At 40.5% G+C, this 288358-nt stretch overlaps 1 protein-coding gene and 2 long non-coding RNA genes across 7 annotated transcripts; 1 reads left to right on the top strand and 2 right to left on the bottom strand.

The window, feature by feature from the left end:
* Positions 1-60165: 60165 nt before the first annotated feature.
* LOC134350137 (uncharacterized) lies at positions 60166-62030 on the bottom strand. The gene is made up of 3 exons (XR_010018829.1): positions 61844-62030; positions 61579-61758; positions 60166-60343 (listed from the first exon to the last, which is right to left on the bottom strand). It is a non-coding gene; the product is annotated as an uncharacterized LOC134350137 (long non-coding RNA).
* A 1115-nt stretch (positions 62031-63145) lies between these two features.
* Positions 63146-274191, bottom strand: meis1b (Meis homeobox 1 b). 2 transcript variants are annotated; one of them, XM_063056112.1, is made up of 13 exons: positions 274051-274191; positions 273569-273795; positions 272838-272979; positions 272212-272262; positions 271171-271221; positions 270104-270256; positions 240673-240781; positions 197822-197967; positions 149726-149802; positions 95707-95846; positions 67625-67714; positions 67214-67309; positions 64552-64687 (listed from the first exon to the last, which is right to left on the bottom strand). In XM_063056112.1, exons 1-12 carry the CDS (start codon positions 274060-274062, stop codon positions 67251-67253), a joined length of 1257 nt encoding a protein of 418 aa, XP_062912182.1. In that variant the 5' UTR covers positions 274063-274191; the 3' UTR covers positions 64552-64687; positions 67214-67250. The 2 variants fall into 2 exon arrangements, with proteins under 2 accessions (XP_062912181.1, XP_062912182.1); XM_063056111.1 differs by lacking the exon at positions 67214-67309 and having other exon boundaries at positions 63146-64687.
* A 360-nt stretch (positions 274192-274551) lies between these two features.
* LOC134350632 (uncharacterized) lies at positions 274552-280681 on the top strand. Of its 4 annotated transcripts, none has more exons than XR_010018947.1 (5): positions 274552-274689; positions 275041-275095; positions 275564-276943; positions 277533-277660; positions 278951-280681. It is a non-coding gene; the product is annotated as an uncharacterized LOC134350632 (long non-coding RNA). The 4 variants fall into 4 exon arrangements; XR_010018946.1 differs by lacking the exon at positions 274552-274689 and adding an exon at positions 274708-274833; XR_010018949.1 differs by lacking the exon at positions 274552-274689 and adding an exon at positions 274708-274833 and having other exon boundaries at positions 279065-280680.
* Positions 280682-288358: the final 7677 nt, after the last annotated feature.

The following is a 288358-nucleotide window of genomic DNA, read 5'->3' as shown; positions in this document are numbered from 1 at the left end:
CATGAAGACCCTTGAGAGACTTGTTCTGGAGCTGCTCCGGCCTATGGTTAGGCCACACTTAGATCCCCTCCAGTTCGCCTACCAGCCCCGACTAGGAGTTCAGGATGACATCTTCTACCTGCTGAACCCTGTCTACGCCCACCCAGACAAGCCAGTGGGCACTGCGAGTGTCATGTTTTTTGACTTCTCCAGTGCGTTCAACACCATCTGCCCTGCTCTGCTTCGGGAGAAGCTGACAGCGACGCAGGTGGATGCTTTCCTGGTGTCATGGATTCTTGATTACCTGACTGGCAGACCACAGTACGTGTGCTTGCAACACTGTGTGTCCGACAGAGTGATCAGCAGCACTGGGGCTCCACAGGGGACTGTCTTGTCTCCCTTTCTCTTCACCATTTACACCTCGGACTTCAACTACTGCACAGAGCCTTGTCATCTTCAGAAGTTTTCTGATAACTCTGCCATAGTTGGATGCATCAGCAAGAGAGATGAGGCTGAGTACAGGGCTACGGTAGGCTACATGGTTTGAGCAGAATTATCTGCAGCTTAATGTGAAAAAGACTAAGGAGCTGGTGGTAGACCTGAGGAGAGCCAAGGCACTGGTGACCCCTGTTTCCATGCAGGGGGTCAGTGTGGATATGGTGGAGGATTACAAATACCTGGGGATACGAGTTGACAATAAACTGGACTAGTCAAAGAACACTGAGGCCGTCTACAAGAAGCGTCAGAGCCGTCTCTATTTCCCGAGGAGACTGAGGTCCTTTAACATCTGTTGGATGATGCTGAGGATGTTCTACGATTCTGTGGTAGCCAGTGCGATCATGTTTGCTGTTGTGTGCTGGGGCAGCAGGCTGAGGGTAGCAGACACCAACAGAATCAACAAACTCATTCGTAAGGCCAGTGATGTTGTGGGGATGGAACTGGACTCTCTGACGGTGGTGTCTGAAAAGAGGATGCTGTCCAAGTTGTATGCCATCTTGGACAATGTCTCCCATCCACTACATAATGTACTGGTTGGGCACAGGAGTACATTCAGCCAGAGACTCATTCCACCGAGATGCAACACTGAGCGTCATAGGAAGTCATTCCTGCCTGTGGCCATCAAACTTTACAACTCCTCCCTTGGAGGGTCAGACACCCTGAGCCAATAGGCTGGTCCTGGACTTATTTCCTGGCATAATTTACATATTACTATTTAACTATTTATGGTTTTATTACTATTTAACTATTTATGGTGCAACTGTAATGAAAACCAATTTCCCCCGGCATCAATAAAGTATGACTATGACTATCTATGACTATGTATTCTAGACCGCTTGAAATGAATGCGAACATGCCATTTGCCTTCCTCACCACCGAATCAACCTGCAAGTTAACCTTCAGGGTGTTCTACACAAGGACTCCCAAATCCCTCGGCATCTCAGATTCCTGGATTTTCTCCCTGTTTAGAAAATAGTCTGCGCTTTTATTTCTACTTCCAAAGTGTATCACCATGCACTTTCCAACATTGTATTTCATTTCCCACTTTCTTGCCCATTCTCCTAACGCGTCTAAGTCCTTCTGCATCTGACCCATTTCCTCAACACTACTTGCTCCTCCACCAATCTTTGTATCATCCGCAAACTTAGCAACAAAGATTCCATCATCTAAATCATTTATATACAGCATAAAAAGAAGTGGTCCCAATACCAACCTCTGCGGAACACCAGTCGTCACTGGCAGCCAACCAGAAAAGGATCCTTTTATTCCCACTCACTGCCTCCTATCAATCAGCCAATGCTCTCAGCACATTAGTGACTTTCCTGTAATATCATGGGCTCTTAACTTGTTAAGCAGCCTCATGTGTGGCACCTTGTCAAAGGCCTTCCAAAAGTCCAAATATACAATATCTACTATATCCCCTTTATCTATCCTACTTGTAATCTCCTCAAATAATTCCAACAGGTTCGTCAGGCAGGATTTTCCCTGAAGGAAACCATGCTGACTTGGTACTATCTTGTCTTGTTGTCACCAAGTACTCCATCACTTCATCCTTAACAATTGACTCTAACATCTTCCCAACCATTGAGGGCAGGCTAACTGGTCTATAATTTCCTTTCTGCTGCCTTCCTCCTTTCTTAAAGAGTGGAGTAACGTTTGCAATTTTCCAGTCCTCTGGCTCCATGCCAGAGTCCAATGATTTTTGAAAGATCATTTCTAATCCCACCACAATCTCTGATGCTACCTCTTTCAAAACCCTGGGGTGCAATTCTTCCGGTCCAGGTGACTTTTTTACTGTTAGGTCTTTCAGCTTTTTGAGCACCTTCTCTCTTGTAACAGTAACTACACCCACTTCTCTTTCTTCACACACTACAACATCAGGCATACTGCTAGTGTCTTCCACAGAGAAGACTGACACAAAATACTCATTTAGTTCAGCAGTCATCTTCTTATTTCCTGTTATTATTTCTCCTGCCTCATTTTCTGGCGTCCTATATCCACTCTCATTTCTCCTTTATTTTTAACATACAGTACTTGAAAACACTTTTACTATCCACTTTGATATTATTTGCTAACTTGTTTTCAGATTTCATCTTCTCCTTTCTAATAAATTTTTAGTTGCTCTCTGTAGGTTTTTAAAAACTTCCCAATCCTCTATCTTCCACTAATTTTTGCTTTGTTGAATGCCCTTTCTTTTGCTTTTACAATAGCTTTGACTTCCTTTGTCAGCCACGGTTGTACTATTTTACCATTTGAGTACTTCTTCATTTTTAGAACACACATGTCCTGCACCTTCCTCATTTTCCCCAGGAATTGCTGCTCTGCTGACATCCCTGCCAGCAGCTCCTTCCAATTTACTTTGGACAACTCCTCTCTCATACAACTGCAATTTCCCTTACTCCGCTGAAATACTGCTACACCAGACTTTACTTTCTCCCTATCAAATTTCAAGTTGAACACAATCATATTGTGATCACTGGTTCCTAAGGGTTCTTTTACCTTAAGCTCTCTAATCCTACAATACTCCTTGTATTGAAATACCGTATACGCAGCTCAGAGCATTAATCACACAATGCTCAACCTTTTGATTCCGAACAGCTTAACAACATCTTGCTCCACAACCACTCCACTATCTGTTCTGGTGCTTTGGTTCCCATTCCCCTGCACCTCTAGTCTAACACCCCCCACCCCCAACCACCACCTGTGCAGCACTAGCAAACCTTCCCGCTAGGATATTAGTCCTCCTCCATTCCTGCATTTCAGGCATAAGCCGTCTCTTCTGTTCAGGTCCCACCTTCACTGGAAGAGAGCCCAATCATCCAAAAATCTGAAGCCCCCCGCCCCTCCTGCACCAAACTCCTTAGCCATGTGTTAAACTCCACGATCTTCTTAGTTCTGGCTTCACTAGCATGTGGCCTGGGTAGCAATCCTGAGATCACAACCCTGGAGGTCCTGTCATTTAACTTAGCACCTAACTCCCTAAACTCACTTTGCCATACTTTGTCATCCTTCTTACCCCTGTCATTGGTACCAACATGGACCATGACCTCTGACAGCTTACCCTCACACTTGCGAATGCTATAGACTCGATCCAAGATAGCCCTGATCCTGGCACCTGGGAAGTAGCAAACCACTGAGAAATCTTTTCCTCATTTGCAGAACTCTTTTCTGTTCCCTTAACCAACAAATTCCCTATCACTAAAACTCACCTCTTCTCCCCTTTTTCTTTCTGAGCCACAGAGCTAGACTCAGTGCCAGGGACCTGAGCGCTGTGTTTTTACTCTGCTAAGTCATCCCCCCAACAGTATCCAAAGCAATATACCTATTGTTGAGGAGAATGAGCACGGGGGTACTCTGCTTTGGCTGCCTATCGCTTTTCCCCCTCCTGACAGTCACCCAGTTACCTGTGTCCTGCATCTTGGGTGTAACTAGCTCCCTGTATGTCCTGTCTGTGAGCCTCGTGAATGATCCAGAGTCATCGCCTTCCAGCTCCAACTCCTTAACTGGCTCTGTTAGAAGCTGTAGCAGAATGCACTTCTTGCAGGAGTAGGCATGAGGGACACTAAAGTTTTCCCTGCCTGCCAACATCCCACAAGAGGAGCATTCCAGTATCCTGCCTCGCATCCCCATGCTCTGAATGTGCAATCAGAAAGAAATATAGAATAAAAAACAAAAAAATCTACCCAGGGCCTTCGCTGCTCCTCACTGAAGTCAGATTGAGCCAATGTCTCTACTCCTTGCTCCAACACTAGCCCATCCACACAGTGGTCACCCCAATTAAACCTACAGTAACTTCTTTTCATTGGATCTTGCAAAGCATCTAATTATACATGACCCAATGTCTCTTCGGGAACTGTGGCAAGCAATAAGTTCCAACCGCCCCTCTTGCTTCTTTTAAATTGTCTCTCCCCCTGCAGAATCTGTTGTCTCCTCAGAACTGTGGTGCACAAAAATGTCGAATGCCCCATTCATTTCTTTTAAATTCTCACTCCCTCTATTCCATCCAGTGTTTTCTCGGGACTGTGGCACAGCCTTTGATCAAATACTACTTCTGTAAACCACAGCTGTATCACTTTTTTTGTTGGATGGTTTTGCCTTTGCAAACTGTACTAACCTTTAATTGTTAGCCACTGCTTGTCTGCCAACATACCATTTGCTATATGTTCCCTTCAAAGGGTTATAATTGTTTATTTTGTCACTGTACTTCCTAAATTCCCTATCATCTGATACCTCTCTCCTGCTTTCACACATGCACCCGCACCCTCTCCACTTCCCATTCCACCCTACAGTTTTTAGTTTAAAGCAGATCCTACAGGTTATTTCATTCATTAAAACCCCGATCCCAACTTAATTCAAATGAACCCCATCCTAACAGAACAACTCTGCTGTCAAAGCGTTAGTGTACCATGAACGAAAACCTTTCTTTCCCTACACCAGGTCTTTGAACCTCATATTCAATTCTATGATTTTATGCACCTTTCACCAATTTGGATGTAGCTCAGGTAAATAGGCCAGAGCTAATTATCTTTTTGGTTCTACTTTTTGAATTTGAACCCCAACTGCTCAGATACCTTCAGTTGATCCTCTTTCTTGCTCCTGCCAATGCCATTGATCCCCGAGAGAACCATATTCACCAGATCCCACTTCAAATTCATCTCCAGACCTCAGGCCATGCCCTTACTATGAAAGTAGACAGAAAACACAATCTTTTAAATTCTTGCTTACAGTGAGTATCCATTCTGCTGACTATAATGTCTCCTGTCAGTATTATCTTCCTCTTCATTCCCCCAAATGGAATGTCCCCTTGTGGAACACTGCTATGGCCAGTCTGCTCATCCTCCCTGCAGTTTCTGCTCTCAACCACATAGGCTGCAAGAACGTCATATCTATGAACAAGTCCAAAGTATGAGGTACCTCTGACACTAACTTCTGAGTCTCTATACCTGTGTCACTCATAGCTACACTTCCTATCTCTCGTGTTTTGTAAGTTCTCCAGTAGTTAATCTAAGGAGTGCATCTCTCTCATGGAACAAAGCAACCAGTTCGTTTCCTCCACCATGACGCATTCCAGTGTCCAAAGTTCAGATTTCAGCTGATCCACTCAGAACTGAAGATGCTCAAACTCCAAAAACTTTTTGTATTTGCCGTGGATATAATTTTCAATAAGGCACATTGAGGTGGAGAAGAGAAAACTGCAATCTCACTAGCAAGATTATCTCAGACTCAGCATCTCAAATTAATTCGTTGAATGTAAAATTGAGATAGCACTTTTAATCCTGTAGTGCTTTCTTTAAATAGAATGCTGCACACATTCCCCTTGCTTCACTAAGCCATTGGATGCTGTCCACCACAATAAAGCGCACGGAGTGATTTAGCAGTACTCTCTGACTTATTTTCTCAAGTCAATGGTACTAGCTGGTTACCTAATTACCAGGGAAACTAGAAGGCTGTGTACTTATCTCTTTACTATTTGTTTGCACTCTAAACCACAAGGTTTGGAAATTCTGTCAACAGAGTTAAACTAAAGAATAACATTTTTAAAGCAAATCTCCGTCTTGCTCACCAAAGTCTCCTCTTCATATGTATGGTACTTACTGGACACTGTGTACCCTGTTGAAAAATCCTGTGTTTTGGCAGAGCCCAAAGAGTTATAATCCCAGAGACCACAAGTTCTTAAATGAGTAAAACAAGATAATTCACATTTGACCGCTTTACAATTTCTCCCTGATTCTTCAAATGCAGAGTGTTTCATGCAGGGACGAAAGCTCCCTGCCTTTTAAAACTAGCATGCTGCCAGCAAGTGAACGTGAGGATGCCCCTCCCTTTTCTCATTATATGTTACCATTTGGAGCAGCACCTTCGCAGGCACAAGTCCTCCACTTCTCCTCCCGTACGTGGAAATTTTAGGTACCTTTCTGATTTCATCTGTGCTCGCTCCCCACTATGTGAAATGCTCTGCAGGCAAAAGATTCAGGGAAATTGTACAGGTCAAATCATGTTCCTAGTAACAATGGGTTAGGTTTGAAGATAGTGTCACACTTCTTAAATATTTCAATCTTGCTACTCATAATAAAGTAAATAAATATGATGAATGAAAATCACTGATGTTATGAGCTTCCCTTTAGTCTTGGATATTAGTTATTAATTAATTTTTCACCCTGGTACATGGGACTAATTCCAATTCAAATAAGCCTATTTAGTACTTTGAAGAACAGGCAGTTCTTAATTCTTCTGACTCATTCTGGCCTCCTTGGACTAATGTCTTGTTTTCTCTGGCACACTGTCAGCAAGTCCACATCCATCTTCTAACAATAAGCTTGATGGCAGGGCCTCTTATCTCTATTAATCTAAATGGATATTCTCTGAAGCTTTCTGAATTCCCTTCTAGCCTCTAAGCTTGGATTGCTTGACACTTAATTGTAATTCAGCTTATACATACTGTACATTACAATTTCAGTATGGTAATTGTGGATAATGCTAATCAATCAGATATATTGGTGGATGTCTTGAACTTTTGGCACATTGAGATTGAAGTCGTGCTCTCATGTTATTACTTAAATATTGGTGTAAACTTCCTCTCCCTTTTATTTCACCTGTGACATTTTACCTCTCCATTTTACATATTCTGATGCTTTCAATGTAACCGTCAATAGAAAGATTATATGCAAAGGCATTAAATTACTTCATTAAGCTTATTCCAATTGCTGCAACAGGATAAATATCTGTCTTCAGCTGATCTTGGAACACTTGATGCTGACGTGAATAAACACTAGTGAAGTAAATTATTTAGTTTGTGTCACTCATTTTTTTAAATCCCTTTTCCATTTTTATTTGTTGCTTATTCAGTTAAAGTAACTGGAATCATGAAAACAAAGAACCTAACAGTACACAAAGACACCTTTCAGCAAATCACTTTTTGAATGAACTATCCATCTTAATGACTCTTTCTTTCCCCAAGAAACCAGCAAATTAGTCCCCTTCCAGCCTGTGTCCAAATGGCTTAGAAACATCAAAATCGGAATCAGGTTTATCATCACTGAATTATATGATGTGGAATTTGCTGCTTTATAGCAACAGTACAGTGCAAAGACAAAAAAATCACCATAAGTTACAAAATAAATCAATACTTCAAAAATGAGGAATAACGAGGTAGTGTTGATGAGTTCTTGGACCATTCAGAGATCTGATAACAAAGGGGAAGAAGCCGTTCCTTAAACTGCAGAGCATATTTCCTCAGACTCCTTTATCTCCTCCTGGTCCACCACATTTTCTCATAATATGCTGAAATTACTTCTCAGCACCCTCCAAAAAATATTTGCCGAATATTTTCAATCTATGTCTTCCGATTATTGACCTACTTGCCAAAGAAGATAGTTGTTCTATTTTAGCTCAAACTGAATTCCTAATTTTGAACACTTCTACAAGTCTCCCCTTAGCCATCACAACCAAATCATCCTAAATCCTTCTTAATGTACTATCCACTGCCATGACATCCTTCCTTAAATGGGTACACTTTTGGTTCACCGATGAACAATGTTGGTAACAATTAGATTATTGTTCATGTATAAGTTCATAAGGAAAATATTTCCACTAGTATGAGGTTTATCTTATTCATAAATATAAAAAGTAATATTCTTAAATATTTTATTAATCAATGTTCTGAAGCTTTGCTTGTTCAGTTATATTTCTTCTGATTCAGTTTAATTTGACTTTAATGAGAAGAATCTGTTACTAATTAACAAAATAAAACATTAAACTTCCTCAGCCTACACTGCCACAGAGCCTTCCAGAGCAGGAGGAGCCAGTAAGAGGCATGTTATCAGTGAGTTGACAAGAGATGAGCTGAAGCATCTCTGAGGAAAGGTTGCCTCTAAGTTCGTCTTTTTGGGGTATTTTCTGTCTTCCAAGACGTATCTGGAACCACATGCTCACTTACACATTCCTCAGAAGACTGGATTACTCGACTAATTATTATTCTACTCATAACAGGACATTTCCTGCATCAGCAGTAACTCGCCTTGTTGCAGTCATACCTCTCTCTAGACCAATAATTATCCCTCAACCAACATCACTACTCGTGGGATCCTGCTTTGCACTGATTAGCTGCCAATTCCCTACATTATAACCTTGACCACATTGGGGCATGTGGAAAGCCCAGTGAAACACCGTATACATAGAGGTCATTCCTTGAAATACGGGATAGGATATCATCTCTTAGCAAAGATGGTTGGGCCCCTTTGGAATTCACAGCATGATTGTTCAAGACAATGTAAGATTGTTGACTCAGAGTAAATCATATTTAATGATAAAGAGCTATAAATTTCTCTGCATTTTAGAGGCATTGCATGCTCAAGATTACCGGAAGGACTAAATATCAATCTCTCATGATGGTTCAACATTTTCTATGAAGGATTGCATTGCCTAAGGTTATGTGGACAGTTCAATTTTTTTCTGCAAATCTCACAGCCTTTTGTTTGCAATATATGTGTTCAGGATTGAGCTAGCTAGTAATAACATATGGCAGTACTTTGTTGAACTCTCCACTCTAAGTTGAACTTAGACCGGAAACAATTAAAAAGAACACTATTGGAACACATTTGCTAGTCGTAAATAGATGCATATTTTGTAGATCTACTCAAATGGCTGATCTTTATTTTGGTAATGTGAATAAAATCAAAGCTGAACAAAACCTAAGCAGAGCAACATTAGCTCAATGATATGAAATCTGATTTTTGCTTTCAATATAATAGTCCTTTACAGCTTAACTCCAGTGGAGGAAAGGATGAGACCATAAAAAGATAATCATCCTCTTTGTATGTCTGGTGTAGTGAAATATGCCTGCTGAACTCCACTTCTGAAACTGGTTGCATTGAAGTCAGAATGAGTTTCAGACACAACATGCATACATTACTTCATAATACATGCAGCCCACACACCAGAGGAAGGTCAGCACCGTAGCACAGTGGTAAGTGTAATGCTTTACAGCGCCAGCTGTAAGTTGGGGGTTCAATTCCTGCCACTGTCTGTAAGGAGTTTGTACGTTCTCCTTGTGACAGTGCTTCCTCTAGGTGCTCTCGCTTCCTCCCACTTTTCAAAGATGTACAGTTTACAGTTAGTAAATCGTAGGCATGCTATGTTGATGCCAGAAGCCTGGCGACACTTGCGGACTGCCCCATCACAACGTGGACCGTGTGCTTGTTGATCCAAACAATGCATTTCGATGGTTTGACGAACATGTAACAAATAAAGTAAATCTTCTTTAATGGGGGCAGCACAGCAGTTAGCATAAGATTCAAGATTCAAGTACATCTATTATCAAAGAATGTATCAATTATACAACTTTGAAATTTGCTTACTCACAAAGGTAGCCACAAAGCAAAAAACCCAAAAGAACCCAATTTAAAGAAAAAATTGAATAAAAATAGATAAAAGACCAAAACTCAATGTGCAAGAGAAAGAAAAAAATTACAAGTCATGCAAACAATTGAAGTGAACAACAGCATACGAAACAAAGATAAGTCCTCAGATCCAAACCCAGGAGCAGCCTAGAGAAGGCCCAAAGCCTCGCGTATCAGTTCATCATATTAGCAGGCACGGAGCACAGCAGCCGGGACAGTCTTCATAGCCTCAGCACCATGGAGATGACCATCTCCGAGAACGAACGAAATCGGCTCTCGTCCTGACTGACACCCTGTCTTTTCAGTCTATCTGGGCCTGTTTAAATTGATTCAAAGGTGGAACAGCAAAAGGTTCCAGTGCCCTGGAGAGGGGAGTGAACATCGCAGACAGTGAGTGAGAACCCTCCTGCCTCCGATCTGGGCCGGTGTTTAAATTGTCTAAACAGCGCATTGTACCTCACACTAGGACACAGGCACTGCTGCTGTGAAAGGCCCCAGGCCTAAACCACCCTGTCCAGACCCAGTTTTCATCACCCAGCCTGAAGCTGCTCTCAAACCCTTCAAATCAGCTCAGCACCCAGAGCGATCCAACCTCGCACCAGGCCAGTTGTAAGAGCATCATAATTGAATCTCTTCTTACTGGGCCCTGACTTCTCTTTAAGGCACCCAGAGTGATCCAACCTCACTCCTGGGACAGCTAGATGGGCATCAGAACTCCAACTGCATTGATTCATCCCTCCAAACTCGCCTCACCATCACTCACCCCTTCCCCGGTTGCAGTGATAATTTAACACAATTTACCGCAGTAAAGGTATTTTTAGTGATGTTTTTAGTTGGATTTCTTAGCTGTTTTACTACCAGGAAACTGTTGCACACGTTTGGTAGTGCACCTATTACAGCACCAATGAGTGGGGTTCAATTCCCACGCTGCCTGTAAGGAGCATGTATGTTCTCCCTGTGATTGCATGGGTTTCTTCAGGGAGCCCTGATTTCCTCCCACATTTCCAAAAACATGTGGATTAGTAGGTTAATGTGGTCACATGAGTGTAATTGGGTGGCATGGGCTCATTGAGTCAGAAGGGCCTATTATATCTCTAAATGATTAAAATAAATAACATTTCTACATGCCTTCTTTTGTTTCCAACCATCTTGGAAAGAAAAAAAATAATTTATGTTGGAAAATGCTCACTGGAACTGCATAATGTAAAGAAGCCATGTGAGGTTAGTGAAGTGTAGCCTGCACCTAAAATCTATCCTCACACTTCAATTCTACCTTATATTCATGACTGTGGTATATAGCATTGTTCCTTGTCTTGCACAAGTTGATGCTCACTAGTGCTCTGGAAGCTATGTCTCAATCTATTGAAGAGTTTGTGCTCATCACTCCAAATCTGGTGCAAGTCAGAAAACAAAGAGTTCCCCAATGCTCAGAATTCTTTTAATTAGTGATGTGGAAAAGAAGACAGAGCTTCTTTATGCCTGGAAACACAAGAAGCTATCAAGATATGGAACAACAACGAAAGAGGGTTATTAGTGTGGTCAACCCCCAAGGATAGTAAAGGTTCAGTAATCACACAACTTGTGGTCAGGATCAGTGAAGATATCATCAACAATCTCCCAACAATTGCACAACTAGCCTAGCATTTGGCTCCATGCTATATACTTCTGTTAACCTATCAATCCTGATGCAGGGCTTTGAGCCAAGATGTCAACAGTTCCTTTCCTCCTGCAGATGCCGCTCATCCTGCTGAGTTACTGCAGCAGATTGCTTGTTACTCCAGATTCCAGCACCCGCAGACTCTTGTGCCCCTGACCTATCATTCTCTGCCAGTCAAGAATCATACCCGTCACCCTCATAGCCATCAACAGCTCAGTAATAAAGCTGATTCTCTGCAAGATGATATGGCACACAGTGACTACAGCTCAGCAGGTGCAAGTCTGAAACAGTTCGTTGGAACAATAACCCAGAGGAGAGAGTGCTGCCACCATCAGAGTCTTCAGCCAGCGGCAGCACAAAGTTTGCTGATTCCTAAGCCTTTCTTTCAAGCTATATTGTCTGGTCTTCCTTTCAGGTAGACAAAATTTCCTAGTCAGTTACTGAACAAGCAGAGAGCCAAGCGGAAGATACCAGGTTACTCAGTCGGAGCCACCAACATAAAACAAATTGCTGGGAGTGGTGGTAGAGGCTGATAAGGATTTTCAATGTGTACATAGATGTAAGAGAAATCGGACTGTTATGGGCTTTGTAGGAGAGATGTGTTAGATTGACCAAGGACTGGGCTTATACAAGCTAGCACATTTTTGTGGGTCGAAGGGCCCATACAGTGCTGTATTGCTCCAAGTTCTATGCTCTGTGTAGGCACTCCATGCAATGGAAAGAATTGTTTAGATTCAAGATTCGAACAAAGAAACTCACCAGCCAAGAGTACCCTGCAGCCAAGTCATGGAGATGAAATATGGTTTCAGAGAGCTCAGGACACCACTGCTGGTATGTAGTATTGATTGTGGGCAACAATTGTTGCTGCAGAGGTACTCCCTTTTTAAAGATTGCATCATATGATGAGCTGCTCTCCAGGACATCTAGTAGGTTCCAGAATCAGGCTGTGAGAAACCCTTAACTAAACTGCACACCTTTTGCTGGGCCTTCTCATGTTTACAAGACTGAGGGGAATCTCATTGAAGCCTGCTGAATTTTGAAAGGCCTAGACAGAATGGATGTGGAGAGGATGTTTCCTATAGCAGGAGAGGAACAGGGGACACAGCCTCAGAATAGAAGTACATCCCTTTAGAACAGGGATGAGGAGGAATTTCTGTAGCCATAGAGTTGTGAATCTGTGGAATTCTTTGCCACAGATGACTGAGGAGACCAAGTCATTGGGTATATTTAGAACAGAAATTGATAGTTTTTTGATCAGTCAGGGTGTCAAAGGTTAGGGAGAGAAGGCAGCAGAATGGGGTTAAGAAGGGTAATAAATCAGCCATTATGAAATGGAAGAATAGTCTTGATGGGCTGAATGGCCTAGTTCTGTTGCTTTATCTTATGGTTTTATGGTCTTATCGATCAGGCTGTAATCTCTGCAATGAACTTTGTTAAGAATTCACTGAACACAAATATGTGCCACTTTCAGGTTGCATTGCAAAGAATGGCCACCATCAAAAATGTCATTTGTGAAAGGTGTGGAGTGTGTCCATGTCTACACTGGTAGGCCACAAATGTAAGGTGCAGATAAACGCAAGAAAACTGGCAGCATCTATAGAATTTGGTGTGATTGGAGGCAGCATGAGAAGCTGTCAGAACTGGTTAATAATGCCAGACCAGACCCAGACCATTTACCCTCGACAAACGCAAAAAATAGTAAATACTCAGCATCTGCAGGGAAAACAGCAGAGAAAACGTTAGGCTGAAGATCCTTATTTGTAATAAATAACCAGATTCTGCAGATGTTTTTCTTCATGTTGCAAATCCTGGTTGCTATGACAAAGTGGGAGCCATTCTAGTCACTTATCAAGTAGATGAGTATGATTATTCGGGGAATTGACATTGTCATGGTGGAGGATGAGGTGAGATTATTTGGTCTGGGGTCTATTCTGAGCACACAAAGTTGATTCCATCAGCAAAAACAGGGCCTAAACACTATTGAGATGTTGGCTAAATGATCTAGAATAATCAATATGCCATTTAACAAAGTGATAAAAAGTTGCAATGCCCAGCACAGCAAAAAGATTGTGAAAAGTTGTGTGTCTGGAATCTGCAATCACAGGTCAGGAGATGCAATTAACGATGTACCGTCACTCAAAGAAATGTGTTGCAGCATTGTAATTTTGGTGTGCTTTTGGATCATGCACGACAAGGCATGCTAGAAAGTGTTTGAGTGAATGAGCATAATTATTCAAGTTGCTAGCACACCAGATTTAAAATTAGAAATGGCATATTAATCCCGCTATAATACCAGCCTCTGAAAATGAGGAGCAATTTCAATTGGCACAGACAATGGTGTAAATGTGGTTCAAAATTAATAGCAGAGGAATGGAAGGGGTCTCTAACACTGAGTCTTGGTCACATGAGCACAAACAGCTCAAAACTGGGTCAAGGGGAACCCTGCTACTGTTCCATAAGTGTGGAACTTAAGGGCAGCAAGATGTTTTAGCCACAGAAATCACAGGCATATGGCATTGTGTGCGGGGCCAAACATAATACAGCAAGCCAATGTCATGGCAATGACACACGATCACAATAGAGTGGACAGACTTACAGTAACACAGTACTGATGGGATGTTTGCATAACATCTTGAACTGAGCAGTGTAAGGAGTACGTTTTAAATAGCTTAAAATTCCACTGAGTTGATAAAAATTAAAATTAAAATAACAATTAATGATCAACAAATCAATATAAATGTTGATGTAACTGCAGAGTGTTCAATTACTTATAATGTAAAAATCAGAACATCTGCAGATATAAAGTTAACATTTCAGGTTCATGACCCGTTGTCAGACCAGACGTTTACTAAGGTGCCATTAACAATAAATACAATAAAATCAAGAGCACCTTCTGATGAGACCCTAAGAAGATAAACTCACTTGAGGTTTTCTAGTGGAGATCTGGGCATTCTGGGTTAGGCTGTTGGAACCAAGAAAGCAAGATTTTTATTGTATTCTTTACGCTTACTGTGTTTTTTTTGTGCTGCATCAGATCAGGAGAAACAACCATTTTGTTCTTTAAACTTGTGTACTAAAGAGCGACAATCAATAAGCTTGAATCGTGAATCTTGAAGATCGGCATAGAAACATAGAAAACCTACAGCACAATACAGGCCCTTCGGCCCACAAAGCTGTGCCAAACATGTCCTTACCTTAGAATTACCTAGGTTACCCATAGCCCTCTATTTTACTAAGGTCCAGGTACCTATCCAGGAGTTTCTTAAAAGACCTTATCGTATCCGCCTCCACCACCGTTGCTGGCAGCCCATTCCACGCACTCACCACTCACTGCGTAAAATACTTACCCCTGACATCTCCTCTGTACCTACTTCCAAGCACCTTAAAACTGTGCCCTCTCGTGCTGGCCATTTCAGCCCTAGGAAAAGCCTCTGACTATCCACACGATCAATGCCTCTCATCATCTTATACATCTCTATTAGGTCACCCCTCATCCTCCGTTGCTCCAAGGAGAAAAGGCCGAGTTCACTCAGCCTATTCTCAGAAGGCATGCTCCCCAATCCAGGCAACTTCCTTGTAAATCTCCTCTGCACCCTTTCTATGGTTTCCACATCCTTCCAGTAGTGAGGCGACCAGAACTGAGCACAGTACTCCAAGTGGGGTCTGACCAGGGTCCTATATAGCTGCAACATTACCTCTCGGCTCCTAAACTCAATCGCAGCAGTTGGGTAAGAGGGGGCAGTTCTGAGGAGATGTGAGGTGCAAGGGTGCGTGCTGTGGTGACATCATCCATCTGGGACACAGCAAATAACAAGAGAGTGCGAGACTGCTGGAGTTTGAGGACATGAATATATGTGTCTGTCTGTATGTACGCACGCACTAGTGACATGTCTCCGGGTATCCAGTTGCCTTTGATCTCCTGCCACTGGAATATCAGCTAGCTGCTGTGTAATGACTATCCCTCCTCAGAACTGAAGTGTGGTGTGGCAGCAAGTCACCATTAGCCAGGAAGAGGAGTGGATGAACATGATGAAGAAGAAGAGAGAGGAGGGGGAGGAAGAAAAAAATGGAATTTAAGTTTCAGATTGAAGATTTTTCATCAGCTACAAGACTTCCATGTCACAACAGCAGGAACAGCTGGAGCTACAGAATGCAAATACGTGAACACTTTGAAAGTGGAAACACTGATCCAGATAGGTCAATATGAGAACATGAAAGAATTTCGTCACATACATAATCAAACATTACTCTTAGCCACTAATGGAGTAAAGGGTGGTACAGCAGTGAGTCAGCATTTACCCGTTTAATGGAGAAATTAGGATCCGATTTTACTGTTTGTGGCCTTGTGGAAGAAATTGTATTTCAGTTGAAAAACGTTTAAGGACAGTGAAATATAGTATTGTTTCGCTTCTCTTTATCATACAACTTCAGGCGAAGAAGCAAATAGACAGGATTGCATGGTGCAGAGAGGTTGCAAACATATTTGCCAACTACTTTTGTAGGGCAGCTTACAAACCTGATGACCAAGCACAATGAGATATTTTAAGGTAATTGGCAGCTCTGGCAGAAAGTTTTGGATGAACTATCAAGAACAGGGAAGTCTGGTTTTGACCATGCGCAGGGAGTTGTAGCTTTGAATCCTGTGGTGAAGGCTCAACATGCTGCCATTCGAGCTCAGAATGCTGCTGTCTTGGCTCTGCATACGAGTGCTGAAAGGAGCTTTTAGGGAATCACGTCAGTCCAGTAATCATCCTCTAGCAGATTATTGGCACTGCAGACTAGTTAACCCAAGGAAGGGAGAAGGGGTCCACAGAAGAAAATTAGGTAAAACCCCAGCACTTCCTCAATACTTCTCCAAACAATAAACATACTCCACAAGCAGCTTGACAATGATTCTGTCACTAACAGTAGCAAGGTTAGATATTCATCCTGCTGTGAAGATGGATTGTCAAAGCTTGGTTTTCAAGGTAGATAACAAATCAATATTGCATAAGAATATCAACACTAGCCATGAACCATTCATACAGCTCTGTTTACCGAGTGGCGTGATTTTCATTAAAATGAAAACTGACACTCCTGGCACTGTGACAAATGAATCCATATGAAAAATGTCCTGACATTAGACCACTTTTCTAATTGTCCTTTGCCCCACCCTCCACTTCCCACTGCAGCAGACCTAATCAAATATTAATGCATGATAATATCTTAAACATAAGAGATCCTGCAGATGCTGGAAATCTTATTCTGGTGTCTACCCACTTCCTTTCCAGTCTTGATGAGGGGTATTGGCCTGCAATGTCAACTGTTTACTCCCTTCTATAGATGTTGTCTGACTTGCTGAGTTCCTCCAGGATTTTCTGTGATAATATTTTAACCAATTTTGTCATGTCCCTTCTCTTTTCTCAGGCAGAGTTGGAAGCTTTCACAAAGAAATAAAAAGAATAGATGTACATTTCTTTTTCACCTTCACAACATCATAAGTGCTTTCTGGTCTACAGATATTTGTTCAATGGGAATGCTCCCAGCTCTGGTTCAAAAGGTTGTGAATCCAATGTGTGGCTTTAGTCTAAAAGGACAGCGCACTCTGAGGAAGTGTTGTGTCACCATGGATCTTTTTGGATAGATACCAAACCAACTTTGCATTTGCTTACTGATGGATATAAAAGACTATTATTTGGCAAAGAGTAGAGGATTTTTGAAGATATCTCACCCAAACCGTCATGCAACCAACATCACTGAATGTAGATGACCTGGCCAATTCTGCATTATGATTATGACTACATTTCAAAAGTACTTCACTGAATGTGAAGCATTTTGGGACATCTTTGGGTTATGAATGGTAAATCATTGCTTTCCTTTATCATACCTGCTCTCTCCAATTCTACTCACTTACTCTCTATTCATTAGAGCAAGAGAGACTGCAATTGCTGGGGGTTAATAGATGGTCATGTGGTCTGGGAGAAGGGAAAAAGAGTTGAAAGTATTACCTTAGCACCTCTAATAAGGTCATTGAATCTCTTGTAGCATTATTCCCTTGTGCCGTATTGTGGATGGATGGCAAAGTGGGTGGATTTTTTTTTGTCAGTGCAGCTACAGATTTGGCATTTACCTAGCCCATTAAGTTAAATAAAGAAAAATCAAATCTAAATAGGCTGATACAATAAGTGGTTAACATTTGGGTTAGTCGAGTAATCCTAAAATTGCCCTGTGGTATAATTTTGACCTGGAGGTCTCACATGAAATGAGGGAGAATAAAAAAAATGATCACTTCAATTGAGGAATGAAACAAGATTGAGGAAAATCAATACTGAAGAAGTGAAAACAACAGCAATCCACAGACAGAAACAGCCATGCAGAGCTCAATGATTGCAAATAGTCTTCAGCTGAGATATGTGTAACAGGAATGATTTAAATAGGAAACAAAATTATGGTAAATGGTGAATAATTAAAATAGTAGTTTTGTTTCATATTTAAATTGTAGCTAAATAGCAAACTTGATAATTAAAATTTGTTCATTCCTCTTGTTATACATTAGTTTCTCATCAAGACCCTGAAGTGAGAATAAAAGATGGGCATGTTTTGGTTTAAATATTAGCACTGGGACAAGTTGATTGTAATATGCCCTGCTGGTATTGATGCAGAATCCACAGAAGTAGGCAGAGCATAAATGAATATAATTATTCAAAACCTACGTCTTGAAAGATATGAATAAATTGCAAACCTTGCAACCCTATATCTTACAGACTGAGTAATTCAATGACAGCGATGTTCATTAGATTCTTCCCCTTAGCTTGAGTGTCAGGTTTTGTTTTCTGGGTCTTAACTGGAAGAATTCAATCTGCACAACAGCGACTCAGGGAAAAAAAAACATTGTAAGCATGAAGCAGTCTCACCTTGTCAGCCTGTAATCCCAATAGCTGTCTTTTCACCTTCACACTTTCAACCATTTCTCATTAAGCATGAAGTGAGATGTTCTAGGTGTTCATCTCGTCGAACAGATCTACAGCTCTTCCCCTCTCAGGTTTCAGCTTAATGATTGTATTTAGAAACAGTGTTTATTTGTCTAAGGATTCACTCTGCCTTTGAGTTGGCACAACTGAGCAAGCTCTTGCAAGAAAAAGCTATTTTCCTTCCTTGAAATGCTCAAAAAATAAATTCCATTTGCCGGGGTTGACCTATCACTTGTTCGTCTCATGGATGTTTAGTTTTGCTCAGGTCACGTTCTTATACACTTACAAGGTTTTCATTCTCCTAACGTTTGCATGTGTTTCAACTATTTACATGAACTTCATCAGATTTATTTAAAGTGGCAATGTAATCTTAATTATTTTATATGAAGTTATAAACTAAACCAGCAACTCAAATGTCTGCATTGTCTTTGCACTGTGTGAAAGTTCTTACAAGCATATATAGCATAATGGCCTGGATTGCATTTCAGAGTTGTAACGTAATTGTAGTATTCAGATGAATGTGATCAAAGCATTATTAGTTTATTACTGTTCTGTGAAATTCAATACTGTGCCCGTGCCACTAACACAAGCTGATACAGTTATTCTAGTTTTTTATGTGGCTTGGTAACATAAATATATGTTGGCTGAAAACTCATCTTGTTGTTAAGGTCATGTGTGACATTCTCTTGAACACAGTCATAGAATGGAATGTAGACAAATAAAGTAATCTTGTCACAAGGAACCAAATCTCACCTGTGACAGTCTAGGTCGTGTGAACACCTTACAAGAAGTCTAAATTAACTCTCCAAACAAAAAGAAACTGGGATAAAGAGGGGTGGGAGGGGGATTGAGTGGGTTACAAAAATCAAAATGAACTAGAAAGGTTGAATGGATCACATGTGTGCAGGACACACACTGTTATTCAGTAAATTGCATTGAAAAATAAGTTGCAGGTCCATGGAGAAAAGGCAGTGTGAGTGGCACTAATTGGAATACTCTTCCATAATTACTCATAGATATGGTGGATTGAATGACTTCTGAGAGGAAATGATTATGAGCAGTGGTAAATAGAAGTACTTTTCTTCAGAGGGTATTCATTTCAGAGATACATTCTTAACTCTGTGAGGGACAACTTTCACAGTTCAGTGTGGAGAACCGATGCTCAGGAAAGGAGCAGCTGATGCAGAAGGACTGCCCACCCACTTCAAGAATCCCAGGGATTTCACAGCTACTTTATCCATTTCCCATTCCTCCCTCATACTATTCAATTCCCTGGGAGAAGAGAAGTCACACAAGCAAATTATGGAATTAGCCTCTTCTCCAATCGATTTAATCAATGGAAGTCTGTCCAAGAGATCACACAGGCCAGGTGAAATCTACGATGATGGGTATTTTGTTCATTACCCATTTAGTGGCACTGTCAAAGACCAGTCACAGGTCAGAAAGAGTTTATCTTAAGTTCAAGAGTCAAAAAATCTGCTGGGTCTTTACAGCCAGCCCAGTTTCATTTTGATTCCAATCTATTTTACCAGATGCTAACAGAGGATATACCTTTCCCTTCCCTCACTTTCCCAATGTAAATTTCCCTCTAACTATCTTTAACTCACTGTTCCATCTCCACCATCTACTCCCCTTCTCATGGCTCTCTCTCAATGTGGGAGATACCTTCCTCCCTCCCTTCCCTCAGGAACCCAATCACTCCTTCCACGGTTCACCGACACTTCCTCCATATTTGCGTGTTTCATATGGCGCTAACCACGTGTTCCCCTTTGAATTAGTAAAACAACACGTAGACTGGGTAACAGCTTCTGAACCACTCTGTTCAGTCCACAGAAATAACCCCGATCTTCCTGTTGCCTGTCAATTTAATTCTCCATGACCTCTCTAACCTCTCTTTTTACACAGTAAGAATGTAATAATGAGGAAGAATCTTCCAAAGATTGCAGAGAGCTCAACGATGAATTCAACAATTTCAGATTGTAGCAGAACTGGAGAGGTCTAATGAAATGTCAGCAACTTCTTGACATATACTCAATTTTATACCCCCATAGATGCTGTCTGACTTGCAGAATATTTCCAATATTTGGTATTGGTATTGGTTTATTATTGTCACATGTACCAAGGGGATCAATCGTGTTGACGTGGTTGCACGACAGTGGCTGTGTGTCATTGGGTGTTTGAAGCAATTTTCTGCAGATGTGCCATGGAGAGCATTCTGGCTGGTTGCATTGCTGTCTGCTATGGAGCGGGCTACTGCATGGGATCAGACAGAGCTGTGGAAGGTTGTATGTTCTGCCGACTCCATCATGGGCATTAGTGTCCCCGGCATCCAAGATACCTTTGGGGGATGGCACCTTGGGGTAGGGTGGCATCCCTTATTGAGGACCCCTATGGCCCAGTTCATGCCCACTTCTTGTTCCCGTCATTGAAGATGGGGTGCCAGGGGCCTGGGGACACACTCTCAATGTTTCAGGGGCAGCTTCTTCACCTCCACCACTGGATTTCTGCATGGACAATAGACCCATGGACTCTACCTCATTATTTTTTCCACTCTTTTTGCACTATTTATTTAAGTTAATTTTCTTATTAGATATAAATATACACATCTTGTCATTTATAGTTTTATTATTATGCATTGCAATGTACTACTGCCACAAAACAACAAATTTCATGACATATGCCAATGATATTAAATCTGATTCTGATACAGTGAAAAGTTTGTTCTGCATAGCTTGCATACGGTTTACACAAACCAAATAATTATAAAGTGTATTGAGCTAGAATAAGTAAAACAATAATGATCCAGAGTAATGTATAAGAGCAACTGAATAAGTGCAGTGCAGGGTAATGACAAAGTGCGAGATCATAACAAGGTAGATTGTCACCAACAGCCCATCTTATTATACAAGAGCTTGATAACAGTTTCTGTTACTTTGGATTTCCGAATCCTGTGTTCTGTAATTCACAGTTCCAGCATTGTTTTTCCCCTCTCTTTCTTCTTTATTTATCAACAATTTATCTGTCTTCCATATAGTCAAGCTACAACTAACAATGCTTCACCACCCTCTGTTAGCTGGCATCACAGCTACTCATGTCACTCAATTTCCCTAAGTCTCCACCATACTATAGGCATTACTTTTGCTGTTATATAATCCTCAGAGCTACACCAAATCCTCTGCCATTTTTGACGAGAAGGCAGCATACCCCAAGACATGAGGCATGCAAACATCGTCACTCTCTACAAGAACAAGGGTGACAGGAGTGACTGTAACAACCATCAAGGCATCTCTCTTCTCAGTGTTGTGGGGAAGCTTTTTGCTTGAGTTGCCCTGAAGAGACTCCAGCTGCTCACAGAAGGGTCTATTCGGAGTCTCAGAGCTGAACGGTCCACCATCGACATGATCTTCTCCCTCGGGCAACTGCAAGAAAACTGCAGAGAACAGCAGAAACCACTCTACATCGCCTTCAGCGATCTTACTAAGGCATTCGACCTTGTGAGCAGAAAGGGTGTCTTTGAGATCCTTACCAAGATTGGCTGCCCCCCAATCCTACTCAGTATCATCAGGTAGTTTCATAACGACATGATGGGGATCATAGTGTTCGACGGCTCCACATGAGTCCTTTAACATCCACGGCAGGGTAAAACAGGGGTGTGACCTCGCTCTGACGCTGTTCGGCATCTTCTTTGCACTCCTGCTCAAGTCCGCCTTTGGGGAGGCAACTGATGGGCATTTATCTCCGTTCAAGATCAGAAGGAAACCTCTTCAGACTGTCAAGGTTCAGAGTGAGGACCAACGTGCAGATAAGGCTCCTCTGAGACTTCCTGTTTGCCGATGATACAGCTGTCGCAGCTCACTCACAGCAGGAGCTACAAGATCTCATGACCCACACTGCAGAAGCCTGCAGAGAGTTCCGCCTGACCATCAGCCTGAAGATGATATAGGTGATGGGGCAAGACACTGATGACAAGCCATCCATTAACATTGTCGACTATGAGCTGGAAGTCATCCACAAATTCACATACCAGGGCTCCATGACCTCAGATAACCAGCCACTTGAAAGGGAGATCAACAAGCACACTGGAAGAACAGCCACAACCTTCTCAAGGTTGACTAAGAGAGTCTGGGCCAACAACAGACTCACCATGAACACCAGAGTCCACGATTACACAGCCTGTGTGCTGAGCACTTTGCTCTACGCCAGCAAAACTTGGACCCTGCGCACAAAACAAGAGCAATGACTCAACGCTTTCCAAATGCGATGCCTCAGACCGGCAGACCGACTTGGTCTCACCTGGGAAGAGAAGGTGACCAACAACACAGTGCTTAAGAGAGCAGTCACCACCTCCACGTTCACCTTCCTCAGACAGAGGTGTATGCGCTGGCTAGGCCACACCTTGCGCTTGGCAGATGGGCGCATACCAAAGGACCTTCTCTTTGGGGAGCTGGAGTCTGGAAAGAGGTCAACAGGAAGACCCCAGCTGTGCTACAAGGACACCTGCAAGTACGACCTCAAGGCCCTTGGTATTAGCACCAACACGTGGCAGTCACTCACCTCAGACAGGTGTGCCTGGAAGCAGAAGGTGAAAAAGGGTCTCTTGAGGTATAAGACCACTCTGATGCAGCAAGCAGAGGAAAAGGGAGCCCGCTGAAAGCTCCGTGCCCAAGCTGCCCAAGACCTCAGAGCTGCCTCAGCGTTCTGCTGTACACAGTGTGGCAATGACTGTCTCTCCCGCATTGGACTCCACAATCACAGCCGACACTGCTTAACCCAGTCCACCAGAGGCACAAACCCATGATCGCCTGGGATCGACGGCTGCCTATTCTATATAATCCATTGTGGATTTCTCACTTTTTCAAGTTCTGGTGGAAGGTCATCAATCGGAAATGCTGACTTTCAGATGTTGCTTGACTCGCTGAGTATTTACAGTATTTTTTTTTCCCCATTTCAGAAATGATTGTCTACATGTGATTTGATATTTAATTGAAACAGTAAGTAATTCTTGTCAATGTTTGAGGGTAGTGAATAGGCAAACTGATATTGAATGAATTAATCAAATACAGAAACTCAGGTGAGAATTTCTTTAATTGCTAACATTATGTTCACATAATGGAAAAAGAAGAGACTGCAGATACTGGATTCTAACGTTATGAACGAGCTTCTGAAAGAACTCAGCAGCTTCAACAGCATCTGTGGAGGCAAAGGAATGGACAATATTTTCAAGACACTGCATCAGAACACAGACTCTGCTTTACTTGCTGAATTCTTCCAGCAGTTTTTTTTATTTGCTAAACTAACACTCATCTGAAAATACATTTTGCCGTAGTGAAGCTGTTATTTCATTTAGTGAAGATGTTAGGCTGAAGTTGAATCTATTGTCAACAGTTTGATTTTAGCTACCTCTTACTTCCACTATTTTGGTTGGTTGGACAACTGAAACTAAGATAATGATCTACTCATTCTGCCCTCGACCATCTCCAAATATTATGAAGAGAGTACTGAAGCTTTCGAGAAGTTGCAAACTATGGCAATAGAAATGTAATGGAAACGTGATCCCTATCAACTGAGAGAAAAAACAAGGGTAACGATTGTTCTCTTACTTGTGGTAAGGAAAGTCCAAAGTTCAAAGTACACTTACTATCAAAGTATATATATGTCACCATATACAACCCCGAGATTCATTTCTTATGGGCATTCACAGTAAATATAAGAAACACAATAGAATTAATGAAAGTCCACACCTAACAAGGCACACAAATAACCAATGTGCAAAAGACAACAAACTGCAAATGCAAAGAAAAAGAAAAATAAATAAAAATAAATAACTAAACAGACAAACAAATAAATAACCAGATAAATAAATAACTATTGCGAACATAGGATGAGTGCCCTTGAAATTGAGTCCACAGGTTGTGGGAACAGTTTAGTGATGCGGCGAGTGAAGTTGAGTGAAGTTATCCCCTCTGATTCAAAAGCCTGATGGTTGAGGGATGGTAAATGTTCCTGGACTTCGTGGTGTGGGTCCTGAGGCACCTGTATCTTCTTCCTGATGGCAGCATCAAGAAGAGAGCATAACCTGGATGATGGGGTTCTTTGATGATTGATTCTGCTTTCCTGCAGCAGTGCTCCATGAAGATGTGCTCAATGGTGGGAGGACTTTCGCTTTGATGTGCTGGGCTGTATCCATTACTTTTTATAGGCTTTTTTATTCAAGAGCATTGGTGTTTCCACACCAGGCTGTGATGCAACCTGCCCATATATTTTCCACCACACATATATAGAAGTTTGACAAACTTTTAGATGACATGACAAACTTCTAAAAAAGTAGAGGCACGACCATGATTTCTTCATAAGGGCACTTACAGGTTGGACTCAGGGCAGATCCTCTGAAATAACAGTGGCTTGAAGTAGAGGGAGACAAAGTAGGAGGGCTCTGGTTCAATGGGGCCTCGGTGATAACGGGTCGAACCGAGGTGGGTTGCCTATTTAGAATACAGACATGAAGTATGTGTATGAAGCTGATGTTCTATGCTGGGTGTCAAATGTGGGAAGTCCTGGAGACTACCAGCCTCCCGGACGGTCACATCTACACCAGGTGCGTTGAGCTGCAGCTCCTTAGGGACCATGTTAGGGAAATGGAGATGCAGCTCGATAACCTTCGTCTGGTCAGGGAGAGTGAGGAGATGATAGATAGGAGCTATAAGCAGGTAGTCACACTGGGGCCTTGGGAGACAGGTAAGTGCATAACAGTCAGGACAGGGAAGGGCATGAGTCAGATGCTAGAGAATACCCCTGTGGCTGTCCCCCTTAATTATAAGTACTCCTGTTTGAGTACTGTTGAGGGCGACGGCCTACCTGGGGGAAGCAACAGTGGCCACGCCTCTTGCACAGAGTCTGGCCCTGTGGCTCAGAAGGGTTGGAAAAGGAAGAGGATGGCAGCAGTGATAGGGGACTCTATAGTTAGGGGGTCAGACAGGCGATTCTGTAGACGCAGGAAAGAAACAGATGGTAGTTTGCCTCCCAGGTGCCAGGGTGCGGGATGTTTCTGATCGCATCCAAGATATCCTGAAATAGGAGGTGAACAGCCAGAGGTCGTGGTACATGTTGGTACCAATGACATAGGTAGGAAAAGGGAGGAGGCCCTGAAAACAGACTACAGGGAGTTAGGAAGGAATTTGAGAAGCAGGACGTCAAAGGTAGTCATCTCGGGATTACTGCCTGTGGCACGCAACAGTGGGTATAGGAATAGAATGAGGTGGAGGATAAATGCGTGGCTGAAGGATTGGAGCAGGGGCAGGGATTCATATTTCTGGATCATTGGGACCACTTTTGGGGCAGGTGTGACCTGCACAAAAATGACGGGTTGCACTTGAATCCCAGGGGGACCAATATCCTGGCGGGGAGGTTTGCTAATGCTATTGGGGAGAGTTTAAACTAGAATTGTTGGGGTGTGGGAACCAAACTGAAGAGACAGAGAAAGAGGCGATTGGCTCAGAAATAGAGAAAGCTTGGAGACAGTGCGAAAGGGAGGATGGGCAGGTGATAGAGAAGAGATGCACTCAGACTGATGGTTTGAGATGTGTCTATTTTAATGCAAGGAGCATCATGAACAAAGCAGATGTGTTGAAAGCGTGGATCAGTACTTGGAGCTATGATGTCGTGGCCATTACAGAGAGTTGGGTGACTCAGGGGCAGGAATGGTTACTTAGAGTGCCAGGCTTTAAGTGTTTCAGAAAGGACAGGGAGGGAGGCAAAAGAGGTGGGGGCATGGCACTGCTGATCAGAGATAGTGTCACGGCTGCAGAAAAGGAGGAAGTCATGGAGGGATTGTCTACTGAGTCTCTGTGGGTGGAAGTTAGGAACAGGACGGGATCAATAACTCTACTGGGAGTTTTTTATAGACCACACAGTAATAACATTGAGGAGCAGATAGGGAGACAGATTCTGGAAAGTTGTAATAATAACAGGGTTGTCATGGTGGGAGATATTAATTTCCCAAAAATCGATTGGCATCTCCCTAGAGCAAGGGGTTTAGATGGAGTGGAGTTTGTTAGGTGTGTTCAGAAAGGTTTCTTGACACAATATGTAGATAGACCTACAAGAGGAGAGGCTGTACTTGATCTGGTATTAGGAAATGAACCTGGTCAGGTGTCAGATCTCTCAGTGGAAGAGCATTTTAGAGATAGTGATCACAATTCTATCTCCTTTACCATTCACTGGAGAGGGATAGGAAAAGACAAGTTAAGAAAGCATTTAATTGGAGTAAGGGGAAATATAAGGCTATGAGGCAGGAACTTGGAAGCATAAATTGGGAACAGATGTTCTTAGGGAAATGTATGGAAGAAATGAGGCAAATGCTCAGGGGATATTTGTGTGGAGTTCTGATTATGTATGTTCCAATGAGACAGGGAAAGGATGGTAGGGTACAGGAACCATGGTGTACAAAGGCTGTTGTAAATCTAGTCAAGAAGAAAAGAAAAGCTTATGAAACGTTCAAAAAGCTAGGCAATGATAGAGATCTAGAAGATTATAAGGCTAGTAGGAAGGAGTTTAAGAATTGAGAGCCAGAAGGGGCCATGAGAAGGCCTTGGTGGACAGGATTAAGGAAAACCCCAAGGCATTCTACAAGTATGTCAAAAGCAAGAGGATAAGACGTGAGAGAATAGGCAATCAAGTCTGACAGTTGAAAAGTGTGTATGGAACCGGAGGAGATAGCAGAGGTACTTAATGAATACTTTGCTTCTGTATTCACTGTGGAAGAGGTTCTTGGCAATTGTAGGGATGACTTACAGTGGACTGAAAAGCTTGAGCATGTAGATATTAAGAAAGAGGATGTGCTGGAGCTTCTGGAAAGCATCAAGTTGAATAAGTCACTGGGACCAGACGAGATGTACCCCAGGCTATTGTGGGAGGTGAGGGAGGAGATTGCTGAGCCTCTAGCGATGATCTTTGCATCATCGATGGGGACAGGAGAAGTGTCGGAGGATTGGAGGGTTGCGGATGTTGTTCCTTTATTCAAGAAAGGGAGTAGAGATGGCCGAGGAAATTATAGACCAGCAAGTCTTACTTCAGTGATTGATAAGTTGATGGGGAAGATCCTGAGAAGCAAGATTTATGAACATTTGGAGAGGCATAATATGATTAGGAATAGTCAGCATGGCTTTGTCAAAGGCAGGTCATGCCTTACGAGCCTCATTGAATTTTTTGAGGATGTGACTAAATACGTTGATGAAGGAAGAGCAGTAGATGTAGTGTATCTGGATTTCAGCAAGGCATTTGACAAGGTACCCCATGCAAGGCTTATTGAGAAAGTAAGGAGGCATGGAATCCAAGGGGACATTGCTTTGTGGATCCAGAAATGGCTTGCCCACAGAAGGCAAAGAGTGGTTGTAGACAGGTCATATTCTGCATGGAGGTTGGTGACCAGTGGTGTGCCTTAGGAATCTGTTCTGGGACCACTACTCTTCATGATTTTTATAAATGAACTGGATGAGGAAGTGGAGGGATGGGTTAGTAAATTTGCTGATGACACAAAGGTTGGGGGTGTTGTGGATAGTGTGGAGGGCTGTCAGAGTTTACAGCAGGACATTGATAGGATGCAAAACTGGGCTAAGAAGTGGCAGGTGGAGTTCAACCCAGATAAGTGTGAAGTAGTTCATTTTGGTAGGTCAAATGTGATGGCAGAATATAGTATTAATGGTAAGGGTCTTGGCAGTGTGGAGGATCAGAGGGATCTCGGGGTTCAAATCCATAGGATACTCAAAGCTGCTGCACAGGTTGTCTCTGTGGTTAAGAAGGCATACAGTGCATTGGCCTTCATCAATTGTAGGATTGAGTTTAGGAGCTGAGAGGTAATGTTGCAGCTATATAGGACCCTGGTCAAACCCCACATGGAGTACTGTGCTCAGTTCTGGTCGCCTCACTACAGGAAGGATGTAGAAACCATAGAAAGGGTGCAGAGGAGATTTACAAGGATGTTGCATGGATTGGGGAGCATGTCTTATGAGAATAGATTGAGTGAACTCAACCTTTTCTCCTTGGAGTGACGGAGGGTGAGAGGTGACCTGTTAGAGGTGTAGAAGATGATGAGAGGCATTGATCGTGTGGATAGTCAGAGGCTTTTCCTAGGGCTGAAATGGCTATCACGAGAGGGCACAGTTTTAAGGTGCTTGGAAGTAGGTACAGAGGAGATGTCAGGGGTAAGTTTTTTATGCAGAGAGTGGTGAGTGCATGGAATGGGCTGCCGGCGACAGTGATGGAGTTGGATACGATAGGGTCTTTTAAGAGATTCCTGGATAGGTACATGGAGCTTAGAAAAATTGAGGGCTATGGGAAACCTGAGGTAATTTCTAAAGTAAGGATATGTTCAGCACAGTTTTGTGGGCCAAAGGGCCTGTATTGTGCCTGTATTAGGTTTTCTATGTTTCTGATAACATCCAGTGAAGAGTCTCCAAAAAAATCACTTGGAGAATACAGAAGAAATCTCTCTGGTCAAAATTTGTAAAAAAAACAAGCAAATTGCTTACAAAGGAGTGTTTGAGGCAAATATTCATGAAGTACATGTTACAAAGTGTTTAAAATATTGTGTGGTATCCAGAGGCCTGGGCCATTCATTCAAAGCCATGAGTTCAATTCTCAACACAGAACACAGGGAGATTTAAATTCTAGAACTAAGAAACCAGTGTATACCTACCTTTGTAGTAACCATATAACTAATGAATTGGTATAAAGATATCTGGATCACTAATGCCATTCAGAAAAGAAAATCTCCTGTCCTGCTGAAGGGTCTCAGCCCAAAACGTCAACTGTACTCTTTTCCATCGACGCTGCCTGGTCATCTGAGTTCCTTCAGCATTTTGTGTGTGTCCTTAGATGATATAGCTTACAGCTGAGTTACAATCTACTGGTGTGATTGATTCTCATTGCAAGAGTAATTGAGAATGGGTGATGAATATTAGCATTGCCAGTGATGTCTGCAGAGAATAAAAGTAAATTTAAAGGAACACATAAACATATGTAGGAGCAGGGTATATGTGGAAAGAGTTTGAGGAAGAATGATAGGAGGAAGCTTCATTGGAAGTGAAGATTGGGATTGAATGTTCCATTTCTAATGCATATTCCACATAATTCTAATTAATTAGCATGCTTGTTTGAACAGCTTGACTAGACACCAGTCCCAAGTTGATGGAGTACTGATTAAGGTTGCAGATTGGGAACCAGTAATGTCACTGTGGGCAGTAAGGGTTGTGAATTTATGGAATCTATTGCCACAGATGGCTGCACAGGCCAAGACACTGGGTATATTTAAAGTAGCAATTGATAGTTTATGTTGTCAAGAGTTACAGTGAGAAGATAGGAGAATGGGGTTGAGAGAGATAATAAATCAGCCATAATGGAATGGCAGAGCAGACATGATGGGTGAAATAGCTTAATTTTTCTCCTATGCCTTATGGTCTTATGGGTTTATGGTCTCACAAGGAAACTTTGGCCCTCTGTTCCCTAAATCTCCATTTGTCTCTGCTTTCATAGCCATCCCCTCTTTTCTCTCTTACCTGAATACGAGGGATTGCCATGGAGAGTCTACCAGATGCCACTTCCTTTGACTATCTGAAGTCCAGCCAGCGAAATTAGCAGCAATTCAGACATGGCTAAGGTGCACAGTACACTTCCATTAAACCGATTATTTTCACACCCCAAACCTCACAACTTTTCCACCTGAATAATAGAACAATAGTAGCTAATTTCTACCTTCGAGTACCAAAGGAATTTCAGATCTAGACAGTGATGTGGCCAAGTGCATTGACATGTGAAAGGCTCATTATTCAAGGACATCACAGATGTACATGAATCATGACAACCTTTTACACAAATGATAAAACATGAGAAAACTCTAGATGCTGGAAGTCTGAGATAAACATAAAAATACTGGAAAACCTCATCAGGTCAGTCAGCATCTGCAGTAAAAGAAACAGTTAACATTTCAGGTCTAGGACCTTTTATCAGAGCTGAAAAAAAGGAAAGTAAGTTAATCTTGGTAGTGGAGAAGGTAGTGGGCAGTGCAGAAGAAGATACAAAAGAATTGCTCTATAGAGTGAAATAATAAGGCAGTGAAAAAGCAGTCACAAGTCCTGATGAAGGGTCTCGGCCCAAAATGTCATACCTTTATTCCTCTCCATGGATGCTGCCTGACAAGCTGAGTTACTCCAGCATTTAGTGCATTTTATTCTAGGCTCAATTGTTTTGTAATGTGTTGCCAATGTTGTATAGCCTCAGTACTGCTGGATATTTTGGCCTACAGGGAATTGTCCAGTGGGTGAAAAGAAGGCAAAAAAGGGAGGCTAATGCAAAAGTAGCCAGTTCCAATAGAAAGAGAAGGAAGGGAAACTGGGAAATTTGATACTGAACCCTGCAGGCTGCAACAAGTTGTTCCTTAAGCTTTCGTTAAGCCTTGCTGTAACAGTGCTGGAGGTCATAGACAGAATGTGGGAGCGGGATAGTGAATCAATGAGGCAGACATCAGGATGCACAGGATCACTCCCGTGGTCTGAGCACAGGAACTCTGCAGACCCAACACCCAAACTGTGTTTGATTTCTCCAACGTAGAGGTGGACATACTGTGAAGACTTAATGGAATACACTAGATTCCATTCATGGATACCTTGACAATGACAGTGGCTAACGTTAACAACATTTTAGGCAAGTGAAATTTAGGTGTGAAAGATCATGCATTAGATCCACTGACATCTTCTACAAGCCCACTGACTCTCATAACTACCTCGACTATACCTCTTCCCACCCCGCCACATGCAAAAATGCCATTCCCTATTCCCAGTTCCTCCGTCTCTGCCACATCTGCTCCCAGGATGAGGCTTCCCGTTCCAGGACATCTCAAATGTCTTCTTTCTTTAAGGATCATGGTTTCCCTTCTACCGTCATCAATGATGCCCTCACCCGCATCTCCTCCATTTCCCGCACTTCGGCCCTTACCCCATCCTCCCACCACCACAACAGGGACAGAGTTCCCCTTGTCCTCACCTACCACCCCACCAGCCTTCGGATCCAGGGCATTATCCTCCGCAACTTCTGCCACCTTCAATGGGACCCCACCACTAAGCACATCTTTCCCTCTCCGCTTTCCGCAGGGATCGGTCCCTCCGCAACTCCCTTATCCACACGTCCCTCCCTACGGATCTCCCACCCGGCACTTATCCCTGTAAGCGTAAGTGCTACACCTGTCCCTACACCTCCTCTCTTGCCACCATTCAGGGCCCCAAACAGTCCTTTCCGGTGAGGCAACACTTCACTTGTGAGTGTGTTGGGGCCATCTATTGCATTCGGAGCTCCCATTGCAGCCTCCTCTACATCGGTGAAACCCAACGCAGATTGGGGGACCACTTCATCGAGCACCTCCATCCGCCACAACAGACAGGATCTCCCAGTAGCCACCCACTTCAACTCTGCTTCCCATTCCCATTCAGATATATCCATACATGGCCTCCTCTATTGCCATGATGAGGCTAAACTCAGGTTGGAGGAGCAACACCTCATATACCGTCTAGGTAGTCTCCAGCCCAGGTATGAACATAGGATTCTCCAACTTCCAGTAATTCCCTCCCCCTCCCTTCCTCTATCCCTATTTCACTCTGCCCCCTCCACCAGCTGCCTGTCATCTCCCTCATGGTTCCGCCTCCTTCTACTACCCATTGTGTTTTCCCCTATTCCTTCTTCACCTTTCCTGCCTATCACCTCCCTGCTTCCACTCCCCCACACCTTCGTCTTTCCCCATACTGGTTTTTCACCAGGAACCTACCAGCCTTCTCCTTCCCACCCTCCCCCACCTTCTTTATAGGGCCTCTGCCCCTTCCCCCTACAGTCCTGACGAAGGGTTCCGGCCCGAAACACCGACTCATTGTTTCCACAGATGCTGCCCGACTTGCTGAGTTCCTCCAGTGTGTTGTGAGTGTTGCTTTGATCCCAGCATCTGCAGATTATTTTGTGTTTATGCATTTGATTGTTTCTTGAGAGATATATTTTGATACGGATTGAATAGACCCATTTGAAAAGACATTGAAGTCAGTTGAATGCACTATAATTCTTTGAAGATGCAACAGAATACTGATGAAAAGAAACAGGTTTTGTGCATTTGGACTTTCAAAGGTAAAATATTTGTATGCTGGACTTGTTGATCTAAGTAAAGTACATAGGCCAGGAAACTGCTGTGTTTCTGTAGATTAAAGTGGACAAAGGGCTGGGTCCCAGGATAGGTGAGGTGAGGGTTGGATATTAAGCCATTTATTTGGGGCTCGGATCATGGATGTAATTGGGATTGAACATCTGGCACCAGATCAGAGTCTGGAAGGATGTGGTGCAGATACTAAGAAATTGATCAGGACATTGGAAGGAAACAATAGACACAATTTAACTTGTTAGAGCTCAGCAGCTTGTGGTGGCAGGATGGAGACCATGTGAAGATCAGGAGACCTAAGGAGCCAAGGATTTGTGAAGTCAAGGAATCATGGATTTGGGAGATCAACAAGTTGAAGAATGATTCCTTGACTTCACCGAGTAAGCAAACAGGGTGTTGAGACCAGGGGTGATTAGTGGAACTGGAGGTTTGAGACCAAGGATCATTTCGGGGTCTGAGGCTGACTCAGGTGGATGGGAAGTTCAGGCATTAGCTTTGTTACTGCAATGGTAGCTCAAAGGATGGAAGTACATCGTGGGCCATATAGTTTGTTCCTATTCAAATGTGCACTAAAAAATCTGAGATGGCTTATGGTAAGTCAATGACCAGAATTCCCAAAGCAATGTAGAGTAACTCCTTGGGGGAATGACATCAATTGAAACATGTCTGACAGGGAGTTCATGTCAGACTTTTAAATTAACTCATACCAGGAAAACTAAGCAAACTTTTTGGAGTGACAGGAAAAAAGCTGGAAATAATCATTATCAAGTTTCAGCTTGGGAAATGCCCAATTGCAATCACGTAATGAGCAGTGCCACACAATTGGTGTTCTATGTATCAAAGAATTATGACAATGTGGAAAATAAATTTATCAAAAGGCAGAAAACAGATAGCAGTGTTTAATCAATGCGTTTCTTTACTGAAGGTCACCTGATAATGCTGATCCTGGATGTTGTGTTTTAAGAAAAACACCTTTTTACACCATATTCTCTTAAATTAACTCAAAATAAGAGAACACTTGTCATTTTGTTTCAGTACTTGCTGGACATGGTTGTCACTGACTACACTAATGATTACTGCCAGCCCTAATTGCACTAGAGAAGTAGATGGTGAGCAGCCTCCCAGAACCACTGAACATCTCACGTAGACCGTCCAGGATGTTGACCCATTGATTACAATGAAGTGCCAATATGGCTTTATGTCAGGGAGATGCATAATTTGAAGAGGAACTTGCAGGTGGTGATATTCCTACTTGTCTTCTGCTCTTGCCTTTCTAGGTTGTCAAAATAAATGCTTTGAGAGGTTCTATCAAAGCCCTGCCACTATGTTCCACACCTTAGCAGTTGATGGAAAAGCAATTGAATGTTTGAAGTACTAAATGGGCTGCTAATGAAACTCGATGCTTTACAGAGGATTGTGTTGAGTTTTTCAAGGCTTTTTGGAACTACACTCAACTGGTCAGTAGACAGTATTTCATCACAGTCCTGATTTTGCTTCACTGATACCAGAAAGGCTTTTGGGTGTGAGGAGGTGAGTTACTCAGTCCAGGATATCCAGACTTTGACTTGCTCTTGTAATCACAGTATATACATGGTTGATCCTGTTGAGCGTTGGTCAGTGATTGATAGTCAGGGATAATGATGGTTATCTCTTTGAACATCAAAGTGAGGGGTCCTCTATCGTAGGTAGATGTTTAAAGTAATGGAAACGTGGGCTAAAACGGTCAAAGGAAAAATTAGATTGGGTATGGGATTGCCCTGTCAGAAGGCATGGACTTGATAATTCTTCCTTATTGAAAGGACACACAAAGAAAGGATAGGCAATATTTAAGCTTCTACTGAGATCCACAATCTGTCTGATTCTCTCTTTCCTTTCTGAGATTTTTTGGACTAATATTTTAAGGTTCTTTTGCTAATCATCGTTTCTTCCTTTCCAAATATTACATTTTAGGGGGTCTTTTTAATAACTGCATGGTTTTATGGCTGCTCTTCTTTAGATACATTTAAACTAATTGTACAATTATGTTTAACCTTGTGTAATACAAAATGTCCCTCCGGTGCGAGTTGTTTCCATGACTTTCTATCTTGCATCAACTGTCCCTTGGTGTGCCTGCACACTGAATCAATTCTTTAGATACTGAAGACACCAGAAAAATCATCTAAGCTCTTACTACTGAAATGGTTAGCTGAGCAAATACAAGAATATCACTGGCATATCTTTCACTTAATTTTCTCAATGTCTTCAAATGAACAACAAGAAATGAACTTAGGTGGCATTCCTAACATAGTAAATTGCCCTAAGATATGTTATAAGAGTAAAATTTGACACCAAACCTCAACATATGACCAAAAACTTAATCAAAGAGGCAGGTTTTGAAGAAGAAAATAGAGCTGGAGGCTGAATGATTCGGGGGTGGAATTCCAGAGTTTAGAGCTCCAGGAGATCTCAGTTATATGCAGGAGTTATAAGAAGGAAAGTTCTGAACTTCAGGTGATATTTAACTGAGAACAGATAAAGCTCAGCAGGCAAAGGGATGGTGTGAAAAGAATTTAGTGAAAATATTAAGTACCTGACTTGGACAGATCTGATTTCCCGTAAGACTGAAGGATATTCCCATCCATTATCACAAGCTGTATGGTGTGTCATCCTTTCGGAAATGAATATAAATTTTTAGTGTTCCCTTCTCAACAGCAAAGGAAGAAAATGGATGATATCATCTTTCCACCTTTATCCCCCTTTTCCATTTACTTTCATCACTGCTACAAACAATTCAGCTCATTGCTTAAACCTTTTGTATCTCTCTGGTTGATCTCAAGTCACCTGGAGGTTAATAGGAATCATGGTACATCCATTCGCCTTTTTATTCACAGAGATTTATTTTGCTGTTACTGCCCCTTTTCACTAGCTGTTTTGATGCATAGCAAAGTTCTTATATTGAACTCATTCTTGAGGTATCTGTGATCCATGGCTGCAATATTATTATGGTTTAAAAGAAGTGCTTTATATAAGTGGTAACTCCTTCGCCTATTCTCTGACTGTAACAGAGTACTTTAAGGCACATTAAGCTAATGTATTGACTGATATTAAGTGCAAAACAGAGGGACCAAATGGCCTATTCTAGTTCATTTGCCCTATTTTACTATCCAAAGGAAAGTTATTCCCTTTGGAAAGGAATGTAAAAGACTCTCTACAACTTATGTTCTCAGTATTACTTTTTATTTTTACAGTTTGTCCTTATTTGCACACTGGTTGTTAGTTAGTTTCTCTCTGTTTACGTATAGCTTTTTTTTTGTAAATTCTATTTTTTTTCTCCCAGTAAGAAAATTAATCTCAAAGTAGTATATGGTAATATATTAACTGTACATACCTTGATAATAAATTTACTTTGAACTTTAAACTTTAACTTGCAGTGTCCTGGTGTATGTTCAAGGTGGATATGTTTGGGATATGTAAGATCACTGACAAAACGTCTTCACTACCTGTGCATGTTCTCATTGTTATATGCAGAGGGTCACACATTACAACTATACTATATCTTGCTCATTGTTTCGTTTTAATGATTAATCATCATTGAATTTTGATGGCTTATTTGATTTGAATTGCCAAATTGCATGGGATTACACCGAAAATACAACAAAGGTCCAGGCTGTTCAGCACAGCTATTCCAGATTGGCATTTATCCTTCACTCAAACGTTCCCCTATTTTTCCTAATCTAATTCTATCAGCACAAATTATTTTCTAAATTAACTGTCACACATGTTGAATTTAAAGAACAGTTTCTATTTATTTAAAGACTGGCTTTCACCTTCAAAGGAAATGTTTGTGGTCCTGAGCCAGTTTTGCCCTGAACAAAAAACTATTTTCTGGTCATTAGAACAACACTGCCTCTGGGAGCTTGCTGTGTGTGCCTCAGTTTGCTGCAACACACATTCTTCTGTCATTTGGCATGATACATAGCTTTGAAAAGGAACTGGAATGACCAATAGTTAATAATGGGAATAGAAGATATGAACTCAAAACTGTAAAGGGAGCTGCTCTCCCTCAATTGTAACCTGGTGGGTAGTGAATTTCAATTCGCTACCCAAGGTAATTCCATACCAAAAGGATTAGCATTGAAAACTGTCCAATTGCAAGTTAAATATTGCAACACCAACCTTGAACTTCAATATCATTCAGAAAGCACGCATACTTCACTCCCACAGTTAATGTCATCTTCAAAAAGCAACTACTTTGCAGCAAACTGATATTCTTCACAGGGCTTTTGTTTTGTTTTGGTTGTTACTGGCATCTGTTATTTTGTAAGTACAGAAAGGGCAGTGTCGGTATTTTATCTGACAAAATTTACAAAGCAGGTGAGAAACATTCCGACTTACATAGTCCATCATGCAGTCAGCTGAGCAGTAAATATTGATTTGACATCTCTGACAACAAAAATAACTTCAGCATAGGTTATGGAGTACTCGAAATGTTGGCAGTTTATGGCTAATACCTAATATCAGTCTTATTTCAATCACAACTTTCTTGTCCAAACTTGTGCACTTGGTACATAATTTCCTCTGGGAGGACAAGGGGTTTATTGCTGTACATGTAGTAAATCATTTGTTCCTTGTGTTCTCCTAAACAAAGATCTTGTGGTTACAAAGAAATGTCTCATGTCAATTATATATATTTTGGTCTGGTAAACCTCTTTATTTCCTTGCCAATTTTTCTCCATTCCTTGATTGACTGCACTGCATGACCTCATCTCCATTCAGGGGAGTACGGCCACTCTTTTCACAGTCAGAGCCTCCAGCAGAGACCCCAGTTCGCAAAACTTACCACTGACAGCTGATCAGCTCAGCTGGCAAGCTGGAGAAAATCTGCAGATGCTGAAAATCCGAGCAACACGCTCAAAATGCTGGAGGAACTCAACAGGCCAGCAAGGTCCAGCCGAAGGGCCTAGGCCCGAAACGTCAACTGTCCTCTTTTCCATAGATGCTGCCTGGCCTGCTGAGTTCCTCCTGCACTTTGTGTGTGCTGCTGACAGGTTGTTGGTTTTGGAGTGGACCCACAGTCAAAGGATGTGTCTGAGATGACTAGCCACTGCGGTCCGAGGTGCTTCTGCACTCGATCACGGGGCTTTGCATGCAACTGAGGCCATGACTCAGTCTCATGTTTGTTGCCAGTTGCTTTTTTGGCAGCTTGCTGCTGACAAGGAAAAGGGAGCAGGGAGAGGACAGGATCACATGGGGGGAGTGCAGGCAATCACTGGGAGTTTGGTGATGGTGACTGAGGGGCTGCAGGAGAGCAAAGGGAGCGGAATGAGGGAAAGAAATGGTGAAGCCAACAGGGCAGGAACTTGAGGTGTTCAAATGTGAGGTACAGAGAAACTGCACGTGCTGGTGATACGGAAAAAAAACCTGAGCGTGATGGGGATACTCAGCAGCTCAGGCAGCATCTAAAGAAAGAAAATTGGTTTCAAATCGGTCCCCCAAAATGGTTGAACTGTTTCAGTCACCCAGGATGCTGCCTAAAAGGCTGAGTATCCCAAGCACTTTATAATTATATGGGGAATACAGAGAAGATTGGGGGAAGCTAGAGGTGAGACCACAGGAAGGAAACCAGCTGAGTTCTTCAAACTGGGCACCCAGCTTTCTTCACACATTCCCCAAGGCAATGGTGCTAGTGAGCCCTGAACACTGGTGTAATACTGTTTATATATGGTGCATATCTGATGAAATTATTTTCACATTTACTTTGCATTTGTAATCTATACGAGTAATTATGAAACTATAGGCATGACACAAAATTGAGAAGCTAAACTGCAATTTTTCTTTTGCTACTTTGCTGTGCTCCCACATTGTGAGTCTCTGGATTCAGTTTAGAAAATGTAATCAGCCAGAATCAGGGATCATTATGCCCTTGCTTGCCTAGAAGTAGCTGGGCAAACAGCCATTAAAATTGCTTTCTGCCAGCTCTGATCTTAATCTGGTCCTAGAGGTGCTTCTGTAACTATGCAGATTGAACATAAATTTTCACCAAAACTTTGCTTAGGGGAGGCAATTATTAATTTCCCTCCAAGCCAAGTTTTTAGAGGGAAGGAACTTGCATTCTTAAAGGACTTTACATAATCTCAGAACATTACAAAAGTTTTATGGCCAATGCAATACTTTTTAAAGGATTGTTACAGCTCTCCAAGCTCTCACTGAGAACAAAGACCAAATAATCTGGTGTTTCATGAGATGCTGATTTTGGGAATAGCCAGGGCTCTGGAAATAATGCCACTGGTCTTCTTCAAAATACTACCATCTTTCTCAATGAGCAAGTTTAATCACATATTCGGAAAACCGCAGCTCCAATGCCAGAGCATTGCTTCAGTATCACAATGGATGTCAGTTCAGTTCATCTGCACAGTGTTTGGACCAGTAGCATTTTTAACCATGATCAACAGTTAAGGGTCATAAAGGTTATGTCAGTACCTCCAGTTGAACTTTGTCTTTTTGTGTAGTTTCCCCCTAGCTGTCAGTCTGTGGTTTTGTATTGCCATGTGCTCTTGTTTGTTTTCATGCCCCATGTACTCCTGTCCCCACTCCTGCTCTACTCCGGCCCCTGTATTACTGAGTACTCCGCCTCTCACTTGTTTTGCTGCCACCTGTGTCTCATTGTGCTCGACCTATCATCTGCCTCTCTGTTTATTGCTCAGTGTATTTTAGTCATGTGTTTTCAGCTGTTTGTTGCCAGATTGTGCCAGTGAATTTTCCTGAGCCTTTCCAGCATTTGTAACTGTTCTGTCTCTGGCTGCCTGTATATCAACTCTGCCTGTCTGCATATTGACTCTGCCTGTTTCTTGATTCTGGTTTTTGGATTTCTCTGGATGCTTTGATCTCTGCCTGAACTTTGCCGCTGACTTTGTTTGCACCTTGGGATTTGTTACTCAATTAATATCACAGTGTGTACAGTACTAGGTCTGCAATTATATCCCTGCTCCATTGTCCTGACAGGTTAAGATATTTTACATTGAATTGTGACCTTTCTTGTGAGATTGGCAGGAGCAGGGTGTCCTCCTATGCCTTTTCAACGTGGTGTGTGGCTGAGTTTTCCATTTCCCCCTGCTGTCCCAGTACTGACCCACCCCACCAGCTTTACTATTAATGAGGCATTCCTGAACTCCTCCTCATGAATTGCAGGAACTCCCTTCAGAGGTATCAGTCCAACACATGGGGCGGGAACATTCTACAGCCTGCTCACTGGTTTCTTACCTTATGGTACCGACTGTAATAAGTGCAACATATCAACCTTCACCAGCCTTGCTGAACTTCCAGTGGAGGTGACGGCCTGCCTATGCCACACTGATCTCTTTAGTTCTAACAGAATATCACTTGACTGGCCCTCAAGTACATTATAGAAACCAATGATAAATGTGCATCACTTAATAGTCTTTTTCAACCTCACAGTAAACATTCAACACTGAATTCTCTTTATTAAGCTATAATTAGGGCAGCTCATTATCTTAAACTCTACAAAATATTGTCTAGTCTGCTCTATCTTAAAGTAATAAACCCATCTCAGAATTAGTCTGTTGAAGTGAAAACAGAAAATTGCCTCAGGTCTGAAATGTGAAGCATTTCTTTTTCCATAGATACTACCTGACCTCTTGAAATGTTTTTTCAATTTTTTTTGTTTTTATTTCAGGTTTTCAGTACCTGCAGTTTTATTTTGGTTATTAGTCAACCTGTTGAATTTGGTTGAAGTTCATGGAGTTAAAATTGCTCAGTAATTATGGAAGCTTCCTCTCGCCCCTGTTCATCTGAGTTCATATTTTGACCCTTGATCTGGAATTTCAAGAAAAGATCACTGTAACTACAGTATAAGAATAACTCTTCAAACTCGCATGCATTTGGAGCTAAAACCTCATTGTGAGCGAAGTTCCTTGAAGAGTAGCAGTATATCAAGTACTTTTAAGATCCATCACTGGACTATTTAATGCCATGTGGTTTAATTATATGATTTTCACAAGGAATACTGTAAAAATATAAATTCACAGAGACAAAATTAACTTAGTAGCCAGTATAAATTTTGTTATAAATAGGTCCAGAATTTTTAGGGTTATATGTCTTCCCTTTGTGATAATTATTTTCCCAACTACAGAAGAATGCCCTCTGCACTTGTACTGTTGCTTTATTCCATTGCATGCATCTGAGACACTGGATTAAAATAACAACTTAACAAAAGGTACCTTTGTACGTAGCAAGCCTGCAGACTAATGCCATAGCCTATCTCCCAGATGTCAGCATTAGTGAATCCAATAATCTTTCTGTCAGCTGTACCAACCAGGAGCATTAGCAAGACACTTAACTCAATGTAAAAGCAGCTTTAAATGTCTACTATGACAGTGGCCCTGAACAAGGCTTTGGGCATTGTAGTTTAGGTTTCTCTCTCAGTTTTGTATGCCGGACAGATCTGAACTCAACAGTTTCCACTAAATATATTTACGATAAGAGATAAGGCCAGGCAGTAGCCATGGTTCTCTGGTTCCTTGTCCAAAGCTAGCTAAAGATCTTGAAATGGTGAAGAACTGACCATCCTACAATCATTATGAGAGTTCTGTCTGCAATACTTTGTGTAAAGTTTTCCTTTGTTCAGAATCTTTTGTAATTTTGGTGAAGATTTTGCTATCTCTGTCAACCTAGATGCTATCAGAGTGTGTTTCTTTCAAAAGTTGTGTCCACTTCATTTTGCATTTTGAAAACCCTTGAATCTAATCTGGAGAGTCAGACTATATTTATGTTAAACAGGGCATCCATCCAATTTTTAGGAGTGAATTCAATGCCAAAATTAGAATTTAAATAGAATGTTTTCTAAATATACTCCATCAGCTTAGTGATACATCAAACCATACATATTTGTAATAGTTTATTTAACAGGTACTAGCTAAAGTCAATAGACTCCAATCTAAGATCAATAATAAAGCTACCAAAATAGAAAATTGTTGTATATTATTCATACCTGGACTATTTTATGTTTATTATTTTACAAAGATACACATCCTATTGAGTTCTAATAACTTTATCATGTTATCATTCATATTCTCAATAGATACGATATCCTGCTTGTTTATTTTTCATCTAATACGTAGATGAATCTTCCTCTAAAGATAAGCAGGATGATAAATTATTTAGTACCTTTTACACATTTTCAATTGGATTTTTGTTTTAATTCCACATGGCACCTGGGCATCACAAGGCCATGATCGGTTGCTCATCCTTAATTGCCCTTGAGTTAGTGTTAGTGAGCCACTGCTTTAAGCCACTCTGTGAGGTGAAGGTATTCCCAATGGTGCTGGTGGAAAGAAAGTCCCAAGATTTTGGCCAGGAGTCAATGAAGGAATGGCAATTCTATTTTTAAGTCAGGATGTTTTGTGACTTGGAGAGTAATGTGGAGATGCCTGAGTTCTCATGTTTTCTACCACTGTCATAGAATTATACAACACATAAACTAGCTTACCAGGTCCGCATGGACTTTCTTGCCCATCTGCACTCCTACTGCTTTTTTTAAATTCTAATGGCGGTTGGCAGTCCAGTTTAAATGTGCATTACCACCACCAACTGGACTGGAGCATGGTGTAGAGAATTGGGGGGAAAAAACCCTTACTACTTTTTTCAAATGAAAGCTAAATTACCCCAAAAAGCCCTATAGATTGTAAGTAGTGGAAGATGATACTGTGAATTTAATTTAACTTAATAAAGTTTTTAAGTGAAAACTATCAACCCCCAAAGATTGATTTGATTTCCTTCAACCTTATATGCTTTACATCTAATAATATATGTTCAACTGTTTCATAATGATGACAAAATCTACACAAGCTGGAATTATGATTTCCAACAAGATATAAGGAATAATTAAGCATAGTATGCCCATTTCTAAGTTGAGTCAATATAATTTCCTCCCTTTTTGTTTTATCCCCTCCCTTAAACCCAGTAGTTTTATGTGTTCTATAAAGGGGTCTCCCCTTGTGCCCATTACCCCACAGGTCTTGCCATAACCCCTGAATTATTAACCTTACCAACCCCTTAGCTTCTCATGACTATAGTTGAACTTTTAACAGCCTTTTTAGGTAAACAATCAACCTGCACATTCCCCTCAACACCTCTAGATGCAGGGCCCCAGAAGAAAAAGACATGTAAACCAGTACTTTGAATTTGAGATAAAGTTTGATGAGCTTGCAACAGTAAATCTGACCTACTGCTAGAGTGACCTTTTTAAGACTTATCAAAACTGAAAAGGAATCTGAACAAATTACAACTTTGCAAGGACAAATTTCCTCCAACCGTTGTAAGCCCAAAATGATGGCAATCATTTCTACAGTATATTCTGATAAATGGTTAGTAAGATGTTTCTTTATTGTTACCTGAAATTCAGGCACAAAAGCAGCCACAGCAACATTCCCAGTTAAATTATCTTTTGATCCATCTGTAAAAATGGTTAACATGTCATAATAATTTTCCTTAATTTATCGATGAACCAACAGACTCTCAGGCATAACAGAATCTTTAGACTTTATTAAATTATGTAACCTAAAACCAACTAAAGTCCTTGGATAAAAACCAAGGTGGGGTTACTGAGAAAATTACAGTCAGACATATTGCTTAATCCAACAAACCTATATTCCTAGCTTGATAAGAATCCAGCCAGCCAAAACTAAAAACATTCTTCTAGTGATGTTCCCAACAGTCCTCCAACACACCTTTAACAAAGATCCATCTACACTCATCCTATTTGCCAGAATTACACACAGTTGCCACTTTGGCAACAGCTCAATGCATAAAAGCATGCAGACATGGTCAAGAGGTTCCATTTTCTTCTTGAGATTGGATGACATCCGTTGAGGCTGCAGGGTCTAGTTTTGTGTAAACATTTCTTTTAGGTCCCTGCCCCATGTTAGAGTTGAAGGAAATGAGGTGTAGAGACATTCTAGCCAAGCAATCATTAATATAAATGTAGTGGTGCCTTTTGGCATAAAGGTGAGGTGAAAGTCACAGTTAAAAACTCTGTTGGGTAAAGAAAAGAAAGGATGTAATTTACAAAAAATTCATAAGTCGGTGGGATCTCAAATAAGAGATGGGTATAAAAGGAGGGAAGAAGTCACACTTACACATCTACCTATTGGATATTCTAGGTTGAATTATTCCGTCTTCAGAATGAATATGTAGGGAGTGTACATGTCAAGAGACAGTGCAGCATATATTAGAAACATAGAAAACCTACAGCACAATACAGGCCCTTCGGCCCACAATGCTGTATTCACTTCAGAAATTACCTAAGATTACCCATAGCCCTCTATTTTTCTAAGCTTAATGTACCTATCCAGGAGTCTCTTAAAAGGCCCTATCATATCCGCCTCCACCACCATTGCTGGCAGCCCATTCCGAGCACTCACCACTCTCTGCGTAAAAAGTTTACCCCTGACATCTCCTCTGTACCTACTTCCCAGCACCTTAAAACTGTGCCCTCTCTTTTTAGCCATTTTAGCCCTGGGAAAAAGCCTCTGACTATGCACACGATCAATGCCTCTAATATTGTTTAAATACAGTCTGTATGAGGGGCAAAAGAAACATCGAATTGCTAAATTGGGATCTTTGGGACAGACACAGTTTAACATGGAAAGTTTGCGATCGTAATGTACAAAAGTGCATATTTGGCTTTCTGAAAAACATTAGACTTTTTAATATAACTTGAGTTTTACTTGGGGTGGGGAGAGAATTTAGTGGATATACTTCCTGTCTCTTTGCTCCACCCTTCAACTCAGTAGGTGATGGCAATGGACCTTATATTGTTTATCAGCCACCATTGAATTTTACAAGTAAAAGAAGATGTTCAGTTGTTGTTCAGACCAAACATCAAATGGGGAAGAAAAGAGATCTAAGTGACCTTGACTGTGGAATGATTGTTGGTGTCAGACTGGGTAGTTTGAGTATCTCAGAAACCGCTGATTCCTGGGGAATTTCATGTACAACAGTCAAGAGTTTACAGAGAATGGTGCAAAAAACAAAAAAAAGAGAAAAATCCAGAGCAGCGGTTCTGTGGATGAAAATGCGTTATTAATGAGAGAGCTCAGAGGAGAAAGGCCGAACTGGTTTAAGCTGACAGGAAAGTGACAGTAACTCAAACTCAACAGTGTTGTGTGCAAAACAGCATCTCTGAACGTACCACACATCCAACCTTGAAGTGGTTGAACTACACCATCAGAAGGACACAAACATACACTCAGTAGCCACTTTATTAGGTACAGGAGTACCTAATAAAGTGGCCACTGAGTGTATGCTTGTATTCTTCTGTGCCTTCTCTATTTAAGTTATTGTCTAAATGATGCTTAAACATAGTGATAGTATCTGCCACCATCATCTTCTCTGGGAGTGAATTCTAGATATCACCCCTATTGCAAAAAAAAACTTCCTCCTCAAACCTTGTTTAAAATATCTTCCTCTCACCTTAAATCTCTGCCCTATTGTTTTCAATACTGCTCCCACAGGAAAGAAATTCTGACCATTGGCCTTTTCTGTGTCTCATAATTTGATATGCCTCTATCAGTGCTTATATGTCTGGTCAAATTAACTTTACAATGAATGGTGATCCTTAGATTATTGCTGATGGGAAAGGTGACATTGACAATGCTAAGGAGATGTGAGTCGATATTCTTTGGCTGGAGATAACCATTCCTGTCATTTGCATACTTCTTATTACTTACTAGTTGGGCCTTACTGTTAGAGTTTGGAAGGACTGTTGGTTACATTGAATAAATTGAAGGCCGTGGTATATTTTACATGCATAGAGTTTTGGACTATTGGTTCTGAATTTATGCACAATTTCTACTGTATTATTGGTCTGAAATCTCCCTTTGGACCAGAGTGTCCTATTTAATGCAATTCCCACCATCAAGGGGCCATACTACAATTTCCAATAGGAACTGGGAGCTTCCTCAAATACTGGATGGAGCCATTGAAGTTAAATTTAATCAATATCATCCCAACCTATGAGTTAGAATATATGATAAGGGAATGGGAGGTGTGAACATGGCTCCTTTCATTAGGATTATGGTTGATACAGATCATCTCTTATCATCAAGGCCTTGATTGTTTCTATCTTCCTGTCACATCTAGTCACAGGCTCTTTACAAGTGTGTCTATAATGCTTCCTTGGTGATTAACTGCTGTATCTTCAAAAGAAGTCTCGATGCACCCCATCATAATAAAAATAGACGAACACGAGGCCTAGAGGTGAGACAGGTGTTCATAAGGAGAAGAAATTATGCAGGTGCTGGAAATCCAAAGAAGCACACACAAAATGCTAGAGGAACTCAGCAGGCCAGGCAGCATCCATGGAAATAATAAGTACATCATTTTGGATACTGTTGATGGGGACGACCTACCAGGGACAAGTTGCAGAGGTTGCATCTCTGGCACCGAGATGGGACCCTCAACTCAGAAGGGAAGGATGGAAAAGAGAAGAGCAGTAGTGATAGGGGATTCGATAGTTAGGGGGACAGATATGAGGTTCTGTGGAAGAGATCGAGAATCCCGGATGGTCTGTTGCCCCCCTGGTGCCAAGGCCCATGATATCTCGGATCGAGTGCTCGGTATTCTCAAGAGGGAGGGTGAGCAACCGGATGTCGTGGTCCATGTAGGGACCAATGACATGGGTAGGAAGAGTGTGGAGGTCCTGAAAGGTGAGTTTAGGGAGTTAGGCGCCAAGTTAAAGGACAGGACCTCCAGGATAGCAATCTCAGGATTGCTACCAGTGCCACGTGCAGGCGGGTTTAGAAATAGTAAGAGAGCGCAGATCAACACGTGGCTGAAGGCATGGTGCAGAAGGGAGGGCTTCAGATTTATAGATAATTGGGCAGTTTTCCAGGGAAGGTGGGACCTGTTCCGGCGGGTCGGTCTACATCTGATCTGGAGGGGGACAAATACTCTTGCAGGCAAGTTTGCTAGAGACGCTCAGCTGGATATAAACTAGATATGAGTGGGGAGGAGAACCAGTGTGTAGGAACAGATGTAGGGAAGAAGGAAGAAAAAAATAGTAAAATTGTTTCAAGCAACACACATCAAAGTTGCTGGTGAACGCAGCAGGCCAGGCAGCATCTCTTGATACCTGGAAGTAAGATGTGGTAGCTATTAGTGAAACATGGTTACAGGAGAGGTGTGATTGGCAACTAAATATTCCCGGATTTAATTGCTTCAGGTGTGATAGAATCGGAGGGACAAGAGGGGGAGGGGTTGCATTGCTTGTCAGAGAAAATATTACAACGGTGCTCTGGCAGGATAGATTAGAGGGCTCGTCTAGGGAGGCTATTTGGGTGGAATTGAGGAATGGGAAAGGTGCAATAACTCTTATGGGGGTGTATTATAGACCCCCAAATGGGGAGCGAGAATTAGAGGAGCAAATTTGTAATGACATAGCAGATATTAGTAGTAGGCACAAGGTTGTGATTGTGGGAGATTTTAATTTTCCACACATAGACTGGGAAGCCCATACTGTAATAGGGCTGGATGGTTCGGAGTTTGCAAAATGTGTGCAGGATAGTTTTTGCAGCAATACATAGAGGTACCAACGAGAGAAGGGGCAGTGTTGGATCTCAGGTGACGGAGGTTTGTGTTAGGGAGCACTTCGGGTCCAGTGATCACAATGCTGTTAGTTTCAATATAATTATGGAGAAGGATAGATCTTGAGCCAGGGTTGAGATTTTTGATTGGAGAAAGGCTAACTTTGAGGAGATGCAAAAGGATTTAGAAGGAGTGGATTGGGACAATTTGTTTTATAGGAAGGATGTAATAGAGAAATGGAGGTAATTTAAAGGTGAAATTTTGAGAGTACAGAATCTTTATGTTCCTGTTAGGTTGAAAGGAAAGGTTAAAAGTTTGAGAGAACCATGGTTTTCAAGGGATATTGGATACTTGGTTCGGAAAAAAAGAGATCTACAATTAATATAGACAGCGTGGAGTAAATGAGGTGCTCAAGGAATATAAAGAATGTAAAAAGAATCTTAAGAAATAAATTAGAAAAGCTAAAAGAAGATATCAGGTTGCTTTGGCAAGTAAGGTGAAAATAAATCATAAGACCATAAGACCATAAGACCATAAGACAAAGGAGCAGAAGTTGGCCATTTCGGCCCATTGAGTCTGCTCCGCCATTTTATCATGAGCTGATCCATTCTCCCATTTAGTCTCACTCCCCCGTCTTCTCACCATAACCTTTGATGCCCTGGCTACTAAGATACCTATCAATCTCTGCCTTAAATACACCCAATGACTTGGCCTCCACTGCTGCCCGTGGCAACAAATTCCATAGATTCACCACCCTCTGACTAAAAAAATTTCTTCGCATTTCTGTTCTGAATGGGCGCCCTTCAATCCTTAAGTCATGCCCTCTCGTACCAGACTCCCCCATCATGGGAAACAACTTTGTCACATCCACTCTATCCATGCCTTTCAACATTCGAAATGTTTCTATGAGGTCTCCCCTCATTCTTCTAAACTCCAAGGAATACAGTCCAAGAGCGGACAAATGTTCCTCATATGTTAACCCTCTCATTCCCGGAATCATTCTACTGAGTCTTCTCTGTACCCTCTCCAACGTCTGCACATCCTTTCTTAAATAAGGAGACCAAAACTGCCCACAGTACTCCAAGTGAGGTCTCACCAGCGCCTTATAGAGCCTCAACATCACATCCCTGCTCCTATACTCTATTCCTCTAGAAATGAATGCCAACATTGCAATCGCCTTCTTCACCACCGACTCAACCTGGAGGTTAACCTTAAGGGTATCCTGTACGAGGACTCCCAAGTCCCGTTGCATCTCAGAACTTTGAATTCTTTTCCCATTTAAATAATTTAAATAACAGCCTGCCCAAGGGTTTCTACCATTATATAAATAGCAAAAGGATAGTGAGGGATAAAATTGGTGCCTTAGAGAATCAGAGTGGACGGCTATGTGTGGAGCCAAAAGAGATGGGGGAGAGTCTTAACAATTTCTTCTCTTCGGTATTCACTAAGGAGAAGGATATTGAATTGTGTAAGATAAGGGAAACGGGTAGGAAAGTTATGGAAACTATGATGATTAAAGAAGAAGTAGTACTGGAGCTTTTAAGGAATATAAAAGTGGATAAGTCTCTGGGTGCTGGCAGGATATTCCCTAGGACATTGAGGGAAGTTAGTGTGGAAATAGCAGGGGCTCTGACAGAAGTATTTCAAATGTCATTAGAAACGGGGATGGTGCCGGAAGATTGGTATATTGCTCATGTGGTTCCATTGTTTAAAAAGGGTTCTAAGAGTAAACCTAGCAATTATCAGCCTGTGAGGTTGACGTCAGTGGTGGGTAAATTGATGGAAAGTATTCTTAGAGATGGTATATATAATTATCTGGATAGACAGGGTCTGATTAGGAATAGTCAACATGGATTTGTGTGTGGAAGTTCATGTTTGACAAATCTTATTGAATTTTTTGAAGAGGTTATGAGGAATGTTGACAAGGATAAAGCGGTGGATGTTGTCTATATGGACTTCAGTAAGGCCTTTGACAAGGTCCCACACAGAAGGTTGGTTAGGAAGGTTCAATGGTTAGGTACTAATATTGAATTAGTAAAATGGATTCAGCAGTAGCTGGATGGGAGACGCCAGAGAGTGGTGGTGGAAAACTGTTTGTCAGATTGGAGGCTGGTGAATAGTGGTGTGCCTCAGGGATCTGTACTGGGTCCAATGTTATTTGTCATATATATTAATGATCTGGATGATGGGGTGGTAAATTGGATGAGTAAGTATGCAGATGATACTAAGATAGGTGGTGTTGTGGATGATGAAGTAGGTTTTCAAAGCTTGCAGAGAGATTTAGGCCAGTTAGAAGAGTGGGCTGAAGATGGCAGATGGCGTTTAATGCTGATAAATGTGAGGTGCTACATTTTGGTAGGACTAATCAAAATAGGACATACATGGTAAATGGTAGGGCATTGAAGAATGCAGTAGAACAGAGGGATCTAGGAATAATGGTGCATAGTTCCCTGAAGGTGGAATCTCATGTGGATAGGGCGGTGAAGAAAGCTTTTGGTATGCTGGCCTTTATAAATCAGAGCATTGAGTATAGGAGTTGGGATGTAATGTTAAAATTGTACAAGGCATTGGTAAGGCCAAATTTGTATTGTGTACAGATTTGGTCACCGAATTATAGGAAAGATGTCAACAAAATAGCGAGAGTACAGAGAAGGTTCACTAGAATGTTACCTGGGTTTCATCACCTAAGTTACAGAGAAAGGTTGAACAAGTTGGGTCTTTATTCTTCAGAGCGTAGATGGTTGAGGGGGGACTTGATAGGGGTGTTTAAAATTATGAAAGGGATAGATAGAGTCAACATGGATAGGCTTTTTCCATTGAGAGTGGGGGAGATTCATACAAGAAGACATGAGTTGAGAGTTAAAGGGCAAAAGTTTAGGGGTAACATGAGGGGGAACTTTACTCAAAGTGATGGCTGCGTGGAATGAGCTTCCAGCAGAAGTGGTTGAGGCAGGTTCGATGTTGTCATTTAAAGTTAAACTGGACGGCTATATGGACAGGAAAGGAATGGAGGGTTATGGGCTGAGTGCAGGTCAGTGGGACTAGGTGAGAGTAAGAGTTCGGCACGAAGTAGAAAGGCCAAGATGGCCTTTTTCCATGCTGTAATTGTGATATGGTTAAATGGTAAATGAATAAAAAGTTGATGTTTGGGGCTGAGACCCTTCTTTAGCACTGGGAAAGAAGGGGGAAGATGCCAGAATAATGAGGTGAGGGGGAGGAAAATAGCTGGAAGATGATAGGTGAAGCCAGGTGGATGGAAAGGTAAAGGGATGGAGAAGAAGGAACCTGATCGGAGAGGAGAGTGAACCACAACAGAAAGGGAAGGAGGAGGGGATCCAGGGAGAGGTGATAGGTAGATGAGATGCGGTAAGAGGCCAGAATGGGAACAGAAGTAGAGGAGAAAGGGAGGAAATCATTTTTTTTTTACCAGAAAGAGAGGTCGATATTCATACCATCAGTTTGGAGGCTACCCAGACAGAATACAAGGTGTTGCTCCTCCAACCCGAAGGTGGCTTCATTGTACCGTAAAAGGAGACCATGGACCAACATGTCAGAATGGGAAAGGGAATTGGAACTAAAATGTTTGGTCACTGGGAAGTTCCGCTTTTGGTGGATGGGAGTGAAGGTGCTCAACAAAGTGGTCCGTCAGTTTATGACGGGTCTCACCAATGTAGAGGAGGCCACATTGGGAGCAGCGGACACAATAGACGACCCCAGCAGATTCGCAGGCGAAATGTTGCCTCACCTGGAAGGACTGCTTGTGGCTCTGAATGGAGATTAGAGCGGACGTGAGCAAGCAGTTGCAGCACTTTGACTGCTTGCAGGGATAAGGGTCATGAGGGAGATTAGTGGGGACGGGAAAATGGACAAGGGAATCAGAGAGGGAACGATCCATGTGGAAAGCAGAGGTTGGGGGGGGGGGTCAGTAAGGATATGTTTGGTGGTAGGATCCCTTCGGAGATGGTGGAAGTTGCGGAGAGTGATGTGGAGGCTCATGAGATGGTAGGTAAGAACAAGAGAAACTCTATCACTGTTGAAAAGACGTTCATAAGGCTGCATCCTCTGTTTATGGAGATCAAGTTGCACGGCCCCACAGCCTTGAGTAAGACTGCAACCTATTGTCACCAATTAAGCACTTCTCCAGCATCCTCCAGTTCTGAGTCCACCACTTTCACTTACGCAATTTAACCCAATATACTGAGTAGCTGCATGCAAATGAGATTTTGCATGACCCAAAAGGTGACTCTATGGTGGTTCGGTCAGAGGCGATTAGGATTACCCCTTCCTCTCACAGTTTTTGATGTCCTGCTCATCTTCATCATCCTTCTCTTCTGCATATCCTCATTGCTGCCATCTGATAAACATGTCTTCCTTTCTCCTCCACTATCATCAGAATCTTCTGTCTCCCATTCAGCTCTGCCACCTTGCCATCGTTGAAATTGACTTACACTTAAGGAGAAGATAAGCTAATGGATGAAGCAAATATCACCCTAAGTAGGTTTACAGTTTATAACTAACTTGAGAAGACTGTACAAATGCTGTATCATGAATAGGCAAGGGACTAATTACAACGTGCATAAGAAAATACAAATGCACATTGTAAAAGATGATCAGAGAGGTAAGTTAGCTGGAAAAATGAGCTTTGCATCCTGGAAAAAAAAGGTGTTTGAGATGGCATCGTGAGAGGACCTCTGACTAGGTAAGGATATTCAATGAGTTAACACAGAAAATACCTTGGATTTATTTTATTTTTATTTATTGAGATACAGCGCAGAGAAAGCCCCTCCAGCCCTTTGAGCCGCGCCACCCAGCAACCCCCAATATAACCCAAGCCTAATCACAGGACAGTTTTCAATGACCCATGAACCGACCAACCAGTACATCTTTGAATTGTGGGAGGAAATCAGAGCACCTGAAGGAAACCCAAGCAGTCACGGGAAGAACATACAAGCTCCTTACAGACAGCGGCGGGAATTGAAACTGGGTCACCTGTACTGTAAAGTGTTGTGCTAACCTCTACACTACCAAGCTGCCCCAAATTAAACCACAAGTATGGAGCCAGAGGCCACAGGTTTACAACAGTAGATTATAATTTTATGATTGAGGTCAATAATTTCATTATACTAAGAAGGAAACATATGTGGATTAAACGCCAGTAATTATGAAAAGGGTATTTGGGAAATAGTTAGTCATTGCAACAAGTGGCCATTGGAATTTCCCTGACAGACTGAATAAACTCAATGTGGTTTTCTACCTGAGAAGTTGACCATTCATTCCACTGCTTCTGCGGATGTTGTTGGACCCACGGATTTCCTCCAGCGGTTTGCTTTGTTCTCCAGTTTACAGCATCTACAGTCTCTTGTGTCTCAACTGAATAGAATGTGGAACAGTACGCACAGTGAACGTCCTTCTTCCCACAACATTGAGCTGACATTTTAACCAACCTGATCTTTCCGTCCCACACAGCCCTCCATTTTCCTTTCCCCAATGTGCCTAGATAAGAGCCTCTTCAAAGTCCCAAGTGCAGTTGCCTCTACCTCAACCACTATCAGTACATTCCATGCACTTACCATTCTCTGCGTAAAATCCTGTCTCTGATATCCCCTCTCTACTTTCCCCCAATCACCTCTCATGACAGACATTGCTGCCCTGGGAAAATGATGCTGCCTGTCCACTCCATCCACGCCTCTTATCACTTTATACATATCTATCAAGTTGCCTTTCATCCTGCCTCATTCCCAAGAGAAAAGATTAGCTTTCTTCTGCATAACTATTATATGATCTTATGAGATCTTCTTCACCAGCCCTCTAAGTATTACAGTTTGCCCAGTTCCCTTCCTTCCACAAACAATATGCACAAAACTAACCAACAAGATTGAATTAATTAGTTTATGTTGCATCTGAGGGATGGGTCTCAAGTATCAGCCAACTGATGTAATGCATCTGCTGGGAGTGCTCTGTTACAGCGGAGGAAATGGTTTCGAGTTTCAGAGACTTAACAGATCATATTATCAGAAAATGTTAAAACCCCCTCAATCATATTGCAGTAGGATGCTGAATTGTACATTTATTCCTTTTACCAGATGATGGGTGCAGTATTAATCCTGAAGCTCATTAATGAAGACAGTCTATATTCAGCAAGTTACTGGTCTATTTCAAACTGGGTCTGCAACTGTGAGATTGTGAAGAGTGTCAACAAGGCCTCTCCACACCAATGCAACCTCACCCTGAGAATGCAAACTCATTCTGCCTATGTGTCCTCTGTCACTCAAACCATCACCTTTGCACATACTATCCCTATATATTTAGCCCATTCCTATCTCTCAGCTATATGTTGTCCCTCAGGGATGTTGTCTAAAACCGAGTCAAATTTTACATGTATACTGTACTTACAAAAATATTGGTAAGACCAAAATTGTTAAGTCCAGTCCCTGCCACAATTTCTATCCCCTAAATTCAATCCTTATCCCAGCTACTGCCTCAGACTGAACCAGATCACTTAATGTCCTCTTTCATCATAAGTTAAGTTTCCTATGCCTGGCCCATCACCAAGGTTGCCCACTTCCATATCCATAAGACTGCATGAGCTCTCTCTCTCTCTCTCTGTCTCTGTCTCCCTGTCCCTCTCTCTCCCTCTCTGTCTGTCTCTGTCTGTCTCTCTCTCTCTCTCTCTGTCTGTCTCTGTCTGTCTGTCTCTCTCTCTCTCCAATTTCTGAAGATTCAACAGCCTTCCGGTTCTGGGTTCGTAACTCCAGTTTTTATTCCTCCATCATTAGTAGCTTTCCTTTCAGATGGCTCACATCTACACTGTGGAATGTACCCGTAAATCTCTCCCCTTTTCTCATCCTTTAGCATGTTCCTGGAACTCTCTTGGACCATGCTTCTGGAAATGTGCACTAATATTTCCTTACATGGTCCAATACCAATTTTGTTGTATAATTTCTCCAACAAAACACTGAGGGCATGTATTGTTACACTAAAACATTATATAAATAAGGGTTAGATTTTTTCACTGGCTGCAATCTCACACAATGTTTGATTATCCATTTCAGAGAACAGTCCTTTCACGTTCTCTTTAATGATGGTCACAATCAGTACTACACTATGATTTACCCTGGATGAGAGAATATGTTTTACTCAGTGCTCATTAGAAGCATACTTAGAAATTATATTGAAACAATAAAAATATCTGCAATGTCTGAGGCTTTTCTTTGAGATAATGCAGAGGACTTTGATATGCTAAAACATTTAAATCATAGATTTTTTGCATGCATGAAGGCAATTACGATAAATACAAACTTTGTTTGCAAGTTTGTATTTGAGTACAATAAAATACTGTAGGTGCAGTGCTTATACCACCCATATCTGGAATTCCAACTTCATAGGGTCTTCTTCGTGCATGGGACAAACTATATATCCACTATTCAGTGTTCCATAACAACCATATCAGACAGATAAATAAATGAATTTTGCTTTCTTATCTTCAAGAGATCATCAGCAAATTTCACTAGTTTCATTGAAGACAGAGCAAATGTTTCTCTAGCAACAAAGGCAGGGTTGTAACTCATCCATGCTGACTTCGCTTATCTCTTTGAATATCTGACAGTTTTCCCAACATTTTTTTCTCCCGACTGATTAATTTGGTTTCCACATCAATTAGAAATTGTTGTACATTTACCTGGGCCTAGACAACGAAGGGATTTTATACTGCTCAGCCCCAAGATTGTTGCAATTTCTGTTAATGACATAGTATTATTATTAGAGGTTATAGTCTAACTAAAACTAAATTTATAAAAGAAATCCATGTCAACAAATAAAAATAACATTGCCTTTGCAAAAAAAAATGAATCATTAAATCATTTTAGTGTGGAATAATTTTAGTCTTCACTACCTGCATGGTTGAGAAATTTCTTACGATAACAATTCAAACAGTGCTTGGATTAGTTAACATCTGGCTACAGTTTTTTATATGTTTTTAACATGTAATTGTCTTGAACATCTGCCTGGCCTGGAAGATCTCTTTTCTCTATTCTAGAGATAAAAGCAATCTTTTTATGCTGTCCAAATTGGGGGAAAAATCCAGCCTGCTGTGTCGTGTTACTTCTATGAAAAAGGAAGATTTAATGTGTAATATGAATCTAAATTAAATCTTAATGTTCCCAGTGGTTCTAATTTATTTGGGTCGTTATACTGTATTACTGAAGTATACAGGATGCGACTATATGCAAGCCCACACAACAAAGAAAGGAATAGATTAAACATATTAAAATTAAATGAAAGACACTGATATTGCTTTATATCTGTCATTTTGTAATAGGGTATGTGTCCTTTTTATACAGGTTAATGTGATAAATTGGTTTGCTAACCTTTCATAGTAGTTGCTTATTTAGATACAGTATAGACAGGGCACTATCACCAAGATCAACCAAATATTGTTTTTTTTGTATATTCTCAGTTTAATAGTACTATCTGTAGCAAACTTCACTTGCTTAATCCCTACCTCTTCTGGGAAACATCCAGCAATGATTACACCATTGAAGCATTTGACTGTGGCATCTATTATTCTTTTCCTTTCCCATTTACTGTTACCTGATGGTAATATGAGCTGAAAGATATAAAACAAATTTGGTGTATTCTATGCAATCTGGAGACAAAATGGAATTGGCCCACACTAAATGGAAAAATTCTTTCTCAGCCCATGTTTTGGTATCACTTGAAAAAGGTTAGATCCCAGAACTGAAAGGCAAACACTGAGCAGGAAGTCTGTTTTTGCATTTCTCCATCTTTTTATATCTACAGAATTTTATAAGAGGTAAAATCAAGGATCATATTTCACATTTTTAAATAACTCCAACAGCTTTAGTTTTTTGCTAGTGTTGGCCTATTACTTACTTCCTGTGCATTATATGCTAAAATTAGAAAATAATGTGCTGGAAGAGTAGTTCTCTTTAAAAACTGTTAATCTGCTTGGCCCGCAGTTGATTTTATCTTCTTATCTAATGGATTTAATTGTACCACAGTATTTATTGCAGTATGAAATAATTTCCCAAAAATCATTTTATCAACAGTTTCTGTTTATGATAAATAAATTGCATTATGTGGCAAATTTGCAGTACCTAAAGTTGTGAAATACTACATAGAATTGTTTTCAGTGAAGTTCATCCCATCACCTCATCACTGCCGATCTGTAGTGTCCTTTTCCTTTCTTCACATTCTCCCTGGCAGCATAATTCATTGTCAATTGCTCTTCCAGGTCATCCCTGGATCAAAGAAGGCCTGAGCATGTGGTTATTGTTGGTCTGAAACACAATCTCCCAGAACAAGAGACAGAAAAGGGAAAAGACCGTTGCGCTTTTCTGACATTCTCTGGAAGGGTTGGTATTACCACAGAGAGCAGGTGGAGCTGATAAGCTCTCACAGGGCGCCTCATTAAAGGCTAACACAGTGACTATTATTGGATCAGGTCTCATCAGGTGCATAGGAGCTGAGCTGGTCTAGCATGCGCTGACACCTGAGGCAGCCTTGTCTGTTCTGACCTTGCCAATCAGCTCCCAAGGTCAACCTTAATTCCTGCTGTTGGCTCAAGAAGATCTCCGGACTCTGACAAGACGTGTGTTGGGGATAGTGAAGAGGATAGTTATCCACATACAGGACTCTGATTCAGCATTTGCTGATTTCCCTATTTCCAAATGTCAACACGCCTAGGTGTCTCTTGATACAGGGAAAAAGTGTTTAGCTCAATTGGCTGATAGATGCTTTGCTCCAACAGGTCTTAAAAGGAGTAAGATCAGAAATAATGCAAAAATACAAACAGAAGTGAAATAAATGTTTTATGAATTGAGCTTTATGACAAGATTCCAATAGCAGATCTCTCACAGTAAGCTGCCAAAATAATATTACAATTATACAGACTAACAATAAGAATGAAAAGATTGTTATTCTCACCAGTCAATTCAATTATTTTCACTCGCAGGAGCTGCAATGTTGAGGTTGCAGTGATAATCATTCGTCTTTTTTTTAAATTGTCGTCTTAGCTTATTTATTATTAAACTCTCCGGTAAGTTCTTTATTTCCAGAATGACGCGCAGTTTTACATTGTTTAAACCATGCCTCCAGCTAATCGTTTGAAAGGTTATTGATATTTAGGTGACGCTTGTTCAAAACCCAAATCTAACTCTGCAAGGGGTTAACGATAGACGATCTCATTAAAAATGTATCGGAAGGAAACAAGAGACAATGAACCTTAGAAATGCTGTAAGTATACGTATACTTGAAAGGAATGTATTACGCATCCTCCAGAAACCAAGCATCAACAGAAGTGGTCAGAACCAAAGTGGGAAGGAACTAATATAATTGCTTGATAAGGTCAGGGCCAGCATTCGCTCATCTTCAACCCCCTGCTACTTTTCACACGACTACAGAGACAATAATTAAAAATAACGCGTCGTGGAACCTCTAGCCTTGCCACCCGTGCCTCAGTTTCATTTGGACAACTTGCCGCAGAAATGGTTGTCACATTTTGCCGACTATATTTGACAACAACAACCCAGACATTTCCTTTTGCTCTCTGTAATTGCAGCTGCTCTGATGTGCACATATTAAATCACCCGACAGCTCACTGAATGAACATAGGCTTCCTTGGGTGAATTAATTAGGAATTTCTGACCAAACCTCGTGAAGTCCTTACGCATCTTTCTTCTCTTTCTCTTGTTGCCACGTACGACTTCATTTTAAGTTGTTGTCTTGTTTTATTTTGTCTACATTTCCCCCCTGCGATAGTGAAACAATAACTGGAGTAACCATGCTGCGAGGTTATGGTAATTCCGTGCCATCTGCTTTGGTGATAATGGTGACCTTTCCAGCGCGTTTATTAAGTTGAAAAAGTCCACCGATAGGCGGCGTTCCGTTGTTCCCTCCCGAGGCAGCAAGTGCTCCAAATTCTCTGGAATTTTGGCTCAAATTTTGTTGCAAAATGCCCCAGTTTATTTAACTCCGTTTTCCTTTTTTTTTGTATTCTGAATTTGTCCCATTTTTGCTATGCTTATTTTTCCTTCATCCTTAACCCTTCCGCGGTTTCCTCTTCCCCACCTCACCCCGAATGAATTTTTATTCTGTCCTGAATTTCCCTTGTTAATGCGCCCACTTTTGCGCTACTTTATTATGATCTTTACCAGGTTTCTTTATAAGCTTCCCCTTTCATGTTGCAGCATTGTATAGTTTGTGAAAGGGACAACACAACTAATCCACAATTGCCTGATCATTGCAACGTTTCAACATAAACGAAACGCAAATCCAATTTAATAAATATTAGCGTTGTTTTACCGCTTAGGGAAAGAACAATCGAACAACAAATATAAACGCAGAAAGAAATATCAGAATTGAAATATTGTTCAAATTATTGCAATTAAATATTTTAATCGTTTTTAATTTTATTCTCCTTTCTCCTGTGCCTGAAAAGGAAGCCGGCGTGTTTTTTTTAGTAGAGTTTATAATATTGCTTCTGATTGTCTGCGTCGTTGCTCCCAGCAGTTTGATTTACTAATCTGAATATTTACATCAATAATTGTTGACAGGCGCCCTTCTGGAGTCGGAACGGCAGAGCGTCCTGGGATGGGAATTATTCGCTTCGTAATTTTTCAACGGCCGCCAAGGCTCATTCGGATTCGCTTCCTTAGTGTTTTACTCCCTAACTGTTCCCTTAACGAAATAGCTGAGACGCACCGAATTCCCGGCCCACCGACACCTCGTCCCCGTTTATTGCAAAGGGGCTCTGGATAATTCGAGGCATTCTTCTAAACAAACCAGAACACAAAACACTATTCAGTTTAACTGGAAATAAATAATACTTTTCCCTCTGCGGCAGCTCCATTTAAAAAAAATCGTTGCAAACTTTCGCTTTGCAAAGTTTTGTTTTAATTTCGTTTTATTTGTTGTATTTATTTAGAGAACGCAATTTCCCCCTCTATTTAAAAGTCATTCGCTTGGAAAATGCGTTCAGCCTCGACGCAAATTCAATCGTTTTTATTTATGATCTTGGCATTTGTCTTGAAAGAAAATAATTTCGATATGCTCCAATTAATGGCACACAGAGGGAAACGTGAAAGAGCTGTCACTAGGCGGAAGTGCACAAAAAGGTCCAGACGTCGTTTTGTTTGTAAATAAACAAATTCCCCGATTGTAAAATGGGTACAGCGTATGAAGCGTGTGATTTTATGAGTTCTTGTTAATCATTCAAATTTCTGGATAGTGACTGGAAACAACGATGGCTATGTGTATCAACAATCGTACCGCTACGCCGTCTTAAAGCGCTTTCTTTTATGGGCAAAACTTAATTTCGTTGGACTTTTCCAAACTGGGAAATAGATCGCGCCTCTGTTGCATTTTAACGCGTTCCCATAACGGTGCCGATGCGGTGCTCATCAAGATCGATTGCTTCTTCTTTTCTTTTATTTCTTACATTGTTTAGGGAACCGAGGCATTTCAACCCAGTGGAATCCGATCTTTGAATCGAAGATACAGAGGGGCCTCTGAGCTCCGTGCGGCGAGGGGAGGGTTAGGATGGTCACCTGTAAAAGAGCGAGGCGGTCGTACGCGCAATACCTGAGCGAGGCGGTGTATGGAAAGGTTGCTTTAGCCCGCTCGGGACAGCCTCACAAAACTCACCACTCAGATTAAATGATCAATCTGAAAGATTAAACGATTGTAACGTTAACTAAGAAACTTGTTCCGTGGAATATTTCAACAACCATAATGTGAATTGGATAAATATATGTTATTTCGGGCTTTTATCTTCTTGATTTAAAAACATAACATACAACTATTCTGGTACATAAAGTAGAACTATATATACATATTAAAATAGTACGATGTGTTTCCCCTGAAATGAAGGCTTGGGTAAATAAAGGAAGCAACTTGGGGAGCAAAGAGAATTCAGTTTAATATCACAGATATCTCTGCAGCAGAAGAAACACATTTCTCTTGATCTTGTTTCAAATCTATCAATCAGATCTGTTCCCGGTATTTTCCAGAAGCAGCCGTGAAGATGTATGGTCGTTTATCGAGTCGTTTTGACGACAAGGAATAGGGATACGGTTGTCTGAAATAGGAAAATAGAATTGAGGCATTTTGCGTGGGGTGCAAATTTAAATGTATTGTGGGAGAGGATAACGTTTACAGGGAACATTTATTACTATTGTCTCTGTTAAGCTTATCTCTTTCGTAGACTATTTGCAATCAGATCAAGATTCTGCAAAATCTGAGGCCCGTGGTAAAAGTCAAAACTTGCAAACAACCTGGACAGAGAGCAAGGGTCGCCAAGTACAGCAGAGAGCGGCCAGTTACTCCAACAGAAGCCAAGCATGAGCCGCATCGTCAGCATTAATCCGAGAGCTAAATAACGACACAAGTCGGTGAATACTCCTAATAAATTCGTAAAGGGGAGTTGGGAGTGATGGCGATTGGGGTGTAAGTACATCGTTAGGACATCAGCCTCTCCTGTAATGTGCCAACCAAAAGCACAAATATTTATTTATATATTTATTTATTTATAAGCTACACGTCTCACCGTTAAGGAGAGAGGGAAAAATAAATTTGACATGACTGCGAGGTTATGACCTGTTCGTCAGGAACCAGTTGTCACGAAATGACTGTTTCACCGCGACCTGAAGCAGCAAATGGTTGAAAGGAAGGGAGGGAGGGGAGATAATTAAAATATCTTTTAAAGTGCACCATCCATTACAGAGTTTTGATTTGATTTAGGCTTAAAAGATATTTTGAGGTTTTTTTTTAAAGTCTTGCACGTTTTGTAACCATGGAACGCTCATTAAAACTTTTAAGGTCTGATTTTAACGGGCTAATGAAAGTGATTGGTGGTCAGTCACCCAACGCTGATAATAAACTTAAGAGTCTTTATTCATTGGAATCACAACGGTGCCTCAAAGGTTTCTCTCTCACTTTTTAAGTCTTCCTCCTAACGTCTTAACCCTTCCACGTCTTGTCCTGGGTTTGTTGGCCGGGGCTGCGGGGCTGATGTCGAATAGTTGTCTTGGAGCGGGGGGGGGGGGGGCGAGAGATGCGAACAGCATTCTGCCCTCCTTGCCCCTACCGCACAGACCCAGGTTTCATTGATCGCCACCCCCTCTTCCTTATGAGATAATGCAATTACAAACATCAATAAGAGCTGCAACGGGAATCATTATCTCCTGACAGTGATAGATGAGGGTCCAGAAATAGCGTGAGCTCTCTCTTTTCTCCACCCCCACCCCCTCTGTAATCATTTGCATGTCCGGGGGGTTGGGGCTGTATCAATGTCGTCAAGGAAACCGATCATACCTAAAGAAAGGACATATTGGGGTAGGGCAAACGTTGAAGTTCTCTCTCCTCACCCGATTTCCAGCCACGGCATCGTGCTAGTCCCGCTCTTTCCCCCAATCCCATTTAAAAACAAAATAGCCCTCTTATTCCGTTGTGACTAAAGTCTGACGACATCATCCACCTCAACCCGTTCCCCACCTGCAAGACACAAAAGTCATCGTTACCAATTGTTCTATAAAGTTCCCTCATTAAAGAACAGGTTGTGCAAAGGAGATTCCCGCACCTGGAGCGCGGGTTGGCAGGAATGGGGTCGCGTGGAATGTTTTTGCTGGAAGCATTCGCGGGAATCTTTCTCCCGTCTTTCCCAGGAGATAACAGAGACACCTGATGGAGCAGTAACTGCTACCCTGCACCAGTCCGGAGTGAGTGGAGATACGCCGCAATTTCCCCCTTTTAACCAGGCTAACTTTCCCCCGTCTCCCTCTACTCCGCTTGCCTTTTGCTCGCTGTTTCGCCTTAAGAGGCCGCCCTTGCGGCGCAGCCGGCCCCGGGCCCAAGAATCTGCCGCGACAAACTACCCCACCCCCTCTCGCAGCACACAGCCCATCCCCACGCATTGGTGTCCAGTGCTAGCGCTCGCTGCGCGATTGGGAGGGAGAAGGGGGTTTATCTAGGGAGGGGGTAGGGATCTGGTGTAGCTAGGAAACGCGAAACAGCCCAAGAATACGGCATCTCCACGAGCAAAATGTACTTAACGTGTCTTTTGAGAGAGTGCAATAAGGCGTGAGGAGGAACTAATCTCTGTATTTAAATGTTTGTGGCAATTTTATCTAAATGAATTTTAATGCAAAGGGATCCTCTTCCGTTGGGCTAATGGTGATCTGTTATTCCTTGGGAGGCGAGGGTCATATTTGACATTCACATGTTATTTTCTTTACATTTCAGTCAGAATTCAGTCAGATATTTTAAAGTACGCATTCGAAACTAATAAACGTCCCATCCGATACTGTATATAAATAACCTTATTAAACCATCATAGACTTCTGTATTTTCCCCTGATATTCTGATTTTTAAAAACATTCAGACACCATGATGATATATACGCTCGGCACCAGCAGACAAATGCGCCGTTTTTAGTCCAGTCTCGACAAGTTTTACGGAATTATTAACAACACTATTAATAAGCTTTGCATGGCGGCGAGCGGGAAGCCAGGAGTTGAAAAGAACTGTGTGGATGGAGATGCGGGGATATTTTCCGCCTCTTCGCCGTTGCTGTATATTAGAACAAGAGAGAGAAAATATTCTTTCAGAGGCATCGTCTATTTTAAACAAACTCATAGATCGGGTACTAATATGAATACCTACATATTAGACGTATCCAGTGCCTCTAAACTCAGCAAAAAGCCCACTGCGAATTAACTTTCCTGCCCATGTCATCAGCCAGGATTTGAATACAAGCAAGGAAGCCGCGGCTACCTTTCTTGTTTTTACCTGCGACTCCCCAACGCGTTTCATTGTTTCATTCGTGCTTGAACAGGGGCTGCAGGGGCGAAACATCGTATTCCCAAAACAAGTGAAATCAGCATGACAAAAATAATTTTTATTTTATATTCAGATTTCATTATCGCACACAGTTAAGGGAAACTACTACAATTTACTCCGTTATTTTACAATTCAAACCGCTTGGATCAGAACTCTAAGACTCTGTGTGCGATTAATATTATTATCAGCTTCTTGATAGAAAAAAATGCTATCCACAAGCATCTGTTTATAACCACAATGAAAGGCATTAGCTCATCCCATTCAGTACATTTTATGCATGCCAACTCATACCAAACTGCTACTTTTACAAAAAAAATTCCAATAATACAATTCATTATTTCCAGTCTTTCCTCTGCACAGAAGAAAACAAAATGTATTTATTTACAACGTATACATAATTTCTTCCGGATCGGACCACCGATAAAGGAAATGCACGCAGGAGGATAATTTTTTTTGTCATTTTCATTTTGAAAAAAAAACTAGAAAAATGGTGTAAACATATTTGTAAAAAAACAAAATGTCTTCAACTGATCGTTGGATGGTTAATTGCATCAAACAGAAAGTGATGTATGTCAGCGTTGGTGCAAGGAACATTGAGTCTCTGATGTGACAGTTCAGGTCTAACAGACTGCCTTTTGGTTTCGGAGCTTCCTCCTACCAGTCTCCTTAAGACACTGCCTGCAACAGCTGATTAATCATTGTTGATGGCTGCAGTTTTCCCATCCTTCCCGATTTACATCTGTTCGGGCCAATTCAAATATAGTGAGTAAATGAATTAGACATGCTAATTCAAGCCCCAGGCTAGAGACTGCATGACTGAAATCCTGGGATGGCAGTCTTCTGCCCGACATAGTTAATATTGTAAAAAAAATCCTAATAATAACAGTTTTCAGTCATTTGCAGGACATTTATAAGGCGCAGTTTGCACTAAGGAGGGTTTTGGAGGAGATTTAGGGCCTTGGAAACAACACACATAGTGTGGAAGAGAGTTTCACATATTTTTTGTTTAAAATCTATAAGAAACGACATATTATAGGGGAAGTACAATACCATGTACAAGTTATAATTAGCAGTCTTCTCTCTCCTGTCATCCTATGTGATTCTACAATAGCATTAAACTGAATTTCTTGTCCCCAGGAGTTGATTCTTGACTGACGCTTCCCGGTTTCAGGATCCCTCTGAAAGAGGTGGGATTCCCATTGGTCCACAGTTGATGTAAAGAACAGAGCTCCCATGTCACTGTATCATAATCAGTCTCTGATACTCAGGCCACCATTGTGGATGTTATTTCCCTTCGGCTACTGAGCATGGATGTCCATGACTTGTCCTCCCATTGTTGGGTCTCCTGGGTTTAGCATTGTGGGGCTAGATGCTGACATTGGCATTCCAGGGTGGGGCGGTGGTCCTCCATGCATCATCATTGCTGGGTGGTGAGGGTGTCCAGGAATGTAGGAATGCATGGGAGGTCCGTGTCGTAACTGGGCAGGGTGTGGGGGCATCTGTGGAGGCGTGTAACTTGGTTGTCCCATGCTCATACCCATTGCACCACCCTGAGAAACGTAGTCTCCTGGCATACCTTGTAGTCCTGCATGAAAACACATGGACACATTGTGTGAGGCAGAGGAGAACAAAACTAATCATCTGAGCTGCACTTTGGAAAATTTTCAAAACATATAACTCATCGTACAGGATGGCAGATATGTAAGAATACAGCTGATTAAAGGTGTTACTCAACGTATCTCGCAAACACATCCAGCCATGTTGTGTTGTGCTAAACAATGGGACACAGAGACCAAAGGGAAATGTAATAAATATTGCAGTGACTGATACAGTTTATATCACCATAAAGGAAAAACATGACCATGCAAAAAGTAATGTTGAGGTGAGTTTCACAGTTTGAAAGGGAATCCCTTATTACTGCTGGAGAGGTTGTGTTGAAATTTGTAGCAGTGCAATGTAGAAGGTAATTCTAATTATTTTACCACACTAAGGACGAAGTGGACAATATTGGAACAAAACATACATCCCGTTGTTCTGGGTCTGTGGGGTCACAGAAATTTAAAGGAAACCTTAATCAACAATCATTTTTATTGTAAATGGAGAGATTTCAAGCAAAAAGAGGAGATTATGACCTTGTAAAAAGGTTAAAACATTTCTGCTTCGTAATTGGAGGGTGGATTTCCTAACAATGGCCTCTGAGGGAGTTAGGGTGGGGGGGGGGTTGCGAGATGGGCAGTGGGGTTGGGGTCACTAAGCATGCTTACTAAACCATACCTGTGAGGCTGTTTGGCAAATGGAAGCAAATCAATAATGTTCATTAATTAAATCTTTCTCTGTGATCAGTAATGTCTGAAAAGCCGAATTTGAATTCAGGCCACCCTTGGCTGAGCTTGGATGGATACAAAGAGGAAAATTGGGGCTAAAACAATAAGCCTCCTGCTTTCTGTGGGCCTCTACCTTCTGCATGGGTTGCCATGGTTGATGGGAACTGACAGGGGTATTGTTTCTAAGAGCTATAAGCTCCATAATCGTCAGGGGTGGAAAGCATAGCGCTCTCACTAAGTAGGTTCAATTGGCTTTGCTTCTGAGTAATGTGGCTCTGTGACTGTTACAAACACCTTGGATTCAGGGCTCAGGGCTGTGCAGAAAACGGCTGCTTAATCTAGCCTAAAGGAACAATTTTGAACTAATGAAAATTGCTTATAAAATATACTGTACCCACAGCTCCATAATCAAATAAGCTGATAATATTTTTGTAATAACCTATTAATTTAATTGGTCATGAAGCATATAATACATCATTTAAATTTAATTGACCTAGAAACTAAGAAACAATATTTAAATTAGCCAAGCTAGAAATTTCCATGGTGAGGTAATAAGTCTGTTGCATTCCTCAGCTCAATGGAATTTTTTCACAGTTAATTGTCAGACTGATCTTTGATTCCATGCAGAGCACATATCTAGAATTCATTTGGCCTTGATATATTTAAAATGTGTTTGCCACATTAGAGACAACAATAAGAACAGAGTGCTTTCATTTCAGAAAACAACCACAAGGAACACAATTAGTGACAACCTTTAGAAAAATTACGGTGGACAAGAAGGCGCCTTTTTTTGTTGTTGGTTGATGTGGTTTGTTGTTTAAATGGGACTGAGCGCTCCAGGAAACTGCAAAAAATGGTTAGTTTAATTAAAAAAGGGAGAATAACACTCATTTATCATCAAGGGCAAGGGCACTAGGATGGAGTAAACTCACAAGGCTTTGCTTTACTAGGACCAACCATTCAGCATTGCATTAATGATCTCTATTTTTGTATACTCGAAAAGTCAAATCCATTTGTCACACTGCACGTGATGGCATACTTAATTTAGCCATATGCAATTAGCCAGGGCTAAGCTCCATAACTGCAACACCCACCTCCATTTTGATGAGCATTTTTTAAAAATGCTATTTTCTGCAATACCCCCACCTTATCAAAAATAAAAGCTGCCATGGTTGGTTAGATGGGGGGGGGGGGGAAGAATGATAAATCAGAACTCTAATTGAATATGCAGGGATTTGTCTCATTTCAGATTATAGTCAATGCTTCTGTTATCCTTTGCTTTTGGAACACTGTCTGATTGCCTTTTTGGTGGCTCACAGGTTAGTGTATAAATGTAACTCATGCATCAACTGTGGCTAGACAGATTTATGACACTTTGGGGACATGCTCTTTCCTTTCTCTTGCACTGCTGCAGACTGCTTACATTTTGCCAATCAGTCTGTTGCTATGGCGACGCACTCCCCCCTCTGGCTGGTTCTTGTTTTTGTCATGTGGCCAGTGCTGCGTTACTGTGCACAGTTCCAGATAATAGCGTTAGGCAAAAATGTTCCCTAACTGTTATATATAACATATATGTGTACTTGCAATAAGTTTCAAGTCACTGACAATGAATTCAAACATTCATGAGCAGGCACAGTAAAGGACAGGCAGCCCAAGAGTAGTTTGGAAAAGAGTGAACAAAGCATGAAGCTATGGGCGGGAACAACAAAAAGGAAAAAAAAATGTATGAAGAGAAAAAATATGCTCCTGAAACAAGATGTAAAAACAAAGACCCTATTTGTACTTACTTCCCCCTTGCTTTGCGATTGGTTAACTAGATGAAGGTTACATGTAGTGCCATTGCCCCTCCATGCCCATATTCATGCCTATTCCACTCATAGGTCCTAGAAGGGAGATAAAAATCCAAGAAGATGCCAGAAAATGAGCAAAGTCAAAAAACAGATAGCGCCAAAAACGACCCTTTTTTCTTTTAATACAAGGACCTCAGGGTCAAGCGGGATTATGGCTCCCAGAATCGAAAGGAACCATTTCTCCCTTTTAATCATTAGGTGCATAGAAGACAGGCAAGGCAAGGCAGGCAGTTGAAGTGCAGCAGAAGATGAGGGTGATAATCCTGATGAGCACTCTGAATGTGTGGGTGAAGATGTAACACTGGTGTGCATGAAGGACACAAGAACAAAAAAAATCTAAAATCTTACCAGGTGGCCTGATTCCCATATGCTGCTGGCCATCCATCACAAAGCCTCCCATTGGCTGGCCATCTGGGTTGTAGGGTGCACCTTGGCTCACTGAGGATTAAGAACAAGTCTGGATATCATCTTCTGTCTACAATGCTCAGATCTGATTCAAATTCTGGAACCTATTGTCTGTACAGAATCCATAATATAAAGCATATGAATAGAGTCTCAACTCACTGACTAGAGCTTATTAGTCTGTATAGCCTGTGCCTCAAATATTTCACATGGCTAAGAAAAATACTTACCTAACTGATGCAATCTGTACTTAACGCTTTCACTTAATGTGACAAATGCTACATTATTTATACTGATTGCTGCTCTGTTTGGACTCAGAATATTTATATTAGTGAAACAGAGAAACGAGTAGCTAACCCGTTTAGCTTTGGTTACTAACAGGACATTGCATTTCACTACATGCACACTGCATAAAGTTAGCTGATTAGTTTGCTTGAAGATGATACTGCAGAAAAATATGGAAGGTTCACAATAGTCTTTACACAATTCCTTTGTGGCAAAGTAATTAGAGTTTGCCCTGTGATTAGCTACTGCAATTGTGCTAGGTTTTGCACAATGCACTCTTTATCATCTTGTCTTTAGAGACTGCAGGGAAACCATGTGTTCACCAGGACCCAGGAACTCAGAAAATCGGACACAGAATGTTACATCTGCCCTGGGAATTTCCTTCTGCCATTGATGGCTCCACCTGCAATCCCACAAATTAAAATGATCCCTTTCTGTTCAGCACTGACCCCCGCATTGAGTATTTTACACAAGGATATTTGGCCCACGCTGTGCGTGCTGCCTCTCTGGTGGGGTTCTTCAATCAGTTCCTGCTTCCTCCCCAGCACTCTTTGAAAACCCAAACCCGTTAAAACTATGTATTCCAGCAGCTAAAAAAAATTCACATCACCTTCAGTTATTAGATTAGTCAACTTAAAACTGTGGCACTTGATTATCAGTTCTGCTGCTATTGGATATAATTTCTTCTTATTAAAACCCTATGTGACTTTAACACCTCCAGCAATCTCCCTCTATATTCCCTTCTCTGAGAACAATCTCCACTTCTGCCAGCCTCTCCAAATTAATGTAATCCTCCAGCCCTGGGACCATTCAGGTAAATCTCTTCCACACTCGCTCCAAGATTTTTTATACGGTAGAACTGAGGCAAATTTATCCAAAATGATCTTCAAGTATGGCTCAGTTGAGATCAGTCTCAACTCAGTGTGAAAAGGTTCTGAGTGCAAGCCTAGTCCAGGGACTTTGACAGAGTTATCCAGGCTGGTGAAGCTGATGCATGACCGAGGTAACTGAGAAGCACCTTGTGCTTCTTCCTCCCCTCCACCCCACCTTCTTGCAGTGATTTCTCATCTTTTTTTTCCAGTCCTGATGAAGGGTCTTGGTCTGAAACGTCATCTGGTTTATTTATTTTCGTAGATGCCACCTCCAACATTTTGTGTGTTTTACCTAGGTTTTCCGGCACCTGCAGATTTTCTCTTCCATGTGCGGGAATACTATGCTACTTTTTGGATGCAACAACGACAAAGGGCCTGAATGCTTTCTCCAGTGGGTAAATATCCAATACCACTATTTCAAAGTTTTCCCTAGTGCCCTACCCAAGATTTATTCTTCAATCAGTACATCTAAAGAGAACAATTATCACATGCCGTTTCTGAGAGTTTGCTGTTTTAGATGATAAAAATACAAAGGACCACAGATGCTGGAATCTGGATTAATAAGCAAACTGCTGGAGAAACTCACTGGATCAAGCAGCAGCTGTGAAGGGAGATGAATAATCCATGCTTCAGGTGGAAACCCAGTAACAGACGCTGCACGACGTACTGATCTTTTTCCACCAGGTTGCTATTAGATGATTACAGTGATTACATTTTAAAAGTTCTTCACTGGTTATAAACTACGTTGGATTGTTCTGATGCTGTGTGAATGGTGCTTATAGAAATGCATGTACTGTTTCTTTAACCTAAGCCCTAAACAATGCTTTCTTGTTTTTGAACTATATTATAATACATTTTAAGTGGCAACAGCATCTTATGGTTTCAACCCTCTTCACGTTATAGGATGCCAAAGAGCCGGAGTATATTCACCAGAGCCAGCAGCTGAGAGAAATATATCAGAACTCTACAAAATGCAGTGATTTAAAAACAATACTAAACTATTTATTTTCAAACTTAGAAACATAAAAGCTCATTTTAAAAGAATTAATGAAGAGTGTCTCTATAATGAAATGTAACAGGTTTCTGCCTTAGTCGCACACAACACAGAGAGCAAATCTTCCATCATTGTGTCCAGCTATTTCCAGATATTATTCTGGTAGTAAAATCCTTCATCTGAAGAATTCTGCTGGATGGAATTCGAAGGCCCCGGGTTAGAATGAGTGTCATTTTAAATGGGGAGTGCTTGAATGGATTTTCCATTAGATGGTTACAGTGGAGGTCGAGGACAGATCTTAAGGCTAAATGACACACCATCACCTCCTGAAGAGCATCTCCACCATACTGCTAATTCCTTTGCTGATCCAACTGGAGTGAGGAGATGGACACAAAATGAAATCACCTGGAAACACTTATAAGTGTTCAGAAGTGTACAATCAGGATAACCTTATTTATTCTGGAGTATTTGAGTCTTTTACGATGCTGGTCATCCTGGGATATGCATCTACCACCGCTTGGCTACTGTCTTGTTTCCAATGTCGTCCTTATGTCATACTTGGGCTGACTACTCAAAGAATGTGACAAGGGCTCAATGAAGATGCTCCTGCTGTTTTTCTATTCCCATTTGAGAGAAGGCCAGCCTCAACTCAGCCTAAAGCTTTTATACCGCTTAGCATTTTAACATTTCTTGCTTGCTTCGAAACCGCAGTGTAACAATAAGGGACTGGGTCAATCTTTTGTTTTCTGTGCAGACTAAGGAATAAGGGGACTCAATGGGTTAGAAATATGTTGATCCAATTTCTCATTATTCATAGTTTATTTTCAATATCGACAAAAATACCGAGTCTGATAAAATTCAGACTTTACAAAGAAATGTGGAACCTTGGTGCAGTTATTAGAAAAGCAGTTTGTGGGATTTTCTTCTTGAACTTAAGATAGTTCTTAAAACATACCTCTTTGACCTAAGCATTGGTCACCTGTCCTAAAGTCTTGGTATGTGACCTGGTGAATTATCTACTTTTTAATAACCACGTCCTTGAGATGTTTGAAATTACATTCAAGGTGCCACATAAATGCAGTTAGTTGTGCACTACAATTAAATGATTATCGCAAATTTAATTCATGAACAGGTGATGAGCAAACAACACAGGATTTTCTTTTTTGACTTTTGAGGCCTGGTTATGACATATCAGCAAGAGTGGGCAGCAGATTAATTCACTGACAACTGACTTGCTGCAAGTGCCATTGGCAAAGTCTTGTCAGTATGAGCCTAAAGGATTACATTTAAAAGGTTAGCAACTGATTTTTGCATCCCGATGGATAACTTTTCATTATAATCTTAACATGAAAAATGCATGAATTTCCAAAATTCTATTCAGTGCATTTTTTTTCTCAAAGGCAGATTTATTTTTCATTGTAATATAATATTCAATTAGATTTACATGAAAACTAATACATGACAGAAAATGAGGAAGTGATAACATAAAGCACTTGCAGGGTTAGTGGAAATGAGTCCTTCAAGCTATTGAATCATCTGCTTTGATTTTGATGGTATAAATTATATTTTACAGTATGTACAGTATATGCTACACATACATACTATGTATGTACAATGGATTCCGGTTAATTGGGCCATCCATTAATACAGGCAGCCACTTATTTGGGAACATGCTTAAAGAACAAAAGCTAATATAGACAATAGCTAGGATTTCCTTTGTTTACTTAGGAAACTATGCTGCTTAACTGGGACAGAAGACTGTTGCTGAACAGTTTCTAACTAGTGTCAGTTGTGTGCACTAGTTAAGACGCGACACTGTGCTTAGAGTGAATAGTTTATAAATGGAGTCAGTTGCATGTATTTGTGTTCAAAAACAGTGATCTTTGTCACTGATAGTTGGCAAGAAATAAGCAGTAAGACAATTCAGAACTGTTTTGCTCACTGTGGTTTCAGGCATTGAGGCTTGGAGATACCAGAAATGGCTGGAAGTGAAAATGAAACAAATTTACTACTTCAAAAAGTTAGGTATTATTTTTGAAGTTTCGACAAGCATGTTCCCAAATAAGTGGTTTCGACAATCATCTTGAATGTTACAATGAAAATGAAGATTTGGAGGATGCAACAGTTTCTAACTACCATCAATCGCATGCACTTGTGTGGCTATTAGACTCTACACCATGCTTAGAAAGAAAAGTTCTTTAATAGTGTTAGTTGCATATGCTTGTCTTATGTTATTCATTTCAGCAATGGAAGTCGAATTAAGAACAGTCATTTTTGACACTACTTCAAGCAGAAAGGCAATGAAGGCAGTCCATAATCTGCACTAGGTGTCTGTATAGTGATATGCAGTCAATCAAAAGAACATGGCAATGTACATTGTACACATTTCTCTGTTGATAACTATTAGGAACGCAGTTAGATAGTACTCTAGTAAAGTTGGTAGTGTCCTCATTAGTTCTGTATTTCATTTAAGTACATAATTTGTTACTCAGTGAAATGGCAGGTTGTCTTTTTGTAAACTATTTCCATGAAATTTCGGCTAATTGGGGCAGCTGCTTAATTGGACCAAAATGCATTGGTCCCTATTACCTGGAATCCACTGATAGTTGTATGAATGGCAATATTAGGTTTCTTGTATATACAAACTGTATCTGCTTTCTTTGTAGTTCATTAATTAATAGAGGCATCCCACGATTATATGTACTAAGAGATTAGCGGAGATATATCTCATTTCATGTCAAATGTAAGCAATATTGGTTCTTAACATGAATTATCTCATTGCAAAGCAAATTACATCTTTGCACTAAATACTTAAAAATACCACTGGAAGGCCCTGACTTTGACTTACAAAGATGAGAATGCCCTTTTAATGAATTATGAAGTGCTAAATGACTCTACCATGCCTATTATCACACTGAGAACTGCATTAATGTTAAAGCAGAGAACAAGGCATATTAGATGAATCCCTCAACAAGAGGATAAGAAATAATAGGATTCAGTTTAGATATACTAGTCCTGAGTCATACAGTACCATTCAGCGCGGCTCAGCAACAGCCAGGTGGTCCATCTATTCTGTGCTGGCTCTTTGAGCACCCATCCAAACCCTGCCTCTAATTCTGATAATTTTCCTACAGAACGCATTGAGAAAAAAGTTTTGGATTTCTCAGTGTGTGTTAGAGACGGGATTCTTAAAGCCTGTAATGCCAGCAGCTGGAACAGTGAGTCTGGGTAAAGGTTTTTTTATTCAGTGGAACACAATTCCCCAGCTCAGGCAGGACCCAAGCTGAATAATCTGAGTTGATGTGGGTCCTGTGAATTACAACCAGTTGGACTTACATAGGCATTAAATAGCAATGAATCCCCTCGGAGGGGATACCGAGGATACAGAGCAGTAGTTTTCAACATCATTTGACACCAAATCATGGAATGAGATATTAGAGCAGGGGACTAAAAGCCCTTTCAAGGAGGCAAGTAATGAAAAACTTAAAAAGCAAAGAGAAAGGGTGGAAAGATTCTGGGAAGGAAGGTACAAATAGGTGAAGGGGCAGCCTCCAAGGTGAAGCAGTGGAAATCTGAAGCCGAAATCGGAAGAGCAAAGATACCTCAGAGAAATGTAGGGTTGGAGCTGTAGAGAAAGGATATAATCACTGTTTCTAATTATTGGGGCAAGGTAGTTGGGTTCAATATAAAACGTGCGCCTGCTGCCTCCATATGAATATGATAGCTGATAAAAACCCAGCAGGACTAGTACGGGGAACTTTAGATGAATGCAGTTCTGGCAGCTTGGGGACTCGCAGGACCATTGTTTGGATCAGCTCTAAATGCCCCTCTTTCTGCTGGCATTCAGAACTTTATATTACTTTGTACTGCAGAGTTTGACACATGGTTTATTAATAATCGGGTTTAACTGTCCCTGTGCAGAAGCCACTGATCTGGTAGCAATGTCTGCAGCACCCACCAGACATAAACCTGGAGGCATTATTGTCACTCTCCTTTTCACACTTTAAAAGCAGCCCCTCTGAAAGCTTCTGTGTTGATAATGCAATCCTATTGTTGATGTGCATTATAGAGCGTTGTGTGCATCAAAGAAAGAAAGTCTTGCATTTATATAATGCCTTTTCGTGGCCTCAGGATGTCCCAAGGCACTTTACCTCCAACAAAGTACTTTTGAAGTGTAGTGACTCTTGTAATGTAGGAATTTAGTGGTCATTGAGTTGGGAATAGGAAAGTTCAACATTTATGACATTTTTCCTTCTTGTTTTCCCCTTTATTCAAAATATATTGAAAAAAGTTAATTGATCTGAAATCTTAATTTTATTTTGCTCTCCATAAAATACTACAGGAACTGCTGAGTATTTACTATATTGATTATTATGAAGAAATCTGAAGACTATCCCCCAAATGTGATTGGGGTGGATGGATTATTGGATGGTTGGGGCGGAGTTTGATGGATTATTTGCTAGCTAAATATATTTAGGATTATGGAATAAAGGCAGCAGTTAACATGTGATTGAACGATCTCCCATCTCCTTAAAAGGGAATCCTCTGTTCCCATGCTTCCAAAATGTACGTTGTAATTAGGAATAGATACATTTCCCCTTTTTAAATGCAGGGACACACTAAAGTATCTGCCCGAACACTTATCTAAAATAATTTTTTTTCACCACTGATTGGGGCTCAGACCTGGGACTTACTTAGTCTGTACAGCTACATACATTTTAAGCTAAAGGCTTTCAAATAAAAATAAATGGAATTTATAAGAAAACAAGAGATAGCCTTGAATAAAGACCTAGACTATATTATGTTAGAATATACTGTATAAGGATAGCTCTCTGCATTAGAAAACAAGGAAAATGCGACTTGTACAGCTATTAAACAATTCCCCGATTTACAGTCCCATTAGATACCCTCTAAAGGACTCAGTAATGATTAACATTGCACAGCTAAAAAGCAAAATAAAAGATGGCTTCCTTTTTATGGAAAGATGGTTCCTGCTGGCTGCACCTTAATAAAGTAACAGTTGAATAGTGATGACGTCAACATAACAAATAACCTGAAATCACTTGTTTGTCTTAACAAATAAGTGTAATATCTAAAAATACACTGCCCCATTTAAGCATGGTCATTTCTAATTCTAGAGTATTAGTTCAACAAGCTAATTCTGGAAAAGGCAGGACTAACATTTACACAGATAAGAAGTCCACAGTAATGTAGACATATTTCGACACTATCCCTTGAAATTTCAAGTGTGCTATGAATGTTGGCCAAATGGAGCTCAACCAACATGGGCTGCTGCAAAGCATGCTATTTAGTCAATGATCCTAAAGTAAAATCCACCAAAGTATGAAGACTGTGTCAACAAATCCTGATGTTAAAATGGTTGGACCCGATGGTCATCGGTCAAATAATTGAAACAGTGAGTTGCCAACTTCCAAAAATCAATTGCTGAGATTATTGGCCAAGCTTTGATTCTCACACCCTTCAGAAAATTGATTTTTTTTCCAGTGATAAACTCAATTATGACTCAGTGGAACAAAAATATTAAATCCAATTATGAAAGCAAAACAAAATAGCCTTCTCTTCCCCCATATCTGACGTGACCTGCTTGAACACTACAAGGGGAATGACAGAACTTGGAGCTAGAGAAACTAATGCCACTTGTACAGCATGTCTGCAGTGAGTGCAAATATTAAAGTTGAAATATAAAATGTGTTTTCTCTCTATTAATATTTACAAAGTGAATGTTTTCATACTCACACAATTGACTAACATCTTTCATGACCCAAGGTTGCCTCAAAGCCAATGAAATACTTCGGAAATAAACTGCCACGGACAGTCTTTGCACAGTTAGATCCCACATAGAACAGTGAGATAACTACATATTCAGACAATATATTTTAGCTAATCTGGTAGATACATGATCATAAAACATTTTTGCAAGTAATTTCATGTAGATGTCCTATTTTGATCTATTAGCTATACCCAGTCATGAAGAATACAGTTTCTTGGCTTAAAAATTTGCAAATGTTTAAAGTAAGTAAATAATTAAAAAATGGTAAGAGTTTGGAGCAGATTGCCAGCTAAGAAGTGGGAAAAGAAACCTGAATGGGATTGAAAAAGGAAATAGTATACATTTTTGAGCAAGAAATTGGATTTATGGTTATTAGAAAAACACCCAGAGGCTACCACTAACCAGAAACTTAACTAAAGAGCCACATAAATATTGTAGCTACAAAGCAAGCCAGAGACAAGGTATCCAGTGGCAACTGACTCACCTTCTGAAGCCCTAAAGAGTTTCCATCATCTACAAAAGCATAAGCCGAGAATTAAATGAAATATTCCACACTTGATGAGGGCAACTGCAATAACTCTCAGCAAGATTGATCCCCCTGGGAACAAGGCAGCCCTCTTGTCTGGCAACCTATCCACGATCCTGAACATTTCTTTCTTTCACTGCCAACACAATTCACAAGAGAGTGTACCATCTATGAAATAAAATGCAATGACTTACCAGCACCTCAAAAAAAAAATCTACAACTGAGAAAGACAAGGCTAGCTGGTGAGTTGGAACATCAGCAGATTCCCCTTCAAATTGGGCATTGTCCTGATCTAAAATTACATTTTTTTCCCTCATTGTCATTTAGTCCAATTATAGGAATCCTTTACTTGGAAAAACCTTTAGCATACTAACTCAAGAAGGTAGGTCATCAACACTGTCTCCATGTTCAGGATGGGCAATAAGCTCTCTACTTGTCACAAATGCCTGTATCTAATTATAATATTGGGTTGTAGCCTTTTTCCTACCAGAAAAAACTACCATTTAACACTTTGGCTTTTTGTCACAAAACTTCACATAATTAGTCAACATTTAGCACCGCGATATCCTCCCGCGTTCTACTATAAACTGATGCAGGGTATTCATCAGAAACATTAATAATTCTTCTCTCCCCCCCCCCCCCAAATGTAAAGTTCCTCCAGCAATTTATTTTTTTAATTTTACTAGAAGTCTGGATTTTAGCAAAACCACTGCAGCGCTCAATGACCAAAGTCAACATTCAGGAGAAGTCAGAAACCAACTCGACATATTATTGCTAATATGTTTCTCAAAATCCACAGAGCCACAGCTATGTACTACTGTATTTTGTAAGCACTTATTCTTTTCCGGGGGATCAGCTGAAACAACAGAAAATAAATGGAAAACAAATTAATACTCCACCTGTAGAAGGCCAAGTAAAGAACATTTTAATTTGATTTGAGGTTAGAAGTCCTTGAAGTTCAAAGTTCAAAGTAAATTTATGAACAAAATGTGTAATGTTACCATATAGTACCTCGAGATTCATTTTCTTGCAGACATTTACGGGAAAAACTATACATGAACAGACAAACACTGACTGCAACCAATGTGCAAAAGAAGACAAACTGTGCAAATAAAATAATATTGAGAACACGAGTTGTTAAAAAGTCCATGAAAGTGAGTAGTGGTGCGTGACCTTATCCAAGAGCCTGTTGGTTGTAGAGTAATCATTTCCCTGTCCCTGCTAGCATGGTATCTCCTGCCTGATGATAATAGTGAGAAGAGGGCAAGGCCTGGAAGGTGGAGTCTTTGATGATACTGCTTTTTTTGTGGCAGTGTAGCATGTAGATTTTCTTAATGGTGGAGGGTTTTGCCTGTGATGTATTAGGTTTTATCCAGCCTTTTCCATTTCTGAGCATTGGTTTTTACATACCAGGCAGGTTAGCATCCTCTCTCCACTGTTCATTATCAAAGTCTGTCAGAAGTTTTTGGTGACATGCTGATTCTATGCAAATCTCTAAGACAGCAGAGGTGCTATCATGCCTTCTGTGTGTTGGCACTTAGGCGCTGGTCCCAGAACAAATCCACTGATATGACAACGCCAAGGTATTTAGAGCTACTGACCCTCTCCACATCTGTTCCTCTAATGAGGACTGGTTCGTGGACTTGTGCTTCTTCATCCTGTAGTTGATAATCAGCTAACAACAGGAATTCTGCAGATGCTGGAAATTCAAGCAACACACATCAAAGTTGCTGGTGAACGCAGCAGGCCAGGTAGCATCTCTAGGAAGAGGTACAGTCAAGAGGTACTGTACCTCTTCCTAGAGATGCTGCCTGGCCTGCTGCGTTCACCAGCAACTTTGATGTTGATAATCAGCTCTTTGCTTTTGTTGGCGATGACTGAGACATTGTAGTTGTTTCACAACCAACCATATTTTCATCCTCCCTTCTATCCGACAATTCATCACCGCCTTTGATTCTGCATTTAACAATGCAGAACCTTGGTTCAACTTCGATTATCACGGCCCCACGACTCATGAAGCTGAAGCAGCAAGGAGTAAGGTCCCAGTTTCAGTCTGGTTTCTGTGATCAGAGAGGCAGCAGGTATACCACAGTTGATCTCTGGGACCAACTGGTCCTGGCCGTGGCCAGCCACTCAGAAAGAACTTGCAGGTGTTCAGTCATTGTCGGGGAGGAAAACCGCAGATATAATGCAAACCCACCATAGGTCTGGGGTCTGCTGAGTTACAAAACCTGGAACATGCATTACTTCGACCCTCACTAGGCTCCATATGGAGCCCAGAGACAGAACTCAAACACACTGGGAAATCTAGTTCTCTCACCGTATACCAGCCAGAACATGGTGCAGGAGCGGAGATCCCATTCATTTACATAGGGATTCCTAGCCCTGCTAAATGGATAGGAAAATATATTTATTGTTTACATTTCACTGTATTATTTCAAATTATTTCTCTAAGTAATTTAACTATTACAAATTATTAAAGGTAACTTAAAATGTCTGTGTCATTTAAAACCTAATGCAAGGCCTTGAGAGGTTTGTGAGAATGTGAAGCTCCCATTAAAGGTTATGGTTGTCCTGATGAGGTGCCTATTTACAGCTGAGGTTTCATAAACCTCACTGGATACGTCCCAGATGTGGAGGAGTTGAGGTGAGGATTGATTCAGCTTATTTGGCTCTCTGTGTTATGCCTCAGTGAGTGTGGGACAAGCAGGGACAGCAAGCGGTGAGTTGAACTCCAGTTATTGCAGCCTTAAGCTTCAATGACAGGGTAAGAATTCAGCATGTTCCTGCACCTGATGCTTAACACTGGCTTAGTCTTATTGTTAGACATTAAATCAAAATCAGGAATCAGGTTTAATATCATTGGCATATGTCACGAAATGTGTTGTTTTGTGGCAGCAGTACATTGCAATACATAATAATAATAAACATAAGTATAGATAAAATAAATAAGTAATGCAAAAAGAGGGACAAAAAAGAAGAAAAAAATAGAGTGGTAGTATTTATGGGTTCATCGTCCATTCAGAAATCTGATGCAGAGGAGAAGAAGCTGTTGCTGAAACGGAGCCTGTGTCTTCAGGCTCCTGTACCTCCTCCTTGATGGTAGCATTGAGAAGAGAGCATGTCCTGTGTGATGGGGGTTTTGAATTCCTTGTAACTGAAAGGTTTATATATGGATCACTATGGATTTGTAACCCACAAAGAAGCTTAACCGACCCAGAATGGAATGAGTTTGCATTCCTCCAAATTCAAGAGAAGAGCTTAAGTAGCCTACATACAGTCCCACACCACTTTTGTGAGAGCCGCATTCCAAAGGGACTGCACAACGGTCTACAAGCATAAATATCCACACAAACATTGTTACCACCAGCTAAGTCAGCTAGGTGTGTTCTGAAGTCAGTGTGCATCATAGTGAGATGGTCAAGTTCACTGGAGGTCAATCACCCCTGCAACAGGACGTCACAGCACCAGTTTCTCACGGTAGTGCTCTGGGCCCAGTCACCTGCAGCTGCTTCATCAATGAACCTCCTGCCATTTTAAGGCCAGAAGTGACTATATTTGCAGCTGATTACTCAATTCCATTTGCAGCTCAGAAAACGCAGTAGCCAGTGCCTGCATGCAGCTAGACAACATTCACATGTCAGTCTATGCAGCATCACACACTCTGCAAAAGTAAACATTTTCATGACCAGAGTCAGTCTAGTAAACCTACTCTGGGCCCTCTCCAATGCCAGCACATCCCTTCTCAGATATGGGGGCCAAAACTGCTTCCAATATTCCAAATATGGTCAGACAAATGTCTTACAAAGCCTCAACGTGACATTCTTGCCTTTGTATTCTAGTCCTCTCAAAATGAATGTTAACATTACATTTGCCTTCCTTACCTGCAAGTTCACCTTTAGGGCATTCTGCACTGGGACTCTCAAGTCCCTTTGCACTTCTGATTTCTGAATTTGCTCACTATTTAGAAAACTGTCCATGCCTTTATTTCCTCTACCAAAGTGCATGACCATACACTTCCGTACACTGTATTCTATCTGTCACTTCTTTGCTCAGTTCCCTAATCTGTTCAAGTCCTTCTGTAGACTCCCTGCCTCCTCAGCACTCCATGCCCCTCCACGTAGGTGTTTTGAACCCCCTCATTCATGGCATGAATCTTAATGGATAGAAAATTGTGATCTGTGAGGCCTGTAGATTGCCGAATGGATTCTTGCTGAGTGAAAATCCCTAACCACAAGATTTAGAAAATTTATTGTCTCAGAAAGCATAATGTGCTTCTGGGACAAGCAAGCAGCCTATATAATTATACTTTGTGCAACATGCTTGGCAGCACGTCAAGCAATGTTTTTTTGCAGTCAGTGTGAGCAAATGGGAAGGAGAGACCTGGAAGAAATATCAATGCATTAAAATAAAAGGGCTTGTAATTATAAAGGGCAGCTGTGGCGACAGATCATCCCATAATGCTCTATAGATAGTGAAATACTTTTGAAGTGCTGGAGTTCGGGTAAAATGGCAACTGTTTGGGACACAATAAGCTCCCACCAATAGGAGTGTGATTGTAATATATTACAATGGAAGATAAGTATTTTCCTGTGGGCTAGGTCTAATTTTCTTGCTCTTCTGTGAGAGCGTCAGCCTAGACTTTTGACTGCAAGTCACTGGCGTAGGGCTGGGGTTATTTAGTAAACGGTGCACATTACTACCAGTAATGTATGGAATGTATCTGCATGGTGGAGAATGGGGAGCCTAGCTAAGCAACTTGCCACTGAGTTATCTTAGTGTTGTTGGAATGACAATCCCAAAGGCAAGTGTCGGTCTTGGCACCTTCCTCCTTGTTTGTGCCTTTTGCATGGTGGAATGGCATCAAAACATGCGTCATCTCCTACAGGTTCCCCATTACCGTATTAGTGCGGCAGAACTTCTGGCCAATAGTGAGACACTATTGCTGCTGGTGGTGAAGGTGGTATCATTGAAACCCAAAGGTAGTTAGACTCTTTCTTATTGGAGAATGGGGTGTGAGAAAAATAAATCAGCCATGATTGAATGGCAGAGCAGACTCATTGGGCTGAATGGCCTAATTCTGCTCCTATGTCTTACGGCCTTGAAAGTTCAATTCAATTTTTGTGTGTCAGTTCTCGGGTGATGAGGAAATATTTACAATTTCTACCAGTTAAGTAACTGGTTTAGCACATGAAGTACTAGAATAGAATATTATTAGATGGATTGTGATAGGCAAGTTTCCCTATCAAATTCCTGTTGTATCCAGAACAACTTACATGCACTTTCCATTTTGTAAAGAAGGTAACAAAAAGATGCAAAACCAGGCTTTCAAAACTTATTTTAATCCATAAGGTACATAAGGACTCTTACAAGCTGCCTCAGTTTTCCACGTTTAGCATAAGCAGGATGACGCAATGGGAAAGAAAATTTCATAATCATCAAGTATCTTTAGTGATGATGGGCAGTTGTCATTGTAAACGTAGAGCAAGCACTGGCAAAGAGCAAAATGATAATGAGCAGATAATCAATTTCAGGGACGTTGATTAAAGAATAACTATGGGCCAGGGATAACTAACAAATTTGTGCTTCAGGTCTTTTATTTTGACAACATCACAACTCCAAAAGATGACACTAACACTAAAGCGCTCCCTTGTGCACTGGGCTAAACCTCTCTGCTAAAGTCTCAGGAGGGTGATTTGAATCCACAACTTTCTGACACAGAAGCAGCAGTCCTACGAAATGAGTCACAGCTGACATGGAGCAAACATCTGCTGTTATGTGGTTACTTCAGTATTTAGTGAGTTTTCTTTTCCTATTAAAGTTAAGGTGAGTGGTCAGGTAAACCACCATAGAAGGTAATATCTTTAAAAAAAAAACATTTTGGGGCTTCTAATTTTCTTTTATATAAAAAAAGGCTCATTTAGACTTAAGTTTTTTCCACATTTTATTAAAGCAGTCCTGAGGGATTGATGGAACTTGAGATGATATTAAATTCTTAACTATTTGGCCTGGAACGTGGCTTGAAGAAAATGTCAAATACAACATGCATTATAAAAATGAAATGAAATGGCCTACTGCCAAGTTAAATAAAAAGGCAGTCTCCTTTGTTCAAATGTATCCTTGTATTAAATAACAATGCGGATACAATAAAACAAATACTTTTGGGCTTTAGCCCTCATGTTGAAACCTTCCCCTCGCAAGATGATATTTATGAATAGGCTTGACCATTGGTCCATTTTAAGTGTTCCCTTCAGGGGGATCCTAAAGTTGCACTATCTTTGCACAGAATTGATTCATAATACTCTGGGGAGATTATTTAGAATGATTATTCTGTGAATGAAGAATTACGTCCTCATATTCATGATAACTTTTCTCCTTTAGCAGTTTTAAACCTGTCTTCCCACTCCTACAATTTATCTAGGAATGGACAAAGATTTCAAGGTCTGAAGTTATCAAAGCAGAATAATCATAGCTTCCACTAAATTATCCAAGTTAAATAACGCCCCAGCTTTAAAATTCTTGTGTTAAATTATTCTTTGGCCTTACCTGTTCCCGTTTCTGTAACTATAGCTTTAAATCACACTGTACCTGTATTCCTCCAATTCTGATCTTTTAAGCATGAAATACTAAAATCACAGAACCTTCAAGCTCTATACCCTGTAATTCATTTTATAAAACTCTCAGCCTCTTTGTTCCAAGAATATTCTTACTAAACTCTAAATGTTTTTGGATGGGTTAGGATCAGTGTCCTTTACTGCATTTATATCATACCTTGTTCATGTTTCAATGAAATACTGTATTTTGAACAGTTTTACTACACTGCAGGCACTACACTAAGTTGCTATGAGAGCAGCTGAGTTCAACATTCTGTTGGTTTAGTTGATTGCACTTCTGCATGCAGTGAGTGTGATGTGGGCTGTCAGTAACACTCTAACTGCTTTTTAATGATATCATTAGTTGTTTCAATACCATGCCTGGGGTTTGTAGCCTAAAACTGAATTAACAAAAATTGTGGCTTTTTTATGCAAGATTACCCCATATGACATGATTTTGTGCATGCTTTGAAGTGCTTTAGGCATTTCTTGTTAAGTTTTTGTCTATATAGTGAATTGGATTATGCATTTCCTGTCATGATTCACCCTCCTGCTGATGTCATTTCCCCCTCAGATTTTGCTAAGGCGATGTCATCAAATTATTCAGTGCCCATGTACTCACTGGCGGAATTTGGATCAATAGTTCATGACTTCTGGGCTCTGTAATTAACACACTGTCCAATGAGGAGTGCACATGCTGAATGAAAAGTAGAGAACTAGAGAACTTGCTGAAAGTTAAGTGGTTTCAAATGTTCCTCCCAGGATATCAGTTTTATATGTTACAGATCAGTGCCATCAGCTTGGTGCAGGTTGAGGCTCTGTGAATGCCAGCTGCTAATCTTGGAGCCTTGGAATACCTGGATACCTATATGGGGCACAATCAGCTCCATGCTCAGGAAGTTGGAAGGGGGTGTGTGTGTGTGTGTGTGGGGGGGGGGGAATTCATGCATCACTAAACTCCTTCCCCCCCCCCCCATACTCTCTTCTCTCACTCCTGATTTTGGATTGGGGGTGGGTGTGAATGCCATTGCTGCTGTCTGTCCAATGAGAAGTGTTTGCAAGTTACTCAGAATCGTACTCTGATAGAGCAACTGTACCTCAGTTTGATTTTGGAGGCATTTGATTTTATTTTTGTGCTACAAAAGTACCCATTTATAACACTATGCACAGATGAAATCCAATTTCAAGGAAAGTAAGTTGCCCGTTTCTGGTGTCATATTTCCCAAACAAATCTCCCTAACATTTTAAGGATAGGGACAGACCAGATGGATTGAAATGGATACTGTAAGTCTGTACTATCTGCAAATAGCTACATCTCCCACAATTCACATCCATCAATCTCAAACATTAACTCTGTTTCTCTCTCCACAGGTACTGCCTGGCTTATTGATTATTTTGAAATGTTTTCTGTTTTTATTTCTGTAGCATTTTCTGGTTTCTGTTTTCTATTTTTTTTCCTTGGTTTTAAATTCCACGACCAACAAGAGAGCTCAGTTATTCATTCCAAATGATAAAGAAAACCCTATTGCATTTACAATAAATAAAACAGGAATGATAATCATGAACATGCAGTTGCACACTGATGACGTTAAAACTGGATTTGCATGGTAAAGAGGTTATCTAACTTATTTGTTCAAATGATAGTAAGAAAATTGTAACACACAAAACTTACCTGTACTGTGATATTTAAACTCATCTGCCTGATAAACAGAACCTCCTATTTATTCAGAGAGGAAAGAGCTTTTACTAACCCTGCATCCCCTGAAGATGAAAAAAGGCCAATGCTCAAACTGAATTCTTTGTCCTTACTTGGATCTCTGATCTCCTGTAACCATAAATACAATACCTTGGACCAGTTTGCTTATTCCACATGAAAGAGTGCCGTGTGGTTGCATGGTTGCAGAGAACATCAAGGTGAAGCTAACAATGTCAGCTCCCATGCAGTATTACACAAAGGAACATGGCAACACTGTTCTGCAAACCTTGCATTTGAAGATCTCTTCCCTTGTGCAACTTTCACATTGCAAACTTCGGGTAGAGCCATTTCTAGGTCAGGATATCATGCCAAAGAATTTCAAGGAACATACCTAATAACCAGTATCAGCAAATGTAACACATTCGGGCAGTGAAACCAAAATTGAACTGGGCTACCAACAACATTTGCCTAGGTCCTCAAACCAACAATTGGAGTTTGACTTAATAGACAGCTGTATATTGAAGTAATCTGTTCTGCTTATTAAATGTCTAAGTTTCCCTTGTATTTGTCTTCATTTGATTCCAAAAAGCCAAGGTGATCCAGTCTTTCACTACAACCAACTTCCTTAAATCTCCAAGATTACCCCAGATCTTCTTGTACCTATCTTTCCCGAAATGTCTCTCTTGTGCTTCTGTGACTAGAACTCATCACCCATTTCAAGATACAACCTCAAGAATGTGCTGGATTTGGACTTTTTCCCTACTGAGTTATAATCAATTTGAATAGTGAAATATACCTTCTGCAAACTATCAAAGGCTATTTTCTATATGAATGGAATAACTCACATAAATTATTTGCATAAGGGCTCACATTTTGATAGTGGATATATAGTACTGTGCAGAAGTCAGATGTATATGTGAGAGAGATGGAGAGATAGAGATATAGAGAGATAGAGACATTTTATATATATAGAGAGAGAGAGAGAGAGAGAAAGAGAGAGAGAGTAAGACTATTTGTCAACGTGGAGTGGAGATCGAGTTAGTAAATCTGGCAGGAGCAAAGGATGTTGAGATTGGTGAGAGTGGAGCACTGCGGGAAGAGTGTGGGACAGGTGGCAGAGAAGGAGTGCCAGAGGGGTGGGGGTGGCTTGGGTGCAGACATACCCAGCTCTGAGACGCCAAGCAAGGTCATTGGGTTCCAAACAATTGGTTTATTGATCCGTACAGAGGTCTCTCTGGTGCTTTCCACTTCCTCTCTTCTCCCTTCCCCTTTAGCTAACTATGATTCCCATCTTCCTGCTCACTTCCCACTCTCAGTCTACAATAGCGACCAATATCACAATCTCTCACATATGTAATGAAATTTGGTTTTATTTTTATGACAGTAGTACAGTGCAATACATAAAATTACTATACTACTGTGCAAAAGTCTTAGGTACCCTAACTATATATATGTGCCCAAGACTTTTGCACTGCTGTATAGTGTAATAACATGAAAGTATATGAATCACAATAGCATAGGCTGATAAATCAGCAACCAACCTACCAAAATTCCACAAACTTTATGGCAGAACTTTTAAAAAATGCCCTAGTTATATTTGTATTAATTCCTCAAAAACAACAATTGTATTATTGACTGTAACTGGAGAAAAATATTTATTTTTGAATGGAAAATTGTTACTATTTATTATATTTTTCAAAAGAATGCGTGAGAAAGGTGAGCAAGTAAGTTGCTTCCTCTTCAATGGTTCGCACAAGACTCATTTGTAACCATCTACAAAATGTGGCCAATTTTCTCAATGCTTGCATGTAGAAAGGCAAACATTTCTTTCGACATAATTGTTTTAGAAGATTGCAGGCAAACAAACGTGTTAATTGAGGTTCAATAGAAGGGAAATTTTGTTCATCTCCAAGAATAAGAAGGTTTAAGGAGTGTCAGAATGTGATAATGACATCTGATATCTCACAATATCCTTCCCATCAGCCTCAATATATGGATCTGCATGCAATAATGCAAGAGATGTACAGAGAATAGATGTTTGCATTAAAGACATTGAATGTTTTCAAGTTCAGTGAACAATTCAAAAGCACAATGAAAATCTGTCATGGCATTGAAACGCCTTTGAGTTTCTTTCTGAGATTTATTGGAAAATCAAGAGGGTAGTGGATGAGTAGGAACCAGCACAATTTATGAAATAGACGGCAGAGTTTTGAATGACCTCATATTTGTGGAGAATTGAACAGTTCATAATTGGGTTTCTCCCTGGTGTAGGCATAGGTGCCATTGCAAGCAGCTCATAATGAAAGGCTCCTTGTGAAGTTGTTGATTGGTAGTGCTGCTTTTAGACATTTGGACTTCAGCCCAATCAACTTGACAACCAGTCCATTAATTTGGATAGGACAGGACACTCCCTCTTGTTGATATGATCAAAGACCTTTACTGTGCTGCCATTTTCATTGGATTCTTTCTAATCCAGGACTGAGGTTCACAAGTGATCATGTAAAAATACTTTATACATCCTTGCCAAAAACACCAAAATCAATGCAAGAAGGGAATTGGCCATTTTATTATGCATTAGAATTCTGAAGAGGTCAAGGATGAGCTACATCAATGATACAGTCCATATGCTTCTGGCTCTTTTATTTGTTGTTTATTTTTAAAGGTATAAAAGTCTAAGAGGAAATTTAGTGGGGATATTCAAACTTAATAGTGAGCATCAGATTCTGGTGGGTGAAGAAAGGATAATATATGGACAGAGCTTCAAGGAGAATGGTTAAGTAGTTGGAGATGACAAGAGGGAAATTATTTCACAAAATATCCAATTAAGAGCAGAATCTGCTCCCTGTTAGAGCAGTGATGAAGATGGAATAATGGCACAACATCAGTGCTACTGCTATAAAGCTTCAAGGACCCAGGTTTGAGCCTGAACTCTGGAGCTGTCTGCTTGGAGTTTGCACATGATCACTTTTTCTCCAGGTGTCTGGCTTCCTCCAGCATCTCAGAGATAGATTGAATGGGCCCCTGTATATTTCGTCTGGTGTAGGTGGAAGGCCTATGCATCAGAGAAGAGCTGATGGGCATGTGAGTGAGAATGGGTTACAGGGAGTTCAGTGGGGCAGTCAGACTGATGAGAATGCAGGCATAGATTCAACGGGCTGAAAGGCTTTGATCCATGTCATAAGAAAATATGAAAAATGAGGATACAAGTTTTATAGTAAGATTCCAAAGGGAATTGGAATAATAACTGAAGCAGAAATTGCTCCAAAGATATAGAGCAAAGGCAGAGAGTGCAACCAAATGGAAAATGTTTTGAAAGGGATGACATTGACTCAACAAGGTGAATGGTCTTTTATATGTAGTAGAGCTCCACCATAATGAGAAAATTCACCACATAAATAGGATGTTGCAGTTCATTCTTCACTAATATTGCTGGGTCAACTTGAAATTAATTTATTACAAGATATGAAAGTAGAAAGGTAATGCCCAGCATTCAAAAGAGTAATTAATAATTACTCTCAATGTTCTCAGTGAATATTCATTCCCTTGTGGAATGAAAGCTTCTCTTGAAAAGTAGCAGATCCATAGTTAACTACAGTGGTTAACGAATATAGATTAAAAGTGGAAGCATCAGAATCAAAACAAGGGCATCTGAGACTTGAGAAGAGTTTTAAATCCAAACAAAACTGATTTCTGGGCTGAGAGGATTATGTCATTGAATGGATTGAGTTAGGAGAGCCCTTGCTGTCAGTATTTAGAAGAATGAGGTGTGATCTATTCTAAGTTGAGGAGGAATTTCTTCAATTGGAGGGTCTGGAATCCCTGCAACTTTATTCTCCAGAAGGCTGTGGATGCTCAGTCATGGCATACATGCAAGCATGTGACTGGCAAATGTCTGTATGCTCATTGAACAATTGCACAGTTGGACAGGGTTGCCCAAGTGGGAATGAGGAACCAAGTCAATCAAGTTCCAAATGAATCATGAAGCAGGTTAGAGAGATGTGTGGTTTATTCCTGAATCTATTTCCAATCATGTTATTCTACATGACTCCCAGCTCTAAAAGTTCTAATCCTACTCAACGATTGATACTATAGCAGTTCTCTACATCTCCTGGCCAGTTACCCTGACTCTGACCATGTCCTCTATTAGCAGTGCTACTTGGACACTTGGAAAGATATATTCCACAACCAGGTCTGGTTCATCCCATGTACTGTACTTCTGTGCCTCTCTCCAGCTGGCAATCAACCTCTCAGGGGCAGGATACTACTGGGACACAACTTGGCTCCAGGCACACATTCCGTTACGGCATGACTTCCTTCAAGTTGCTGGCAGTTTCTGGGGGAACTTCTCATCTCATTAAATCACTCTGAAAGGTTAGGAGTGAAAAGAAGGAAGCGACAAAGGAAACTACCACCAGAACTACACCAGCCTAAGCTGATCAAAGTGGCTAGCGAGCTCTACATCAATATTTTTCTGAGCCAAGAACCCATCTCTGCCTCCTTGAGAGAGATAATTTTACGTCCTCAAATATCCAGATCTTTAAGTACGTTTCCTTATGGTTATGTGCAGGCTATTTCTTTGTGTAAAGACAATTAATAAATATCATTATGAATAAGGAGTTACCACACCACCATTATTGCATACTTCTCCATGAGGCTAGCAATTCTTTTCCTCTGAAAACACGCAAGGCTGGGTTTACTTTCCATATTTTTTTACACGTACTAAAATACATGCCATCTGGAAAAGAATTTCCATAAAAATGCTGTTTTTAGAACTGTCTCACTCTACATACACAGATATATTAAAAAAAAACAAAGACTCAGGCCACAGGTTCAGGGCAGTTGCCCTCCACACAGCAAGCTCACAATTTCAATACAGTACTTTTGAGGAGATGTTCAGTCCCTCTCCACAAGAAGAGAGAGGAAGTAACAGATCAAATCACCGTGGGCACTAATCTTGCATATCATAGCATCTGAGTTCATTGGGCGGGGGCACAGGCCTGTGAGGGGTTAAGCAGACTCTAGCCCAGTTAGAGGTGGCATTTACAAGGAAACCCAAGAACACATTGTAAAAAAAACTCTTTAAGCAACTTCTGTAAAAATAGTTTTGATTCCTTATATCTGACCACATAGGAGTACACTTCAGAAGGTATTAAAGCTAGTGCAACATTAATTTGAATCACTGCAACAATTGAAACTCTGTAGATATCTACAAAATTTTGAAATCATCTTGTTCTGCTCCTCCACCCCTTCCCAATAAGAAAAGCAGGGTGTAATTAGCAGAGGGCACGGCAGCGTAGCACAATGCTTTACAGTACAGGCAACCTGGGTTGAATTCCCACCACTGCCTGTAAGTTTATATATTCTCCCCATGACCACATGGGTTTCCTCCAAGTGCTCTGGTTTCCTCCCACAGTCCAAAGATGTACCGGTTGGTATCTTAATCTGTGATTATAAATTGTCCCCTGATTAGGCTAGGGTTAAATTGGGGAAATTGCTGGCCAGCATGGCTCGAAGGCCAGAAGGGCATGGTCCATGCTGTATCCCGATAAATCAATAAATAAATAAGCCATACAAGAGGTCCCAGATTGGATTACTGTTCACTGCTGAACTGGCACAATCTCAGCTGGGAGAGCAGTGGGAGTTCCAGAAATGGTATTGGGGTCCCTAGGAATGAGGGTAAGGGAAAACCTGCAGGGGTTACCCCTCCTGCCTGATGTTCATTCACCCTCACTGTTCAGGTGGGCAATGGGTTTGCATTGGACTCTGAAGCCTCCCGGGTCTTGGTGACCTCTTCATTCAGCATGTGGAAAATGGACATTTGCTGAGATAACCAAAGGACAACCAACATCTGCAGCAAGGAGCCATCAGAAGCACCAGTTACGCTGGAGAATAGGGAAAGCTGGCAATGGGATGTGTTCTCTACTGACACTTTGCACTAACGTAGTAGTTTCTGTATATGTCTACTGCATTGTAACTCCTGTGAGGCTTCACAGGAGTGAGTCTCCAGACGAAAACTGATGCCAAGTCACACAATGGGTTATTAGGGCAAGTGACCAAAAGCTTTTCAAGTTTTAAGGAGTTGGAAATTTCAGGAGGGAATTCAAGTGCTATCGTTTCCGGGAATGACCACCAGCAATGAAAGCAGGGAAAGCCTGAACCAGCGAGTTCACCAAAGTTCGAAGTCAATGATGTTAGAGAAGTTCACATGAACATATCGGGGCAAAGCAATCACAATATACAATCAGACTGGTTGTATTGTAATAATAAGACTGAAGTATTTAAGTGGCCAAGCAATATCCAAATAATTCAGCAGCTTCCTAGTATTCAGAGTGACTGTAGAAAGGTTCAGATTGTAGAGGTAGTGGTTAGAGCATGGGAGAAACAGGGAGCTTCTTATGGAATTCAGCCCCAAGGCAAATGAAGCAAAAAGGTGGGTAAAGAAGAGTGGGGTCTTTAACACTTGAATGCAATCTGCTTGAAATCCATGACCTGGCTGATACGTGGGATGTGAGGATTATCTTACAATGAGAAATTAAGCAGAACGGAACATTATTCTCTGGAGAGAAGAATGCCAGGTGATCACCATCCGTTAAGAAGATTTAAACGAGACTGATGCTGATGATCACATTTTTCTGGCTATTAAGTATAGAACCAGGCAGGAGTCACAGTATCAGCACAAAGGATGAAGATGGGGAGAAATTTCTAGATTCAGTACATTGCATATATTGGAATTCTCCAGCTTATTCAACCACTGAATGAATTTAAGAATAAGATTATAAGGTTTTCTTCCTCTAAGCATATAAATGGATAATTGAATAGAGATGGGGAGTGGAGTTGAAGATTGTTTATCTGCTTTCTTATCTAATTTCAACAGATTTGATCTGCTCTATGTTTTGCTCCTCTTTCCACAGTTCCTGCTCGACCTGGCTTTAAGCTCCCGAGAAATTTCCCTCAAGTCGCTCACAACTTGCCCCTGGATGAGATTAGATCCTGACTGATGATCCTGGTTTTGGTACTGCTGCATGCATCTGTCACCAGAGTCAGTTCCCAAATAATAGTAGGTGCCCAGACTACTGCAGTTTTGCAAAGGCACCTTGAAATTCCACCAGGAATCTGGTAGCTGGCCATAACAATGTCAGAAAACATATAGGGAAGACAAAGGTATTGAGTAGACCTTCTCAAATTAATTGCCAACTGCCTTGTTCTAAGAATATGTATAGGAGCAAGTTATTACACCTCAATAATCAGACTCTTGAACTAAAGGGGATAAATTAACTCAGCTTCACTTGCCCCATCATTGAAATATTTCCACAACCTATGGACTATCTTTCAAGATCTCTCCAATTAATGTTCTCAATAGTTATTGCTTATTTATTTATTATTATTATTTCTTTATTTTTGTATTTGCTCAGTTTGTTCTCTTTTGCACAGTGGTTGAACACCGAAGTTGGTGCGGTCTTTAATTGATACTATTATGGTTATTATTCTACTAGAGAATTATTGAATATGCCCACAAGAAAATAAATCTCAAGGTTGTATATGATGACATGTACTTTGTTAATAAATTTATTTTGAACTTTGATATGTTAATATGTTCCTCAAGGCATAGAGTGGAGGGAAAGTGGAGAAAACAAGTTTGAAAAATACCCCTGGCTTCATCCCCACTAAAAATTCCCTGGAGGAGCAAAAATTTCTTATCTGTGAGTTGAAATCCAACCTGTATTCTGGTGTTTAAAAAAAGGGGTTCATTTATACTGTACTGCTGACTGGAATGGAAAGGGATGAATTGTGAGTACTCTGTGATATCAAGATCCATCAATATCTTGACACAAGTTGCTCTGATGCAAGAGAAAACAGAAGGTATCCATGAATCCTGTGCAGATGAGGTAAATGTCTGTGAATCATTTAGGTGTGAGATTTATAGAGTGCAGAATTCATGAACTGATGCCATTTCATTCTGCCTGCTGTCACGTCACCCAAAGTAAAACAGCTGAACTGAACTAAGTGGGTCAGTTACAAAAAAATTAAATTACTGAGGTTTCTTATGCCAATAATGTTGAAATATCTGGTCTTCATTTTACATGCTTCTTGTAGCAATTGATTTACTGGCTTTATCAGCACTACAACGAACATGTGAGCTGATGACCAAATATTTCAACTTTACTGATTTAAAGTCCTTGATGATTCAGTTGGTATAAAGTTTCTGAAGCTAAGCAATATAGTTCTAGGTTTGATCCTTAGTGTGTAACGTTCCACAGCATGAATCTGGAAGCGATGCGGCAACAGGGACAATAAAGTGGCCTTTAGTCCCCTGGGTAGAGGGCATGACATGGAAGTCAGTAAAGATTTCAGCTCCTAGGGGGCACCCATGATTGGAAAGTCCCCAAGCGTAACAGATGGCAAGAGCAAGATTGGGCTTAGCTGTGAAGTACATAACTTCTGCGATGAAATTCCAGTGATCCTTGGAGCCACACCTCAACAGCTTTCCATACTTCAAATTGCTCAACTTCAATCCAGTGCTTTAAAACAGTGCTTCCTAATCAGGGGTCCACGGACCCCTTGCTTAATGGCATTGGTCTATGGCATAAAAAAGGTTGGGAACCCCTGCTTTAAAGCAACGCGAGCAGAGTCCATGTATATTGTAAATGGCCAAGGTTCTCCCATGTGGTGTTAGTATCTAACTTTCAGAGTTGCACTTATTGCATTTCCTCAGACCCAGATAACAATCTTAAAATCTTAAAGAAGGGAATGGTCAGGAAAAAAAGAATTTTCATTCACTTTAAAAGTTATGAGTAGCGAGGATGCTACAAATAAATGCCAGCATATTTGTAAAAGAGTCAGAGTCTCACAGCACAGGAAGGGCCAATTAGCCCATGTTCATGCTGATCTTTGTGCCCATCTACACTAATCCCATTTTCCTGCATGATGTCACTCTCCTTGCCTACTTATGCCTCTGTCTCAATACTGCTCAAACATTGTGATCATATCTGACTTGACTGCCTCCTGTTTTCTCTCAACTCACCCTTGTAATTTTCCTTTCACCTTAACCCTATGCCCTCTTGTTTTTGATACAAGACCATAAGACATAGCCTAATTCTGCTCTTATCTGGCCCATCGAGTCTGCTCCGCCATTCAATCATGGCTGATCCTTTTTTTTCTATCTCCTCCTTAACCTCATTTCCCGGCCTTCTCCCCATAACCTTTGATGCCATGTCCAATCAAGAACCTATCAATCTGCAATGACATAATATTGCAATGTATGTTGCAATCAACAAAGGTTCTGACACTGATCCCTGTGATATCCCACTAATTACAAATTTCCATTCCTTCCACCACCATCCTCTGCCTCCCATCACCAAATCAATTTTCACAGTTCCAAAGTCAAACTTTAAAGTACAAACGTTTGTACATATACGTCACCATGTACTTCTCTGAGATTCATTTTGTCGAGACATTGATCTAATTAGCGAAATGCCTTGGATCCCACATGCCCACAAGCCTACCTACAATGTGAAACCTTGTCAAATGCCTTACTCGTCAATATCGACAGTGTCATCTGCCCTCCTTTCATCAGTCTTTGTTACCTCCTCAAAAACTTAATCAAATTAGTGAGGCAGGATTTTCCCTACACAAAGCGATGCTGACTATCCTGTAGCAGCACCTGTCATTACCAGTGTATACAGTATACTGTAACTCCTATCCCACTGGAGTTCCTCTAGAAATTTCCCCAGAAACAAACTTGCAAAAACTCTGTCAGAGCCCAGCCATCTTCTCACTTGGTTCCCATGGAAACCTGTGATTGCGCTTATCTAGCACTGGTGACCATCAGTCCCAATGCACTTCTTGACATCTAACATCTTTCTTCTCAATACTAGCCTGCTGCACATCACTCCGTAACTCTCCCTGAACTCACTATCTTTGCTGGCCTTTGCCTTGTTGAAAACAGATAAATATTCATTCAGGACTTTGCCCATATCATTTGGCTTCACATCTAGGTTACCTCTTTGTCTCCACTTCCATATGTAACACCCATAAACTGCTTTAGTAAACTTGTTTTCACACCTCTAATAAAATAGTGGAGAAAAAAATAATTTCAGACAAATTATTTAAGCTTGAGAATTATAGAAAACAGGGCAACCTTTAGTTATTGAGTCACATCATGCACTGCCTCAGATAATAATTTTAAAACTTTGCTGTGTTCCCAAAGTAATCACAACCTCTTTGTCAATTTGCTAGTTACATAGGAAGAAGAGTGGACAACATAGCCCCCTTGTGTCTGTTTCATCATTTGCCGAGATCTTGATTGATCTCTACCTAACTTTCTATTGCCCCTCTTTTTCCAAAATCCCCTTATAGCTTTAGTTAAGAAATGTAACCTTAATATTTGATCTAACATCAACCGTTGTTTACAAAGGACTGTTGCAAGTTATTACCACAAGCAGAAACAATACTTGTGCCTAATTACCAGAAGTAGAGCTCAAACCCACATGAACCATGTGAGCATTCATTCTTTTAACCTCAAGCCCATCTTCTTAACCACTCTGCCAACATGGCAAGATGTTAGGAATAAAGTTTGTTTATGTTAGATGTCAATGAATTTTGCAATAACAATGTCATTAAAAACATGTGACAAGACATTTTTTAAAAATACATCTTTTCCTTCTCCTGAAAGGTTACTGAAAGCAAAACAGAAATTCTAGCTCAAGAGAGAAGTAATCCAAGCCTTCTTTCATAAGTCAGAGCTCTTAAAAAATTAAAAAGGAAAAATGGAGAAAGTGTTTAGTAATGAAAGAATTCCTCTTCTACCAGCACACCTGAACTCCAAGCCTGAACCAGTTAGTTAAAGCTAGCTTTAGAAAACAAGCACCTATTAGTTACATAGGAACATCAAGTTACTCAGAAGGTTACTTCCAACTTTGCTGTGTTTCCGAAGCATCATCACCATTTTTGACAGATAATAAAAGTTCATAGCAAATCCACACCAAGCCATGCACCAGGAAGTTGTCATAGTAGCAGAGAGTAAAGCTGGGAAGGAAAATTCTAAAATTCAATCCATGAATCTGTTAATGGCTATTCCATTTGGTTTATTTTAAGTCCCCTTGAAACTGGGATCTGAGAATGACAAAGGTATCAATCAATTAAAAAGTATGTATATATTTAAAAAGTTGAAACATATCTTAGAAGGTAAACTGATTAGTTTTGTTATGACAGTACAGTCCTACATTAATTTAGTGGTCAGTCACTCCCAGCATTCATTATCAAGTTATTTACCAGATAATGGCTCTCCCAGTGAATGGCTTGAGGATGATTTTCGCCTGCGCGACTTGAATACAGTTACTACTGGGGACTTGCCTGCTCGATTAGATTGGTCAATCATCGGCTGGACTATCCTTCTCCTGGCATTTATGAACCTGTGTGAAGGAGAAAAAGAGAGCATTACTTTGAAGAAGGAGCTAAAAAGAACCAACTAAAATACTGATAACCTTCAGCGGTGACGTAAGAAATGGATCCCGGGTAGATTCTGTGATTTACACGTGACTTTTCCTCGCCTGCTGTTTCCTTCAAGACCCTTCTAACCTTTCCTGGCCTGTTGTGAGTGTGAGCACAGTGCTTCAGATCTTGATTTATTCCTTCTGTTTTTTGCCGCAGCTGGACATTTCCATTTCATCTTTTAGGGAGGGCAATAATTAGACTTTCTAGGAAACAATGCTCGACACTGCTCTCTCTTCTCTTTCAAGACAAAATAATTGGCACCGATAAAGAAATGTCGCTCACATGAGCATCTGTTGCCTCACCTAATTAGGGAAGAATCTCCCCTTTGTCCCACTCCTTCTACACTACTAACTCCATTTAAAGCCCAGTATTAAGAAAATGAACTGTGATGGTGGTATAAGATGAAAAAAATAAAAGGGCATGTCTGGAGTTTTAATCACCACTGACTATTACTGCTGAGGGAGACCAGCACAAGGCATTCCAGTTAAAGCTTCTGTCTTTTCCACCCCTACTCTTTATGTAAAGCTTAGGGTCAAACAGAGGTCACTGGTATACAACCACTCACCTTCTAACTCCCATTTTCGGCAACAGTTTGCAGCCGAGTTTACAAAAAAAAAATCAACACAAAATCCTTCCAGACAAAGCATCGATAGCAAAAAATAAAAGACATTCTCCAAGTGTAAATAACTGAGCTTCTTTAGAAGACAGTTTAAAATATGGACTGATGCAGTAATCTGTGGGAAGCCTGGCATTCAACTTTATGTCAAGCTTGTACAGGAGATGTAGGGGGCAAAAGTTAGTTAAATTAACCGAAACCCATGTGGCGATCCCAAACTGATTCAGCTGAGTTGGAAATTCAACTCTTAAGTCACCAACTTTTCTTTATTTTTTCTCCTTTATTTTCTTTCAGTTGAATGGAAGAGGATCTAATACTTCCACTTTGTTAGAAAAACACCCGTTCAAAATACGAAGTGCAGAAGGGCTTGGCATCAGCAGAAACATTGTGGAATGCAATATAGGTAAAGATCCATTTTAAAATGGAAAATGATACAGTTCTGATCTGCAATGGAGCTCATTTTCTGCACTGGTTGACACATTAATATGTTTACATTTATTCACACTGTTGCGGTTATTTTAAATCAATGTGTTATGTTTCAATACACTGACACGTGCATTAAAGGTTGGAGGAAGTAAAAGCCGCAGATGCTACTTCCACACTTTCCTATAACTTTTTAAAATATCTTACTCAGAAATAAATCTTAATAATGTATTAGCCCTAACATACCGTTAAATTCTGCAATTCTAATGCACTACAACTAGTTTTTAACTATAAAAGCAACTTACATAGTTGAGTGGAATCTCTGATTTAAACACGCTTGGGCCATTAAGGACAATCAGAAAATGGTCAGATGCTACTTCCCCACATGAACAATAGGAAAAAAGACTGAGACAGTTTAGACGTCCTTTGACCCTTCTGTGCCACAGTTACCTAAGAAGCCTAGTTTAACAGTCCATGCATTTAGTGAGGTTGAATGTATACCTTGCCTAATGAATCACAGATTTTTTTTTCTATCACTTTCCCAACCAGTTAAGTTAAACTGACTGATAGATGGCTACTGGGTTCATCCCTTTACCCTTTCAAAGAAGTTTGTAATAGACCTCAGGTCATGAATCGTTGGATGTTTGTAAGATAATCGTTGGGTCATTGCAACTTTCTCCCTTATTTCCCTCAGCAATCTCAAATATATCCATCCCATCTGGACTAGGTGCTCCTGTGTCACATAATCTAACATAAAAGCAACCTGGAAAGAACATTACAAAGAAAAATTCTTGGCAAAACACTGCTCTTCTACAGAGAAGAGAAATCAAGAGGAAAAAAGAGTTAATGCTGCAATAGTTCAAAGTTCAAAGTAAATTTATCATCAAAGTACATCCATGTCAACATATACAACTACGAGATTCGTTTTTCTTGTGGCAATCACAGTAAACACAAGAAAGACAATGGAATCAATGAAAGACCTCACCCAACGGTACCAACAAACAACTAACATGCAAAAGACAACAAAATGTCCAAATACAGAAAGAAAATAATAGTAACAACAGCAAATAAATAAGCAATAAATATCCGGAAAATGAGATGAAGAGTCCTTGAAAGGATGTTTATAAGTTGTGGGAGCAGTTTTGTGATGGGGTGAGAGAAGTTTAGTAAAGTTATCCTCTCTGGTTCAAGAACCTGATGGTTGAGGTGTAATAACTGTTTCTGAAGCTGGTGGTATGGGTTCTGAGGCTCCTGTACATTCTTCCTGATGGCAGCAATGAGAAGAGAGCATGGCCTGAACAGTGGAGATCCTTGACGATGGATGCTTCTTTCCTGTGACTGTGCTCAGTGTCAATGTGCTCACTGGTGGGGAGGGCTTCACCTGTGATGGACTCGGCCGTATCCACTATTTCTGTTGGATTTTCCATTCAAGGGCATTGGTGTTTCCACACCAGGCTGCGATGCAGCCAGTCAATATACTCTCCATCACATCACATGTCTACAGAAGTTTGACAAAGTTTTAGATGACATGCCAAATCTTTGCAAACTTCTAAGAAAGCAGAGGTGCTACTTTGTGCTGAACGCAGGACAGATCCTCAGAAATGATAATACTGAGGAATTTAAAGATGCTGATCCTCTCCACCTCTGATCCCCTGATGAGGGCTAGCTCATGGACCTCCGATTTCCTCCTCCTGAAGTCAATAACCAGCTCCTTGGTCTTGCCGACATTGAGTGAGAGGTTGTTGTTGTTGCACCACTCAGCCAGATTTTCAATCTTTTTCCTATATACTGATTCAGCATCACCTTTGATTCAGCACACTTAAATATGGCATTGGAGCTGTGTTTAGTCAAACAGTCATAAGAATAAAGTGAAAAGAGCAGGGGGCTAAGCACACAGCCTTGCGATGCTCCTGTGCTGATGGAGATTGTGGAGGAGATGTTATTGTCAATCCGAACTGACTGGGGTGTAGTAGAGGGCACAGAGAGAGATCCCCTTGTGCCAATCCTTTGATCTTTCAGTCAGGTAATAGGGAAGTGTGAGTAAGGGGAAGGGGTTTCTAATTCCGTAAGGAGAAAATATGAGTATAATCCATACATGTCTGGCCTAACTGAGGGTAAAGTGTATCATAGCACCATCAATATTTCAACGTACTTCTACTAACTATCCTGTATTCCATTGTTGTCTGCACTGCCCCGTTCATGCAGCTCATTTCTTTGAAACATATTGCCCATATCAACTCTCTCTTTTGTTGCATGGTTCCATTGCTCAGTCTTGGTTGGCAGTGAGGCGCAGCTGCTCTGAAGATAATACAAGCTTTATTAAAGAGAAATATTCCTGTCCCTCCAGAGGCAAATAATGGATGTACGCAGCCCTGGCTGCCCTTTTCATGATCTGCTCTGCCTGTCCAAATGGCTCTTAGTCATGAGATGAAGAGCCTCTCCATGTGCAGTCCTTTGCTCAATTATCCTTCTAATAAAGATTTTATTTTCCAGATATATTTAACTCATGAATGCAGACAGAAAAATCTATCCCCGTAATGTAAATTTCAACCAGCGGGATTGAATCATAAACCATTTTGGAGTCAGAAAGACTTGAAATGTAGAACCACATGCTTTCTTCAAGTGGTTTAGACATGGAAGCAGATAGGCTACAATAGTGACCCTTCAACCATCAGGCTCTTGAACCAAAGGGGATAACTTCAATCAACTTCACTCACCCCATCACTACAATCTTCCCACAACCTATGGACTCACTTTCAAGGACTCTTCATTTCATGTTCTTGATACTGTATTTATTGCTTATTTATTTATTATTATTATTATTCTTTTCCTTTTTTATTTGCAGTTTGTTGTCTTTTGTAGACTGGTTGAACGCCTGAGTTGGTGCTGTCTTTCATGAGTTCGATTTTGGTTATTATTCTATTATGGATTTATTGAGTATGCCCGGAAGAAAACAAACCCCAGGGTTGTACATGGTGACATCTATGTACTTGAATAATAAATTTACTTTGAACTTTGAGTTAGAATGTATTATCAGAACATTTTTAGTCAGAATATTTTCTTCATTAGAGTGTGATTTTTTTAAAAATTGTAATTAGCACTGCAAAAGATTAACCAGTTCTTTTTTGTCAGTAAAGCCACAGGTGTAGAAGAAACAGATGGGGTATGAAAGAAGGCAACTAAACTAAAGAAAATGTCTTCGTAACACACAATGAAGTACCATAGAGCGTAGTGGTATAGTAGACCGGAGGTGGCATAGGCTATCTCTTTTGTGTTTTTCCCAAAGCATTCTTGTAACCAGTAGAGGGAAAATTAAACACACTTTCATCTGCACAGACCTACAAACATTTCTTTTGCAAGCATATAGAGTCATCATTCGCCCTCCCCCCTCTAACCCCATACCACCACCACCCCCCTTTCCAACTCCTCACTCTCCCATGGCACACCGAATCTTCTAAATTCCTCTCCTAGCAGGAAGCCAGTGGAACTAAAGGTTTCCTGTGAACTTCTGAAACTAAAGCACAACTGTCACTTTTTTCTATAGCATTCTATCTACTCCTTTATCCTGGAAAATGCAGTTAGTTGTAGCTGAAAAAAAAATGCCTCTTAAAGGGTGACATATTGGCACTAGAAAGACGTGCCTAGATTCCCCATCTGGCACATGTGGAAGGTTTGGCAAGAAGCAAAAAGTGCTTTTTCAGCGCTAACTATTCCTTTGCAGCATTTTCTGACTGACTGCAGTGAAAGTTCCAATAACCCGTAGCACTAAAAATGAAACAAAAATGCTTGTCCTCCAAGCTTTTTTGAACAAACACTTCAACATTTCGCCAGCATTTGTTACATGAACAACTTGTATTCAGAGTGCGTTTTGCAAGAGCCCACTGGGATCATTTCTACCTCCGCAATGTGTCTGTAGGCTGCAGCAGGATGCAAGGACACTTTCCTTCTGGCCAAAGTAATAAAATGTCAGAATGTTCTTGCTCCACCCAGCAGGGTCATTCTTGGGTCAGCTTCTCATCTCTACAATAACTGTTTAAATAAACTAGTCCAGCTGTCTTGTTCCTGTACAGCCCACCAGACCTCCATCTTGTTCGGCCAGCAATCACAGCCCAACATGCCATGCACACCGATCCGCTCACTTAGCATCAGCCTTTACGAGAGCAAGAGCCGCACTGCACGCTCCAGAATGTGATTGATTCAAATCGTACTGAGAGTGGCACACTTAAACTCATGCAAAATGATGCAAAGAAAGATCCATTCAAACATTAGCATAATGATAGGCCTCAACACAATAAAACTTCATTATCATCTTTGACCAAAGTAAAAAAGTTTTTAAAAAATGTGGTATCATTTTGGGGGGGCGGGGGGGAGGGTTCCATCTAAACAGCATATATATAGAGCACGATCTGGAAGTGTGATTCCTTCCCAAAAAGAGCATTTAATTCTGCAGTTATATTTATTTACATAAACAAAATCTCTTGCTACACCTTTCTAGTTCATTATGAAATACAAACTGAAAACTAAAATCTTGAGGGGTATTGAGAAGAGAGATTTCCCACACGGATTTAGCTCGGAATCAAAATCTTTTTTGCAACCACATCAATCAAGTTCCATGTTTGATTTCTAAAAACAATAAAATATATACTTTCCTTATAACAAATGGGTTTGCTTTGGAAAAAAGTCAGATGAATTATTGCTGAGACAAACATTTTTGTATACAGCAAGATACACATACACCAATTAGCTAAATCTCCAATACACATACTTTCTAAGTCTCTGATTGAGTAAGACTGGGGTGATGGGGTTGGGGAGCAGGGTGGGAAAGGTAGTCGTTTTAAGAACTCTGTGCTTGTTTATAATTTCTGTGGGATCTTTAACATCCATTCAGACAGGTAAATAGAATCATCATCTAATATCTTATTTGAGCAGTAACTATTTCTCCATAAAGTGAAGTCAAAATGATCTGGTACTGACAGTAGCTTGGCCTTAAGTAAATGTGGTCACTTCTATTGATTGATGGTATGACATTTTGTAAAGCCTAAACAAAGCCACAGAGATCTAATAGACACAGTGCTAGAACAACAAGGGGCCACACAAATCCCAGTGTCAGCAACAGGATCTGTTGTTTCACAGTATGATTTCTTCGTTGAGGCAACATTTGTAGTAACTTAGCAAAGCAAGTATTTCCTTTTAGGTCCTGTGATACTTCACAGAGATTACCTTTCCTGATGAATAGTTTACATAAGGATTGCTGCCTTCAGCAAGCATTTACTTCTTCAGTTACAATGAAAGATTGTCATTTGGAGAATTTGTGCTCTGGTTCCTTGAGATGGAACTTCAATGTAGTAATTTAATGGTGTGGCCGAACATTGCTTTTTTCCTCACTATATGGCCTTTTCTTAAATAAATTCCCAACTAGTTTGACAACATGTAACTAGAACAGACACTCAACAACAGCAGAAGTTACCACGTATATATTTTGCCTTAGCTGGGAAATTTTATCACCAGCAAAAGCAATACTTACTTCAGCCTGCCTTCTCTTGCAGAAGGGCAAATGACAAAGTATTTCAGTTTAAAATTGAAGCAAGCTACAGTGCCTTGAAAAAGTATTCATCTCCCAACCCTTTGTTCACATAATTGAGTGTTACAACCAGGGATTTTGATCAATTTAACTGAGAATTTCTATTTGTGAATCATATGCTCCCTTTTTCACAATAGAGCTCCCCCCCAAAAAAAAGGGAAATTGTAAAGCATGAAAAACTAAAAATTCAGAATCTGAAATGTCTGCATTTCAAAAGTATTCATCCTTCCTTTGCTCAGCACTTAAAGATGAATCTCTCGCAGCTATTATGCCAGTAGTCTTTTTGGATAACTCTCTACTAACTTTGCACAACATGATGGAAGAAGATCTCCCCAATCCTCCTTGCAAAATTGCTCAATCTGTGCCAGGTTAGTTGGGGATTGGTGGTGGACAGCAATCTTGAGATCTAGGCAGAGATGTTCGATCGGGTTAAGGTCAGTAAGCTGACTGGGGCATCAAGGACATCAATTTTTTTTTTCATCTGAAACCTCTTAAAGCACTCTGACAGTTTGCTTTGGGCCATTATCCTGCAGAAATACTGCACAGCAATATTTCAGTGGAGTAAAGGAAAATACAGTGCTTTAAGAGAGGAGTTGGCCAAAATAAATTGGAAGGAGATGCTGGAAGGGATGACAGCAGAGCAGCAATGGCTTGAGTTTCTGGGAAAAATGAGGAAGGTGCAGGATAGATGTATTCCAAAAACAAAGAAATGCTCAAATGGCAAAATAGTACAACCGTGGCTGACAAGGGAAATCAAAGCTAATGTAAAAGCAAAACAGAGGGCATACAACAAAGCAAAAATTAGCAGGAAGTTAGAAGGTTGGGAAGCTTTTAAAAACCTACCAAAAGCAATTAAAAGAATCATTAGGAGGGAAAAGATGATATATGAAAGCAAGCTAGCAAACAATATCACAACGGATAGAAAAAGCTTTTTCAAGTATATAAAAATAAAAGAGAGATGAGAGAAGATATAGGACCATTGGAAAATGAGGCCGGAGAAATAATAATGGGGGAGTAGGAGATGGCAGATGAACTAAATGAGTATTTTGCCTCAGTCTTCACTGTGGAAGACACCAGCAGTGTGCCACGTGTTGAAGGGTGTGAGGGAAGAGAAGTGAGTGCAGTTACTATTACAAGGAAGAAGGTGCTCAAAAAGCTGGAGGCTGATCGGTAGGAGGCAGTAAGTAGGAATAAAAGGATCCTTTTCTGGTTGGCTGCCAGTGACTACTGGTGTTCTGCAGGGGTCGTTGTCAGGACCACTTCTTTTTATGCTGTATGTCAATGATTTAGATGATGGAATAGATGGCTTTGTTGCCAAGTTTGCAGATAATACAAAGATTGGTGGAGGGGCAGGTAGTGTTGAGGAAACAGGAAGGCTGCAGAAGGACTTAGACAGATTAGGAGGATGAGCAAGGAAGTGGCAAAGGAAATAAAATGTTGGAAAATGCATGGCCATGCACTTTAGTGGAAGAAAAAAATGTGCAGTCTTTTTCTAGACGGGGGAATATCCAAAAATCTGAGATGCAAGGGGACTTGGGAGTCCTTGTGCAGAACACCCTAAAGGTTAACTTGCAGGTAGAGTCAGTGGTGAGGAAGGCAAATATAATGTTAGCATTCATTTCAAAAGGTCTAGAGCAGAATGTAATGCTGGGGCTTTTTAAGACACTGGTGAGGCCTCACCTTGAGTACTGTGAACAGTTCTGGACTCCTTATCTAAGAAAAGATGTGCTGGCATTGGAGAGGGGTTCTGAGGAGGTTCACAAGGATGATCCTGGGAATGAAAGGGTTATCATATGAGGAACATCTGATGGTTCTGGGCTTGTACGCACTGGAATTTAGAAGAATGGGGGGATCTCACTAAAACCTTTCAAATGTTAAAAGGTCTAGAGAGAGTAGATGTGGAAGGGATGTTTCCCATGGTAGAAGAGTCTTGGACAAGAAGGCACCGCCTTAGGATAGAGGGGTATCCCTTTAAAACAGAAATATGGACAAATTTCTTTAGCAAGAGGGTGGTGAATTTGTGAAATGTGTAACCACAGGCAGCTGTGGAGGCCAGGTCATTGGGTGTATTAAGATAGAGATTGATAGGTTCCTGATTGGCCACAACATCAAAGGTTACGGGGAGATGCCAAGAGATTGGGTCTGAGGAAGAGAATAAAAGGATCAGCCATGATTGAATGGTGGAGCAGACTTGATGGGCCAAATGGCCTACTTCTGTTCCTTGTGATCTTATGGAAAGACAAACTTCCTCCCAGTTTAAGCTTTCTGGCAGATGGTAGCAGGTTTTTATTCAGGATCTCCCTGTATTTAGCAGTTTTCATCTTCCCATCAGTCCTGACCAGATTTCCAGGACCAGCTGCTGCAAAGCAGCCCCATTGCATGATACTGCCTCCACCATGCCTTACAGTAGGTATGGTGCTACCTGGCTGATGTGCAGTATTAGGCTTACTTCACACGTAGTGTTGAAGCCAAAAAGTTCCACATTAGTCTCAACCAGCCACAAGACCTTTTTCCACATTTTTACAGTATCTTCTCAGTGCTTATGAGCAAAGATATGCTTTCTTTTTTTATACAGCCAGGGCTTCTTCCTTGCCAATCTTCCATAAATACCCTTTTTGTGCAAGGCCTTAGAGATTGAGTAACCATGAACTTCATCTCCATTTTCAGCCACTGACTCCTGCAGCTCACTCAGAGTGACTATTGATGTCACAGCAGCCTCTCTTACAAGTGCCATTCTTCTCCAGTAACTAAGTTCAGAGGGTCAACTTCACCTCGGCAGTGTGGCTGTAGTTTCATATTTTTCACTATTTCACTGAGCTCTGAGGATTTTCAGTGTCTTAGAGATGGTCTTGTACCCTTCCGCAGATTTGTGCTGTAGTAGTAGTAGTAGTAGTATCATCTCCCTGACCAGCCTTGAATGATTTTTTTGTCTTAATTTTTGTTTGTCTGTTGAAAACCTACCATATTGTTGGACCTTACAAAGAGAGGGGGTATTTATTCTTATGAATTCATTGAAAACAGGTGATCCTCCAATTTTTTACATCAGCTAATTGGGTGAGTTGGTCAGGTCATATATTGCACCAGAGGAAAGTTAGCATAGTAATTGCAAAGAGCATGAATACTTTTTCAGCCTCACAATTTTGTTGTTTTAATTTTCAGCAAATAGTCGACAGGTTTTGGAACTTTTCTTTTGATTTAACATGATGCACAGTGTTTTGTAGCTTAGCTCAAAAATCCTACTTCAACATATTTTAATTTTGGAAAATGAGGCAGTAAAGTATGAAACTAGTTGTGGAGGCTGATTACTTTTTCAGGGCAATGTAAGTGTTTGCATACTGCTGAAGGCATCTCCCAAGCGACTCAAACTACTCAGGGACACCAGGCTGGAGTCTCCCTCAAAAAGAAGGTAGTTTCTGGTTTAATGGCATTCAAAATCCTGCATCCATTTCCAATCAATCCACATGCAGATTTACCACAGGTGAATCAAAAGAGCAGGCTCCGGGACTGGGATTGAATTAGATTTTTTTATTTAGGCTGCCGGCCTCTGATTAATCTATTTTATAGGTTTAGTGGTAGCTGACTGGCGATCACAGGCTTTGGGAAACTCAGCAGCCGAAAGGAATGTATAGTAGTCATCCCTTCTACATCCTCACAGATCAAAGGTCAGAGCTCACCTCTACCTGAGGCTGCAAGTCCAATGTCTAGACCCAGGGATCAGAAGCTCCTTCCCACTTTTTCATGAACAATGCTGAGGTTCACATGCTCTTGCAAACTGCTCATGAGTACTCCCACCAGAATGGGTACAGCATCTGACTCACAACTTGAAACACATCAAGTTCAGAAAATGCAAGCTCTGGACTCACAAATACAAGCCTACCATAAAGTTATTTTTCTAGGCTTCCTGACAGAAACACTGCCCATTCATTGTCTATTCAAAAGGACAACTGCAGATGTCACTTCACTGGCTCTTCACTAAATCCTTGAACATCTGGACTGCAATGATCCATACATCAGGGTGTTCTTCACTGACTACACCTCAGCATTCAATGCTATCGTCCCCTCAAAACTAATTAATAAGCTTCAAGACCTTGGCTTCAATAGTTCCTTGTGCAATTGGATCCTCAATTTCCTCACTTGCAGATCCCAGTCAGTACTGATTGACAACAACATCTTCTCCACGATCTCCATCAGCATAGTTGCAGCACAAAGCAGAGTGCTTAGCCCCTTGCTCTCATCATCATCTTCATCATGTGCCGTGTCATATGATGTGGGTGATCATTGTCTTTCATCTGTGTTTAATCTGAGGAGTTTTAATAAGCTCTTCAAAACTTTTGCCTGTCCATCCCTTGACGTAACTCATGAATGTCACGTGCTGTCAATGTCTTCTTCTTCCTTCAGTTTTTCCCATTACTACAAGGTGTTCAATCTTCTCTTTCCTCAGTACATGTCCCAGAGATGATAACAGCTCTCTTCTTATTCCGACTTTTCACAACACTTCCTCATTTGCTACTCTGACCTTCCACGATATTTTCATCACTTTTTCAAAAACACATTTCTGCAGCTTTGAGTCCTTCCCTCATTTTGCTTTGATATTGTCCCGCATTCGCTTCCATATGTTGGTGTGCAATGTATGTAGCAATGCAACACTAAGTTTTCACCCATAGAAGTTATGTTATTCCTTAGTACAATGCTCAATTTAGCAATCCCAATCCTTCTCCTCATTCAACATCAGCCCTATCATCAGAGGTTGTCGCGCTCCGTAAGTAATTGAACTGCCATGTTGGTTTAATCATTTCCTTGCCTGCTTTCATTCACATTTCTGTATTTCTTTCTTCTTTGTGACAACCATACATTTGGTTTTCTTGCAGTTGGTGGTCAATCCTCTCTTTGCACTTAGTTTGCTTTATACTTATGACTGTGAGGCTAAGGCACGGCTCCATTGCCGAACTTAAGTTTGCTGATGACATCATTGTTGTTGGTCGAATCAGAGATGGTGATAAATCAGCATACAAGAGGGAGATTGAAAATCTGGCTGAGTGGTGCCATAACAACAACCTCTCACTCAATGTCAGCAAGACCATGGAGCTGATTATCAAGCTTAGGAGGAGGAAACCAGAGGTGCATGGGGATCAGAGGTGGAGAGGGCCAGCAACTTTAAATTCCTTGGTGTTATCATTTCAGAGGCTGTGTCCTGGGTTCAGTATGTAAGTACATGATATCTGTAATCTTTCAAGTAGGGTGCCGTGCACAATCCTGATTTGATGGAGACAGACGTGAGAGAACGGAGGAACATCTGGAGAAACTTCTGAAATGCCTTTTTCACTGCCGCTGTTACTGTGTGATCCAGAATCTCTGGAGGGGAAGGCCCCGAGTCTTCGACTTTGCTTGTTGCTCGGCGGCTGGGATGGGGTTGAAGCGCTCGGCAGAGATGGTGCTCGGTGCTTGGTGTCAAAGGGCTGGTCGGAGGCTCAAAGTTTTCGGATGGACTCAGAGTCGGCTGTGGTCGGGTGCTTCCAATGCATCGACAGTTGTCGGTGCCTGGAGGTTTATGGCAGAGAGAGTTTCTCCCTTTTGCCTCCTGCTATCTGGGACTATCGAGAGTCGATCGGAACTTTGAGATTTTTTTTTTACCGTTCCCATTTTCTGCTCTTTATCAAATTATGGTATTGCTTTGCACTGCTGTAACTATATGTTATAATTATGTGGTCTTGTCAGTGTTGGTCTTTGGTTTGCCCTGTTTTTTTTGTGATACCACTCTGGAGGAATATTATATCATTTCTTAATGCATGCATGCATTTCTAAATGACAATAAACGAGGACTGAGTGTCCTCATAATCTAAAACAAAAGTACCAATATGAAGAAAACACGGCAGTGCCTCTGTTTTCTTAGAAGTTTGCAAAGATTCCGCATTTCTAAAACTTAGACAAAGTTCTATAGATGTATGGTGGAGTGTATATTGACTGGTTGCATCACAGCCTGGAATGGAAACACCAATGCCCTTGAATGGAAGAGCCTACAAATAGTTGTGGATATGCCCCAATCCATCACAGGTAAAGCCCACCCCACCATTAAATACATCTACACACAGCTCTCTCATAGGAAAGCAGCATTCTTCATCAAGGACCCCCACCACCTAGGTCATGCTCTCTTCTTGCTGTTGCCACAGGAAGAAGGTCCAGGAGCCTCATGACCTACACCACCAGGTTCAGGAACAATTATTACCCTTCAACCATCAAGCTCTTAAACCAGATGTCTTAAAATCATTTACATTCAAATCAGTACTAGTTTAAAATGTGGTCACCTTGGTCATGTTGAAGATGCAGCAAACCAATTTGTGCATCATTCCGACTAACAATAAATGTGATAACCGAACAATCTGCTTTTAATCAGTGGTTCAAAATTGATATTAACCAAGATACTGATCATAATAACTCTGCTCTTTGTCAGAGTAGTCAGGATGGGAACTTCTCTGTTCATCTATGACAGCATAGCAGGGCTCAGTATGACAAGTTGACTAATAGGCAGCCATCCAACTCATTCAGTACTGCTTTCAAGAGCTAGCCTGGGTTTGTGTGGATTCGAAGAGACCTGAGTCCCAAACTTCTGACTCAGCAAGAATTACGTACCGAGTTGCAGCTTACATTAATAATAATATTAATGAAAAAAAAGTAAAAACAGAAGATGCGAATCATTATGACCCTACTGTATGGTTGGACTTCTCCCCTGTGTTCTCCTTGCAAACGTCTAATTAATTTCCTGCTGTCAGTCGTAGGTTGTGGTGGGCAAGTGGCTTGCTGCCTTTCCTACTCCACAACTTTTCAAAAGTGGTCTGACTGGTGTTGAGGTTATGGAACCCACTACATAACTACACCTATGTCAGGATGCTGTTCATCGACTATAGCTCAGCATTTAGTACCATCATTCCCACAATCCTGATTGAGAAGTTGCAGAACCTGGGTCTCTGTACCTCCCTCTGCAATTGGATCCTCAACTTCCTAACCGGAAGACCACAAACTGTGCTGACTGGTGATAATATATCCTCCTCGCTGATGATCAACACTGGCACACCTCAGGGGTGTGTGCTTAGCCCACTGCTCTATTCTATATATACACATGACTGTGTGATAGGGATAGCACAAATACCATTCTATAAATTTGCTGACCATACAACCATTGTTAGTAGAACCTCAGGTGATGACGAGGGGACATACAGGAGTGAGACATGCCAACTAGTGGAGTGGTGCCACAGCAACAACCTGGCACTCAACATCAGTAAGACGAAAGAGCTGATTGTGGACTTCCGGAAGGGTAAGACAAAGAAACACATACCAATCCTCACAGAGGGATCAGAAGCAGAGAGAGTGAGCAGTTTCAAGTTTCCTGGGAGTCAAGATCTCTGAGGATCTAACCTGGTCCCAACATATTGATGTAGCTATAAAGAAGGCAAGACAGCGGCTATACTTTATTAGGAGTTTGAAGAGAATTGGCATGTCAACAAATACACTCAAAAACTTCTATAGTTGTACTGTGGAGAGCAATCTGACAGGCTGCATCACTGTCTGGTATAGGGGCCTACTAAACAGGACCAAAAGAAGCTGCAGAGGGTTGTTAATTTAGTCAGCTCCATCTTGAGTACTAACCTACAAAGTACCCAGGACATCTTCAAGCGGTGTCTCAGAAAGGTGGTGTGCATTACAGTATTAAGGACCTCTAGCGCCCAGGGCATACCCTTTTTCACTGTTACCATCAGGTAGGAGGTACTGAAGCCTGAAGGCACACACTCAGTTTTTCAGGAATAGCTTCTTCCCCTCTGCTTCCTAAATGGACATTGAATTTTTGGTCACTACCTCACTTTTTCTTAAATATACAGTATTCCTGTTTTTGCACTTTTTAAAAATCTTTTCAATATACGTAATTGATTTACTTGTTTATTTATTATTTTTTTTCTCTGCTAGATTATGTATTGCATTGAACTGCTGCTGCTAAGTTAACAAATGTCACGTCACATGCCGATGATAATAAACCTGATTCTCATTCTGATTCCTCTTTTTCGTGCTTCTGGGCTTTAACCAATGAGGCCAACACTGTTTTTTAACTGATCTGGAGTCGAGTTATTGAGCGTAGGGTTTTACAAAATATTGACCATGGTAGCATGGCAGCACTGTAGCATAGTGGTTAGCAGAATGCAATTCCAGTGCCAGCTGCAAGATCAGGGTTCATTTTCTACAGCACACAGAAAATAAACTGCTGGAGGAACTCAGCAGGCCGGGCAGCTTCTGTGGAAAAGAGTATAATCCACATTTCAGGCCGAGACCCTTCCGCAGGACTGGAAAAAAAGATTTTTTGCAGTTGTCTGTAAGGAGTTTGTACATTCTCCCCGTGACTGTGCAACTTTCCTCCCACATTCTAAAGATGTACATGTTAGAGTTAGTGAGTTGTGGGCTTGCTATGATGGTGCCAGAAGCACGAGGGTGACGCTTGCGGGCTGCCAGTGCAATCCTCGCCGATTTGATTTGACACGTGTGTCTTTTGATGCATGTATGACAAATAAAGCTAATCTTTAAAGATAAGTTTAAGAAAACGTATCAGCCTCCATCTTTATGGTATATAACTGAATGGAAATCAGATGAATTGTTAAAAGCCAGGCCTTCTGCACCTTAAAACTTTTAGCTCCAAAAGAATAATTTTTAGATACGTAGACACAAGGGCTATGGCAGGTGCTGGAAATCTAGAGCAATACACACAATGTGCTGGAGGAGCTCAGCAGGTCAGGCAGCATCTAGGGATGGAATAAAGAGTCAGCGTTTCAGGCTGAGATACTTCATCAGCATTCATAGATCTATGATCATTTCCCACTTGCTCCCATATCATTTGTTTGTTATATTATTTTATTAACTTTCTGCAATAACTGACCAATCATTCGTATTTTAGCCAAGTCCGCACTGTTGACCCTGTCTAGCCAAAGCAGTTTATTTTAGAGACACATTACAGAAACTAATGCAGAGACAAACAAGGAATTAACCTTACTTCGCATTTTTTTTGGCAAAAAAGCAGCAATTTTTTTTTTCAAAGTGCCTTTCAGTTTAAGAAGGTAAACCAACCTGATTGTCAGGAACTCACTCAGCTTGTTGAAGATAGCTTGCAGCTCTGCAAGACAGGACTCAACCTGCCAATTTATTTTTGCTTCCTTTTCTTAAGACAATGTATTCTGTTGCCCTAGTTAGTCTCCACCTAGCAACGGAGAGAGGTACTGGTAAAACATGTCCAATGTCATTAAGACTGAGGTTTGAATTTGTGACCTCTCAGGTGGGAGTGCAAGGTGACAAGCTGGGGTTGTAAAGCCACCTGAAATGGATAAAATCCTTTAACCTTTTCATTCACCTGCCCTCCAGCCTTCACCTCTTGCAATAAAACAGATAACTATAAACACCATTATTTTTACATTTAGACCTTAAAATTTTAAATGGTAATTTTTTATATCATCAAAAAGCCTTCTGCATCTTTAAAAATCAACACAGAGTACTTAATGTTTCTTTTAATTAATCCAGGCAGTTCTGATAAGGCCTTTAAACAGATGACACTCTGCCTTCAGTTTTTGGGAAGTACAAATAAGTAAACTGCTGTTTTTGCCTGGAGTGAACAGCTGCTGATGAACCTGAATTGCCGTTTCCTTATGCCAAAGCTAAAACACTTTTTAAAGTTTTCTTGAAACTGAAGCCAAGTTACATGAAGTCACGCTTGGCAATGCTTCTCACTTTGATTCTTCCCCACCACAAACTCCAAAGGCAGAGGCGAGCTGCAGTACTCCATTTGTGAGCTAGAGAGCAGGGTGTACACTGCATCCCATCCACTTTGCAAACACAACACGGAATAACCCACTAAACCCAGCATAACCAAAAGAGAAGAGAGTAAGTTTTGTTTTGTTTGATGTCATTTGCACAAAACTATATTTATCAACTGTTTCTCCAACTGCAAAAAGAATAATGGCCTTGATTCTAAATTTCTTATCCTGACTTGCGAAGACCCTATTGGCCTCACCCCTCATTATCTTTGAAACCTCCTCCATCTCAAAGTCTGCCAGGATATCTGTGCACTTCCAATTCTGGTCTCTTGGGCATTTTCCAATTTTAATTGGTCCACCATTCTGGGTTACTGTTCCTTCGTTTCTGAGTCTGTAAACCTTTCTGTCTTTCTGCCTCTCTGCCTCTCTCTCTCTCACTTGCATTTTGAGAGGTACCTCAAAATTTACTCCTTTAGTCTAACCTGATTTAAATCTCCTAGAGTTTAATAATTGTACCTGAATCGTGGTTTGAGACAATTTACTTCAATAAAATTCAATAATAGTTCAAGGATTTGTTGAAGCTGTAAAAATTACAGACTAATGAGTCAAGAAAACCTAGCATTTTAACACAGCATCATATTAGGATGCTTTGGTTAGAGGAATCTTGACTTAAACAACTGCACTGGAGATTATGGAAATTTTAATGGCACAATAAATAAAGTAATCATTTGTATCTATATATATCCAAAAAATTGAAAGACAGCTCTAGGTATGTTAAAACAGCTGGTTCACAGTAGGCTAATAAATGAGTTATTCAAAGGCCTGCTGCCTCTTACGCTACTGAACAAGTTTTAACACATACAAAGACCTTTCCTTCAAGCACTCCGCCAGTGTGAGCCAGGGTCCAGCGATCATGGGTGGGGTGAGAGCATGAGAAGACAAAGTTGGGAGGTCAAGGATCAGAAATAGGTCTGGTCTGATCAGTGTACAGAAGCTTCAAGGCTGGGATCAACAAAGGCAAGAGACCGGAGGACCGGAGACAGGGTCCCAGCAGCTGAATCCATTGGCTGAGACTGGATCTGACGGCTCACCTTTAAGCCCCTCTGGAGTAAGTCTAGCAGCAGCTCTGAAGTGTCAGTGAATATCATTGTGCGGGATCAGGTTGGAACTCGCAGCAAGTAACCCCAACATTTGAATTTTGTTGAAAGTGAATCGTCTCGTGCAAATAGACACGTGCAATGCAGATTCTGGACACTTGCATCCTTAGCCCTGCAAAGTGCCACCTACTACTACCAGGCATTTACAAGAGTGATTATTCAGCAAAATTTGTCAGTGAGTCATGTCAGGGAATGTTCGGGTGGTGACCAAAAGAATGAGCACAAGGTGAATTTTATGAGTATGATAGCATCCTAGCAATGCAACAGGTAAAATTATGACTGTGCCCCATTAACATCATTGGAATGGCTTCTTCATCTATAAAGAAGACTAATGACCTAATATCCATTCACACCTGTTAAAATAACATATATTAAATCCAAATTTAAACCAATAGGAATACATTTGGCACAATTGGGAGCAAAATGAACTTTCTTTTATCTAAAAATGTAAAACCACAAGAAAATCTGAGCAAAAGTGGGCTATCAAATCCCATAGGCCTAAAGTGCTGTTCAATATGATCATGGTAGAGCTACTGTGTGCTGGTCTTAGTCACCAGTTCCTCATAACCCTCAATCTTTCATCTATCTCTACCTTATATATATCAAATGATTTGTCTTCTGCCACCTTCAGAGGCAGAGAATTCCAGAGCTTCACAACCCTCTGAGAGAAGAAGTTTAAAAGTTTAAGAAAAATAACTCCTCATTTTATAGCTTCATCTTCTTGTAAGAATACAGAGCAGAAGGATAAGCATAAGGATGCATCTTTGTATAACTGCCCCAGCACCATTGCTGAAGGGGAGTAAAGATAAAGACTTGTCACAACATGAAGGGCTTTGTAATGATGACTTAATATTGTAGTGAGGATAGGTCACTTCTACTCATAATTACAACAACTGTTAGTGAGACAGATTGCAAGATATCATTTCAGAACAGTTTAACAGTGAAGCAGCCTACCTCAGACTTATTCATTTACTCTGAGTCCGTATCTTGCTTGACATTCAGGAGTATTTAGAACCAACAGCCTCAGCAATACACTGATTGCAAGTTACAACCTGTATTCAGTATAACATTCCAGCTCATTTCAGGAAGGAGAAACTCTAGGGGAAATGACCAAAGGCAAAGTTAATGGGACAATCACTAATGAAGCTTTTGAAGGAGAGATGTAGATGGGTGATACTAGGTGGCAGTGCTCTCTCTGACCTTTGCTGGGGAGTGCAGAGGAGGCTGGATTTGGAAGAGTGGCTCAGATGCAGGGCTGTGAGTATTGCTGATGTGGAGAGAGCTGTGACGGATTTGTGAATGGAGACTGGTCCAGGCATTCAAAATGTGCAAGCTGAAGAGGTCTGACAATCAGAAAGCACAAGGGATGAAATACAGCATATATATTATAATATTTTCAACATTTTAACTGGATGGCTTCTGAGGAAACAAATGGATTGATGCACTGCAGTTGACAGTTCAAATATCCACATTGTTAATGTTTAATTGACACAGTGCGACATTATAAAATGCTCATTACCCTGCAGGCCCAGGCAGCCTAATTCAAGCTTGTGATGTAAGTAAGGCTGGTGTCTCTAAGGACACAACTTCCAGCTTGTTGGCTTTACTTCTGTGCAGCTAATGTCATCTTCCTGTTTAAACAGTTGTTAGCAAAATACAGGTGCAAATCAGGCCTATGCAAGCATAACATACCAGAGAGGCACACTGCATGCAAACGGCATTAAGAAAATGTCGATTTGAATGAGCTGTAATTCTCCTGAATCAGGCACTGTACTGACTGTAAGAAAAAAATATCACACTCCCAGCTCTTATTTCGCGCAGTAAAAATAGGAGTTACTGCCTCAATAGTTCAGGAAGGCAGGCAATGATGCTAGATATTTGATTTACAGCGTCATTTATGATTACAGGGAATATACAGCACAGACACCCTGCCTCTCTAAGCAAGTTTATTCTGGTGCTTATATTTTACATGGACTCCCTCCTAAGCTATACAGTGCACTTAGCCTTTCAACATCTCTCTCTTCCCTCTTCTCTCATGTACTCATCTAATTTCATTATTCCCTACTGGATAACTTAGTTTCTATGGGTCATAAATTTGGCTTCTTCCACAAGTGGGGAAAATATCACCCAATACCTCCTTGTCCAGATTATTCATAATTCCAGTGGCCCTTGTGATGTCTTTCATAAACGATGAGAATCCCAGCCTGCCTAATCACTGCTAATCACTGTGATCTTTTGCCACTTGAACTATTCCTTTCTAATGAGAAGTCTGCTCTTACTTCAATACCCTTGCACTGAAACTCCCTCAAGCTTTGAGAATGATCATGGCCCAAACTATGCCAAATTAATTTGGACAGGTCAAATAGTACTCCAGAACTGAAAAATACACTTTGGCAAACAGGAAAAAACAAAAGAGATAATTTAAAAATGGGATTGTCAAAGTTTAGAAATGTTTCGTTTATATATCTTAGAGCAGTGGTCCCCAACCTTTTTTGCACTGCGGACTGGTTTAATATTGACGATATTCTTGCGGACCGGCATACCGGGATGGTGGGGGGGGGGCTGGTGGGTTGCCAATGGACAAGAGGAGCAGTCAAATACGTTGTGTTTACCCCGAGAAAGACTACAATGACCATGAAGCCTTGCGCGGGCACCAGTGCGCATGCGTGTACGTGCCGGTTTTTTTTCACAAATCGTTTTTGGCGATTCTGTTCGGGTAGTGGGGAGTGTTAATCACGACAGGAATATAGCTGATAAGTGGCTGATACACTTAATTTTGTTTCTAAAAAGGTTTATCTAACAAATTTAATATTAAACACACAGCGCATATTTTCCTCGCATGAATATAGTGAAAAGTCAATTATCGGGGAGGACAGGGGAGTTTGAAGTAAGTGTTGAACGAACTTCCAGTAGAAGTGGTAGAGGCAGGTTAGATATTATCATTTAAAGAAAAATTGGATAGGTATATGGACAGGAAAGGAATGGAGGGTTATGGGCTGAGTGCAGGTCCGTGGGACTAGGTGAGAGCAGTGTCCGGCACGGACTAGAAGGGCCGAGATCACCTGTTTCTGTGCTGTAATAGTTATATGGTTATATAGGTCACTTATAAGTCAATAGCATCATAATATTTTAAGTAACGTCTGGATATTAAACACACAGCACATATTTTCCCCGTATGAACATATAAAATAATTGCAACACACCAATATCGCTGAATCAGTGGGAGTCCTGGGCTTGTTTCCCTGCAACAAGACGGTGCCATCGAGGGGTGATGGGAGAAAGCGATACTCGAACGGGGCTCCTTATGTCCAGTCTATTCCGCAATTTAGTTTTCGTTGCATTCATTGCAGAGATATGTTGGAAATGGAAGCAATGTTTTCAGTGCTTTCATGGCTATCTCAGGATATTTAGCCTTGACTTTGATCCAGAATGCCAGCAAAGATATATCAAACATACTTTGCAGCCCGCCGTCACTTGCAAGCTCGAGGAGTTGATCTCCTTCCCGCGCTGACATGGACGACGCGCGGGTAATGACCTCGCATGCATTCAAGCTCAACAGAGGGCGTGACAGGGAATGAGGAAAGGTGCAGCTGACTCCTATCGCCAAATCATATCGTTTCCTCGCAGCCCAGTGGTTGGGGACCGCTGTTTTAGAGGACTATCTGCCATAAAATGTCATTTTGAAACCTAAAAACCAATATATCCAAAACCCTTTAATGCTTCATGACATGCAAATGCCAACAAAACATTGGTTGAAAGATGTTCTCATGGAATTATTGATGCATTGGATGGAGTACATTGAATTATTGCTACATTGAAAATGCGAGAGTGGATGTTGAAGTTGAGACAGACATGCAATTTAAGAGGGAACTAAATAAACACTTGGAAAGTAAAACTTCTTGAGTGGTGTAGTTAGGGGAGGTAAAGGCCTGCATTGTAATCTCGATGACCCCATGATGAAGGTGAATCAGTATAACCCAACAAATTTGGAAAAGAGTGAAAGAAGTCAAAACTGCTAATGTTCTGTGACTTTTTTTTGCACATTTTCTAAATCTGAGACTCTTTTACACCATTTCCCCCTTGACACTGGATACCAGTTATAAAAATAACACACAGTTAAAAATAATTGCTCCCTGAGTTATCACATAGCCACCTTCATGCCGATATTTAAAATTACAATCTTACAGACCACCTTGTAATTGTAGGGGACTGTGCCCTTTTGTCAGTCTGTATGGACTTGCATGCTAAAGCTACAGGAAATGAAATCCAGATAACATGGTTTGCAAAAATACAGTTTCCCAAAATGTCATGCATAGCTTTAGTGAAAACTCTTTTTAGTCATTAGGAGAACATGTTTTTAAGATCCAAGGCTTTGATGATTGATCTCTGTAAGGTTATCACTTTTATTCCTAATCCTAAAATGCTTTCAATCACTTCTGCTGCATCAAATTACTATGTATGCTCGAGTTGCCACATGCAGTTAGGTTTAGTTAAAGGGATAAGAAAAGAAACATTGAGCCATGAGTAACAGAAATAAGAAAAATGTATTTGGAAATAACAGAATACTCTGCAATTTGTCAACTTTCCTTAAACTTTCACAATTTAATATATTGCCATTTTCAAGAGTGTGATGTTACAGGCTTTACAGCATTGGGGATGAAAGAGTTACTGTTCACAATATTTCTCTCTGTGGGCAGATCTTTCTGAATTGGAAAAATAAAAACCTGCAGACAAGAAGAAACCTACCTTAAAAAGCTCTTAGACTTCCTGGCATGAATTTACCAAATGCTTGCTTGTTTTGAAGCCTTTTGTTTTGCTTTGCAGTGTTACCATATATCCAAGGCTGGCACCTATCCAGAACTGACTGAGTCTCTGTGTACACCAGGGACTTTAAACCAGTTCAGATTGATCTGACTCGGTTCCACTTATTCACATTAAGTACAGAAACCAATTCGGACAGATCTATAAGACTTCATAGGATGTGGATTATTACAAGCTAAATCAAGCTACTCCCTTCCCCTTAACTAATGTGCACAGAAGGGCAATGTGGCATTTCTATGAATTATGATGACAGGAATGATTTAAGTTGTCTTTAGTTTGCATATTGAGGCCAATTAAAATCTGCAGCCAATTTTCAAACTCCACTTGGGCAACAAATAAGTTGAATTCAAATTTCAATCAAACGTGCTAATAGAAACACTCATTGAGACTGCAGCCTAACAGGGCATGCCTGGATCCCCATACAATTTACAACATATTATACACACACATTACATATTTTACTGCACTGACAAAGTGAAATGTTAATTACATCAGTAACATTTATGACCCGAGGAACTAATATTGGCTATATCAGTACATGACCAATCAATGTGTTTATCTCACCAGGCAAGGGACTTGGAGACAACTGCTATCAAAAGGAACAACAAAATGGCTTATAAAAATACCCTGGGTTCTTTAGAATTAATGTATATATCCACAATTTAGAATCATGGAGACATACAACAAGGAAACAGGCCATCAAGTAATCATACACAGGTCCCCAGTTCATAAAAGCAGAATGAGACCGCTCAGCACATTGAGTCTGCTCTGCCATTCCATCACCTCTCTCAGCCCCATTCTCCCGCCTTCTCCTTGCATCCTTTGGCACCCTTACTAATCAAGAATGCAGTCCTTACTAATCCAGTTTTATTCACTCCGAATTCCTTCAGAACAGATTCTCGCACTCACCCGGACACCAGGGTCAAGCTAGAGGGGACCATTTAAACAAGCAATCTGCTCCGCTTTGAGCTGTAGTAGTAAAAGGCAAGCAGATGGAGCAGACCCATCTGGCCACAGAAAGAAGGTATGAACTCCGCACTGGGAGGTGTGGCAGTAGGGGGGGTGGGGGGCGGGGGCTGAATAAGGATCCAACTTGCATCACCCAATCCTTGAGGTAGCAGATCAGGGTTTCAGAACTGCAGGTTTATAGCCTACCTGCGGTCAGCCAATGTGTTCCAAAGGATCCACCAAGCTAACATGAGTGCATCTGGATCAAAGTTTTAGCACATGGCTGCACCCCCTATGCCTTCCACTGGCTTAGCCTTGCTTTCCTTCTGCCCACTGATCCTGACTTCATCCCCCAGCAACTCTCAATTTACCTAGGCCTCCAGCGTCTGATCCAACCCACTCTCTTCCAATTGACCCTGAGCTTCTGCTGCTTGCGACGATGTGAAATGTGTGCCTGAATTTCTGCGGGTTTGAATTCGCAGTTAGCCTTTTCCTCTTTTTCTCCCCGCGCTAGAAACTGCTGAAGGACTCGGAAATCTGACTGGTTTACTACTGTGCTTCAGATAATGGGAAGCTGCTCCTATCCCCTAAGCTCACACTTGGTGGTGGGCTCTGCATGTCCTATAGGAGAACCTGTAATGGAAAATAAGTACTGTCTTCAGTGTTCCCCCTAGAACAATACATCAAAAATGAAACTAAAAAATTTTTATCTAATTGATTCAATAGTATGCCTCATGTTTACACTTCTTACCTTCTAAGGATTATGTTTCAATGTAACAAAAGGAGTGGAAAAATTCAGCTGCCTCTGACTTTTGATGTAGTTAATACTCTAGTAACCTTTTGAATGTGGTGCAATTTAATACTGGCAATAAGGAGACAGAGAATGACACAGATATGCTGTTGCTTTGGTTTTTTATTGCTGTTCAGAGCTCCGTATGTACAACTTGCACTGACAGGTCCATCAAAGCGGACTTCGTGTCATTACCCCAGCCTTGGGTTCAAAGCCACCTATTTGTGATGGTCTACAGAGCAACCAGATGGCAGTGGAGCATTCTTTGTGTTTACACTATGCGTTCCTTGTAAATGCACTTAACGAAAGGGTTCATTAAATATTTGTGAATGTGCTCAATGATGGAGTGGATTAACATAAGTAGATTCAAGCACTCGAAGGAGACTTCCAATATTCGGAGCCGATTTTAACTCCCACAGCTTGAGGTTTGGGATGCTTAACTCCAGAGTCGTTTTAACCATTCCAACAATTTGCTGCCTAAGCCCAGCAGGAAGCTTGTGGTAACAAGCAAGCAGGAATGGGATGTCAAGCAGAAGGAACCCAGTACCAAGTGTCCCAGCACTTAGGTGAGTAGTTGGGGGTAATGCAGGGGAGTTCTGGGGCAGGGAACATCAAGATTTCTATGTAGGTTGCAGGAGATGAACCACTGCTCCTGTTAGCCCACAAGGAATAGGCCGTTCTTGCCTTCCTGCTCTTAGTATGTCTGACAGGCAGGGCACAATAACTTTCAAGTGCCAACGCTATCCAATATCCTCCAATAATCCTAAATTTAATGCAGGAATACTGAGCATTTCCAGCAATTTTCTGATTTTATTTTGCGTCTGGTTTTCTCTGATCTACTTGTCCCAAAAAGCTAGGTTTTAAAGATATCTCAAAGAAGGGTAACAAAACACAGTGGTATAGAGAGAAAATCTTTGATCCTAAGATACAGGGAACAGAATTCACCGATTTCACTGGTGGAAATGTGGAGAACTTAGAATTCAGACACGTTTTAGATCATGGTATGATGTACCCTAACCCTCAGTTTCAAACCCTTCCACGGCATAACCTCTCCTTACCTTGCCTTGCTCCTTGAGATATTTGCACTCCTCCTCTTCCAAACCCTTACTCATTCTCATTGGTGGCTGATCCTGTATCCGACTGACACCCCTCCCCCCGAGGCCACAAAGTCCCATCCTAAGCTTTCCTGATTTGCTTCATTTAAGATGCTCCTTCAAAAATCTGAGCAAACTCTTAGTCACCGGTCCTGATACGACCACATGCGGCCATGCTTTTGGGCATTTGAGTGTGCCAAGTAAATGCAAACAGCTTTTAAAGAAGGCCCATGCACGTGTGCTGACAGGTGCAGGAAAGAGCAGGTTAGAATTGGAACCTGCTGAAGGAGTTTCTGAAAAGATAAGTAATGCATTCACAATAAATTCCTCCTTGGTTTCTGCCAGCCAGGCAGGGTTAAAATCAATCCTTTAAAACCAATCCTAACCACAAAGTGACTACCAATAGCAGTGACTCACTTGTCCAAACTGACAGCTACTATTGAACAAAGAAGCTAATGAATACATGCTGTTGAACAAGTTACATTCATCCTTATACTTCAGTGTGTTTATGGTTTCTAAGCTTTTTCTCCCCACCACTTCCCCACGCCCAACCATCCAAAACCTTGTCATGAGTGGAGTTTGCAGCAATCAATCCTCATCATTTAAGCACCATTTTTAAAAGTGTTATAAGATTGTGGAGGGGAGTAGAAAGTGGTCAATATGTGAAATCTGATCATTCCTTATTGATCACAAATCACTGGAGATTACTTAATACAAAAAAAATGGTCATTTGACAGCTAGTTTGACAGCTTGGGCTGTGGAAGAATTAACTCAATTGGCAGGACCAGAGGTTGTTTAAATTCCTGACTTCATTTCTAACGTAGCAAGGCCTTTATTACTTTATTGCCAGGTTAGATAAGGGAGCATGGCACAACAACAACAACATGCACTTATATAGCACTTCTAAAACAGTAAAACACTTTTAGTGCTTCAGTGGAATGTTACTGAACGTATTTTGACACCCAGGCACATCTGAAGGTGTTAGGATAGTTCGTCACCAGCTTGGTCAAGGAGTAATGATTTAAACAGTGCGTTCAAGGGGAATAAACAGAGAAGGTGGGGCCAGGTGGGGAAGGAGGAAGTATAGGCAAAAAGATCATTACAAATTTTAAAGACAAGTGATTCTGCAGATGCTGGGAATCCAGAGTAACACATACAAAATGCTGGAGGAACTCAGCAGGTCAGGCGGCATCTGTGGAGAGGAGTAAACAGTCAATGTTTGAGGCTGAGAGCCTTTAGTTCCCAGGTTCATTCACTGAACGGTAAAATACCGGACAAAGTCCTGTGATGAGAAGTGACAGGAGGCTGGAACTGGAGGAATTCTGGAGTCAGTTCAATGTTAGGGAAAATAAACTCAAAAGTTCACTCATAATTTCACAATCAGGAAATTTTAAAGGAGTGCCTAGAGTAAGCTAAGGACAGAAACTAGGTCAGGAAATGTTTGCCTGCTCCCTATATGGTGGCAGAGATGGAGATCTAATAGATAATGCAAATCAAGCAAGAAAAAGATGCTGATGCATCCCAAAATATCAATTATCCCTTTGCCTCCTGAGAAGTTGCCGCACACTCTGAGTTCCTCCAATATTTTGCTTTTGGGTCTAGACTGCAATATCTGCATTTTTTTGTGTTACCATGAAAAGATAAGAACAAACTTTAAACTCAAAAAGACTAACCCATGCCTGAATGATTGCTGTACCACTGGCACAAAGATGCTGGGCAATATCCAAGTTACCTTTGCTGGTGGGACGTTCGTATCAATTGTCCTAACAAGATGTTTTGCGGCTGGTAAGCACCATGCTTCATGTGCCATGGATTTTAGCTAAAGTGCAACATGCCACTTCTGCACTGATTGGTGACCTGACAAATCTCAGATATACACCCAGGTCTGTCTCTCACCAGTATCTGCCAGGCATAATGGATTACCACTGTTGGCTTAATTTCTAACAGGAGAGCATGAGAAACATAAATTGGAGAAAAACTATGACTATCGAACTCAAATGCTCTTTGAATCAGCCAGGAAATTTTATCAAGACTATGCACCACCATCAAAACTCAACCATCACGATTCATATCAATCATATCATACTGCCGCATGAAGGGCTTCAGGTCAGTATTGTGATGGTTAGACACAATGTTACCACTTGTCAAACACACCCTTCATTGGAAAGCTGATTAACACTCAGTAAGGTATTTGACATCCAAGGCCTTAAAAGTTGAAAGGTCATTCATGTGATACAGAATCAGAATTACAGCTCATTCTCACTGCATTTAAAATCCAACAGGGCAACAGGACTTGGTAATGAAATGTCCTGTGATCTCTGTTATCTATTCATGTACATGTTGACCCTTATGGGCTGCTGTTAAGCTTCCCTGTCTGAACGTAATGTATAAAGACATTCTGGGTAGATAATTTAAAGTAAAATAAACAGATGCATATTCATTCTTCACCTCTCCGTCCCTTGTCTGTGTTATTCACATGCCACCTAGCTTCACAGTACTGTAGCATAAACAGAACTGTGACTCTCTACCTGCCAGTGAAGGCGTCACTGACGCTCCTGAATCATGGGCTTGGGCAAATTACATGAGAAAGCAAGAGTCCACGTGATTGTCAGCGTTCCCTGGGCAGTTGCCCACCAACAGGAGGACAGAACTTCAGAGTGTGACAAATTCCCCTTGGTGGGGTTGGTCATATGTGGTTGGGAAGGAACGGAGTGAGGGAAGAGCCAGGGGAAGGGTGACAGAGAGTGTGACAATGGGTGTTGAGTATTGCAGAGAGGAGTGCAGAGTAGGACAGAAAATGAAAGGGGCTGAGAAGAGGTAAGGCAAGGAGAGGTGAGAGGGAACAGAGGTGAGTGGCAGGCTGAGGTAATGAGGGAGGCTGTGTGCAAGAATTTCCTTTATGGATTCTGCTTGGGGCAACAATCTGGATGAATTATTTTAAACAGATTTTAAGGCTGACACCCACAGTGATTTTGAAATGTCCTCTAAAAATAACCTAGACAAATATTTTCAATCAATGGCCATAAACATAATAAATTTTACAGTGTTGATCTTTTGCAACTTTTTTTTACTTACTAAAAAAACGGTTGAAATGTTCAAGATCCTGTGCAGATATTTCTCACTCAATAAACCTCACGAAAAGCAAATCCCCAGTTACCGTCAAGCTGATGAATGGGAGCTTGCTGTACACAAAATGGCTGCTGTGATTCCCTACGTTGCCAGTAGGGACTCCTCTTCAAATAAATATTTAATTGACCAGGAAGTATTTTGAGATGTCCTGAGATTCCAAGGGATGCTAAGGGAAAATCTACCTTACTTCAGTAAAGGCTACATATAGTGACAATATATGAATATTGTGAAAATATGTATGTGACAACAGCCTAAAACGTTGACTGTTTATTTATTTCCACGGATGCTGCCTGACATACAGCATTCCTCCAACACTTTGTGTGTGTTGCTGTGGATTTCCAGCACCTGCAGAATCTCTTGTGTTTATTGTATAGTGGCAATGCTACTTCAAGAGACAGTGGGTTTGGTCGGGTAACTTAATCAAGCCTGCTGACTACATTTCTGTAAGTGATTTTATGCATATAATGGGAAAGGACTATCCTCCACTCACTGCATGTTTTCTGCAGAAACTTCTCTGCTCCAGTGGGGAGTTGTATAGTACTCCTGCTTTGATCATCCAGAACATTTATTTGGGTGCAGTAGAATTTGTAAGCATCTGTTTCTTGACAGCAGAAAATATTCTTTAATCTCACTTAGTCTTTTGGAATGTGACTCTGTTAAAAGCTGACAAAATTAACTACATATTTTTGCTAAAATTAACATTATGTTACATCTGTTTTCTGTACATTTTGCACCCTAAATAACCCATAAATCTAATCTTTTAATCAGAGCACTTTAGGCATGTATTCTTCTTTACTCTCACTGTGATGTAGGATTTAATTCTCTATGATCTGTGAGAAATACTACAAAGGTAGTTCAGCACTGAAAGCACAATTCATGTCATTTACGTATCAAGAACTTAGAACTGCCAGCAAGCAAGACGATTGCCCCAGTCCAATTGTTTCCTAATGAAGGTTTGTTCAAAGTTCACAATAAATTTATATTAAAGTACATATATGTCACCACATACAACCCTGATATTCATTTTCTTACTGGCATTCGCAGTCAATACAGGAAACACAATAGTATCAGTGAAAGGCTATACCTAGCAGGACAGACAAACAACCGGTGTGCAAAAGACAACAACCTGTGCAAATACAAAAAGAAAGAGAAAAATAATAAGAAGAAATAAATAAGCAATAAATATCAAGAACATGAGATGAAGGGTCCTTGAAAGGGAGTCCATAAGTTGCGAGCACAGTTCAGTGATGGGGTAAGTGAAGGTGAGCGAAGATATTCCCCCTGGTCAAAGAGCCTGATGGTTGAGTGGTAATAACTGTTCCTGTGTGCGTCATGAGGCTTCTGTACCCTCTTCCTGATGGTAGCAGCGAGAAGAGAGCATGACCTGGATTGTAAGGGTCCTTGATGATGGAGGCAGCTTTCCTGTGACAGCACTCCATGTAGACGTGCTCAATGGGGAGGGTGGCTTTACCCATGATGGACTGGGATGTATCCACTACTTTTATAAGATTTCCTTTACAAGGGCATTAGTGTTCCCATACCAGGTCACAATGCAACCCGTCAATATACTCTCCACCACACATCTACAGAAGTTAGTCAAAGTTTTAGATGGCATGACAAATCTTTGCAGACTCCTAAGGAAGTAGAGGTGCTGCCATGCTTTCTTCATAATTGCAGTTACATGCTGGCCCAGGGAAGATCCTCTGAATTGATAACATTGAGGAATTTTTAACTTGCTAACCCTCTCCACCTCCGATACCCCAAATGAGGACTGGCTCCTGGACCTCTGGTTTCCTTCAGAGGTCAATAATCAGCTCCTTGGTCTTGCTGGCATTGAGTGAGAGGTTGTTGTTGTTGCACCACTCAGTTAGATTTTCTATCTCCCTTCTACATGCTGATTCATCGCCAACTTTGATACGTCCACAACAGTGGTGTTGTCAGCAAACTTAAATATGGCTTAGCCTCACAGTCACAAGTGAGTAGAGCAGGGGGCTAAGCACACAGCCACGTGGTGCGCCTGTGCTGATGGAGATTGCGGAGGAGATGTTGTTGCCAATCCGAACTGACGGGGGTCTATAAGTGAGGAAATCGAGGATCCAGTTCCACAAGGAGGTACTGAGGCCTAGGACTTGAAGCTTATTGATTAATTTTGAGTGGAATATAGGATTGAAAGCTGCACTGTAGTCAATGAAGAGCATACTCGCTATCCAAATGTTCCAGGGTTGAGTGAAGGGCCAATGGAATGGCGCCTGTTGCAACAGTAGGCTAATTGGAGTGGATCCAAGTCACTTCTCGGGCATGAGTTGATATGTGTCATCTCCAACCTCTCAAAGCAATTGATCACAGTTGACCTAAGTGTTACTGGACGATAGCCATCGAGGCAGGTTACCATGTTAGGCACCAGCATAGTTGGAGCCTGCTTGAAGAAGGTGGCTACCTCTGACTGCTGAAGTGAGAGATTAGATCTATTAGTGAACACTCCAGCCGGTTGATTAGCACAGGTACCCCTTTATTACTTAGTCAGGTAGCCCTTCTGGGCCAGATGCTTTCCATGGGTTCACCCTTCTGAGGGATGCTCTCACCTCAGCCTCAAAGACTGAAAGCACAGGGTCATCGAGGGCTGTGAGAGTTTGTCAAATGGCCTCCATGTTTTGATGGTCAAAGCGAGCATAGAAGGGATTGAGTTCATCTGGGAGCAAAGCCTTGTGGTCACCTATGTCTCTTAGTTTCACTTTGTAGGAGGTGATAGCACTCAAGCTCTGGCGCAGCTGTTGAATCACTGAATCCTGCAGTGATTCAGATTTAGTCTGGAATTGCCACTTCATGTGTGTGATGGATTTCTGGAGATCATACCAGGCCCTCTTGTATTTCATTTGGTCCTCAGTCCTGAATGCCACTGATCTGTCCCTCAGCAAATTGCAGATCTCATGGTTCATCCAGGGCTTCCGGTTTGAGAAAACTCTGAATGATTTTGTGGGGGCACAATTGTCTGCGAGTGTTTTAATAAATTCTATGACAACCATGGTGTATTCGTTCAGATCCTCTTGATGAGTCCTTGAACATGGCCTGGCTAATGAATAGATGGAGGTAACAGGATCTACGATTTATCTAGTGGTAAAATCATTAAAGATTAAAGGGGGTGGGGTGGAGAATGAGATGTGTATGTGAGGATGTGTGTGTGTGTGTGTGTGTGTGTGTGTGTGTCTGTGAGTGAGTGAGTGTGAGGGAGAGAGAGAGAGGGGAGAAGGAGAGGGGAGAGTTACAAGGAGAGGGAGAGAGAGGGGAGAGGGACAGAGAGAGAGGAGAGAGGGAGAGGCGAGAGGGAGAGAGGGAGGAGAGGGGGAGAGAGAGGAGAAGGGGAGAAAGGCAGGGGGAGAGAGAGGAGAAGGGGGGAGAGAGGAGAGTGGGGGAGAGAGGAGAGGAGGGGGAGACAGAGAGGAGAGGGAGAGAGAGGGAGGAGGGAGAGGGAGGAGAGAGAGGAGAGGGGGAGAGAGAGGAGAGGGGGAGAGAGGAGGAGGGAGAGGGAGGAGAGAGAGGAGAGGGGGAGAGAGAGGAGAGGGGGAGAGAGAGGAGAAGGGGAGAGAGGAGGAGGGAGAGGGAGGAGAAGGGGAGAGAGGAGGAGGGAGAGGGAGGAGAGGGCGAGAGAGGAGAGGAGGGGGGAGAGAAAGGAGAGGGGAGAGAAAGGAGAGGGGAGAGAGGAGAGGAGGGGGAGAGAGAGGAGGGGGAGAGAGAGGAGAGGAGGGAGAGAGAGGAGAGGAGGGGAGAGAGGAGGGGAGAGAGAGGAGAGGGGGAGAGAGGAGGAAGGAGAGGGAGGCAGGAGAGGGAGGAGAGAGAGGGAGGAGGGGGAGAGAGGAGAGGGGGAGAGAGGAGGGGGAGAGGGAGGAGAGGGGGAGAAGGAGGAGAGGGTGAGAGAGAGGGAGGGAGGGAGGAGGGGGTGAGAGAGAGGGGAGGGGAGAGAGGGGAGAGGGAGAGAGGAGAGAGAGGAGAGGGGAGAGAAGACAGGGGGAGAGAGGAGAAGGGGAGAGAGACGAGAGGGGTAGAGAGAAGAGAAGGGGAGAGAGGAGAGGGGGAGAGAGAGGAGAGGGGGACAGAGGAGGAGGGAGAGGGAGGAGGGAGGAGGGAGAGGGAGGAGGGAGGAGGGAGAGGGAGGAGGGAGGAGGGGGTGAGGGAGGAGAGGGGGTGAGAGAGAGGGGTGGAAGTGAGAGAGAGAGGATAGGGGAGAGAGGGGGGAGAGAGGGGGGAGAGAGAGGGGGGAGGAGGAAAGGGGGAGAGGGGGAGAGGGAGGAGAGGAGGAGAGGGGGCGAGAGAGGAGGGGGAGAGAGGAGAGGGAGGAGAGGGGGAGAGAGAGAGGAAGGGGGAGAGAGGAAGGAGAGAGAGGAGGGAGAGAGAGGAGGGAGAGAGAGGAGGGAGAGAGAGGAGGGGGAGAGAGGAGGGGGAGAGAGGAGGGGGAGAGAGGAGGGGGAGAGAAAGGAGAGGGCAGAGAGGAGGGGCAGCAAGAGGGAGGGAGAGAGAGGAGGGGGAGAGAGAGGGGGAAGGAGAGAGAGGAGAGGGTGTGAGGGAGGAGAGGGGAGGGAGAGGGGGTGAGGGAGGAGAGGGGGAGAGAGAGGAGGGGGAGGGGTGAGGGAGGAGAGGGGAGAGAGAGGAGGGGGAGAGAGGAGGGTGGAGAGAGAGAGGAGGGAGAGAGAGGAGGGGAGAGAGAGGGGGGGAGAGAGGAGGGGTGGAGAGAGGGGGAGAGAGGAGGGGAGAGAGAGGGGGGAGAGAGGAGGGGTGGAGAGAGGGGGAGAGAGGAGGGGTGGAGAGAGGGGGGAGAGAGGAGGGGGGAGAGAGGAGTGGGGAGAGGAGAGGGTGTGAGGGAGGAGAGGGGAGAGAGAGGGGGTGAGGGAGGAGAGGGGAAGAGGGGGAGAGAGAAGGGGTGGAGAGAGAGGGGGAGAGAGGAGCGGGGAAGAGAGGAGTGGGGAGAGGAGAGGGGTGAGAGAGGAGAGGGAGGAGAGGGGGAGAGGGAGGAGAGGGAGAAAGGGAGGAGAGGGAGAGAGGGAGGAGAGGGGGTGAGGGAGGTGAGGGGGTGAGGGAGGCGAAGGGGAGAGAGGAGAGGGGTGAGAGAAGAGAGGGGTGAGAGAGGAGAGGGAGGAGGGGGGAGAGAGAGGAGAGGGGGAGAGAGAGAAAACACCAGTTTACATGTGTTGTGGCAGGCAAACAAGTGAAAAGGTTGAAATATTAGAACCTCTAATGAGAACACTGTGTCAGCCTATGAGTCACAGAAAGGGTAAGACATTTATTTGGGATACTGCTCAATTGGTGCTAAGATACACAGGAAGCAGTCTATTTAAGGAAACAAAACTTATGAAAAAAAAATTATCAATTTCTCTCAGTGTACCAGAACTGTAGGGAGTGGAGGATGGCTTCGATTGTGTTTGAAGCTTTGCGTCAGTCTCAGTTGCATCAGCAATACTGTCACTGGGCTTGATTAAGAGTGGAACTAAACAATCAAGTCCACTCTTTCTTGGAATATCGATGTCATTATTAGCTGCCTTAAACAAAAGAATATTTAAGGATGAATCTCCTTTGTGATGACTGTTGACACAAGTAAACAAGCAAGAATTTTGTTTTTCTCTTTTATGAACAACATCCTACACTTGATATGCTTCTCCTGTTCACTCCAGCAAACCTTACCAACCAATCAGATCACTACTAAGACAACTTAAATGTGTTTCCTTCTTGAATGAAGAATTCTCAATTCAGAAACTGTTTTAGAAATCACTGTTTTAGAAGTCAATAAATCCACACAATTACCTCAAAGATACATTAAAATAATAAAAGCCTGAATTTATAGAGCAGTGCCTGGGGGTAGGGGGCTTTATGAATCATTTGGCACTGAGCCAAAAAAAGGGATCTTAAGACAGATGATCAAAGTTTGCTTAAAAAATTTTTTAATGACAAATCTAGTGAGAAAAAGAGAGGTGAATAGGTTTCAAGAGGGAACAGGGAACTTCAGAGTATAGGAGCAAGGTAGTTTGAGGAATGATATTAACAGCAGTGCAAATATAAGGGATGTAAAAGGGACTACCCATTCAGTGGCCACGGTACTAGCTACACCTGTGCAAACATCTAATCCAACCAATCATGTTGTAGCAACTCAATGTGTAAAAGCATGCAAGAGGTTCATTGGTCATTTAGTTTAGTTGTTCAGACCGAATTTCCTAATGGGGAAGAAAAGTGATCTAAAATCTACAACATGGATACAAAAGTCATCAAAACATCTGATAGGGAGCAATTTCATCAAAATGATTTCTCGGTCGGGCACAGTCACGGACAGTCCCATTCAGGATGATTGTGCTCAGACATGGGGCACAGCTTTTCAAGAAGGGCACACTGGTGGGAGTAAAATGCAGAATTCTCCAAAATTATACCAGAGTTTAAAGGGTTAAACTCTGTGGTCAGGTTTGGTTTTACTTAGGGTTGGAGGATGATCAAACGGAGGTATTTCAAATGATAGATTGTTTCAATTGGGTGGACTCTGTGAAACTATTTCCTCTTGTGGGGAAATCCAATCTTAAAATTAGTGCAAGGCCACTCGGAATTGAAATGACAAAAAAAATTACACAAAGGACTGCGGATATGTGGAATTCCCTCTCCCAGCGACAGGCTTGGCAGCCGTTTATTCTATTCATTTTCGGTGATCTAGGCTTTCTGAGTGTTTAATGTCTTCCACTACTTTTTCATTTGAACTGAATGGTTTACTGCATAATGATGCAAGATAATTGGAGTTACACATGGACAGACTGGGCAAGGATAGCAGAAATCCTTCCTAAAAGACTTTATTGAATCAGATGCTCTTATGACAATCCAGCAGATTTATAATCATCATTACTCCCATGAATAGCTTTCAAAAAAAAAACAATCTAGGGTATTAACTGAACTTAAATTCCACAAGCTGTCATGTTGGAATTTGAACTCAGGACGATGGTTGAGCAGAGTGGAGATGTTGAATGGTTTCTTCTCTTTGTATCAGATTTGAAAATCAGGGCAAGATTGCAGACCTTGCATGCTGGGAAAGAGAGTGCTGACTTACTCTTTAGAATCAGCAAAGCCACTCCAGAAGGCTGATGACATGGTGACACAGAGTCTGGTCACCTACTCTGCCATTTGTAATCTGATCTGTGCAGGTCAAAATAATTAGAAACCGAATGCACACTCTGCAATTCAGTTTTAATCGCAGAAGTAAATATGGAGTATGCAGATCGGCTTGAATAAATTCCTGTTAAATAATCCTGGCACGTGTCACTACATGTTAAGCGAGCTATTCGCTGAAATCTAGTCCCATATCTCAATATGAATCCCCACTTCCTGAATATACACAGACAAAACATCTGAGTAAAATATAACTTCAAAAAATTTCATTATCAGACAACCACGAATCATCAAAGCAATGGCCCGCCTTCTGCATTTTATAACCGTTATTGTATCAAATCATGAATAGATTAGGTAATTGGCAATCAGTGCCAAATTAGAGACATAATATCCAATTAGTGCATGGGCAAGGGGAAATGAGGTTTATTGCATTTTAAGATATCAGTTAAAAGATAAACTGGGAAAAACAAGCCCATTTTGAAAGTTTACCCACTGGTGTCTGGTGTACAAAAATGAAACTCCATCAGTTTCTTTCCGCAGGAGGCAGCTGTGATCTGAAATGCACAGGCTGAAATGGATGTAGAGCAGATTCAAAGGGAGCTGGATAAATAGTTCATAGAGGACAATTAGAAACGCTGTGTACAAAGTGTGTGATTAATTAGATTCGATTAATTGGATTGTGTTTGTGATTAATTGGAAAGCTCCTTCAGCGAGCCTGCACTGACAATGTGGACTGAATTATCTCTGTTGCACCTTACTAAACGCAAACTAAAAAAAAATTCCCTGCTTCTACTTCGAAATGTATCCGTAATTATTTTGTATCTGAGTATTAATCAATAAAGTCCTCTGTAAGAGAGACACATCCCAAAGATGTGCTGGATGGTTAATTGGTAAATTACTCCTTACCACAGGTTAATGACAAGAAGAATCAAAATGGGAAATGGGAGTGATAGGTGTGTGGTCGTCTGGACCAGCTCCATTGCACCACAGCAATGACTTCTGTTCTGACTTTGGTGCTGTTTGGGTGGAGTAAACTGGGGTCATTCCACAACCCGAAGACCTAGTGGTTGGTAGATTACTCGGTGACCATAAATTGCTTCTCGTTTAGAGTGGGTGATAGGAAAACAGGGGAGAATTATTGGCCATGTGAGAGAGGATTGGTTACGGGGAGGTAAGTGGAAGAATTGGATTGATGGGCTTGCTCTGAGACACGGCACAGACACAATGAGCAAACCATTTCATGCATTGCTGTGAAAAATTTGAGCTCTGCACCTTCAAACAGCCAATCTTTATCTTGCTTCTCCCTCCCTACTAGTCCCCACACACAATAAAATTATCTCTTATTCTTATCAATAACTTATTAGATTCACAATATAATCCTGCTCACACCTCAGATACTTTTGCACTTTAACAACAGCGCAAAGGCAAATTCAAGTGTAGTCAATGATAATCAATCAGATCTTTTGAAAGCTGACTGGTTGTTTCTCTTTAACAATATCATTATCAGACTTTGCTGTGGTTAAGCAAGCCAAACAGTGTGCTGTGGTTTCAAGGGATTTAAATGGAGAAGTCACAACAACAACCCTCTATTTATTTATGGAATATATTGGTTTAATAAAACTGCCACACAAAATTTGACACCAAGCCAAACAAAAAGGTAACAGGCTGGCAACCAAAAGTAGATTTCAAGTTGCATTGTAAAGGTGAAAAGGGAGGGAAAGAGGTATGGAGGTTTGGGGAGTATCAGAAATTGGAACCAGGCAGTTAAAGTCATAACTGCAAATGGAGGAGTAACTAAACAAGGAGCAGGAGTTAGCAGACGGCTGATCAGAAGTTTTTTTCCCCAAATATTTATTCAAATCCCTTTTGGAAGTTACTATCAAATCTGCTCCCACTGCCTTTTCGGGAAGTGTGTTTTTGTTCATGTAAATAAAATAATCTTCCCTCTGGATTTTTTTTTGGCTGATTTTAAACTTGTGCCCTCTGGTCAATAACTTCCATTAGAAACAGTTTCAGCTTACTTACATTGACAAAGTCCTTTTTGAAGCAGAGTTATAAAATTGGAGGCCATTTGGCCCATGCCAGACTGTGGCTCTACAAGTCACAGCTCTTCAAGTACACATCTAAATTTAAATATGATAATCTCCACCATCTATTCAAAGCATGAGTTTCAGAATTCTCACGGCCTCAGGGTGAATAGCTTAAAGCTATTCCCCCTGTTTTTGAACCTCTGCTAAATGAATTAAATTCTAGTTATAATTACTTACCCCATCGGAGCGGCTCGTAATTTGATAAACCTCAATTAAACCTCTGCTCAGCCTCATCATTTCCAAAGAAAACAAGTCTAGCCCATCCAAATCAATCGTCAAGCCAACAACTGTCTGGTTGCGGCAACATTTCCATAAATCTCTTCTCCGTCATCTCTATTAGTGGTCAAATGCCACAAAGTGTTAGATCACAAATCACTGATCTGAAACCATAACTGTTTCTCTCTCTCAGCAATGCTGACTGACCTGCTGAGTAATTCCTGCATTTTATAATTTTATTCTCAGTTCTTACACACATTCTAAAACAATTAAAGAAAGACATTCTGTATGCCTTTTTAATCAGGTTATTGAACCGTTGTACCACCTTTAAGGACTTATCGATGTAAATTCCTCAATTTTTCAGTTCTTCCACGCATTTATTGCATATTTCCTTGTCTTACTGCAACATCCTTCATGCATAGCTTGACAGTTCTTTGGATGAAACTCTATTTTGCATTTCTCTGACAACAGAACACAGCCTCAATACCTTCCTGAAGTATGGAGCTTCCCTCACCGTGTCAACACATGGTTTTTCCTTCATCTGCAAACTTCATTATCATGTGATTATTTGAAGTTCAGAAGTTCAAAGTAAATTTATTAGCAAAGTAGAATTATATATATATATATATGTGTCACATGAGATTTATTTTCTTGTGGGCATTCACAACACATGCAAGGAAACACAATGGAATCAGTGAAAACACACACAACAAATACAGGCAAATAACCAATGTCCAAAAGACAACAAATTGTGTAAAAGGGAAACAGAAGTAGTAATAATAATAAATAAGTAATAAACATTGGGAATATGAGTTGTAGAATCCTTTAAAGTGAGTCCATAGTGTGTGTCATCAGTTCACTGGTGGGGTGAGTGAAGTTATTCACTCTATTTCAAGAGCCTGATGGTGGAGGGAGAATAACTGTTCCTGAACCTGGTGGTGTGTGAGACTTGAGGCTCCTGCCGCTCCTTCCTGATGGCAGCAGTGAGAAGTGAGCATGGTTTGGATGCCGGAGGTCCTTGGATGCTGCTTTCCTGCAACAGCACTCCTTGTAAGTGTGCTCGCTGGTAGGGAGGGCCTTACCCGTGATGGACTAGGCAGTACCCACTACTTTTTGTAGGCTGTTCTGTTAAAGGGTATGGTGTTCTCACACTAGGCCATATAACCATATAACAATTAAAGCACGGAAACAGACCATCTCGGTCCTTCTAGTCCGTGCCGAAATCTTACCCTATCCTATTCCCACCGACCTGCACTGAGCCCATAACCCTCCATTCCTTTCCTGTCCATATATCTATCCAATTTAACTTTAAATGACAACATAGAACCTGCCTCAACCACTTCTGCTGGAAGCTCGTTCCACACAGCTACCACTCTCTGAGTAAAGAAGTTCCTCCTCATGTTACCCCTAAACTTTTGTCCTCTAATTCTCAACCCATGTCCTCTTGTTTGAATCTTCCCCACTCTCAATGGAAAAAGTCTAACCACGTCAGCTCTATCAATCCCTCTCATAATTTTAAACACCTCTATCAAGTCTCCCCTCAACCTACTACGCTCCAAGGAATAAAGACCTAAGTTGTTCAACCTTTCTCTGTAACTTAGGAGATGAAACCCAGGCAACATTTTAGTAAACCTCCTCTGTACTCTCTCAATTTTATTAACATCCTTCCTATAATTCGGTGACCAGAACTGTACACAATACTCCCGATTTGGCCTTACCAATGCCTAAAACAAATTCAACATTACATCCATGATGCCATCAGTTGGGATACTCTCCTCTGCACATCTAAAGAAGTTTGTCAACATTTTAAAAAATCTATTTATAGAGAAACAGCCCTTCAAGCCACACTGCCCAAGTTAACCCCAGCCTAATAACGGGACAATTTACAATGACCAATGAACCTACTAACCGGTATGTGTTTAGACTGTGGGAGGAAACCGCAACACCAACATGCCCATGCGAAGGAATGTACAAACTTGCTAACAGAGGATGCTGGAATTGAACTCTGAACTCTGACACCTGAGTCGTAATAGCATGGTGCTAACCGCTAAGCTGCCGTGGCACCCTATCTGCATAGACACAGCATGTTTTAGATGACATGCCAAATTTACGTATACTTCTAAGAAAGTAGAGGCGCTGCCGTGTACATATACACCAGGAGAGGTATTTGTTTGTAAGCACACTCACTCAAATTTAAATTAAACCAAGGAACATTGCGCAGATGTACAGAGCTGGCAACGGTGTCTGTTGTTCTGCTTTGATGTTTTCATGATTTGTGTTAACATCAAAAATGACTAAACTAATTTATATCAAAAGGATAATATTTTTTGGTAATATCTTCCTAATTAATTTTTGAGAAAGCACTATTGCTGCTTTGCTATAAGCTAATGTTCTTTGAGAAGTACTGGATGTGTTCAACTGGATTTTAAGAGCATTCATTCACAAAGGGAACAGTGAGGGAAGATATGTGTAATCATAGATGCGAATCAAATCCATTTTTCACATGAAAGAAGTCAAGAGGTGGAGGAAGTAAAATATTAAACCGGCTCATACCTTCATGAGAAAGTTATCAGTCGTGCAGCCAAGACCATTGAAAACACATGACACGGTACCAAGGCAAATGGCATATCATAAATGGAAAAGAGTGTGTGCAAGAGACATGATGTATTGAAATTGAAATCTAACACAACTTCACTCAGATGTGGCAAACTAAAATGAGGACTCTGCTTTCTGAGGATCTTCTGCAGAAATAAAGAGATATGTTCTGAACAGAAACATGCATTTGTATAGAGCCTTTAGCACTGTTCTTCACAGTTCATTTTCAAATCCTGAGCCATGCCTATTGCAGTAGCTTGGTCAAGGAATTAGGCTTTAAGTGTCTTAAAGGAAAAGAGAGGGCCGGAGAGGTTTACTTAGGGTATTTTCAAGTAGAGGACCATAGCAGCTGAAAGCATGCCAGACTATGAAACAGGGATTAGATCTGTGGGTACACAGGGGGCCAGAAGTGAAGAAACACATATACTTCAGAGTGCAGTCGAGCTACAAATCATTTACAGATAATAGAAACTAGGAGGTGGGCTGAAGTTACCATGGACGGATTTGAAAACAAAATGTTCACGCATCTGTGAGCTAACAATAAAAACAAATAGTAAAGAAACTTCATATTCAATTGGAGCATATGTACTTTATGCACACAAAATTAGTGTATGTATATAAGTTAATCTTATGTATTTATATTTATTGTGTTGTTATGCTGTACTGGATCAGGAATAACAATCACTTTATTTTCCTTTACACTTGTAAGCTAATGAATGACAATAAACAACCTTAAAATCACAAATCCTTTTGCATGCTAGTCTTACACCAAATTTTATCCCTTAAAATAAATAAATGTTTGTGTTTCCTTATTTGACAGAATTTCTAGACATGACAACCTGTTAAAACACTTTGGAAACTGAGATATTTTTAGAGGTACTAGACATTTAGTCTAATCTAGAAATAGAATTTGTACATAGAGGGAGAAGCAGGGCAGGAAAACAGAGATGACAAAATACCATTGAAGGCTGTGCTTTTATTGGCAAAGGCACTGCAAATATTGGTGCAAATGTTTGGAATTTTCACACCACTCTGTTACCATCAAAAGCTACTGATGTGGTTCTGCAGAGAGCAGTCTCAATTATGAGAAGGTCAGGTTAACACCAAGGGACTGCTTTCCTCCTTCATATCACTGGAGCTCAAATGATGTGGGTTAGTGTCATTACAAAGCTATATCTGAATAAATAAAACTATAGTTAGGGAGCAGACTGCTGTATCTGATCACTTGAAAGAAACAATTCAGAAATCAAATCTTTCTATTCAAAACACTTGCACTACATTCAACAGTTAACCTTATGCAAATTGAAACAATTATAAAGTTTTTACACTTGGATGCGCCCTCTTTTAGAAATGACGGATCAACCTAGAGGCAGGCTGCAAATTTGTGTTCAGTGCAGTGCTTGAATTTGGCAACTAGATTGTGCAGAGTATACAAGTTATACCAAACCTTCAGACAGATACAGGAAAACAACGGACAGTACACAAGAACACAAGTACACAACTAGATTGTGCTGAGTATACGAGTTACACCAAACCTTCAGACAGATACAGGAAAACAACTGACGGTACACAAGAACACAAGCACACAACTAGATTGTGCTGAGTATACCAGTTATACCAAACCTTCAGACAGATACAGGAAAACAATGGACAGTACACAAGGAGCTATGCAGAATGTTCACGTTTGCTGAAAAAGATCTCTCTAGTTTAATCCCACCTTCCAGCACAAAAACAAAGCTCTGTAAGTACATATCCAAGCACTGTTCTAATGTGATGAGTTTGATGTCTCTCCCACCCTCCCAAGAGTAAGTTCCAGACCCCCACTCCACTTTTCCTCATCTCTCTTTAATCTGTCTCCCAATTAAACCTTAGCTTTTTGCATGAGCTCTATTTGGGCCCTTCATTGTTTTAAACACCTCAATTTAGTTTCCTTTGTTTTGAAAAAGAAACAGCCCTATCTAATCTATCCTCTCCTGAAAACTAAGACTGGCTAATGCTCCACATAGACCTCCTCTCACTCGATTTCCACTCATATTCTATCTGCAGATCTTTCTATTCCTTTCTCCCTCGTGATTCTTTAATTTCCCCTTAAATGCATCCCTTGTTCAAAAAAGAAGAAAGGTGGAAGACAGGGAACTACAGACCAATTAGCTTAACAGCTATTATTGGCAAGATGCAAGAATCAATAATCAAAGAGGAAAGAGCTAATCTTTAAGTGAAGCTGAATATAATTAAACATACTCAACATTATCTTATGAAAGATGTCATGTTTGACAAATTTACTTGAATCTTTGAGGATGTAACAAGGAGAATTGATAGGCAGGGACGTGTAAATGCTGTGTGTTTAGATTTCCAAAGAGCATTTGACAAGGTGCCATATAGGAGGCTATTGAATAAATTAAAAGCCCTTAGGATCAGAAGACGCAGTTACAATAGATTGTCTCATGGAAAAGGAAGAGCGGGAGTGAAGAACATAACAGATGCTGCAGATGCAGAGAATCTTGGGCAACACAGAAAAATGCTGTGGAGGAAGTCAGCATCTATGGAGGAAGAGCCTTGGCCCAAAATGTCAACTGTTTATTCCCCTTCATAGACGAAACCTAACCTGCTAGGTTCTTCCAGCATTTTCTGTGTGTTGGAATGATGAGCCTTTTTCACATTGACAGGAGTCACTAGTGGAATACTGCAGGATCAATTCTTGGCCTGCAATTGTTCTCTATTTACACTAATGATTTGGAAGAAGGAACAGTATGTAAGGTTTCCAAAACAGCCAACAATACAAAGGAAGGGCATGTTGCGATACTGTGATTCTGCAACAGGATATAAATAGGCTGTGTGGGTAGGCAAATGGAGTTTAATGCAGGGAAGTGAGAAGTCATGAATTTCGGTAGAATAAATCAGAACGTAGATGGGGAGAATCTAAATGGAGAGAATGCAAGTACGGGGGATCTAGGTATCCTAGTGCAGGAATCACAAAAATAACGCAGGCAGGTTGAACAAATTCATACTTTAGGTTCCTAATTGTGGTTAACCCACAAGTGAAAGGATTACACTGCACCTCGCCTTATAGTTGTGAGGGCAGTAAAATAACTTGAGGTGAAAAACCACAAAGTTAAGTCAGCAAAGTGTGGCAGGCTGATGAAAATGACTTAAGTGTTCTCTCACAGCAAAAAAACTACAAGGTATGAGGCCATGTCAATATATGTACTAAAAGAGACCTCACATGATGAACATGACAGTGAGTCTTCATGCATGTGAGGTTGATCAAGGGTGTACTGTCGATCATAGATCTTGTGGGGGAGATTGAAGGGAACAGTCGTTCCAAGTGGTAATACAGGGTCAAACCTCTGCCATAGTGATCAGCATCTGGTAGGGTCATCTACATGGGAAGGGGAGGGGAAGTGTTAACTAACTGCTGGTTGTGGTCTTTCCGGTAGAAGACGTAGTGCTGTGTATGCCTGTCTGTTGTTCCAGACATTGCACAGACCATCCATCTTGGTTTGAAAGTCCCACCTATTGATGATGGACAGTTCAGCTAAAGAGGCTTTGCTGTTATTAAGTCTTTGACTTGAGGACTGATCCCCAAAGCAGTGCTCCATGGCAGGTTCTCTTAAAGGAATGTCGAAAAGGTCCTGCAAACTTTGCACAGGCCTCCTGGTCTGTTACTCACAGGACATGCACTGATATTACAGGTGTGCTATTCAGGCACACACGTGTGCTGTCTGATGATATTCCATATGTGGTGATATCACGTGTCACGTGTAAGAACGTGAGTGGACAGAGTTCTGAGCATGCGCAGAAATGACAGAATGATCGAGAAACTTGTATGGTGAAAACGTGGTTGCTGTTTGCTGTTGTAAATAAAAGTCCTAGTTCTTATTCTTCCAGAATATGGTTTGTTCTTAGTAACCCATGGTACGTATAAAGAACACAACACCATATAGTCAAATACAGTTGCATTAGTAAGTTAGGCGCAAGGAGGATTCTTAAAAATTATTACGGAGTTCACAGAACACAAGTAAGCCCTAATTTTCTTAGACCTTGCCTTTGCACATCTGTGACTTTTCTACAATCTCATATTTCCAACCATACCTCTGGAAAACCATCTTGGAAAGACATTCTTATATCAGGCATTCTGCAAATGCAAGAGAGTGAGCAGGAGCTTCAGGAAAATATTAAAAGGATGCAACTGATTGCTTGAAATTGACCATTGCTGGTTCCGTCCTTCGGAAAATGTTCCAACAACAATTAGCCTTAAAGTAGCCCCTTTAATATAGATATGTGCTTTGAAGTTTGTTGTCAAATAATATGTAACTACTAGCCATATGTAACTTGGAGTTATTAGTTTAGATGAGAAAGCTCCTTGAAAAATGGGTGAATGGGACCAGTGATGATCAAACTACTTGATGTGTCCTTTCAATATACAGTATCTCCGCAACTCCTGTACACTTTCTGACAACTACAGGAATCCATTATGAAATACCAAACTCAAAATTATTTCCAAGTATGTGTTTGATGATACAAGGTCATTGAATAGCCACACATATTAAAGAAAGGAGGGAGAGAGAAAACAGGGAACTTCATAGCTGTAGACCTGACACCAGTGTGGGGAAAATAATGAAACCCATTATTAGGGAAGAGGACACTTAGAAAGTGTGAATAGGATTGTACAGAGTCAACTTGGATTTGTAACAGGGAAATCATGTTTGACAAATCTGCTGAGAGTTCATTAAGGTTGCAATTTGCAGAACAGGCAAGGACAAACCAGTTGATGTTGGGTTTTGGATTTCTAGAAGAACTTCAAGACAGTGGCACACATAGATTATTTTTTTAAAATGGAAGCACGGGGTAGCAGGAATAATATAGTGGTGTGAAATGAAAATTAGGGAACAGAGAAAATGTTCAGAATAAAGAATTTGTTTTTGTTTATGGAGAGGATGATTTGTAGAGTGCTGCAATGGTCACTGATAGAGCTGTTGTTTTTCACAATCTACATCATGTCTCATAGAACAGTTAGACCAGTCGCTGGTATAAGCTGACGATCCAATGCTGAGTGAAAGAGTAGGCTATGAGGAGGATGCAGATGAGTTTCTGGGAAATTCAGACAAATAAGTGAAAAGGCGTGAATGGAAAGAGTCAAACTGGTATTTACATCATACTTTTCAGAATCTCAAATTGTTCTTAATGGCTTTACAAACAATAAAGTACTTTTTTATTGCAGTCACTACTGTATTCTGAGAAATACTGCAGCCAGTTTGTACACAGTAAGCTTCTGTAAAAAATGCAACAATGACAAGGTAATCTGCTTCTATAATGTTGACTCTGTGACAAATACTGATCAGGTCTCCAAAGGTAACTGACTTGCTTTTCTTTCACAAGACTAAAACTTGATTCTATATCTGATCTGAAAGACTGTCAATTCCTCAATACTGCACTGGTTTCCTAGCCAAGCTTTCATGCTTGGAATCTTTGGGCTCAGAAGTGATGAAGTGCTATCCCTCACAAGTGAAGGCAAGCTCGTACAGGCACCAGTAAGAAAGTGGCCAACGTAGCCAGAACAAATAGGTTCAATATGTAATGGTGGTAATATCGAACCTGCAAACCTCTCAAGACCCATCCTACCGCTGAACTGCTGAAACATTCATGACTAGTTATACCAGAAGCTATAAAAGCAAAGACAGCAACACCATGGTTACACAGAATTAACAGAAATTCTTTAGAATACTAAATGAAGGAATTTAATCTGGTCTTTATAATAATATAATTTGCTTCATCCTCCTAGTTAAGTAATAATAGCCTAGCAGCTATTTGTAAATGTTTAGAAGATACCACACCCTCCCCCCACCACCATCCTCTGGAATCTAACACAATTTAGAAAGGAAGTGACGAGCTGCACTAATTTAAAGTTCAGTAATTCCCAACTATGACAACTGTAGATCACATAAAATACTGGGCAGGAAATGACAGAAATGAACATTATTTAAATTTAGAATCCCATATCTCCATACTCCCCTGATCAGAATGTGACTTTTGAGATGTGCTGCTTAAACTCTGAAAATATTTGGAGTCTTATTCTTGCTGTGGAAGTGATGCCAGACCTCTATCAAGGAGAGAGTAGTATACACGTTGCTTTGCTGGGTCTAACACCTTTCCTGTGCCCGTGCCACAACTGGTTTCACAGACAGAACAAAGCTGATGCCTGAAGGAATGTAGGAAGTTGCTGCCACTTCTAGAATGCATTTACAAATTGCACTTTTGATCCCTGCTTGCACTGTTCTTCCAACATTCTTAAAATATGCACACGATAATTAACTTGAATGCATTTGGATCATAATCAGAATAAAGTGACTGGTGAATAACATTAAATGATCCAGTGCAAATAAATGTCTATCAAACAAGCGTCTGCACTCAGAAGTATAAATAATAGTTTGCTTAATTAGGGGTTCTTTCATTTGGAAAATTGCTAAGGGGGTGACCTGATAGAGGACTGAGGGGAAATGAAATGGCTTAACAAGGTGTACATGGATACGTTTTTACATGATAAATGTTCATAACTAGGAGGAACCAAGTATCAGTTAGTTAATCCTACAGCAAATTCAAGGGTAACTTCTTTACACTAAGAGTGGTGTGAATGTGGGACTCATTACTATGTAGCTGAAGTGAATGGCAGAAATACTCCAGGGGAATTTGCTGATTCTGTGAGATGTCAAGAGGTAGGACCATGTTTGTGTGGAGAACAGCACTGGCTTGCAGGGCAGAGTTTCTGTAGATTTGGCATAACTATATGAAAGGATGTTCTAAGATTCTGGTGTTCACATCTGCTTTAGCTCTCCTATCATTGCAATCGCCTCAAAAATTAAATTAAAATAATTAAGACCTGTTCTGTAGAGAACCATGTTGGCTCTTGCTGATTAGGCTATAATTTTCTAAATCCTCATTAACTAAGCCTACACTATCTCCTAAGGTTTCCTACTTCTACCTTCAGATGCTGTTCTGTGCCTTTGACTGCTAGCAGAGCAGAACACACGTCCCAATGGATTACCTTGCCCTTTGGGGGAATTGGTAAATTACCCATTTTCTCCTGAACCTTCAGCTCTTATTTCAAGTTCAAGTTCACTCACCATGATGCTATTTTATTCTTTGCAGCCAAGGGTTGGAGTTTAAGAATAGGGAGGTTTGTTGCAATTGTACAGGAGGTTGGTGAGACTTCACCTGGAATACTGCACACAAATTCCCCTTAACTAATACAAAACAGAGTAACGTTGGAGGAAGTCAAAAGGAGATTCACCAGGCTAATTCCTACAATAAGAGGACTGTCCTACAAATAGAGAATAAATAGTTTGAGCTTGTATTCCTTGAAGTTTAGAGGAATGATGTTTCAAAGGATCTTACTCAAATACTTAATATCCCAGTGGGTTTGGCAGAGTAGATGGTGGAACGTTTTCTCTAGTGGAAGAGTCTCAAGAAGGGGAACATAACTACAAGGGCATGGTCATTTAAAATGGAGGTACACAGAACTGCTGGATCTTTCTAGAGTGGCAGATGGTGGAAAGTGGGTTATTATAAGTATTTCAAGTGGAGGTGGATGAATACTTGATAGATTGAAGAATTATAAAGAGTATGGAAACATGGCAAAGAATAGGAGTGAGGCCAGCAGATATCAGCAATGATCATATTAAATGCCAAGGCAGGCTTGAAGAGCGTGATAGCCTACTCCTGTTTCTGATGTAATCGTTCCTCCCAATTGACTGGGAATAATTAATACTCAAATCAACACAGTCCAGTAGATAGTTGATTAAAATATAAAGAAGTGCTGCCTGACTTGAGGACCAGACTTGTACAATCTACTATATTATATTATTTTATATACTATACAATATTATATATGACACTGTATTATATTTTATAATATATTTTTTAAAGATTATGGGTGTGTATATATATTAACACATGCATACACCACATACAATCTCCTTTTGTCTTCAATTTAAATGAATGTAACTTTTGGTTTGAGAGTGAAACACATCAATAAGTATTTAAAGTTTGCATAATTTACATATGTATTTGAGCTAAACGTACTGCACAATAATAATGTGTTGCAGCAAAGACGCTGAAGTCTGAAACAAAATGCAATAAAAACCAAGGTCACCTTTTTTTTGACCTCAACCTGTTTGTTAATCCCTTGTGCAGTATGACTTTATCTTCAAGTAGACCTCTTTCCCCATGTTCAGTCCGCCAATGGAGTCCTCTGGTAGAACTGCTTGATACTGCCCTAATAACTTCTTGATACTGTATCTGAAATATTTTTAATTAATTTGCTGGACATCAGGGTTTCAATTGAACTAATGCATGACAGCAACCAGTGCCAGTAACAGGGAAGCTCACACCATGCAGAGGACTAAACTGCTGTGGGCAATTTTCATCTTGGTCAACAGCGAACACTGTTGTTGAAAAATCTAAGTCCTTTCTCCCCCTGTGAGAAGTGCAGTAGAAAAGTAACCTCTAATCTTGAGCTGAACTCTCAATGGGGCCTTAACTAAAGTGATAGAAATGAAAGAAGATCCCTATTCAAAACATGATGAAATAATGTATAACTGTTTGCTTTCGTAGGCAGTAGCTCACTTAACCTTGCACCACGTAATGGCACACGGACTATTCACAAGAAGCAATGAACAATGCATCTGTTCTGTACTACATTCTGAACAGTTCCCATCTCTTTTACAAGAATGGGTATTCTCTTTCCACCCTCAATGCAATTGTTTTTCTGCAAACATAACTAACGTCCTTCAAGACAACCATTTATGTTTGTATTTGCATTTCATGCATTCCCACATGCTGTGCTTTCTGCCAATAATTTATGACTGATCTGCACCCAGCCTGCCCCTCAGCATTTTTATTTAATCTCTGCAACACAGATTTATGGCAACTTGTCATTAATAATACAAAAATGTGCATGTGCCTTAGCAAAATACAGGGCGTAAAATATTCTCCTACAAAAGTGCATTTTCAAGAATTACACAGAGAATTCTACTAATATACCTCAACATACCAACATTTATTGCAATCATTCATCATTTTTCCCTTTTGTGAGTTTTATTTACGTTACTATCCCAGAAGAATTCTGAAGAAGTTTTCAATTAAGCATGATTTAAAAATACATTTGTTTTGGCTGAAAGCTGTTCTTTCAAGTGCAAGGCATGATGGCCAGAAATGTTTGATTGAACCTTTGGAAGAGTTTTCTAAAGAGGGTTATCAATAGCAACAAGATATTCTGACCAAGAAACTACTGTAAAATCCAAGACAAACCTGATGCCTCTAACAAGCATAAGAAAACCTTATAACTGAGAACTTTTAAATATATTATAACTAGTCCAATTATATATACAGTATTTAAATCATAATTATATAAAAATGATTTGCTTCAGCAGTTTGATGAAATATTTCTTCAACCATTTATCCAGATAGTTCTAGTATATTCATATATATCTATATATTTAACCATATGTAAGGACGTAACCATATGGTTAGTTATTACGGGAAGGAATTCCACCACGTGATTCTTTACAATGCCTCTGTGGATGATTCAAAGTATAACACGAGTAACATTGACAGCCAGACACAGTTATTATGCACTCTAGTTACTCCTCCCTACATCACCTTTGAGTAGCAACCCCGTTGCCAGAGTGGAAATGTTCTGTTTGGATGATATGTGCACTCAAACTGCTATGGCCAGCAAAGCACCATGGGTACTTCTTTCCCATAGGTTGTTGGCAAAATGCTATCCCATTATCCTCTGCCCCCTGTAGCTGGAGAAATCGATTGCCTAAGGTTGCTGTTAGGTCATGGAAATTGATAACCCTTACATGCTTCACTCATGTTAGTGTGTCTGTGTCTGCCAGATAGTGCACTTTATAAATTAAAGCTTCAAAAGCAAATATATTGTAAGTAGCTAGTTATCTCTCTGGAACTGAAACTGAACAATACCAGGATTATAGTGACAGAAATTGCATTTTCTGTAATGGAGTTTAATAATGTTACAACTCTCTCCCACAGGCTTCCTCCGTCTGCCATGAACCGAAGGATTTGTTAATGCAGATGATGTCAACATTGAAGCCCTAGTTAATCACAAAAATGGATTATGCTTGTAATTAAGGCTGTAAAATATTAATCTCTGACACTTACTGAGAGAACAAATACTTTTATCTGCTAACTGGCATACCTCAGTGAACTATGAATCTATTTTGGCTGCTTTCTGCTTTTTCACATCAAAGGGAGTAGAATTTCCTACCACAAGTATACATCTAAAATATTTAGACAATTAATTAGATACAGATAATTTTAATGGATATTGGATTTCAATACCCAGCAAAATTTCAGTGCTGCAAGTGTATAAAGTCTGATTTATACTGTGCTGACACACAGCAACAAATCACGCCTTGTTACAAAGTTGTACTGCACAGCTCTAGCTTTTGAACAGAATAGGGTTTGTTTTATCTATTGAGGACAAATGGAAAAAATATATATCATTTCAGTGTATTGAACAGGTGGCTGCTAATGGACCAAGAGGCAGCTCCAGCACCGATATTACTCTGAAGCCAAGCAACCAAGTACACAATAACTATCTACTTGATACCTTTGAGTCATTAGGGTCAAGCCCCAATCCATATCCTGGATTAAAATGGAGTCATAGAGAACAGCAAGTTGAACGTATACACTAGAAGAACCCAAATTCCATTCTAGCTTGTGTAATAATGAGTTTAGTCAAAGTTGATGCAGAAAGTAGAGGATTAAGAAGAGAGGGGGAGGCTCCACTTGGACTCCCTTTGCTGATAGCTGAAAATAGCCATATGCAGACTGAGGCTGAGAGAAGGTTTAGCCACACTCCACTTCACACTCATGTGTACCCTCTAGCCCTCCAGCCCTCCATGTAGATCCATGATGCGATTTCCTGCATCAAACATGCTACAGAAGTGCAAGCAGTCTTGGATAATCACCTAAAGGTACACACAAGGGACTCAAGGATAAAGGAACGGCTGGTTGCCAAGGACTAATTTTCTGTGATGAGTGAGGGCAAGGGAAAAAGTATGTGAGGCTTGGAGTGGGAAGGAAATAAATTCTTTAAATCTATAACTAAGTCAGATAATTTGGGAAAATGTCAAAAATACATACTTAACAGATGTGGTGGCAATGGGGTTAATAACTTCTGAATGATAAAACATTTTGTGATTTCTCCTCTATGTGCATTACTTATTAGCTCTTGGCTTTGAGTCATAAATTTGTAGATTGTAGTCCAATTGTTTTAGCACAGGAACAATGCAGTAATGAGTGAGCACTGCACTCTCAGAGGTGCTGGAGAAGACCTTGAATGGAGCCACCAACCGCCTTCTCAGGTAAACTTAAAAGATTACATGGAACTATTCAAGAGAAGTACAGAAAAGTTATCTCTGTTACCTTGGCCATTATCTATCTCACAATCAACATCAGGAAATTGCCACATTTCTATTTGTGGAGCGTCTTGTACTGTCTTGTACTTGTACATTGGGTGCTGTATTTTATACTGATAAACCATAACATCAATTCAGAAGAAGTTCAGTAGGGGAACTGCCTCAGGATATCAAGTGAGCCGCTGTATAAATTTATACCTTTTTCTTAAAATTAGTCAAACTCCTGCTGTTATGTTCTAACCATTTAAACCTAATATTTAAATTGTGACTACAAGAACTTAAAGAGGGTGCCTCCATCCTTTTAAACATGAGCTGAGAAAGAAAAAAATTACTATCTCTTTGTTTTCTTATATTTTTGTTTGCTTACTTCAACACAAACATGGACTGTTGATGACATCATCTGGGAATTGGCTTAGAGCACGAGGGAGCTGAATTAACACACAGTTGAAATAATTCGACACTGGATTCGCGGAAGAAGCTAGAGAGTGGTAGTAAGTGGTTGCCTCTCTGGCAGGAGGCTTGTGGCTAGTGGTATGCCACAGGGATCGATGCTGGGCCTGTTGTTGTTTATCGTCTTTATCAACGATCTGGTTGATAACATGGTAAACTGGACCAGCAAATTTCTGGATGACACCAAGACTGGGGGTGCAATAGACAATGAGGAGGACTGTCAAAGCTTGCAGTGGGATCGGACCAGCTTGAAAAATGAGCTGAAAAAATGTCAGATGGAACTTAATGCAGCCTACTGTAAGGTGTTGCACTTTGGGAGGACCGACCGGGCTAGGTCCTACACAGTGTGAGGCAGGGCACCGAGGAGTGCGAGAGAACAGACAGATTCGGGAATTCAGATCCGTGATTCCTTGAAAATGGTGTCACAGATATATAGGGTTGTAAAGAAAGCTTCTGATACAGTAGTCTTCATAATTCTATGTACTGAGTGCAGGAGCTGGGATATTATGTTGAAGTTGTACAAGGTGTTGGTGAGGCCTAATTTGGAGCATTGTGTGCAGTTTTAGTCACCCACCTACAGTAAAGATGTAAATACAATTGAGAGAGTGCAGAACAAAGAAGTACAAGCATGATGCTGGGACTTGAGGACCTGAGTCATAGGGAAAGGTCGAATAGGTTAGGACTTCATTCCCTGGAACGTAGAAAATTAAGGGGAAACTTGATAGAGGTTTACAAGATTATAAGGGGTATACAGTAAACGCAAACAGGCTTTTTCCACTGAGATGGGATGAGCCTAGAACTAGAGGTCATGGGTTAAGGGTGAAACATTTAAAGGGAATTTCTTCACTCAGGGGGCGGTGAGGGTGTGGAATGAATGTAGGCTGATTTCAACACTTAAGAGAAATTTGGATAGGTACATGGACATTAGGGGGTATGGAGGGCTATGATCGGAGTGCAGGTCGATGGGACTCGGCAGAATAATGGCTCAGCACAGAGTAGCTAGGCCGAAGAACCTGTTTCTGTGATGTAGTGTTCTCTGACTCCACAAGAACACCAAGGCTCTCTGGTTTAATGACCGTATCAACAGATGCAAATTCAGTTCTGTCACACATGTCAAGCTCAACACTAGTGACTGCTTCAACCTATCTCCTCAGTGATATCATTGCCATTTAGTACAGTATTTAAAGATAATTGTATATCTACATATTACTTTCCTTGCTCAGGAGAGGAAAAGTAAATCTGTTTAAAAGTTATTGTTATTGTAATTTTTCTTTGTCTCTTTAAGGAGCCTTAATCTAATTACTTTATTGTATAGCACTTCGCTAAAATGTTCATGTATTGAAAGAAAATAAAAGTGAGCCACAAAATGACAATAGTCACTGGTTTATCTAGAGGGAAGACACTTCTCTGTAAACAGTAGGGAATACAAACAACTGAGGTGTGTTGTCTTAATGCAGATCATTTGCCATCATTTGCTGTGATTTGCCGCAGGCAACAGTGCTGTCAGTATGTAAACAAAGTTAAACTACATACCAGTTGTTCACTTGCAGAATAGTTAGTCCTGTGTCTTGAGCAAGCTGCTTCTTCTGTTCTTCTGAAGGGTAAGGGTGCTGGAAGATGCCAAGCCAAAGAGATAACATTAGAATAAAATGATCTGGCAAAAAAATATGTACATGCACTGTGAAAATGCATTAAATTGGAATGAGTTCATTAATTATTGTAAGCTGAGGCACTGTATTCTCCTAAGTGTTAGTGAGATCTGAAATCATCTAATTAATGACAGAAAATGGGAAGCCAATTATAAAGTTAAGTGAAGTGTAGAAACAGCTACATTAATTAAAATCCCTGCTTTACCTGTTCACTCAACTCTATGAGAATCCTAGACAGCCAGTTTGACAGAATACCATAAAACATAATTAGCATCAGCATCCTTTTCTCGGGTGGATGTGAGATATTATAAAATTCCAGTTTTTGAAAACAACCATCCAACTTTTGCTGGGAATCTGGGGTCAACCGAGTGGAATTTTTGGATGACACATTATAAAACTTCACAAATAAAAACCAAATCAACACCAGTTCCAATCAGCACAACAACAACAGATAAACAGTTTTAAATACTACTGATACAATATTCAGAATTCAATATAAAAGTTTAATGGAAGATATAATCAGATTCGAATTGTGAGTAACTGTAAATGTTACAGTATATAATATAAATCTTAATCATAAAATCCAGAATCAGGTTTATTATTACTGACATACATCAGAAATTTGTTGTTTTGTGGCAGCAGTACAGTGCAAGACCTAAAATGTTACTAAATTAAAGATTAAGACCATAAGACATAGGAGCAGAATTAGACCATGTGGCCCATCGAGCCTGCTCGGGTTATTTGGTCATGACTGATCCATTTCCCTTTCAACCACATTCTCCTGCCATCTCCCCATAACCTTTCATGCCCTGACTAATCAAGAACCTATCAGTCTCCACCTTAAATACACCAAATGACCTGGTCTCCACAGCCACCTGTATCAACGAATTCCACAGATTCATTACCCTAGGTCTAAAGAAACTACTCCTCATCTCTCCTAAATGGGCATCCCCCTATTCTGAGCTTGTGCCCTCTGGTCCTAGACTCCCCCACTATCGTAAACATTCTCTCCATATCCACTCTATCTAGCCCTTTCAGTATTTGATAGGTTTCAATGAGAAGCCCCTTCATTTTTCAAAATGCCAGTGAGTACAGACCCACAGCCATCAAACACTCCTCATGCGATAACCCTTACATTCTCGGAACCATTTTTCTGAACCTCCTCTGGACCCTCTCCAATGTTAGCACATCCTTTCTTACATAAGGGTCCCAAAACTACTCACAATACTCCACGTGAGGCCTCAGCAGTGTCTTATAAAACCTCAGCATTTTATATAGTTTATATTCTAGTTCACTTGAAATTAATGTTAACATTGCATCTGTCTTCCTCGCCATTGAGCCAATATGCAAGTTAACCTTCAGAGAATCCTGCATGAGGATTACCAAGTCCCTTTGCAGCTCAGATTTTTTAAATGTTCTTCCCATATAGAATATAGTCTCTGCTGTTATTCCTTCTACCGAAGTGCATGACTATACACTTCCCGACACCATCTGCCACTACTTTGCCCATTCTTCTAATCTGTCTAAATCCTTCTGCAAACTCTCTGCTTCTTCAACACTCTTTGTCCCTCCACCTACTTCGTATCATCAGAAAACTTGGCTACAAAGCTATCAATTCCATCATGTGAATCCTTGACATATAATGTAAAAAGAAGCAGTCTCAACACTGACCCCTGCAGAACACCTGTAATTACTGGCAGCCAATCAGAAAACGCTCACTTTATTCCCACTCTTTGCCTATTGCCAATCAGCCGATGCTCTATCCACGCTAGAACTTTCTCTGTAATACCATAGGTTCTTTCGGCACCTCGTCAAATGCCTCCTGAAAATCCACTGATGCTCTTTTGTCTAAGTTGTTTGTTATTTCCTCAAAAAATTCCAACAGATTTGTTAGGCAAGAAACCATGCTAAGTTTGGCCTATTTTATCACGTGCTTCCAAGTTGCCTGAAACTTCATCCTTAACAAACGATTCCAACATTTTCCCAACCATTGAGTTCAGGCTAACTGGTCTGTAATTTCCTTTCCTCTGTCTCCCTCCTTCTTGAAGAGTGGAGTGATTTTACAATTTTTCAGTCCTCCAGAGCTATGCTAGAATCGATTAATTCTTGAAAGATCATTACTAATGCCTCTACAATCTCTTCAGCCACCTCTTTCAGGACCTTGGGGTGTAGTTCATCAGGTCCAGGTGACTTTTCTACCTTCAGACCTTTCAGCTTCTCAGGCACTTTCTCCTTAGTAACAACAACTGCATTCACTTCTGCCCCCTGACACTCTCGAACTTTTGGCATACTGCTAGCGTCTTCCACAGTGATGATGAATTCTAAATACTTATTCAGTTTATCTACCAGTTCCTTATCCGCCATCACTACATCTCCAGTGCATTTTCCAGCAATCCAATTTCTACTGTCGCTTCTCTTTTACGATTTATGTAAGATATCCTCTTTGATATTACTGGCTAGCTTACCTTCATATTTCATCTTTTCCTTCCATATGCCTTCTGTTGGTTTTTAACGCTTCCCAATCCTCTAATTTCTCACTGATTTTTGCCCTATTATATGCCCACACTTTTCCTTTTATGTTGGCTTTGACTTCCCTTGTCAGCCACAGTTGCATTGTCCTGTCATTAGAAATACTACTTCTTTGGTATGTATCTATCCTGCGTCTTCTGGATTGGTCCCAGAAACTTTAGCAATTGCTGCTGTGCCATCGCCCCTGCTAGTGTTCCCTTTACAATCAAATTTGGCCAGATTGTCTATTATACCTCTGTAATTTCCTTTACCCCACTGAAGACTTTAGCTTCTTCTCAAATTGCAGGGTGAATTTTATTATATTATGATCACTGTCTCCTAAGGATTCCTTTATCTTTAGCTCCCAAATCAAATCTGGTTCAGTAAACAACACACAATCTAGAATAGCAGATCCTCTAGTTAGCTCAACAACAAGCTGCTCTAAAAAGCCATCTCGTAGACCTTCCACAAATTCTCTCTCTTTGGATACAAAATCAGCACCAATCTGATTTTCCCAATTTACCCGCATATTGGAATCCCCCATGACTACCTTTTGGCATGCATTTTCTATCTCCCATTGTAAATTCTAGCCCTCAATCTGACTACTGTTAAGAGGCCTGTATATAACACCCATCAGGGTTGTTTTACCCTTGCAGTTCTTTAACTCCACCCACAATGATTTTACATCTTCTGATCCTCTGTTGCCTCCTTCTAATGATCTGATTTCATTTTTTACCAACAGATTCAGCCCACCCCTTTTGCCTAGCTGCCTGTCCTTTCGATAGATCTGTATCCTTGGATGTTAAGTTCCCATCTATATTTTTTCAGCCACGACTCAGTGATGCCCACACCATCATACCTGGCAATCTCGAAATGCACTACAAGGTCATCTATCTTACTGCCTGCCTTCAAATACATCACCTTCAGTCCTGTATTCATCACTCTTTTCAAGTTTGTCTCCTGTTACACTGCATTTCATCCCACTGGCTGCAATTTTGTCCTATCATCTACCTGTCCTTCCTGACAGTCTCACTACACACTGCCTCGGCTCGTATACCAACTGCCCCATCACTCAGTTTCCCATCCGCCTGCTAAATTAATTTAAACCCTCCCCAACAGTTCTAGTAAATCTGCCACAATAAAGTATTAAATATTAGCTTTACTTGTCACATGTACATCAAAACATTGAAACATCCAGTAAAAGGTGTTGTTTGCATCAACGAACAACATAGTCTGAGGATATGCTGGGGGCAGCCTGCAAGTGTTCCCATGCTTCCAGAGTAAATGTAGCATGCCCATACTAACCCTAACCCATACTTCTTTAGAAGGTGGGAGGAAACCAGAGCATCCATAGGAAACACATGCAGTCATGGGTAGAACATACAAACTGGATTGGAAATTGAACCCTGACTGCTAATGCAGTAAAGTGTTACTCTGGTCACTATGCTGCCGTGACACACATTACTGTAAGTTACAATACAAATTATTCAAGGAGAATAATGAGGTAGTTCCAAAGTTTGCCTTCTTTTTTAAAGGGAAATGAAAGTAGTTCTATAAAAAAAGGTGCCATTAAATTCCCAGATGACTTAAACATTACTTGAAAACATTCCTTACTTTGTCTTGGAAAAATGAGATGAATCTTTTCATAGTTTCTGGAACTAGGGAGGTTAGTTGGCCATTGTAAATTGTCTTGTTATTAGACTAGGACTGAATCAGGGGATTGCTGGGCAGCATGGCTTTAAGGGCCAGAAGGGCCTTCCTTCTGCTGAGGCTAGTAAGTCAGAAAGACACATGCAATCCTGTAAACCAAAGTTATACTGTCATCTGCACAGTGATGGACTTCAGCAGCAAGCATGGCAGCACCCCGCCTATCTGGTCAACGCAATGCCTTGTGGAAGTGGAAGTCCTCACTCTGTTCATAAAAAAGAGTCTCTGTTAGGGCGATAAATTATCCAAAGTGCTCAATTAGCTACTCGCAAAAGTAGCTTTGCGTTGGATTGGAGTTACACTACAGCCCGAGAGCAGGCAAAATTAAGGTTCACACTTAGGTGGCATCTTTTATCGTCAGTCACATGTAGAACATACAAACTCCATGCAGGCAGCACTGGGAATTGAACTCGGGTCAGCTGTACTGTAAAGAGTTGTGATAAGCACTTTTAGGATGATGCAGTGATGGTTTAAGTCCAGTGAAGTACTTTCAAAGTGGAATCACTATTGTAATATAAGAAACAAAGTACCAAGTTTGCATAACAGTTATTTTACACAAATGGCAATGTGATAATAGCAGATAATCTAATTTGTTCATGTAGATTAAGGAATAAAAGTCAGCCAAGGCACCTGGCCCTACTTCAAAATCACACACTGGATCTTCTACATCCATTTGATAGAATAGGTTGGATCTCAGTTTAACACCTCAGCCAGCAATTTGGTATAAGGTACATATTAGTAGAATAACAAGCTGCAGGAAACAATATGCAGTTTCAAGTGTTCCTTCAAATTAATGGTGAAGATTTGTTTTGCTCTACCTTGAGAAATATTCTCAGTTTAAAATTACCTTCAGTAACTTACAAACCTCACAAAGATACTAAAGCGGAACCTAGGACATAACTTGAACCATCACTAGAATTGATTAAGTGCAATGGATGAGTGAACTCTTTTTATTTGGTTCACCTGAGCTGCAGATAGCAACAGAATTGTAGATTTTGGTCAGTATGCAAGAGGGTGCAAGAAGGATATGAAAGCCAGTAACAGGAGTGGGCTATGCCAGTGAAAGCAACATTTTACAAATGAATAATAAATACTCGTAGCTGTAAGTCTGTCTCCGGTGTTGGTGTCAAAGGAGCAATTAACGACCAAGAATGCTGGAGCAATGGACTAATTTTAGGCTTGCAACTGTGGTAGTATTTTTGCCTGTCCAGGAGATTTCTAGCATTATCTAAGCAAACATCAGTGTGCCTCAGAGGGAGAGCTGTACTGCAGAAAGAGTTATTGTTCAGATGACACATGAATTGTTCACCCTTTCTGCCCTCTCAAAAAAGCAAAGATCCTGCGCATTATCCAAACATTCAAGAGATTCTCCAGATATTGAACACTTAGTTAACCACATGAGGGAGAAAGGAACAGAATGTGTAGATGAGGTTAGATGAAGAGTGTTGGGAGGAATTTTGTGTGGAGCATTAACATTGGAAGTAAGAACTGGGATGACTGATGCACCATATAACTCTTTGAACATGATGCATACAAATACAAATTGCAATATTGTTCCATAACCATTTAGCCCTGCCCTAAAAATGACCCTGAGATAACTTTAAGTTATGAGCTCGGAGTGCTTTTCCCAATCATAGATTAACAGATCATCACTGTGTCAGCTGGGACTTGTTTAGACAGGCAGAAAGTTGTTGGGCCAAGAGGCCTTTTTTGTATTGAAAGTACTTTGTAAATACCATGACTACAACAGTTTCAAGATGTTTTACACCATTGGGATGCTACTCTTCAACAATCAGATGTTAAAAGTAAAATAACATTTCATTGATTGTGAAGTAATGGAGAATATGTGATGGCTGGAGAATGTTTTAACTAAGGCCATGGTGCACAATGTTTTATACTGGAAGATCATATCAAACAAAACTGGGAGCAACTACATGTACATCTGATGCTTCCTCAGAATGTCACCGACGTGACTTTCCTTCTGATATAATGCTTGGTTTCTTAATAATATTTCCTCTTTTTATACCCACTCAAAATTTAAATTTAGGTAGAGAATTAAGAAATTTGTAGATGATACAAAAATTAGCCATGTGGCACTGAATATCATATTAGACCAATCAGTTGCACAGATAAATGGTGTGAAATAATGTATTTGGGGAGACCATAAGGAATGGAAGCAGGAGTAGGCCATGGTGATACCTCTTATCATTTCTGTTGTTTGGTTTCATTTTAATTTTTTAGCATGTCTCTTCCCTGACTATTTCCAGACACCTTGAAAATACTCGATTAATGTCAGTCTTAGACTATACTCAGTGACTAAGCCTTCACAGCCTCCCTCGGGGACTGAATTCCAAAGACTTACTAACCATTGTCCTGATTAGGCAACCCTGTCCTTTTAAATGGCATTCCCTGGTTCTGGGCAGTCCAGGGGAATCATCTGCCCTGTCATGCCTTGTAAGAAGCTTTCATGTTTCAGTGAGGTCATCAGAGATGGAGAATGTTACCAATCAGAAGGCAACAAGAAAAGGTATATACAATATGTACTGGTTCCCTGAGTGCAGAAGAACAGTGAGAAGGAAGAGTGCTAGCCTACAGATCCCTGATGGTAACACATCAAGTAGGACAGTTGAGAAGGCATTTCCCTTTATTAGGGAGTGCATAGATAAAAGAGCAACGGGGTCATGATGAAAGTGCGTAGAGCACACTTGAGCCCGAAACTAGTGTAATGAACGTAGTTCTAGTCACCTCGTTATAGGAATGGTGTGATCTCCCTCGGGAGGGGACAGAGCTATAACCTATAAGGCTATATACTGAAGACTGGAATTAGGATTAATCTCAATAGCTCTTTGGTGACTTGGGCAAAGTAGGCTAAACAGCCTCTTTTTGTCCCATAAATTTCTATGATTCTATCTAGCGCACACTCCATTATTGCTAGTTTCAAAGTGAGCATTTTAAAGAAAGTATAGTGCATTTTCATTCACTTTCCAGTTGCTTGAGTAAATGCTACATACAGCAATCAATTTCTCTGGTGTTTTCTCCTCAATTCCATTACCCCATGTAACTACATACAGATTGCAGGATTCTGAGACTTTTCTGTTACGTACTTGTGAAAAAAAGGCATTTCGGTTAATCAGGCCTTTCCCAAGAAAGCCAAAGTGGAAAAAAACATACATGTATAAATAAAATCTTCATACAGTTGATAGGAATTGCAATCTAAATAGACCAGGTTAAAAGAACATCTTCTGTGGTAAAATATCTATTTACACACATTTTCTACAATTGTTTTTAAGGAATTTCAGATCAATACATTTTACTACATTTTATACTACCAACTGGCAAAGTGAGTCTTCATTAAACAGCTAAGTAATCACCTCTTGCTGTGTTAGCAGAAATTGCCCTGTGGTCCAACACAGTAAAACCTTTTACACTGCTAACATTATCACTATATCAGCAGCTTTAAAAATTAAAGTGTGTATTGTGCCCAATTTGAACCAGTACCAAAACAATGTTTGCAGTCTCACTTCAGGGTTACCTCTCTGTGTTTTGTTACTACCAAAGATGGCTGTGAAGTGAATGCAGATGTAACCACTTTAGCTTTTATCTAGATAAACCACTGAAGCCAATGCCAGTTCCAAAAGGGTGTGACTCAGTCTGCTGCCTTCAAAGTTGCAACGAGTTGACATCATTTATAAATATATGTTGAGAGTCCAAAAATTGACCAAACTCTTTCAAGGGCACTGACTATTTTCTTTCATCATATTTCCATTTTATTAAATCATATTGGGCTTGGGATGATGGAATTAAGATTTGCAATGAATCCAGGGATAGTTGCATTCCATATCATTCAAAGGAACGGCAAAAAAAATTAAACAGTCACATTCTTCCTGAAACTAGCTTTCTCAGCTCTTAATTCACTTGTTTAAGAAGCTTCAAAATTAATTTGTTGCCTCTTTTTTCCCTTATGGGGAAAAATAGATAAATCCTTCTTGATTATTATTTAATAATTGTTCTCAAATCTGTTGCTTTTCATGTGATTTGATTTTTAGGTAATTGCTGTAAACTGAGTCTAATTTGATGTGCTAAACTATAATTGATACATAGCCTCCAGCTATTAGGATTCAAGAATTCTGTCTCCATTCTAAAATGGAAAGTATTTGATGTATCATTTTAAAAGCACAGGATTGGTTGACTGTCTGAATTAAATTAAATGCCAGAATAACATGCCCACGCTAAAAATAACAAAAAAAAATGTGGGGAGACCTGAATTCCTGGGACTTAAAGTTCCCCAGATCAGCTGATTTCTTCCCTAATGCAGTGCTTATTGCCTGCCAGTGTGACTTTTGAATTCAGAGAGAAAAAATAATTGCTCTAATCACATGAAAGCAACCATCACCACTCGGTTCTTCATTAACCTCCTCCCCAAAAGCAAGATATCAAGAGAAAAAGAAATACACCATTTCTTGGGGGTAAGAAATGCTACGTATAAGAGATCTCTGAAAATGAGCTTTTGTTAAGGACATGAGAAGATGTGAATCATTTATTGTCCTTGATAGAAACCCATGACTTCACAATGAACCAACTTGCCACAGGCCAGGCTGCTATACAAACACTCCATTTGATGTTGCTCTCCCACCCACGAGCACAGCAAAACCTGTACCATAGGGCCTGGCAGACATCACATCAGCAGTCAGAGATAAGCAGGAGAGCAGCTTTCGAAACGGCCGGCGCTGCCAGGCAATAAGGAATTTGTTCTAAACTCCTGTGCTGCTGAACCCAACTCAGCTGTCATTTTCTGTACTTGATGATTTCTCCCTGCTCTCACCCCGTCCTTTACTTACACAGATTCCTCTCACCATCCCCAGCATATTAACTAAATATTTAGCATAGCTATCTGTAGTCAGATATACTTTAATCGCCATTGTCATCCCAGCACCTTATGGTAGGCTTTGTGTTGAACTATGTGTACTGTACTCACTTGGGCCTATAAATTGCAGTAAGCATTAGCTTCAAACCACTATCTCTTAAAAGCTTAATTATTTTTAAACAATCGATTGGAATGGGAATTTGAGAATAGATATGCCAGAGACCACTGGGAGAGCTGCAATGCATTAGGAAAGCAAACAAAATTAACTTCAGATCTTACAATACCAATTAACGATTGGGACAATGTAGAGACGCTGGAGTAATGCTGTGGCCAAGTTAGGAGTGCTCACTATTTGATTGGCTTTAACACCTCAAGGTCCAGTAAAGAGCCATCAAATAGCGATTATGTAGGAAGAGGCTGAATGCTCCCTGTTCACTGCATATGATGCGAGAGAAAATTAACCAGGTTAGTGGTTTAGGCCAGGCTAACTGGTGGGGTGGGGGGAGGGGGAAGGAATGACATGTTGTCACATCCCACTTGCTAAATTACACAGCTTAACATCAGCTACAAACCTCTCCTATAATGTGCTCATACTCTGCAAGAAGAACTAAATGGAGGGAGAAGCTGATATGGAAGTTATGATAAACTGTGAAAGTGAACAATGTTCAAGATTCTGGTTTGCTGCTTCAATATGTACTAATATCTATTTGAACTGTCTTGGCAAGTCGGAGAGCATCGAGATAACAGGAAATGTTTTTTTCAGTCTGTTGGACAGAAAAGAAACATGCAAGCTCAATGGGTCAACGTGGTTAAGAGGAGAGGGAAAGGCTTGTCAGCGGGATTTCCAATCTACGCAGAACACAGCAGAGTCCAAGGCCATTCACCAGGAGATGCTGTAATCCTCCAACATAAATAAGCTCATCGTTTTTAGTTGCTCACCAGTTTGACAGCAAATAAGTTGGGTTTCAAAAAAAGTCTCAAATATTCTTTAATATAGACAAGGTTCACAGTTAGGTGTTATTTACTCTTAAGTTTTTCATGGCAGGATAATTTGGACATTGTTCTACTACTTTAGACATTGTTCTTTAGACTGAAATGCAAATATTAACTGGAGAAATTAGCTTCAAAATAAGTAAAAGTTACACAGAAGTTCAAATGACAGCCATAAAATGGGAAGGACTGATCTAAGCCTAATGAAGAATTATTTGTTATTCCTCACCATTTGAACAGAAGAAAGAAAGAGTGGTGCCGTTGCATCTTTTAACTTCATGTGAGGCAGAAGATGAGGCCCTGATATGAAGACTCATCTGGGAGAAGTTATTGCCAACAGTGCATATTCAATAAGTACTGCAAAGTACCAGAGCAACACACACAAAATGCTGAATGAATGTAGCAGACCAGGCAGCAACTATGGAAGGGAATAAATGGTCGATGCTTTGGACCAGGACTCTACATCAGGACTGGACAGGAAGGGGACAGACTGATGAATGGTCTCAGTCTGAAACATTGACTGTTTAAACTCTTCCACAGATATTGCCTGAACTGCTGAGTTCCTGCAGTATTTTGTGTGTGTGTTCTTCTGGATTTCCAACATCTGCAGAATCTCTTGTATTTATCAAAATACCAATCTAGATTTTGAGCTAAGTGTGGAACTCACAATAGTTTAATAAGTTTAGTTACATTTTTCCAAAATGTCAATGTAATATAGTCCAAATTAGATTCCTATTTAAGAGCAAATATTTCTTGAATTGACTTTCCTGAAATGCAACTTAAAACGATATTAGGAAATTGAAAGATGGAATGATTGGCGAGAAATTGCATAGAATCAAAGGTAGGAGACAAAAGGAGGAGGGAAGCATCAGAAAAAGACCCACAGTTTGTCACATCAAGTCTCTCATTTCACGAAAAGTGGTGAATAGAATTTTTTAACCATTAAAAAATTACTTATTCTCATGGGTACAATATGGAGTTCGGGCAGCCGCACTGATACCAGAGTAATTAAGAATCTATGTATCAAAAGGAAAATTAACATGTTTCTAACGAAGGTTTACAAATCAACAAACTTATACAATGCCAAAATAATTGCTGTTAATACTCAAATTGCTCCACATTGTGAAAGCTTCCTAAGATACACTGTCACGCTACACTGCTATTTCTGAAATGTCCTTCGATGAATAACAAGAGACCAAGTGCTTCCCCCAGACTAGTAATGATGGGAAACAAAGGCAGCTAAGTACTGGTGGAAAATTTCCAGCCCTCCTATCTTAATGATACTCCTTGTCCAAATGTACTCCTTTCATCAAATTTTCCACCACAGTCTGCGAAATGTGGATGCCACGACAATGATACACACAGCTATATCTTATCTTTGCTTGTAACCAAATATCAATAACATTCCCTCCCTTGCGAGCCTGCTCACTATGACAGCACAATATAATGGCTGCAGAAAATTTGAAAATAATCCGGAGTGGAGCTGGCCGCTGTGATAATGGGAGGCTGAGCTTCCAAGTGAGGCCTGCGACCTGCAATTTGATTCACTTGTTGCTCGAACCAGCACTCGCTGGCTTGGCCGTAGCCAGGTGACACCGGGTGGGAACCACTTTCAAAGACTCAGTCACACAAAAAAAAAACAAAAGAGTGTGAGTGAGAGCAGGAAAAAGGAGGAAAAAATACTTAAGTCGTAGAACGTTTTGGGAACAGGCACTCTGAGTACTGAAGAAGTAGGAGGCAACATGGCAACTGTCCAATCAAATGCTTATCAGGACAGCATTCTGTTGCTCAACTAAATATATTGGAGAACAATTTCGGAAGTTCTTTTATCCCTTTTCCTCCAGCCCTCCTCCTCCACAACTGAGCCTGATGCACTAATATAGGCTGACCTTGAGCTAAACTCTGGAATGTAATAGCTGGATAGATTTTTCCCAACAACTAAACAAAAAGGGTTTTACAGATTTCCACTGCATCCAAAGAACCTGTTTAGTGCTCAGCATGCAGTGAATTGTTCAGCAATGTAAAAGTGACTTTTGTTTCTTCCCCGCTGAATGTGATCAAAGATTCACTCTATGCCTTGTATTCACACTTTACAAGTAGTGAGAGTAAAGAGCAGTGGTGTCCAGTAAAGGCACAGCTTGAGGTTATAGCAGAATCCAAGGTGCTTGTTAGCATTTCCAAAGTTTCCTGCAGGAAACCTTTCTATTTAAAATGGGAGAGCTACTTTTACAATCAGTATATAGCAGCACTGGTTTCCTATTCTCTGTGAGGCAGGAATGCTTTCACAAAATTTTGGGGGTAGAAAGGTTTGTGTTAAGATTATGCTGTAAGTGTCAATTATAACATATACTAGAATAAAGTTGTAGCACATACCAGCAAAAGCACTGGACTTGTATGGAATTCTCCATTATTAGTAGTAAAATGCCATATATAATTGACTAAGATTGCTATTAATTAACTCTCAGTTTAGCATTAGAACATTGGAACAGAGCAACAGCCCTTCAATCCTATTTTTAGAACCTACAATTAGAAAGGATCGCACGCATCAAAGTTGCTGGTGAACGCAGCAGGCCAGGCAGCATCTATAGGAAGAGGTACAGTTGACGTTTCGGGCCGAGACCATTCGAAGGGGGAGGGGGAGATCTGGGTCTCCCCCTCCCCCTTCGAATGGTCTCGGCCCGAAACGTCAACTGTACCTCTTCCTATAGATGCTGCCTGGCCTGCTGCGTTCACCAGCATTTTTTAAGTGTGTTGCTTGAATTTCTAGCATCTGCAGATTTCCTCATGTTTGCGATTAGAAAGGATTGTATTGAATTCAGTCATAATGTCCTTCACTTATTTTTGATTCCACTTCTTTATTTTGAAGAGGACCCACTGCATAATACCGACGTTTTTGAGAAAGTATACAGCAGTCCTTTTCAATTGCTGAGTAACTATCTCATCTTACCATGAACATATTATTCAGTTATGTTTTTGTGGCAATGTAGTCAGTTTTCTGCCCAACAGGTGAAGCAGATACCTCCCACCACTCAGCCCCACACTATTTTCCTCACACTTTCCCCCAGCCCTTGCACAAAAATGTAAGCGCCACAACTGTCATTCAGGAGTCCTTATTCCCTCAGGGAGAGGGGTATTGCAGTGAGGTTCATTTACTCTGAACTTGAGGCGGTCACCAAATTCATCTCATTACTGCTGTCAGGCACCGGCGCTGTGAAAAACTTAGAAAATTACAATAGTGTAATGGCTGCTGCTTGACACATGGTATTAATTTTAATTACCCTGTCCTTATACCATCCCCTGCAGAACAGTATGGTACAGAAACCCTAAAGCCATAGAGTTAGTTTTTAGGAGCGTCTAAACCCATGGGTTATTCAGGAACACCTCAGGGACATAGGAAGAGGAATAGTCCATTCGTGCTCAAGTCTCCTCCATGACTGATGCTGAGAGAGTTTGACAGGGTAGATACTGAGAAGTTGTTCCCTCTAGTTAATGAGTCCAGAACCAGAGGGCACAATCTCAAGTTAAGACGTTGACCATTTACGATAAAGTCCAGGAGGAGGTTCTTCACACAGAGTATTGTAAATCCGTGGAAGTCTCTCCCTCATGGGACATGGTAAAGGCACACGTTCAAGCTTGAGTTCGTTCAGCACTAAGGGAATCAATCAGAGGATATGGGAGTTGAGCGGGAAGCGTCGCCTTCTCGAAGAAATGTACCATAACTGCTTAAAGTGGAGAACAAGTACAAACTACCCTGCAACCTGCCTGTATAGGTACAACCTTCCCCATTTGTAGAAGGGTCTACAGTTCCCTCACTGATCTCATCAGACACCTCAGAAATGATAAAACTGGAGTGGAAGCTAGACACCCTCAATCCCAAGGAACAGCCTAAGAAGAGGAGAACTGAGCACTAGATCTTGCTGACTGGAACAGACGAACCGAAGGATCACGTGGCCTAATACTTTTATTCCTTATGTTCTCATTCAGATTATTCCTTTTTTTTAAAAACTTAGTTTCCTATGCCTTGCTTTGCCCCATATTCAATGATAACCTTGGTTAGAACAGTTAGTACATCTCAATTTTAGAACTGAGACTGGGTATTTAGAATTTAGTCTGGGTATTGACTGACTTCCACAAAGAGCATTCTGAACATATTTTAAGCTTTGCATGTAGAATTATGCATTTGCTTCATTCCTGAAAGTCATGGTACTAATATTCAGCCTGTGCAAATTTGTTCTGGTTTCTCCAATCAATGGAAATATTTTTCAGCATCTTCCCTCAACTCCTCACTTTCATTCAATATTTTGAAAATTTCAGTCAAACCCTTCCAAATACTTAGGGATGGAAAACTAGCATTGTGTAATGTCTGCAAACGTTAATCTTGGTGTTCAGGTATAATTTTAGCGTACTGCACTCCAACCCAGGGCTATCTTGGTTTTGGAAGGTGCCGTACCCAGAACATCTTCATATTCTACCCATGATCTGAATGGGGTATTGTATGGTTATAGCAGAACACCGATCCACATTAATTCTAAAGTCCACTGGTTATAAGTAAACATCACAGGCATAACAAGGCCTTAACCTTGATTTAGGAATGGTGGTGGGAAATTGGAGGATATATTTTACATATGTATAATGGAAGCAAAGGTTTACAGAAACTTCAGTTCAGGTCAGTAAGCCTGAGGCTGAGACTCGAGCATTGCTTGGAATTAGTACAAATTGCAACAGTCATTATTGTGCCAATGCCCGTTTCCACAGTTGGGATAAGGTGTTCACTACTTTTATCCCAGGCTGAGCATCTGCTTCATGTTCATTGGCTTAGTGATTTAAAAATATAAATTCCAAAGCTCATCTGTCAATTCTCTTGGTCTGGAAGCAGCACTGCAGGTGTTCAAATAGCTTTGGAAAGGAAGAGAAAAAAAACTGTGTTTATTGAAGTGAGCAGCAGCCAGTGTACACAACCAGAAACAATTGGAGCTTTAAATAGGCTTATTAAGTTCTGCATTAAACTATCATGGTGCTGTAACCAATGTCCACTGGGGATCAATGTTCTACCCACCCACCCATCACAAACCCCTGTACTTCTGGGCGCTCGGCATTCCACACCATCCTACTCAGGTTTCTGTGTGTGAAGAGCCACATGAGGCCACAGGTTGAAACTTGCTGGACTGCAACTGATGAGCTTGGGCTAATTCAGGGGTGATTATGTAGTTTACTGGACCACTAAACCTCTTTAAGCTTGTAATTACTGCCTATTTGAGTAAAGAACATTCAAAGCCAATTCACTGCACCATGCTTGCCACAGCTGGAAGCAGGCTGCCAGGAGTCTGCAGGGACATAATATCTGTGGGGACATGGATAGAGGCACAATTAGCAGGTAAAAAAAAACAGAATCAGCAAGGGATTCAGCTCACCGACTCTCAATCGCACTTAAAAAAGAAACAGACTGATGGCTAGGTATATAAAAGACTAACATGCATCATGAAAGGCATTGTGGATTAAAAGTAACACCAAAGTGAAATAAAAAACATATCTACAACCTTTGTAACCTATTTTACATTTTGTAATCTTCAGGGAACCTATGCGGGCACAGCATTCAAACCGCTTTCCTGAAACAACATCAAAGAACAAGTGCCACGGGATCTGTGCAGTTAGATCTTCCCTCCTAGCTAGTCTTCAAATGTATGCCCTATTAAAACCAAATTTCATGAAGCCAGCTAGTACATTAAATTGAGAATGATATTTGTCTGAGCCACTGTACGACTGGTGACAGTAAAATTTAAAAAGAGCCAACTTTACCCAAGTCACACAAGGCAATTTTAAATGCACCCCTTCAAAAAAGTGTTCTACCATTTAGCAGCAAGACTCTAATGGATGGCTGAACAAAAGAGAGCATAATTTTAAAGTGACTGGAGCAAAGTATAGGGGGGGTGTCAGAGGTAGGTTTTTACAGAGAGAGATAGATGGGTGCATGGAACACCCTGCTAGAGGTGTGACAAAGGCAGATACGTTAGGGGCATTTCAAAACTCTTATGAGCACATGGGTGATAGGGTTAAGTAGGAGGGAAGGGTTAGATTGATCTTAGAGTAGGTTAAAAGGTCAGCACAACACTACACTGTAGCGTTCTATGGCCTATGTTTTAGGTTCTAAAATTTTATTCCTCGTCGCTAAAGGGGATATTAGGGCTGGTGACTACTACTTTCTCAAAAAGATACGTTTTAAGAAATATGTCAAATGAGGAAAGATTCAGGAAGTCCATCTAAAGCTTAGGACCCAGGCAGCTGAAATCCTGGCTGCCAATGGTGGATGAAAACTATAGGGTGTGTAAATGAGCAAATTTGGATTGTATTCAAAGGCAGTTCCGTATAGGTCAATGGTTCAAACTTAATACAAACAAGCAGTGAAGTGCCAAAAAATAACTTAACAGTGTCTCAGAGCTCAGGTTAAAACAGTTTGGTTGTCTTCTTTCAGACAGTGATCAGTCCCAAGAAACCTGGCAAAATTTTAAAGAGCAATAGGAGACACTGTATATTTTTTTGCCTGGGTATAAGCTTAAACTGAGGGTGGACTGCCACAATTGTTGGTTAATTTTGTACAAATGACAATAAAGCTTATCACCTTTACTGTGTGGCTGGGTTATAACTGATTCTGTTTAAAAGCTCGAGTTACTTTTGGTACTTTTAGGAATGTAGGGACTGGAGCAGATCATTTAGTCACCGAAGCCTGTGATACAACTCAGAGTCATTCTGACTGCTCTCCACTTATCCTCCTTTGCCACATTTCTCTTATTCCTGGGGTTAATGAAAATCTATCCGTCCCAGATTTAAAATTAGCAATTGACCTAGCATCAAGTGCAGATTGACAAAGAAACATCCAAAATTCCACCACTTTGGGTTACTGAAGTCCTGGGAATTTCCGCATGCTTGCATCCTGATTGCTATTTAATCTCTTCTTGCCATTGCAAAGGCATAAAGCCTCAACCTGCTGATCCAGCAACCAGTCTGAAAAACGTCAAAAGGGACAGGAATTCCATCAAAGGATCTCAAAAATCAAGCTGCTCATTCAAATACATATATTTTTAACAAGGACTTCAAGCAAAAATTCTAAAACTTGACTTGTATATTCCAATAAATATACTGATGAATAAATTAAATATTCACATTGAATCATTTATATAGACTATGCAAAGTGTACTTTAGTGAAACAGTGCTCAGCTAGCAGTGATTGTATTTATTGCAGGATGTTCTATATAACCTTATGACAACTGTTAGGTTTAGATTGATATTGAAAGCAATATTTTTTATTTTTATTAATGTGACTCTTTGAGGGACTGTCCTAATGTTTCTGTGAGTTTGGCCACAGATAACAGACAAACGTCCTGGACCAATTATTCATTCACAGGACTGACTGGCGTAGGAAGCAAGGGCAGATTTTTTTGTCTATGTTAAGTGCCCATGAGAAGGTGGTGATGAACTACATGCATGAACTGGTACATCCCCTGCAGTGATGGAGAATTCTCACCCAATATTAAGGGAAGGACAGCCGACATATTTCCAGCTCAGAGTGGAATGTGACTCGGAGGAGAACTTGAAGGTGGTCTTGTTCCCATGCACGTGCTGCCCTCTCTGGAAGAGGCTGTGCAGTTGGGAGGTGCTGCTCTTGAAGCTCTGGGGTGTTTATGCAGTGCTTCTTATGGATGATGCTCACTGATTTCGCAGTGTGGTGTGGGTGGAGGGAATGAATGCTTAAGGTGGTGAATAGGGTGGTAAGCAGAATCACTTGAAGTGTGTGTGTGTGTGTGTGTCTGTGGGGGGTGATGTTAAATGATGGAATTGACAACCAATCAGCCGTTTTGCCATTCATAGACAAATCGTCGCCATGAATTCCATCCACATAAACAAGAAACTGAACAGATTCTCAGGATTCCTACTGATCCTCTTGATATTACTTTGCAATCAGCAAAGTCCTTCTGCGTTGTACATTTTCTGTGATTCTACATAAGATCTGAGTTGTGCACCAGTTTAGGAATGAAGGAGCTATTCCATATATTTCCTCTTTGTTTCTGAAATACAACGCAATGACAGCTCAGCTCACATGGAGCCTTCTGAAGCAGTGCAGGGTAACAGGCTATTCTGACACCTAATAACGCCAAGACTAGACTAATATCACTGCACTGCAGTCACTGGGCTGCTGAGAGAAGCAAGTAATTCAACTACAAAGATTTAGCAATCTAAAGTAAATGAACAAGTATATAGATAGGCAACAATCAACATGGATAAACTGCCAAGTCATTGTGCAGAAATAACAGTGGGGTTGTCTTTGAATACCACTGCAGTTTGGATATTGTTGTCTGTCAGAGACAACAATATGCATATGTATATAAACTTCAACACCATAAAACAACCCAAGGGACTCTACGGAAAAAAATTATGGAACAAAAATTTGGCACAAGTCCACTGAAGGAAATATTAGGACAAACACCCAAAGGTTTGGGCAAAGTGAAAGGGTTTCAACGTCTTTCCAAAGGAAATTGTCCTTCAACTTCCTTCAAAAACTGCAGGTGGAAAAAACAAGGGAAGAAATTCACGAGCTCAAGACTTTGGCAGTTGGCAAAAGCAGAGTGATTAAATTTGGAGATAATTGAGATGACCACAAAGGTGAAGCACAGAAACAGCAGAGGGCTATAGATTTGGAGTTGATAACACGGGTAGAGAAGTGGAGCAGAGTAAAAGGAAGAGTGTTAGGCCCCTAAAATTTCTTGCTACTTAGCTGTGAACCAAAATTGGTCAGAGACCATTGGAAACATCCGGTGAACAGAAGCTGGAACAGAGTTTTGGATGACCTCTAGTTTATGGAGCATAGGTCAATGGAGAGCGGACAGGAGTGCAGTCAAACAAGCTAAAACTGATGTGGGCTTGAGTAGCAGTTAAGCTGAAATATGATGATCTTGAGTTATATTACAGAGGTGAAAACCAAGAGTCTTCACAATGACAAAGATGCTTGATCCAATGATTCTCTAAGGGTAAGATATAACACAAAGTTTTCAAATAATTATTAGAATCAAATCCAAGACAGTGAGCAGATTTTAAAAACCGCTGAACTGTTTTGCAAATGATATCATAATGGTTTGAGGATATTGTTTTGGAAATGTAAAAGTTAATTTGTTCCAACAGATCATGGTCATGGTCACTTCATTGGTCTCTGTATGGATTAAAGAGTATAGTACAATCAGGAACTTTTTAAGCAGCGTGCTTTGAAACATTTTTAAAATGTAAAGTCAGATCATTTTAAAGAAACATTATTGTGCGTAACTATAGTTGAGTTGCGTTATTTACAAATTAACCAATAAAATACATACTTGCAATATTGCTGAATAATAACATAATTTTGAACACGGAAAATAAAATTGAAGACCTAAGAGCAAGGATGTAGTACCAGAGGGACATCAGGGACTGCTGTGTACTTTGCTTCACGGAAACATGGGTCACCGCTGCCATTTCGGATGCAGCGCTGCAGGTCAATGGCTTCACCATTCTCCAGAAAGACAAGAGATCTCAGTCTTTGAAAGGTCAAGGAGGTGGAGTATGATTTATGATTAACTCATCGTGGTGCACAGATGTAGCGATTCTGTCTCAATCCTGCTCACCTGACCTGAAACATCTAGCGAATAACTGTTGTCCATTTTATCTGCCAAGGGAGTTTTCTGCCATCATACTGGTAGTGGTGTATATTCCGCCCCCAAGGTGAACGTCAGTCAGGCATTGGAGGAATTGAGTTCCATGATCAGCTGTACACAAACAGTACGCCCGAATGCCTTCCTATCATTTCAGGGGATTCCAATCAGGCCAGCCTGAAGAAGTCTTGAACATCTATCAACAACGTATCACCTGTAGAATCAATGGAGCTAATTCTTGACCAATGTTATACCATCAAGAAAACTTACCATGCCATTCCATGCCCACACGTTGGAAAGTCCAATCACCTGGCTGTAATTCTTCTCCCAGCATATAAGCAGAAACTAAAGTCTACAGCAGCGGTGATGAGGTCAAAGAAAGTATGGTCAAGGGAGATGGTTACAGGACTGCTTTGAGTCTTGAACTGGATAATATTCAGGGATTCATCTTTGTATCTGAATTAATATCCCACATTTGTCATTGACTTTGTCAATATCTGATTGGATGAATGTGTGCCTTCAAGAATATCCAGGACAAACTCAAACCAAAAGCCCTGATGAACCAGGAGACTCATAGTCTGCTGAGGACTAAATCTGTAGCATTCAAGACTGGTGATCCAGAAGTATACACCAAGTTCACGTACGACCTACAGCAGGCTATTTTAAGAGCAGAAAAAAAATTCTGATTGGGGTTAGAGACAGAATTAGGTGTACACCAGCTCTGACAGGGTTTGCAGGCCATTACTTCCTACAAGGTGAAACCTCCCATCATGAGCTGCTGTGATGCTTCACTCCCAAAAGAGCTCATCAACTTTCATGCACGCTTTGAAAAAGAGAATAGAGCTACACCTGTGTGAATCCCTGCAGCATCTGGTGACCCTTGAGCACCGTCTGGAAGGCCAATGTCAATACATCTTTCAAGAGGGCGGACCCTCACAAGGCATCAAACCCCGATGGTTTGCCTGGTAGGGCTCTGAAAACCTGTGCCAACCAACAGGCGGGAGTGTTCAAAGACATCTTCAATCTCTCACTGCTACAGTCATAAGTTTCCACTCGCTTCAAAAGGCAACAATCATACCATGCCCAAAGAGAGTAGGGTGAGCTGCCTCAAACACTAGACTCCTATCTCAGGAAGGATCTGGACCTGTCGCAATCTGCCTATCACCACAACTGGTCTACAGTGGAAGCAATCTCATCGGCTCTCCACTCGGCCTTGGTTCAGCTGGACGATAACAGCACATTCCTCAGACTGCTGTTTATTGATTACAGCTCAGCATTTAAACAATCATACCCTCAGTACTAATCAACAAGCTTCAAAACCTGGGCCTCTGTTCTTCGCTCTGCAAATGGATCCTTGACTTCTTCACCGGAAGACCACAGTCAGTGCAGATCAGAAATAGCATCTCCTCCTCACTGATAATCAACACTGGCACACCTCAAGGATGTGTGCTTAGCCCACTGCTCTACTCTCTCTACATCCACAATCTTGTGGCTAGGAACAGCTCAAATACCATCTATAAATAGACAATGACACAAATATTGTTGACGGAATTTTAGATGGTGACAACGAGGTGTGTAGGAGTGAGATAGATCAGCTGGTTGAGTGGTGTTGCACTCAACGCCAGTAAGACTAAGGAAGTTATTGTGGACTTCAGAAAGGAGAAGTTAAGGGAACACACACTAGTCCTCATCAAAGGATCAGATGTGGAAAAGGTGAGCAGTTTCAAGTTCCTGGATGCCAACATCTCTAAGGATCTTTCCTGGGCCCAACGTATTGGTGCAATTACAAAGAAGGCATGAAAGTGGCCATATTTCATTAGGAATTTAAGGAAACTTGTTATATCACCAAGAAATATTGCAAATATCTACATATGAACCATTGAGAGCATTCTAACTTTTACCACTGCCTGGTATGGAGGAGTGGGGGAAGTGGAGATCAGAGAAAACTGTAAAAAGTTGCAAAATCAGTCAGCTCCATCATGGGCACTAGCCTCTCCAGCATCCAGGACACCTTCAAGGAGCAATGCCTCAAAAAGATGTCATCCATCATTAAGGACCCTCATCATCTAGGCCATGCCCTGTTCTCATTGCAGCCTTCAAGGAGCAGTTACAGGGGTCTGAAGACACACACTCATCATTTCAGGAACAGCCTCTTCCCCTATGCCATCTGAGTTCTGAATGGACAATGAACCCATGAACACTACCTCACTATTTTATTTTGCTCATACATAAATGTGCAAATCCCTGCAGCATCTGGTAACCCTTGAGCTCTGTCTGGAAGGCCAGCGTCAATACATCTTTCAAGAGGGCGAACCCTCACAAAATTCACACATACACACACTTCTTATTGTAATTTATCGTTTTTTTCCTAATGTATTGCAAGGTACTGCTGCTGCAGAACAACAAATTTCATAACATATACCAATGATTCTGATTCTGAATATCATACAGTAATTTTGGTCTAGTTTTAATGAATATGTGGTAGATTCTACTTATCTTTCTTTTGTACCTCATCTCTCAAGAAACCAACAGCAATTTCCTCTCCAATTTCCAGCCCTGCTAATTTCCAGCTCTGGTCTTTTCCTGCAGAATTCTTTGCAGTAATGCCTGGTACTTATGAAGCACCAGACCACAGGAGCATGCAAATGGTACATTTTTAGAAGATGTGTCAAGCCAAAGACGGCAGTTTGTGATTAATGGCTGCCTCATCTGTAACACCGAGGACCCGGCCACAAGCTGACAAACATAGCTTTCGTCCGCAGCCAATCAGAAGAGGCAGACACATCAGGCCTGTCAGCTTGACATATCATTAAATGGACGATGTCAGTGAGTATTAATGTTCAATTATCTGTCCTAGAAATAACCCCTGTGTTTTTTTTTATCATTGCAAAACCGGATGCTTTGCACAGCAATAATCCAAATGACTGGACAGATATCGCCTGCTGATGTCAAGTAGTAAGAAACTGCCATTCTCCTGCACTGTAGATCGTGTTTTGTCTCGAGGCAGATTGTCATCAGCCTAATACACGCAATGGTACCACATTCTCCTGTCATCACCTTTTTGGAGTAACTTCTTCCTCCATAAATAATGAATTTGATTTGCTACAGCTGCAATCTTCCTCTCAGAGCAGTGGATTTTGTTTGAATTCATAACTATTTTTGTGACTCTCTTAAAGCCCCACTGCTGATTGCTCCTATTGCCATCAGTCTAGCAATATCTGACTGAACCCCCTATGTACAAAGGTTATCAGTGACTGCTAACTCTCCATATGAAACTGCTAATGAAAAAGGGACAACAATATGATAACCACTGCTAGCTTATAGATAAGCCTTTTTCTCACAATCTCTTGCTTATTTCTACTCTGTAACATGTGCGATGTGCTTACAGCAATCGATCGAGATAAAGCAAGTCCTCAGTCTGGCAATTTTAAATCATGCATTTCTGACTGGCCGTTGTCAGAATCTTCATTATAAAGACTGAACAGGTAAACTACAACAAAATAATCTTCATATTTTTGATGTTAGAGCATCATTTTGAAAACTAAGTGGACGATCCCAAGCCTGGCTGCGAGAGGAGGAGGGTTGGTTGGGTATGGGACTAGCAACCCCATCCCATAGGAACCCAATGCGACAAAAATGCCAACAGAAGCTCCAAAGAGCTCACCCCTCGGAGAGGAAGGATCTTTGAAGGTGGGCTACACCTGGGGACAACTTGAAAGACTGGCCCAGGATACAGGACTCTGGCGAGCTGCTGTCAGGGGCCTGTGCCCCCGTAGAGGTGATGGGACTTAAGAAGAAGCATTATTTGGAAATGTTAGTTTCTCATTATCTCAGCATAAGATCCTAAAATAGTTGCAATGCATTAAATATTTTTAATGTCTACTAGTTATTTTCTAGTTATTTCTTTTTGTTGGATCTGCTTTTTGACCAAAAGTGTCTGAATATTATTGTGGACAAAAACAAATATATACCAACAGCTGACTTGTATCGACACCGAAAATGTGCAGAATGTAGTAATCAGCCCCTCAGCCGTTATTTGACCAGAATGGTTCTAGGCCCAGCTTTCTTTGATGAAATCATCTGTGGTTGATTTCTAAATCAAGCTTTGATAACTTGTCCCTACAATTACTTCCATGAGTTTCTGAGGATGCAAGTGATGAATGTTGCTGAATGCCAGCAGTTTTTGGTCCACGATGAATATCCCCAAGGAGCTCCTTATACAATGTCCCAGGGGCCTGTCAAATTTGTAATTGATGATGTTTTCACTGCAAGGTGTGGGATTGGGATGCACTGGAGCTCAGTGGGGAGTTAAACTGCATGAATTGACTCAGCTGTGCTTTTTACAAATGACTTCTTTAAGTATAAACTCATTAACTCCACCATTCTTTCGTTTTTTGAAAGGGATTGTATTATCTCTGCACAATTCAAAATGCTGGTGAACTAAAGGGATTTTGTGACTATACTCACTTGAAATACTGAATGCCCTTATTGAGCAACATTTTGGCAAAAGAATTTACAAATATGAATACAGTTCTTCAAAAGTAAATGGTCATTGTGCTTAAAACTAGTTGTCAAAAGTGTAGAATAGTTCATTGCTTTGCAATGATTCTGTTACGCATCCATAGTTTGTACATTTAGACATTAGAATTCAATGCATGTAATGCCAAGTAAACATTTCACAAGCAATACCCATTCATTTCTATTTCACAATATGCTCCACTAAAATTCAAATCAGATTGTATGGGAATTTAAAATCAATTGTTTTCTATCCAGTGATATTTAGGCAAAGTAGATCAACAAAAAGTCCAGGGGGAGGCTCTTGTTATGAATATGAACGGGAAGTAAAAGATACAGGCTCCCTGCCAAGCCAGTGACAGCATGCCTTGCCCGGGTTGCTATGGGTGACCAGTGCACTGACGTCCTGGGGCTTGAGCAATAAACAACCAATGACTAATGACTTCAGGAGTCTGAATGACCTTTGACTCTGAATGGCCTGGACAGTTTGACAAATGATCCAGTTCAAGAGGAAACAAAGTCAAGCCAACAACTTATCCATCTGTTTCAAGAAAAGTAGCATCTGTTGGCAAGCTACCATGGCAACAAAGAATCTTCTGCTTGCAAAACGATCATATTGAAATCTTAATACAAAAGTGTGATTTTAAATTAACACTTTGTACACACCAGTGACATCAATAAGCAAAGATGGCCACAAAGCCAAGAACATTTATGCTGGAGAATGTCTCAACCTGCCAATCATTCAAGTCATTTTGACTTAATGGTCCAATGTACAATCCATTCAAAAGGATGCTTCAAGAATGCAAATTTGCCCCACTAACAGTCTGAGCCACAAATCAACTCTGTGGAAACAAGCGTGCTGGAATTGACACGTCATAGGGACATATCGCATGGAAACAGTCACTTCAGTTCAAATTGTCCCTGCAGATCATTGTGCTCACCAAGCTAATCCCATTTGCCTGCGTTTGGCCCATATTCCTCTAAAGCCCTCCGATCCAGGCAGTGATCAGAATGTCTTTTAAATGTTGTTATTGTACCAGCCTCAACAACTTCCTCTGGCAACTCATTAGATATTCACACCACCCTCTGTGTGAAGAAGTTGTCGCTTAGGTCCCCTTTAAATGTTTCAGTGCTCACCTTCAACATATGCCCTCCAGTTTTAGTTCCACTTCCCTGGAGAAAAAGAAAATCTGCATTTACCTTCTCTATACCCCTCGTGATTTTAAATACCTCTGTAAGGTCACTCCTTAATCTCCTATGTTCCAAGGAATAAAGTACTAGCCAGCTATAACTCAGACCCTTGAATCCTGCAAACATTCTTACGTCTCAATTCCTGTGCCGTTTTCCACAGATATCTGAATTATTCCTTGTATGTAGTGTCTTGTTTTATAGATTTATAAACAATAGACAATAGGTGTAGGAGTAGGCCATTCGGCCCTTCGAGCCAGCACCGCCATTCACCGTGATCATGGCTGATCTTCCACAAACAGTACCCTGTTCCTGCCTTCTTCCCATATCCCTTAACTCTACTATCTTTAAGAGCTCTATCTAACTCTTTCTTGAAAGTATCCAGAGAATTGGCCTCCACAGCCTTCTGAGGCAGAGCATTCCACAGATCCACAACTCTCTGGGTGAAAAAGTTTTTCCTCAACTCCGTTCTAAATGGCCTACCCCTTATTCTTAAACTGTAGCCTCTGGTTCTGGACTCACCCAATGTTGGGAACACGTTTCCTGCCTCTAGCATATCCAATCCCTTAATAATCTTATATGTTTCAATTAGATCCCCTCTCATTCTTCTAAATTCCAGTGTATACAAGCCCAGTCGCTCCAATCTTTCAACACATGACAGTCCCGCCATCCCGGAAATTAACTTTGTGAACCTACGCTGCACTCCCTCAATAGCAAGAATGTCCTTCCTCAAATTTGGAGACCAAAACTGCACACAATACTCCAGGTGTGGTCTCACCAGGGCCCTGTACGACTGCAGAAGGACCTCTTTGCTCCTATACTCAACTCCCCTTGTTATGAAGGCCAACATGTCATTCGCTTTCTTCACTGCCTGCTGTACCTGCAAGCTTACTTTCAGTGACTGATGAACAAGGACACCTAGATCTCGTTGTAATTCCCCTTTTCCTAACTTGACACCATTCAGATAGTAATCTGCCTTCCCGTTCTTGCCACCAAAGTGGATAATCTTGCATTTATCCACATTAAACTGCATCTGCCATGCATCTGCCCACTCACCCAACCTGTCTGTCACCCTGCATTCTCATATCATCCGCTTTGTGTCATCTGTAAATTTGCTAATGTTACTTTTAATCCCTTCATCTAAACCATTAATGTATATTGTAAACAGATGCGGTCCCAGTACCGAGCCTCGTGGTACCCCACTAGTCACTGCCTGCCATTCTGAAAGGGACCCGTTAATCCCTACTCTTTGTTTCCTGTCTGCCAACCAATTTTCTATCCATGTCAGTACCCTACCCCCAATACCATATGCTCCAATTTTGCCCACTAATCTCCTATATGGGACCTTATCAAAGGCTTTCTGAAAGTCCCCAGGTACACTACATCCAGTGGCTCTCCCTTGTCCATTTTCATAGTTATATCCTCAAAAAATTCCAGAAGATTAGTTAAGCATGATTTCCCCTTGGTAAATCCATGCTGACTTGGACCAATCCTGTTACTGCTATCCAAATGTGCCGCTATTTCATCTTTTATAATTGACTCCAGCATCTTCCCCACCACTAATGTCAGACTAACTGGTCTATAATTCCCTGTATTCTCTCTCCCTCTTTTCTTAAAAAGTGGGGTAACATTAGCTACCCTCCAATCCACAGGAACTGATCCTGAATCTATAGAACATTGGAAAATGATTACCAATGCGTCCATGATTTCTAGAGCCACCTTCTTAACTGCCCTGGGACGCAGACCATCAGACCCTGGGGATTTATGAGCCTTCAGTCCCATCAGTCTATCCAACACCATTTTCTGTCTAATGTGAATTTCCTTCAGTTCCTCCGTTACCCTAGGTCCTCTGGCCACTATTACATCTGGGAGATTGTTTGTGTCTTCCCTAGTGAAGACAGATCCAAAGTACCTGTACAACTCGTCTGCCATTTCCTTGTTCCCCATAATAAATTCACCCGTTTCTGCCCTCAAGGGCCCAACTTTGGTCTTACCTAATTTTTTCCTCTTCACATACCTAAAGGAGCTTTTACTATCCTCCTTTATATTCTTGGCTAGTTTACCTTCGTACCTCATTTTTTCTCCCCATATTGCCTTTTCAGTTACCTTCTGTTGCTCTTTAAAAGTTTCCCAATCCTCTGGCTTCCTGCTCATCTTTGCTATGTTATACTTCTTCTCTTTTATTTTTATACTGTCCTTGACTTTCCTTGTCAGCCACGGTCGCCCCTTACTCCCCTTAGAATCAATCTTCCTCTTTGGAATGAACTGATCCCGCACCTTCTGTATTATTCCCAGAAATACCTGCCATTGTTGTTCCACTGTCATCCACTGTCATTGTTTAAGGAAACTTATTTCTTATGTTGTTTTTCCCTATAAACATAGCCTTAAGAGGAGAATCTAATGGACTGTCATACCACTGCACAGCCTGTTTCAGGTAGATAAGCAAAAGCGACAGATGTATTTGCATGTGAGTAAGGGGCAGGATGTGGCACGTGAGTGAGATGCTCCACCAATCCAACAAATAGGCAGCAGCACTGGTTCAATTGCACTGTGGCCAAAGGGCATGAGGAACTGGACCACTATCAGCTGTCATTCAATGACACGACCAGAATTCAGATCGGCCTCCCCGCCGCCTGCAAGGCCACTTCCAGAGGATTGCCCCTCTGCTGACCAAGGGCCATTTGCATTTTCAGACTCCCAGCTCATCCACACTGCCTCATAATGCAAGAGTAAAGATCCAGTTGACAATGTCCAATGATTCTGCCTGGAGGAGGAAGGTGTGATGAGCAGAGAAACAAAGGAGGGCATGGTAGATGGAGACAAGCAGAGGGTGGGAGAGAAGGATATGGGAGCAGGCAGTCAGTGGCACCAGTAGTTGAGGGGAGGGGCATTTTATTTAATCTATGTTAATGAATGCAACAAAAGTATGAAAAAGTTATTCGGCGAGTTTCTGCTCGTCAACTTGTAATGTTCCATACTTTTCATTTGTTAAACATGACAGTGTGTTATTTTTATATTTCAAACGTTGCTTTAAGGACTGGATGCAATCTTTGGCTTTGATAACTCTTGTGTACAATTTATGCTCAGAAAGGACAGATATCAATAGAACTCACAGCACAAAAAGGAGATATCCATTCAGAGGGAAGAAGTCTAAGCACGTTGTCCGTCTCTTATTGGTCACTTGCTTCTTGATGTTCTATCACTGTGGCAATGGGAATGGGTGTGAATAACTGAAAGGGCTCTGTCATCACACCGTTCCTTATTATAAAGCAGACAGCTGCTTTAGTGTTCAGTTTTTTTTAAAATCAATCATCATTTTCAACTGCTAACACCTCAACAGAGATCAGAAATCACAATCACAAGAAAATCTACAGATGCTGGAAATGCACAGCAACACACACAACTCAGGGACTCAACAGGCCAGGCAGCATCTATGGAAAAGAGTAAACAGTCCACGTTTTGGGCCGAGATCCTTCATCAGGACCTCGATAGAAATGACCTCCTCCTATACAAAAGCACTGGTTATAAGCCAATGTTATTGACAAAAATGACTAAACATAAGATTTACTTCTGCAAGAAACCAATGCAGTCACTGGTCACTGCTGCTCAAAGTAACTTGGCATTAATCCATCTCTACTCACAAGGGGTACTTATGAATTCTTTCAAACATATTACTACCTTCTTATGAGTTTACAACAATATGCAAATATTGTTTTTATGTTATTTCTTGTCTGACCTATTTAATATCTGATTCTCCAGTTATGCTGACAGTCAATTTGCACACAGCTCATATCCTTGAAACAACAAACAAAATGCTGGACTAACTCAAGCATCATGTCACAAATGAGCATTCACAATTACAGTAGATTATTTACCATAGCTGCGGCTTAACGAAGTTAAAGGCCATATCGAAAAATATCAGAACATCCACAATCTCAAACCAAAGGCTGATGTGGGTTGGACAAAGGGAAAAAGTAGGAGAGAAATTATACAAGGCATGATTCATAAGATTGATTAGTGGAGACAGTTCCTGCAGTGGCAAATTGCCACTGAAGTCATGTGGATCCTGTCTGGATTAATGGAGTTAAAGAACTTTCATCATGAGATTCAATGGCTGAAGTCATCTAGTATACTTCAGAAATGGAACAAGTTATGTCCAATACAACAAACGCCCACAGGAAATTCTAACAGCTCTGTTTAAAGTCACCCTCATGAACTTTACCTCCAACATGGAAATATCTAAAAAGCAACAACTTGAAGACATATAGCACGCTTAACATTAGCAAAACTTTCACAGGATCTTATTCAAATAAAATTTTAATGCTGAGCCAAAACATAAATATTAGTTCCAATGATCAAAAACTTGGTCAAATTAATAAGTTTTAAAAGACACTTTAAAGAAAGGAGAGACCGGACACAGGATTTTAAAAACTAGTTTTTCTCTGAGCTCCTGACAGAGCAGAGTTCTCCAAAATATTTTTGAGAAAAGTATCTTTTATCAATTATGAATGATCCAGTATAGAAAAGTGAAAATTAATGAAATAGACTATCTGTTTCAGAATTAAAGCAACATGCAAAATGTCGGAAGAACTCAGTGGGAGAGGCAGCATCTGTGGAGGAATTGCAGAGTCAGTGTTTCGTGTTGTGACCCTTCATCTCAACCTGAGTTGTTTACTGTCCACTCGCCTCCACAGATGCTGTGAGATCCATTGAGAGCTCCAGTGTTTTGTGTCTAGTTTCAGACTCCAGCATCTGCCATCTCTTCTGCCTTTGTTTCAGAAGTTGATGAATAATGGCAGACATATAATAACAAAGCAATTTTAATATTTATCTCCTTTCATTCACTGTTTCCCACCAGAAGAAAGACACTTCACAAATCATTATGGGTCAAATGTGATAAATTTTTAACTGCCTCCTCAGTTCAAGGCCAATTAGGGCCAACTGCAAGTGTTCCCCACATCCTATGAGTGAATGCACCTTTTTAAAAGCCATTTGCTTAAGCCCAGAATCCACTACTTCAACTGTTCACAACTTGGGTATTGTAGATCTTGAGTACATTTTGACTGCATGTACATCCCATGAATAGGAGATTGTCCATGACCCTGCCTCAGCTTATCTGCCACTGATATTCTCACCCTGTGTTTTTTATTCCCTGCAGACAATTCCAATTATCTTTAGCATCTCTTCTCTCTCAGGTGTGAGTTTTCCTGTCCTTAATGGGGCTTGCAACAGGGCGGAACCCAACTACTATAAACTCTGTCTTTGAACCCTATTTTCTTAAACAAGGGATCTTCAAGTAAGGATGATAGATGCAAAAATGAGGGCTTTCTCGAGGTGTGACAGCTAAAGAATCAAACTACAGAAATAGGCCCTTTAGGCCATGGAGACTGCCTCAACCATCAAGCACTTATTTATAGAAATCCCATTTTAACAATGCCTTCAACTTACCACAAATTCTACCACTCACTAACACACTAACACACTGTTCAACCACCATGTGCATCTCCATGGATTCACTTTGCCAAAGAACAATCTTTACCTCATTTGGAAAACCCATTTCCTATCCTTTTATTGCATTTAAGCATCTTTTTTATGATGAACAAAACATCCAAAGTAAAATAAATCACAATTATGTCTGAATCTTTCATTTTGCTTTAAGATCCATCCAGGAGGGTAATCTACAATCCCCAGAGAATCAGGAAAATTGGCAACTAAAGACTGGGAGTGTGGGAAGTAGTAGGGTGAGTCCAGAGTGACAGTGACACTGATTGGTTCTCAGTGATATCCAATTAGAGGCCCTGATCCTCTTTGCTTAGGCTTCCCTACAAAGAGCAACCCCTTCCACTGAGTACCTGACTTCAACCAGTGCCCTGTAGAACCACAAGGAATTAACAGCCTAGAGGTTCTACTGCAGTATCTGCAGTGAATGGCAAAAAACTTGACGTGACATAGAACCTCAGTCTCTGACCGGGTGAACAGTGGATATCCAATGGACATCCCATGCTCAGGAAGTTGAACCTGCAAGTTGGTCAATTTACCTAGAAACTGCTCTTGTCCCCAATTTTGGATGCAACCTTTATTTATTGGTAATCCATCAAGTAAATGACAGGCAATAAACTGGCTTCTAAATGGCATAAATGCAAATGTAAAGCAAAGAGGACAATGGAAGAGGTTATGAGCGATGGAGCAGCAGTTCAGGCTGAGTGTCATGGTATTGGGGCTGCACCCACTGTTGCTGCAAGTTATCAGGCTGAACAGTGCTACAGACGGTTGTGTTGTGCAAACATCATACCTGATACAGAAACTGGGGAGAACATCAGTTTTAAGGGCCATAATCAAATTGCTCAAATGAAACAAATCCAAGCAGCACTTATGGAAAAGCATTACTCTAGCAGGCAGTTGGCATGTGGTTTGGGAATACCAAATCAATGGCAAAATAATTGTTAGGCCTCAAATAAATAGTTCACTAAGCTCTATGAAGTGTAATTACTTTTATTCACAATAAAAACCATTAAATGGATAAAAGGTGTTTGTACCGATGTTTGTGACTATCACTCCATTTTCCAAAACCCTTTACGACTTCATAACCCCTTTATCAGTACCCTCCAGTAACTGTAATGTCCTCCTAATGTACTCCTGAAACTCCAGTTTCATGAGCAACTTAATTTTAATCATCAAATCACTGGTGACTATCCCTTCACTTGCCGGGGTTCAAAATTTTGGAACTCCCTTCTTAAATCTCTTTGTCTCCAGTTCTCTTTCCTCCTTCAAACCTCCCCTTTCAGCATTTGGTCTTCCACATTAATTTCTCCATGTGTAACTCCGAGACAATGATGTTCCTCTGCAACACCTCTGAATATTTTACTGTAATAATACTGATTTAGAAATGTTGGATATTGCTCTTGTATTATGTAAAGGATATTGTCATTTCTCATACTATTTCTCATATCTCAATTATTTATTGCTGCCTATTAAGCTATTAAAATATTCAGAATAAGGTTTTTAACATTGGAACTCCTGGCGCAAGTTTCACGTTTTAGGAAATGGGGATTCATGCCTGCTCCTCTCATGATTTTCCATTCATTAATTTTAATGCACAGAAAATTTAAACTGATGTAGAGTACATACACAGTCTTCTTCTGCATACATCACTGGACGCAATGTAAATTGTCATTTGCTTTGTACTACCCTCAATAGTAAAGTAATAATATCCGTTGGCCTTTTTGCACAATATGAAAAGCTAACTGGGAGAATGATTGGTCTTGATTCTTCAATGGTATTAGATATAATACCTTCGAAACCAATACCTACTAGCACTCTGAACACTCTTCACAACTCTTTTGTAAATTAGGTTGGGGTAGTTAACTGCAGGGCTCAACCCAATTCTCTTTATAACAAATAATTTTGTTGGGAGAGATGAATTACAAAGTCTGGACTAACAGATTTGCAGAGTTAATGTTGATAAGATGGAGCAAGGAGGAAGATCAGCAGAAACATTAATGTGGACTTATTCAGCCAAATGACATGATTCTGTGCTGTAAAATTCTGTGCGAGAATTACATTGGTGTTTCACAACTGGTCTATCACGATTCAATCTATGGAACTCTCAACTCACTGCCTGGTCATAGATGAAAGGGCAAATAAGGAAGTGAGTTAAATTAACATAAGGGTTTGAGCATAAAATAGATGATATTGTTGCTGTTTATAGCTAGATGTCAGCTAGGATAATATGTGCAGTTCTAATAAAAGCTTTAATAAAGGCAAGTGACAAGTATTATTCAGACAGCTGTTCACAATGAGGTTGGTATTGGCATAGGTATTGGAATTGGCTTATTGTTGTTACACGTCCCAAGATACAGTGAAAAGCTTGTCTTGCATACTGTTCATACAGACCAAATTATTACACAGTGCATTGAGCTAGAATAAGGTAAAACAATAACAATGCAGAATAAAATTTAAAAGCTACCAAAAAATGCAGTGCAGGTAAACGATAAAATGCAAGATCACAATGAGGTAGATTGTGCGACCAACAGTCTATCTTAGCATACAAAAGGTCTGTTCAAGAGTCTGATAACAGTGGGATAGAAGTTGTCCTTGAGCCTGGTGGTACATTATTTCAGAGTTTGGTATTTTCTGCCGCATAGGAGAGGGGAGAAGAAGGAATGTCTGGGATGGGTGGGGTCTTTGAATATGTGGGCTGTTTTACTGAGGCAGTGTATGGACAGAGTACCCAGAGAGGAGGCTAGCTAATGTGATGTCCAGAGCTATGTCCACAACTCTCTGCAGTTTCTTGTGGTCACATACACAGCAGCTGTCGTACCAAACAACAGGAATTCTGCAGATGCTGGAAATTCAAGCAACACACATCAAAGTTGCTGGTGAACGCAGCAGGCCAGGCAGCATCTCTAGGAAGATGTACAGTCGACGTTTCAGGCGAGACCCTTCGTCAAGACTAACTGAAGGAAGAGTTAGTAAGAGATTTGTAAGTGGGAGGGGGAGGGGGAGATCCAAAATGATAGGAGAAGACAGGAGGGGGAGGGATGGAGCCAAGAGCTGGACAGGTGATTGGCAAAGGGGATATGAGAGGATCATGGGACAGGAGGCCCAGGGAGAAAGACAAGGGGGGGGGGACCCAGAGGATGGGCAAGGGGTATAGTCAGAGGAACAGAAGGAGAGTGAGAGAAAGAATGTGTGTATAAAAATAAATAACGGATGGGGTACGAGGGGGAGGTGGGGCATTAGCGGAAGTTAGAGAAGTCAATGTTCATGCCATCAGGTTACAGGCTACCCAGACAGAATATAAGGTGTTGTTCCTCCAACCTGAATGTGGCTTCAACTTTACAGTAGAGGAGGCCGTGGATAGACATGTCAGAATGGGAATGGGATGTGGAATTAAAATGTGTGGCCACTGGGAGATCCTGCTTTCTCTGGCAGACAGAGCGTAGGTGTTCAGCAAAACGGTCTCCCAGTCTGCGTCGGGTCTCGCCAATATATAGAAGGCCACATTGGGAGCACCGGACACAGTATATCACCCCAGCCGACTCACAGGTGAAGTGTCGCCTCACCTGGAAGGACTGTCTGGGGCCCTGAATGATGGTAAGGGAGGAAGTGTCATACCAAGCTGTCATGCATCCAGACAGAATGTATCAATAAAAATTGTTAAAGAGTCGACAGGGATGTGCTGAATTTCTTTAGCCTCCTGAGGACATAGAAGCTTTCCTGGCCGTGGGATTCATGTGTTTAGACCAGGATAGGCTATGAGTGAGGATCACACCTCAGAAATTGAAGCTTTCCTACCTACCAATGATGAAGGAAATGGAGCAAGTTTTCCTCCTTGTCACTTGCCTTCATTAAAGTTTTTATTCAATGATCTTAAAGATTTTACATTTTTCAAGAAAATCAAGTTGAATTGTGTTTACCATTCATCACAACTTAGATACCAATTTTTATCTCCTAAAAGGTAATTAGATCTGCCTATATGAAGTAAACAGAGTAAGATTTCCTCCTGAACAAATGCAAAATTTCACCATAAGCAGCAATCGAGAGGTGAAAAGAGTACTTAAAAGTTAGAGAGTTACAATAAAGAAATTTCCCAATTCAACTGAAGAGAAATGGAGGTGAGCAAAATGCTTTCAGGGGGAAAAAAATGTTCTGGTGGCTGGAATCCATTTAAAGAAATGTTATAAACAAATCATATTGGCAATTGCATTAATTTGCATAGAACAAAGGAATAAAGTATTTATGAGAAGCTGGGAGAGGGAGGTGAGATTTATTACAGAATAATAATTCAGTTGAGCTTTAGGATTCTTTCCTGCTCTATGAAGATCTTCTCCTCTGACAAGTCACTGACTACATACTAAGTCAAAGGGACACTAGGAGCTGAATATTTTTGGAATGAGCTGAAACATACACTTGGCAGTTAAGACTGTGCCAAAATTGAGAACTGTTAACGATACCTAAAGACTCTTAAAAAGGAAACTCCAAATATAAAGCTGTACTTCCTGAATTCCCAAAATATCCAAGAGAAGTTAGCGATACAGAAACTCAATGTAACTTATTCAAATAGATAATCCATCTGGTCTGCTATCTAAAATACTACATTCGTAATTTTGTGCCTCAATTTGAAATATCAGATTAAGAAAATAAGTTTTCTAACAGCCTCTTAAATTATTATCAACCATCTTAGGATTTTCTAGTCAATTTCCTTGGTGCCAGTTCACCAGGCAACATTAAGTATTTTGAATGAAGTGTTCATTCTTTGCCTCACACCTTGAGTCATAAAACAAATCAACGCCACTGCAATTAACAAATGTATTCCTTCAATGGCTACATAACAGCCTCCCTAGAGTTGGAGAATACCCACAATGGCACCAATTGTTTTTCTCTCATACTGTCACAAATGTTAAACTAAAAAAATCTACTGAAGGAACTTTGTGGGAGGAAATGGAGAGCATTTGTGGAGGTAAAAGGATGATCAACATTTCAGGCTGTGAACGTGCATCTCAGTCCTGAATCAGGGTTTCAATCAAAGCAACAACCATCCTTTTGCCTCTACAGATGCTACTAAATCCATGAGTTCCTCCAGCAGATTGTTTTTTATTACTCCAGATTACTGCATCTGCATTTTCTCAAGGTTCACTGTTAAACCAGACGTTTGGCAAGATATCCACTAATATGAGCGCTCACTTTGGAAGGTAATAGAATCCTAGTCACAGTTGTCAATAGCAGGCTTTCACCACTGGCGCACCTCAGGGGTGTGTGCTTAGCCCACTGCTCTACTCTCTATATACACACGACTGTGTAGCTAGGCATAGCTCAAATACCATCTATAAATTTGCTGATGATACGACCACTGTTGGTAGAATCTCAGGTGGAGACGAGAGGGCGTACAGGAGTGAGATATGCCAACTAGTGGAGTGGTGCCGCAGTAACAACCTGACCCTTAATGTCAGTAAAGCGAAACAGCTGACTGTGAACTTCAGGAAGGGTAAGATGAAGGAACACATAACAATCCTCATAGAGGGATCAGAAGTGGAGAGAGTGAGCAGTTTCAAGTTCCTGGGTGTCAAGATCCCTGAGGATCTAACCTGGTCCCAACATATCAATGTAGTTATAAAGAAGGCAAGACAGCGGCTTTACTTCACTAGGAGTTTGAAGAGATTTGGCATATCAACAAATACACTCAATAACTTCTATAGATGTATCATGGAGAGCATTCTGACAGGCTGTATCACTGTCTGGTATGGGCGGGGGGCTACTGCACAGGACAGAAAGAAGCTGCAGAGGGTTGTAAATCTAGTCAGCTCCATCTTGGGTACTAGCCCACAAAGTACGCAGGACATCTTTAGGGAGCGGTGTCTCGGAAAGGCAGCGTCCATTATTAAGGACCTCCAGCACCCAGGGCATGCCCTTTTCTCACTTTTACCATCAGGTAGGAGGTACAGAAGCCTGAAGGCACACACTCAGTGATTTAGGAACAGCTTCTTCCCCTCTGCCTCACTTTTTTAAATATACAGTATTTCTGTTTTTTGCACGTTTTGTTAATCTATTTATTAATTTGTTGATTTATTTATTATTTTTTCTCTTCTATATTATGTATTGCATTGAACTGCTGCTGCTAAGTTACATGCCAGTGATAATAAACCTGATTCTGATTCTGACCAGTCCAAAATAAAGGACTATAGGGAAAGGAAGGAGTCGTGTAACACCTTAACCCCTTTTAATTATGGAATAGGAAAATGACTTATCAAGAGCATAGTGGTCATTGGACATCTCTTGGCACCCCATGTTGTTGTGACTGACCTGTTCTCCTTCATCCTTCCCAAACTAAGCACTTGTTTGATCACACAAAGTCTTTCTTTCCTCATCTACTGAAATGCACTGGGCTCCGGAGTCTGGTTACCTGATTCCAGCTTGATAAGACCTAACTATTTTTAGTTTAGAACAAGTTAAATACACGTACTGATAAATATTTTGGTTTGAATCAGTATTCTACCGAGGAATAGATAATTTGCCTCATAATAGGTATGTGTCCTGCAGCCTCATCAATGGCAATATGTGCGCAGCATAGTAGATCTTTCAGATTTTGGCACATACCCCAGATTCAGCTGAAACCAGGTTCAGTTCTCAGGCTTGCGTTGTACTGGGATTGGCCGTGGTTGGGTTAGCTTCTAATTTTAAATCATAGCAGATCTCTACTGCACTCACATTCATGTCATCACCGCAATCATCATTATTTCCATCTTTGTAACATCACCTGACCCCTTCCCACCTCGCCTATTCTGGGCTGAAACACTCATGCACACCTTTAGTCCTTCCAGATGTTTTTATTCCAGTGATTTCCTTGCTGGATTTCCTCATTCAATCTAACCTAATTTCATTCCAATTCACATTGACAAATTCAGTTTTGTGCTCATGTCCCCCAGTTTTAAAATTCTCACTCTTGTTTTCAGATAACTTTCACTGCTCCCGACCTCTCACAACCATCCCGTTGCTCTCACATCCATCATCATGAAATGTTTCGAGAGGCTCGTCATGAGGCACATCAAGACCCTGCTGCCCCCCTCACTGGACCCCCTGCAGTTTGCGTATCGCCCCAACCGCTCAACAGACGGTGCCATTGCCACCACCCTCCACCTAGCCCTAGACAAAAAAGACATGTACGTTCAAATGCTGTTCATAGACTTCAGTTCAGCATTCAACACAATCATTTCTCAGTGCCTGATTGGAAAGCTGAAACTGCTGGGCCTGAACACCTCCCCCTGCAACTGGATCCTAGACTTCCTGACTGGGAGACCTCAGTCAGTCCGGATCGGGAGCAGCATCTCCAATACTATCACACTGAGCACGGGGGCCCCCCAGGGCTGTGTGCTCAGTCCACTGCTGTTCACTCTGCAGACCCACGACTGTGCAGCAATACACAGCTCGAATCACATCATCAAGTTTGCCCATGATGCGACTGTGGTGGGTCTCATCAGCAAGAACGACGAGTCAGCATACAGAGAGGAGGTGCAGCGGCTAATGGACTGGTGCAGAGCCAACAACCTGTCTCTGAATGTGAACAAAATGAAAGAGATGGTTGTTGACTTCAGGAGGACACGGAGCGACCGCTCTCCGCTGAACATTGACAGCTCCTCCATAGAGATCGTTAACAGCACCAAATTTCTTGGTGTTCACCTGGCGGAGAATCACACCTGGTCCCTCAACACCAGCTCCACAGCAAAGAAAGCCCAGCAGTGTCTCTACTTTCTGCAAAGGCTGAGAAAAGTCCATCTCCCACCACCCATCCTCACCACATTCTTCAGCGGATGTATCGAGAGCATCCTGAGCAGCTGCATCTTGGCCAAGTTCGGAAATTGTACCATCTCAGATCGCAAGACCCTGCAGTGGATAGTGAGGTCAGCTGAGAAGATCATCGGGGTCTCTCTTCCCACTATTACAGATACTTACACCACACGCTGCACCCGCAAAGCTAACCGTATTGTGAAGGATCCCACCCACCCCTCACACAAACTCTTCTCCCTCCTGCCACCTGGCAAGAGGTACCAAAGCATTCATAACCAAACTGTACAACAGTTTCTTCCCTCAAGCCTTAATATTCAGAGTCTAGACTGACATCTACATCATTTATTATTATATTGTAATTTGTCCTCTACTGTGCCTATTGTCTTGTAATTATTGTACTGCTCTGCATTGTTTTGTGCACTTTATGTAGTCCTGTGCAGATCTGTAGTCTAGTGCAGTTTTTATGTTGTTTTAAGTAGTCTAGTGTAGCCTTGTGCTGTCTCACTTAGTCTAGTGTAGTTTTGTGTTGTTTCATGTAGCGCCAGGGTCCTGCAGGAACGTTGTTTCGTTTTCACTCTGTACTGTACCAGCAGCTTATGGTCGAAATGACAATAAGCTTGACTTGACTTGACTTGACTATAACCATCCAGGCCAACAATCCACAGAAGTTAGCAGGTCATCCCACATCTGGGGAAGAGAAACAGACCTAACACTTCAGGCATAAGAGCCTTTTTAAACAATTACAGACCATCCAGCAGCTCTGATGAAGGGTCTCAATTCTGAAACAATAAAAGTCTGTCTTTACACAGATGCTGCCTGACCTGCAGAGTATTTCCAACATTTTCTTCTTTTCAGTTTTCCAGCAATAGCAGATTTTGTTTTTAATTTCAGCACAGAGAATTCTTTGAGTTTTTCCAATATTGCCCAGTTTATCATTTCTGAATGTTGTTACTCGGCCATTGCCAGATGTGCCTTCAAATTCCTAGTGTTCTTCACTCTGGAGTTTTTTCCCTTAATTTCTCTGTGTGTTTGCCTCTTCCCCTCTTTCTTCCATAAGGACCCTCCTTAAATCCATTTGTCCAAGCTTTACTCAGCGCCAATTTTTGTTTGGCATTGCCTCTGAGAAGCACTGTGGATCATTTTGCCTATAACGTTCACTTTATAAAGGTAAGATGTTGTTTTTTAATGTCATACAGTGCTGACAAGCTACTCAGATTATTCTTCCATTTTCAACATAGATAGAAGACAGAAATTATAAACTACTCTTAAAATAAATCACTGAATTGATTTAATACATCTTTTCTAGGTTATAATGCAAGTGTATTTGTTTTGTCTTTGGATGCATAAGTAAGCAATCAGAATTCAGTGCTTCATTTCTTTAAGGAGGATCTTTTGGTAATTGCAAAGGGTTAGCAGTGTTTAAGCAAAAAAAAATTCTGCAAAGGAAAAAGCAGTTCAATGTGTGCCGAGTACTACAAGCATTAATTCTCAGCTAGGTCATATGCAGAACATCTGTCATTCTGTCTGCACTCTATGAGCCTCAACCAGGCCTCTGCATGGCTATTGATTTTTCTTACATTTGCTTTAATTTACTTAACCATCACAAAATCCATCAGTCGGTAAAGGGCAACTGTCCATTAACATGTCATTTACTGGCATTCGCAATTTTTTGTGCACTGTCTTTTTGGTAAATATTTCTTTTAAACTGCTCTGTGTTTACAGTGAAGAAATGAATTAGAGATGTCTCCACACCTGTTTCTGTTCAATAACTGCTTCACAGAGGTACATGTAATGTGTTTAAGGAGAAAATAAATATCTAGACATTATTACATGTGTGCAAAAGGGTGGTAAATTAGGTCCTAATTATATTATAAGAGGCATGCAGCTTTTTCAGTTCAGATTTCTACATGTGCATTTTACAGATCTCAAAGGCTTTACTGTGACTAATTCATGAGGTAGACCTTTGAATGCTTTCATCTATGGTTATCCTGTAGTCTTATTTACAAATCAACCAGGACACTTTCAGCAGCCTGTTCATGCATTGCTGCAGCAGTTAAGATGCCTACAATGTGCACGCATGGCAGCAATCAAAAAGCCCTGGCTTTGTCTAATTACTCCATCACATAATTTCACAAATTGCTTTTCCATTGGGGAGCTGTGCTAAAACATGCTCAGACTGGGAATTTGGGCAGTTCTATTTTTCTCAATAAATCCAACATGAAAGCAGCAAACAGTTCTGGGAAAGGGAGGAGGGAAGACCACTCAAAACACAATTTCTGATCAAAATACACCTCACGGCAATCCCACTATTACAAACACTGGCAACACAAAGCAGGGTGACTCATATTTCTAACATTTTCTTTCAGTTCACGCAATAAATATTAGTGCAGGAGGTTTCACACATTAGGAGTTGTTATTAAGACAAAAAGGTGGTTACTGTCACAAATTTACACCTGCAAAAGGCACACAGGTCTTTAGTTGCCGCAAAGTACCTCAAAGGAGAAGTCCAACAGCCAGAGCTTGTGCCAAGGTTTTAATTTCCAGTTTATTTGCTTTCAGTGGCTTTGAGGATATGAAAGGAAGGCTATATAACAGGTATGGTACAAACTAAAACAATGACGTAAAACAATGAAAGTTTAATTTTCCTTCCAGTTAACCTGACCAAAATACTTCGTAACATCTTGTCTTATATTTCATTTCCATGGAAGGACCTAATGGCTCCTCCTGTAATTTAGTGCTTCTTAATTCACAATCTAACAGAAGTCATTTTTCCCAGCGTTGAATTACTGAGCCTTTCCAGTTTTTAACACATCTGCTAAATAAGATGATGAGTCACACACAATTTCACATTTGCCTTGCTGTCTAATATAATGGGAGTGAAAGACTTGAATTTTTATGCTTTCCATAACCTTAAGGCATCCTCCAGCCAATACGATACAGTGGATTCCGGTTACTTGAGCCATCAGTCAATCATCAAGGCAGCCGCTTATTTGGGACAACACTTGGAAAAACAAAAACTAATTGAGAAAATAGCAGGGATACCCTTTGTTTATTTGGGACAGGAGATTGTTGCTGAAGTTTCGAACTAGCATCAGTTGTGAGCGCTTGTGTTGGCTTTTAAACACCACACTGTGCTTAGAGCAAAAGGTTTTTTTAAATAGTGTCAGTTGCCTGTGCTTGTGCTCAAAAAGCATTGACTTCTGTTACTGATAGTTGGTGAGAAATAAGCAGACTGTGGTTTCAAACATTCACGCATAGAGATGTCAGAAACAGTTGGAAGTGAAAATAAAACGATTTCACGACTTCAACAAATTATGAACTACAAAGAATTTGAAGGTATTGGCAATCATCTTGAATGTTACAATGAAAGTGAAGATATAGTGGATGTAATCAGCAAAAGCATGGTCTGCACTGACTTTGTTCATTTACAGTCAACCTAAAGAACACAGCAGCTTACACTGTGTGAATTCCTCTGTCCAATACAATTAGAAACTAATACACAGTTTTATAGTACTGTAGTAATATTGGTAGTGTTCCAATTTGTTCTGTATTTTGCTTAAACACATAATTTGTTACCTATTTAAATGGTAGTTTGCCTCTTTAATGTTCTTAACTATTTCCAAGAAACTTCGGCTAATTTGTGCAGCAGCTTAATTGGACCAATATATACTGGTCCCATTGTGCCTCAATTAACCAGAAATCACTGTATTTATAAAATGTTGTCACCATTGTGATATCAGAAACAAGTCAGTTTGATTTGCACAAAGCAAGTTCCCACAAATGGCTGTGTGATCATCACCTAATATTCTGTTTACGTGATCCTTATTCACGGATCATTTTGCCCAAGACACTGGAAATAACTTGCCACGTTTCATCAGCTTTCATGACTGAAATCCAAGGAAAACTGCAAAACTTCAGGGAAAAAAAACTGTGGAACTGTGATGGCACATTAAAAATAGTTAATATTTACATTTTATTGGCTGTAGTCATTTGCAGAAGCCAGTTGGGAGGGAAATCTGAAGTCCTGGGGATGGGCAAGAAGCAGGCCAGAAACAGCAAGACTGGGAGAGTTTGTGACCCCCTGAACTGCAGACAAAGAGGGGACCCGAATGTCCAGCCCACTGCAGTACGGGCTTGATCGTATGGAATTCTCTGTCGCCCACAACATTTCACAAGTTGATCTTTTATTTCCACCTGAGGGGGCAGACAGAAGGTAGTTTCAGATTTCACCCAGCCATTGATGCTGCTGGTTTGTTCATAAGATGTATGAAAAATGAGCAGCACTAACCAAGGTAGGCCTTTAAAACCACTTTCCTACTTGCTGAGACCATGTCTGGTCTTCTACCTCAGCACCATTTTCTCTTGAAACTCTTGATTTGTATTTTGAATGAATGAAATGACTGAGCCTCCGCAGTCCTCCGGGTAGAGAATTCCAAAGGTTCACCACACAAAGAAAGAGATTTCTCTCTCTATCCCAGTCTGAACTGACTTACCACTTTTCTCTAACTGTGCCCCCAGTGTTGGACTTCTTAGTTTGGGGAAAACATTTTTCCTACATCTAGCCTAAAAAGCCAAAGGAGAATGTTGAATGTTTTAATGAAGTCATCTCTCATGCTTGTAAATCCAAAGAAGTCAATCCTCTGGACTCACTTCAGGGCAAGTACATCCTTTTGCAGGTCAGGAGACCAAACCTGCACACGATAACTCCAGATGCAGTCTCACCAAGGCACGATATAATAGCAGAGTGATTTCCTTACCCTTTGTATTCAAATCAGTACCATCATGTACACAGCCTTTCCCATTTAGGAAACCCTAACCTCAATAAATCCATCCATTTAAAAATAAAACCAATAATATTAAAATAATTAAACATTTACTAGATTGCTCCATTAGGCAACGAGGTTAATTGAACTCATACCTTCAAATACTAAGATTTGTAACTTTGGCTGTTACAATATATTTTGGCAACAGGTTAGTGAGTCATCACTAGGTAATAGATGGTGCTATTTCAAATGCCCTGTCCTCTAGATGAATAATCATTACAAATGATACAAACAATGACATATACAGCTCCTTTTACTTAGTTTTAACTGGAACAGTTTCCATGGGTTCCTCATCAATACACGATTAATCTTGCTAAAACCGGGAAGATCCAAATTCAGTGGCTTTTTAAAAGTACTGCTATTAACAATAGTTGATGTCAGTACTTTAAATTAACGTACAACCCTCCCCCTCCTGTTGTTCCACTGAAGTAACAAAGAGCGACTACATGGGAAACCAAAGCAATAGTCTCCATTTATGGCCAATGACAATTTTCGAACATGTTTTCATTTAGTTTCTGCAGCTTACTTTACACCACTTCTAATTTCTAACTAATTACAAGTTATCTAATTACACTTTGATTTCACATTGTTATGACTAGTTATAGTTTCCAGCATTTTTATTTGCTTGATATTTGATCTTTGAAGAATGGGAGAATGCTGACGTGAACGATAATCACCAGTGTGGACCAAACAGGCTGAATTACCTGCATATGTTCTGGAAGTTCTGTTTTGTTTAGAATACTTGAAATACTGATTCAACTAAAGCATGCCATCAGGGACTCATGTTACCCTCTGCCTTTTGCTACACCAAACTGGTCACCTTTTATATTTTGTCCACATGGGAAACATAATTTAGTCATCAACTATTCACTGGACCCTTTTATGTTCTTTGAGGCTTTACTGCCATTGGTAATAAGGACGGGAAGGCTGTGACATAGAGTAGTGATTGAGCAGAGTGTGACACAGTGTCAGCGTGGTATTGAGTGCATTTATGCACATTCAAAAATCAATTGGCAGAATTGCCCTTGGAACTACATGAAGGTTTTATCTCCATGTGGCGGTAAACAAATATTTAATCTTAATACTAGCAAGGCATTTGAATGTCTCTTCAGAAAGCCTGCATCTTGAGATCAACTTGATAAAAGCACGACAGCACTACCACAAGTGCGCTATCAATTACCACCACTAAACCAGTGCTAGATATTGAAGCCCATGCCACATGCTTCCAAAGTACAAAGATGAACAGATATAGATATGAGGTTGAGGTACAGTGATATTACTGAGAATAAGGCTTACAAATTAGATTAATAATTTTCATTTTGCTTTATTTTATCTTTCATACGAGTTTTAAATTACAAGAGACTGAAACCAGTTTTACTGGAATCCAAGATTTAGAAGTAAAGTGTGAATGCTGTTTTCCTCTTTGTTTAATAATGGAAAACTGTGACAAACTGGAAAGTGTGCTAAAATTGTTGTCAGAGGCTCACAAGGCGTCAGTGATAATATTCTGCAATCGAAATTCATATTTTTAAAGCTTTCTTATTCCACTGTTCTTACTAATTTGATTCAAACTAGTCTTTCACTCATTTGTGTTTAATCAAGCTATTGGTTACTATTAAAATAATTGTTTTTTTGTTCAAAAATTAGCGGTTCTTAGATTGGTAAACTTTGTGTTTAGTAAAATTGGTAGATTTTGGAAGCTTATTTTCAAAATTTGCAGATGTTAACTGGTGTGGAACTGCCATTTTGATCCAAATGCAGGTGGGAAGACCAAGTTCTTTGGGCAAGAGGTAAATGTCAGTGAGACTGAGAAGAGAAAGCAGTGAGGTTCCTTTAAGCATATTTCTCTCTTAAAAAAATTTGACCTAATACGTTAACTATGAAGTTACATTAGGCAGGGATTCAAAGCATGGAGCTAATTGCCTTTTCCACAGCTGGTAACAACAAGCTGCCATAGAAACAACTTACAATTCAGTTTGCTTTTTTAACATAATTCCTCAAAACTTGAACTTTCTCAAATTTGAATACCATTTTCAAACAGACAGCATGGCTAGGACATGATTAAATGCAGAAAGTCGTAAATCTTTCAAATCCCCAACCTCAGGGGCAGGAGATGCTTAGTCATTGAGTACACTTGAGGCTGAGATCAATAGATTTTTGGATATGGTGAGGATCAGGGGACATCGGTATTGGATGTTATGATGGATAAGGAACCAGATCAGCATTATTTTATTGAATGAAGGAGCTAGTGTGGGGAGCAGTATGCCAACTACTACTTCCATTTTGTTCTTATGCAACAATGCACTCAAATGGAAATTACATTAGCAGAGAGACTGCAAATGCCAGAATCAGAAGCAACAATCAAGCTGCTGGAGGAACATACTGGATTGAGGTAAAGGGACATTTAATATTTTGGGTTGAGGCCCTGCATCAAGAAGTTACTTACATAAGGCTGCCATTGTGAATGGCTATGCAATGTGGACTGCACCTGTCTATTATCAAGGTCATATTCAAGGTACTGCTATCACTGATTCTAAGTTGCAAAGCCGAGAATCAAGATGGATCCCCATCACATGGCAAATTCAGATAAAGAAGGACATTCATTCACATAGTGACACTATTTCTGACACTGCAGTATCCATTTGGAGCCATACCTGGATCAGCCCTAGGTGTCATTCATCAAGCAAAATATTACCTTTGTATCACCAGTGGAAGGAACTATGCGACAGATGGACGTGTGAAGAGGAAGAAGAATCCAGTTGGCTCTTAAATAATTCTGAGGTTTTCAATCAATTCAATGCTCTCTCCACATGGCGATCACAGCTTGTGTGTAGAGGAACATCCAGCTCTCTGGCTCAAATTTAACATTTGTTTATTTAATCTTACCTCTAGTTATCCTTTTCCTTCTCCAGGTGAAGGGCCTCAACGCAAAATGTTAACTGTCCATTTCTTCCACAGATGTTGCCTGACCCACAGACTTCTTCCAGCATCTTGTATGTTGCTCTTTTTCCCTCAATTTATTTCAAAGTAATACGCCTAAATTAACTTTCATGTCACTTATGATCTCACCGGACTTTCCACTTATCCAATACATCTAATTATGTTATCAGCTCATTCTTTGCTACTCTCCAATCATCATTCCTTGAAGATAAGCTTTTCAAATATAGATTCCACTGAGTCGGCTATATACTGTGACATTCTGGTAGATTTGCATTCAATTACATTGTGCATGTTGTGCACCAATACTGGCAAGACATCCGTGTCTAATTCATGCTAAATTGGCATGATTCAAGTCTAAATAACAACTTATCCTTTCTGTGGCTTATAATTAACAGGTGTTAAAATGTTCATGTCATTTTCTGCACAGTTACAAAATGTTTCAAGCTTATAAGTTTTAATGCCTCCTTGCAGTAGTTCTTCACATCAAAGACATACCATCATTTCAATGGGCTGAATGGCCTCATTCTGCACCATGTGTTCAACAAATATGATCAATTTGATCAATCTGTATCTGTTCAGTTCCTCAATACACATCAATAGCAAGGGTGGTCCAATATTGATATTCAGGTTTTATTTTTCCTTGCACTGCGTTCTTCACCTCTAAGTACAAATGTGAACAATGTAACCGCTAACAAATATTCTGTTGACCAGGCTCACAGTTAAACAACAGTTGTATGGGCACTAAACCAGAAAATTCCTGCTTCCTTGGAACCTAGTTTTCTACGAAATGGGAGAAGGCAAAAAAATGTTGTGTAAATAAATAGCCACTACTATTCAAAAGAAAAGATTACCAGCTCAAAATATTAACCCTGTTCCTCTCTCCTCAGATGGCATTAGACCCGATTTCAATATTTTACAGTAACCAATTTAGAACTGTTTCTCCTTTATGTAATGTTTTAGCTTACCATAACTTCCAGTTCAACATTACGCAGCTGCTTTCAGGATGTCAAACCAGGAGGCATTCTTACTTTGCCTGTTGCTTCTTCCCAAATGACAATTTGCTTGAACCATTGACATCTTGCAATGTTAAAATTTAAAACAACCTTGAGCCCTAATTGCAGAAAGCCAATGTGCAATTTATTTGCTTGCTAAAGGATGGCTTTCTATCCACCATGTTGTCTTGAAAGTGGGTCCCCATGGCCTTGTGCAATCATACAATTCTCCCTTTCTGCACTTTCTTGTAATGAGTCAATGTAGAGGGGAATCAGTTAAACTAAGGGAGGTGGCTGGACAGGCAGGGAGCAGTTGGGGTTAGGAATTGGCTGGGCACTATAATTGGCGTGCAATCCTTTTTTGTTTCTATATGGGCCAACCAACTGAGCCTTTACACAAAAGCATGAGAAAAATCCCTGGAAACACCAGTCCACATCCCCCCACCAACCCCCACGCACTTGCATCTCAAGGTGGTATCGAGTTCATGTTTCACTTACTGTGAGGTGTTGGAACAACCATGCTCGCATGATGTTTGTGGCTACTTTTGGAAAGATGCCTCGTTTTTTCTGACGTTTTTTATCCTTGTCTGGGTCATCATCATCTCCTGTGCTTGGTGAAGCTACACTGTTGTCCAAGCCATCACCTGTCAGTACATCAAACATGCAGTTTTAAGGCAATCTTTTTGGTCATTTAGGTTTCTGTATTGTTTTTATGTTGCACAACATGAGGGAACTTCGTTTTTTAAATGGGTCCGTGTTTGCCAGGTGTGTTGGGTATAGATAAATTAAGCCTTAGCTTACCAAGGCATGGACTTTTAGCATGAGATACATTAAAATAAATTGGCTTTCATTTTCCAGAGTGGGGTACAAGTGCAATCTTGTTTACAAAGTCATGTACAACAGCAGATGACTCATCAGAGCTTCTAAGCTTCTCATCAGACCTCTTCAGTCAGTGCCCCAAGAGCATTTGAGGCTGATCACCTCAGCTTTGCTTTGAGCGTTGGCAGGAGACTGGGGAGGGGGAAGACGTCACGTAAGGACTATTTCCATCTCCACCTTCCAGCTCATGGAAGCAAACCCTTTATTTTCCTTCATTGTCTCAACAGAAATGAGACAACATGGTACTGAGCCCAATGTACGCCATCTTTGCCCCAATCTTATTTTAACCACTGAAAGATTTAGATCTGCAACTTAAAACTGGGCAGACGACCAGCTGGATGGGGTGGGGGGCAAAGAGATCACCATTCAACCTGTCTAGTACTTGTGTAGCACTTCCTAATTACTATAATACTGGCTTCCTAGCATTGGAAAGAGAAAAAAAGTAACATTGCTGTCAAAGACACAAACCATCTGTTCGTGCTTACACAGGGCACATGATACAGTTTGGATGACACTAATGGCTTCAACATTCGTGCCAAAGTGGTAGAATAGGGACCATTATTACTCTCACCTGGATTTCTAGTGTCATTTCGGCTTAAAGCTGCTCATAATACACAGCTGCAGATGCAAACACAATCAACAAACGAACGTTTATAATTCTAAAATGGCCCAGTGGTACAAGATACAACATTGTGGAAGGCAGCTACAACTTCAGAATCACTCACCACACGGCCCTGTCAGTTTTGCAGTGAAAGTGAGGTCAGGAGAGATAAGGGGTTGATTTTCAGCATCCATTAATACATTTACCTGAGCATCAGTCTTAGTGTAAAACAAATCCTAATCTCTTAACACTTTTGTTAATGCTAATGAATTGGGTAAACCTGCAGGACTGGGCTTTCATTTCTGGGTCAGAAGGAATGGGAAGTGCCTGTGACCCAGAGCCCTATTCAAATTTAGTTTAGCTGGTCCCATCCTTACAGTGTGTGGATACAAACTCACAGCATGAGATTAGCCATCACTGCACTGTGAACTGACAATAAATTGTCAACTCTGGTATGAGGCCAAATGGCATGGGAAGTGAAAATTCTGTCCTGGTGCAGTAGGGGGTGCCGTTCTGAGGCAAAGGTTAAATCCCTCTGTATTGCAGTGGGAAGCTACAATGAACGTGACCTATATTGTTCCTGACCCGAAATTAGTTGAGGCCAACGCAGGGTGCAAAGTGAACGATGTTTCAGTTCTCCAGCAGTGCTCTTCCCCATTTCCCGACAATCATTAAGTATGTGGGAAAAATAACATGCAAATAAATTGCAAATTAAGTATGCAAAGTCCTTAAACATTATAGCTGGGGCTATTATTTTAGTTCACAGGGAAAGTCAAAATTAAAAGCACTCAGAGCTTCATTAATAAGACATAGTGTGTGCAGTACATGCTGTCATACTATCACTGAGTTTGAAGTAAATGCTGTTTTTTGTTGTAAGGCAGGCCAATTTCTTCCATTCCACTATAATAACATGAATAGCAAACACAGATCAACATCTGTTTAAATCTTTGAGTGTAAATACTGTACACGTAGGATTATTATTCACATATAGAAATAAGTCATGGATATACAGTATTGATTAAAATTCTGAACAGCATTGAACCTAATGACAAACCCTCCCCCATCTTGATGTCTCTGCATCAACCCTCTTCTTTACATATAACTTTCCATTTATGCCAAAAAAAAACCTTCAGATTCATTTACCAGTAATGCCCCACTGCCTCACTAGAGAAGGATTCATTGATAATTTATGGAAATATCTACTATAATCCAGCTATGACTTTTTCCAGCTTTGTGCATCAATAGAATAATCAAGGCTTTAAAACAGCCTTTGCTTCCCATTACCTCAGGCAAAAGAATTCCTGAAAGCATGCCTTCAGGGCACCTGAATTATACACACCATTAGGGGAAGTAAAGGCTTTCTGCATTCCATATAAAACACTCACCAGTACCTTTCCTGTTTTTCTCATGTAGCGAAAGCACCCACACTAGAAACAGAAATTTTAAGTAAAGACTTATGTAGATACAATGGTGAAAGCTTTTAAGTGAGGACTGTTCCCCACAATCAATCTGCAGTGTGCAGCTTACCCCAAATAACTGGTTTCTGTTACATCATTAGCACGAGTCTAAAAAAAACACACACAGACTCGACTTTTCTGCAGTTTGTTCTTCCTACTGTTTTTTAGCCAAGTGGAACTGCTTTCCTTTCATCTGGGAGGGGAAATTATACTGCTGGCTGGTAATCTAAGACAAAATTTTCATTAGCAGCAAATGTCTTCAATCCACTGCAAAATTTGGTGCATGTTCTAAGATGACTAAAAAACTCCTCTAATTCTGTTGAAGATGACAGGAGCTGGATACCCTTACAGGAATACCAAAGGAAATTATTCTGTATTACACCCTTCTTTTCTTGAAACCTTTCTCTTCTTTTTTCATCCTAGTCTTTGTTACCTTTTCCTGCAAACTGACCTCAGTGCATTGAAACCTTGGAGAAAATTCGACAGCATCAGTTTTATTGGCATTTCCATTTTCCCTGTAATTTGATACCATCAATCACCTCTGTGAGGTCTGCAGCTAATCTTTTTTTTCTCTCCATCTCCCTCCCTCTCTCTCTCTGTCTCTCTAAACTCCAGTGAGCTTACTCGAGGAGAGCCATATGGTAGCAGCTATGGGTCACATTTACAAAAATGTCAGCAGTAACTTTGTTTCTTCTAGATTTGACTTCTCCTGGCTTCAAATGAAGGGCAAATTATGAAGGGAAAACTGAAAAGGTGGAAATAATCATAAAAATGATGCTAGTCCATAAACAAGCTTAGAGCCTCATTAGTACAGCAGCAGGCTCCACTGGGTGATTTATGCTCATTTTTGCTGATGCCATAAGGAAATGCCATAGGGCAACTTTTGCCAACTGCTAACACTTTCTGACAGCTTCTTAGCAACTAGTGTGAGCTGTGTTGTGGCTTTCGCGAGTGACAGGAACTGAAAATGTCATATCATCTGCCCATGTGTCACGGACTCCGTGTGGCAATTAACCAGCAGGCCAGTGAGTTAGGGGGCTAGAGGCACTGTTAGATTGCCCCTAGCTATCTGGGAGGGAGGGTGAACGGGGAGAGCTAAGGGGGAAGGTACAGGTTGTGCAGTCGCTCAACACATATGTACTTACTCACCCATCATGTGAACATTCCTACTGCTTTACTTCTGATTAGTTTGATCCATTCAAATGGGCTGCAACTCCCATACAATCTCTTTAGGCATTGCATGACATTATCAGATGAATTCAGGGTAATCTCTTTTGATACGATTGCTTGAAATGCCACTTTAATTGCTAATACCCGATTCCACATATACTGCACATTGCAAGTGGAGGTGTAAACTGCCTTTGCACTAATGACAATTTAGTCAAAATACAATTTAAAATCAGTGAAGCCAATGTATTACTCCTTTGCAGCTGCAAGCAATGAAAACAAAAGGCACAACATAACAGGCTTCATTTCAGAATGGCATAAGATCTGTAAGCAAGCATTGCAGAGTCATGGCTCCACTATTCAATTTTCTGGTAACGAAGAGCATGAACTGTAAGTCAAAACTGTCAAACCTTTCATCACAGCCGCTTGCCCTTTGAAATTTTTTTCTCAGAATTGTTTTTACAGAATTTTATAGGCCATGGTCTGGTGAAAGAAGCCAGGCAGTAGAGAAAGGAATTTGTACTACAATTCGTCCATGGGCAATTTCTTGTAAGGTCTGGGCCTATCCCCACGGAGGGCAGCAGGTGACCTGTGGCAGCTCTTAGCCTGTTGCAGTGCTCAGATTTCAAACACCCACTCAGCTCAAACGCCGAACAGTTGTCCATTTAAGCATGCCCAGGCATTTAGGCCGCACTCTCTAGTTCCTTTCAAGGAAAGATAAAGCAGCTTTTATTGTATTCAGACCATTCAATGGGTCAGAATGGTTATGTCTGCAGGGGTTACCCTTCACACAGGTCAAGGCACCATTCCCGGCTCCTCTCAAAAATCTAGCCACACTATAAAAATATTTTAGTTGCCTGTTGTTTCATGGATGCAAGTGTGTCGTGCTACTGTATTTTGACTGCCTGTGTGTGTGTGTGTGTGTGTGTGTCTACATTTGCGTGTGTTTTCTACTTAAATTTTAACTTCCACATTTTTTCTTGATAAACAGTGAGCTCGTGAATAGTAATAGTATTCATTCAAAACAAAAATTTGCAATTTATTTGATTTAACTTCCCTTTAATATTTTGTTTCATTCACTCATTTTCACTAAATTTGTTTTAAACAAATCAAAAAATGTAATTATCTTTTTAACGTGTCCATTGCCCTTTTTCCTTGTAAACAAAAAGATGGTTTGTGCTCATCCACAAACAAGCAGTTAATTTCGTGAATAAAGGTAAAACTATCTACTGCCCGGAGATCTGATGTTTTGTTGATTTTCTCTGTATGATGTTACATATAAACCCATAAATAAATTGCAGCAAAAAATAATGGAAAAATAATGTCCTGTTGACTGGATAAATTATATTTAAAAACATCATAATCATCTACTCTGTGATGTGGGACAAGTTGAATCTCAATCCACTAGAGGCATTTGGAACGAAAGGCAGTGATTACTTAAGGCTCCTGTAACATGCTGTAGGAGAGAGAGCAGCCAAGCGATGGCCATGGAACAAGGGATGTGTATGATGGTTCCCCTCTGCCTGATGGTTCATCTGGCCAACATTTAATTGCCTCAGATGATTGCTACCCATCACCAATGGTAACATTTTTTCAAAAAAATCTGAATTTCACCGTTTCACTTCTGCATCACTGGAGTTAAACAAACATATTCTAACTGCAACCATTGTCCATATTTCCTTTAGTAGTATTTCTATTTCTCTCCCAAATAAATTGTAAAGATTTTTGTGTGGATTTTAACAAAGCAGCTGGTTAACTGCATTACTCCTGACAAGAAACATAAACATTCCAGGCAGTGTCAGGAGGATGACCAAAACTCTGGCAATCACAATCTACCAGCAATAGCAGTTCTTTTGCTTCATTTGAGTAATAAAATATAATGATATTTCCAATAACTTTACTTGATTTTTGAATTTTGGGTGTGGTGAGTGCACTAGTTGTGTACAAAGTACATTAGTTCAATAAAAAACTGCAAGGGAATCTCAGATATATACAGGACCTGAAACATACAGCGTGCCAAATGAAAATACTCATCAGCCCATGTGTTGAAGACCAGAAGCAACTTTTGGCAGGATTCACAGCAAACAGTCTACTTTACAGCAAGCCAAGTCTATTTGCTTAGCAAATATAAGCTATTTAAACAGCACAGTGTGGCAAGAAGTCCACAATGTCTAGTTTCAAACTACCAGGCCCAAGATTGACGGGATTATGTTAGTTGCACCAGTTTTGAGTCAGATTGGTTCATCTTGTGATAAAGCATTTGAGTTTTGGACACAGTAAGCCATACTGGCCCAGCTCGGTACTTTATCCAGGTCAGGGAGATTTGCTTAGTGTGACTCCATATGCAACCTCCGTTCTTTATCAAGCACCACATGTATACAACACACCAAGTCTATTTTTTAATGATTGATTCTCTCTGGCTCAGGTTGACCAGGGTCAAGTTTTAATTACATACTCAAGCGAGACCTCTAGCAGTCAACACCAGCTTGTCAAAGAGCATGCTTTGGCAAACACCCATTTATGAAGAGTTTCCATGTCCAATTAAAAATGCAGCAAACAAAAGTCCTGACCAAAAGTACAACAATGTGTCCTGATAAAGGCAAGATCTACTGTGTGGAGGAGAGTCACAAACAGATGAATAAAGTAACCCTACTCACTTAAATCACCCCCATTTACTGTGGCTGGGAATGCATGCAGTCCTTAACAAAATTATTCCAGGGAAAACTGTTGAGGAGTAGACCTTCAGACCTTCCGAATCTTCGACTTGAGGAGGAAAACGTTTTCAGGAATAGAGGTCAAGAACAGATGGATTGAAATTAACTTGATTCAGTGAAGCCAGCCAACACACAAGGAACCCAATTGCCTCATCTTATTCAATAATTTTCTGGACAAACAGAACTGATGCTGAGCCTCGATTAGAAACATCGACTATCCACAGATGCTGCCCAACCTGCTGAGTTCCTCCAGCTAATTATTCTCTTCAGCCCTAATTCAATGACTCCCAAAGCTGTAAATGTCAGCCCCTACTCACTGGGCCCTCTTGGAAGATAATGGTATGCTCAGACCAGCAGTCTCTCTGGGTCCAACCAAAGGTTTAATTGTTCATCTCATACATATTTTTCATGATTGCAAGACACTGTTGGATATTAAGGACCAAGTACTGCAGGTCTACCACACTAACGAGTTGTTTGATAGTGATGGAGCTAGACTTGTTGTACACCATGTCGCAGCCTGCTTCGTCCACCCAGGAAAGAAGGCAAAGCGCAGAGTGTGGTCCAAAAGATGGTGTGGGTGATTGCCTTGAATGTCTTTGTTGTAATCGTAAGACCCTGTTAGACAATGGTACTATCTTGCACAAGATGAGAACTGCTATGGGCTTGTTCTTGCAGAAACATGGCTCCAGGACAACATCCATACACCAACAATCTACAGGCCACGACACTCGGAGTTGGGCTGTATTTTTTAATATATTATTATGTTTTTGTAGCTATGTTTTTCTGCAATCATAATTATATATGTGCTATGTGCTGTTTGTGACTGTTGATACTGTGTTTTGCATCTTGGCCCCAGAGGAACGCTGTTTTGTTTAGCTGTATTCATCTATAAGGTTGAATGACAATTGAACTTGAATTCTAACTTGGCCACTAACATAAACTTTGGGCAAGGTCAAAGCTGGATAATAGGAAGAGTGTGATTCTAGTGCAATCCCACCTGAATAATGTACCATGCCTGGGTATGGGGAAGAGTGCCTGCCCATATCCACAGTTGACTGGTGTCCATTTTAAGATTAAAGATCATAGAAGTGAAATATTTGTTACCATCCCCAGCCCTTAGGCTCAGTGTTCATTTGTAAGAAGACACTTTTGCAGATAGATAACTGCAATTGGACAATCCCACATTTTGAATTGTATGTAAAATTCTAGTTCAACATATGCTGGCAATGCACTGAACACGTATACAGGACAGGAGTGTTCAAACTCATACAATTTTTACTAGCTATGTACTGCTGAAACAGTTTACTGTGTCCCACATGTATTCAACCTAACCTGCTGTGATTTATTGGGGAGAGAAAGTAACATTAGCACAAAATTCGTGCCTCAGCCTGCCAAGCATCCTACTAAAAAGCAATCTCTATTTATAAATTACTAGACTTTTCGTCCTGTCCCATGTGAGAGCTAAATGTGAGGTGTTTTTTTTTCCCCCAAGAGTTAAAATTTTAAAACTTACATCTCCTGGAAACTATCATAAAGCTTTACCAATTGCATTGATCTATTAGATAAATGTCTTTCTACCCAAGTTTTAGTTGCCCTGCCATTGGTTGGCATGGCTTCTGTTGCCAAGACCCTTAGTTCTGGAATTCCTTCCCTACCCTTCATCACCTCTCTCTCGCATCCTTTATGGAGCTCCTGAAAACAAAATTCCAACTGAAATTTGGATCTTCTCTTGTCCAAATGTGACTCAGTGCCATGCTTTGTTTGGTAACACTCCATTAAAAGTGAAGTAGCTCTTGGGATCACTCCATGAGAGTATGCAAAACATGGTAGCATAACAGTTAGTGTGTTGCTATTACAACGTCAGCAACCTGGGTTCAATTGCCACCGCTGACTGATGGTGAGGAGTTTGTACATTTTCCCTGTGACCGCATCAGTTTCCTGACACAATCCAAAGGTGTACAGGCTACTAGATTAATTGGTCACATAGGTGTAACTTGGCGGTACAAGTGCATAGGGCCTGTTACCATGCTCCCTTACTAAATAAATAAATAAAAATCAGTATGACTGTTACCGTAAAAAAAAATCAATGTTTGCTATTACTTTTGGAGTCTTTAATAATCGCCAAAGATTTGCTTTTATCTGTTCCCGAAGAACAAATAAAAACAAATTCTTAGGGATTACAAAAGATTATCTGTTGTTTTTAAATTTGCGCTTCCTGGCATCAACAAGCCAAACCAGGCCTCAAAATACATCACAACTACAATTCATGCCAGTCGCCTACCTTTTATGGGTGATAGGCCTCTATCAGTCTTCAAAATGGAGGTCCAGGATTACAACTGACACCTTAGCTCGAAAAGAGGTGAAAGGGCCTCTGTGCACATTCTGGTCACTTCTACTATACTGAAGAACCCCAGTTGCATGTTGGTTAAAAATCGTTGAAAAAATCTGAAAGCAGCCAAAAATATTCCACTCTCCCCTCCTAACCCTCCTCACAGTCCCCCACCCTGCTCTCATGACTATACCCCTTCGCCATACGAAACCACCATGGTGGGCTTCACAGCTCTACAGGTGAGAAGACAGCTGAAACGTCTCAACCCAAGCAAGGCTGCAGGACCGGATGGTGTCAGTACCAGGGTGCTCAAAGCCTGTGCCCCTCAGCTATGTGGAGTACTTTGCCATGTATTCAACCTGAGCCTGAGGCTCTGGAGGGTTCCTGTACTGTGAAAGACGTCCTGCCTCGTCCCTGTGCCGAAGACGCCGCGCCCCAGCGGCCTCAATGACTACAGACCGGTGGCATTGACCTCCCACATCATGAGGACCCTGGAGAGACTTGGTCTGGAGCTGCTCCGGCCTATGGTCAGGCCACACTTAGATCCCCTCCAGTTCACCTGCCAGCCCCGACTAGGAGTTGAGGATGCCATCGTCTACCTGCAGAACCGTGTCTACGCCCACCTGCACAAGCCAGCGAGCACTGTGAGGGTTATGTTTTTTGACTTCTCCAGTGCGTTCAACACCATCTGCCCTGCTCTGATGGGGGAGAAGCTGACAGCGATGCAGGTGGATGCTTCCCTGGTATCATGGATTCTTGATTCCCTGACTGGCAGACCACAGTACGTGTGCTTGCAACACTGTGTGTCTGACAGAGTGATCAGCAGCACTGGGGCTCCACAGGGGACTGTCTTGTCTCCCTTTCTCTTCACCATTTACACCTTGGACTTCAACTACTGCACAGAGTCTTGTCATCTTCAGAAGTTTTCTGATGACTCTGCCATAGTTGGATGCATCAGCAAGGGAGATGAGGCTGAGTACAGGGCTACAGTAGGAAACTTTGTCACATGGTGTGAGCAGAATTATCTGCAGCTTAATGTGAAAAAGACTAAGGAGCTGGTGGTAGACCTGAGGAGGGCTAAGACACTGGTGACCCCTGTTTCCATCCAGCGGGTCAGTGTGGACATGGTGGAGGATTACAAACACCCGGGGATACGAATTGACAAAAAACTGGACTGATCAAAGAACACTGAGGCTGTCTACAAGAAGGGTCAGAGCCATCTCTATTTCCTGAGGAGACTGAGGTCCTTTAACATCTGCCAAATGACGCAGAGGATGTTCTACGAGTCTGTGGTGGCTAGTGTTATCATGTTTGCTGTTGTGTGCTGGGGCAGCAGGCTGAGGGTAGCAGACACCAACAGAATCAACAAACTCATTCGTAAGGCCAGTGATGTTGTGGGGATGGAACTGGACTCTCTCACGGTGGTGTCTGAAAAGAGGATGCTGTCTAAGTTTCATGCCATCTTGGTCAATGTTTCCCATCCACCACATAATGTACTGGGTGGGCACAGGAGTACATTCAGCCAGAGACTCATTCCACCGAGATGCAGCACAGAGCATCATAGGAAGTCATTCCTGCCTGTGGCCATCAAACTTTACAACTCCTCCCTTGGAGGGTCAGACACCCTGAGCCAATAGGTTGGTCCTGGACTTATTTCATAATTTACTGGCATAATTTACATATTACTATTTAACTATTTATGGTTCTATTACTATTTATTATTTATGGTGCAACTGTAATGCAAGCCAAATTTCCCCCAGGATCAACAAAGTATGACTATGACTATGAAGGTCAGGAGGGGTGGAGAAATGACCTGGTCTATATTAAATCAGGGTCTTGCAGTTAACCTCCTGCTTTGTTTAATAAATAATTTCAGGTAAAGTTTGAATCCATCTGGGACACGTTGAGATGGTTAAAAGTATCTCGGTAGTAAAACTGGATGGAGTTTAAACACTGTTCTTTAGCATGTGCCTTTAGTATGGCAACTTGGGAATCTTGTGTGCTATATAAAGTGAGTTAATTTTCTTTCAGTAAATAGAGTTGTACCGGTAAGCAATAAATGCTTAGAAATTCATTCCCAGTCAGTAGAGTTAAGCATGCTAAACAGTTGCATCAGTGATTTCTTGCCTCTAAATTCTATTCCATTCGTCAATGAAATGAAGTTTTGAAATACAGCACAAAGCGCATTTTAAGACATTACAGCTAAGAAAAGTTCCAAGGCAATCATTTTCCAGCAGGGAATTGCCAGTGGTGACTTTGATCTTCTGTTCATATCCATCTTTGGACATAAGCACCCGATTCACATTTTCTGTGACAACCTGACATCATCTGATGAATGGGTGGAAATTATGGGGGCTCTGTTGACGACAAATGTTGTTTGGTTATATTCCATTCTCTTTCATTCCAATGGAACCAGTAGTCAGATGAGAACAAGAAGTAACCTCAATGTCTCAATATTAATCCACCTAATTGCAGGGGAGAATAAGAATATAGGGAGAAGGGAGGGGATGGGGCATTAGCATCCAGTCTTCATTCCTTTCTCAGCCCATTAGAATGTGCATAGCAGTTTATAACAGCAATATTGCTGCAGCACATCTCCCAACATTTGAGAGTTGCTGATGGGCTTGTGTTGATGAGAGTAGTAAAACTTTAATTCCCAGACTCTGCGATGCAAATATTTGCCCATATTTAACTGCAAATTTAAACCATATATTACGCTTGACCACAGAGAGTAGGCAGGGGCCTGGGGGCAGGAACCAGGTAAGTGGAACTTTCTGCCATTCCACCAGATAGAGAAGTTGGAACTGAGGGATAATGAGATATAAAATATAGCATGGGGCTGACAATAGGTTAATTTGGAGGTGTGCAGAAGACCAACAAATTAATCAAGGGCCAGCACTAAAAACCTCTATGATATGAGACCAAAGACATTATTAACCAAACAGAACATTCAGCACATGCTGAGTACCATAGATATAAACTGTACACTTTCTGAAATTATCGTGCACATTCAGTGCATTGTACAATATGGTTGGGTTGAGTTGTTCTCCAGTCTTGAAAATTAACTTGCAAACGTGTCACCATGCAAAGAGACATTGTCAGTGTGCTGTTCATTATGGTCTGCCCTCTGAACGCCTGGCCTTTATATACTTTTCAATCAGCTGATTGGACATCATTTCGGAAGCTCATTTGTTCTGTGGGGAGGAAATCTTATCACTGATTGGCTGTGTGGCCAACCTCATGCATTGTGGCCTGGAATTTTGCCTGCATTGGCTCATAAATAAGATCTGGGTCTACGTATTTGTTTACAGAATTTTTGGGGGAAAACCGCACTTCTAGCAATTCATTTGCATGCTGCATGTACAGTTGTGTCATGACTTTCACTGATGCCTAGTCGAATTTGTCCTCTCTCTCGGTATTCATGGGTAGAGACTGGGGAGAGTTGGTCATAACTACTTTACAGGTAGTTGATGTTCATGGATCCTTGTATATAGTTTTCTCCCAGTTTGGCCAACATAATACTTGCTACATTGGATTCCTTAGAACACACTGATCTTGTCTAATAGCTTGGTTCCTTCTTTTGGTCTGCAAAGTACTCTCCTCAATGTTGCTGTTGGATTGAGTGAGACTGAAATTCTATGCTCTTGGAGCAGTCGGGCTGTCATTTCTGAGATATTGCAAATGTATGGAAGGACAACCCTTTGATCATTTCTTGGTTGGTGCACTGTCAAGCTTGTAGGTATCTTTATATGAAATTCTGCGGGTATCCGTTTCATGTGAATTCTTTAAAAAAATGTTTCTCCTCTTTATCCTTTACTTCCACCATGATGCAGTGTCCCTCTGCTCTTCGGAACAAAATTTGATACAGCTCTTCTTGTGTGCATTTGGGTGGTTGCTGTGATAATTTAGGATCTGATCTGTTTATGTTCCCTTATGATAAACACAAGTTTCTGGAAGTTTGTGTTTCTACTGACAAGCACATCCAAACTCGGTTTCCCGAGTTTCTATTTCTGTTGTGAACTTAATGTCGTCGAACACATTGCCGATTAGTTTGTATGTTCTTTGTGTTTACTATGACAAAATCATCATAGTAATGTGTCCAAATTTTAGAGTAAATGGAAAGGACAACAAAGGGTTTGCCCATCTCTGGGTTCATAGTGGAGGCCATCATGCAAAAGTTAGAAAAAATGGTGTTGCCAATTATAAACTCTAAAATTTGGGTTGAGAGGGGCAGATATTCGACTGGGCATCAGTGAAAATCATGGCACAAGCGAACATGTGGCATGCAAGAGAATTCCTAGAAGCGTAGCTTTCAGCAAACAAATTCAGTAAACAAACACATTGACCTTGATCCTATTTATGAGGCAATGTGGGAAAAATTCCAGACCATAATGTACAAAGTTTACCACACAGCCAATCAGCAACGAGATTTCCTCCCCACATCGCATGACACAATGAACAGCGTATTGACAATGTCTCCTTGCATGGTGACAAAACATTTGCAAGTTAACAGCCAAGATCGGCGAACATCTCAACCCAGCCATCAACCACCCAAGTTACACATTTTCCAAATTATTTCCATTGCAGAATATGCCTTGGATATCACATACGATACAGCATACCTTGCACATTTGATGTGGTACTTGCACATTTTGCATACAACAAAAGCCACCGTATACATTATGTGAGCTACAAAAGAACCCTCAGCAACAAGTCCTGAACTACAGAAAATACCTCGCAGGTTCTAAAACTGTAGAACACAACTTGCATCCTCTGCCCCACCAAAAACGCCTCACGCTGTAGAAATGGATCTGCACAGATTGTGCATTTCAAACAATGCCCAGCACAAGTACAGGTACAGTTTATACCATCAAAAGTATCTTGCAAGTTCTGTGCATAACAAAACATATCTTTCACACACTGTGCATTTCAGTAAAATCTTGTGCTTTTTTTGTTCACTGCAAAAATTGCCTTGAATATTCTCTCTACCACAGAAAATATCAGAAAAGCTCTCTCTGCACATTGCAGATACTATAACAAATATGTTTCATATCCTCTGCATGATAGGAAATGTACTACATATTCTGGGCACTACAAAAAAATTATTTGCGACAAAAAACTTATAAATATGCATCATGACTGAACATATTGCGAAGTAAAGAAAATATGCACTATTTTTTCTATGCACTATGTACACTTTCTATGCATTCTGTGCAGTATAGAAAACATTAATGCATTATATATTAATGCACCTTACGGGATTGTATGGTGCAAAACAATGCCATGCACATTGTGTGCACCACAGAAGCCTCTTTGCATGTTCTGTACACTACAGTAAATTCTTCTCACTTGAATGAAGCTTACTTACACATTTTGTGCCCTGCATCAAATGCTTTGCACGTTCTTTGCACTGAGGAGAGTTCCTAAGACATTCTCTTTTCTGCTGAATACGTGCATAACTTGCATTACTTGCACACTTCAGAAAATGATTTGTCCAATCTGTGCACTGTGGAAAAGTTTATCAAGAGCAACGTTTTGCATATTATATGCACAATGGAACACACCTCACTGATCTATGGACTAGAGAAAATACCTTGCACATTCTTTACACTACATAGCACACCTTACAGATTCCGTGCAAACAAGAACAGGTTTTGCAGATTCTACACACTTCAGAAAACACATTGCAGGTTCTGTGCCAAAGAAACAAGACTTGCGCATTCTGTCAACTGAAGAAAATACTCAGAACAAGTTGTGCACTACAGAAAACACCTTGCATATTTTCTACTGTATAAAATATACCTGATACTATGCAAAATACCTTGCATTTTCTGTGAACTACAGAATAACCCTGCACATAAATGTACACTGCAACTATATTCTGCGGATTACAAAAACCACTTTTCACCATCTGCTCACTACAGAAAATTGCATGCACTTTCAAAGCACTATACAAACACCTGTAACTCATTCTGTGAGCTATGGACAGTGGCGTGCATATTCTGTACAGAAATTAAAATACATTATTATACAGTTTGTAGATTAAATAAAAGGTCTTGGACATGATATGAACTACAGAAATCGCCTAGGATATTCAGTGCACTTTTGGAAACACAGTGCACACTCTGCTCATCACATCAAATTCATTTCCCAACCTGCTTCATGAATTGTGGAAATCAGAATATGATTCCCCTTTGTGCATGTTCTCGAGTGTGCTCATAGAAGTCAAGGATTCCTCTCCAGGTGTAAGGCCCTGAATGTTGGGCGAGAAGCATAGAGAAGACCAAGTATTGTGGCATAGTTTCAGAGGACGAGATCACCCAGGATTGGGACATGGCTTTATCTGCTGGGTATTGAGAAGATCAGTTTCCCTATTCTCATAATGGACACAGTGGGGCTAGGGTCATCCTTTGGTTTTTGAAGATCAAGCCATAGGTTGCACAATGATAGACATGGCCTGCAAATGATTAGAGTGGGACACTCAGGCAATCAATGGATTTGAGTAGTTCAAACTAAAGTCATGGGGTGTTTGTGGTTGAGTAGGATCAGGCTCAAGTTTGCTTGGATGATTAAGAGTTGCACTCATGATTGATGTTCTGCAGAGATCAAACCAGGGCATCCAAATCCAGTGCAAGATATATTCAAAAAGGAAGATGAGGTGGGACCCTAACATCACAGCTTGCACTGGGCTTGCTCAGTCTCTTCAATAATAATGAAAGAGCTTCACAAATGAAGCCCAGCTTCTACATTATAGCCTGCACTCTCTGTGGGGTACATGTACAAACCAAACTCACATAAGAAGCATCCAAGTGTTGTATTACTTGGTACAGGTCCAGCCTCTAAGATCCTTGTTTTAAAATTAAATGGCATTGTGTGGGCATAAAAAAAAATCACGTAATAGGGTAATTTATAGGCCTTTATGTTTTCATGTGTCAACGTTCATTTAACTTCCTTCATTTAATTTTTTGGACATTTCCCAGATACACTTCCTAATTCCTCTAAACCTTCCCGCAATTTCAGTTGATTGATGCCTTGATGTTCCAAATTAATTTTTATTCTTCACCCACAGAGTCCTGCTGCAAATCAACATGTCTTTGCTGGGCAACACACTGTAGTGGGTCACAGATATCTATGAGCCAATATGGACTGGAGAAAGGGGAAAAGTGAAGAGCAAGTTTGGAGATATGCCACTTCACGCACTCACAGTGTACATTTACACACTGGAAAACTCTGCCGCGATGGCAGAGGCAGATATGTTAGGGATATTTAAGAAACTTTTAGATAGGCACATGGATAACAAAAAAATGGAAAGGCATGACGGGGAGGGGCAAGGGTTAAATTGATCATAGAGTACGTGAAAATGTTGGCACAACGTCATGGGCGGAAGGTCCTCTAGTGTGTTGTGACATTCTGTATCGATGTTGTTGGCAGAAAGAGTACATGAGGAGTATTGTGTTCTCCATTGAACATTGGCATGAGTGAGTTGGGCTGACTGGCTTGTTTCTTTGCTTTAAATACGCATAGGGAGTCCCATCTACTCACGCAGCAACAACTAGATGCATAGTGGAACATATCAATGCTGCTTTCTTAGTACGTAAGCAGCCTGAATGTGTTCAGTGGCTGCAACATTTCCTGACTTGTAATCTTGGATAAAACAGAAGTCACTTACTGTTTCCAAGCTAAGGTTACTATTTACAAAGAATTACTTCACGAAAGGAATCTTCTGATCTTAGGAACATCTAAAACTATTGCAACTATTTTTGATATTTCAATTTTTTTTAATTGGGTTGAAAACTTTTGGTGGTATTTGGGGTTGCAGGAACTCCCTCTGTTGTTTCTGTCAAGTTGCCTGGCAGGGGTTGAATGAGTAACACAAGCCTAGGCATCTCATGCCTGTGGTCCTGCATACTAAGGGGTTAGATTTCTACTCTAGAGATTGGCAACATGTCATGAAGCTTAAATTCAACTCCTAGTCTACGCATAGGTAAAGTTCTTTAAAGTTAACTATCTGACCTCTGTAGCTGGGTATAAAGAAAACTTTTAATCAGGCATCAGAAAATGGATGGAAAACGGGCAAGATTAGTTGTAATGCTAGCTTTACATCCTGCTCCAGTTGTATACCAACAGCAACTTGCATTTATGTAATGTTTTAAAGCTGGTAAAAGGTCAAAATGCTGTTCAGGAGAACTCTCACTGAAGGTGAAGTCAATGGAAATTATTATTGAGAGTGTAAAAGTAGCATTGAACTGAAGCTTATGGGATTTTCACTCAGCAATTCATTTGACCCAACGTGTAAAAGAAAATGTGCTACTCTTTAAATTTATGAAAGAACAAACAGAATTACATTTATATAGTGCCCTTCATACCCCTTTCAGTGTGCCTAAAATGCTTTAGAGGCAAAGAAGAACGTGTGAAGCACAACAGCTACTGTTGCTATGTAGGAAACATGACAACCAATTTGCACAAATTAAGATCCCATGATCAGTAATACGCCAATGACTTGATAATCTGCTTTAGTGATTCTAGCTGAGGAACATGTACTGATGAGGACATATGGACGTTCTGCAAAATAGTAGCACAGATCTATTACCTTCACCTGACGAGCTAATGGCACCTCAATGTAACATCTCATCCAAAATACACAAGTCCTTGTGACAGCTCTGAGCATGTTTCTCATCAAAAAATTGGCACAGGTCCTCTGCTGATCATTAAATTGTTCACTTCTCATATGGTGGTGCATGACATTTTTTTTGTCGAATGAGACTTATTTTTCAAACAAAAAAGAAGGAAAGTCTCTTTTCACAGCTACACTGATCAGCAAAGTCTCCGATTCAATCTCAGATCCATTCTTGTTCAACTGATCATAGTTTGGGCACCGTTATTAACTTCAACACAGAAACATTATGAGACGACATCCTGGGTTCATTACTCTTCAACTCTCCTTGCTGGGCATTATAATGAATGGACATTATGGAAGACACAAACCATTTGCTGCATTATCCACTTCTTTCAGCAGCCATCAATATAAGGAGAAGCAATATAGATAGATTTGTCATTAGCAAGAGCAAACAAATGCCTTTCCAGCCAGAGGAGGGCCGGGACAGAATCAGTTGTGGTCATCTCCAACCAAGCCTCCTCACAAGATTGCCTGTCACTGGCCACTTAATCAAGGTAGCCATGTGGAGCCAAGTGCTAGAGTGGAAAGTAATGTGAATTGGAGGAGAGAAAAAAGGTATAGGGAAGAAAGCTTGTTTTCAGAAAGCAAAAGAAGAAAAAAAAACGAGAAAAAACAGAGAATGCAGGAACTTGTGACATATGGAAAAACATATCAAGAGATTTATTTGAGTTTTAGCAATGGCACATTTAAACAAATCTCCAGGCAAATATGCATAACATTAGTTATTTTTAGCTGAATCATCAGGTTCAAAGTGCTTCCAAATTTTGAAATGAATATGCCAGACAACCTTTCACATTGTCTGTTTCCAATTACTGCTTTAGAAGCAATTTTCCATTGGATAGTTAGAGGTATGGTTTTGACAATTATGTGGATTAAAAAGAGACTATGAATTATTTAACCTCTCAAAGCACATCACAATTTTCTATCCAGCTTTCTAAAATAAACATTGTATTATTTTAAGCCTCCCATAAAAGGGGCAAAACTCCCATCTACAGTCACTATTAAATAAACAGATAGAAATATGAAATATTCTTTCATTTATTTTATCCTTTAAATAATCTCTTGCAAACTTGACAAACTTTCCCTCACAAACCGTGACCATAATCTTTTAAAGGTTCACTGAATTTATTGTATCATTTGCAAAAATGCCTTGCTATGCTGGCGCTGTAATATAAAAGCAATCTTATTGAATTCACAAGTGGTTAACATCCTGTAGCATTTACCCTTTTCAAGAGAGTAATTATCCCATCTAACAAAGCTAACACCATATTCAAAAGCTCAATATCAGCTGGTATGCTACAATGAAACCTGCCCTTGTGGTCATCCCAATTAGGCAGTCACCTCCAGCAAGTGCTTACTCCTTGGGAGAAGAGTCTTCTGTGAATAAGGACTGCCTCTCAAAATAAACAGTTGTCAGACCCGAGGGGGAATGGGTGAACCCAGAACAATACCAACAATTTCTAAAATCAATATCTTTATGGATTTGTAGCACAACATATTTTCCTTCCCTCTCTTAGTTTTAAATCCAGCATATTCACTATCCACCTCTGCTTCTGTTGTTAAAAATCACCCACCACTAACCGGCCCGCATTACTTCTTGCCCTGTAACTGTACTTCCAAACTACTAATATGGCCGTGGTCAATGCGTCATCTAGAGTGCAAATCATTTTGATTTATTATATTAACATACAGCTCTAACTGTAGTTCTATTATGGGTTATAAAGTCTTCTGTTACCTTACAGTCTCAAGAGTGAGCAAGAGGCAGAAAAACATAAAGCAAGGACACACCAGTATGCCATTCCAAACAGCTGGTGACTGCATTCCAGGCCTTTCAGCATGCTTCCAAATACTTCTCTATTCATCATGTAAACTCAGCTCTGCAGTTTACCAAAATGAGCTCGTTTCATTAACTATGGACATAGTGGATGAACAATTTCTTATATGCCACTTATCTGAACTACACAGGCTGGAGATAAGTGAGCTTGATGTGAATGGTTTATTCCTATAACAAACATGTCTTCTGCTAAATTCAAACAGAAATGATGATACAGTGCAGTGCAAGGATTTAGCCTCATGCCAAGAGCTCTCATCATTTCTTTGAATTGGTGGGGGGGGGGCAGGGGGGAAAGAGTGGAGGTAAGGAGGAGTCAGCATTTTTTTTCCCAACACACAGCCAGAATATTAAATTTTATTTTAGTGCAGGTAGTCTGTGCTTTTTATTGTCTCATTTAACAGCTCTAAAGTAGCTACTCACAAATGTACTCCTGAGTCACTGGGAGAATCAACATTCCCTGCCTGCAGAATCTTTCCACCACTGCTTAAAGGTTTATAATGCAATACTGAAAAATTAAATGTGGCGATCTCTATTTGCCACGGTTTTGTCAAGAGAGATTTGGTACTGGCAAAGGCAAGGACTACAAAGGACCCCGGAATGATTAAACCAAGATAAATGATTGGCTTGGATTTTGCTGCTGTAATGATGTCGATCTGTCAACGTCTGTCATCATTACACCATGAAACATCTGGAGTAGGTTGAAATCCAAAAGATGCATGTCAGTGATTCTCTGCTCCTCCACAGGGTGCATTCTTTTCCCAATCTTTTTCAGGATAATCAGCAAAATCAGTGAAGTGATGAGAACTTTGGGTAATTACAAACCAATTTTGTTGCAAACAGCTCTCAAAATGTTCACGTGTTGCTTTGAAAGGTTTAAATTTTGAATGAGGTAAAATGGTGAAATAATGTTTAACAATCCCTCTGACCCTTAAAAAAGAGCAATTTTAAATGTGTGGTTTGTAATTCCCTCTTATTTCAATATTTCTGCATTTTATCATATTAAGTAACTGCTACTTTCACCTTTAAAACAATCGTTATGATATTTTTGACTGAATTAATTTCATGTGTACATTTCAATCTCTATTTGAAAAAAAATTAGAAAGGGTGTTTAAATTTTTTTACTTCTTGGCATGCTTTTGGAGAATATTCTTCAATCTGATTGGCCATTTGGTCGAACTGATGGTATCTTCATGTTCCTCTGTGCCAAGGACTTGACACAGAAAGAGTGAAAATAAGATCAGCAGTTAACGCTATTGTCACCACTTTCCGCAAAATCCAGGTCAATATTTCTAAATTACATATTAACATGCGTATTTCTTTAAAGCTACATCCCGGGATAATGTCTCTGATTCTCTTGTTCACAGAAACAGCAGCTCTGAGGCACAACACTGCAAATCAATAAAAGCTTCTGAGATTGGATTAAACAGTGACGTTATTGGGAATTCAGCAGTGAATATCGGCCAATCCTATTTATCTGTTCCCACAGATGAATGTTGTTTCATCAACCTGGCCTCAAAGGGCCCTTATTTTGTTCGATTGTGAGGGTCAATTTGATGAAGGGTGCTTTTATTGGAAAGTGAAGCATTCTTCCCCCTGTCTTTAGGGAGTTTTATTAAAAGACACAAAATATAAAATCTCAGGTATGCAATATTCATTGCCAACAAGTGTTTAGAAATTCTAGTATGTAGTAATCAGGGAATTGTGGGGAAGTTGCAGCTACTTGGCAATAACCGTATTGGTCTTGGGCCTGCAGCTGCAGATTTCAATAGAAAGGTCTTGGCACCACTGAATAAGCTTTGCATTTAACAGCCAATGAAAATGTGCAGTCAGACCAACGTGAGGTCTGGGGTAGGCTGCAGGATGGAGATGCATTAAAAATTGGGTCAAACATACTAGTATGATTAACTCCGGGAAATGGCTGGGCAGGTTTCCGGGCTGATGCAAAATAATCTGAAGTGATCATTATCACATTACACCCCACATTTTCATTCACCTGGCACTAAAAAGAGCAGCACTCCTCAATGCAAATCCCAGGCTACAACGTTTAATTAGGAGAAAGTATAACATTAGTATAAAATATAGAGCAGTAAGTGTGACAGTATCTGCTTTGCTAATAAATAAATTGCCTGTTAAAAAGCAATTTGAAAATAATCACACAGTAGAGTATCCATTTTCATGTTGATAATAAGGGTGGTACTGTTATCTATGAAATTACTAAGTAACTCAGATCTTTCAATCAGTTAAACTTAGCAAAGTTGAAAGTACTTATATGTTGTCATATTCTATCCTGAGATCATTTTCTTGTGGGCAATTCAAAGTAAATACAGGGAAACACAATAGAATCAATAAAAACTACACAGAGTGACTAACAACCAAAGTGCAAAAGAAGACAAACAGTGCAAATACAAAAATAAATAAATAAATAATATTGAGGACAAGAGTTGTCGAGTTCTTGAAAGTGAATCCATAGGTTGTGTAATCACGCAAACACGAGGAATTCTGCAGATGCTGGAAATTCAATCAACACACATCAAAGTTGCTGGTAAACACAGCAGGCCAGGCAGCATCTCTAGGAAGGGGTACAATTGATGTTTCAGGCCGAGACCCTTCTCAGCCCAAAATGTCGACTGTACCTCTTCCTAGAGATGCTGCCTGGCCTGCTGCGTTCACCAGCAACTTGGTTGTGTAATCAGTTGAGTGTCAGGGTGAGTGAAGTTATCCACACTGCTTCAGAAGCTTGAAGCTTGAAGGATAATAACTGTTCCTGAACCTGGTGGTGTGAGATCTAAGCTCCTGTACCACCTTCCTAATGGCAGCAGCGAGATGAGAGCAAGCAAATTACATTGTGTTTACAACTTATTATAAAAACTCAACTCATGCAGAGATTCAAATGGAAAAATATTTTTTGGGGGGGAGTATTTTCACATCTTACTTTCTTTGTGCATATTATTATGAGTTAATTCTTAATGCAACTTGAGAAGATATCACTGAGTGAAATACTCACCAGTAAACAGAAACCAGTGGCCCAGCCTTGGGGCACAAGCTGGTTCCTTGCGAATCTATGTCCTGAATAGTGGCCTAACATGCAGGTTTTGCAAGAGTATCTTAAGAATGGTTATTAGCATAAAGTCTCATCCATTTGTGCCAGCAAGTATGGTTGAAATATGTTTGTGGTTTGTTCTGGGGGAAAAAAAGGTGTAATTTCTTACAGGTCAGTAAAGTTTGTGGTCTGAAATAAATCTTGTGTATGCTCCTGTATATCCTTCCTTTCCATTCCTCATTCAAAGTTCAGCCAAATATTCAACTGTGCAATCATTAAAATAACTTGAATTACAATCTCTCACTGCCCAACATTAATCCTTGAGTTGAAATCACCTTGATTTTAAAAGTCTCCTCATTACGTTCCAAAGCCTTCCCCTTTCCATCTCCATTACTCCCCAGAAGCCAAGGTGCTCCAAGTTACGCTTCCCTCCAGTACCTTCCGCATCTCTAACGTAAATCGTTCACCTTTAATGCTGCATCTTCAGCTCCCAGCAAACTAACCTGTGGAATGCTCATTCCAAACTTCCCTCCTGCTCTCTTTCCTTCAAATACTTCTCAGAAACTAGTGATCTAAACAAGCTTTTCCTCATCTGTACTAGTATCTCCTTATTGGGTTCAAGTTTTGTTTGATTACATCCCAGATGTATCTTAGAACTTCTTACCTCATTAAGGGGGTGACAATACTTGCTGCTGCTTCAGTTTCTTATGATTTCTTAAGATCAGGCACGGCCTACTTCAACTGCTAGTTTATACTCTAAAGCTGCTTGCCGTTTGCCTCCCATTACTTTAATCTGTCACATGAACTAAAGTACCCACTGACATGCTTGGAAGTTCCACCACTCCACAGCCCAGTGTTTGCTCTGCGGCCATTGTTATTGTTCAAGTATAGTCATTTAAGACGCTGCATTATCTTTCCACCGTTTATCCAATAGACTTAAGGATCTTGATGAAAATACACACAATGTTATAAAGGCAGGCAACAGGAAGCTTTTACTTGGGGAAATTGCATCTGGGGCTCTCAGCAGCAAACAATGAGCTGGAAAGATAAGGATGCAGTGGAAATGGTTTGCACCGTGCTTTCCCAGTTTCCTGAACAAGTTGACTTGTGAGCATGTGTGCTGCAATGATATGGGCCACTGCTGTTGTTTTGCTTTTATTTACTTGGATCTATTTGTTCCTGTGAAAAAGAGCCCTTGGAGACAAAGAGCAGGGATAGCTAAGCGAAGATTTGACATTGCTTAATGCCAGACCCATTTATTCAGCACTTATCGGCCATTTCCATCAATGGAGCCCTGCCTATTTTTCAGCTTTATGAGCCGCTGCAACGATCAAATTACCTGTTAAAATGTGTGCGTTTCTTCATCAAGGCAACACAGCTTAGCAACAGAAACTTACTAAAATGCATGTTCCACCATCCTACACATACTGCATTAGCACCACCTCTTTTGTGCTAACCTCTCTCCAGCAACATTACATATTGCTCACCTTACAACAGTTTAATTCCTCCAAGACAAACTTGGGAATTTTGTGTGTCAGGCATTTTGAACCTCATTCCCTGGAAATCAGCAAGGGTCAGGTTATCTCTCTGCTTTAAAAAACCCTCAATGGGTATCCATGTCAAAAGAAGCCTCTTCAGCACTGCCTTTGTTTGGCCAGGGTCACCCAGAGGTCAAGCTCTTTGGCAGTTGTGAACACAATGCTTTCACCCACCCTCCAAATCCTACAACAAGGCTCACACTATCTGCAGTGTCCACACTGGGAGTTTTTCTCAGCTTAACAGAGCAAACAGTCCCCGCTCTATGAAGTGGTCTCAGTTACAAATAAAAAGCTCAAACACTCTTTAGCTGGGACTGTAGGACTAAATTTCCCCAAATATAGAACTGCTCTGTCAGTTGCTCGGACTAATCGGGAATTTGTTAGAATTTCATTTGGGGGTGGGTGGGTGGAGAAAGTAGAAATGTTTCAGAATCTGAACGCAGTAGGTTGAAAAACAATGCAAATATAGCCCTGAATTAAACCTGAACTAAGGCGTGTTTGATAAGCAAAACCTTATACAAAGTCACTAATAACAATCGGAACCTTTCAATACTTGTTAGTAGTGCAGGAACTAAACAAAAGCAGCAGGATATATTTTGTACAATATTTTCAACAGACGTTTTGCTTTCTAAAGTCTCTACCTTTCTATCCCATAAACTATAATAGTACTATAATTCACAGGGTATTGCACAATACAGTATTATCACCTGCATGGCATATGGAACCTAGCAGTAGTCAGTTTATCTTCATCCTCTTTCCAAGCTAAAATTAGCACAATGCTGTCACATTAGACACAATACAGTTCAGTCGGATTTTCTGCATCTCGATAGTGCAAGTAATGACAGTGAGACACTCTTCAAACACTATTTCTATAATTACTCTGCCACTAAAAAACAGAGGGGGGGTGGGGGGAAGCATGAGCAATTAAACTTATGGCCAGGTTATTATCACAATCACTGCCACTAAACAACTTCTGGAAGAATTAGGAATCATTTGCATTGATATCTTTTCATCCACTAAATGATTTCACCAAAGTCTAAAGCGGCTGGTAAGCATCCTGATGGTCATTTTGGCCATAAATGAAGAGATCCACAGCAGACTGAAGTATTTCTGTTCAAAAAGCCCAGACTGCAACTAACTTGCTCCCATATCGGATTTGAAAGACACAGATGATAATGCAGAGCAATTGAATGAAGATCAAATAGATAGAATTCATTCCATTGATGGATATCCACCTAATCTCCTAATCAAACACGAAAAACAAACCCAATAGGATTAGCTGCACAAAATACAGAGATAGGGACTCAGAAGAGTTAAATTCTCCATCGCACCCAATTCTCCGCTGCTCTTCCCCACACTAACCTTGCTACCCCAATCGGTAAGAGATACAGAAACGCCACATGTTATCAGATCTTGCTGGAACTTTGGCTAACATGTATCTGATGATGCCTCTCAACACCCTCATGTGCCTTTGTGTCTGTTGACTGGTTCTTATTCAATCGTCACTCACTGCTTTATCACTAAACACACTGCCACCTTGACAAGCAGAAAGATGAGTTTGGGAGATTTCTACCGACACTGAAAAAGTGGAATAAGTTATGTGTTCAGTCCTATGGACAGCTCAAAAGAAACCCAATGTTAGTCATACACAACAGACACAAAATTCTGCAGCATCTACAGCGGGAAATAAACAGTCAATGTTTTGGGACCAAACCCTTCATTAGGACTGGAAAGGAGCAGAAGCCAGAATAAAAAGGTTGGGGGGGGGCGGAGGGAGGGGGAGAACAAGCTGGCAGGTGATAGGTGAGACCAGGCGAGGCGGAAGGTGGTTTGGTGGGGGTAGGGTGGTGAAGTGAGAAGCAGGAAATGATCAATGGAAAAGGTAAAGGACGGAAGATGAAGGCATCTGATAGGAGGAGACAGTGGGCCACGAGCTAAAGAGAAGGAGATGTGCAGCTGGTGGTAGATGATGGACAGGTGAGGAGAAGAGAAGGGATGAGAGGGCCACAAAATGGGGAAGAACAAACAAGGGGAAAGGGAAAGGGCAATGGGTACTGGGCGTTAAAGAAATCGATGTTCCTATCTTCAGACCACCCAGGCAGAATATGAAATATGAATATGAATATGAAATGTTGTTCCCTCAGCCTGCACCTGGTCTCATCATAGTAATCCTGATGAAGGGTCTTGGCCCAAAACATCAACTTCATTTTCCTCCAGAGATGTTTCCTGGCCTGCTGAGTTCCTTCAGGATTTTGCGTGCATTGCTCAAGATCTCCAGGACGTGCAGAATGTCTTGTGTCTCTGGTTAGGTAATACATTAGCTATGGCTCTGACTCTTGTCTCCAAGTCAGAAGCTAGCAGATTCAAATCACATATCAACAACTTCAGGACACAAATCTCAGTGCTTCTCATAGTCTGTATTAAAGGACTGCTACACTACCTTTCCAATGAAGTGTTAAATGGACAGATGCTTTCGATGATATCCTTGCCAATATTAATGGCTCATTTAAACATTTAAACAGATTACTTGAGCATTATCACATTGCCATTTGTGAGCTTGCTGTGTGTAAACTGACTGAACCTAAACTACAACGGTAGTTGTACTGCCAAAGAATTTAATGGTTTGTAAGTAAAGATCTTCCTTCGTTTTGATGCAAGACAAACAACAGAAAGTGCAAGTCAAGATTTTCAGATCCCAAGGGGGTATAATGTGCTGGAATGAAAATTCAGCTTGTTGTGATGAATTTCAGAATTGAGAGAAATGAACAGATTTGGTGATCTGCTGACACAATCCCAGACTTTGACAGACAACCTGTACCATGGCAGAGAGTGGAGGGCTGATAGAGAAACTGCCCAGTACGTTGCTGGATTTGGGTACTTGCAACAGCTTGCAAAAAAAAAAGCTCGACCATCTTGAAACTTCCTGCATATTCTGGTAATGTACATTGAGCCCACATTGGCAAACTGAAAACTGCAGGGCAATTTAAGATTTGAAATGCGCTCCAATGGTTTTAGCAAAATTGGAGTCAGTAACATGCCGACGTGACTAATGCTCCTCATAGAAAATATGATAAAGAACATTGCTTTGTTACCAGTATAAATGTATTTCCCTTCCTTCTTTTAAAGAACTTCCTTAATCTTCTTCAAACAGCTCCAAGGGAGCTTTTCTATGTTCTGAGAAGGAAAGCATGCCTGCACTTCGACTCTGCCATTGACAACAAAGCCTTTTCTTCAGCATCAGTTCCAGAATAGTGGCTAAACCAGGTGTAAACCTCTTACACCTTGCAGGAATTAGCCATACAAATACCCTTCTCCTCATTCATAGGACACCAAGGCAACAATAAACTCCAGTTAAGGCAAGGTGTGCAATATCACACAATAAAACTTTTAAAAACACCATTCACTGAAACATTTATCATTTAAATATTTGTTTTCATAAAATAACCACATGCTAAGAATGAGGAAAGCTTAGCTAAATCATGAATTTTTTTGTAATTTTAGTGAACAGGAAACATCTCACAATATTTTTGACCTACTATTCTGCATAATAAACTAATTAAAGTGTGAATTGATCTCGGCATTATGTTTTCTTAACTTCATTATTATGACCACAGCAATAGGTTCTGTCTCACTGTGTCACAGGTTATCAGGCTTTTCATTTTTCTTTTGTTGAGTAACTTGTGTTGCAAAAATAATGTGTATAGGGCTGTTGTTTCATTGCTGCTCACTCAGGGTCATGCATCCAACTGTCAAAGCCTTTGCTCTGCCTCCCTCTCCAAGTGACTAAAATAACAATTTCTTTTTGGAGGAAGCAGCACCATCATTAATTTAACAAGACACATTTGCATCCAAGCTTCTTTCTCTCTTCATTACAGATGAATCTTCAAAAACGTCCTTTCTTTTTCACTGTGATATCTGGAAGCCTAACTACATTTCATAAACTATTTGTCCCAATCAAACCCTGTGTTTATTTTACCAAAAACAAAACAGACTAAGTAAATATCTTTTGGAGAAAAGGCATCACTTCTGCACGCTTCCAGTATTGTCTCGAACTCGAGCCTAACATAGCTGCTTTCCAAAGCTTTGAAACTGCCTGTTGAAAATTCAGATAAAGACACTTCAACTTTAATAAGCCCTTTGAAATTCTATTTTAAAATTTAAGGAGGAACTTAAACTGAACTGAGCATTGAGTATTACAAACAAAAGATTGGGATTCTTGCTCCAAAGAAACTATTGGGAGCTCAGCACAAAATTTCAATACTTAATTTGGATAGACTTCCAGCAGAAATAGGTTCCTGTAGAAATAACTAAGAGGCTGAATGGCTTCCATATCTTCCTCTGTTTAGGGCTTGAATAAATTATATGATTCTCACCGAACAGGCTCCAGTGAGCCGAAGTCCTTCCTAATCCATTTCAACATTCTTTGCGTGCGCTGTAAAAGGTTAACTATTTTTGTTTTAAATCCTACAGTGTTCTTTCTTGTAAATTAGTAGCTCGTGTAAAATTTTGAGCTGGCAGACTTTAAAGGCTGAACAGTTTCTTTGCATCAGGATCTCTGCAGTATCTTTGAAAATGAAGCAGTAAGACAGTGCTATTGGCCGATGTCTGATCATTCCCACAGCTCAGGTGGATGTTGACATTAGCGCTTCAGCACAGGACCAGTTCCCAGAGCAAACAAGCAGTTTTATACTCCCTGGGAATTAGTTTTTTTTTCCCCCTGGGGTAGGCAGCATTTCAACTGTTATCAACTGAACAGCAATAAAGCCATCAACTCCAACAACTTGTGAAAACAAGTCAAGGTCAATAAGTACTTGCATTTTCATTTATCTTTGGGTGCATTTGCTACTGATATTCAATTAAGTAATAAACAGTATGGCTGGCAACAAACAAGCAATTCAAAGCTATCACAGGGAAGGAGGCAATTTCCAGGTAATCAAACAATTCTATTGCGACAATTATAATTTGACAGCGTTCGTTTATGGAGGGGATAGAATCACCTGTCAATCTTTGCCATCAGTTCCCAAACCATTCTCATCAGTGCTCTGGTGAGAAAGTCAGATTTCAAACTTCACTCACATCCAGTCCCACATACTCATCAGGAGTGCTTGCTATATTGGTTTTCAATTAAATGATAGCTCAGTTTTAAAACTATTCTTCATAGACTAATCCTTCGATGGAATCATCCATACTCTAGACTACAGCCGTGCAAGGCCTCAGGATTCAGCCCATTTTGAACTCCCAATCAGAATCGGAATCAGGTTTATGTCATGAAATGTGTTGTTTTGCGGCAGCAGTACAGTGTAGTACATAAAAATGACTGAAGGTTACAATAAGAGATATAAATAGTGCAAACAGAGAGCCAGATAATGAGGTAGTGTTCCTGGGCTCATGGACCACTCAGAAGGGAAGAACTACTACTACTATGTCGACTCAGGCCTAGGGGGCCGGCGTCGGGCACGATGACAGACTCTCCATTTCTCCCTCTCCCTCATCAATGTGTTCAGTTCATCTACGTTAGCTGCGCCGCTGTCTTCTAGGAGCGTGTTGACCATAGTCTTGGGAGGGTGCCCAGGGTTCATCCTCCCGTCCTTGGGCTCCCATATGATGACTAGGCTGGCAGGTAGCTCGGGGTGGCGTAGACAGTGCCCCGCTAGTTGCAGATTTCTCGGCTCGATTTTAGTGGTGAGCATCAGTAGGTCGTTATAGAGCTCGACGTTCGTCATGTGCTGTTACCAACTCACGTCAAGAGCCATCCGGAGCATTTGTGTATAGCAACCATCTAGAGACTTGCGCATAGTCTTGGTGAGTGTCCACGTCTCGCATCTGTATGTGAGAATGGACTCTATGACTGCTATGAAAATCCTCTTTTTAAGCCCTCTGGTCAGGCTCGACTTCCAGATTTCCTTCATGTCGTTCATAACCCTCCATGCCAGCGCCTTCCATATCTTTATGTCCTTCTCCGAACTCAAACTCCGAAATTCTTGAACTCCAAAGGGAAGAAGCTGTCCCTAAGACAGTAAGCTTGTGTCTTCAGGCTCGTGTACTTCATCCCTGATCGTAGCAGTGGGAAGAGGACATGCCGTGGATGGCAAGTGTCCTTGAAGATGGATACTGCCTTCTTGAGGCACCATCTTTTGAAGATGTTCTTGAAGATGGGGGGAGTTAGTGCCCATGATAGATCTGGCTGAGTCAACAACCTTCTGCAGTTCCTGTCCATACAATCAGAATGTTCTTCACAGCATCTGTACAAGTCTTTGGTGACATACCAAACTTCCTCAAACTTCTAATGAAGTATTAGCTGCTGACGTGTCCGTCTTCATGATTAATCAATATGCTGCGCCATCCTCTGAGATGTTGACGCCCATGAACTTAAAGCTGTTCATCCTTCCCACTGCTGACACCTCGATGAGAACTAGTGTGCGCTCTCCCCACTTCCCCTTCCTGGAGTCCACAACCAATTCCTTGATGTTGATTGCAAGGCTGTTGTGGCAACACCACTTAACCAGCAAATCTACCTCACTCCTGCGTGCCTTCTCGTCAGCATATGAGATTCTGCCAACAACAGTTCTGTCGCTGGCAATTGTTTTTAGATGATGATTGAGCTCTGTCTAGCCACACAGTCATGAGTGTCGAGAAAGTACAGCAGTGGGCTAAGCATGCATCCTTGAGGTGCACCAGTGTTGATTGTCGGCAAGGGGGAGATGTTATTTCCAATCTGCACAAAAAGTAGTCTCCCAGTGAGGAGTCAAGGGTTCCACTGCAGTCTCCAAGTGTCTTCTTTATAGGCAGTATTTTGGGATTGTGGATCATTTGCTTCCAGCCTGGTTTTGAAGGTTCGAGGTGATTACAGAAGCTATTGTTGGAACTGCTGACTATTGCACAAATGGGGCAGGAATTGCCTGATTTAGAGACTAGTGGGGAGTTACAGAGCTGGTGTCTGGACTTAGATTCTTCCTTACCACCTTAAGAGTTCTTTCTTCACTTTGAGCAGACATGGGCCAGGAATCAGAATCAGAGTCAGGTTTATTATCATCGACATACAGTGTAAAATTTGCAGTTCGGCAGCAGCTGTACAGTGCAAGACAATAAAATCCACTATAAGTTACAGAAATAAAATCATGCAAAAGAGCCTATAACGAGGTAGGGCTCATGGACCGTTCAGAAATCTGAAGGCTAAGGTGAAAAAGCAGTCCCTAAAATTTTGAGTGTGGGCCTTCAGGGTCCTATACCTCCTCCCCATTGATGGTACAACTTTCCCAAGAGTGAAAGGGAACGTTGAAATTTTTCAAGATTTTGAGCATCCCTGAATCTCTTCCTCTCTCTGCCTGGTAATATCTTCTGGAAACAGAACTCAAAGTACAATTGTTTCAGCACTAGTGAACTTGTACTCAACTGGCCAAGAATGGATCCCTCAGTCTCTCCGCCCCTTTTCCCCTCTTAAGAAGCTCCTTAAAATGCACTTATCTGACTGGGTTTTGCTTATCAGTCACAATATGTATGACTCATATTTTGTTTGATAATGGTCGAATAAAACACCACAGGGTGCTTTGCTAGATTTATAATACCATATGAGCACATTTTTTTTCAATTAGCACCATTTTTTTTCAAAATCTTCTAAGAATTTTTTGAACTTAGACTTTTTGGATTTGGTACCAATCAATAACCTGGTGCTGAAAGAAACCAGAAGATAATTTCAACAGTGTGCAAATCTGAGCATACTGCTGAAACAAACAACTTACAGCGCATGCAAATAATGATTCTGTGGGGATTCTGTTGCATTCTTACTTAACTGAAAGAATTCATTTTTGATATTATTAAATTGAGAGTAGGAAACTATTTTGTTTAATATAAACTGGAGCCCAATTGTTTTAGTTAATAGGCACCCTGTTTAAGTTTCTAAATGTGAATTTCTGCCAGGTCTTGTTTGGAAGTCACGAACACTTCTGATGCCATTCTCAAAAGTTGGGAGTCATTCACAAGGCCTGCATTTATTGTTCATCCCTAATTACCCTTGAGAAAGTGATGGTAAGAAGCTTAACTGAACTGCTGAAAATCTTTACCTCCAAGAAGACCACAACCTCGCTGTTGTTTGAAGGCTTGTGTGCATTAATGACCCGGAGAGCTATATTGGCTGGAGTCAGGGCTTTATGCTTTGGCTCTTGGTGGGGTCACTCATGCCAAACAGGTCACAGGGTAGAGGCCAGTCTAATCCTCCAGGTTCGGGGATTCAGTTCAGGACTAACAACCCTGCTATTGACTAGTGGTGTTCCGCAGGGGTCAGTGTTGGGACCACTTCGTTCTATGCTGTATAGCAATGATTTAGATGATGGAATAGATGGCTTTGTTGCCAAATTTGCAGATGATATGGATTGGTGGAGGAGCAGGAATGTTCAGGAAATAGGTAGGCTGCAGAGGACTTAGGCTGATTAGGAGAATGGAAAAGAAAGTGGAAAATAAAATACTATGTTGGAAGATGCACGGTCATGCACTTTGCTAGTAGAAATAAATGTGTACACTATTTTCTGAACAGGGAGAAAGTCCAATAATATGAGATGGAAAGTACCTTGGGAGTCCTTGTGCAAAACACCATAAAGGTTAGCTCATAGCTTGTGTTGGTGGTGAGGAAGGCAAATGCAATGTTAGCATTCATTTCAAGAGGTCTAGAATACAAGAGCAGGAATGTAATGCTGAGGATTTATAAGGCACTGGTGAGGCCTCATCTTGAGTATTGTGAACAGTTTTTGGCTCCTCATCCAAGAAAAAAATGTGCTGGCATTGGAGACGGTTCAGAGGAGGTTCACAAGGATGATTCCGGGAATAAAAGGGATATCATATGAGGAACATTTGATTGGCTCTGGGTCTGTACTCATTGGAATTAAGAAGGATGAGGGGGGATCTCATTAAAATATTTCAAATGTTGAAAGGTCTAGACAAAGTAGATGTAGAAAGGATATTTCCCATGGTAGGGGAGTTTTGGACAAGAGGGCACAGCGTTAGGACAGAGGGGTATCCACTTAAAAAAGAGATGCGTTGAAATTTCTTCAGCCAGAGCAATGTGAATTTGTGGAATTTGTTACTACAGGCAGCTGTGGAGGCCAGGTCATTGGATATACTTAAGGCAGAGCTTGATAGGTTCTTGATTGGACACGACATCAAAGGTTACGGGGGTAAGTCTGAGAGTGGGGCTAAGGAGGAGAGAAAAGGATCAGCCATGATTGAATGGTGGATCAGACTCGATAGGCCAAATGGCCTAATTCTGCTCCTATGTCTTTTGACCTAACCCTGACTGGTAAAATAAAATTGTTACGGAAACAGCAATGAAGAATCCTTCTACATCTGAGTGTGACCGTATTCCTGGGTCTCCGCTCAGGACTTGCATAACTGATGGTAGTGAAAATGAAGAGGGTGCTACTAACATGATGAAAGAAGCCCTGAACACCACAAGAGATGGTGGACCTTCACTGCTGCCTTAAATGCCCGCAGTGCAATAGGCAGTAAGCAAACAAATCCTGAGGTGAAAGTACTGCCGCAGATGTAACATAAAGGATCGACATGACATGAAAAAATCTGTAAAAAGAAATGCGTGGATGAAATCAATTCCCAAAGTGTCCAGAGAGTCATTAAAGTAGGCATGTAATCTCCACTTATAAGTATCCCACTAAGCTCTCCTGTAGAATATGGCAATTTCATGCCAAAAGGATGTTGGAGTATTGTTCACCGTCTTGATTGGAAAAAATAATATTGAAACACCAAAAAAATTGCAGAAGAAGTAGATGAAGTTGTCAAGAAATCCATCCCAGGTCAAAAGCACTACAGAGGCAGAGGCAACTTGCAAACACCTCCAAGTTATAAATCTTGACTTGCTGACTTAGTTCATATCTATCAAGTAGTAATGTTACTAGATTTGTAAGGATGCTACAATTTGGGTAGATTGAGCAAGTTAAGGTTCTATGAAAAAAAACAGGACCAGGATTGCAAACAATAAAACTTATTAAGTGATTGTTACAATGATGTCAGAGAAGAGAGAGCAGAATTGTTTTGTCGGAGTTAAAACAAGGGAGTTTCAGTGTAAGATTGCAGCTAAATGATTGTATTAATAGTGTGTGAAGTATTTCTGCACTAATATAGTGTGAGAATGAGAAGCCCGTTGCCTCAGGAAGCAGAAAGCAACTATCCGCTTAAGGGAAGATCTGATGCATTTGTGAGGGAGGCGGAATAAAGAAAGGATGCAATTAGAGTGGGAGGACTCTGAAGGGGAAGATAAAAGCTAGCACAGCCAAGTTAGGATGAATGGCCTGCTTTCTGACCTGTAGATCTGATTGCTGAAAAGCCCAACTCAAAGACCTCACTGACCTCTTCCCTCAATACATTTTGGAAGGCCAGAGTTTCAAATTTCCTCAAGCCTTTGTTTGAAGGAGCACCTTCTGGCATCAATTCCGAACACCATGCTCTAATTTTAATGTCATACACAAATCAACCAAGATCTGAGTGAACGTAGGAAGGGACTCGGAGGGCAGAATGACACACACTGGTCTTACATGCTAAACTGGATGGTTGCCTGGTCTTATCAAGAAAGAGGGGCTAAAGTGGGGTTGAAGCAGTCCCCACCTTCCTTTAAAGTGACTATTAAAGGTATGACGTTAAAATCAATTCTTGTGCTATGGTAAAAGCATTGTTTGTGGGTGAATTAATAAGCACATTTCAGCTGCTGGCACTGAATCCTCCAGGATGCAGTCAACTTTTGTTTAGTAGATTAACCGAGAGATACTAATCTGAAGGCTCCCACTTCCATTTTAGCGTTCAGTCTTGGTATTCAGCAATGTTCCAGCAGCTCAATTCTATATTTCACACCAGCAAAATCTCTCTAAATGGCTTTTGTGAAAGATTTTCTGGAAAATACAATTTTACAGATCCACAGATGCTCATTGAATAGGGGTCTAAATATCTAAATTATGGACTACAGCACCATGAAGGATGAACTGTGAGCATAAGGAAAATTCAGGAACTCATTTGAAGAATATTCATAGCTCATATTTGGGGATATGGCATTTTGCATATCAAGTGCCATAATCCCTCACTATAAAAACTGTATATCAGCGTCTCATCAGCTCCGGTCTCCAATATAAGACACTCCAATCTTAATTTCTAAAAAAAAATCAAGTAAATACCATTTCCACGGCCTATGCATTATGCCCAGAAAGCCTCAGGGAGAGGATGCTGATTTTTAATACGCGCAGAACTTAGCTGTGGGCTGATTTACATTTAAATATTTGAACTTCAGGATTTATATTGCCAGTGCACTTCCATGAGCAGTTGGGTAATTATGAGCTGTAACGCATAACTCTGCAAAACAACAGCAAGGATGCCCTTTGGATAACAGGACGTACGAGGGACAGAAACTGTGGGATAATTTATTCTGTACCTGTCTGCATCATAAACCAGCTGCGTAGGGCACTAACAATGCTGCACAAAATTAGCCCTTGGACCTTAACTGGTGCCGCTTTGGTCAGCTAAGCCGTCCTTTGCTTTCCAATCATGGCAGCAGATCACAGTCATAGGGGACTACAATATGGGAACTCCTTTGGTCCAACTTGATCAAGGTGCCCACTTGCCCACATTTGACCCATATCCTTCTAAATTTTCTTATCCATACAGTTATCAAAATATATTTTAAATGTCATTATTGTGTCTGCCTCGGGCATTTCTTCTCGCAGCTCATTCCTCTGTTTAAAAATGTTGCCCTTCATGATTCTAATAAATCTTTCCCCTCTTACGTTAAAACTATGTCCTCAAGTTTATGGTTCCCTTTCCCTGGTTAAAAAAAAGACTGTGTGCATTAAACCCATCCATGCCTCTCATGATGTAATACACTCCTATAAAGTCACCCATCAGTTGCTTTCTTTCCAAGAAATAAATTTCTAGGCTGCTCAATTGTTCCTTAAACTTCAGGCCCTGGAGTCCTGAGGTACATTCTGAGAGAAGGGCTGGGAAATGTTGTTGTAGAAGTGTGGGGGAGGGCTTTGTGGAAACAAAGAGAGACCAACAGCGGTCTGCAGATACGCCAAGAGGCCAAGAAGGCCATTCTGCCTCCTCATGCTCAGCATTCCCCTTAGTTTTGTAAGATCCTACTTTTTTGAAGCTTCTCTTCTAGTTGTTGGTTCACCAAAGGAGAAACAGGTCTGAAGATTAAATAGCCTCTTCCTGTACCTATGTCCCTTGATATCTCATGTGTACAGTCGATGTTGATAGATGTGGTAGACATGGGAGACGGAAAGGAATTGGAACAGATGGGATTTCACTGCAGGTAACAGAGGCATAAGCACAAAGCACAAACTTATCAGAAAATACCACAATCACTAAAATTTTTCTGTAACTCTCTTATTATATAATAGTTTGCAACATACTAAGCAGCAAAGGCCGGCTGCCTGCTGGGATGCAGTGCCTGGCTGGTGCCCTGCCTGTCTTCCTTCAGATCCAAGGGTCATGTTGAGCTGAAGCAATCACATGACAATGGCAGCAGTAAAGGTCAATCAAAGGCAGGCTTAAACCTCCAGTCAGGATGACCTTCTAAGCTTGTGACAAATTGCCATCAGTCGATGTCTGCTAATGACAACTGCACTCATGGTGATCAATTGTTTTTTATAAACGATCAAAAGCTTGCTTACAGGGCAATCTACTTCACCTCTGTCCTCACTTCATGGAAAAAGCTTTCTCCCCCTCTTGTTTGCTGGACCTGCAAAATAACCCACCGGAAAATATCCTTTCTCCCTTGAAGCCTTCAGGCTGCAACCGCAGGTCAAAAGCACAAAGGCTTCTGGGTGTGTTGAGTGAAAAGTGGAAGCGTTCAAGCCTTGCTGGTATCATAAAGCAATACGTTAGGCAATGTAAAATTGGTGCCTAGTGCATGGATGGATGCCTATAGAACACAGAACATAGAATAGTACAGCACAGTACAGGCCCTTCAGCCCACAATGTTGTGCCGACCCTCAAACCCTGCCTCCCATATCACCCCCCCTCCACACCTTAAGTTCTTTCATATACCTGTCTAGAAGTCTCTTAAATTTCACTAGTGTATCTGCCTCCACCACTGACTCAGGCAGTGCATTCCACACACCAACCACTCTCTGAGTAAAAAACCTTCCTCTAATATCCCCCTTGAACTTCCCACCCCTTACCTTAAAGCTATATCCTCTTGTATTGAGCAGTGGTGCCCTGGGGAAGAGGCGCTGGCTATCCACTCTATCTTTTCCTCTTAATATCTTGTACACCTCCATCATGTCTCCTCTCATCCTCCTTCTCTCCAAAGAGTAAAGCCCTAGCTCCCTTAATCTCTGATCATAATGCATACTCTCTAAACCAGGCAGCATCCTGGTAAATCTCCTCTGTACCCTTTCCAATGCTTTCACATCCTTCCTATAGTGAGGTGACCAGAACGGGACACAATACTCCAAGTGTGGCCTAACCAGAGTTTTATAGAGCTGCATCATTACATTGCAACTCTTAAACCCTATCCCTCGACTTATGAAAGCTAACACCCCATAAGCTTTCTTAACTACCCTATCTACCTGTGAGGCAACTTTCAGGGATCTGTGGACATGTACCCCCATATCCCTCTGCTCCTCCACACTACCAAGTATCCTGCCATTTACTTTGTACTCTGCCTTGGAGTTTGTCCTTCCAAAGTGTACCACCTCACACTTCTCCGGGTTGAACTCCATCTGCCACTTCTCAGCCCACTTCTGCATCCTATCAATGTCAATTAATGGTCTTAACAATTCGTGTGATGTTTCATTGGTATTCGTTTTGTTAACTCTGTATCACTCCTGAAGCCTTTCAGGGGTACAGGCCATCAGCATATCCTTTTATCTGATACTTGCTTCTTCCCAATAGGAAATCACTTTCATCCATTACCTTATGCCTGCAGCCATGTGCAATTATGCTCCATACCACTTCATCCTGTGATTATCAAATGAGACAGGACCACTCTGGCATTATGGGAGGTAACAAAAGGCCAGGTGCAGCAGTCAGCTCTATTGCCCCCCCACCCCCTTTCCTAGACTGGCCAATGGTGTCCTGTTGTCATTGGTTTTCCATCAATGCTGGGTTTCACCCCCATCGCCCAATGCACCATGTCGTTTTTCAATGTATTTTAACATTTCACTTTTAACTTATCTGCCAGGTATCTCCCACCCAACTCCAGCCCACTCAAATCACAGCAGAAAAGGCTTTTAGTTGCACATTTTCAAAATGCAAGGATGATTACTGAATATTCAGCAGGTAAAGCTGAAGCACAGTGACCATGCCCTGTCTCTCCACCCTTCCCTTCTTCCTCACCTTCTTTTGAAATGATTCCCGATAAATGAGATGAAAATGTAGTTGCCTTAGTATTTCAAGCAGATATTTCTCTACTGGTGCAATTTACTCACTGTAAGAAATTAAACCTGTTTTTGGCTAAAGCATATTCTCAATATTCATAACTCAATACTATAACATATTGAGTTGAGTGATGCCAAAGAAAGAGGTCACAACATTTGAGTTGGGAATGTGCTATAAAGTGACCCCAAACTGGAGGCCAATACAATGGAGTTACTAATAAATCCACAACAGAAATATAAAGAATACTTTTAATCACATGGTATCGGAATACAATCTCTCCATTAATGGAAAGTTTTTAGTCCAAGAGACATTACCTTCGATCTTAGTAGGCTAGAAGCTTTCAGAAGGAAACTAACTGACCACATGAGAGAAGGAGAGATAGAAAGAGATGTTGACAGGGTGAGGTGAAATAGATGGAATAGAGAGTCTCCTAGAGTATAAACATCAACACAGGTTAGTTGGTACGCATAAACAGAACAGATTTTGGAGATGCTGGAAATGTTGAGCAACACACACAAAACGCTGGAGGAACTCAGCAGGTCAGGCAGCGCCTCTGGAAATGAATAAACGGTCAACATTTCAGGCTGAAACACTTCATTGGGACTAGAAAGGAAAGGAGCAGTACCCAGCATGAGAAAGCAATACAAGTTGGCAAGTGATAGGTGAGACCTTGAGAAGGGGTAAGTGGGTGGGTGGAGGAAGGGGAGATGATGCGAGAAGCTGTGAGGGAATAGGTGGAAGATTAAAGGGCTGAAGAAGAGAGAAACTAATGGGGGAGGACAGAAGACCAAGAATAAAGGGAAGGAGGAGGGGAACCAGACGGAGGTGGTGGGTAGGTCATGAGGGCAAGGGGTGAGGGGGTGAGAGGTTAAACAGGTTGGAGAATGGATAAAAGAGTTGGGTATAATTATCAGAAATTAGAGAAATCAATGTTCATTCCATCAGGTTGGAGGCTACCTAAATGGAATATAAGGTGCTGCTCCTCCAACCTGCATTTGGCCTCATCATGAAGGGTACATATGCCTGCTGCTGCAAATTCAACATACTACCACAGTTAATTGTAAAATAAACAATACTTGTAATCCTTGCACAAGATTCTAATTAAAATAATTGTTGAGAATGAATCTTTTCCAACTATTAACAGCAAGACAGATGTTAATGCCTTTTTTTTGTTTTTAAAAATGATACACTTCATATAGTGTGAAAAGGTGCGATGTCAGTCTCAGATTACAAAAAATCTGAATTGCTACCTTTGAAAGGTCCATGATGCTCCATTAAATTGTTTATGAGGGTGGGCATGGAGAGATCATTGAATTGGGGGTGCAGAAAGCAGTATGGGGATAGGGCCACACTCTGGCCTAGTGATAATTGGAAAACTGTGAAAAATGAAGTATCAAATTGGTCAATAAAGAGCAAAGGTCAGGGTGGGGGCTGCAGCCAAAACTCTGTACAAAATGTGCTCGTTAAGCCATCCAATCAGAGTGCTCCTTCCCACCTATCCTATTACTCATTAGACATCTGGCTGGTTCGGTGCCGTTATTCCTTTCTTCAATGTAAAAAGCACGCTACTATCTCCAGTAAATTGTTGTTCAGTCACATGGAACACAATGTGGACCCTGTCCCTCATCCAGATCTGCCTGCCAGCCTCACACAGCCTGAAACAGCTGCCTTAATGTCCTCTTCAATAATAAATGGAGTTGCTTTTTACCTCTAGTTTACCACACACACACACATGCGGACTCGCACACAAAAATCAGACAAACACTACGTAATGCACACAGACACACACACACGTGCAAATGCACACACAAACACATGAACACTGCACCCACCACATACAAAAACATGCAATTCCTATCTGGTGCACACCGCAACACACACCTCAAATCCATCACCACTATTAAAGGAAGATTTACCCTAGTCTGCAATCATTCAGGCAAAAAAACCCTTTGGTGCTGTAATTTGCTGTAATGTATATATGGACCTGCAAGCTAGTTTTCTAAGATGCCAGAATTATAAAAAGTAGCATGTACAAATAAATAAGACTCGTTTGTCTCAGCACACAGAAAGACCTTTCCCTTACTAGGAGTGACCTTGTAGATTCTGTAGAGCAAGTCTGAGTCCGATGGGATGCAACCCTCAAAGTGCTGGAGTGAACTGGAGCTTTGGGGCGAGAAGAAGAGGTGTGGGGAAAGTGATGGGACCTGTACACCGGTTCAATCACCAGGAAGGCGGCCACCATTGATTTCCACTGACGGAGATACAAGGGAAGCAGTGGCTGATTAAAAGGCATCTGGAGTTGGGGCATCTGAGGATAGAGTACATTAGCGGAAAGGCCACAAAAGTAAGCAAATTCCTCGACTAGATCATCTGGGGATAGACAGTGGGTTGAAGGTAGGATCAGTCTTAAAAATTAAATGATGAGGGGTCAGATATATAACCCAAGTAAGGCAGGAATCTGATCCATTGCACACAGAGATGGAAAGGGCTGGTGATTTACCGAACATCAAGGGACATATATGAAGCAGAACCTACCAGCGGGTATCATTCAAACTTTCACCTAAGGACCGCGTGAGTTTACCAATCACGTGTTTTGAATGAGCAAAAGCACCCTGCACGAGTGACATGCCTATTATGCACAGGGGATTCAGTTACTAATGATGAAGTGCACAGGACAAAGACTAAGAATTCTATCACATTTTCTAATCTAATCTGTATAAATCAAACTGGACAAAGCACTGAAGAAATATTCTTTTCAAGGTACTCCAAAACACTTTCCAAAATACACCTCCAACTGTTTCTCTTACGCATAATGTTAATAAGCTAAAAACACTGGGGCAGTTATCCTATGTCTAAACAAATTACAAACATCTATTTTAATGGCTTTCTAATTTATTCATATGCCATATAGCTTGGAATCTTTTTCATAGCAATGTTCTTCCTTGTCATAACTGAAATTCACCTTGTTTTTTTTAAATTTAGTTATTTCATTAAAAGTTAATGTAAGGAAAACAGTATATTTGGTTAAACCAATGAACTATTTACAAGTGGTTAGTTCAAATGTGAATTGTTAGACATTTTAAATAAAACAGATTTAGCAGCTAAAAGATACTTATTTACTTCCTGTAATTTGCAAGAATTTTAAATTCAAAGCATTTTTTTGCTTTCAGTTTATCACTAGTATTGCAATGTTCCTCCCAGTCTGTACCATTGCACATACAGACATTTTCACACGTACTCAAATCGTATCTTTCTGAAGAAGTAGAAGTTAGCCATGGTGAGCTAACTGTATTAGAGCAAACTTTTCTTCAAAATTTAGTTACCGTTTTAAAATTGTTAACAAATGACATCTATTCCATAACAGAGATTGGTTTATTCAAGGAGTCCATGAACAAACAATGTGATCATAATTATAATGTATGAACCACCATCCATATAGTACAGGTTACATCAACATCTGAACGTTTGTTCCTCGTGTGTTCCACAAATATGTGTATTAAAGCTAACAGTAGCTGTGATAGTCAGCGATTATAATGCTAAACAGTATTGAACTTTAAGAGTTGTGTCTTACAATTGAGAACTGGGAAGAGAGAGTATGATAATGGCTCACAAAGCTAACTACTGGTGGAACTCAGAGGACGAAGTAGCATCTACAGAGGGAAATAGACAGTTGACAATTTTTGTTGTGGCCCTTCATCTGAACTGCTGCTTACTGCATTTTAGGCAAATGAGATGACCTCTTGGAGACTGGTGTAATTCTGAACAGGACAGGATTGAAAGGATGGATGCTATGTGCAGTGCAAATTAGGCAGGCATTCAGCTATGTAGAACTCAAAAAGCTCTTCACTCAGGCAATAAAGAAATTTCCTCTAGGGCTGTAGATGCTCAGTTAGTGAGTACCTTCAAGGCCAAGATCAATAAGAAGTTCGGACAGGAAGGAGATTATGCGATACAAGATGCAAATGTGGTCCTCAGATAGATGATCGGCTATGAGTTTACTGACTGGCAAAAATAATCTACAGACTTCCACTTCTAACAACATATAGGTACTGCTGCAGAACATGTTGCATACAAGTCGTGTGCAACCATATTATTATCATTAAAATTCATGTCAGATGTGGAACTGCAGCCGGTCCTGCCATCCATCCCTACTAAATACACAGAAGCTCAATTAGGAAGCCAATGTAATCCTTACTTTTACTTAATCGTTAAAGAAGTAATAATGTAAAGTATAAAATTGGCTTGAGCCTTACCCATTAGCCAAGGAGAAATACTCAGCAAGGATTTCCCCCTCTCTCCACCCTTGATTGCTGTGTAAGTTTTCATCTAATTTCCAAACCCTTGTATCCCCACCCTTCCTTCCTGTCGCCCTTGGCTCTACTGGTAATGCTCTCACGAATTGGATGATCATGGGTCTGCCTTGTTCCAGAGACGCACACAGAAGTCTTGACTGACACTGCAGGGGTTTTGGGCCATCGGAGGTGCGGCACTTCTGACGGGATATTAAACAAATTACCTGAATGCTCCTCCCCTGGATGGTAAAGATCTCATGACACAATATGAAGGCAGAGCAGAGAGCTCTGGCCAACATTTATTCTTACATTATCATTAAAATAGATTACTTGCTCATTATCAGATTGCTATATGATGGAGCTTCTCACCTCTCTGGCAAGATGCAGGTACGTTAGTTATTTCGTTAACAACCATTAACATGTTAGCCATCACGTGGTCTCTTACCTTGCTCACTGCTGTTATCCCCACTGTGTGACGTATGTCCCCCGCTGGAGGGTCCTGGCGTTCCTCCTGAGCGCGTTGACGCTGTGTCATCGTGATCTCTGTTCCAAGTCTGGGGGAGGGAACGACACTGATAAGAGAGCTGAAAGGTGAACACTGACCAACATCACAACATCTAGCCTTAACTGAGGTAAAAGGCGGAGTAAAAGAGCTTTCCTATTCGCCTGTGGCCATTTGAGGCCACTGGATGGAGTGCCAGCATTGGTTTTGTGTTCACACAGCTCTGTACACCTCAGTAGGCCTCTATGAGTCATCAGAAGCATTGCTGATGTCAGGTGTACATCAGCTTTCAGCAGCTCGTACAGCTCCAGCACTTTACTCAAAGAAATAAGGAAATGTTAAAGGGCGTCCTGGCCACCAGTGTGATGGGGTCCACACACCAGTGTGAATCAAATCTCCTGCCCATCTTCACAAAGAGTGAAGGCTCATCCCACCACCTTTTAAAGGCAATGAGAGATGGCCAAAAATAGCCTTCTCAGCAAGGCCCCCATCCAACAAAAGCAAAGTCTCACTCCAGAGACTTGAGCAGAAAAATCTAGGCTGATGGTTAAATGTAACACAGAGGAAGTGTCTATCAGCTTTTAGATGGGGTCTTACATTAAGGCTCCATCTTCTTTTTCAGGTGGACACGAAGGATCTCAGAGCACCAGAAGTCAGACCTTGATGCTTCTTTACGTGGCTCAATCATGCCATCATTCTCACATATGGAATCCAATTGTTTCTTCAATTATGATATAATTGCGCTTTTAAACGCTCAGTTATCTTTCCTAATATCAGCTCCACTTTGTTCTTTGAATTAACAATGCCATAACAAATGCAAATTGTTGCTGCCACTGTACTGGCTGTCTATTCTTTTCATCCTACTGTCCTGTTCTACTGCATATCAAAGTCCAGCTTTGGCCTTTGAACAGTCAGTCACTGGGATTCTGTTCACTAACTATATCAGTACTGTACCAGATATGAAATAACATCAGTCCCGCTCTCATCATTACAAAAGACCTAGATGACGTTATTTAAAAGACCTAAGACTTAAGTATTAAGTATCTTCAAGTATTAGAAATTCCCAAAAATAAAGATAAATCTTTGCACTGCCATTACTGAATCACATATCCAAACCAATTTTATTCTTAATCAATAAATCATCTGGGACCATCACAGAGGGAAGTTATTCTAAGTACCCAACAGAAAAATACAAAATTATGAAAGACATAGATAAAGTAATAGTCAAGAGTTTTTTCCAAGGGTGAAGATATCAAATACCTAAGGTCCAAGGAGGGCATCAAGTTCAGATGACAAGGACAAAACTTTGAAGGAGATTTACGAGGCAAGCTTTTTTTATATACAAATGCCATGTACAGACATGCAGTTCAAATCAGCATCTCAGCTGGTGCAGTGGGAGCTGAAGAGCCCATATCTGTGTATTCTCTGTTCTAAGTTTGCAGTGACATGGCTAAGTTGACCTGATTGTTTCTATTATTTCAAGATAGAAATGGAGTATGTAAATTTATATACAACAAAAACACAAAAAGTGAGCACAGTAACAAACTGGTCTTTTTTATTTTATGATTTCCCCTCTCTCAATTATTATTCCTCCTTCTGTCCCTTTTCCTCCGATCAATAAAGGATAGGCATGGAACGAACAGTCACTGATGCCAGCTTTGAACCAGTGGTTGGGAGACAGACAGAATGTCACTGTTTCACTGGATACACTGTTTTCCTGTGGGGAAGTAGGTTGTTATTTTGAAAATATATATCCCAGTCAAGATTAGGCACTCACTGCAACACTATTATTCTTTTTCAGTTAGCCGCACCCATCCTGGCAAATAAAAGCAGCTGATAACTTTTTGACAACATATTAAAAGCAAACCTTTTGGCATTTTTAATGTTCTTTGGCAGCAAATGAAAATGGAATGCACATGTAGGTGGTGACTTGCACAGGAGCGTATCAAGCACTTGTAAAGCCTAACATTTGAACAGCTATGTAGTCCACCTACTATGACAGTAATTTAACCCATTAACTAGCTCCGAGATTTACTCCAAATTTTGGTTCAAAGGGTACTTTATGCTGACACTCTGCTTAAATGGCATATAGAACTACATATAGATTAACAGTATTCAAAGTGGTTTTGTTTCATTTAAGCACTTTAACTGCAATAGAGTGCCAATGATTGCAGATGTGCATTGTCCTGCATTTAGCTGAAGTTCCAAGTGTGAAGCTCGGGGACTTCAGAGCAATAATACCACTGGAAACTTGCACTTTCATGGGTAGCCTCCAATCGCACCTCTGCCAAGCTGAACGTGCACAGGCTTTAGTTAGGAACTGGAAGAGGATAAGGGAAGAACTATAAAAAGAGAATAAGGACTGTCACTGAAGAGTTGCTTAAGACTGGAATGGCTTGAGAATTGATAACGATAGCAACTCTGATTGGGAATCAAATGAATATTATGGCCTTGAGCTCTCCACAATGAGGCCTCTGCTTTAATCTTTATTGGTGAGTAGCAGAGCACTCCAGAAAGCCACAGGCTTTGTAGTTAATCCACTACCCGTGCAGGGGCCTGGTACGCTAGCTGATCTATCGGACCTGAAGTCTTGGATCAGCCCATATTAGGTGAAAACAGTTAGCTGCCCTATAGTAGCATTCAAATAGGGGTGTTGCAACTCCTATCTCTCAGAATCAGAACACCAAACCACCCATTGCTAAGCAGTAAGAATATTCACAACCCAGTTCCCACTTGTAACTTGTCCAGTAGGACCACAAGACTAAAGATGCATGTAGGCAGGATATTAAAATCTCTCAGTGGTCACAGCATGGATTGCCAGGTGGTTTCTACTGGAGCTAAAATGCATCCTTCAAAGTCTGCAAATCGCAAACAGAGTTTACAGCACTCTAAACCTATAATTATTTATTGTGTAGGTCAGAGATTTGTGCAGCTTTTCAGGGATAAGGATTTGTTACTTTTGTAAATAGTGCAACAACTGGCTGGCAAAGGTAATCCGTCAATTTTCAAACAAATTAAGTGACAAGAAATGATACGGGAGACCACTGTGCAAGCTTCTCACAATCGGACTTGTTTCTTCCGTCAAAATTTGCATATTTAGGCTAATGGTAAAAGGGGTTAAACAGGTTTCATTATGAGGACAGGTTGTACAGGCATAGCTTATAGCCCCTTGAATTTAGAAGATTAAAAGATGAGCTAACTGAGGTTTCAAGATGATTAAAGGAATTAATAAGATAGATGAAGGAAACTATGTGCTTTGATGATGGTCAGTGGGGAGGTGTTGTTGTGAGTTGGGGATGTGTCCTTGTGGGGAGGGGGATGCTTGGGGAGGGGGGAAAAGGTGCTTCCAGAAAAACTTACTAGTTTAGACATTTCACAACAAAATCAGGAAATAGTTCTTCACACAAAGTGCAGTGGGAGTCAGAGGTTCCTCCTTCAGGAGTCACTTAAGGCCATGAGGCAACTGGAAGTATCAGAACTAATATTTACAGATTTTTGTCAGCCAACGATTTTGAGGGTTGCCGAATGAAGATAGGTTACAGAGAGTCACATGGAAACAGGCCCGACTGTACACGCTGACCAGAAAGCACTCGCCTACACTAATCTGACACTAATCCCATTTGGTTTTCCCCACAGGTAGGTGGAGCTAAGATACAACTCAGCAATGACCAATGGTAGAACTGGCTGAAAGGCCTCCTACTGTTTCTGTTTTCTTAAGATTCAATATTCAGGAGCGTATTTGCTTTACAAACCAACAACTTTATGGATACGGTAGGGTAGCAGTTAAATGACTGCAATAGTACCATGGAGCCGGACCATTGATCCAGACACATGAATGTGAATCCTACCAAGACGGCTGAAGAATGAAAATTCAAGTAATTAAAGAAATCTGGAATAAAAATCTAGCATCAGCAATGGTAACCATAACCACATCTGATTTACAAATGTTCATCAGTGATGGAAATCTGCTATCCTCACGGCATCTGGCCTATGTGTGACTCCAGAGCTGTCAATTTAGTTCACATTTTGGCTCACTCAGTCCAGGACACATTAGGGACAGTCAATAAATGATGGAACTGCCAGCCACATCTTCAGAATATATTAAAGAAAGAAAATAATCAGGTAGACAACCTGGCTTTAACAAAAAGATTTAACAACACTGGGAATTAAGACGAGCAGAACTGCTCGTTTAAAACACCTCTGTGGCACTTTTCGCAGCCTCTGCAAGTCCAAAACCCAGATGTAATGCGGGAAATGTGACAATGAATTTGAACATGTCAAGCTCCCATAGTTATGTGAATGTGACCAGATAATCTGTTTAAGTGACTTTGGTGGAGAGGCAGATGTTAACCAGGTCACCAATAGAATTCCTCTGCACTTCTTTACAATGGTGCTAAGGGATCATTTAAATCAATCTGAGGGGGCAGACTGAGACTCGCATTAATAACACCACTATCAACAAGGCAGCACCCTTGCAACACTGCATGGGACTGTCAGCTTAGTGCTTTGTCCTCTAGTCTTTGCAGAGGGAAAAGCACCCTTAATTTTCTGAGTCAAGAAGTGACGTGGCCATCCCCGACCCATGGCACTGACAACACTGATGTATGTTGTCTTTAGCCACAAATGCTAACAATAGTTAAAATGACAAGAATAAAACTGCAAGAGTTGAAATGAATTATAGACATAGGAGTTTAAAATTGGTTTCATAGTGAAAGCAGGGTTAGGCAATGGTTCGTGACTCAGTACTTACTGACTTGCGTTGCTAATGGACCAGGTCTGGATTAAGCAAAAACAAGCATTCACATGGACTTGGTATTTTCAGTCCATACCTAGGCACCTTGTATCATGCAGCAGAAAACAGATGCTACTGCTTAGCACTGGGTATGTTTCAAAGTTACATTGAGATATGAAAAAAATTGGTTGTAAATTCAATTTTGGGAGGAATAAAAACAATTACAGTGAGCTCTTCTCCCACATCTGCACTTTGTCACAAGAACAAAAATAATCTAACTTTCAGAACCAGCTCTTGAAATGCAGCGGAAAGTTTCCATCCAAACTGAGGTGGCAGTTATATGTAAAGAGTACGCCTACATTGGGCAAATTACCATTTAACATCAGATTCAGGAACAATAATCCAATTATTTTTGAAAAGTTAATAAAATACTTCTTTGATTCAAGCAGTGTTAACTCCCTTTTTCAGTCCCCAGCATCATCATATCTGACAGTAGTGAATATGCACTGGTCTGTATATTACATAAGACATTGGCCATTTGGCCTACTGAGTCTGTTCTGCCATCCAGTCATGGCTGATCTAAATTAAACCTTCGCAGCTCCCCTCCCCAGCCTTCTCCCCGTAACTTTTGATGCCATGTCCAATCAAGAACCTATCAAGGTCTGCCTTAAATACACCCAACGGCCTGGCCTCCACGGCTGCCAGCGGTAATAAATTCCACAAAATCACCACCTTCTGGCTAAAGAAATTTCTTCACATCTCTGTTTCAAATGGACGCGCCTCTACCCTGAGGCTGTGACCTCTTGTCCTAAACCCCCCCACCATGGGAAACATCCTTTCCATATCTACTCAGTCCAGCCATTTCAACATTCGAAAAGTTTCAATGAGATCCCTCCCCATCCTTCTAAATTCCAGCGAGTACAGACCCAGAGCTATCAAAAGTTCTTCGTATGATAACCCTTTCATTCCCAGAATCATAATTGTGAAACTCCCCTGAACCCTCTCCAACATCAGCTCATCTTCTCTGAGATGAGGAGTCCAAACCTGTTCACAATACTCAATATGAGGCCTCACCCGTGCCTTATAAAGCTTCAGTATCACATTCCTGCTCTTGTATTCTACAGCTCTTGAAAATAATGCTAACATTGCATGTGCCTTCCTCACCTCTGACTCTACCTGCAGGTTAACCTTTAGGATGTTCTGCATAAGGACTCCCAAGTACCTTTGCATCTCAGATGCTTGGATTTTCTCCCTGTTTAGAAAATAGTCCGCACATTTATTTCCACTACCAAAGTGCATGACCGTGCATTTTCCAACATTGTATTTCATTTGCCATTTTCTTGCTCATTCTACTAATTTGTCTAAGTCCTTCTGCAGCCTACCTGTTTCCTCAACACCACCTGCCCCTCCACCAATCTTCCTATCATCTGCAAACTTGGCAACAAAGCCGTCTGTTTCATCATTGATATACAGCATAAAAAGAAGTGGTCCCAACACCAACCCCTGCGGAACACCAACAGTCACCAGCAGCCAACCACAAAAGGATCCTTTTATTCCCACTCACTGCCTCTTACCAATTAGCTAATGTTTTAACCATGCCAGTAACTTTCTTGTAATACTATGTGCTCTTAACTTGGTAAGCAGCCTCATGTGTGTCACGCTGTCAATGGACTTCTGAAAGTTCAAATATTCAACATCCACCGCATTCCCTTTATCTATCCTACTTGTAATCTCCTCAAAGAATTCCAACAGGTTTGTCAGACAAGATTTTCCTTTAAGGAAACTATGCTGACTTTGTCCTATCTTGTCATGTGTCACCAAATACTCCATAACCTCATCCTTAACAATTGACTCCAACATCTTCCCAACCACTGAGGTCAGGCTAACTGATCTATAATTTTCTTTCTGCTGCCTTCCTCCTTTCTTAAAGAGTGGAGTGATACTTGCAATTTTCCAGTCCTCTGGCACCACGCCAGAGTCCAATGATTTTTGAAAAATCATTCCTAATGCCTCCACACTCTCTTCCGCTCCCTCTTTCAGAACCCTAGGATGCAGTTCATCTGGCCTGGGAGACTTATGTACCCTTAGGGCTTTGAGCACCTTCTCCCTTGTAAAAGTAACTACACTCACATCGCTTCCATCATACCCTTCAACATCTGGCACAATGCTAGTGCCTTCCACAGTGAAAATTGACGCAAAATACTCACTTAGTCCATCTGCCATCTCCTTGTCCCGTTATTATTTGTCTAGCCTAATTTTCTAGCGGTCTTAGATCCACTCTCCTCTCTATGTTTTTTTACATACTCACAGTGACCATAAGATATAGGAGCAGAATTACGCCATTTAGCCCATCGAATCTGCTCCACCATTTCACCATGGCTGATCTATTTTCCCTCTCAGCCCTATTTTCCTGCCTTCTCCCTGTATCCCTTCATGCCCTGACCAATCAAGAATCTATCAACCTCTGCCTCAAATATACATAAAGGCTTGGCCTCCACAGCTGCTGTGCAAAGAATTCCTCAGATTCGCCACTCTCTGGCTAAAGAAATTCCTCCTCATCGCCATTCAAAAAGGACACCCCTCTATTCTGAGGTTATGTCTTCTAGTCTTAGACTTTCCCACCATAGGAAACATCCTCAATGGATTTACAAAATAACTAAGATACTACATGGTACAATTTGAATCACGGAAGTTGGACTCATTTTACACATCACTGCTCACAGCAATTGTACCTTCCAAATAATCTGGTGTACTGTTGCAATATAGCTAAACACTTGCACAAGCAAGGTCCTTATGCAGCAATATGATAATGACTGGATAACTGGTTTTTAAGCAAGTTTTATTGAACAATAATTATTGGACAGGACACAAAGGATAACTTGCCGACACTTCCAATAAACGGTATTGCAGGATTCTTTACAGTTGAAGTACTAATATAACCTCCAAATAGAAGGATAGCGGTTTAAATATGGCATTCTTACAGTTCTACATTAATATACCTGGCTAGGTTTAGTGTTCAAGTCCCTGGAGTAGGAACCCTCATCCTTCTAACTCACAGGAAAGATGCCACCAACTGAACCACAGCTAACACTGCATATAAGGTGATGATTTGGAAATGTTTGTGTCATGTTCCTGGATTATTTCTAAATAATCATCAACCTTTTTCAGACTTTTATTGTCACAGGTAGTTTATTATTATTTTGAATAAACATTTTCTACATTATCCATGAAAGGGATATCCTCTCATTCTGAAAGATTGGCTTGGTAAAGGATAGCTTCCTTCAGACATTGCTATTAAGTAAACACTTTTTTATTAACCAGGCAGGGGATGAAGCTGCTGTTCAAACATATATTCTCTTTAAAAGTTGGAATAACAACATGTACTGTATTTTAAAATGTTTCCATTAACCATACATTTTATGACATCCCAGCCCCTGAACTCCCTGCAATTCAGCATAAATCTTGTAGGTTTTCAGAAATGCTGTTGGTCACTGATTATTTTGAAATAAGCCAGAAACGTGGCACAAAAAAAAATCTAAATCATCAGTTCTTAATGCTAAGGTTCGGAGGTGAGCAACTTCAATGTTTAAACTAATGGATTAACAGTGTACACATATGTGTGGTTAGTGCCAATTTACAGAACTTCCCATTGGATTAGTGCCCAAATATAATCCTTTCAAGGAGGGGAACCCTTTGTTCATGTCAGGACATTTTTCCTTAAGAAATGTTGCTTATTTGCAGGAATTCTATCCTGAAGGGACGAGGAGTCAGTTCTGTTTATCTCTTTATTGCTTTACTGCTGATTTTGTTTTGTTTTTAAGTACCACACAAACATCTATCGAAGAAGATAAAGCCATTCCAGGAAGATTTCTATCTGCCCACAAATTGAAAAGTCTGTTTGTGGCAAGTGTGTGATGTGTGTTTGCTGTCAAGAACGCTGGATTACCAGCATCTGAACTGGCCAAGGAGTGGAGAAATGAAAATACCGACCCAGGTTCACACATAGTTCTGTGCTTGCCCTGGGGACAATCTCTTATTTGTGCTGTGTGGAAAGGGGAGATGATGACAATGCCATAAATATCAAATGCTGCTGTCACAAAGGAGAAGCAGAGACTTTATAGGTTGCCTTTTATTTGCTGCAGTTGCTGATTCAACTATCTTAACATTGCACCTCATGGGATGCTTGACCACTAAACATCATGCTCATTTTTCATTTTAAAAGTGCCTAACAAATGCTCGCACACACTTTCAAACAAAGCAATCTGCTGATGCTAAGACGAAATATTAACAGGTGACAAAAAAATAATGCCATTGAAAGGTCTCAATGCTGAAAGCAATTGAAAATAAGCTGCTTGTTGCAATCCTGAACACATATTCAGTGTGTGCAGGGTTAAAGTATTTATTGTCAGCTTGCACCATTGCTAGTTTTAAAAGGGGGACTTGTTTATTCAGAGCTCTGTAGAAAGAATAGTACAGCACTCAGGGGACTGCCAATACCAGGCACAAAGCCTCAACATGTAAAAGGATGTTTTTTTATCTGCTACAAATCCCACTTGAAAATATAATTAGAAAGAGAAAATGGCAAACTATTGCATTAACTATAATTGAACAGAAGACCAGAAAGGCATGTGGGAGGTTGCAGAGACCCAGGGGAGTTCTGGGATACACCAGATTCTAGAAGTGACATCTCTAGGGCACTCTCATTCCATTTATTCTTTCGTTTACTACTCTTGTTGATTGGCAATACAATTTGTAATTAATAGAAAAGCTGAATATAATATGAAAAATATGGAGAAACAGACTAGTCTAAGCAGAAAAAAAAGCTTTTATTAACCAGATTAAGTGTATGACTTCAAAAAAAAGGTTGCTTAAAAGAACTCTGCAATGATTCACTGTCAACTACATCCACTGCCACACAACTGGGCTGACATATTCACTATCCCTTAATGAGCTGCTCCGATTTATTTGTCTCTTCCTACTCCTTTCCCATCCCCCTCCTCCTTTTTCTCTCTCTAATACTGGATGCAGGCTAATTCAATGCTTAATTGTTTAGTAAATTCAATTTTCCACATTCTATTCTTCAGAGCCTTCACCAAGGTTCTTAAATCTTCCACCCCTGAGCATCGGGTGCAGCATTTGTGAAACTGAGCATACCTTTTTTTCATCACTATTTTTCTCCTCCACCACTTAATTCACCATGAAAAGATTTTCCTTGCTGGAAATTCCGATTCCGCTATGATCTGTGAGGCATTCCGATTCATTGCATTTTCATTGTGTTGGGTCTTAGATGCTGGGCACCCCCCTTTTCACACAGCCATCTCCACATTATACAGGCGACCATGCAAGAAATGTTGGATTCCATCTCAGCTTATTACAATTTCTGCTACAGTCCCTTTCTAATGTGATCTCAGAAATGAACAAAATATTTATATCTTTTATAAATACGTGAGAAGCGATTTTGAACTGGGAGCATTCGCACAACTAACTGATTGCTGCACTGCACAGCTAAAACTACAATCACTTTTTCACTGCCCAGTTTATGCTTAGAGTAATTACAGTTGAGAAAACATTAAACGATGCTTTCCATTCTACCTTAGGCAACTGTTGTATTCAAAGCTACTCTATTAACATCATTCTGTTACAATGAAATGCCACAGAATCAATGGTTTTGAGAACATCTGTAACATTTCAACAAACCTAGGTCTTTTGAAGGGAGAAACAATGAGCCTCATTCTCACAGAAGGACAAATGGACAGAGAAGATTTGTAATGGGACGTATCAGACTTCCCATTGGTGACAGCGCAGGAAAGTCGGTATTTAAAGTTAAAGGAAGGCGGCTGCAAATCAGTTTTGAAGCCTCTAAATTTTTCTCTTGTTTGTGGAACAAAAGCAGAGAGTAGGGATACTGAAGAAAGCTGTTACTGCAAGTGACAGTGTTTTGTAAAACAGATTATACACCCTTTCTCCCCCACCCCACGCCAACCCCTATCCACCCCTACCACCCAAGGATCAAAACCTTCTGTCCAAAGTGACACAGGGTTTCAAACCCAGTCTGGGTTACAAAACAGCAAAAAGAAAACTTATTTTTAAGAGAAGCAGTGCCGCCTAACTTATTGCAGTGTTCTCTGTTCCAGTGTAAGCAACCAAAACATGCTCAGCCAGGAACAGAACAGGCAAATGGCTTTTGATTTCAACTCAGCATAAACCTTTAATTGTGTCAAACATACATGTGTGGGGGGGGGTGGTGTGTGCACGTGTGTGAGTGTGTGAGTAAAAGAGAATCAAAACAACTTCACTGCACAGAAATGATATGCAGGTTTGCTCCTGCAATCACTTACCCTGTGAAACTGGTTCCTGATTTTTAGTGCATATCATTTGGAGTTTAAGTTTCAATATTAACTTAGATATTCAACAGATTGCTTCACTTTGATTGCTCTTTTTTTTTACCCAGTTAGGATTTTAGACCAAATGAGCAACTTACATTGGTGATAATAGATTCGGGACCCACCTTTGAAATTTCTTGTTTCATTTAGGTTTTATCTAGTGAGCAAACATATATTGAAGTGACCACAATACTTGATTTGAATCCAAGGTCACTTGGGATGGAAGCACATCAAGGGAAGAAAATGATGAATTTTCTTTTTTCCATTTTATTAATATACTACAAATGGAAAACCAAAGTGAATAGAACTTGCATGAATGCACTGTCACACGATCGAGGCGCATTCAGACTCATCAGCACTATTGTCGTGGGACACTGCACTGATAAATGGTGTGGGGTCCAGCTGTGTGTGCAGGATATTGTGCTCAAGGTTCTAAGAGCTCAGCCAAATCTATTAAGTGTTCTTCTGTCTTCCGTTCTCCCTCCCGTCTCTTCACTGCACCTCTGCATCCCCACCACAATCTTCTCCAGCTTCTGATATCTTTTTCCCACTCGTCTCACTGACTCCAACTTGCTGCCCCCCGTCCCTACCTTCAATCCAACCTTCTGCACTTCCACTAACTTTGCCACCTCAAGATTATGTCCTCTTCCAACTCAGATTTATTAGCACTGACATGTCATGAAATTTGTTACTTTGCAGCAGCAGTACAAGTCAAAGTTCAAAATAAATTTATTATCAAAGTACATATACATCACCATGTACAACCCTGAGATCTGGCGCCTCACATAAACCATACTATAAGTTACAATAAGAGATATACTGAAAAATATAAATAGGCAGTGCAAAAAATGAGGTAGTGTTCATGGGTTCATTGTCCGTTCAGAAACCTGATGGCAGAGGAGAAGAGGCTGCTCCTGAAATGCTGAGTGTGAGCTTTCAGTGTGGTTAGCAGCAAGCTGTAGCAAAAACACCACCACCTGTGCAGCCTGGAACATGCGTGCAGAAGTTGGCTGGGTTGCTTGGCTCCTTGTCTAGCCTCCTCCAAGTGGGCAAATGCCCTGTTTCAGGTTAGTTGTCACTCTCCACAACAGCCTCTCACCTCTACACCTGTTTTATTGTCTAGATACACTTCCCAAACTGGCGATACTTCTGGCAATATTGTTTGCTATACTAAGGACTGTGTCTGGAAGCTGGAGACATATGGCCATTCTACTATAGAGGAATGTACAGATAAGATAGATAAGCACATTGGCAATAGGAAGCAGTGCTGATATAGAGTTAGGTGAAAAGGAAGAGGCACATGTAGCTTAATTACCAAGAAGACCATATCAACATTTTGTATGCTGTGGATAAACTCAATAGGAATTTTTGCTTAACCAACAGCAGTGGAGAATGTCCATGGACATCAAAAGGCAATTGTCAGAAAATACTGCCACAATGTCGTTAGCTCTAGGATTCCGACCCAGTGATCATGGGGTACTGTGATATGTTTCCAAATCAGTATGGAAAGAAACTTTGAGGGGAACCTGCAAGTGGTGGTGTTCCCTGCAATTGAGGAACTTGTCCTTCATGTAGGCAGAAGGGGTAACAAATTGCACTGCATTTTGTTGATTTCATCTATGTTTTACTCTCAAATAAATATTTCAACCAAAAATTAATTTATGATATTTTAATTTCTACCTTAATCTTTATCTGTTCCTATCACTATGTTGTGCTCTATAATGTGTTTAAATTGTTATTCAAAAATAATGTCTTTTTACTTTCTGCTTTGTTGTAAGTACTCTGTGACTTTATTGATTGCTCGTATTGCTTGATGGCATTATGACTGGACACCCCAGACCCTACATCATCCAGTACCAGAAAAGGGGAGATCCACCCCTCAGAGAATTCTTGATACTGCTGTATTCTGCTTTCTTCAAGCTTTGCAATGGTATCATTTCTTTAAAAACAACTGCAGAATCTCAGCAAAAAAAATGCAGGAAGGATAATGTGGCTGGAAATATTTGCTGTTTGACATATCTGGCTTTATACATTGAAAAGGTCAAAGCTCTGAGAGAGGGAAGGGAGAAAGGTATGGCATATAACCAGAGGTAGACATACGATTTAAAGTGGTTTACTCACATCCCGTCAGAAGTAATCATTATATGAAAGTGTAATTAAGGAACACGAGTGTAATTTATCCAAATGAGATGGTGAGCCTTCACCTTTTCAAGAATCCAGGGACATAAAGAAATCAGACTAGGAACTGGTCATTCAGCCATTTGTCATTCATTAACATCAAGCCTGATTATCTCCTTCAAAGCCATTTTCTATACCCATCTCCTTGATTTTCTTAGTATTCAGAAATTGATTAATCTCTTTTTTTTTGCAGTCAGTGACTGAGCCTCCACAACTCCACCCAGACAGGGAATTCCAGGGACACATAACTCAGTAATTTCTCCTTCACTCAGCCCAAATGGCTTAGCCCTTCTTCTGAGATCAACTCTTAGATCACAGTTCCTCGGCCAGAAAAAAATGCCGTCCCTGCATTCAGCTGTTGAGCCCACAAGTTTAACAAGATCTCCCCTCGTCCCTCTAAATGAGAGTACGTGCTTGGACTAGCCAATCTTTCCTCATCTTGTACACTCACCTTCCCTGAAATAAGTCAACGAGTCTTCACTGAAATCCCTCTGATGCAAGTATATCTTTACTTATGTTAAGAATTCAAGTCTAATTGCATTAAAACATCTTTTTTTTGTCTATACTCACATTTCTCATAATAAAGGACAACATTCCGTTTGCCTTCCAAATCACTTGCTGGTACTTTTGCTGACTTGTGTACAAAGATGTCCGGGACGCTTTGAACATTAGCGTTACCCAAAATCTTACCATTTAAAAATGCTCTGCCTGTCTATTGTATGCATTAAAATTCAAATCACTTACAATAGAAAAAAACAAAAAGGCTAGGAACTCCGAGTTGGTGGAGTTTTTGCAGATGTTGCCTGGCTTGCTGAGTGTTTCCAGCATTTTCAATTTTAATTTCAGGTTTCCAGAAAGCACAGATTTTTGTTTTTCAAATAACTTAATACTGAAATTTGATATATTTGATCACTTCTAATAACCATGAAATATTCAGCACTTAAGCATATGCTTTCCTTACCCTGATCTGCCATTAATTGTCACTTTGTCCAAGTCCCACTTAACGATCTCAGTTACCATCATGGCAACTGTTTGAGTCTCAGCAGGTGAGGCAGTAAAATGACAGGGGTTATATTTTCCCCTTTGAATGAAAACAAGAGCAGGGCTTGTTTTCCAACATAATTTACAACCCACTTACAAACTCCTGTGACCTGCAGTTCTGAAACATGTACTTCCCAAGAATATGATTTTATGACTGTTATCAAAAAAAGTAACAGCTAATCAAGGTGCACCTTTACCAACGACCATTTAACACTTAACAAACAGCTACCTAGCTGACTAACCAATATAAATGTCAGACAGTTTGTTATTCCAGCTGTTTCAGTGTCCAAGTCAGAGGTTGGGGGGGGGGGGGTGGTTTGCAGGAGAAACAGCTTAAAATCAGGACTTTCTGATGAGGCACTGGGTTTATCAATACCTTCTCGGAGGGTATTAACACTCACAAGACATCATTCAGATATGAAATGAGCCATCATGAGTAGAAATAGGTCACTGAAAGAATTAGTCAAGTGGCAGTCTCGCGGGAGGACTAGCTACAGGAGGGAGCAGAATGTAGAAAGGGAAAAGAAAAAGGTTTGGTCTAGAAATTCTTCAGCACTTAAGTGACATTTCAAATGTGAGATCCATAGTAGGCCACTGGTGTTTTTCCAATAAATTTATGTTTATTGCGTAAGCATATAAATTGGTATTACAGGATAACATTTCCTGGCTGCTGCTGCTTAAGAGATCTACAAAACAATCCACCAAATTCAGGGAAACCCTATCAAGGATAAAGAAATGGCCCTGTGTGTGACATAATACATGCCATGACTACAGGCAAGAAAGTAATGCAGAGAGGAAATTTATTGAGTAAACTTGTTGTATCAATAAACAGCTGCATTTGCATCATTGACAACCAATCCCAACCAATAAAGTACTTTTGAAGTGTGATCATTGTTGTGTTAGGAAGCACAACATCCAATTTGTGCTGAGAAAGGTGTCACACACTGCAATGAGATAATGATGTGTGTTAATTGTGCTATAAAGAATGCCCTGGACAGCAGAGATTCGCTGCCATCCTTCAAGATGATGCCATGCGACCATTAACATCCACCCGAGAGAACACACATCATGCTGGAAGGATGATCATGGCAATGTGACTCAGTACGGCACTGGACACGTCTGCATCGATTTTGTTCACAAGTCTCTGCGGTGGGAGGAACTTACACCCCTTGTAAATCTGAGACTAGTCATGGCTTTCTTTGCTTAATGAAGAACCTCACACAGAATGCAGTGCAGGTCAGTAAATCTGTTGTACAAAATAGCTCAGCCCATACCGAACAACTGTTGTTGCTTAATTTGCAGTAGATTATCTGAAAGTATTGGAACTGAGAAATTAGACAGATGAGCACAATATATTAACCACTACATTTGCACAATTTCTTGTATCAATGCATTCATGAACAGTAGTTCTATACAGGAAAGAAGAAGTAACTACAAAGAAATCTGTGATTTGACTACAAAGGTCTAACAACCTGAAACATGACTCTACGGTCCCTTTTCTAAAGTCTTTTCTCATCAGGAATCAGCTCAAGATGTTTTTCATATTTCCAGCAGCTGTGATTATCATATGGTTGGACACACAGACACATTAAAGATTTAAATAAAGAAATAAGAATGAACGATATGCACCATTTTTAGCTAATATTTTAAGCAATTCACAGCCAGTAAAATAAAGATTTGAACATATTCATTGATTAAGGCAGTAGTTGAAAATCACAAATGACCCTTAATTAAAATCTATTTTACAATCCATTACATCTTGAAATGTTTATGCAATGAAATTTACAGAAATAAAATTACTGTTTTAAACACAGAGAATTTGCCAAATTGCAAGTATAACTTAATATTCCTTACGAAACTGACTTAGAATTCACGCAACAAAGCAAACGGATTCAATATATTTCAAATCAAAACTAGTGTGCAAATACTGAACATCAAATTAACTTGACTGCAGTCACAACAGCTGAAGAGAAATGGAGCCTTTGCATAGTTGGTAGGACCACTCAGAGCAATTCCAGGATTGCTACACCAACACTGTATGTGTGGAAATTCCACATCCACTGGCACAAAGGCAGCAAACGCTAACTATTTCACAGAAACCCTAATTCCAAATCCAAGATCTGCCTATGTTCGAATTGATCTTGGCAAGAACGTTCTTTACCTGAAAACACCACTCTTCTGAGCATTCTCATTATTCCAATGAAACAGACTAGTTATTGTACTGGGATAGACTGTAAAGACAAGAAGAATGCACAATGAAAGTGAGTGAACACTGATGGTACAAGATTGCCAGCTACATGGATTGATACAAAGCCAATTAGTGCCTGCTAAGAATCTGTTTGTATACGACATGGACCATCTTTGCAATGAGGAGGCCATTTGCTCTATACTTACTGCTTTGGACGATGCCATGAGTTACACAGGGGATGTGTCCGATACATTCAACACAAGGCTGTTGACTGCATATACTCCATCCTTACTCTGAATGTGTGGACACACCAATGGTATTTGCCGTAGAGACCCGAGTTACACAGGCCAAAGCCCAGCAGAGTATCCCTCATGAAAGCTTACCTTGTTGCTATAGTGAGTTTGAGGTCTAAAATTCGAAGAAAAAATTCCAACATAGACTCCCTGGAGGGTTGTTGCAGCCAACCATGAGAGTTTCCAAGATCAATAAGCATTATGATGAGGTGCCCTCTGCCAACAGCATATGAAGAGCAATATAATATGGCTGGTAGGGCCTCACATCAATGCCTGCCCCACAGATGTATGGTGTTCTGAAATAATGGAGTCCAATAAAACAGCAGCACAACAGATCCCTGGTAATAATGTAAGTCATCAGGACTAGGCATCCAGAAACTAGTATGCCTGCAGCTTTCTGGTTAGATATGCTGCTATCCGACAGAGTTACCCAGGGACAAACTTAATCATACACACAGATGATGAATACAAAGGTGTAATGAGTTTCACACTTCTCTCTTTCTTCTGGTGATAACTTTTAAATCTTTCTCCTCTCAAAATGAATAGTGATCATTTTAATCCAATCCACTGAAGTGAATAAAACACAAGTTGAAGTTTATACTGACAGTAAACTGGGTATGTAAATTCCTCATATTTCCTTACCATCCCATTCCCAAAAATAGCAGTACCTGGAGTAAAACACTATTGCAGCTCACTGTTCAGATATAGATTACTGATGGGTTCAAACTACCTTCATAAAGTCTTCAAAAGCAAAACAGGTTTCTCATTAATTTTCACGATTGCTCAGAGAATACTCAGATGTTCTAAACATAGTCAAAGGGAAGTTAATGCTTTCTACCAGAATTACCACAACTTTTCCCAACATTACAAAAGATTGACAGGTTTCTTCCCTTAACTGCTAAAAAGAGGAAGTCACATACTCTGAGTACACTCAGATTTCTTTAGCATTCTACATCTTATCCCATTTAATAGCCAATGCAACAAAGGTGATCTTTACTAATAACAAGTTATATGGACTAAATTCATCTAAAGCTACTCTATATCCACAGCCACTTAGGTCTGAAAATCCCAAAGATTCTCAGTGAAAAACAAAGACTCTACACTTGGGCCATACATTGCCAATCTCTTCTGAAATGGCAGACAGCAGTGTGGAGATACATCTCTACCAAAGGAGGTGTAAGGTGCTCATTCTCTCTGCTAGATTGAGGGTCACCCTTGGGCAAGTTGTATCACCTGCTTAGCCCCCCACACCGGTCAGGATCAGGTGAAGCTATGGAGCAGGAGATGGATGGTCGTATGAGCAGCTGGTGCATATCACAAATCCTGGTCACGCGACCTCTGATGCCAGGCAGACAATGCTGGTAACTCCTGGGGTTACCTGTCTTGTAAAGACACTGGCCCGAAGAAAGCAACGGCAAACCACTTCTGTAGAAAAATTTATCAAGAACAATCACGGTCATGGAAAGACCATGAATGCCCATGTCCTATGATACGGCACATAAACAAAATTCTGAGATGGTGACCTCTAGTCTTAGTCCTCCAGAAAGGTGGAAACAGATTCTCACCTCTTAGACTTCAAAATTCCGAAAGATAAATCTGCTCAAGTGAGATTTATAAGGCAAATTTCAAGCACCTAGATGAGAATAGCAGGCGCAAGGATTTTTCAGGACATATGCTCCAAATGCATAGACTAGAAGCAAACCTTGTCCAACCATGCTCACAATATTGAATAAGCAAAGGTAAATCAGCTTCTACAGAAGTTACCCAAAGAACAGTTTGTAAAACAATATTCCCTACACGTGGAACATAGCCGGTGGTTGAAGAGAAACCGTAGAAGTGAGAGCTTGTGCTCCTAGAAATCTGGGACTAGACATGCACCCATTCACCCCTTCCACTACCACTGCAAACTTGGACACAGTCAGCACTGGGAGGTAATGTTGACTACATGTCCAACATAACTAACAGGATACAAACCTTTTACGTTATGTTATGAGAACAAGACACAAGTCATACAAAGGAAATCATTTGCAGACAGCCTCTGCACTATCATCTTATAAACAAACACGCATTAGATTAGCTGCAGGAATTCTAATTATCAGTTCAGGTCTGCTGGAAAAGCTCTCACAGTGAAGGTGTTGGCTTAAAACTTATTAGTTTTAAACCCTTCTAAGGGTATGGTGCATTTTTGGAGCCAATATCTCTCATCTTATTTCCCTGTTTCTCAATCTCAGCTCATCACAGCTCACCCCTATCATCTCAAGGACAGTTCCAGAAAGACCACAAATTCTGGCCTTGCCAGCAGTGCTCGTAACCTTATAAATTAATGTTTGGGGGAAAAAAATTATTTCAACAACACCTCTCAAACCATAACTCCTACCTTTTGGAAGATGGGCAGCTGGATAGGAATATCAATAACTCACCACTGACTTCCAGTCACCATCATGACTTGGAAATATACTGACAACCTTCTGTCAACAGCAGATCTGCTGACGCTCCCTATCCAACTTCATGGAAGAGCATCGAGGGCTTCAGGAAGGTAGCTCACCATCAACTCCTCAAGGCCATTTGTGATCGTCAACAAAGACAAGGCTTGCCAGCCATATCCAAATCCCATGAATGAATAAGACCCCACAGCAGTACTTAAAGAGCCACAAAATCTTCAGATATTCTGGTAAGTGTTGCTCCCTCAAGCAGCATCACCAAAAATTCTGCTTTTTCCATTTAAATAAAAAGCAATTGTGCAATTATTTGCCTATGAAGTCCTATGAACTCATCCAAAATTACTAATTCGTTCTTCAAAATGACTAATACACCTATTACTAAAAAACAGTCAGGAATGTTCTCTTTGTCTCAGGATGTGTTTGTGCTTATAGTTATGTAAAAATGCTTACTTTTATAATTACATACAATTTGCAATTGCATCCACAAAGTAGCAAACTTTCCATGACACTAAAAGTTGGATGGAAAAGGGGCAGTAACAAATACAACTTAAAACAATGGTCTTCTCATGGAGGTAGCACTGAGAAAAGGCAATGTATTCGGTTGATGTGAGTGATCATTTGGATCCATGGAGTGGACAGGAAAAACAAGAAAGGGTAATGGGAATCACAAAGACTGCTACTAGTGAGTTTTGACCAAGACAACAGCCTTATTATGGGTAGTGGACATGGTATCAGGAACGATCAGTAGTAGAGCAGTGGAGGAGTCAGGGAGCAGAAAGAAGAACTCATACAGAAGACGTAACATTGACCAGCTGTACTAGGTTGTTAATGTAATATATTTAGAATATGTGCACTATTAAATATAATATTGAGGATGTCTTATAATCCAAATCGATCTGCCTTATCATACTCAACACCTAATGACATTTGTTTGCAAATCTGAGAAACATAATAACCCTATAAGTAGCATAAACATTCAGAGCTTCTACTTTCAATAACCCAAAGGTAATGTGTTTTGACTGATGTATGCAGTTTCACATCATATAAAAAATGAAGGCTTATTATATAAAGCATAAAATGACAACTATATCCTGCGAATCATCTTCAGCCATTTCAGAGCCTGTCCAGTAATTAGAAAAAAACATTGGATCTATTGTATTTTCCTTTATTTGCTTCCTACAATTACACTTTGATACATGTCACCTTGCACGTGCAATCTGCTTCCTTTGTTACTAATATACTATTCCACCACATTTCCATCCTCAACTAAACTTTTTTTAAAAATCCAGTGAGGTACAAAAAAAACCTGTTTGCCAGCAAGAAAGATTTCTGAAGAAAAAGTTTAATTATTGCCCTTTTCAAGAAGTGATTGCTGACTTAGGGAGAGGCAATATTGTTTAACACAGTGCCATCTACCTTAATCTACCTGTAGTTGTACCAGTTATACTGACAAAGCAAATGGAACACTTAAATCTAGAATGGGAAGAACAGGAGAAGCCTATTATGGCTGTCATGCATATTCCATTATTCTTATACAGTATTGTAAATCATGGCTCTTCTGTGTCCAACTCATTTATTCATACACCTGTCCAGTAGATTACCCATTAGATTTTAAATTAACAAATGACCTATCATCAAATACCATTTGTAGAAACAAGTTCTAAACTTTACAACCATAGACAGGCTTCCCAACTTCACTCCTCGAAAGCCTGGGACTAATTTATAGAGCACCTTCCAAACCAACACGAACAGTCTTTTTGGCTCTAGCTATCACTTCAGCTCATCTTTGTATATTGAAAACTACAATCACATGAGTTCTACAATGATGTAAACATTTGCTTCCTAAAGTTTCCTATGTTTCACTATATTCCTACTAGGTTATTTGGCAAACATTTCTAATTTAAATGAAAGCACGTAACTCTGTAAAAATGAAAAGACTAGTAGAGGTCATATCCAAGTTAGGTTTTCACTCTACATAAGCTTGTTATAAGCTAACTGAGAATAATACGCCAAAATACTATTTTAATTGCTGCGAATCTTAGTTCAAAATTACATACGCAGATAAAATATTTTGTTTAACCTGTAATTCACTATGACCTTTGCCATGTTCCTAACATACTCATTTTGCTTGGTAAAAATGATAAATATGAATCTGAAATTATTTTGATTATTTTTGTTGGGTATTAAACAATGACAGATAATAAATTACATAGCAAAAGTGTGATCTATTTATTGTATTGTCAGCAGAATTAGAGCATTTTGAAAACTAGATCATTGTTATGAAGAGTGGTGCAGGAACATACAAGCTACTTGGTCTGAAAATTTGTCATAACTTTCTATACAGTATGCATACTTTATGAGTCAAAAGAAGTAGAACAATCACACTGAATGTCAAAATACTAATAAACCATCCTGAACATTAATTGGCAAAGAGGCACAAACATGTAATTCTGTACAGCATATAAAATGTTTGTATCACACAGATACATACCTATTCATCTTCACATACCTGTAAGTGAAGACAGCATTTCCTTCAATAAAGTTAAATATATAACAAACACATTTCCAAATATCAGTTTAACATTATAAAGACACAATCCCTTACATGGACAAATACAATTGCCACAACTATTGCACAAGACTCCTATCAACTAAGTTTAATCAGTACATATAAAATCCATACAATTGTGCAGTTCCAGTTTCCTGGCCAAGTTCAATTATGTGACAAAAATTTCATGAACCACCAGTCTGATGAAGAAATCTAATTCAATCTTCTAAACTGTTTCATGAATTTTCTAATTTATCCATTATTAACAGATGCCTTAAAAACTACACTAGATTTCATCTGAACAGAGTAATCTGCTGATGTCTAAGACTTAAAGAAACAACACATGATAACGTTTCTATTTTGTAGCTAAAGCCGTATGCAGTGCAGGTAGGCTCAAGTAGAAAACATATTGATTAAGATCTTTAACTAGCAACTGACCAATGGTAATAATTCCATGATGTTTTTTAAAGCTGTGCAAGTTATAATGTGCCCCGCTGCTACTACAGTGTTGTCTCAAGAACGTGTTGGATCACTGTTATCAAATTAGACAAATTTTACACAAGCTTTTGAAAACCACATCAGATGAAAGCGGGATATTAAGAAAGGAGGTTTGGGTTATTGGAAGCAAGCCCTCTTAGACCTGACTCTAGGATGGTCCTCTCTCTGGGGCAGATTACTTTCCAAAATGCAGCCTGAAGCTATTTTCCTTGTCATATGCTGCTATGTAAGCTTTACATATACAACATAAATTGTTTTTTTTCACTTTCTGTTATTTTAATTATCACCAGTATTTTCAACATGTACCTGATAATAACCAGATGTGTTCAGTGTACCATGAAGCAATGTGCTCTATGCTACCTTCCACAGTGTGTGACAAATTTAGAAACATTGTGCAAACTAGGTCTTCTGGATAATGCTTCAGAGAGCAAGTTCTATTAAACATAAAGCAATACTTATTGGTAATCATACATCATGGCAACTCCCCAATTTTACCTTCCATCCAAACATACTGTACCTTAATGGCATCCAATGATAGAATTGAAGGAATCTTAAAGTATTGGGATTTGATCTCTTAAGAATGAAGAAAATTTAGATGATTTTAACTGAACATGTCTTATTAAGAACTGCACTTGGTTCTCTTTTTTGTAAGGTTAAAGCTAAACATCTTTTCTTAACTTTTTTTGCTTTAAAATTAAACATTTGGAATCTAGATTTACTATTTTTGAGTTCACAAGTCATGAGTCAACCTTAAAAAGTAAGAACTTAAGTACAAATGGCACCAGTCACCGAATAGATAATACACTTCGACAGAAATAAATACTGTACAACAGAAGATTTTTGATCAATAGCTTTAATTTAATAAGGTACAACTCAGTTTAAATATAAGGCAGCCTGCAATAAGAAATTAGCAATTATCTCTTTGAGGGTGTACTTTTCAATACACTACATACAATTAACACTACCATAGAGTCTGTCTAAGTTACTTAACTTCCTGAAAGTGAACAACCACAGGTAAAACCTCTACGGCCCACAATGGCATTTAAACTAAAGTAAAATATCAGTCTTGCAATAAGACATATATCATTCAATGTAGAGCTGTATAATGAGATACAAGACCAGCACTGGCCAGAATGTAGCTTTTACTTCACAAGTTAATTAATTTCCAATAAATCTTTGCAAAATTAAAGACACAATTATGCAAATTTGGATTTAAAAGAACACTCTATTTTACTTCCCAGTTAGTCTATGAATTTAAAATTAAATTGCATAGTGCTTTAACTGTAAACTACACAATTTAAAATTTCTGGTATGGATTATTTTTATTTGTTGCACCTACGTGATTGCAATGTAACCTTTTTTTACAATTCAGATTTACCTTCACAAAACATCATAGGATAATTGCATTAGCAAAGATTATTATGAAGAAATAACGACCTTTGCTTTGAAATGTACAGCCTGTAAAAACTGAATAATTCTGTGGTACTGATGGCAGAATATCTTACATTAGAAAATAACCAAGAAACTGCAAACCATCCAGCAAGAAACATCCTGCTTTGGATTATAAACTGTTGCAAGTACAAAGTCTGCCCTATAAATGTCGTACTGAAGTTTCTTAATTTTGTAATCTACATATGAAAGTTTAAAATTTAAAAAAAATAAGCTGAGGTTTTGGCCCATGTTACAAAGCACCAATTATCATGTGTGAATGTGTACGTTCAACTCTGAACAAGATCAGATCACCATAAAAAATGGAAAAACAAGCAAGCATGAAAATGACTACTGAGAAGTGGCACAAGCTCAGCAAGAAAAGAATGGCTAGGTTTGATACCATGAAACAATATATGAAAAATAGAAAAATAAACTTTGTAGCAAATTAAATAACAAATGAACAAAGATGTAGAATGAGCACAGTTTATGCAAACTGTTGACTCCACTGTGAAAATTAGCAGCCGAACACCACATTTTCAAAATGCTTCCCAACACCGCAAGCTGCCCTACAACTCCTTCTCCTTTAGACAAACATCCAGAAAAACTAATGCAAACTTACAAATAGAAATACACCAGCACACGAAACAAACATTTTTACGCATATTTAACACTGAGATATCTTATATATAAACCAAGATTCTCTGAAATATACAACCAAACCGAACTATTGGCAAATCAGTCGAATCAGAACATACAACGATATTTACCCATTAAAAAAGTGTAGAAATACAAGGCAGATCCAGAACTGATTCTATTCAAAATCAGTTTTAATTTCAGGCTTTTAACATATAATACAATTCTCTGATTAGAATTCAAACATGTATATACCTGTTTCAAAACCTTCTGGGTTATATAATGAGATCCACACACTGTTTAAGTATGGAATCACATGATAACTCCACGTGGAACTCTCCAATTAATATGCAAAGACAGTACTTGACAAAGCACTAAATACTTCACAAATCATCATCCTTCTTGCTCTGATTACAACCTCATATCTGCAGCCCGAAGCTAATGATTACATGAAACTTTTAAAATTTTATTTCTCAAAATAATATCAAACATTGGCACAAATTTTTATATAAAACAAACATTATATCATTGTTAGACAAATCTATATTTGATTACCACTATTTTAAGTTAACACTCAAATCCTATACAAACTCCACAAAATGTAAAATGTAAGCACTTTCAAAGCAGGAAAACATTATAGTGAAACAAACAATTTTCATAATATTTAGCCACTGGAGTAAATATGTTTAATTATAAGTTTACAGTTAACTTCCCTATTAAACCCAAAAAATGATTGTCCAAGACAAATGGCAGTGGAATCTCAGCTTCTAACTGATACTAACTGTAATGGAAAAACTTATAGTTTCAACAAAATTTTTGGTGGATTTTATAAAATAAATTAAATCAGGAAATGAACAAAACAGAATAATAATAATAATTTGCAATAAAATGGCCACTGGAGATAGAGTTAAGAACCATTTGAAATTACTTGTTACCTGATAGACTTGGAATACAGATTATTCCACATATACGAGGTGATATGTTTTTACAAGGGTTATTCTATGCTTTTCTTCAAACATACATGGACTGGGTAAACTAGATTAAAGATATTTGTAACATTCTCAAGTTTCAGCTTGAGAATTTTGCACAAAATCTGAAGAGTACAAATGCATACTTGTTCAATAACTCACTGGGAAAATAAATATTAATTAATCCAAAGCACATCTTATGAATTTATCCAGTTATCCCTGAACAAAACTGTAACCACAAAGTCACAAGAAAACTTCAGAAAAATGTGACAACAATGTATTTAGGTACACAGAGTAATTCTCATTAAAATTAACTAAAAACCTTCATCACAACTTTAATTATCTTATACCATTGAAGTTATCATTGTGCACTTCATTAGTAAAATTAATTGCCGAGACATCCATACATCCATTTCCCCTTGTGTGTTATTCTAATTTCCTCATGGATAAATTACTATTGGGTATTCAAATGTTACATAATATAGACACATTAGAAAATTTGGAACTTCACTTCAAGCTACCTACAATATGGATGTACTCTGTCACATGAATCAAGAGATTTTACATACGTTCAATTCCATGTTCGGTAGATCTTAACTCTCTCTAATACATTGCACTATGCTACAAAACACAGAAAGTTGCTACATTGGAAAATATGGGGAAAAAAAGTCAAGAAAATTTAAATTACCATAAGTATATTATCGGCACAAATTCTGGCTCAAGCCCCCGCTAACCTTCTTAAGCAACATGAGTTCTATTTTTGTGATTTATGTCATCATTAGAACTGCTAGATTGAATTATTCAATATCTAAAACATATTATGTAAATTCAATTCATGCTAAATGTTAAAAGTTTATTAACTGACATTACAGAATGAGGCCTACTGAATTATATTTTGCTCTGTAGATTTGTGTTTCTCTTCTCTATATAACCCAAAGAAAAGTTTTTGCAGGTACATGCCACGCAATGCAATAATGAACATTATCAAAATACATATAATCACTGAAAACCATTATTTTTATTTTTGAGGAAGTACAGCATGCCATGCCAAGACAGTAACTTCAAAAAAGATTGGAGCAAGTTGATGAAGGCCAAGTGTGAAAGCACATAGGGAGAATGGAAAACTTCAAAACTCCAGGGATAGGTGTGAGAACAAATCTGGAGACAGAGTCGGATCTAGGCAGTGGACACTGTGACCACAGTCAACTAACTGACCTTTGTCCTAAAAGCACGAAATGGGCATTGGATAGTGTGATGTCTCCTGACAATTCAGACAATGCAACAACTGGACAAATGGAGGTCATCAGGTATCGTCAATAATTGCAATAATGTGCAAGGTAGGTCAAATTATGGTGCCAATCGTGTACCAATGGGCAAGGTGTGTCACGTGGCAGTACCAGTCGCTGCATCAACAGGTAGGATGGGACTCCCATGCCTGACTGGCCGTGACTGGTGCAGGAACCTGAAAGCAAGGAGTAAAAAATGCAATGGGAAATGCCCAGAAAGAAGGATCTAAAACTGAAGCAGAACTAATTGAATCAAGTAAAATTTCTGAAGATTTGAGGGTTTTTTTTTGTTTTATCCGTGACTTTTTGTGCAAAGGTGGAAAGAAAATACTGAAACAGAATCTGAGTATCCAGTTCCAATGTAGAGGCGACCCAGTTTTCCTTTTTATACCATCCTTTCCAAACACGCGCAGAAGCTATATTGGGCAGTAATGGCCACCCAATCGTACGCGAAATGCAACAAAGCTCAAATCTGGGTGAGGATGTGTGTGTGCGGAGACGGGGTGGGCGGGGGGGGGATGGAATCTCACTTAAGTACATCTATCTGGAGCATTTTTGCTGTTTTCCTCCAGGTAGGCAAGCGACCTCAGCTCACGTGATCCTTGACTGAGCAAATGTTTTGTTGGAGGTTTACATCGAAGCCGAGGTCAGAAACCGGATCAGCCACATTCAGGAGTAGTGTGGCGTTTCTCACTTCGTCGCTTCCTACCCCAACCCAACGATAGTTCAAACCAACGTGGAAAGGTCCTCGGGGGCGCACATGCCAAGCCCTCCACTCCAGTCAGGAATGCAAACGAAACGTGCGTGTTTACCAAATACCTTCCCGTCTCTTGGCGTTGTTGGGAACAACACAACTGATTATATCCCCCCCCCCCCCAGTAACAGCCAGAGGTCAGATAATAAAAAATACATATGGGGCGGTGACACATCAATAAAGTCACGAATCACTACTGAAGTCACAAAGACAAGAGTCTTTCACGAAAAACACGCAGGAAAGTAAGCAGCGAGGGATGGAGGTGCCACAACCATCGCCTTTAAACTTTTCTCATGACCTGCTCTTATTTTTACATAGTACATAAAAACTTTCCTTAAGAAACGCGCCCTCGTGAAATCGAAACCGCAGCTACAAATAAGCCTGATTTCTGCTGTGTGCAGAGTCGGGGCAGAACATTAATAATTATTTGCTGTAGAAAACGAGTATAAATCTTAATTTTCGAGGCAATTAACGTGTTGATTTCACTCATGGCCTCCGGCAATCCGTGTATTTTTTTCCGTAGGTAGCTCTCATGCTTAGCAAGGTCTCGACCCTTAACCAGCAATTTTTTAACAGAATGTATATGGCGATTTAAACAGAACGTAGTATACAACGTATTTTTAAAATTTCTTTCTAAAGCAACCTAGCAATAACAAGCGGGTCCCAGATAACTCGTTTGTGAATAATGTTTTTTCTCATCATTTAGAAAGCTGCAGAATAGTATATTTCATTTCAAAGCAACGCATTATTTTTAGAAAGCTTCCAATTACCTTCCCTTCTCGGAAGACGGACTATAAGAAATGATTAGGCGTCCTAACACATTCTAATTATATGGTTAGTCTGACTTGACCATTCATTTCCCAAGATTTTGTCTATTAAGCGTCAGTGCTAAGCCAGTTCCTAATTGTTTTAATAATATTGCAAAGCGATATCAGCCCAGCTTTTCAAGCTGCTTTGTGAAATTTACTGTCTCACTTAAGGACATACTCCTTGGAAAAGTAGGGTGTTCGATTTAAACACATACGGTAGCACATTCAAGCACATTCGCAAACAGTGCAGCACAGAGGGGAGAAGGGGTGGCGTGGATGCGATCAAAATCAAAATAAAATAAATCTGATCTAGGTGAGGGCAGCGAGCAGTTGGCTGCGTCGCAAGCGGGAGCTTTTTTTTATTTTCCCCTGCATCAGACCACTGGGCAGCATCGAATTTGATGCATTCTCTGTGGTCGCTGCTGCCCCATCAAAGGCTTCCATTTGTAGAGCCATGGGCCGGGCGGCGGTGAACGTTACAAATAGCCGCGTTCCCATGGCACCGGCCCTTCGCTCACACTCTCGCCGGTTCCGCTGCGCCCCGGCGTTGCAACAGACACCCGGCCCCCTACCCTTCATTTCAGAGAAGCCTCCAGGGAGGGTGCGAAAATTAAAAACGAATCAGATCGGCTGCGGCGGGTCTTTCAGACCGTGGGCTTCTATCTACTTATTTTGGCCAGCGTCTCGTCGGGCGTCTAGCTTATAACAAAGTGCGACGGTTCTCTCTCGCTCTCTTGTGCACTGGGGCAGCGTCCCGTACGCCGCCTGCAAAACGTGGCTCTGCACGGCGAGTGCAAACCGGCAACCCGCAAGGCAAAGAGGCAGAGGAGAAACTTCCCAACTCGCTCTCTCCATTCAGCTAGCTAGCTTCAATACAGCATTAAAAAAAAACCGCGTCTCCTTCCCCCTGCAGTCTCGGCCGCAACAATTGCTTCCCTTTTATTTTAGTTTGCAAAGAAAGGAACAAAAATTAAAAGCGACGAGGAGAGGTTCAACTTTCCAGCTTTCTCTCTTGAAGACACTGTCGCATTCCCGACTGAAAGCCATGCTTAAGGAACACATAGTAGTACGGGGGGTGGGGGGATATTCATTTCCATGGGAATTCATATAACAGGGCTTGATAATATGCGAATAATACAGAGACATATCACTATAGTAGGCATTCCAAATGCAAATGCAATGGTTCCATACCTGGTCTGTAATGTTAACTGAGGACGATCGAGTGATTTCCTCGCTGTCTGATTTCGAGCCGCCTTCTCTTTCATCAATAACCAAATCGATGGGCATTTTCCCTTTCAAACAGCTTATATACCGATGGCAAAAATTGTCACATAATTCGTGTACCTACAATTGGAGGGAGCGAAAAATAATAAGGCGAAAACAGAAAGATCCAAATGGAAGTGACAAGTGCACGTTCGGCCTATGACATGAGCTTCAAAATAGTTGCAAACACTCGGGAACGTTACAATTATCCTCCGGAGACATACGCATCAAGAATTTGGAATAACTTCTGCAAAATAGAGATATCGCTGAAAATTGACAGTGACAAGATGATTCACAGCTACAACATATTCAACACCCGTGTTAAATTCATCTGCTCCCGGGCTGTGGCCATTAGAGGATTGACCTGCATGAGTGACATTTAAGGTAAACAGTTTAATTTCATCTAGTTATTTCATTATAACCTTTGAGGAACTCTGAACGCACAAAGATGAGCAGAATTTGAATATGGCCCAGATGTCTCTCACTGGTGAGTTCTCATATACACTGCCAGAGTCTTCAAAGAATTATATTTATTGTGGCGAGGCAGATCAGATTTTAAGCATAGTAAAATAAACACGGTGCTCGCAGTTTCCGTCACACGTGTATGATATCTCCTTTTATATTTCATTAAAATATTCCCCGTGGACTAATGGGACAAAATATTATGATTTGCCATCTAATTAGTCATAATCGGCAGATTGTTTTCGCCTTTAGACTGTTCAAAATGTTTAAGCTCAACAAGAAAAAAGAGGATTTATGCTAAAAGATGATCAAAATTAAATCCCACCGTGAGATTAGAAATGAACAAAACGCCGGGGCGTTTGTGGTCAGGGTTTTAGTGGCATAAATTGTAATTAAACAGCAAGAGAAATGTGCACTAGCATTGACTTTGACACTAATTACAATGGGGCAGAAACCAAGACACTTATGCAAATCTACTCGCACTAAGAACTACTTGGAACACATTCTTAAAAAAAAGGAACATGAAAAAGTACCTTCTCTAATTCCAAAAGGTGAAACCTTAATACTTGTATGGCTTGAATCATCTGAAAGCAAAGATGTATACATCCATTAGCGCCCACGGCACAAAAAATGTTGACATTGTTTGCTAGTTCTACTAGTTGAACTTAATATTTCAAAATGCATGTGTGTGTGTGTGTGTGTGTGTGTGTGTGTGTGTGTCTGTGTCTGTGGGTGTCTGTGTGCGTGTGTCTGTGGGTCTTTAGGGAAAGAGAGAGCACGGTAGTCAGATATGCCGCAAAAGCAGTAAAAGATTATTATTGCCTGCTCAACTTTTTTCATCCTTCCTAGGTACTGATTTTAATGTCAAAAGTTTACACGGAACGCACACACAGCTGTCAGAAAATACCACCAGGTACAAGTGCCAGACATTCGACAAGCGTACTTTTATTCCCTTTATCTGCAACCTTCCAAAAATTATATAAACTTTATTTTCTAGGGCACTGGAAATCAGCAAGGGCTTGGGAAGTACCTACATTTAAAAAAAATTACTCGAAATTCTTTGGTACATTGAGTCAATCGCGATTTATGTTGGTAGACTTCGAGTTTTAAGGGAGTGGTAATAAACCGGGAGCTTCTTACTATTTCCCGTGACTTTAGACAGAAACAGTCACAACTCACACAGACACTGACACACACTTACATACACACAAATGTATGTACACGCGCGCCTTAGCGCGCGCGCACGAACACAAAATAAATAAAAATCGCGCATCATCTTAAATGGGGTGACAGCCGTACAATAACTAAACGCGATGGTTATCGGCTGTGACAGTCAAAGCTATCATAAAACCAAAAGCACAGATTCGCAATGGATTGTAACGATCATTGTCCTTGTTTACTGACTCCCCAAAACATTGGACTGTGTTAAACTGAACGTATCACGGTGCATGTCGCAATTATTTCCAAAGGGGCACATGTAGTTTGTTGATTTTTTTTTTGGTTTGGTTTAATGGAACACGCTTACAAATACGTCTGCATCTCTTTCCCCTTTAGAAAAAAATAACCAGCCTTACCAAATTATCCAGCTCAGGATTGGAAGAGAAAAGAGGTTTCTCTGCTCGGATCTAAAGTGAGAAGATAATAACAATGATCCCCCTACTCAATGTAGCATTTGTCACCATCAATGTGTTCAAACAGATTTCTAAACTTTTCTTTGCACTTAATCCACTTTACCATTACATATTCACAGTAGGCTACATAAAAGATGTATTTTGTTTATCCAGTATTAGGAATAAATTATTTTGTTTGGATAGTGATTAAGTTACTGTTATTTTTAAAAGAAACACTTTAAGACATGAATCGTTTTTAATATCAAACATTTTTTAAAATAAAGCTAAATTGGCCATGTTTCCACTGGCATTTGCAGACTTGGTCTCAACACGCTCCGCTTGTAACTACTTTGGAGAATTGTTTATTTCACTGTTTTATCCTGATCAAACGTTCTGAGGTAGTTAAATTTTATATGACTGCAATTTCTTTAATTATTTTGCTCATCATGTAACAATTTTTTGTGTGTGTTTGGCTGTAAGTTTCATAAGACATGCTGCCGTCCAGGGGAAACATTAGTTTAGCCATTTAAATTACTGGTAGTTGTTTTTAAACGGTCTTAAGATTGAAGTTGACATGCGTGCTGGCTGACCTGCTTAGCGAACACTGCTATATCTTCATTGAAAGACTCGGAGGAGCAGACATCACCGCCTGCTACCCCCGGTTCTCGTGGAGTACAAGTTGCTAATTCACATTTCTCAAAAATCAGAGCTAAAAGAGGAAACAGCGGATGTCTGCAAGAGAGGATTGAACGTCAAAACAGTATAAAAAGTAGAGGGAGAGTTTCTCTTTTTTATCTCTTGTAAGCGAGCGAAAAACTTCAGCGAGAAATACTTGTTGATTTCTGGCTTTACATAAATTACAATCGTAAATGGTGGCAAAAATAGTTACTGGAGATTCACCGCAACCCTTTCTCACTACTGAAATTTTCAACAGTACTGTACTAAACGTATCGATCAACGCAAACAAAAACCACTGAAAATTTGGTAGTTAAATGCCCCAGAAGTAAACTTTAAGCAGCCATTTTGGACGCCAATTTTCAGGATGCTTTCAGTGGGGGAAAACACTTGCAAAGATATTTATCAACATCATCAGCAATGAGCCATTTTGTTATTAACAATTTCAAATTAAATTAAACCGGCTCATTATTCGAAAACATCGGCTCTAAATATCTTCCATAAAAATAAATTAAATCTCAAAGACCCTTTAGGTCCACAAGTTAAATAAAGTTTCTTCTAAAATAAAAAAAAATCGTTTCACACATCCTCTGCCGCAGATTAGAAATAATTTTAATAATAATGATAAAATTTGCTAGCAACCCACCCGTAAATGGAATCTTTATCTCTCTTTAACGCATCGTTTACTGAGGATCCCATGCTTGGCGGCATTGTATTCGCATGGTTTGTGTGCGGGTATTGGTGACTGTGTAACGGCGGCCCGTGATTGAGGTGGTGGACGGGCTGCATAGACCTGGGGGCGTGAGGATCACCATACATAGTTGTCGGTATCCCTACTCCATCCATACCACCGTAATGTGAGATTTCATCGTACTGCACGGCAACAGAGAGAGAGGGGGAGAGAGAGAAAGAAAACGTAAGGGGAGGGAAATCAGCATTTCGACAAACTTAAAACTACGAATCGCACCGTACAACTTTATTCTCGAAGTTCTTGACAGAACAGGGCATACAATATTACTTGAACGGTTTGAAGAGCCAGTAAGTACCGCGCCGTGTTGTCGAAGCAACCCGCAATTCAGTTTCATCGCGTTTGGCAATTGTTTTACAAACTGCATCATAAATACTTACCCTCTGCGCCATCGGCCTGCCTCGAAGCCTCTCTCTGTGGCACTTTCAGCTCTACTCTACAGGACCAATATTAAAAAGAAATAAACACGCCACTCCAAAGCCAGATCAAGATCCCAGTAGTCCTTGTGGATGAGCAGCTCCAGAGTCTTCGGCTTAACTTGGATGCACTCAGAGAAAATATTTCTGATCAGCGAAAAATATATATATATATCGATATGTAAGATATTGTTTTCACCACAGCAACTCGGCGGATAGAGAATCTCGTCCCCCAAAAGCGAGCAAAAGCGCCCCTCAAACAAAACTGCCGAGTCTCATGGCTTTTTGCCACTCTAGCTGTCAATCAAGGCAAGGTTGTCAAGGTAGTGAATGAATGATGATCCGCCGTGCACTTCCACTGGTCGGGGGACACCTCAGTGATGGCAGCGGGATCTGCCCGTGGGAGTCCAGCTCCGGATCGCCTTTATGTGTGCGCTAAAGCTGCGAGCGCTCTGTGCTTCGAAGAGATGCTGCACCGTGAATCTCACTCTCCCCGGAGTTTGGAGCTCTTTAAAGGGCTCGGTGCCGCTGCCCCAGTGTTGCAAAGCCAGAGGTGGATTTGGAGAGAATGCTGGAACCCGGAAGCAGTGGTGGCCATAACAGGTCGCGTCTTACACAATGCGCACCGGACTACCTCATCTCTCATACACAGGAGGGGTGGGGGGGTGGGGGGAGAAAGAGCGAGCTATCCATGTACACTCATATAGACATCCGAGAAAAGGCAATGCAAACCACGCCATCCGGCAGGTATACATTCTGCACTCTCGCTAGTAGGCTGCGCAGTTTATATTTTCCTTCCTTTGTTTGAAAACTGAATAGCTGAAAGCTGATTGTCCACAGCGAACTCTTGACTTCTCACACTGTCTTCAAAACATCGTGGGGCTATGTTTTATCTTCTTTCACTCCATGGCAAACTTTAAAATACTCATCCTGTTATTTATTTATTTATTGCAGCTCCGTAGAAGTGGAGAAAACATTTGGAATTGATGGCAATAAAATAGGGAAAAAGGTAATTTATTCAGCATAGACTTACTTTTTGGTTTTTGCTAAATAAACTAGGGCAACCCGCGGTGCTTTAAATTTCCTCTACTTTTGTCTTGTGCTTTATTTAGAGCTTAAATATTTCGAGTAAGATAATATTATTGTATGTCATATTTTGGTGCAAAGGTTGTTGCAGAATTTTCCGCGGTGTGGTTTACGACAAGCGTAGAAGTGAGCCACCAGTTTCCCAGAATGGGATGTTCATTTTGCTCAAATTTTAGTTTAATACGTTTTACTATTCCTTGTTGTCACTTTCAATTGTCATTGTTATGCCTAATTATAGATCAAGTCAATAATTACGCGCACATCCTGTGGCTTGAATTGGCTCGTATTACTTTACAAAGGGGATCGCAAATGTATGCCTGATGCAAAAAGTTGTGGTCACTCACGCTCTGCATTTCTCTCTCTCTGTCTCCCCCCACCCCTTGTCTAACAGGGAAATGAGCTAGCCCGGAGCTCTGTGGGCGCTGGAGCTGGAACCAACGTCCAATCAAAGAGTGGCGTGGAAGCGCTGTAACTCTATTGGATTTAAGGGTGATCAATCATCACTGCACGCAGAAGTCGCCTGGTTGATTGGGTTAAATTGATGAAAGGGGCGGATCCATATTTCAGTATTAACTGAATCCCACCAGCTTCACTTCGGTCCAAAAAAAAACCCTCTTCGGTTCTTTAGAGCAACCCCTCTTCAGCATATCTATTAGAATAACTTTCTTCTGCAAAGGATAGTTTTCTTTGTCCTTTGTTGTGCTACACCTGATTGTTTAAACTGGTTAAATCCTCACTTTAAGTTGCTTTTAAAACGTGTTTGTAGGGAAAAAAAGACATGTCCAAGAAAGACCCCAGTCAAATAGCAGGGGGAGGGGGACACATGAAATAAAACAATATTGACTCATAAGCTCGAAGGTCCATTTTTAAAACTGGCGGAGATATTGCTAATGTCAAAAATTGCAACAAGTTGTGAACAATAACTGCATGAGACAATGAACTAGATATGCGATGGCCCTTCCACTTCCAAACAATAAACCAGAAACACGTATTTGTTTAAAAACAATCAAAAACATTCCAGCGATAACATGCAATCTACATAATTCTGACGGACTCCTGCATACGACCGGAAAATGATTACAGATCCCAATCCGACTCTCGCAAGTATTAAAAGAAATCGAGTGTCTCAGGTAGGAAGTTATTTTTTCTTATAGTTCTTAAAAAGAATAAAACCATTTATTCGAAATCAAAAGACCCGTGCATCATAGAAGAAACACGCGTCTTTAAAAATCTAATTCAAATATTCACCAGAACCTATCCCTTAAATGCACCCCCTTTACCCGAGATAGGAAGCGACTTGCTTTTAGAGTGAAATGTTAGGTAATATGAAATTGTTTACTTGAATTTTATTTGCAGATCATTTTAAAAGTTAGTATGCAGTATTTTACGGAGAGAAGACGAGGCGACGGGTAAGGGCAGGGGCTGGGGAACATAGCGTGCCTGGGCTCTCCGACAGTCGCAGTACATTGACCATAAAACCACTGCTCGCTGTAACAATCAACCTTCATTAAAAAGGATGAAGCAATAAAGTCTTACAACTAGCAACACGTTGACCAAGTTCCACTAAATCCTACACAAGCAAATAGCAGTCCGCAAAACTTTGGGGCAGTTCAATCGTAACGCCACTGCTTATTGCATGAAATCACAGTGTAAAATGGGAGAGGGAGCGACAATTAAACCAGAATGAAAATGTTGGATATCACTTCTTTGTGTACGCAACAATATCGCACCCCGATAACGCAGCTGGCCACTTGAACGTGTGCCGAATACGGTGAGCAATATTCGACGTGGTTCATTCATATATACTAAGGTATATGAAGAAGACGTTTTAGTTAAGTTCTATAATGTCTGATTTGTAAAGTATACCCTTTAAATTTATCTTTTGGAAATCATAGCAACCATTTCAATATTTGGCAGGTAATGGTGACTTTTATAACAGGTTACTGATCTATTTACGCAGGTCGTATTAAAGTCACCGCGCGTGTACATGCAATTCAGAGACTGATAACCTTCATAAAATTATATTCTTAGCAGTAATTTTCATATGATATAGACATAACCCTTTTCAAAATATTATGTCCCTTCATCTGTTTATCCAATCGGTGATAAACCTGATTTAAAAATCCATGAATGGCTAATTTCTCAATCTTATTTCTTAATAATCGTTGCCATTTGATAAACCTGTAGCCATTGAAAGCGACAAGCTCGATGGATAAGTATTAGTTTTCCTATCTTCGGCACATTGGCATTTTGATTATGTGATGTGATGTACTGAAAACTCTCTCTCTCTCTCTTACCCCCCCCCCCCCCCTCTCTCTCTCTCTCTCTCTCTGGTAATTATGCGATGGGTTGGGAAAAAGATGGGGTTGCTTTTTCCGCGCCGAGCAGTACAGCGCGTACCCGCCGAGGGGGCAGAAGCTCACTGGCGTTATCCCGCTCACATACCCCCAACCTGCCAATGTGATAATATTTGTTGGCAATCGAAAAGGTAAAGTAGAAAGCCGGGAGGCGAAGCGTACAGACGAGGAGAAGGGAGGAGAGAGAGGGAGGGGGTGGGGATACTAGAAAGAGAAAATCAAGTGAAGTTAATCAAGGTCATTAGTTCAGGGGATAATGTGGCCAGGGCTTCGAGCAGGTCTAGAGAATTCACACTGTGAAACATTGTTAAAGGTTTCCTCTCCCTTGGTCGTGTTTCAATTGTGCCCGAGGTTTGCTTTCCAGCAAGCAACCTTGACAAACGGGTATATATAAAGCCTCCGCACGTCAGCGTAAAGTTTGATCCCGTTTAGATCTCCAGTGATATCGGGCACGGTTCGTGTCTGTCCCTTTTATTGATAATCTTCTTTTCCGTTTAACGTGGAAGCGAGATTTAAACAAACTTTTGGCCGGCTAGGTTAACGCGACACACTTTTTTATTTGGTAGATTTTGAAAGGCTGAGTTGCGCTTTGTATTTGTTTGACGGAGACTCTCTAGATGGGTTGGGGGTGGAGGTTGAAACAGAGGACTCCCTTGTCCACTCCCTGTGTCATCTGGAGGTCAGCCTGGGTTACAAGACAGCTAAGATTCTGCAGCTCCAGTCCGAAATGGTTTCAGGAACCGGGGGCGACTTTTTCCAAAAAAAATCCATGTCTCGGCTGTATCCCCAAGGATGGCGGTAACTCAACATTTAGCGCCGCCGCCTTTCGCTTAACGTCCCATCACTATTTGAAAAATAAAAAAAAGAGGACATCGTAATCCAGGAATAATAACAATTTGAAACAAAAATATATCTTTGAGACAAAGTTAACAATTGGCGAATAATCCGTGTCTCCAAGTTGTGAGTCGCTTGAGGGTCAAGATGTCGATTAATTTATTAATCTAAAATCGTACTGCGATTGTAATAAATGCAACTTTTACGGGGTAATGTTGATTGTGTGTTCATAACATCGTAACATTATTGAATTCTGACCTTTACCTTAAAAGGTTAACAAAAGTCAAAATAGTTCGTGGAAGGTTGGCAGCATGGATGTCTTTTGCTATAATATTTTGATAACTACAATTTACTGCACAGTTATATACTGTACAACAAAAATGACAATATCCATTAAAAGTGCAGATTATCATTAACTACACATAAGAATATTTTAACCTGCAATATGTTAAAATATGTTACAAGCGCCCCAGTGAGGGTTGCGTTTTACTCTGTGAGGAACATTCCTTTAGGCAACACAATATTAATGATTCTTGACTGTTTTCAGTAAGATAACAAATAAATGGTTTTCTCTTTTTTTTCTGAAGACGTTTTATTTTACGCCTCGCGTTAACTGGGATAAGTTTGTCGGCTCGATCGCATTCCTGATGATGGAGTGAAGTGTACACAACGTAATACTTTGTACTTTTATTTCGCTTAAGCTTAAGTATTTAAGAACAGCCAAGACAGAAGTCAGTTCTATGGAAGGGCATGTAAACAAAATTGGTTAAAATTGCCATCAACAAAATTGACGGGCTGCCATATAAAGTGTCCGATCTCGGGTCTAGCAACAGTGGAGATGGATCCTTATCGTTTCCCTCATCCTCTCTGAAGCTGAATCTCTTGCGCCGTCTGCAGGGCATCGGCACACCACCACCAACCCCGAACAGTTTCAACCCCGTCGGCAGGTTCCAAAAAAAAAGTGAGAGCCGGCCGTGAGATTCAACATCACGCCCGTTCTATGTACTTGTAAATTTAATACCGCTGACTGCGTTTACACCCCACATGCTTTTACTTACAGAATCTCTTCTGAGTAAGGAACTTTACAATGATATTTTTAAACTGTACGACCTGTTCCTATTTCTGACCGATTTCGATAATGAAAGCATTAAAAAAAACGTTAACGAGGGCGGCCTGGCGGAGTTGCAGATTTGTAACTTGTCACGTTTTAAACTTTTAGCACCGTCTCGCGATTACTCTTCACTACCCTGTCGCTGCACTGAGCTCTTCGCCGTGAAATGACTGAAGGTGCGATATACGTTTAAAAACAAATATCACGAAATCACCAAACTATTGAAACAAAGACACGGGGAGATCTTTAGCAACAGTTCGAATCCCCACTGTAGTTATCAAGAATTCAAAGCGACAGTATCCATCGAATCACTAGCTGTTTAGTTTACATTTAATTTCATTGGCGCTTATTATTTTTGTTAAAACAAACTCTTTTCATCAATCGATATTAATGCGATTTGGCATTGAATTTACAATATAAGTTCAGTTCTTGCATTTGTAATTTTTATGTATCAATTCGTTTAATCCATATCTATACAAAACATTGATTATCGATTAATTGTGGTCACTTGTTTTAGTTCCGGCGCTGTAAGTATTGGTGCAAACATAACCAACAATGATCTGCAGAACTTTCTTTGCCTTCCTGTCTTGTACAGGTGCTGGAAATTCATTGTAAATGGCGCATTAATTGAATATCTTTCACATTAATTAATTGACGAGTTTCTGAAGTATTATAGACCAAAGGATAATTACGGGCAGCAATTTTCATGATTTATATCACTTTCCAACTATCAGTTTGCATTGCTCAAATGAGTTCGTAAGCTCAAATTTGCAAAATGCGTCAATATACATTTTTAATGTCTGTACCTGAATGGTTTAAAATAATAATCACTAATAAAGTTTTAAATGTACAGATATTGCCTCCCTGGTTCTTGTCCTGTTCCCGCACGTATATATATACAAAACATAATTAATTTTAAAACATGTGTAACACATAATATTTTAGATATTCAAATGAATCAGATTTCTGTTCTTAAAGGACTTTTACATGGGGTCAATACATTCATTTAAAAATTAATCTTTACTATATAGTGTTGGGAGACCATCTGCAGACTTCCTGCCATCCCGCAGTTGCTTCTAAACAGAACAGTGCAGGCCCAGACAACCCCCTGACTGCATTTAGTCATGGATTTTTGACGTTCCGTCGAGATATTGCAGTCGAATGCTGGTTAAGTATTCAAAAGCTGTTCGGGTTGTACAGTCCGGCAACAGTAACAATCTCCCCAACAGGGAAAGTAAAAGAAGACGCTACAATACCTGACTTTTCGGAATGCTTGACGCACTGCAAAATGTTTTCTACCGGAGATTAAAAATCTTTTCCAACATTAGTAAACTTTTATAGGCACGGCAATACGCTTCTAAAATAATTATTTTTGCATGTGAATGAACTACAGGCAGGATCTATTTCAGTAACATAATCTAATCACCCCATCTCTTCGCATTTGTACAAGCTTCTAGCGAGAGTTTTTCCAGATGAGTTTATTACTGTGAAATGTAATCGAGAACAATACTCAAAGGGGGTTTATTCTGAAGACAATACCAACCGCAGAAATATTTTACATGAATCTAAACACTACCTTGTTTTGTTCTGAAACGTGTCTTTTATTTGGAAGAATGTCGATATTCAGAAAAGGTTTTAATAACAAAATTCATGTAATTGATCAAAATATAAGATAGATTTGTTTAATTCTTTGAATTGCTGGCTGAAAAGAAAATCAGTGTCCACAACATCAAAGATAATTAAATGTTCTAATAATATCTTCATTGTATATAACGTGATATTGATCTTCGGGGTATGTTTAACTCTTTCAGTGCTAGCACTGTCTCATGTATGTCAAACTGTGAAATTTACAGAATAAAACATGACTGGCTAAGATATACCGAACACAATAACAAACACCTTATTGTAAGTGTGTTGACATATCTCTTGATATTTTGTTAAAATTGTTGATTTTAACATGTACAAATTTATTATATTTTGCAAATGAACAATTGCATTAATCTATTTACATATCTAATTGCACAGATTTTACAGATTCAACACGTCCTTTTGAATTTACTTCCTCAAATAGATTAAATAATCCTTCTTACATTACCAAAACCATTAAAACAATTACCATTTAATTTAAATGGGTTGCTGATGTAGTGTGGTAAAATATCCGGGTTAGAGACATCAAACTCATTTGTAAACTATTATATATATTTGACACATATTTATGTTCAAATAACATCCTTATGTCCACACAGCAATGTATCGGAATAGACTTAAGCCTAAAAATCTGCAGTTCAATTTTGCACTATGGATTGTGCTGCCAGTCAACAAAGATATTAAATAGACCGCATTCATGGTTTTTAAGAATTAAATGTCATATCCATTTCACTTTCAAAATTCATTCTTTTTATTGTGATAGAAAATTTAATTAGAGTTTTCATATACAGTTTAAATATTTTTACTTCGAACAAAAGTGCTCAATAGATTACTTGGTATCATTAGTAGTATTGAACACATTCCTTGCAAGTGGCCACCGTTAAAATAATACAAACTTCTTACAAATAAAATGCAGCTACCACTGTCCCCAGCTAGTGTTGCACTGTACTGAACTAAAACTTGCTTCAGAAGCAACCCATGGATTATTTTGCTTCTCTGATTCTTTTTTTCGATGGTTAAGTTGTGATCCTAAAATTACCAATGACATAATATTTATCCATCATACTTTAGTTACTTTATTTCATCCTAGTGAGGTGAATGCCACTGATAAGGCCAGCATTTATCACCCATCCTTAATTGCCCCTTCGGAAGGTGGCAGTGAGCTGCTTTATAAATCAGTGTCGTGCCTATGGATAAGCTACTCCGGCAATTTGTAGCAATTCTGAGGCAGCTGAGTGGCCATTTCATGAGCAGTTAAACATCGGCTACATTTCCATGAGTCTGTAGCCCCATTCAGGCCAGGTCGGGTAAGAACATCATGATTGAACCACTAAGGGATTTGCAACAATTCTGCAGTTTAAGGCTCAGAATTATTAATCCCAGTTTTTTATTTCAGTTTTATTAAATTATTTAATTAAAGTTAGATTTTTCGTCTGTTGTGGTGGGATTTGAACTCAAGTTCCCAGATCATTAATCTAGTCTGCTACCATATACCAGAATATAAGAATAATTGTTTAGAAATAGATTTTTAGGTCATGAAAATATTGGTTAGATTTTGTCCATGTATGTATAAAAATATAATCCTTTAATTTACACCTGTTAGCCTATTGGATACTTGCAGAGAACAGTTCAAAACATTCAGTTTCAATGTCTATCACGTAAAATATTAGTCCTTCATTATGCTTCAATATATATGATGAGATAGAAATGAAAGTGCTCTTTGTGTCAAATTTTCCTGCAACATACCTTTCTGAGGTGATAATACAGATTAAATACATATGATCAACAGTTCTTGCATAAGCATTCAGACTGAAAATTACATTTAAAGGAAATTTAAAACAGTTAAACTGACAATCACAGATAGAAATAAAAGTTAGCATGGTACACAGTGAGCTCATTTATTATGATCAAAATGGTGGTAATTCAGCCTGTCAGCACCATGTCGGTTCTTGGCAGTGCAAACCTATCTGTTCCATTTTTGTTATTTTCCCTCTAATGCTGAAACTTGTTCTCCCTCACACGCCCATCACCCCCCTTGTATTCTACTTAATTTTAGAATAATAAATAGCAAAATATCGTATCAATGGTCCAAAGGAGGCTGATGTGATATGACGATATGCCCATTGTTCATCATTTATGAAAACCAGATAACTCAAGACTGAGTCTTAGCTTCCATCAATTTCACAACTTATTACTCAGGGTGGACATTTGAGTAATAGCACTAATTGTACGGATATTGCTAATTCAAGCTGAGAACTAAAGTGTGACAGCAATGTTATGTGAACAGGCGTCAGTAACTGCTTCGCTGCTAATAAATGGGGTCATAGAGTCATGGAGCAAAACAGAATGAAAACAAGCCCTTTAGCCCAACTGGTCCATGATGACCACAGCATTGAGAATGCCAGTGCTGTGAATAGTCTTGTTCAGAGATGTGAGCGGAATGCACAATCAGTGACTAAAAATGGGATTTGCAGCAAGATCTGAAGTCAATAGTTTCCATTTCTGTGTTGGATATCTCACAAGCAGTATGACAACACAATGACCACAAAAACAGGGCTGCGTTTCATTTGCACATCTAATACTAACATGAAAACATCACTGCAAGGAAGTCCTACCAATTCCTCACAAGGCATTTAGAGTGGTCAATATATTTGGCTTTGCCATGATCTCATTCTGGAAATCAAAAGAATGAGGCTTTTCTTTTTGGACCACGGCAAATGGTCTGTGCTGGACAAAATCCATCTCACTCCTTCACAGAGCAAGGAAACATTGAAGAGACTTGGAGAAACCAGGGTTGTTCTCTTTGGAGCAAAGATGATTAAAAGGAGATTTGATGAAAATTCTCAAGACCATGAAGGCTTTAGACAGGGTGAACAAAAAGAAACTCTTCCTCATGGTTTTTAAAGTGATGGTTAAAATACATTGGTGTGTGTGGGCTGTTAGGACAATAAGAGAAAAATATTTTTTACATATAATGTAATGCTGAATTTGAACTCACCTGATGCAGAATGTTGGAAATAAAGTTAGTCAATTTTTCCGAAAGGAAATTGAATAAGATTTAAGGTGAAGTTTTCTGCACAGATTGTGGTGTGTATATAGAACAAGCTGTCAAAGAAGGGGATAGAGGAAGGTACAATTACAACGTTTAAAAAACATTTGGATGGGAAAGGTTTAGAGGGGTCTGGGCCAAATGCAGGCAAATAGGAGTAGCTCAGATTGGCATGGACGAAATGGGCCAAGGTGTCTGATTCCACACTGATGTGCAAAAGTCTTAGGCACATGTAAAAAAATTCTGTAAAGCCAAGATGCTTTCAAAAGAAACTTGAGAAGTTTCTAAATATCAAAAATATACTATAAAGAGCAGTAAACTGGAAAATGAATTGATTCAAATCAATATTTGGCGTGACCACCCTTTGCTTTTAAAACTGCATCATTCTTCTTAGGTGCACTGTCATGCAGTTTTGCAAGAAAATTGGCTGGTGGGTTGTTCCAAACATTTCGGAAAACTTGCTACAGTTCCTCTGCATACTTTGGCTGTTGCGCTTGCTTCCGTCTTTCCAGGTAATCCCAGACAACCTTGATGAGATCAGGTCTCTGTAGAAGCAATACCATCCGAAACCATATTAAAATCTAGCGTGCCAAAGACTTTTGCACAGTGCTATAGGGTGTGTAACTGTATGAGTCCATCAGAAGGTTGATGAGTTGCCAAGCTTCAGTTGATGGGACTACTGAGGTATTGCCTACATGATGAAGTGTTGATCTCAAAGAGCTGGCATGGACTCATTTGGCTGAATTGTTCCTCTGTGCTATAGTTTCTTCTAAGATTCTAAAAAAATACTCTTGTAATTTACCCTACAGTGTTTGTGCTAGTGACTTTTATGCTATAAAAGCAAGCTTGGGAACATAAAAGCTCTTATCTGCTACTGATAAAGATTTCAGTGAAAACAATTGGTAAGACCAAGTAATCCATCCTTTTTCAATACCTAATGTTCTACCCTCAATTATGAAGTCAGCATTTTTGAAAGAAGGGGACTATTTTGTTCCAATGGGGTATTCGTCAGTTTGTTTAGGATAATCAGCAGTCTGATAATGCACAGTAGTCAGTTAAACACGAGTTCCAATGTTACGAAAGAGAAGGACCAAAATTTTGCCGATGTTAAGTGAAGTGGATCTGTGTTCTTGTCTAGATAAGTAATATTTAAATATTGGTTAATTTTTTTGGGGATGTATTATCCAGTAGACAACGTTCTGCTTTTTAATCAATCAGAGTGTTGTGTTGCCAAATGCAAAACCAAAAGCACGACATACACCCATAGTAATCATATGAACAGACCACATGACTGAAATTACAATGATATTGAAGAAAAGAACTCAGATTTCCATCTCAGCTTTCACTACTCCAGGATGGTCAAGGGGTTTTATAGCTAATGGATATTTTTGAAGTGGTAATATCGGCAATATCATACAATTCCTATTGTAATAGATGTTAAGACAAAGGCTGTGGTGATATAAACATTCTATTCATTGAAGTTCACATGAAATATAATTTATATTTGCTATCAGTAGCTATTAGGCCACTGAACTGAAAAGAAACACACCCACGTCTATTTTGCAAACCCGTTTTAATAAAAACAATTGTTTCGTGGAGAGGGTGGAGTGCATTTGCTAAGACTTTTGCAAACAAAATTGCTGTATCTTAAAGATTTTAGTTTTTAACCTGTAACATCCTCTTAAAGATTTTTGTGGTGTTTAAATAGAAATGTGCAGATTTAATTTTTGGTAATAAGCATCCACCCAAAAGAACAAGGGGCAAATTATCTCTTAATAACCCATGTGATATAATTTTTGTCCACAATTATATTAACATTCAGTGTCAATTCTCACATCCCTGCCCAAAGATTGGAGAACTCTATCCAGTTCAGTTGTAGTTGAGAATTCATGATTTGCAGGTGCTTTGAAACACCGTTTTATATGGAAATCAAGAAGCATGGTGCATTACCAATCATCAAACGGAATAACAACACAACAGAAGAGAGAAATAAAGAGGGGATTTGTCATGGAAGCTATTATTCAGGTGTGTTGATGGAATTGGGGAAGTGTGAAAAGTCCACAGATTAGTGCAATTCCATCTGGTAGGTACCTGCAGCATCTGTTGACTGCGGCACTTGAATATAGCTGGGAGGTGAAAAGTGAACGTAGGCATTGTGATGCGCCAGGACGGGGAGCTGCCGGAAAGCAGCAGAGAGTGTCACATGCAGGCCAGTTGTGAAGTGCAGGGGCAAGTTTCACGTCTCAGCGTGAGCCTGTTAATTGATCATCACCTGAGAAGCAGAGGGAGAGAGTGGGAGAAAGAGGCATGTGTGTAGGTGCGAGGAAGTGTATTTCCAACTGAGATGAGACAAAGGGGCAGCACACAACAGCATCAGCCACACTGTACTTCCTGTTTACAGTTAGTCAGAATTGCCCATAAAACAGGTATGCTAATGAAAAACAGAATTTTCATTGTTATTTCCCTACCACACTGCCCTGCCGTGGATTATCGATTCAAAATTTGAAATTTAAAGGATACAGCTTTTAGTAAAAAAGTAATTCAGCTCAATCACAGGTTACTTAGACTTTTTTTTTACTCAGGAACCACTCGAACTTAAGTTTTCTCTCCTGTGCTCCAGTACGAAGACCTTCTTTAAAAGCAAAAAAAAAAACTCTGTAAATCTGAAATAAAAACAGAAAAATGTAGTGTAGTTCAGTTTCTCTCTCCAAAGGTGGTGCCTGACCTGGTGATTATTTCAAACATTTTCTGTTTTTATCTCTTATTTCCCTCTACCTTGACTTATTGCTATTGATACCTTTATGCCCCCTTTTGTTTACTTTGGAAATAATTATGTCCACAGTCTCTTTGCCAGCCTACCATCATCCAGACACCATAAACCAGAAACTTCTCTGTGTCCTGTCTTGGGCACCCATCACCCTTTTTTTTGGTATATACCTGCCCAGCAGCACCTCAGCTTTAAAAGCCTCATCCTTGTTTTTCGGTCCCTCAGTGGCCTTACCCCTTCACAGCTGGCAACCTTCTCCAGTCCAAAAGCTTTCAGAGATTTCAATGCTCCCTTAACTCAACCATCAGTTGTTGATATGGCCCTGTGCTCTAGAATTCCATTCCCAATCCTCACCCTCTTTAGCCTCTCTCTGCTTCTTTCAATACTAAAAATTTAAGTTGAGCATTTGGTTACCTGACTTTTCAAATCACTGGGTAGTTCAGCGAAAATTTGCCAGTGGATTGCCTCTGTGAAATGCAGTGGGAGATTTCACCATATTATCTCTTGCTTTCATGAATGAATGTTGTTTCTTTTGTTGAAGTGGTCAAGTAACCTCCTTCTTTGAAGAGGCCCTGGCCAGTTCTAAAATCAGATCAGTGCCTAATGCATGGGATATTGAAGAAAGAAGTAAGAACTAAGAGAAGGAAAATTCTTACATGCACTCAATTCAGATGCCTGTGATTTGCAGCTGTTTTTAGAAGGGGTGGCATGAGGTGTTCCTTTTTACTGCAGTAAGGGTAAACAAATTTGTGACATTTACACGGTGCATTTTAATGAGGAACAGCTGCAAACTGGATACAAAAACTGAATTAGTTGCTGCTGTGTAAATGGCTCTTTAATACCCCTATTTTACTGATTAAGTGCTAACTCCCCTAAGGATATAATTTCACATTAATAGTTGTGGGACATTCTTCAAGGTAACCAAATTTGTGTAAAAAACACAATCTTGGGAAAAGTAATTCATTTTATTCATCTATTGAACAAACATTTTAGTGAATAAAATATTTACTAAATACCCTGCCTTTTAAAGCTATTATTTTTACTTCACCATTTTTCAGTCTTGCTGCTGAATGTTTGGAAATATTTGACATAATTGTTGGAAACAATATTGAACTTCTGATTTAGGGACATTACTGAAGCTGACAATGTAAGGAGTCACTCGGGAAGCAATGCAGTTTTTCAAGGCAGTTGGAGCAGCTACATAGGCATATTATTTTCTTTGTCATACAACCATGCTTTCTTGACTAAAGAGATACCTTTACATAAGAAAGCCTTTACCAAACACTTTAATAACATGACATTTCTTTTAATTTAGATATTCCCTATTTAATTTTCTCCCTTCCCCCTCTGCAAAAGAGTGTGAATCTCCGCATGCCCTTGATGCAGCCAACTTCAAAAGCTGCTTTACAAAGAATGATTAT

Source organism: Mobula hypostoma, chromosome 8, assembly GCF_963921235.1.
Source record: "Mobula hypostoma chromosome 8, sMobHyp1.1, whole genome shotgun sequence".
NCBI classification, from domain to species: domain Eukaryota; kingdom Metazoa; phylum Chordata; class Chondrichthyes; order Myliobatiformes; family Myliobatidae; genus Mobula; species Mobula hypostoma.
The sequence above is the reverse complement of the archived record's forward strand: the minus strand, read 5'-3'. Positions and strand labels throughout refer to the sequence as shown.

Coding starts and splice junctions, on each gene's coding strand:
- meis1b (XM_063056111.1), bottom strand. Junction 95,847..149,725: donor ATTCTGCAAGTGAACAACTG/GTATGTAGTTTA, acceptor TCCTTCACACAG/GTTCATAAATGCCAGGAGAA. Junction 67,715..95,706: donor ACTGGGAGAGCCATTATCTG/GTAAATAACTTG, acceptor CTTAATCCTCAG/TGAGCCAAGGTGCACCCTAC.